The following is a 288,358-nucleotide window of genomic DNA, read 5'->3' as shown; positions in this document are numbered from 1 at the left end:
GGGGAGGTGAAGCAAGTAGAGTTGTCCTCATGCGGGCAATTCTTGCAGAAGTACCTGCGTTGGCCGGGGCAAGTCAAATTTAGTGAAGAAGCCTGCAGGCTCAATAACGCAGAATGCGAGACTACCATTCAAAAGATGCACCCTGAAGCCCAACCGATAGTTCCGGTGGCTGAAGGAAAGGTTTGGTTTTTTAACATAAGTTCTAATGATACATTCAAGGTATATTCTCATAATTGTTCCGATAAGGGGGAGTTTCCAAGGCGAACATATTGGGGGAGTGGAGATCCCATATGGATCCTGTTATCCAGGTTGGATGACGTTGTTTTTCAAATTGGTAAGAAAAATCTAAAATTCAAAGTTTCACGGGTAGTTCCCGTCCTGAAAGAGAACACAACATGGGACAAAGGGGAACAGGTTTTGATCCAAGATGACCACATTTTGTTACAAAGGTTAAACAAAGTTAGAGGTAAGATTTCACCATGATACAGGTGATCTTCACGGGGTAGAACACAAAAATGAGCAGGTGAGTTCCAGTCTGACCTGGTGGACAAGGGTTCCGGTGATGTTCCAGGGACACTCGGACTGGGCCTCTGCAGTTCCAAAGTTCTTTCTACACCCACTGGTCGTCTGGATGCGGATGACAACGTTAGGCATCATTATCCAGGTGAGGTTGCGTGTTAAAATTAAGTAAAACAAATTAACCTGGTCCAGAGATTGGTGCCTCATAAACAATCTCCTGAACCAATAGTTTAAATTAAGGGATATACAGGGTTACGGGTATAGGTTTAGTAGTACCTGTGATGGAGCTGATTGTATAAAGGCGCTCTTTTAGAAGGCACCTGGCACTGCTCCGTTTTGTAACAACCAAACGAGTTTCACTTTTCTGTGGTCATGCAAGTTTGTGAGTGATACGTAAGTGACGCAAATGCTGAGCATGTGGTATAGAGGGACTTAGAAGTAGGGCCTCCCCAGAGAGCCTGGTTACAGGAAGACCAAGAGGTCTTGCTCTCTCTCTTCCAGGGGTAATCGCCTAGAGCAGAGAAGTTGTGTGGGCACGAACATCGAAAAGTGAAACATAAAAGAAAAGAAACCAGGTACTGGGAGGTTCAGATGCTGGGATCTGCGGGTCAAGCCGTTTTAGGGGGGATTGTTATAATTTAAGTAGGCCTCGGTTACTTGGCCTGAGTTTGATGTAAAAGGCTTGTCCGCAGTGTATGCCTTTAAAATAAATAGAGGTTTTGTGATGCAGGCAGAGGCATCTCAGGGTCTGCGTGTAGCAGAGGATACACGCAGATACTGAGAACATGTTCCTAAAAGAAGGCCATCGGACTACTCTGACCTTAACACTACACCACAGGAACAGAAAACATTGGCCATATTTACTAAACATCCACGTTCCTGCATATGGGTCAAATGCCTCATTGATTATTAATCAAGTAGGTGTGTATGATGACACCACGAGTGGGTCCACCAATAATCTGGTCTAGGGGGTGGCGAAGATGATGTCATATTTAACTCTTTCCTAGTCGGTATAAAAGGCTGAGGGAGCTACGAGAGCTCACTTCTGCTTCTTTCTTCCGCACTAGCTAGCAAGGCTGACTGGGACGACCTCTAAGCATGTTCTTCCTTTCTGTAATCTGATATAATGTATGCTGTACATAGGTAGTTTAGTGTAACGTAGTTAGGAAGAAGGTACCTGATAGACTTCAGCAGGGAGTCTAATCACGAGCTTGTAACGCAACATGAAGATTGGCATGGCTAGGATATGATGAATGTATCTATCTGGATTCCTGTTTCCTGAATAAATAACGTAAACATTGAAGAAGCCTGAGAAAGTCTATATCCTGTTTGCGGTGTGGAGAGTCAAGTGATCTCACAGTCTGTGAGACGATGGTGTCGAAGCAAGGTGATAAGAACAGTTTATAACACTTCTCACATGTACACCACTTTGTATTGGTCTTTCATGTGGAATTCCAATAAAATTGATGCATTTTTGTGGCAGTGATGTGACAAAATGTGGAAAACTTCAAGGGGGCCGAATACTTTTGCAACCCACTGTATATAATGAATGATCTCTTCTCATCTGTCATTATGATGTATCTCTTCTTGGGGTTCATTCACAAAGCTTTTCTTTTGAATAATTTCATCTTAAGGCAACCACACATTGGGGCACTTGGCAGCCGAGCAACCATCAGATTCGATATTTATTATTGAATGATAATTGGTGCCACCAAGAGTATGCCCGGTCGACGACGTGACCAATTTTGGTCTAAAATTGGTCACATGTATCAGTCGGACATGCTGCAAGATGTAGGGCTGACTTTCTCGATTGGGTGCGCGGTGGTAACGGTGTGCAATATACGTTGGCGTTGTTCCCCCTATTGTAATGTAGTGTCCACTGCTGGCTCCATCTTCATACACGCACCCCACGTGGTTTCTGGCATAACATGGGCAGATGTGTGATGTCACAAATGCGCCCAGGTGTACGCCGGCAACCACGTGCGGCGCGTGTATGAATACGGAGCCGGCAGCGGACAAGAACAGGTAAAGTATATCCCACCGGGGGAGGGGGGGGGACATTTTACATTCGGGAGGTGCGGGTGGCGGAGATGTGGCAGATGCGGCTTCACAAGGCCGATTCCCGAGAGATTTCAGGCTGAAATCGATCAGGAATTGGCCTGTGGTGTATGGGCACCAGTGTCGGACTGGGAGCTGGAAAAGCTGAGAAAATCCACTTGCTGGCCAAGCAGCAGTAATCAGGTGTTGCTGCTCACAGTGAAGACTTGCTACAGGTTTCTATTGGGAGTGATAACACAGGGTTACTGCTGCTTGGCCAGCAGAGGGATTGCCTCTGTTTTTCCACCTCTCAGTGTGACACTGATGGGCAGGCAACAGATCTATCTCCTATCAGATTCAGTCAGAGAGAGATCTGTCGCTTGGTCGATGTTTGGCCACCTTTACTGATCAGATCACAATTTATCTCTGCTTGAGGTATATTCGCTAAACTATGATAATGAGAATAACATGCAGTGTTATGCATAATGAGGAGAGCATTACGCAGTAAGCTCTGTAGTGCTCTCCCGCTATCCTTGTCTAAGTGTACCGCTGTCATGTGCACAGCATCACTCTCCTTGTCCTTGACCCGGGGACCACTGCTCTCTCCATGTGCACATGTGTCCGCATGTCCGCCTACTTCCGCATCTGCACTGTAAGAGGTTTTTTATTTGAGGGATTTTGTAGACAGCTCGGATGTCCAGTTCCACTTTATGTTTGCTGGTGACAAACCTGTCCTTCGAGGGCCAAGATCCACTTGCATAACAATAGGGGAAGCAGCCCCTGCCCCCATGGCAGTTTTGGGGGGGCAGGAGGGGACGCAGCATGAGGGGAGAACTTTGCACATCAGCGGGGAGGGGGGAAAGTCCCCCCCCCCCCTCCCTCACCTTGGGCTCTCCCCTTTGCGCTCCCCTCCTGCATCTATAAGTATCTATAATTACCCCCATTCATTACGAAGGTCGCCGATTAGGGCTGCTCAAATCCGACCCGGGAGACATCTGGATAGTTGCTGTCCGCATATCTCCCAGGAAAGCTGTGTTTGGGGTCAATCTTACCACGATGGCGTCTTCTTCGGGTCCGTACGCGTCGCCTCCCAACATGCGTTCCAAGCGCCGCATGCGCCGGTCACGTAACTACAAACACTTCCTCCTTCCGGGTTGAAGGAGGAAGTGTTTGTGTCCCGTGACCGGCGAATGCGGCACTTGGAACGCATTATCTATTTTATTTATTTATTTATTTATTGTATTTATAAAGCGCCAACATATTATGCAGCGCTGAACATTAGTTTAGGTTACAGACAATATTTAGGGGTGACATACAGCAATATGACAATACAGGAATACAAGAAAACCAGATCACGCAGCACAGTATGAGTACAAGGTAATGCTTAGTTAGTCACTGGATGGGAGCATGGAGATTAGGTAAGGTAGGTTCACTCAGATGCATAGCATGGGTGCACAGTAATGGAGGTGCATGATCAGATAGGAGACACAAGGAGGAGGGCCCTGCCCAAAGGCTTACAATCTAGAGATCTTTAAAACCCATCTATACCCCTATATTTTTTTAAGCCCACTATATAGGGGTATAGATGGGTTTTAAAGATCTCTAGATTGTAAGCCTTTGGGCAGGGCCCTCCTCCTTGTGTCTCCTATCTGATCATGCACCTCCATTACTGTGAACCCATGCTATGCATCTGAGTGAACCTAACTTGCCTAATCTCCATGCTCCCCTCCAGTGACTGACTAAGCATTACCTTGTACTTATACTGTGCTGCATGATCTGGTCTTTCTTGTATTCCTGTATTGTCATATTGCTGTATCTCACCCCTAAATATTGTCTGTAACCTAAATTAATGTCCAGCGCTGCATAATATGTTGGCACTTTATAAATACAATATATAAATATAAAAGACTATACAGTTAAATCTTAACATACAATGGGCTTGATTCACATTAACTCTTATCACGGTCACGCTAGCGTTTTGCTCACGCTATAATGTGCGTAATGTTTTTCGCACGCAAACGCGAATTTGCGCACAAAATCACAGTCGTTTTGGCGTGAAATTAGTGTTTTTGCGTGAAAACAGACACAATTTCATGCGCAAATTTGCGTTTGCGTGTGAAAAGCATTACACGTGCTATAACGCTAGCGCGACCGTGATAAGAGTTAACTCACCCTTGAGACCACATGAGTGTCAAATTCTAGAGCTTAGCTAGAGTGACCAGATTTTTGAAGGCTCAACCTGGGACGGGGGGAATTGGGGGGGGGGGGGGGGCGGCTGCGGCGAAAAACGGGAAAAATGTGGTGTCTGCAGCGCGCGCGAAAAATGGGCGTGGCCATGACATTCTATGGGCGGAGCTAACGTAATGATGCAACAGCGAGGCATAAGAAAGCAGTGTTTACGCCGTGATGTGGTCAAACGTGGATTCACATCATAGGTGTGCAGAAACTGTGTGATGCTAATAGTATGCCATAACCCCAAAGCAGCAAACACAGCCAACTATGACCATTAAATAATAAATGCAGCAACAGTTACCCCAGACACCACAAAATAAACGCAATGGGCAACATTTCAGCACAAAATAAACGCATTGCGGGCAACATTTCAGCACAAAATAAACGCATTGCGGGCAACATGTCAGCATAAAATAAACGCATTGCGGGCAACATGTCAGCATAAAATAAACGCAATGGGGGCAAACATGTCAGTACAAAATAAACGCAATGGGGGCAAACATGTCAGTACAAAATAAACGCACTGCGGGCAACATGTTAATACAAAATGAACGCACGGCAGGGCAAGCATGTCAGTACAAGATAAACGCACTGCGGGCAAACATGTCAGTACAAGATAAACGCACTGCGGGCAAACACGTCAGTACAAGATAAACGCACTGCGGGCAAACATGTCAGTACAAGATAAACGCACTGCGGGCAAACATGTCAGTACAAGATAAACGCACTGCGGGCAAACATGTCAGTACAAGATAAACGCACTGCGGGCAAACATGTCAGTAGAAAATGAACACAATTTGGGCAAATATGTCAGTACAAAATGTGGGCAAACACTTCACCTGCAAGAAAAAGCATTTACTCACCTGGCAGAAGACGTCCCCTCACGCAGCCGGCCTCTGGTGCCTCTGGTGTGTGCAGCTCCCCCTGGCCTGGACGATCTTCAATCTCCCGCTCAGCCTCTCACAGGCAGAGCAGGGCTACGGCAAGATGGCGTCCGGAGGCGTAGCCCTGTACTGGAGACAAATAGTCTCCAATACAGGGCTCCGCCTCCAGACGCCATCTTCCCGTAGCCCTGCTCTGCCTGTGCCTGCCGGAGGAGAACATTGCAGGCTGGAGCGGGGCTGCGGGGAATGAACTAGCGCAGCGTCTAGTAGACGCTGCGGCTAGTTCATTGTACGGTGGCCGGAGTCCCGAGGCCGGGACGTCCCGCTGCTAAAAGCGGGACGTTTCCCGGGACCTCATGCAGCCTGGGACAGTGCCCCCCGAAGGCGGGACGCGTCCCGGGTAAAGCGGAACGTATGGTCACCGTAGCTTAGCCCACACCCTTGCTGAGGCACTTCTGTGGCACCCTGCATCTCTGATACAGAGAGTGCCATGGCACTCATCTGTAGGGGGCGGAGCTAAGTGTCAACATCTGCAGGTGTAAAAAATGGGTTTTTGAAATCACAGCTTTTGTTTGTTGGGCAGCCATTCCCAAGCACACAGGTGAACAATAGCCTGGGTGTTAGAATCTTCTTCCACAAGCAATTGGTAAACATAAGCCTTCACTTCCTTCTAACTGGCCTTCAGGCGGAGATAAAGCTTAAATCTGCTGAAAAGCATCCTTTCAGCCAATGACACTGAGCCTCCTAAAAGGGAAGTGATGTGTGGTGAGGGGGTGGAGTCAAGGAGGATATAGGTTTTAAGCGTGTGGTTAGAAGGGGCTTCTGGAATCTGCTGGCTGGTAGAGATGTGAAGTTCGGATCTTTTCAATGATCCGGATGATTCGAATCGGATCATTGAAAAGATCCGGATCTTTGATCCGAATCTCGGATCATTTTACTAGAGGAAGCATTCGGGGGTGAAATGACTAGCAGGACAGGAGAAGGGGAGGGGGGTGGACACGCAGAGAAGGGGAGAAGATGGACAGAGGGCAGGGAGTGGACAGAGAAGGGAGGAGGGACGAGCAGAGAGCAGAAATGTTTGCACACAATACCCACATGCTGCAATCATATGCTTTACATGTATTTCACCCATATGCTCATCTGTGTACTCTGAATGCAAACGTCGCACAGTGAAAGAAACCATTCCCCAAAGCATTCCCGGAAGTGAAGTGCAGCTGTTTAGAGCGAGTGCAGGAGGATCATATTGCCCTGCAATCACAGTGCCTGCAAAGTTACTGAGCTGTGCTGAGCTGTACCAAAAGTTTCCAATGTGTTCACTGTGCAGCACTACGGAACAGACAGCCTATAATGAGCAGCACGTTATAGCCAGTATGTGTGCTCTACACATATCTGGCAGTGGCACCCATGTCCCCTTTCTCTCATATACCTGTCCCTGGCTTCCCTCCAACAGAGCGATCCATCTCTGCTCTGCTTCCAGGACCCCGCTGCCCTCTGAGAGGGGGCGTGCCGCTCCTGGCCCCGCCCCTTTTGCGATCCGAATCACTAATTTTGATGATTCGGATGATTCGACTCACAAAATAGATTCGGATCAAAGATCCGAATCGTTCATGATCCGGACAACACTACTGGCTGGGCTGCTAGCTGGGATCATGGCTGGGTGAGATGTAATGGGTCTGTGTATTGTGGGCTGTATTTAGCAGGTATTGGAAAGCTGTATTCAGCTTAGATATTAATGTATAAATTGTGAGCATTGTTTTCTATGGTTTATGCTTTATGCTGCTGAATCATTCTGTAAATCTTGCTTTCTGTAGCTCATCAATGTCTGTAGACCAGACAGACAAGACAAATAACATTTATATTGCGCTTTTCTCCTGGCGGACTCAAAGCGCCAGAGCTGCAGCCACTAGGACGCGCTCTATAGGCAGTAGCAGTGTTAGGGAGTCTTGCCCAAGGTCTCCTACTGCTGGCTTACTGAACAGGCAGAGCCAAGATTCGAACCCTGGTCTGTTGTCAGAGGCAGAGCCCTTAACCATTACACCATCCATCCATACCTGTATCGCAAATACCACATGCAATATAAACTTTATTTATACTGTTGTTGATGTGTATTCCTTTGCTGAACGACCACCTAGAACTTACGGGAAATCGGTATTGTTGTCTTTATTAATATCCCATTGTTGATACAATATTTTCAGCAATATCGGATTTCTTACATAGGGGCGTGGCTAAGCCCCAGAATTTGGAACACATGTGGTCTCGGAGGGTGAATTAGACAAAAAAAAAGTAATTATAACTTTTTAAGAGAACATGATACATGACATGTTGATCAGAGACTTTATAGTCTCTTTAATGTGCACCAGAGATATAGCTTTAGAAATGTAAAGGACCACTTTATTTTTGTCCTATGTTGCTGTCACTTACAGTAGGCAGTAAAAGTGTGAAAGATCTGAAAGGTTTTAGACTAGTCTATTTCCTCCTGGGGATTCTCAGGGTTTTCTTTATTTTCAAAAGCACTTAGTGAATGGCAGCTGCTCAGTTCAACTGCCAAAATAGCACGCAAATGAGTAGGGAGGCTGGCTGACATCCTTATATAGATCCTTTCCATAGAGTGCTTTTCTAAAAAATATAGGAAATACTGAAAATGCCTCATGAGGAAATGGACTAGTCCAAAACCTTTCAGAAAGGTCAGAATTTTAATGCCTACTATAAGCGACAGCAACATAGAAGATAATTCATTTTTGGTGCATTCTACTCTGAGAGAAATGCACTTCTTCTGAGTATGTATTTAAAGGACTTCTGTACGGGGTAGGGGGAAAAAGAGTGGAACTTACCCGGGGCTCCTAATGGTCCCCTGCAGATGTCCTGTGCCCGCACAGCCACTCACCAATGCTCCGGTCCCACCTCCGTTTCACTGCTGGAATTTCTGACTTTAAAGTTGGAAAACCACTGCGCCTGCACGGCTGTGTCCTCGCTCCCACTGAAGTCACCCGCTGGGCATGCGCAATAAACTCCTGGTGACCACAGCGGGAACGAGGGGCGTCCACGCAGGTGCAGTGGTTTTCTGACTTTAAAGTCAGAAATTCCAGAAGTGAACCGGAGGCGGGGCCGGAGCATCAGTGAGTGGCTGCGTGGGTACAGGACGTCTGCGGAGGACCATAAGAAGCCCAGGGTAAGTTCAACTTTTTTTCCCCTGACCCCTCTACAGTAGTCCTTTAAATTTTACAATTTTTTTTGCAATAGTGGTTCTTTAAGGCAGGGGTCCCCAACCTTTTTAAGCCCGGGGCCCACTATCCCGACCAAACTTTTCTCTGGGGCCCCCCGGGGGGAGGGGGGCATGGTTAGTGGCGGCAGCCCCCCCTCTTTTCCCTGATTTTGAGTGTAGTATATCGGTAAGTAGGTATCTAGGTATAGTTGCCCCCAGTATAGGTAGCTAATACAGTTGCCCCTGTATAAGGACTATAGTTGCCTCAGTATAGTTAGTTAGGTAGTATAGTTACCCCAATATAGTTAGTATAGTTACCCCAGTATAGCAAGTACAGTTACCACAGTATAGCAAGTACAGTTGCCACAGTATAGCTAGTACAGTTGCCACAGTATAGCTAGTACAGTTGCCACAGTATAGCTAGTACAGTTGCCACAGTATAGCTAGTACAGTTAGCCCAGTATAGCAAGTACAGTTAGCCCAGTATAGCAAGTACAGTTACCACAGTATAGCAAGTACAGTTAGCCCAGTATAGCTAGTACAGTTAGCCCAGTATAGCAAGTACAGTTAGCCCAGTATTGCAAGTACAGTTAGCCCAGTATAGCTAGTACAGTTAGCCCAGTATAGCTAGTACAGTTGCCACAGTATAGCTAGTACAGTTGCCACAGTATAGCTAGTACAGTTGCCACAGTATAGCTAGTACAGTTGCCACAGTATAGCTAGTACAGTTAGCCCAGTATAGCTAGTACAGTTGCCACAGTATAGCTAGTACAGTTGCCACAGTATAGCTAGTACAGTTGCCACAGTATAGCCAGTACAGTTAGCCCAGTATACCTAGTACAGTTAGCCCAGTATAGCAAGTACAGTTAGCCCAGTAGTTGCCCCAGTATAGCTGCCCCAGCGTAGCTAGCAGAGGTGCCCTCTCTCCCGTGGCCGCCGCTCCTGTTACCTTATGAGCGGGTGGCCGCTTCCTTCCTTATATTCCTCCAGCCTCGGCTCTCCTCTTCGCAGCATGTCGTATTACAGCAGCGCTTCCTGCGCGGCTGCTGTAAGGAGGTGGGGTAGCGGCTTCCTGTAGCAGCGATACGCATCACCGTTACTATGGGAACCGCTGTCCTGGCTCCCTTGGCTCCTTACAGCAGCCGTGCAGGAAGCGCTGCTGTAATACGACATGCTGCGAAGAGGAGAGCCGAGGCTGGAGGAATATAAGGAAGGAAGCGGACGCCCGCTCATAAGGTAACAGGAGCGGCGGCCGCGGGGGGAGAGGGAGAAGCCGCGGCCCCCCAGAAATCTGCCCAAGGACCCCCAGGGGGCCACGGCCCCCAGGTTGGGGACCCATGCTTTAAGGAACCAAGAACCAGATTTGTTTTTTTTTTTTATTTGTTTTTAAACCAGAAAATAAAAACTGAATCTTGCTTAAGGATGAGTTTCTTCCCTTTTGCCCTGTTTGTAGTGCATCAGAGGTCTGAGCGCTATCTGTGCCTGGAAATGACTCCTGCAGATAATACATCTTTGCCGGGTGATGTTATGTGCTGGATGTTTATCAGGAAAGTCTAGGTGCTGCTATCAATGTGGATAAAAAGATTCAAAGTCTATAGTGCTAGTTAAATATTTCCATGTGGACGTGATCAATGTTATCATTATTTTTACTGGAATTAGAGCAAAGGTTTGTAAATGAGATAATCACATTGATAATGTCTGGATGGCTCATATTGTGTTCACTATGGGACAGTGATTCTTACATGCAAAACAACATAGTCAATACAATCTCAAATTACAGTGCAAATGCAGTAAAATGAAACCGTTTGGGAGCCCCTCTCCGCCTGCGTAATAATCTACTCTACTGTCAACAAAAAAGATAACAGTGGTATGTCCGACATTTCCTAGGAAGATCTGTGTGCTGGAGAGATTTTTGTTGAAGCAGTACCTGTGGGGTAATTTGAGCCAGGCTGTCCATGCTAGGTAATCCTCAAATTTAACTCAACTGGAGTGATTTTGTATGAAAGAATGGTCAAAAACACCTCCGTACAGAATCCAGACATTCATGGGCTGTAGGTGTCTAGAGGCTGTTACAATATATATGCAAAAAGGGGTTCAATTAAACGTTATTTCACATCTCTGTTGGGGTGCCCACATTTATGCACCTCATTTTGTTATGATGCATACTGCATAGTATTTTTTATAAGTCCAATACATTTAACTGTTGCTATACGGCATAACCTATATTAAAAGGAAGTTACTATTTTGAAAGCTCAGCAAAAGATGCACAATAAACAAAAACATAAGAGGAGTTCCCAAACTTTTTCATATGGCTGACATCAGGAGATGCTAAATTCTCTTAAGGGCTGTGTCACACCGAGATTGCAGAACCCAAACCCAATCGCTAGGTGATTTCAATTGTGCAGTTCAAATTCTCGATGATTGTGTTTTTCGGGGGGAATGAGAATCATAACACAATCGCGGCCCAAATACATTTGCGATTTTTACAAATCACAAACACTGCAGTGAGAGTGGTCCCATAGGGAGACACTACACAGCACTGGCTTTGCTTATTGCCAGTGATCAGCAAAGCGCTGAAACGGTGAAGAAAAGCGCCCCACTGTGTGAACCAGCGCTAATCTTTCCATGCATACAATGACCATTGGCAGGTTTTAGCAGAAGTTAGCTATGTTCAATCTTCTGGTTCTTGATGACTACCGCCATTGCGAATACCTATATTTACAGTACGTTTGGGGCAGATTTTTTTTTTTACTTTACATATTTTACTCAATTCCCATGTTTTATTTCACATATCCTTCTCACTAATGTGTCAGTATAATGACCATAATTGCCATTGTCCATTTCTCCTCATCCCTTTTCCTTTAGCCCTGCTTGCCCCTGTATGAATGATTCATCGTGTCAGCAGATATTTTTTTGCATAACCACGCTGTTGCTGGCATGGAAGGTGCCAACACTAATGACTGAATTACAATATTTCCACATGGTTTAAATTCTGGTGCTGGTTCCACCACTTATCTGAAATAAGAAAGACAAATGAGAGGGCGGTGAAATATCTGTTGTGTTATCAACAAACCCTAGATGATCTTAACCTTTTTTCACTAGACTGAAGGCTAACAGAGAACTGGCAGGAACACGGTCCGGACATGGGTCACAGGGCCTTGTTGGGTGGCTGTGGGGGATAAGTGGCAGTCCCAGAGGAAACTCAATGGGCTGGGGACAGAGCAATAGAAAGCATGAACAATCAATGGAGGACTGGAACATCCAGCACAATTGAGTAAATGTATTGCTTTTGCAAAGTGCAGGTGCATCACATAAACATGGTACATGCAGCATTCTTGTACTTATCGTGATGTTGTTCTGGGTTGGAAGGTGGCTCTGGGCACCAGTTGGTGCACAGCCTGACGACTGTTTCAAAGACGTTTGGTCTCAAGAAGAAGCTAAGCACTGCAAAATGGTCGTCAGGCTGTGCACTGACTTGCGCCCACAGCCACCTTCCGGCCCAGAACAGCATCACGATAAGTACAACGTAAATGCTGCTTGTACCATGTTTATGCTGCTTGTACCATGCCTATACATGCACTTTACAAAAGAAATACATTTACTCAATTGTGCCGGATGTTCCAGTCCTTCATTGATGTTTCACTAGACTGACCCAAGATCCTTGTCTCTATAGGAGCTCACAATGGCTGCTTATCTATTTAGATTAGTCCTAGTGAGCCTCGGTTCCACTTGCGCTGGACCACGTGTGACTAGCAGGAGAAGACAGTGTAGTGTCCTCTCTGATGGTCCGTTGTGGTCCGGCTGGAGTCTGGGGCAGATGCATTCCCCATAAGCTATATGGGGAACGCATCCCCCAGACCTGGGATTATCGGGGACTGCACAGAAGTGCAGCCGTTTACCGACAAGTGTGATCGGCACCTATATATAAAATAGGAACCATAAAGGAAATAGGAAACATAAAAAATGTCAGTTTTAATGTGAAGCAGGAACACAGCCTGGCTGATGGAAATTATATGTATTCTGTGTCAGTAAGGGAGAAGATTAGCAAGACAGCCAAGGAATTGGAATTTAACAAGGTAATCAGTAATAGTCATTTCCATATTAATTCACTATAGTTTATAGCTTTCCTTCAGTAATACCTTATATCTCAATTACAAGGTTAGATAAAATGATCCATTCTAGCAGCCACACTATATTACAGCTAGTGATTGCGGGCACCGCATGACTACACACACGACCGAATGAGCGACTGTGGTCGTGCAATACTTACCTTCAGACACTGTTCACTGACCCGAGGAAGGGGGCTGATACCCTTTTAATACTGGTTTTAAATATTTTATATTTTTGAGGGTGCCTCCTTCACTCACTACCATGTTTTTCAGACTATAAGACGCTGCCGGCCATAAGACGCACCGAGGTTTAGAGGACAAAAACCCGGGGAAAAATATATATACTAAACCTGATGCATCCATGGTGAAGGGGCATCTTGTGGATTATGCCCCATTTGTACCTCATGCCTCCTTGTACCTCTTATGTCTCCCTGTGTCCTCCTCTGTCCCCCTTGTGTCCTCCTGTGTCCCCCTCTGTCCTTGTGTCCTCCGATAATGCCTCTTTGTGCCCCCCTTGTGTCCTCCTCTATGCCCCTTTGTGTCCCCCTGTGTCCTCCGTTTGTCCCCCTGTGTCTTCCTCTGCATGGGCACAGTACACAGAGTCCCCGACATTGCGGCGGGTTAGAGGTTCATATTGGCAGGTGTTCACAAGTCAGGAACTCCCTGCATTTGGACTAAAAGATGCATTGACTTTTCTCCCCACTTTTAGGGGAGAAAAAGTGAGTCTTATAGTCCAAAAAATACAGTATATAGAATGTCCCACTGCCTGGTCCACCTCACAGTCTCAGATGGGAGATGATGTCCTGCAAGTCATACAGCAGGGCAATGAGGCGTAAGCCTAAATTTTCCCTCCTCGCTGATAATTACAATGGGCTCCTATGATGGCACCCAAACTTCTGCAGCTAGCGGGCACCCACATTTCCTGCTTCCTCCTGATAATTACAATGGGACCTTTTGACAGCACCCAGAAATTGATGTATTTTGAAGGGATTTTTAGTTATTTTCTTTACCAGCAGTAGGCCTTGTTTCCATTTGTGCGCTTCTGTCTGCTCCTGTCCGCTTTTTATCAGCACATCAATGTTACAGATTGATACATGTTGCTGAAAAGTGGACAGAAGCGCACAGATAGAAACAAGGCCTAAGGTTAGCTGTGTGGGAGGGAGGGTTAAGGGCGGGGGGGGGGGGGGCGGAGCGGGGGGTTATGGTGGCGGGGATGGTTAAAATTAGCCGTGGGGGAGCAAGGGTTAAGGTTAAGAGGTTGGGGTGGAGGGGATGGTTAAGTTTAGCCATGGGGGAAGAAGGGTTAGGGGGAGGAGGTTGTGGTTCGGGGATGATTAAGGTTAGCCATGGGGGAGGAAGGGTTAATGTTAGGCATTGGAGGGATTTGTTGCAGCAGGGACGGTTAAGGCTACCAGTGGGAGAGGAAGAATTAAAGGGATCCAAGCAGCTCTTGGCTTCAAATAGCTGCAAGGGCTGACATTGTTCAGAAGCTCAACCCCTGCTGTTTTACAAGTGCTGTTATCCAGGCTAGGTGTGACATTCTTCAACTGTAACTGATGTTTTCTGTTTGAAGTACTATGGGGGTTTGTCTGTGGTCAATTAAGTCTAAAGAGGCAATTTCTTATCTGTTTTCACCATCTCCTGCTCAGGGGCCGCAGGTCCTTTGCGGTCGGACAAAGTGGCTAATTTAACTCTTAGATGTAAAAAAATGAGGTAAAATTAAAGTTTTTTTTAATAATAAACCATGTTTTTAGAATGCATTTTTTATTTGGTATAGAGCTGCCCTGGGTGTTAAAAATGATGCTCGGTTCACTTTAAAGGTAGGAGGTGGAGGGGGGTTGTGTTTGTGGTGGCGGGGACGGTTAAGTTTAGCCGTGGGGGAGGAAGGATTAAGGTTAGGAGGTGGAGGCGTTGTGGTGGCAGGGATGGTTAAGGTTAGCCATGAGGCGCTTGGCTACGATCCAAACGACTATTAGCTTTCTCCGTTAATTGCCTGATGAAGCGGGACTGGGCCCGCGAAACGCGTTACAAACTGGAGCTACAAATAAATGTTATTTTTTTTTGTGATAAAAATAACGAATCTATGTCTGTTTTTCTCGTGTGAGGTAAGTCCACCAACTTCCCCCTTTTTAAACTGGTTTTAGATGGTTTTATTCTATTTTGGCACCTCTGTTTATACTTCAATACTTACTATGGGAGGAAGGGTTAATGTTAGGCGTTGAGGGGATTTGTGGCGGCAGGGATGATTAAGGTTAGCCATAGGGGAGAAAGGGTTAAGGTAAGGCATTGGGGCGGTTGCAGCAGCAGGGCAGTTAACGTTAGCCTTGGAGGTGGTTTTGAGGCAGCGGGGGCAGGTTAGGCGTGGAGAGGGCGCTAGTTAAGGTTAGGCATCGGTAGTGGGAGGGTTCAGTACCAATATTCTACAACCGTTTTTACAGTTTCATAGTAGAATATCGGTGAATTTTTCTACTATCAGGTTTCTTGGGCGCCAAAATTTTTGGGTTGCCTTTTTGACTTACGCAATAAAATGGCACCTCTGAAAGACGAGAATTTTTTTTCTCTATCTGTGTTCTCAAGGATAAAAATATTGTTGTAGTTATTTGCACAAGTACCACTTATTCTTTACCTAGGACTCCAAACCTGTCAGTAAAGTCAGATTTCTACTACCTACTGTAAGTGACAGCAACATAGGAGAAAAGTAATCTATGGCTCATTTCACTATGTACTTCTTTATTTGTATGTGTTTTAAATTTTAAGATTTTCGCGACAGTTCCTCTTTAACAAACTACCCCTTACATAAGCTGTGTGCTAGCATGCTGTTGTCAGCAGTCTGTGTTATCAGTGAGAGGATGAGGTATAAAGCCAAGGTGCCATCCTAGTATCTAATGCTGGGAATACACCATACAATTTTCTGTTAGATTTTCTGTTAGATTTTCTGTTAGATTTTCTGTTAGATTTACTGTAATTAGATTATTTTCTGTAGAGACTGGTACAGAAGAATCTGAACTACAGAAGAATCTAAAGGTGGCCATACACTGGTCGATTTGCCATCAGATCGACCAACATATAAATCCCTCTCTGATAGAATCTGATCAATGAGGGATCCTATGGCTGTCTTTACTGCAAACAGATTGTGAATCGATTTCACGATGAAACCGATCACAATCTGTGGAGTTGCCGCCACCGCTGACACCCCCCGCATACATTACCTGATCCGGCCGGCGCAAGTCCCCTGGTCTCCGCTGTCTCTTCTCCGCTGGGTTCCAGACCGGCTGGCTTCACGTCACGTCCGGAGGGCGCTCTACTGTTTAATTTAATTCCCTGCCGGGACAGGAAGTAGCCAGCCGGATCCCAGCGGAGAAGAGACAGCGGGGACTCGCGCCGGCCGGAGCAGGTAATGTATTGCTGCTAGCGTCGGTCGTCGGGTATTCGAACGCCGCTATCGACGCACTCCCGACCCGCCGGCGATCGAGGGAAATCTTCTGCACGGACAGCTCGATGGGAATCGACGGGAACGATTGGTTTCGGACGCAAATCGATCGTTCTGTCAGCGTTTGCGTAACGATGTCACAGAAGATTCGATCACAGTGATCGAATCTGCTGTATATCGGCGGGAAAATCGTTAGGTGTATGGGCCCCTTAACAGAAAATTGTATGGTGTATTCCCAGCATAAGTCCCATTTTTTACAATATATCTTATCATATTTTCCAATTAAGATACAATCTAAATAGCAGCTATTACAAATTAGCCCAGGAGATAAGACGTGTAACAATAATTACAAGAAAAATGTAGCAAGAGATAAGATGGGTTTATAGAGACCATAAATGTTCAAAGAGCGCATGTACATTGTGATTAAAGCTTTAACATTCAAGAGTCAAACTGTAAGAGTGGCTGGCAATCAAGTTTGAACAAACTGTGTAGGAGAGGAACTATGGACCTGTGTTCATACAAGGGAATAAAGAAAAAAATTGAGATAACATAGAATAAATAACATAAAACAATAAACTCGTTTCTATAACCAATACAAAGATCCCTAGATCTTTTGTTGTACTGTACATACACAACATAAAAAAGGCATTAACACAAATTAATAGATCCAGAAAGCATACATTTAGGTTCCTTTCACTTATTGGGCTTGATTCACTAAACCGTGATAACTCATAGCACGGCTGCGCTAGTATTTTCGTGTGCAATCGCGAATTTTCAAGCGCAGTCAGGAAATTGCAAGTGCGGCCATGCTATGAGTTATCACGGTTTAGTAAATTAAGAGAAATTACATGCATTTGTTAATATACGGCAGAATGCGCCGACAAATATACCGGAGTGACCCTGCCCACAACAAGTCTTAAAGAGACTCTGTAACATCAAAAACGTCCCCTGGGGGGTACTCACCTCGGGTGGGGGAAGTCTCCGGATCCTAATAAGGCTTCCCACGCCATCCTCTGTCCCACGGGGGTCTCGCTGCAGCCCTCCGAACAGCCGGCGACAGACCCGACTGTCCAATTCAATATTTACCTTTGATGGCTCCAGCGGGGGCGCTGTGGCTGCTTTCGGCTCCGAAGTAGGCGGAAATACCCGATCTCAGTCGGGTCCGCTCTACTGCGCAGGCGCCGGAAACTTGCGCCTGCGCAGTAGAGCAGACCCGACGGCGATCGGGTATTTCCGCCCACTTCGGAGCCGACAGCCGTCAGAGCGCCTACGCAGGAGCCGGGAAAGTAAATAATGACGTCATCTTGTACGGAGGGCCGCAGCGAGACCCCTGAGGGACGGAGGACGGCGTAGGAAGCCTCATTAGGATCCTGAGGCTTCCCCCACCCGAGGTGAGTACCCCCCAGGGGACGTTTTGACGTTACAGATTCTCTTTAAGGTGGGTACACACATCAGATAAAAGTCTTTAGAAAATAAAAGATCACAGAAAATTTTACCCCCTTACATGTAGTATAAGAGCCATACTCTACACAGTCTATTCTATGGAGCTGAATTCCCCATCAGATAAAAATCTTTGCAAGATGCTGCACACAAAGATGCTGTACACATGCAACAGATCAGTATCTGCAAAAGATCAGTTCCTGCCAAAGATCCGTTCCTGCAAAATGCATTGATAGTCTATGATATCTGCAGATCCTCATACACACCTTGTTTAACGGATGTTCATCTGCAGATCAGACAATTATCTGCTGATCTGAAGATCCATCCTGGTGGATCTGATCTGCAGATAATTGTCCGTCAAACAAGGTGTGTACGAGATCTGCAGATATCATAGACTATGAATGCATTTTGCAGGAACAGATCTTTTGCAGATACTGATCTTTTGTGTCTGTACAGCATCTTTGTGTGCAGCATCTTGTAAAGATTTCTGTCTGATGGGGAGTTCAGCTCCATAGAATAGACTGTGTATGGCTCTCATCCTACATAGAAGGGGGTAAAATTGGTCTGTGATCTTTCATTTTTCAAAGACTTATCTGACGTGTGTACCCACCTTTATTCCTCAGTCACCTGCGCATTGCCAGACCGGAGATGCGGCACCAGAATTTCCCCATTTGCACAAGCGCACCGCTACTGCAGAAGACAGTTTAAAATGTTTTCCTTACCACTGACTTCCATTGTTTTCTGTTCTGTTCGGCAACCCGCTACAGCCTCAGTGTCCGCTGGAGCTCTTCCGTCATGTTGCACCGTGTATACTGTGGCATGTCTCATAGACATTAATGGTCACTGCAACAAGCTGCGGCTGGGGAGAGTACCGTGACTCTATGCAACATGGTATGAAAGGGGCCTAATGCTGGGAATACACGCGTCGTTTTTGAGCCAGATAAATGGCTTGATAGATAATTTCCGACATGTCTGGTCTCCCGCTCGATCGTTTCACCGCTCGATTTGTGATAGAAGTGGATTGAAAAAGATAAGAAAAGCGAGCGGAGGATAAGAGAATCGACTGCAGAATTGAGCGACGAAACGATGGAACGGGAGAATCGAGCTGAAAACATGGGCCGTGTATGCTCAGGATTGAGAACCAACATCCCAAATGTCCATAAGTCACATATTTTTATTATTATTATTGATTTACTGTGTATAGTGCCATCATCTTCTGTATAGATTAATCAGTGGACTAAGTTCCAAGCCATATGTAAATACATAAGAAGCATGATGGACAAGCTCACACAAATGCAGCAGAACTGCCACCAGGCCAACAAATACTTTTTGGTCCGTTTTTTTTATATATATACTTAATAGAATAAAAGACATGGGGGTTGATGCACAAAAGTGCGATAATATTGTTGTGCACAGACAGAGCACAACAAAATTACCATTACTATCGGCAGTGGGAGTGCGAGTTACGCTATTAGCGCCACCCACGGGACTTGAGGTGTGCGAGCTTTGCTACGGTAATGAACGTTGCAAGCGGTAACACTCGTTAGTAACACGTTATCGTGCACTCCCGCCTGACCCTGTAAAGTCCGCAGTCTCAGTGGCTGCCGAGATGCAAGATGGAGCTCCTACTTCCGCATCTCGGCAGCCTAGTGACGTCATTGGAGCGCAGGAGGCGACTGAGAGCGGATTGGTTGGGCGGAGGACGCGCTCTCAGTACACTCTGCGCAGAGGGAAGCATTGACAGCCGTTCCCCGCAGCATGGATCAGCGCTGCTTACTATTGGTTGTCTGCTGTTTCAAAGGTCGGGTGAGTGCTTTCAGTCAGCGCCCGTGATAGTAACTGCTAACATTGTTCCTGGGTAGCTCTCACTACTTGTTTGTTTGACATAAGTTTCTGATTGATCCTTGTTGCCATGTCTGCTTGTTTACTAACTACGCTTTTGCCTTACCCTCTCCTGTACCTTGCCTCGGAAATCTGCTAGATCTCTCCTGCTAACCTCGGCTTGTCAAGTTATACGGCTCTGTCTCATCCTTATCTGTACCACGTTTGGACCCTGCTGGATTTATGTGTATGCCCCTGGCCTGTTAATCTACTTCGTCTCTGGTTTATCCTTGTCTGCATCACGATTGGAACTTTGTCTCTCGTGTATGACCCGGCTTGTCTTCTGGACGTCGTATCCTCCTGCCCTGGAATCTGCATACCCATAAGCACACCCTCATTGAGTTATATATCTCCTGGACTTGTTATCTCATCCTACCCTGGAACCTGCATACCCATAAGCTCATGATCATAGAACTAACTACTTCAGGACTCATCTAACCCTAGAACCTGCATATCCATAAGTAATCATCTCTGGACTTCCGTGCTAATTAACACCCTTTGCTCATTCGTCTGGATTGCTGCTGCTTCTGGGACTCCGGTGACTATTATTAGTTTTTACTCATTTACTTCTTGTGCCCTGCCATCTGTCTTGCAGAGGTTTGCTGGTATGGTCTCTGCACTTCACATTGTATGCGGTATCTGCTCACAAACAGTTAGTGTGTGTGGTTAGGTCACTCTTTGGACGTGTTAGCTAGTCGGCCGCATCCTCATACAGTGTGTATCAGAGTTGAGAGTTCTATACCAGCAAGACCTGACAAACCCCACATTGGTTTGTGTGAATGTCTACTCAGCTTCCACAGCTGCCAGAAGTACAATAGAAAGCATTTTTGTAGTTAAAAGGAACCTGAAAAAATAGCTATATGGAGGCTTCCATTTTTATTTACTTTTAACCAATTACAGTTGCCTGGCAGTCCTGATGATCTTTCTGGCTGCAATAGTGTCTGCTCACACACCTGAAACAAGCATTTGGCTAATCTAGTCAGACTTCGGTCACAGCGCGCGATCAGCATGCTTGTGCAGTGTCTAGGTCTAAAAGTGTAAAGGTGGCCATACACTCCTTAGATTAGCAGCAGATAGATCAGCAGATAGATCTCTGATCTATCTGATGTGTGTAGGAACATTTTTTTTACTAGGAACAGATTTCCAATAGATTTCAGATTCACCTTGATTTTCCATCATGTCAGATTGAAATCGATCGAAATCGGCCGCAAACCGATCAATTGGACAATCGATTTGGGGGGGGGGGAGGGTTAGGCGTCGGGGGAAGGTTCTGTGTGAGAGTTAGGTTTAGCTATAGTAAAAAACCTGTACTTAAAGAGAACCTGAACTGAAAATAAAAAGTGAAAATAACCATACACAGGTCATACTTTCCTCCTGTGTAGTCTACTACTCAATCTCTTTCTCCTTCTCCTCCCATTTGTCCACTGTGATCAATGGAATTCTCCATCCTTCATTTTAAAAATGGCAATGACCCCATAAAAGCTTCCTGGTCAGCACACTGTTAAACTGTAATATCACCCACTTGAGCCATAGGGAAACATGGACATTACCTTGCACATTCAGTTGTAACTGACAGCTGATATATAACTGACAACAACTGCTATATTTCAGTTCTGACAAAATCTTGTCAGAATTGGAAGGGATCACTGTAAGAAGAAATTGGTGAGCTTCTGAGAGGAACTGACGGTGAAGTTAGTATGTAATATTCATTTGCAGCTATGTCATGTGTTTATCCTACCTAATAAAACCTAACTGTCCCTGCGCACTCCTGTCCCTGTGTCCTTGGGTCCGTGTTTTTTTTTCTACTGCGCATGTGCGCAGCACGGACAGCCATCGGGACAGGAGGACGGAGCTAGCTAGCCGGGCAGGCGTGCGCGTGGGCGGACCGGTGCGTGCCGATGTGCACTGACATGCGGCGGTGAGAGACAGACCTAGATCCCGTAATATTTTAAATAATTTTATTCACTTAAGGTTCCCTTTAACACCAATATTTTCCGATGCTTCTTTATTTTTTAATAGTAGAATATTGGTAAATTTACTGAAATTATACTAGCAGCTTTCCAGCTGGGCACCCTTTTATTATATACGCAATGTCCACTCCCACCATGTACCCCTCATAAATCCTTTGCTATAATTTTGGCCTGATATCGGTTAAATTGTTGATCGATAATAATTATCAAATCAGATGGTCGATCGGCTGCCAAATCGCTAGCTGTATGGCCACCTTAACCGCTTTATCCCAGTGACCAAATATTTCTCTTTTAGTAACCATTTTATCAGTTGGCCTCCTTACAAAGCAAATCCAGTTGTCTGCACTGTGCTAGTCCTGAATCTACTCAGTTCAGATGATGAAACATATCTCAGCACTTGACGTTGTGTAACAGTATTACTGTACTTAGTACTCCAGACAGGTTGGCACTTCCACCACGAGAAACTCCCCTTCAGGAGGCTGCTTTATTTGTGTATCTTTGAGTAACACTCCCATGAATTTGTACCAATGAAAGGCCTGTGGGACAGAATTAAAACATACAGAGATTGCTGCCAATGATAACAGTATGGTGTTTTGCTTAAAAGCACTCACCTGTCCTCACAGGGAATAACACTAACAGGCTAACAAACATAAAACAAAGCCTTAAAAACTCTTTTAAGTTTATGGTGCTCCTTTAAAGTGTACCTGAGATGGGGAGAAATAAAACATTTATACATACCTGGGGCTTCCTCCAGCCCCCCCAGCCTGATTGCCCCCTCACCGCTGTCCTCTGCAAATAGCCCCTAAAAGTCCTCCGGTCCGGGGCATACTGCGCATGTCCCCCCCCCCCCTCAACGGCCGGGAGCTAGTAGTACAGCGCAGGCGCAGAACGCTCCCGGTAACGGGAAAGTGACAGGGGAGCACACACAGCTGGACTGCGCTTGTGCTGACTGGCCAACTTACTGGTGCCAATTGCAAAAGCTGCAGGCAGTGGAGGATGTCGCAGGGGGAGCGATGAGGCCAGAGGGGGCCAAGCTATGCTTCACGTTTAAAAGCTGTTATAACTGGAAAAGGATGTTGTACTAAGTACTAGGAATGCATGTCACTTGGGGGTTGAATAAAACTGATAATGATGTGAGCACAGAAAAGACATTTGTGGTTATTTCATTATAAATGTTGTGTTATATTTGTCTGACTTACAAGTGCCTCTTTGATTTAATTGTAAACAAGATGACTGAAATGATCAAAATCAATGTCACCCTGGCCAAAACACTCAATTTCAGTGGGGGTTGAATCATTTTGAACACAACTGTATATGGAAAAAAGAGAACTGTATATGGCCCTCATCGCAATTGCCTGCACGTGTGCTCGTGCGCGGTACCGTTGCCGCCCGTTAGTCCACAGAACACAGTTCCCGTTCACTGATCTAAGTGTCACAATCTCTCCTGTAGCATGTTCTGTTGGTTGCGGTGGGACTGCAACCAGGCAGTTCTGAATTATCTGCTTGCATTCACTTGTGCATTTGCAATAAGTCTCATTGTCATTTGCAGTCACTCTGCAGTTCAGAGCAGTTCAGGATGCTGTCATAACTCCTCCTTTTGCTTGCTGCAGTTGAACTGCTGTCAGATATCCCTGGATTTCCTACATGCATGTTGTTGCATAATATTGCAAGTATTTGTTATGAGAGTCTTTCAGCTGACAGGTTGTGATCAAGCTGGCTCAGGACCGCGTGATTACCATTCAGCTGTGTGGAAATTTGCATGCCTGCATCCATTGGCTGATGCCAACATAAAAGTCTGCCTCCCTTTTCAGACCCCGTCCGACATAGCGTTCAGTTCTCTGAGTTGTCGTTGGGTCCATGCTGTGAAAGTTGTTATTGTATAATGCCTTGCTCTGTATTTTCATGCCTGCTGGACGTTTGCTGACCTGCGGGGGTCAGTAAAGTCCTTCTGATCCCTATAGTTTGGATTCTGCCAGCACCACGTTGGTGACTGGTAGTATTCCTTCTTGTCTTGTTCTTGCCTTGTTCTTGAGGATGAACTAGCAGTGGTTGCCATGAGTTACACTCCTGCCTGTTAGTCTTGTCTATCTCAGTGTGAATGTTGCCGTCGCTGAAGCAGCGACTAGATTGGCTAAGCATTCCGTCTGTCTGTCTGTTGTCTGTCTTGTTAATTGCCATTACTTACTACATTTCATATATTGCGCATCAGCACGATATATGTACTCTAGTCAGTCAGAATTTGTATTATTGTAATATTGTATATTGTTTTGTCTTCTCTCCCTTGCCTGCCTCTTGACTATGAATTTGCCTAGCCCTTCTGTATTACTGCCATCTGATCTATCGTGTATTACCCAAGCCTGTTACCGACTACGCCTGTTGTGTATTTAATCACATAGCATCTAGCATGATAGATGGCCCAGAGCTGCAGTTGCTCTGGGCAATCATGCTCTCTTGTTCATAACTTCTGTGTCCATCAGTGTAGCCTCTTCCATTACCCAGCTACATAGTCTGGAGCACACACGCTGACTCAAAAAGTATGCCTTCCCAGCATTACACTAAGTGTCCCTGTCAATGATGGCAGCATCAATGAGATGCCTGTGGTCATTGTAACAAAGGAAGTTACAGTTACACACATTACTTCCTGTTTGCATACTACTAGTACACGGCAGGAATAAAATGTGTGAGGACATCTTGTGGCCAAATAGTAAAATTACACCAACATACATTTTATTTGAAAATATGGGCTTTTAATTAGGTATGGATGCAAAACTGAAAAAAATGCACCTTTTATTTCTAAATAAAAAATTGGCGCCATACATTTGTGCTAGGGAAATATTTAAAAAAGAGGGATATTTGGGGGCTAGTGACTTGGATACTAGTGACAGAATTAATGGTCACCACCAATCCTTAATTAACCTTGAAAAACAGCTTTACAAACTAGAGACATGAAACTGCAGCCCAGGGTCTCATGCTCATATAGGAAGTGCTATGCTTATTCTCCACAGCAACTAGTCATTTTTTTTTGTTTGTTTAATTTGCAAATCAATACTGTATAAGAACAACTGAAAGCAGGACAAGGGAACCAAGAGTCGTTCTCAAATACACTGAGGAAGGCAAATACTGGGCGCAGAGTCACAGACTTCCTGTTCTGAGGAGTGAAAACATGATTAAGACATTTTACAGATCCCAAATGAGAAACCAGATGAAGTAGGCAAGTCCTTATTACCACCCTTTCTTTACACGCATTCCGCTTATGAAACTTTTATTTCATACAGGCCTGCATTAAGCCACATCAGATTTGTTAACTCTCCATGAATACCGATAGCTAAGCGAACCTGATCCATTGTCATTTTGAAACTAGGCAGTTAGACTGTTTTTGAGGTTCTATAAATATTCTATTCTTCAAAAGCCTTAACCTTTTCACCTCGAAGGGTTTTTCCTCTCAAAAAACCAGAGCAATTTTCACCCGTCAGCGCTCCTTCCATTCATTCACCTATAACTTTATTACTACTTATCACTAAGAAACAATCTATATCTTGTTTTTTCGCCATTGATTAGGCTTTCTTTGAGGGGTAGTTTTTGTTAAGAATTATTTTATTCTAACTCAGTTTTAATGGGAATAATAAGAAAAAATTGAAAAAATTCATTAATTCTCAGATTTCGGCCATTATAGTTTCAAAATAAAACATGCTACCATAATGAAAACCCACACATTTTATTTGCCTATTTGTATCAGTTATTGCAACGTTTAAAAAATGTCCCTAGTACAATGTATGGCGCTAATATTCTATTTGGAAATAAAGGTGCATTTTTTAAGTTTTGCGTCTATCCCTAATTACAAGCCCATAATTTATAAAGTAATTGTAGTATACAGGTTTTGTATACATATTAAAAAAGTTCAGTCCCTAAGGTAACTATTTATGTATTTTTTTTATTTGTAATTTTTTTTTTATTAAATAAATAAAAAAATTGTAACTTTAGGGGAGTGTGGGAGGTCAGGGGTTAATTAAAAAAAAAAGTAACTAGGGATGATAAACTGAAAAAAAGGGGGATGTAATATTACAATTTGGCCACAAGATGTCCTCAGTGGTGACTTTAGCTCCATACTGTACAGAAACGGAAACACTACGCGCACAGGATTCATGAATGACAGAGCCGTCTGAATAGACGGCGGCAGCCATTCACAGGGGAACGTAGATCTATGAATGGGATCTGTTTTCCTATTCATTGACCTAGCGGCAGGCGATCGGCGATAATGAGCGGCGGTACCGGGGGGAGGGGGGGCGAGCGGGAGGCGCGGCGGGAGGGACGTAGTAGCTACGTCCCTGCACAGAGTTGTGGCATTTTGCAGGGACGTAGTTACTCATCCCGGGGGAGGGGAAATGGTTAAAATGAACCTAAATCCTAGAAAAAAAAATAACAAAAAACAGGTTTAACTTGCATGGGCCTTCTCAGGGGTGTTGCTAGGATCCTAAGAGATCCGGGTACTTTTGCTCACTCCAGACAAAAATGGGTGTGGCCACACACCAAGATGTGGGTGTGGCAATGAGTGGAGCCAATTTTACTTGCACTTAAAGGGACACTTAAGTCTCTGTAAAAAAAAAATGAGTTTTACTCACCTGGGGCTTCCAGCAGCCCCCTGCAGCTGTTTCGTGCCCACGCTGACTCCATCAGATGCTTCTGGCCCCGCCGGCAGCCACTTCCGGTTTTGGAAACAGGAGCCGACAGGCCGGGAACACGAGTGATTCTTCACGTTCCCGGCCACAATAGCGCCCTGTATGCTGCTATAGCATATAGCAGCATACAGGGCGCTATTGTGGCCGGGAACGCGAAGAATCACTTGTGTTCCCGGCCTGTCGGCTCCTGTTGCCGAAACCGGAAGTGGCTGCCGGCGGGGCCAGAAGCATCTGATGGAGTCGGCGTGGGCACGATACAGCTGCAGGGGGCTGCTGGAAACCCCAGGTGAGTAAAACCCATTTTTGTAAAGAGACTTAATGGTGTGTACACACTTGAAAGATAAATGGAAGATATCAGACCATTTTACCCCCTTCCATGTAGTATGATAGCCATACTCTACACAGTCTATTCTATGGAGCTGAACTCCTCATCAGATAAAAATCTTTGCAAGATGCTGTACACAAAGATGCTGACACATGCAGCAGATCAGTATCTGCAAAAGATCCGTTCCTGCAAAAGATCCATTCCTTCAAAATGCATTTATAGTCTATGATATCTGCAGATCCTCATACACACCTTGTTTAACAGACTTTATCTGCATATCTGACAATCCTCTGCAGATCTAAAAATCCATCCTGGTGGATCTGATCTGCAGATGAATGTCTGTTAACCACTTCGCCGCCCGGGTACAGTATATCTACGCTCCTTTGGACTTCAGTTTCCCGCCCGAGCGTAGATATACGCACCACCGCCGCTGTCCGCTCTCCCGCTTGCACGTGCGCGCACTCCAGTGATCGTGAACGTCGCCGCCCGCTCGCCCAGAGATCAATGAACGGGAAAATCCATTCCCGTTCGTTGATCTCTGCCCCCGCAATGATCGGCATGCTTTTATTGTTTTTTTTTGTAATATTAAAATAAAATAAAAAAAATTACAATTAAAAAAAACTTAAATAGTTACCTTAGGGACTGAAATCTTTAAATATTTATATCAAGAGGATATAACACTGTTACTTTATAAATTATGGGCTTGTAATTAGGGATAGACGCAAAACTGAAAAAAATGCACCTTTATTTGCAAATAAAATATTGGCGCCAAACATTGTGGTAGGGACATAATTTAAACGGTGTAATAACTGGGACAAATGGGCATATAAGTTACATGGATTTTAATTATAGTAGCATGCATTATTTAAAAACTATAATGGCGGAAAACTGAAAAATGTTTTTTTTCCAAATCTTTTCCTATTTTCCCATTAAAACACATTTAGAATAAAGTAATTCTTGGCATCGTATCCCACCTAAACAAAGCCTAATTGGTGGTGAAAAAAACAAGACATAGTTCATTTTATTGTGATAAGTAATGATAAAGTTATAGGCGAATGAATGTAAGGAGTGCTGAAAGGAGAAAATTGCTCGGATGCTGAAGGGGTAAAACCCCTTAGTTGTGAAGTGGTTTTAAACAAGGTGTGTGAGGATCTGCAGATATCATAGACTATGAATGCATTTTGCAGGAACTGATCTTTTGCAGGAACAGATCTTTTGCAGATACTGATCTGTTGCATGTGTGCAGCATCTTTGTGTGCAGCATCTTGCAAAGATTTAATCTGATGAGGAGTTCAGCTCCATAGAATAGACTGTGTAGGTGTGGCTCTCATACTACATGGAAGGGGGTAAAATTGGTCTGATATCTTTCATTTATCTTTCAAGTGTGTACACACCATAAGTGACCCTTTAACAGCGGTCTAAATAGGCCTGTCCAGAAAAATGTTTGGATGAAGCCCCCCTCTCTATTAATAAAAACGAGACAAAATGCAGAATATAACATAAATAGACAGTCACTTAAAGCGGTTTAAAACTCTGACAAAATAATAAATAATAACAATAAAAAAACAAAAATGTGTTTTCCTACTTTTTATAACCCATACAATTATCATATTTGCTTTTGTGCACAAGTATTTTAATATTCATTTAGATATTATAACTTCCCAAAGTTCAGTTAATTTACTTTGAAAGCAGTTGGTGCATTTTATTTATAACTGTTGTCATTCTGTTGTGAATGCTGCCAGCAGTTATTTCTCATCTGTTTTTCACATCAGCTCTCATCAGCTGAAGTCCAGCACAGCCAGAGAATGTTTACATAAATGTATCAAGTAAAGAATGTGTACACAAGATAAGATTATAAGCAGTTAGGCTGCGGGTTCTCCCTGCAGAAGAAAGAGTCAGCCCTGTGATGTAACCCTTTGAATGCTGTTTTACTAAAAAAAAAATTGTGTTAGTGTATTGTATGCTGTAAATAATCTTTTAGAGCAAAGAAGAAATTCTGGGTTATATTCCGCTTTAAACATAACTACTCAGAGTTACCTGGCTTCTATGTTGGATGGTCTGGCTTTCTGCTGGGTGGATGGGTGGGCGGGACTGATGACAGCAGGTTGTCTGGCAGTCACCCCATAGCATTCTCTGACCTTCTAGTAGACCCCCTCCCATGCTCTATTGGGCCTCCCATTGAGGCACCACAACTCCCAGAATGCCCCCATAGAAGAACCACAGCTCCCTGCATGTCCCCAGCTAGGAGCTCTAGCATCTAATTCATTCTCAGACATTAGGGGGAAAAGCCCAGAAGAGATTTCTGCAGAATCTGGAGAACAAGCGTCCAGAGGCGAGTACTGCTGTCCACTGCCAGACCCTGCCTTGGAGACATCTGGGGCACCCCAGAATAGATCCGGGGCACGTGCCACTGATCTTTGGGGCTAGCAATGCCCCTGGGGCTTCTACCAGCCTCCTGCAGCCGCCTTGTCCCTGCACCATCACAGAACAACCCTAGGGTCCCCCGCAGCACCCTTTTTTCTTCTGGATGTGTGGCCCCGAGCCACGCCTGCTGCTCCAGTGGATGGGAGTGCTCTGCGAATACCCAGCACAGGGGAATTTCTACTATGCATACGCAGAACCTGATCGAGGACGCGTGCGGCCAGGGCCACGCATGTGCAGTGGCCGCCGAGTACAACATTTGCATATTCAGTAGTGATGCATTGCTGGTAACCAAAAATGTTCACTTATAGCTGAATTATTGCAAGTTTCCTTCTGTTTTAAGGAGGCTCATTTCACCAAGCATTGCTTATTAGTAAGAGGGCTTTTCAGTCTCTTTCATCCCTCTATACGTTCCTAGTGATTTGGGTCACCCCGAGCTGCTTGGTTACTCTGTTGTATTGGTCCAAGCCCTATCCCATGCAGCCTTATCAATCCCTGCCATGTACTGATGAGGACTAACAGTCAGAAACAGGCTGTCTACATGTGGGGTTGATGTGGCTGTTTAAACTGTGACGCTATAGGCTTGCTATACACCAGCGGTTCTGAATGCAAGCTTGGCTTACGGGGGTATAAAGAGATAGTTTGCATATCCAGTAGAAGTGCATTGTGGGTAACCACAAATGTTCACTTAAGGGCTGGTTCACATGGGCGTCTGCCCAGCTTTGCGGTGGCATTGCGTTTGGCAGTGCTGCGACGGCGGCGACACGTTAAGGCTTTCAGTGGCTTCCCGTGGCTTTCAGTTGCGGTCTGCATTTTTCTTCACCATATGTGGACATTACCAGCGGCGGTTAACCTCCCCAGGACGCTAAATATAGCATCAAGGGTTGCCTCGAACGCCAGGGAAAAATCAGGATCCAAACTCTGCGTTCGTGTAAATGCCGGTAGAAGCCTGGTACAAATGCTTCCATTCACTTGAATGGTAGCGTTTAACGCCAAGTCCCGAACGCCGTCGGTAAACGCGGGGCAGACGCCTGTGTGAACCAGCCCTAAAGCTGAATTATTGCAAGAATCTTTATTTAACAAACTACCCCTTACATAAGCTGTGTGCTAGCATGCTGCTGTCAGCAGTCTGCGTTATCAGTGAGAGGATGACGTATAAAGCCAAGATGTCATTCTAGTATCTAAGTCCCATTTCTTATAATATATCTTAATTTGTTTTCCAATTAAGATACCATCTAAATAGCAGCTATTACAAATTAGCCCATGAGATAAGACGTGTAACAATAATTACAAGAAAAATGTAGCAAGAGATAAAATGGGTTTATAGAGACTATAAATGTTCAAAGAGCGCATAAACATTGTGATTAAAGTTATAAACATTCAAGAGTCAAACTGTGCAAGAGGATCTGAGGCACCCTGGAGGGTACTTATAGAATGATGTGCGAGACAGAAATTGGGTATATAGAAAAGACACAGAAATCGATAAATCAGTAATTTGTTAGTGGTTACTGACAGTATATACCCAAGTCGTAAATCTGACCGATTAAGCGAACTATAGATATAAGTATATGGACAGATCCTACCTTAAATAAGTAGTCAGTCCCATAATATACGATAGTTACATAGTTACATAGTTATTTTGGTTGAAAAAAGACATACGTCCATCGAGTTCAACCAGTATAAAGTACAACACCAGCCTGCTCCCTCACATATCCCTGTTGATCCAGAGGAAGGTGAAAAAACCCTTACAAGGCATGGTCTAATTAGCCCCTAAAGGGAAAAATTCCTTCCCGACTCCAGATGGCAATCAGATAAAAATCCCTGGATCAACATCATTAGGCATTACCTAGTAATTGTAGCCATGGATGTCTTTCAAGGCAAGGAAAGCTTCTAAGCCCCCTTTAAATGCAGGTATAGAGTTTGCCATAACGACTTCCTGTGGCAATGCATTCCACATCTTAATCACTCTTACTGTAAAGAACCCTTTCCTAAATAAATGGCTAAAACGTTTTTCCTCCATGCGCAGATCATGTCCTCTAGTCCTTTGAGAAGGCCTAGGGACAAAAAGCTCATCCGCCAAGTTATTATATTGCCCTCTGATGTATTTATACATGTTAATTAGATCCCCTCTAAGGCGTCTTTTCTCTAGACTAAATAAACCCAGTTTATCTAACCTTTCTTGATAAGTGAGACCTTCCATCCCACGTATCAATTTTGTTGCTCGTCTCTGCACCTGCTCTAAAACTGCAATATCTTTTTTGTAATGTGGTGCCCAGAACTGAATTCCATATTCCAGATGTGGCCTTACTAGAGAGTTAAACAGGGGCAATATTATGCTAGCATCTCGAGTTTTTATTTCCCTTTTAATGCATCCCAAAATTTTGTTAGCTTTAGCTACAGCGGCTTGGCATTGAGTACGATTATTTAACGTGTTGTCAATGAGTACTCCTAAGTCCTTCTCCAAGTTTGATGTCCCCAACTGTATCCCATTTATTTTGTATGGTGCTAGACCATTAGTACGTCCAAAATGCATGACTTTACATTTGTCAACATTGAATTTCATCTGCCATGTATGTGCCCATATAGCCATCCTATCCAGATCCTGTTGCAATATGGCACTATCTTCCTGAGAGTTGATGATTCTGCACAATTTTGTATCATCTGCAAAAATAGCAACATTGCTCACTACTGCATCTACTAGGTCATTAATAAATAAATTGAAGAGCACTGGACCCAGAACAGGCCCCTGTGGGACCCCACTGCTAACAGTCTCCCATTTTGAGTACGATCCATTGACCACAACTCTTTGTTTTCTGTCCATTAGCCAGTTCCCTATCCATGAACACAGACTCTTCCCCAGTCCTTGCATCCTTGACTTTGGCACCAGACTTTTGTGGGGAAAAGTGTCGAAGGCCTTTGCAAAGTCCAAGTATATCACATCTACAGCATTCCCAATATCCATATTAGCATTCACTACCTCATAAAAGCTGAGCATGTTAGTCAAACAGGACCTGTCTTTAGTAAACCCATGTTGATGCTGAGAAATAAGATTATTTTCTACTATGAAGTCATGTATAGTATCCCTTAGTAACCCCTCAAATAGTTTGCATACAACTGATGTTAAGCTTACAGGTCTATAATTTCCTGGATCAGATTTTTTGCCCTTCTTAAATAATGGGAAAACGTGGGCTGTTCGCCAATCCACTGGGACTCTGCCAGTTGCAAGAGAGTCACAAAAGATAAGATAAAGGGGTTTATCTATAACTGAACTTAATTCCCTTAGGACCCGAGGATGCATGCCATCCGGGCCAGGTGCCATGTCTATTTTTAATTTATTTAGTCTTGCCTTCACTTCTTCCTGCGTTAAGTATTTAATATTACAGTTAGAAGATTGAGACTCTCCCGCCTCTGTAGTTTGCAACAGTGCTGTTTCTTTTGTGAAGACAGAAGCAAAGAAAGCATTTAATAACTCTGCCTTACCTTGGTCATCCACCATTGAGTTCCCACCCTCATCCTTTAGGAGTCCTATACAGTCAACCTTTCTTTTTTTAGAGTTAATGTACTTGTAAAACTTTTTTGGGTTAGATTTGATATCCTTAGTGATTTGTTTTTCAGCTTCAATCTTTGCCTGCCTAATTTCTTTTTTACAATTTTTATTGCACTCCTTATAATTGCTTAGTGCAGCCTCGGGCCCCTCCTGTTTTAAGACCTTATAGGCATTCTTTTTCCTCTTCATTTTATCTTTAACCTTTCTATTCATCCATAGAGGCCTTTTTTTATTCCTAAATATTTTGTTTCCATATGGGATATACATACAACAATATTGATTGAGTATAAGTTTAAAAGCTTGCCATTTCCCTTCAGTGTCTTCCCCTTGTAGTACATTATCCCAGTTCACCAAACTTAATGCCTGCCTAATTTGATTGAACTTTGCTTTTCTAAAATTCATAGTTTTAGTGGTCCCGCTGCCCCGTGGCCTATCTTGAACCTGCACATTTAATACATTATCTGGTCTATTAGAAATGATCAGATCCAGTAACGCATTCCCCCTAGTTGGTTCAGTTACCATTTGAGTCAAGTAATTGTCCTGTAGTGCTGCAAGAAATCTGCTGCTTTTACCAGAATGGGTAGCCTCAATACTCAATGTCTGGAAAGTTGAAGTCGCCCATAATTATGACCTCATTTTTACTTGCAGCTTTTTCAATCTGCTGTAGTAATCGCAGTTCTGCAGCTTCATTAATAAGAGGTGGTCTGTAGCATACCCCAATAAGCAATTGGCAACTTTTATTTCCACCATGAATATTTACCCAAACGGACTCCACATCTTCGCAATCTTCCTCCATCTCATCGTTGAGGACAGCTGTAAGAGAATTCTTAACAAAGAGACAAACCCCTCCACCTTTTTCCCCTGTTCTATCCCTCCTAAACACATTGTATCCTTTTAAATTAGCTATCCAGTCATGGCTTTCATCCATCCATGTCTCGGTTATTCCCACAATGTTAGTAAGGCACTTGGGAAAATGACAACGCGTTTCGCGGTTAGAACCGCTTCATCAGGTCGTGTACTGTGCCTTTAAAAAGTAGAAAACAGACAGGGCACTAAGAAGACACAGGAAGACATGTCCTTTGTAAATTACAGTAAAAACATATATAATAATCATAAAAAATTGTACATTCATAGACAATGGAAATCACACAAATACATAAATAAATACCAAATATAAAAACTTATGGTGCCTCTCTGTTACTAACGAGGTGCATATCACTATAAAAATTATTGCATAACGCATGAATGATGGGTATAGATTCAAACATTACACAATTAAATATCATTAAGGAATTTTATACCATTGCCCCATTAGACCTCATGGATGTAAGGAAAAAATTCTTCTAGGAATGGGTTATAATGTCCAATGGGGGCGGCTTAGTCTCCTTGTGGCCTTGAAATCTCCCCAACAGAGTGTATTAGGGAGGAGCCTAAAAGGAGTTTAGGGCCTCCTCTAATAGCGGTCATTTAGTCTGTCTGATTCCTTCAGATGGCAATGGGACCAAAATTCCCATATCTCCTAAATCATGATTGTGAGATTAAAAATGTATAGAAGAATGTTTAGAAGGCAAGGTTTAATCAATTTATGAGAGACAGCAGGGAAATCCGATCTGTCAGCTACCGCTGGACGTGCGGGGTTAGTGCTGGAAGTGTAATTATGCTATGTGGTTGCGGAGGGATGTAGCAGTAAGTTTGCAGGATAACTGTGTTAGGATTCAAAGTAATGTGTATAACGTGCTAAAACGGCACGAGAGCTGCTGGGCATAGTCCCTTACAGTTGGCAGGTTTGTGGAGGTGAGGGCAGAGAGGGTGCTTACCGGATCCCCCTCTTGTCTATACTCCCTCCCCCCTCAGCTTTCCCCTCTTGTCAATTCCCCCCCCCTCCCTACCCACCACCTTTCCCTCCCCCGCATCTTCCCCCACACTAACCCCCCCCCCCCCCCGTTTCCCCCCCCCTTTTTTTCCACTCCGTCCCTGCCATGTAGGGAAGGATGCGGACTTATAGTATACATACATATTATCTATACGAAATGTCATTAACTGAGGTCATATTCGGTTTCCTATCTACTGCATTAATGCTCATTCAGTTATCCATTTTTTCCTCATATAGGAATACCACATCTACTATCTCCACTTTCATATTTGGCTAAGGGAGATACGTAGTTTCATCCCCTATTAAAACAGATAAGCAGCGTTGGTACCATCATGGTTTACAGTATGTGGTTCCAGCCTTATCAGCCTTTATGAATACGACCACAATACCATGGCCGCCATACAATACCAGGGAGTCCACGGCAAAATGGCCGCCTCTCTGGCGTCCAGCGTGGACTCCGGCGCCCGTCTCCTAGACCTAGGAGACCCAATCACTGACGGGCCTCCCGCACGCCTGCCCACGCTTCTCAAGTGAGAGGCGCGGTGACGTAGCTTGCCACGCCCCTCCGCCATACGAGCGCGGACTTCCGGATCTAACTTATTCTGGAAGCAGCCACAGCGGCGGTCACAGGTGCCTATGCGGAGGATACTTCTATTCCCGGTAAGCAGCTCCCTCTCTGCCCTCACCTCCACAAACCTGCCAACTGTAAGGGACTATGCCCAGCAGCTCTCGTGCCATTTTAGCACGTTATACACATTACTTTGAATCCTAACACAGTTATCCTGCAAACTTACGGCTACATCCCCCTGCAACCACATAGCATAATTACACTTCCAGCACTAACTCCGCATGTCCAGGGGCGTGGCCTGGCTATGAAGCAGTGAGGATGCGCGGCACCTAAGCTCCACAGAGTCACATTATCCTGCCTGATCCTATCCGGTACAGACGGCTCCCTAACTCACCAGTCCGGTGGAATACGGCCAGTACATCCCCCAACCTCGTCTGGAAGGTCAGCCATGGCGTCTTCTAAGGTTGCCTCGGTCTCTGCGCGTTTGGCCCAGTATGCGCATGGCGGCTCCGAAGATGGCGGCGGTGGCGGCGCTTCCTCCCCCTCCGTAGAATATTCTGCTCAGGACTCTCTAGACAACACAATCCCGCTGGATGGGGTAGAGGAGGCGGCGGACACACTACCCTTACCACCCAAGGAAGGCCGCAGTGAGTACGCACAGACACACGCCACAGCAGGAACGGGACCAGGGGACAAGATGGCCGCTGTTACTATACTAGGCCCAAATGCAGACGCGGAACCTTCTCGCCTGCAATTATTAGAAGCCATTATTGAACTTAAGTCCTCCCTTACAGTTTAACTAGATGTGAGTCAATCTGAACTAACATTTGTGAAAGCTGACATGCAAAAGCTCCGTGATCGTACTGGTGATGCGGAAAAACGCATAAGTGATTTGGAGGATGATATGAGGCCACTGCAAACAGACATGCACTATCATAACAAGCTTGCTGATGCCTATTCTTTTAAACTCTCCGATCTTGAAAAGAGATCAAGAAGGAATAACCTGCGCTTTGTAGGTTTCCCAGAAAAGGCTGAAGGTTCAGCGGCCGAGGAGTTTTTAGAGGATTGGATCACTACTGCGATTCCGGATTTTAAGCCCTCTAAGCTATTTTCAATTGAAAGAGCACACCGAATATCGACTGGCCCACCTAAACCTGGCGCTACTCCGCGCCCTTTGATTGCAAAGCTGCTGAACTATAGGGATAAAACAGATATATTGAGAGCGATTAGAGTTGCGAAATCACTGATTCAATTCAATGGAGCAGATGTACATATCTATCAAGATTTCTCAGTGGATGTACAAAAGCAGAGGCTGGCTTTTTATGATGTTAAAAAGCTGTTACGAGAAAAAGGCATCAGTTATAGCATGATGTTCCCTGCAAAGTTACGTGTTGTTTATGATGACCGTGTTATGTTCTTTACAGATCCTCGTGATGCAGTTAAAAGCCTGGAATCTATTGGTGTAAGCAGGCTGAAAGCTGTCATGCCAGCCCGTCGCCGTGTATAACTGTTAATCTAAATGATCTGTTGGCTGCTGTGACCAGATGTATCTTGCTAACTCTATTTTGCTGGATATCAGGATGCAGAATCATCACTGTTGTTATCTCTAGTGCCTTATGAAGAAGTCTGACGGACATTATGTGCTATGTGGCAAGTTAGCTACACTAATTTGTGCCTGCAAGTCTTGCACTCCATAAACTGGGTCTCTCCCACACTATTTGTTATGTCCGGATCTGGTATATTGAATATTCTCAGTTGATCACGATGCAGCCTTGCTTGGATTACTTGCTGTTGTAATATATTTTTGTTCAAGATTTTCCTTAACCACCCTGGCGTTCTATTAAGATCGCCAGGGCGGCTGCGGGAGGGTTTTTTTTAAATTAAAAAAAAACTATTTCATGCAGCCAACTGAAAGTTGGCTGCATGAAAGCCCACTAGAGGGCGCTCCAGAGGCGTTCTTCCGATCGCCTCCGGCGCCCAGAATAAACAAGGAAGGCCGCAATGAGCGGCCTTCCTTGTTTTGCTTAGATCGTCGCCATAGCGACGAGCGGAGTGACGTCATGGACGTCAGCCGACGTCCTGACGTCAGCCGCCTCCGATCCAGCCCTTAGCGCTGGCCGGAACTTTTTGTTCCGGCTACGCTGGGCTCAGGCGGCTGGGGGGACCCTCTTTCGCCGCTGCTCGCGGCGAATCGCCGCAGAGCGGCGGCGATCGGGCAGCACACGCGGCTGGCAAAGTGCCGGCTGCGTGTGCTGCTCTTTATTTGAACAAAATCGGCCCAGCAGGGCCTGAGCGGCAGCCATCGGCGGTGATGGACCGCTAAGATGGTTAATAAGTAAATATGTATATGTGCACAACACTTTAGTAGATAAGACATTGCTGTATACGCTCAGGGATGGTTTATATATAATGGAAGCACTTCGTTATATATTAGATTATTATTAATTATGCTGACATGTTGCTGTCTGTATAATATATATAAGACTAGGCTCTGGAGTTGTCTCTCTAGTCAACGTCTCTGAATGCTGCCGGGGTTAGGGAATGAAGCGGGTTGTAGTTTTAGACAGCTTGTGGGGTGGGTAGGGGTTGGTTGGGGGGTGGTTTCCTCTTCATTGACAGTGAGGGTTTTTGCCATGGTACACTTATCTGCTGCTGGATGTGCGAGATCAGATTCTCATTTTATATTTCTTGACAATGGCTGATTTCAAAGTTTTTTGTCATGGAATGTCAGAGGCATGAATCACCCCATTAAATGACGATTAGTCTTTGATTACATGAAAAAGCATAATCCATGTATTATGTGCCTCCAGGAAACGCATTTGGTTGGAGCTAGGCTATCTAGTCTTAAAAAACCCTGGATAGCAAATGTATACGCTGCACAGCATTCCACTTATTCTAGAGGTACTGCTATTTTAGTCGCAAAAACGGCCCCTATTAAAGTGACTCCGAGCTCAGAGTAAAAATAAAATTTGAACTTACCCTGGGCTTCCTCCATCCCAGCCCTGGTCGGGACGTCCCACGCCGGCCTCCTGGCTCTTCTCCCGGCGGCTGTCCGCATAGCGCGTACAGGACGGTCCCCCGGGCGACACTGGCGAGTGTCGGGCCTTCTCCTTCCGTATACGTCACGAATGACGTCACACGCCGGCCGCCGCGCGTCATGACGGCAGCCGGCGTGACAGCACGGCGCATGCGCGGTTTAATCGCACATGCGCCGTGCTGTCACGCCGGCCGCCGTCATGACGCGCGGCTGCCGGCGTGTGACGTCATTCGTGACGTATACGGAACGAGAAGGCCCGACACTCGCCAGTGTCGCCCGGGGGCCTGGCCTGTACGCGCTATGCGGACAGCCGCCGGGAGAAGAGCCAGGAGGCCGGCGTGGGACGTCCCGACCAGGGCTGGGATGGAGAAAGCCCAGGGTAAGTTCAAATTTTATTTTTACTCTGAGCTCGGAGTCCCTTTAAAGTTACATCTGCCTACTCTGATCATCTGGGTAGATTTGTCATAATTCAATTCTCTCGAAGGTCAACTTTTGACTATTGCTTCGGTGTATGTACCTCCCCTGTTTCATGTCTCAGTTTTGGAGAAACTATTCTCGCACATTTATGATATGGCCCCTGCCCTGTAATTTTTTGTGGAGATTTTAATAATATCATGGATCATACCCTAGATAAATCGAGCGCAGGGGACCAACGAGGCCACATCTCCTTTAAAGATTGGGTACAGAAGCATAATCTTTATGATATATGGCGTTGGAATAACCCAAACAAAATTACCTTCTCATGTTTCTCTGACCCCTCAAGATCCATGTCATGAATAGATATGATGCTCGGTTCACACGATATGCTATTAAAACTTAACCAAGTCAATTATCTTGCACATGGGATCTCGGACCATTCTCAATTAGTTGGTTTGATAATTGCGGGCTCTAGTTGTGGGGTTGGAGGGTTAAGGTTGGGTGCTAATTGGCTCCAGGATGAAACAGTGCTGACTGTAAAACCCAGATGTCTGAATATTGGCATCTGAATCAAGGATCTACCTCAATGGATATAATCTGGGATGCTTCAAAGGCAACCTTACGAGGCCACTTTGGTCACATAAAGGGTATCATACTTAAAGATGATGAAGCTTACATAAACTCAACCGAGGCGTCTATGGTGGCGGCCAGACAGGCATTTGAGTGTGCTCGGTCTACAGACAGTTATTTGATATGGATTAAGGCCAGGCGGGATCATGAGCTGAAGTTATTAAACAGAGCCAAACGTAAAGAATTTATAGGACACCAAAAATTATTTGAGTGGGGTAACAAATCTAGTAAAATTCTGGCAAATCTGGTTAAAACCCAATCTCCATCAATTGCAATCCCTAGAATTCTATCTACAGATGGCCAGGAATACTCCACTACCAACGAAATCATAGGAGTATTTAAAGACTTCTATAGTAATCTGTACAATGCCGCATCTGTTTCTGATCCAGCCCTCACTTATAATTTTTTGACTGGCTGTCTGGTGCCCGCTGTAGACGACGCGGATAGAACAATGCTAGATGCCCCTTTTACTCTTGAAGAAATCTTAATGACCATAAATAACCTTAAACCCAATAAGGCACCGGCCCTGATGGGATACCTGCAGAGTGGTATATAAGTAGATCAATCACTGCCCCTATGTTGCTCAAAACCTTCAATGAGGCTTTTGAGTCCGGCTATTTGCCGGCATCTATGAGAGTGGCGCATATTACGCTTCTTCTGAAGCCAGACAAAAATCCGGACTCCTGTGACTCTTACAGACCTATTTCGCTGTTGAACACGGATGTCAAGGTACTTGCTAAGGTCCTGGCGAATAGGTTGAAACTGGTAATTGGGAAACTTGTATTTCAGGACCAAACCGGATTTATCCCTGCTAGATCCACCAAATTGAAACTTAGGAGACTGTTTGTCAACCTCCAGCACTCTCACTGTAACTCCGAGTCTAGAACCCTTCTAGCACTTGATACAAACAAGGCATTCAACACTGTCTCCTGGCAATACCTGTGGGCAGTCTTGGATGTCTTCAAAATCGGTGCTGTTTTTAAAAAATGGGTACAGCTTTTATATACCGAGCCAGTACCACGCGTTAAAGTTAATAACCAACTGTCTGATGAGTTCTCTATAAACAGAGGCACCCGGCAGGGCTGCCCCCTGTCTCCACTTCTTTTTGCCCTTGCAATGGAGCCGTTGGCTGCCTTTATACGTGAAGATCAATATATTGGTGGATGAAAAATTAATAAAGTCCAAGAGAACATTTCTTTATATGCGGATGACGTTTTATTATATCTTGATAATCCGGGTTTCTCCTTGGGGAGAGTGCTGGAGGTTTATGAGCTGTTTGGGGAGATATCTGGGTTGAAAGTTGGTCAAAGTTGGTCAAATTGGTCAAAGTCAGTGCTGTTTCATGTGGACCCGGTTCCCCCGAATTGATTTTGCCCAACCAACCTTTACAAATAGTTTCATCCTTTAAATATTTCGGTATCAATATTTCCAGACATAATGATGCTTATATAAAATATAATTTAACCCCGGTATTAACTACTATTGAAGGGAAATTGAAACGGTGGTCTTCATTGCCTTTGGATCTGCATGGTAGAGTGAATATAGTTAAAATGATCATTGCCCCAAAAATTTTATACATCTTACTGATGTCCCCTTGCTGGATCTCTGAGACACATTTCCGTAATATCAATTCTGTGATACAGAATTTTTTATGGGCGGGTAAGTCCCCCAGACTTTCACTGGAGGCTTTGCGTATGCCCATCAATTTAGGTGGTCTTGCTTTGCCTCATTTTCAACTTTATTACCTAGCTGCCCAGCTTACATATGTTAGAAGATGGCTACATTTTATTAGAGATGGTGCCTCACTAGACGCTGAAGCAGATATAGCCTCATCCTTTAAATCATTATGCAATGTAATCTATAGAGGCGGTATATCATCTTATAAAGACATTCCAATACTGAGTTATTCTCTTAAAATCTTTCATAAATCTATGAAAATTACTGGCGAAAACCCTAGCAGATGCTCCCCTAGTTCCCCTATTTGGGGTAATAAACGATTATCCGAAATTCCTGACTATTGATGAGGTGGGCTTCTGGGCTCAAAGAGAGGTAAAGTACGTCCATCAATTATACCAGAATGGTATATTTAAGACATGGTCTCAGATGAAGGCAGATTTTCACCTGCCTAGGCACTCAGTATTCAGGTACTTTCAAATTAGGCATGCTGCAATGTCCCAATTTAAATCTTCAGAAGTACACTTGACACCAGGTGTTGTAGAAAGTTGGCTGCTGGCCAAAGATGATGAAGGTCTTATATCTAATCTGTACTCTAATCTGATTACTTATAAGTATTCGTCTCGCCTGGACAGATCCAGGTCATTATGGGAAGACTGGGGCGAAGCAATTACACGGGAGGAATGGTCTGATTTTGCAGATACATACATGAAAACAGTCATTTGCTCTAGGGATAAATTAATTCAGATACGATGGTTTCATCAGATTTATTTTACTCCAGTTAAAATCTCTAAATTTTCAAGCGGGATTAGTGATGTATGTTGGAGATGTGGGCACAGCCCTGGTACCTTTAAGCTTATGACCTGGGACTGTGGGGTAATTCAGACCCTTTGGAACAGAATAACATCTTTTATGAGTACTACTCTGGGGCTCCCTATGATTCTCTCGTACAAGGCATATCTGTTAGGCATGATGGAGAATTGGCCTTTGAGCAAGCATAAACTGATTCTTGTTGGACTACTACTATTTTATGCCAAAAAACCCATTGCTATTGAATGGAAACAAACTGCAGAGCCTCCCATTAGCCTGTGGAAGAAACAAATTAATAGTGCCCTCCCTTTATATAAACTAACTTGGATGGCCAGGGGCTCTCTCAATAAATTTGATAAAGTATGGAAGATCTGGCTAGAGACGTTGGAATCAACAGTTGATAATTTAGATATTAATCCACATGTTCTTGATACTATATAACCCTTCCCTGGATAATGGGATAACTCCGCCGTCCAGTAATGCTGTTTCGGACTTTTGTATGTACCTGAATGCCCAAGACATTCACTCCTAAGTATATGGACTTGTACTAGATCTGCTTTTTGTCAACTTAGATTGTAGAATTATATCTCGCAATCTGTATATACAGTCACACAAAGTGTATCACTATGCTGTATACCCACTGTCGTTGTTGAGGTTTCCGGGTTATTGTTCTGGTTTTTTTTTGTGTTGGAAAATTAATAAAAAGACTTTAAAAAAAAAAAAGCCCGCACGTCCAGCGGTAGCTGACAGATCGGATTTCCCTGCTGTCTCTCATAAATTGATTAAACCTTGCCTTCTAAACATTCTTCCATACATTTTTAATCTCACAATCATGATTTAGGAGATATGGGAATTTTGGTCCCATTGCCATCTGAAGGAATCAGACAGACTAAATGACCGCTATTAGAGGAGGCCCTAAACTCCTTTTAGGCTCCTCCCTAATACACTCTGTTGGGGAGATTTCAAGGCCACAAGGAGTCTAAGCCCCCATTGGACATTATAACCCATTCCTAGAAGGATTTTTTCCTTACATCCATGAGGCCTAATAGGGCAATGGTATAAAATTCCTTAATGATATTTAATTGTGTAATGTTTGAATCTATACCCATCATTCATGCATTATGCAATAATTTTTATAGTGATATGCACCTCGTTAGTAACAGAGAGGCACCATAAGTTTTTATATTTGGTATTTATTTATGTATTTGTGTGATTTCCATTGTCTATGAATGTACAATTTTTTATGATTATTATATATGTTTTTACTGTAATTTACAAAGGAGATGTCTTCCTGAGTCTTCTTAGTGCCCTGTCTGTTCTATTTTTTAAAGGCACAGTACACGACCTGATGAAGCGGGTCTAACCACGAAACGCGTTGTCATTTTCCCAAGTGCCTTATTAAAGCTTTTATACTGTATATTATGGGACTTGTTATAAACTGTTCTTATCACCTTGCTTCGACACCATCGTCTCACAGACTGTGAGATCACTTGACTCTCCACACAGCAAACAGGATATAGACTTTCTCAGGCTTCTCCAATGTTTCCGTTATTTATTCAAGTCACAGAAAGACAGATAGATACAGTCATCATATCCTAGCTATGCAAATCTTCATGTTGCATTACAAGCTCTTGATTAGACTCCCTGCCGAAGTCTATCAGGTACCTTCTTCCTACCTACGTTACACTAAACTACCTATGTACATAGCATACATTATATCAGCTTACATAAAAGAAAAACATGCTTAGAGAAATAATTGGGTTCCAGTCAGTATTGCGAGCTAGTGCGGAAGGAAGAAGCAGAAGTGAGTTCCCCATCGCTCGCTCCAGATTTAATACCGACTAGGAAAGAGTTAAATATGACATCATCTTCGCCACCCCCTATATCAGTCTATTGGTGGACCCACTCGTGGTGTCATCATACCCGCCTACTCGATTAATAATCAATGAGGCACTTGACCCAGATGCAGGACCGTGGATGTTTAGTAAACATGGCCAATGTTTTCTGTTCCTGTTGAGGTCAGAGTGGCCGATGGCCTTCTGTTAGGAACATGTTCTCAGTATCTGCGTGTATCTTCTGCTACACGCAGACCCTGAGATGCCTCTGCCTGCATCACCAACCCTCTATCTATTTTAAAGGCATACACTGCGGACAAGCCTTTTACATAAAACTCAGGCCAAGTAACTGAGGCCTACTTAAATTATAACAGGACTGACTACTTATTTAAGGTAGGATCTGTCCATATACTTATATCTATAGTTCGCTTAAACGGTCAGATTTACGACTGGGGTATATACTGTCAGTAACCACTAACAAATTACTGATTTATCGATTTCTGTGTCTTTTCTATATACCCAATTTCTGTCTCGCACATCATTCTATAAGTACCCTCCAGGGCGCCTCCGATCCTCTTGCATTCTATACCCCCCTGGGACCAGGGGACACACCTTGGCAGGTGTCACCTTTTTCGAAGGAGCTGCGACCGTTGAAATTTCAACACAAGGCCGAGTGGGGACGGTACTTTCCCACATGCAAAATACAGTGGTTGCCTTACGCGTAACCTGGCTTTGTGAGTATAAGCGATCTTTTCTTACTTTTGATTCGAGTCACACGTGAGATAATACACCAGATCGGGCTCCCGGTGTCTTCCCGTCCCTTTTCTATTCCTCTAGTATATACTAAGAGTCGAACTGTGGCAATCAAATTTGAACGAACTGTGTAGGAGAGGAACTACGGACCTGTGTTCATACAAGGGAATGGAATAAAATTGAGATTACATAAAATAACATGAAACAATAAACTCTATTCAATAACCAATAAAAAGACTCTGTATCTTGTGTTGTGTTGTACTTACACTACAGAAAAAAGGCATCCACACAAGTTCATAGATCCAAAAAGCATACATTTTAGGCTCCTTTCACATATTGGGCTTGATTCACAAAAGTGTGATAACTGCTATCACAGAAGTTATCACGCAATTTGCAGCGCGCGGTGGTTTGCACACGTAAAGCATTACTCCGCGTGATAAGCGAACGTTTGTGTTTCACGAGCGTGATCGTGCGCAAACATCCGTTTATCACGTGGAGTAGTGCTTTATGCACACAAACCGCCGCTCGCGGCAGATTACGTGATAACTTCTGTAATTAAGCCCACTGTACGGTGCGATTTATGCATGCTATAAAAGCCTACCGCAGCGCACCACAGCATTACATGCTTTTGTTAATATACCGTGGAATGCGCCTACAAAGTAACTGGAGTGACCCACAACAAGTCTTATTCCTCAGTCACGTGCGCACTGCCAGACAGGAGATGCGCCACCATAATTTACCCATTTGCGCACAGCTACCACACAAAACAATTTAAAAGGTTTTCCTTACCATTGACTTCCATTGTTTTCTGTTCCACGCACACCATGTGGCAACCCGCTGCAGCCTCTGTGTCCACTGGAGCACTTCCATCATGTTGCACCGTGTATACTGTGGCATGACTCATAGACATTAATGGTCACTGCAACCAGCTGCGGCGGAGGAGAGTACCGTGACTCTATGCAACATGGTATGAAAGGGGCCGAAGAGTTCCTGATTGAGAACCAACATTCCATATGTCCAGAAGTCACATATTTTTATTATTATTATTGATTTACTGTATATAGTGCCATCATCTTCTGTATAGATTAATGTAACCAGTGGACTAAGTTCCAAGCTATATGTAAATAAATAAGAAGCATGATGGACAAGCTCACACAAATGCAGCAGAACTGCCACTCCTACCTCAGATCCACAGATACTTTTTGGTCTGTTTTTTGTTTTTATACTTAGGCTACTTTTCCATTTGTGCGGCGGCATGCGTCTTGCGAGACGCGATGCCGGCACAACTGCTGCCTCTCGCAGCCGAATCCCTCTAGCCGCGCTATGCATGGCTATGGGATTCGGACAGCTACGGGCGAAATTATGCTGCAGGGCCTCAGATTTTTCCTTGGCCACGAATTCGGATAGCTCTCATAGACTTCCGTAGGCTGCTGTAATCCATCCGAATTCATGGGCGGGGAATCGGCCGGGATTCGCAGCAGTAGAAACCCGGCCTTAATAGAATAAAAGACATGGGGGTTGATGCACAAAAGTGCGATAATATTGTTGTGCACAGACAGAGCACAACAAAATTACCATTACTACCGGAAGCGGGAGTACAAGTTACGCTATTAGCGCCACCCATGGGACTTGAGTTGTGCGAGCTGTGCTACGGTAACGAACGTTACTAGTGGTAATGCTTGTTAGTAACACGTTATTGTGCACTGATTTGTGTGAACGTCTACTCAAGTATTTTTGTAGTTAAAGGGAACCTGAAGAGAAAGCTATATGAAGGCTTCCATTTTTATTTACTTTTAAGCATTTCCAGTTGCCTGCCAGTAGGGATGGACGGAAATGCCAATTTCAATTTCCGCCGAAAATCCGCTTTCCGCCATTGCCAATTACCACTACCGATTCCGCTTTCCACTAACAATTTTCGCATTCCGATGCAGATTTTCACGGTAATTTCCGCCAAATTTAACATTGATTTTCTCAAAAAATACATAGGTCTTTTTGGAAAATGTTTCCTCTTGTTCCCACTTGTCTACTTAACATTCCATGATACTTTGGTGTTTCTAGCACCTATGGGGGCTTTGCTATTAACCTCTAAAGTCGGTGTAATACAGCATAGCAGTTCCAATGCAGATTTTCACAGTAATTTCTGCCGAATTTAACATCGATTTTTTCAAAAACTACAAAGTCTTTTAGAAAGATTTTTTTCCTCTAGTTCCCACTTATCTGCTTAACATCCCCTGGTCATGCACTTTATCTCATAGGCTGCTCCTGTGTTATTTATTACTGCAGTCTTTTTGCACAGATCATTAATCACTGTTTACAGCATTGTTTTGTATATGATTGTTTCACTTTAGGATTTATTCCCTATTTTTGTACACTTTATCTTGATACTTAACCCGGGTTCAACCACTGGTGGGCTCTTGATAGGTGCCCACCACGCTGGCATCAATTATATCATTATCATACATTGTATATGCATATATCATATTGAATCATGATGTACTTATACCACAATGTATATTTATACAATTGATGTTTTTCAGCAGAGATTAGATCATACCGCTTGTTAGTTTTAATTGGTTTTAATCTATATTGAACCTCATTTGTGTCTACAATACTTGATGCTGATTTTTTGAATAAATTATTTGTACTTTTCCAAGTGGTGCTTATTATATGGGCTTTCTTTCCTCTCAATTATGATCATATATATGTTTTTAGCCCTAGCACACTTGGCCTCCCAATTTATATTGCCAGTGTTGCGGACATTTGCTTTTGTTAATCACTTCAAAGGTGTCTCTTTCCTTATGCCACCTTCTCAGTCCAGCACCTTGCAATACAAATTTATATAGAGCAGTCCTATTGTTTACCTGCTCGCCTTATTTATTCTTTGACCTATTTGACACTGTGAGATCCAATATGGAGGGTTTTATTGATACTTTGGAGACTGGGTGGAGTAGAAAGTTTGAAGCTGTTTTTCTGGGGCCAACCCACATGGTGGAGGCATGGCCGGATTTCTGGCAAGGCCACATAGGCCATGGCCTAGGGCACCAGATAAATTAGGGGCGGCCTGCAGACAGTGGGCATTATTTGCAGGGCATTATTTGCAAGTGTCCAAACAAATGAAAGTGGTCAGGATAACTGCACTATTAGTACCAGCTGGCATCTGCCTGTGCTGTGCTACAGGCAGCTGCAGTCCGTTAACCAAACGTTTGTGAACAGTGTGTGACTAGCAAAAACCAGACCTTGTCCAATGACATAGCAGCAGCTCCAGGCAGTTACAGAAGGCCGGGTCTCACACACTTGGTGTGGGGGATGAAAGGACCAGGGGCAGCACCAGCAAATAGTACAGAATACAGAAGGCAGCCTCTCACAGTACCCATTTCTTAATTATTAATTGGCCAGCGCTGTTACCCTGGAGACAGCAGTGGGTACAGGACTCACTTTTACGTGTTGCTGACCCCACCCAATGTCCAATTGTGAGCCACTTTTGACTATGTGTGTATGGTGAAAGGATCCCACCACGCCCATCCCCTGTAGATCGCTTGATTGACCAGTTCCCCCGTGTGACATGATTGATTCACTTCACGTTGCCATGGAGACCTCGGCACTAGCCCCAATAGTGGACACCATCGGCCCAAAAATGTTTTGATGGATGTGTGTGGAGAGAGGTGGTAGGATACAGTTGGGGCGGCTGGTAATAGTCGGCATTGGGCGGTAAGAAGTACAAATCCGGCCCTGGGTGGAGGTGGTGTTCCTGATGAGGCTAAACAATTGTGTAGAACATTTAAGGACCTCAACAAGGCCTATTTGAGACTGTGGTGGAATGTCCATAGTTTCAAACAATATAAAGATGAGATCTATCGCAGGGGCCTGCGGGTCCAGATTTTCCCAGCCTGGGAGGACGTGGACGACTACAGGACCACCTGGGAGGAGGGTCTGGCCAAATGCTCTGTCATCATTATAGGCATGCTGATTGAGCATGATGAAAAATTGCTGGCCAAGAAAAAGGCAGAAATTAAAAAACTTGGCCCTTGATAGGAACACCATTGTCCAACCTTTCCTTAATCAGTTAAAACTAGATATGGAGAGTTTTGAAAAATGTATTATTGATGGCAAAAAGAAAAAGCTGATAAGGGATCGTCAGGATTATGATAACGGAGCAGCCTATAGGTGGAGGCTTAGAGGTAATGGGAGAAAGCGCAGGAGACGCCCCAGACCCAATAAACATAATGGGCCCAATAATGGGGGAGCCCCACGGCCATCTAGTTATGGACAAAACCCCAGAGTGCCACAAGCTAATGACACAGCCTCTACAAGTGATTTTTTTTTATCAGACAGCGATGTGGACGCAGAAAGCGAACAAGGAGGGGTGGCAGGAGACACAAGAATAAGACATCTCAGGGATCCACAAACCCCGCGGGTCAAGAGATTGAGGGAACAGCAACACATGGACTAAAAGTAATAAACCTAACAAATCACCAGTTATCTAGGGCTGAGCATGAAGTTCTAGCAAGGGGTCTTACATTCTCACCTACCAAGAAATATTTATCCAATTGACAAATCCACAATAATTCTACTTAAGTCTGTTGGAATCTTCAGAAAGACAAAGAGAGGATTGAGAGGACGTGAGAAAAGACATTCTTCACCGCAGAACCAAAATAACTCTGTGACAAAATCTACAGAGTACACCCAGCCAACAACCCTAATAGCTCCAGCACAATCCAGCAGAGATGACAGCCACACATCTGGAGACCGTTCTGTCCTGGAGTCATCAATCTCAGACCCTAGCTCCCATGGTAGCCCCATCAAGGCTGTCCTCTGTAACGTCAGATCGATAAACAACAAATCAGCAATCATACATGATCTAATAGAGTCTTCTGATCTGGCCTGCCTGACTGAAACCTGGCTTTCTGAACCAGTTGACCCCACCCTGGAGCCGGAGGCCGCCGTGCCAACAAACTATTCTGTGATATACTGCAACAGGAAAGAACGCAGGGGAGGAGGGGTTGCACTTTGCTTTCGATCAGCTTTGAAAATCAGACCACTTACTGTAGGTCCTACCAACTCGTTTGAATGCTTGGGGGTGCAACTTTCAGCTGAGAAAAACACTAACATATTGCTGATCTACCGCCCACCAGAAAAATACTCAGACTTCCTTAAAGAGAATCTGTAACGTTAAAACGTCCCCTGGGGGGTACTCACCTCGGATGGGGGAAGCCTCAGGATCCTAATGAGGCTTCCCACGCCGTCTGCCGTCCCTCGGGGGTCTCGCTGTAGCCCTCCGTACAGCGGTGACGTAATATTTACCTTTGCAGGCTCCTGCGCAGGCGCTGTGGCTGCTTTCGCTCCGAAGGAGGCGGAAATACCCGATCTCAGTCGGGTCCGCTCTACTGCGCAGGCGCAAGTCTCCGGCGCCTGCGCAGTAGAGCGGACCCGACTGAGATCGGGTATTTCCGCCTCCTTCGGAGCGAAAGCAGCCACAGCGCCCCCGCTGGAGCCTGCAAAGGTAAATATTGAATTGAACAGTCGGCACAGTCGCCGGCTGTTCGGAGGGCTGCAGCGAGACCTCCGTGGGACAGAGGACGGCGTGGGAAGCCTCATTAGGATCCTGAGGCTTCCCCCACCCGAGGTGAGTACCCCCCAGGGGATCTTTTTGTCGTTACAGAGTCTCTTTAAGGAACTTGTAGACCTCCTATGCAACCTAACACTGGAACACCCCAGATGGATTGTTCTTGGAGATTTCAATACATGGGTGGATGACTCCTCTTCAAAATTTGGAATAGAGCTATCTCGTGCCTTACATGAACTGGGCTTCCTCCAATCAATCAGCTCTGCTACTCACAGGAAAGGTCACACTCTGGACCTTATATTCCATACTGGGCTGTCAATAGTCAATGTGGAAATTAATCCTGTTGCCTGGTCAGACCATCACACTATCCACTTCTCCCTCTCAATACCAGCTGTCAAACACCAGGTCAAGAATCAAATAAAATATTGCCGCTTAAAAGGGCTAACACCTCAACATATCCGAGATAACCTTAGCTTTGATGAATTGACTGACTCCAGCTTGGTCCCTGATACTCTGGTGTTTAAATACAACAAATGTGTGTCCTCCACCTTTGAGACCATTGCTCCTCTGCGCACCAAATATCTTACTCCACACCATCATGCACAGTGGTTTGATAACGCTATAAAAGAGCTGAAAAGACAAGGCCGAAAACTTGAGAGACTGTGGCGCAAATCTCAGTCCCCAGAAGACAAACATGCCTTAATCCTCCACTTGAGCTACCAAAAGGTAATCACGGGGGAAAAATCATCCTTTCTATCACAAGAGATTGCAAATGCAGTTAACAAACCAGCCCAACTGTTCCGCACAGTGGAAAAACTCTGCAACCCAGCATGTCAAAAACTTAATATCGAGTCTTCAAAGGACCTCTGTGACCAATTTGCCCATTTCTTTACAGACAAAGTCTCCACTATAAGGTCCGCCATCCAACTTACAGCATCTGAGCCTAACATAGCGCCGAAGACCATTAGCAGAGACAATGTAACACCTTGGTCAAACTTCAAAGAAATTGATGAAGAAGTCACATCAAGCATCCTCCTTCACGTCCGCCTAACTACCTGTGACCTGGATCCTGGCCCAACACAGTTCATGTTGAACTGCCCCGACCTGTTCGTACCGGTATTCCTAAAAATTGTTAACTGTTCCCCCCCCCCCCCCACATGTGGAGTCCTTGGACAGACAGGTCTTTGAGGACTTAATGGTACTATTGCAAGAGAATCAACAAGAGGATTTGGCGAGTAAGACCAAGATCTAAACAAATTATCCCCTTTGGCTCATGCCCACAGATAAAGTTTTTCTTTGAGTCAGTCTGTAAGGAAGTTGAACAACTACCCATCATCCGCCACCAGGGACAGAATCTGAGTAGAGAGGAACAGCAAGCTATTAGAGACTTATCTAATAATGACTCTTTTTTGATTAAAGTGGACCCAAACTAAAAATACAAGATTTCCGAAATAAAATATATTTTCTAAATTATAATAATAAATAGCAGCCTTTTTTCAGCTGCATGATGACAAATATAAAATATTTTACATTTATTGGAGAAACCCCTCCCTTCCTTTCATATTGCCGGCAAATAATCCGGCAAACTGGTGGAGTAGATGGTGTCCAGCATAGGAGGAATTGCTAATGGCTGCCACCTGTATAACCCTAGTTATGCAAAGAGGAGGGTGAAAAGCATGCACTGAAATGCTCATAGGCTTGAAGGAGTGTTTATTTATATTTGTATGTGTCAGAGTGGTGCAACTAAATATTTTGAATTAAAAAAAATGTTTGGTTTGGGTCCGCTTTAAGTAGGAGGTGGAAATGTTGTCTTATGGCCAAAAAGATGTATCTACAGGAAGCATACAAGTTTTTGAAAAATACTAACAACTACGTGCCCCTACCTGGAAACCCAACAGATTACTATAAAGCTCTGTTGGATGATATTCTGACCCGAGCCTACAATGCAGGTACTATTTCCAAGAAGGAATTGGATTTCCTTACGGTCAAACACCCGGTGATACCAACCTTTTTTTTATTGCCAAAGGTCCATAAGAGTGCGACATGTCCACCAGGCAGACTCATTGTAGCTGGGATTGGAGGTCTCACTGCCCCTGTTTGTGAATTTATTGATTTCTTTTTACAAAGACATGTAATTAGCCTTGACTCTTACCTGAGGGACAGCTCCGATCTTTTGAAGACACTTGAGGGCCTGATTGTTATGCCAGGCACCTTATTAGTATGCGCAGTACCGTCCTGAAGACGTCGGCTGGACCACGTGACTCGCGCGGTGGAGCGCAGAAGACGCTGACCCGGAACGGTTCTGCAGTGGAGAAGACTGGGAGCCTCCGGAGCTGTGGCGAGGGCACAGGACGGCTGCCACGGGCTGTAGGAAGCCCCAGGTAAGTGAATCTTTTTTTTTCTTCTTGGATGTTTCCTTTAAGGGCTCTTTTTGTTCTTCCTATACACTGTAAACCGCAGGTATACCATACCAGATAAATCACGTGGGTGCTTGCGCATGTGACGCACTCTTTGATCCGAAATTTGCCCCTAGTGTGGCGAATATTTTCATGGATTAATGGGAAAGGTTAATTTTGCAGCACAAGAACAGTACAGATGTAGTATTATGGAGGCGTTACATAGACGACCTCTTACTGGTATGGGGTGGGAATCATGATGATCTGGCAGGATATTTTGAATGGCTTAATGATAACCAATTTGGCATAAGACTGACAGCCAGAAGTGATAACAGAGAGGTGGACTACCTAGATCTGGTTATCTTTAAGGAGGAGGGGTATCTCGGAACTAGATCTTTTTTTAAGAAAATTGACTGGAATGATTATATTCCCAAAAGCAGATGTCACCTGCCTCTGTGGTTAAGGAACTTACCAAAAGGACAGTTTACCCGTATGAGAAGGAACTGCTCCAGGATTAATGACTATAGACAACAGTGTGGGATACTTGCATACAGATTTAAAGAAAAAGGTTTTGATGCAGAGGTCATTCAAGATCAGATTGATCAGATTGAACAGACAGATAGACGTACTCTAATACCTACTACATCTAAGATACAAAATGATATGAACAATGATTTTGCCCTTTTTACTGCTTACAACTCTCAAATTGAAGGTGTCTTCAAGAAAATTTGCGGTATTTTGCTGAGTGACCCTATACTAAGAGACGTAGTTCCTCCAGCCCCCAAATTTATATGCAGACGTTCTCAGAATTTACAGAGGAGACTGGTTAAAACCTTTATAGAGGGCCCGGATGAGTCCAGAGGTCTGAATATGTGGGGACAAAGTGTTTTCTTCCCATGCAGGGGGTGCAATGCGTGTGTTAGTGCTAATGCACAGAGGTGTTCTGAGGTTACATCAACACACAGGTCAGAGCTATTGGATCAAAGAGTGCATCACATGCGCAAGCACCCACATAATCTATCCGGTATGGTGTATCTGCACGTTACAGTATATAGGCAGGTGTGTAACAATAGACCCTGCAAGGGATGCCTCCGCAGGGGGGCCCAGAAGCCACAGGGGGCCCGTGGGGGGAAACGTTTGAGAGACTAACAGCTAAGGGCATGGAGAGAAAAAACGTATTCTGCTCTCTGCTCTCGCACCATTGTTATATTGACTGCATGTGTCCACAACACAGATAAGGACTCATACACACTTTGGAATTTGTACACTGTCCCTGCTCCCTAGGGTTCGTAAAAAAACATCTGTCTCTCACTGCTGCAAAGTTCTGATGACTTCATGTACAACCTTACAAACAAAGGAGTCAAATTTTGAAAAAAAGTTGTAGACTTTCCCTTTTCAGCAATCACTTCGAAAGGATTCCTAGATTCTTATCACACACACACAGGCCAATGACCCTATGGCTCTGATTACTTTTACAACACAGTGGAGTGGAGATTGATGTCTTACTGTTGCTGCTTCATTGAGAGCTTTTTGTCTCATACTGAGTCCAAGTTCTTGTAATAACAATATCAATCAGTGACATTCTGAATGTTTTGCCAAAGTTACAGTGAATACTATATCTTATGTTCAGCATGTCATTGTTGTTCCTCCATATAGCATGTGCTCTCATGTAGTAAAATAATAAGGCTGTGTGTGTATGTATGTACTGGGAGCAGAGCTGCAACGAGGGACTTGTTGCAATGGGCTGGAGGAAGCCACGGGTAAGTAGATCTGGGGGCAGCATAGATTGCCTGACATTTCCTTTAAGTCTAAGTGTTTTTATCTGCATAGGGAAACCACATTGGTCCTTAATTTTCTTGTGCAGAAAGCGAGGGGGGGGCCCTCGCTTTCGCGGGGGGGGGGGCATCCAAAGTTTCACAGGGGGGCCCAGTGATGTCTAGTTATGCCCCTGTATATAGGAAGAACAAAAAGAGCCTTTAAAGGAAACATCCAAGAAGAAAAAAAAATTCACTACCCTACAGTATGTAGGAGGAAAAAAAAGGCTAGAATTAATGAGCATGTAAAAAATATTAGAACAGGCTATGCAAATCGTGGTGTTTCTAGACACTTTGCAGGGCATCATGGGTGTGATCTCCAATATATGTTTTTCTGTGGGATACAGAGATTAACTGGGAAATGGAAAGGTTGTAACAAAGTAAGAGAGAAATCAAGGTTGGAGACAAAATGGATATATGATATGAAAACCCTGTCCCCTATGGGTATGAACATTGAAATAGATCTCAACTGTTTCCTTGCCAATGACTAAAAGTATGTGATTGGTTATATTTACATTTGGTTACTTTAAGACTATATGTCCTTTTAGGATTATATTATATACGTTTGGCACTGGTGTTGGTTCACACTGCTGGGGCAGATTGGCCTATGTGTTTACTGGCACTGGTGGACTGCATTTCCTAGCACCTGGGTGTTGATGCACTTAGTGGCAGGTGTGCTTTGAGGTGCTCATGACTCTGTCGGTGAAGGAGTACTGATATCTGAAGATACTGCACTATGTAGCAAAGGATCACTGCCTAGAGGGAACCTGGAAGATTACTGTGGCTGATGATTACTTATGCTGTCTTTGCTGTTTGTCATTGAGCAGCACATCCATCTGGTGAGTGCTTTGCATATATGAATGTGCCGGTGTTCACTTGATAATATTTAGTACACATATAATAGGTGGAGGTGCATGAAGTTAAGAGGATACTGCACTATTATCATCCTTGTACAATTGTCATCCTTGTATTTTTTTTGTCTTTTCTGAGGATTACGAGTTCAGGTCACCGTGGACAACCAGATTGGTGCATGTGTGGGAACTGAATTGCTGCAGAACTGTGTCTTATGCCTCAGGGTACCGAATACCACCACCATGAGAAACTCCCCTTCAGCAGGCTGCTTTATTTGTGTATCTTTGAGTAACACTCCCATGAATTTGTACAAATGAAAGGCCTGTGGGACAGATTTAAAACATACAGAGATTGCTGCCAATGATAACAATATGGTGTTTAGCTTAAAAGCACACTCACATGTCCTCACAGGGAACAACACTAACTGGCTAACAAACATAAAACAAAAGCCTTAAAAACTCTTTTAAGTTTATGGTGCTCGTTAAAGTGTACCTGAGATGGGGAGAAATTAAACATTTATACATACCTGGGGCTTCCTCCAGCCCCCTCTGGCCTGATTGCTCTCTCACCGCTGTCCTCCGCAAATTGCCCCGGAAAGTCCTCCTGTCCAGGGCACACTGTGCATGCCCCCCGGCCGGGAGCGAGTTGTACTGGGAGCGAGTTGTACTGCGCAGGCGCAGAACGCTCTCGGTAACGGGAACGTGACAGGGGAGCGCACACATCCGGATTGCGCCTGTGCTGACTTACTGGTGCCAATTGCAGAAGCTGCAGGCAGTGCAGGACTGTGCCAGAGGGAGTGATGAGGCCAGAAGGGGCTGGAGGAAGCCCCAGGTATGTATACATTTTTTATTTTGCCCCATCTCAGGTTCACTTTAACCACTTCCAATTACGCGGCAGAATATCTACGCCTCGCCTCAGTTACACACATTACTTCCTGTTCGCATACTATTAATGTACACGGCAGGAAGAAAATGTGTGAGGACATCTTGTGGCCAAATAGTAAAATTACACCTACATACATTTTATTTAATAAAATAACACATATACCATTAAAATTAACCCCCTACCTACCTCACCATAGTAACCCCCCCCCCCCCCCTTAAAAGAAATTGCAAAAAAAAACATAAATAGATACCTTAGGGACTGAACCTTTTTCATATTTATGTCCTGATGTTATATTACTGTTATTTTTTTTTTTAAATATGGTATTTTGATTAGTGATGGACGCAAAACTGAAAAAATGCACCTTTATTTCCAAATAAAATATTTGCGCCATACCATTGTGCTAGGGAACTATTTTAAAAAGAGGGACAGTTGGCAGCTACGGATATTAGTGACTGAATTAATGGTCACCGCCAATCCTTAATTAACCTTGAAAAACAGCTTTACAAACTAGAGACATGAAACTGCAACCCAGGGTCTCATGCTCATATAGGAAGTGCTATGCTTATTCTCCACAGCAACTAGTCATGTTTTTTTTTTTGTTTGTTTTATTTGCAAATCAACACTGTATATGACAACTGAAAGCAGGACAAGGGAACCAAGAGTCGTTCTCAAATACACTGAGGAAGGCAAATCCTGGGCACAGAGTCACAGACTTCTTGTTCTGAGGAGTGAAAACATGATTCAGAAATATTACAGATCACAAATGAGAAACCAGATGAAGTGGGCAAGTCCTTATTACCACCCTTTATATATTTACATGCATTCCGCTTATGAAACTTTTATTTGATGCAGATTTGCATTAGGCTACATAAGATTTGCTAACTCTCCATGATATTATGACTACCGATACTGATAAGGGAATCTAACCCATTGTCATCTCGACACTAGGCAGTTAGACTGTTCTTGAGGTTTTATAAATATTCTATTCTTCAAAAACCTTAAAGTGAACCTAAAAAAATGAGTTTAACTTGCATGGGGCTTCTAGCTGCCCCCTGCAGCCGCTTTGTGCCTGCGCCGTCACTGAACGATCCTCTGCTCTCCCGTAATGCCCTTCTTTCTTCTGCATGTGTGGCCCCGGTCTGAGCGCCTGCTGATCATGCTCCTGTGGATTGGAGCGCTATGCGCACATGCAGTACAGGGAGATCCCTACTGCGCATATGCAGAACCTGATGGAGGAGGCGTGCGGCCAGGGTGGTGCATGCACAGTGGCCACCGAGTTGGCTGGAAGAGGAGACCTGCGGGGAACCGGAGGATGGTTCAGTGGTGGCTGCAGGGAGCTGGTAAAAGCCCCAGGTAAGTTAAACTCGTTTTTTTTCTTCCGTTGAGGTTCCCTTTAAGGCCGGTTTTATTTCTAGCCAGTGCGTTGCACCACCCCCATCACACTGCAATACACAAATTGTCATTCATATGACCCTGCGGTCAAGTGCGCCGGCAGGGACATATCCATGGTGCCGCACCCCACACGATTTTCGCCACAGCCCCTCACCCAGTGATGTGCTCCCTGCTGGACAGGAAGTATGTCACTAGGATGCCTGGGTTCCCCCGTCGATTTTGTGTTGTTTTGCACATGTGTGCTGCACCGCCCTGTTGGACATGGATATACATTACTTCCAGGGGCAAACCCAGGATTTTCAAGGGGGGGATTCCTGAAAGGTCTCCCTCAGCCACGCACAATACAGTATAATAATATGATAGGACATCATGCTGGGTACACATAATGCAATTTTCATCCGGCTGACAGGATCTGACAATGATTTCCTAAATGTTCGATCTGCTCGCAATCAACAACGAGATCGAACAGGAGCAGTTTGGATACAGATAATAATGAGGACAGCCAACATTGCTAATGAAGGGGAAAGTGAAGCATTTTCACAGCAGGGCACAGGGCTGTGCTCATACCTGACTCTGTTAATTTCCCCAGTGCTGCTCCATGCTCTGTACACACGCTGCTGCTCCATCCAATGTCAGCTGTAGCAGGGAAAGAATGGCAGTGCTGTGAGCTGCAGGATGCATGCACATATTCTGGTGTCTCAACTTCTTCCTATCCCAGACACTGTACCGGCTCTGGTCTGAAAGGGGATTCTGGGCAGCTGTAACCCCCCTGCGTTTCCCTATGACTCCCCCCCCCCCCACTGCATCACCACGTAAGTCTGGCGATAACCTGCTATTGACTTTGCAACAGCTCAGCAGCAAAGCGGACACTTCGGTGCGACGCGACGAAGTGTGCTAGACCCCTTTCATTGGTGATATAATGAAAATGGCCTAGTGTAAAAGGGTCCTAAAAGAGAGAACAGGAACAGGCACCAGGAGACAGTAAGGGCTCTTTCACACTCAAACTCACAGGTGAGCTGCAACTTTCACATATTTTTAAATGTGTGTTTCACTGGGATTTTTGGGGCCAATCAGGGGGGTGCAATTGCATTTCCCACGTGTAAAAAAATGGGAATTTTTCAAATGGGACATCCCATAGCAAATCACAGCGATTTGCATGCGCTTCAGTTCATTCAAAGTGGAACCGAGATAAACTTTAACTCATTGCATAATTGTGTTCCTTTCATATAGTTTATAGGGCATTCCTCAAGCCAAATACTTTTTTGTTTTATTTTAATACTCTAATTCCCTATAAACTAAACAAGCCTCGCCCACAGCTTCTCCAGTGCCTTGGCACTGTAGCAAGTACTTATGGTAGCTCAGTCTGGGCAGGAGGAGGAGGTGTAGGTTACTAGCCATTGATTTCAGAGGCAGAGGGGAGGAGGGAGCAGAAGAGGGGACTGAATTTACACACAGGCAAGCTGATAGCATCTCCAGCCCTCAGCCTGTGACAATGTGGCAAACAAAACATGGCTGCCCTCATTGTATCACAGGAATAAATAATCATATACTGTTGAAGCTGTTTGCAGCTAGATTTTCTGTGTAAACTATCTAAACTTTAGATAAGATATATAGACAAGTTACTTGTTATAGTTAGTTTTTCATCTCAGATCCACTTTAACCAAATTAAAATAAAAATGGATCACGCCTTTCTGTATAGGGCAATCATGGTGGATTTTCACCCTCAAAACATTTGAGGTACATGTTCTAAATATAGAATTAGATGTAAGAGTCTCTTAAACTCAAGAGTTGCCTGCTTGGTGCACCCTGAGTGGCAGCAGCTCTCAGAGGGCGCACACCACCAGCCCGGCATGTCAAGTGCATAAGTGACGTTATTGGTCGCTTCCTGCATCTGAAGCACAATGGGGGGAAGTGTGCGCTCCATGTGTCTCTCCTCTTACCGCTGGTCTGATAACCAGGAAGAGAGAGCCAGAGGAGGGGGAGGGATGGGGGATGGCGGTAGTGGTGATGATCAGACAACCTGTTCAAGGGGAAGAGCTGCAGGAAGGTAGAAGATATAGTAACATTATACATGAAATGTCATACCTTTCTTTTGTGCCTGCGCATAGCATGAGCTGGCCTGAATGCCTGCATGCAAAACACTGCAAGCATGTGGCTGATTTTCCAAATGTATGGGCTGGAGATCACAGTATCCTGGAATCAGGCTGTCACTGTGCAAGAGGAGCTTACAATCTAATCCCTGCCACACGTGACTACTACTTAATTATTTTATCTTGATGCACCTGTCTATTTAATGTTTATCGTGAGGCACCTGGCTACTTAAATATTGTATCTGAAGGTGTGTGACTACTTAAAGGGACCCTAAAGACAACTTAAAAATCGAATATGAACTTACCTGGGCTCCCCCTGTTCTTCTGCTGGTGGCTCCGTTAGCTGCCTGACTTCGCCTGGAGTCATGCAAACCGTGCATGTGCGACCCCCCCCCCTGCGCCTGTCTTGCTTGCATGCCCATCACCGCGAGCTTTCTACGCAAGCGTAGTTCGTTCTTTCAAGAACCAGTTGTGCACGACTCCTGGTGAAGTCACGTGGCTAACGGAGCCGCTAGCAGAACAATAGAGGGAGCCTGGAGGATGCAGAGGGACCTCACGGACTACGAGGGGCTTCCTCCAGCCACAGGTAAGTTCATATGTCATTTTTAAGTTGTGTTCAGAGTCCTGTTAATATTTTATTGGGGGCAGTGACTACTTGATTATCTGGGGGCATGTGACTACTTGGTTGGAGGGGGTGCAATGTCAGAGTTTGCCATGGGCGCCATATTGCCTAGATACTGTTTGTAGCCCCTTACACACTCCTAGGAGTGCTGGTTCACCATGAGCTTGCTGGGTAGTCTGTATATGTGAATGTAAGGGGATTGTTTTAATAGCAGATTCATAGACTGCATTTTAGTTTTTAGCCACAAGATGGGGCTAAAAATCACATTTGCATAATATATAGCAGTGTTTCTCAACATTTTATTAGTATGTACCCCTTTTAAAACCCTGTACTCGCCAAGTACCCCCTAGCATAGTAAACATTGTCGCAAGTACCCCTTGACAAATGTATGCATATATCATATTACATGATAATTGGTTCTAAACAATTTCCAAGCATTTACTGTTGCTTTTATTTTATCTAAAATACTAATTTGGTGTTGTTTAAATGGGATTTATCATTTTCTAAAACTCTAAATTTGTTATTCTTGGTTAAGTATAGCAAGTCTGAGTACCCCCTGGAACCATCAGAAGTACCCCCTGGGGTACGCGTACCGCATGTTGAGAACCTAGGATATATAGTATATGGAGAGATTCTCTTCCCTGTGAATGGAATTAATTTATAACTAGCTGAAGACCTGGATGTAATGCTTGGGGGGTATACTTTCAGTCAGCGTGTGTGTAGCTGGGTTATGGAAGAGACTACACAGGTGGCCAGAGGAGTAATGAACAAGGGAGCAAGATTGCCCAGAGCAACTGCAGCTCTGGGCTTCCGATACCGCCTATCACGCTAGATGCTATGTGATACAATACACAACAGTTGTTATCGGTAACAGGCTAGGGTCATACACGTTAGATCAGATGGCAGTGGTACAGTGGATTAGACAGAATCAGAGTCGGTAGCAGGCTAACGTCATACACGTTAGATCAGATGGCTGTGGTACAATGGACTAGGCGAGAGAATGGTCAGTAAAGCTAAGGTCGTATCTAAGTCAGTCTGGCAGTCGCATTGAAATACATTGAGTAATGAAAGTCGCATTAATATACAATGGCTGCTTAGTGCAACGCCGCACTAATCCTCAGGCTGAGTAACAAGACAAACAACAGACAGACAGACGGAATGCTTTGCCAATCTAGTCCCTGCCCCAGCAACGGCAAACATTCACACTGACATAGACAAGACAAACAGGTAGGAGTGTAACTAATGGCAACCGCTGCTTAAGTTACGTCCTCAGGAACAAGGCAAGAAGGATAACTACCAGTCACCAGCATGGTGGAGGCAGAATCCAAGCTATCAGGATAGTGGACTTTACTGACCCTCGCGGGTTCAGCAAACATCCAGCAGGCATAGAAATACAAAGGAAGGCAATACATAATATTATCACAGCATGGACCCAGCAACAACTCAAACACAGACAAACACAGAACATTTATATCGCGCTTTTCTCCTGGCGGACTCAAAGCGCCAGAGCTGCAGCCACTAGGACGCGCTCTATAGGCAGTAGCAGTGTTAGGGAGTCTTGCCCAAGGTCTCCTACTGAATAGGTGCTGGCTTACTGAACAGGCATAGCCGAGATTCGAACCCAGGTCTCCTGTGTCAGAGGCAGAGCCCTTAACCATTACACTTTCCAGCCACCAGGGAGCTGTACGCTATGTCGGGCGGAGTCTGAAATGGGAGGCAGACTTTTATGTCAACATCAGCCAAGGGATGCAGGCATGCAAATCCCCACACAGCTGAATGATAATTACTCAATCCTGAACTATCTTGATTACAAGCTGCTAGCTGCCTGTGAAAAAAGACTCTCATAACAAATACATGCAATATTATGCAACAACATGCATGTAGGAAATCCAGGGCTATCTGGCTGCAGTTCAACTGCAGCAAGCAATAGGAGGAATCCTGACAGCATCCTGAGCTGCTCTGAACTGCAGAGTGATTGCAAATGATAATGAGACTTGTTGCGAATGCGCAACCGAATGCAAGCAGATAAGTCAGAACTGCCTGGTTGCGGTTCAACTTCATCCAACAGAACATGCTACAGGAGAGAGCCTGACACTGGAATTGTTTGCAGGGGGGTAACTAGAGGGGCCCCTGTGATCACAGGGAGGCCCAGAGCTGTTTGGGGCCCCAACTACTGACCTTCCCTTCCTCCGATACAGGGCACTATACTTCAGATCAGGTGTTTCTATGGCGACACTTGTTATGGGTGTGAAGATCACGATGGCCACACTTGTTTTATGACCCTTTATGAGATGGGCCCCAGGCTTTGAAGGGCACCAAGGGATGGGGTGTAAACTTTAGGCGGCCCCATCTAAGTTTCGTTGCAGGGCCCCATGAATTGTAGCCGGGTATGTATGTGGTTGTTGTTGGCTCTGCCCACTTTTTCTAAACTTGACACAGTCCACTCAATGACCAAGTTTGTGAGCTTACACTCTTACAGTTTATCAATCAAACAAATCTGATGATGGCCTGATGCTCTGCACCTTTCCTGGATCTGGACCCCAGGCCAGTCACCCAATGACAGACTGTAACAGGTTTGGGGCCTCAGCCATTAGCAATGTAAGATTTGCAGCAATTTAAAGGCAAGGTCCGAGCCAAAAAAAAAAACATGATCAAGATCTACTTACCTGGGGCTTCGTCCAGCTCCTGGCAGCCTTTCTGTCCCATGCTGCAGCTCTGCTTCCAGCCGGTGACCCGGGGTCCCCAAAACAAGCAGGAAATACTAGCTGCATTACTTCATAGCCCCTGCTCTGCTCATCCTCAGCTACATCCTTCTGCCTGCTCACCTCCTGTGAGTCTGAAGTTACCTCCCCCTCCCTGCTAGAAACTGACACCCATAGTAGCCCACCATTCAGTAGGCAGGTATAGATTTAGTGGACCTATTAGTACACTGCCCAGTCCGTTGGGTGCAGGGCGAAATGATGGGCTCCCCCTGCTGCCGCTGCATCACCTGGCAACGTTAAATACCATTCCCCATCCGCGTCGTAGCAACCCAGAGGGAGAACGATCGCCAGAACCCCCGAATTACACTTACGCAAGGTGCGGACTATTGCATTGCTGATATAGCCGCGCTTTCATCTGGCTTTACACACCTCCGTGCGTGCGCCCAGGTGACCTGCTTCATAGATTTAGCTAGCAGAGCAATCCCTCCCCCCCCCCCCCCCCCCCCGGCCCCACCTGCCTATACGACTACAAAGTGAACGGTTCAAACTGACTGACTTGGAGCGAGCAGAGTCGTTGCTAGGGTTTTCAGCATCCCCCCCCACAAAATGGGCTTGGAAACGCTTTAGAATGAGGGCCCCCTTTCCCCCATTTATATAGCCAGATGTGCTCCCCTTGTTCTGCTGCTGTTAAAGCGGACCCAAACCAAAAAATGTTTTAATTCAAAATATTTAGTTGCACCACTCTGACACATGCAAAGATAAATAAACACTCCTTCAAGCCTATGAGCATTTCAGTGCATGCTTTTCACCCTTCTCTTTTCATAACTAGGGTTATACAGGTGGCAGCCATTAGCAATTCCTCCTTTGCTGGACACCACCTACTCCAACAGTTTTCCGGGTTTTGTCCCGACAATGTGAAAGGAAGGGAGGGGTTCCTCCAATAAATGTAAAATATTTTATATTTGTCATCATGCAGCTGAAAAAAGGCTGCTATTTATTATTATAATTTAGAAAATAGATTTTATTGCTGAAATCTTGTATTTTTAATTTGGGTCCACTGTAACGCTTCTGCACTCCTCTGCAGAGGGAGGGTGAGAAGCAGGGCCACTTCGGGCAGCCAGAGAGCCACCTCTCATGCACGTGGGATTGCAGCGGCCATGCTGAGCGCCCTCACAGTGCTGCACCCGCGCACCCATAGCTACGCCTCTGGGAACGAGCAGGCAGATGTAGGTTGCTGTGAAACACTGAAGCAGATATTTATTTTATTTTCCTATTTTGAAAAACGACCCACATTTTGTCTCTCCCCCCCCCCCCCCCCAATAAAAATATGAGTAATTTATTTTAAGTAATGTTCTGTTAGATGCATATAATACATGTACCTGGACTGTGATTTTAATAAATAAATGTAATGTTCCTGGTTCACTGAACAGAACGTCCCTTATGTTTGCATGTAAAAGAGCCATTTATTTTTCTTTTAGTCCTATTGCCATGGGCAGCAGGCTGGTGAGATTAGCTCCGGCAGTATTGCTGAATAGGAGTCATAAAGTGGCAGAGACAAAGAGAAGGAGATTTGTCAGGGTTATCTCTGGACCACACCTGAAGGAACCAGTCTTATCGGTCTGCTCCTAAACAATGCCTGGGAGTAATTAGAACTGCCAGTTCCAACATAACAATGCCATTGTGAAGGTTTGCTGTGGTGGTGATTTGCAGTTGACCAGCATTGTGTATTTGCAAGAATAATATTGTATGTGATTTACTGATCTCTTTTGCTTTGGACAATACGGTGGAGTTTGGATGGAGCCTTGGCTCAGTGATATCTCTCCAGCCAGCACTGATGCCTCAGATGACAGGAGGACCTGGTGCACGCAGCATCATGTCACACAGGAACCAAAAGATCCTGCTTGGGTTCCTAGCCTTGTCATTTCTTACCACCCACGCATCCTCCTCTCCTTGCTCCAAGTACCAGGTGCCTTATAACAACTCCTGCTTTGAGTTTGTCCGTCATGAACGCACCTTCCACACCGCTCAGTCCTGGTGTGAGAGAGGAGGTGGGCATCTGGTGTACATCCAAAATCAGAAGACGCAGGAATTTTTAGAAGGACACACTTCCCTAGATGCGGATTGGTGGATTGGTCTTGTGCACAACCTGCAACCCAAGAGCGACTCTCATGAAGGTAAAATGGTCTCTGAGGGTCATGGTATAGCCAGAGAATAGGCAGATTCAAGTAGCCATTTCTTTTTGTGTCCTAGGATATGTTTCATCACTAATCCAAGTGACATTCTCAGTTTAAATAAAGTTAAGAATAAAGAATCAGTGAAAGGTTGTGGGTCGGTGTTAGGCTTAGGTGAGGCTTTAGATGGGGAAGCAGTTAAGGTTAGATTTAAGTCTAAAGTTAGGGCAGTTGGGGGTTAGCAGATAGGAAAGGGTTACATGTGAGGTACAGAATGGAGGAGGTTAGAGCTAGGCTTAGGTCAAGGGGAAGGTCTGAGCTATGACAGGTCATACAGGGGAAGCGGGCATGGCGATAATATTGATGTTGCACTATTAACTCCGATATTTTGTTTCCTGTGAAATGGCACCAGGATACTAGTGTCATCATTAATATATACTCCATTTTAGCTTGCCCATAATGTTGTATCATGGGCGATCATTCACGTAACTGCAGAAAAATAGCTTTTTTTCCCCACAGCAGTTGGTACTGAAAGCAACTATCTTGCATAATAATGTAATATGCAGTTCAATCTGTAAAAATTACACTGATATGTCCTGAATGTACAGATTTCTATCAGTTTAGCTTACACACAGAACCTACTTACTGCATTGGGCAAGCTGATAGTGATTGGTACAGTCTAGTGGCAGGCTGGTTGTGATAGTTAGATTCTATTGGCAGGCTGGTAGTATTTTGTGAATTCTAGTAGTAGCCTGGTAGTGATTGGTAGATTCTAGTGATATGCAGTTAGTGACAGGTAGAATTTCAGGCATATTGTGGTAGTTAGTCTGTTGGCATGCTGGTAGTGATTGATAGATTCTAGTGGCAGGCTGGTAGTGATTGGTAGATTCTAGTACTAACTAAGCTGGTAGTGGTTGGTAGATTCTAGTAGTATTCTAGGGATGGGCTGGTAGTGATAGTGGCAGGTCAGACTGGTAGTAATTGGTAGATTCTAGTAGTAGGCTGGTTGTGAATGCGAGATTCTAGTAGTATTCTAGGGATGGGCTGGTAGTGATAGTGGCAGGCCAGGCTGGTAGTAATTGGTAGATTCTAGTGGCAGGCTGGTTGTGAATGCGAGATTCTAGTAGTATTCTAGGGATGGGCTGGTAGTGATAGTGGCAGGCCAGGCTGGTAGTAATTGGTAAATTCTAGTGGCAGGCTGGTAATAGCAATGTATAACTTCATGCAGGAGCTGTGACCTGGCTGGATACATCTAATGTCAGCTACTCTCGGTGGGGAAGTGCGGAGTCCTCCGGCACCGGTGGGAAGTGTGGCTACATAAAGAAGCAATCCGGCTACCAGTGGGCAAGGACTGACAACTGCACTCAGGAAATCTTTTTTATTTGTGAGTTTGGTAAGTCTCTCTTCATTCATAGTTTATTTTATTTTTTTGTATTTATAAAGCGCCAACATATTACGGAGTGGTGGACAATAAATAAGGCATACAGACAATATTTAGGGGTGACATACAGCAAAATGACAATGCCTGAATACAAGAAAACCAGATCACACAGCACAGTATGAGTACAAGGTAATGCTAAGTCAGTCACTGGATGGAGCATGGAGATTAGGCAAGTTAGGTTCACTCAGATGCATAGCATGGGTTCACAGTAATGGAGGTGCATGATCAGGTTGGACACAAAAGGAGGAGGACCCTGCCCAAAGGCTTACAATCTAAAGGAAGAGGTAGGGGCACGAGAGGTAGGAGACCAGAGTTCAGCTGTGGGTTTAGAGCACTTGTGAGGGGTAGTAGGCCAGAGTGAAAAGGTGAGTTTTGAGGGCTTTCTTGAAGATGTTGAAGGAGGGGGCTGCCCTAATGGGTGGAGGTAGGGAGTTCCATAGTGTTGGAGCAGCTCTTGAGAAGTCCTGGAGGCGTGCATGGGACTGGGTGATGCGGGGGCGGTTAGACGAAGTTCATTGGAAGAGCGGAGTGAGCGGCTAGGTGTGTACCTCTGAGTTAGATCAGAAATGTAGGTTGGACAGGTTTTGTGGACAGATTTGTAGGTCAGACACAGACATAGTTCTTGTTTCTTTGTCATTTCCATTAATTATTTCCTTGCTGTTATAAAAGAGGCAATGCAACTCATTTAATTAAAAAATATTCACTTGATTTTTTATCTATTCTTATTCTTATATATTTATTTTTTAAAGAAGACTCTATTTTATGCACAAGTCACCCAAGTTTTGTGGAGTTGTATGTAGCAGAATATATATGAGTATTAATGTAAACAATACATTCATTCACACAGAAACTTGTGACACAGACAGCAGGCCCGGTCCGCCCATGATGCCAAGTGAGGCGACTTCCTCACGCGGCAGAAGTCTGGGCACAGCACCAGGTGGAAACAGGAAGTGAAGAGAGTGCCTGGCCAACCTATCCTGGGGGCAACTGTACCTGGCTAACCTATACTGGGGGCAACTGTACCTAGCTACCAATATTGGGGGCACCTATACCTGGCTACCTACCTATACTGAGGGTGTTTTGGGGGATCCCACCGCAGCTATAACGTGCAGTGAAAATTGTTGGGTGTTGTGCAATCATTCCAATTCGAGGGACGCATCCCGACAAGTTTGCCTCAGGCCCTGACAGACTATGATTAAAAAAACAAATTCCGAAGATGGAAAATATGGAGGTAAAGATTTTTTTTACATTAGAGTTAGATCACCACCCATGACAAGGTTTGGTTAGCATGTTGCCATTTTGATTTTAGGGGTGGGATAACTGGCCTATTGCTGCTTTCTAATCTTATGAGTTACAGCAGATCTCTGATGGAGGATAAACTGCACACAGACACCATGCTCTAGTTTCTCTCAGGAACACACACTGCTCTCTTTTCTTTTCTTTTTTTTCCTCTACTTTCTGAGTAAACTTTAACCACTTTACCCCCGCGCGTACGTATTTCTCCGCCCCTTTTTCCATCCTTTAAAAACCAGGGACGGAGAAACACGTACTTTCCGCGTTCCCGACGCTGCCCGCGCTCCCGCTCGTAAACACGCCGCCCGCCGCTAGTAAAACCGCCGCCGCCCGCTCGCCCAGAGATCAATGAACGGGAAAATCCATTCCCGTTCGTTGACCTAAGCCCCGCAATGATCAGCTGCTCTCCTATGGGCAGCGCGATCATTGTGAGAAAAAACTCACGTGTCCATGCTCATTATACTTCCTCCAAGCTTCCGGAAGGAAGCTTGGAGGTCGCATTAAAACAAAAAGTTACTGTGGCCATCTTGTGGCCAAATAGTAAACTACACCCTACACATTTTTCACATACAAATAAATGACTTTTACACATAAAATTAACTCATTACCTCCCACACTCCCCATTTTTTTTTTTTTGTAATTAAAAAAAAAATAAAAAATTTACAATTAAAAAAAATACATAAATAGTTACCTTAGGGACTGAACTTTTTAAATATTTATGTCAAGAGGGTATAACACTGTTACTTTATAAACTATGGGCTTGTAATTAGGGATGGACGCAAAACTGAAAAAAATGCACCTTTATTTCCAAATAAAATATTGGCGCCAAACATTGTGATAGGGACATAATTTAAATGGTTTTATAACCGGGACAAAAGGGCAAATACGTTTCATGGGTTTTAATTACAGTAGCATGCATTATTTAAAAACTATAATGGCCGAAAACTGAAAAATAATTATTTTTTTCCCCACATTTTTCCTATTTTCCCATTAAAACACATTTAGAAAAAAATAATTCTTGGCATAATGTCCCACCTAAAGAAAGCCTAATTGGTGGCGAAAAAAACAAGATATAGTTCATTTCATTGCGATAAGTAATAATAAAGTTATAGACGAATGAATGGAAGGAGCGCTGAAAGGTTAAAATTGCTCTATTGCTCAGGGGGTAAAACCCCTCAGTGGTGAAGTGGTTAATAACACTTCCTGGTTAACAAACACAAAACAATTTTCAGCATAAGATCTACCAGGAATCGGCCCAGTACTGCTGCCCCTCAAGTGTAAAATGTTGCTCTTCTGCGCATGCGCAGTTTGACCGCAAACGTGACGCCTGCCATGCTCCCAGACCTGGGAGCATTCTGCACCTGTGCAGTAGTAATGCACAGGACCAGAATTTGTAGGAGTGCGACAGGGAGCGTGAACGCGACAAGGGGATACGCGCGGCTGGGCCACGCATGCGCAGAAGCACACAACTGGCTGCAACGGGCTAGATTACTGGCGGCAATAAGAAGTTAATGGAGCGGCCAGAGAGGACGGCGAGGGAGCCCACACACCTCATTGGGCTGGAGGAAGCCCCAGGTAAGTTTAAATACACCTATAGTTGTGATCTCACTTTAATAGTAGATAAATGTTATATGCTAATTAGCATTTTAATATACTGCAAGGTCTTCATACAGCTTGACTATTTGTGACTAAAAGTATTTTATTGCTTTATTAAACAAGCTTTTCTACGCTATGTACTCTTTTAGAGTCTGGTTATACCATAGCTTGTGATAACCAGAATGCCACAGTCCAGTGTGGATCGGGAGAAGTGGTACAGATTAGTGATAGCTTCTATGGACGCCAGAGCCCCCACCTCTGTGTGCAGGAGACTGCTATCCTCACCACAAGTGCCTGCAAGTGGAACGATGTCAAAGAGCAAGTCGCAGGTAAATAAGTATGCTGTGTCCAGTGATCACTAGACATGCTTAAAGTGTACCTGAAGTGACATGTAGCATGTAACCAGTGAATCTCCTACTTATCCTACTTAAAACTTGCCTGTGTTCCCCTTTCCTTTTTTTTCACTGACAGTGTTAATAAACAAGACTAGACTATATATCACAGTTTCTCTGCAATCAGATGATGTCTGACTGCATCATAATCCTTCCTAATAACTAATTAGACGTCATAAAGGTTATGTGTGGCTCTGACACACACCCTGGCAGAAGGGTACAGCCAAGAAGTTCAATAGATCAGCATTACTCTGTATGGGAGCTGAGTACACATAAAGAGCAGCAGAAGATCACAGTGCGTTTGGTAAATCTTCAAACCTAGATTTTTACCCTTTAAAGTGTACCAGAAGGGAGAAAAAAGTACCCCTAGAGAAACTTACTTGAGGATGAGGAAGCCTCTGTATCTTAACCTCTTGAGGACCATGGTGGTAAACCCCCCTAGTGACCAGCCTAATTTTACATTAATTGGCCACTGCAGCTTTAAGGCCAAGCTGCAGGGCCGTATACCTCTGCACACAAGTGATCTCCCCCCCCCCTTTTCTCCCCACCAACAGAGCTCTCTGTTGGTGAGGTCTGATCGCCCCCCCCTGTGTTTATTTTTTTTTTAAATAAATATTTGTTTGTTTTTTTTAAAAATATTTTTGGACATTTTCTTTTATTTTTTTTTTCTAAATCCCCTCCCTCCCCCCAGCCGGCCAATCACGGCGATCGGCTGTCATAGGCTTCTGCCTATGAGAGCCGATCGCTCTCTTGTCCCCCATGGGGACAGCCGTGTCACACGGCTGTCCCCAGTGCAGCGCTGCTGCTGATCGCAGCGCTGCACATGTAAATACACGGCGGTTTCGCCGTGTAACAGTCTCCCGAGCGGCAATCGCCGCTCGGAGACTGAAGGCGGAGCTCGGCTCCGCCCACCAAGCGGGAGATGCGCGCGCATCGTGCGCGCGATCTCCCGTAAACTGCTGCCCCAGGACTTTGGCATTAGCTGGTCCTGGGGCTGCCGCCGCGGCCACGCCTACTGGCGTGACGCGGGCGGCAAGCGGTTAAAGAGGCTTCCCCCATCCTCCTCAGCAGAGGGGATCCAGCGATGGCTCCTCCGATATGTCTGCTTGCCAGGCACACTAGCGGCTTTCCCTCAGGCTCTGGTGGAAATAGCCAAGTCTGATTGGCCCACTCTACTGCGCAGGTGTCGTGCTTTTGTGATGGATTTGGAGGAAAAGACACAGCAGATAATTACATTAATAGTACTATTACAAAAGGACCAGTGAAATTTACAATTTTCCCTTATATCCATTGGGGTGACTGCAACATTGTAATGTATGAGAGTTGTACTGTACACACACTTCTCAGCTAAGGTCGAGAAGCATGTTCTGTTTGATGGACTGTGGAAGAGGGAGAACGGACTGAAACCAAAGAAGTACTGACTAGAAAGCAGAACCCTATTGGCCATCCAAGTTGTCTCTACCAAACATAATTTTAAATAGACAAAAGTTATTGCGAAATAAAATGTCTCGGACTTTGAAGTCCTCAATTTTCATTTGAACCATTCTTTTTCCAAAGGTCAGTGCCATGGGCTCCAGGCCTGCCAGATTGCCATAGAAGCATCTCTCTTTGGTGAGCCATGTCCTCTCATTGGCAGTTACCTGTCTATCAGATACAGCTGCATGGAGGGTAAGTGCAAATCTCTATCAGGGTGCTCTCATCAGACTTTGCTTAGTTTGATGGACAGCTGGGTATCTACCAACTCTCTGAGGTGAGAAAGACATTCATTTTTTAATGTGAAGAGATCTAGGCTAAAATAATATCCACTCTAAAAATTCTTTTTAAAGTTCCTCTCCACTCACAAACGTTTGGGCTCTCTGATAAGCTTATCCCCATGTAGTATATGTGTTGTGGCAAAATGACAAATTGAATTGCTTGAATTTTACCATGTAGTTGCGCAGTCATTCGATATGTGTTGTTGCTTCTCCCCTGCTCTCTACTGCTCTCTCCAACGATCTACCTGTTTGTCAATCTAGAACAGGGAAATCAAACTGAAATACACAGTAGGCCGAAATTGAAAACTGGGACCAAGTCACAGGCCAACCTTGGTGTCTAGTGGCCACCTTCGTCCCCTACAAAGTTCCCTGGTGTCCAATGGCCTCCTCCCATCCACTACACAGTTTCCTGGTGTCTAGTGCCCCCTCCTTCCCCTATACAGTTCCCTAGTGTTTAGTGTCCCCCTCACCTATACAATTCCCTGGTGTCTATTGGCCCCCCTCCAACCTCTACTCAGTCCCTTCATGTCCAGTGGGCCCCCTCCCTCCCTAATACAGTTACCTGGTGTCTAATGGCCCCCTTCCCTCCCCTATACAGTTCCCTGGTGTCTAGTGCCCCCTCATTTAAAATTGAAAACACATACAAATAAGAAGTATGTTTCTTCCTAATTAAAATGAGCCATATATTACTTTTCTCCTATGTCGCTGGCATTTACAGTAAGTAGTAGAAATCTGACATTACCGACAGGTTTTGGGCTAGTCCACCTCCACACCCCCTCTTAGAAGGCAACGTGTTAGACTCAGGATTTAATATATGTATGTGTTATATGAATTCAGATGTGATCAATATTATATATCTTATATTGTATCTTCTTTGATGTGCAGAATTCGGTAGTGTATTCATATACTATATGTCACCACAGGTTTGCAGCTTGTTTTGCCAGAGAGAAGCCTAGTCTCTGAAAATGTCACAATCACCCTGAAATGGCTCCTAACACCTTTTACTGGTAATTTGTCCTGCATTATAAACACTGGCGATGGAGACTCGATTGACCCTTATCAGCCTGAAAAGTAAGTGGAAGTTCAATGAAAATGTAAATGCTAGCACACACAGAATTATTAACCATTACAATGTATTTTTCATCTAAGTATGTTGAAATCACTTTGCAAGCTTAGACTTAGCAGAAGTGCCTCATCATTGAACACTTAGAACATCTCATATTTTGTGTGCCGCTAGACAGCAGATATTACGGTATCTTATTGGGGTTTAATGTACCCTCCCTCTACATCTGAATTATTTTACACAGTCAATTATAATATGTAATATGAAAGGAGGATTAGAACTTGAAATAAACCAGCACTGCGATAGGGGGAGGGAAGGCTTATGCTCCAATCAGGGGTCAGAATTATGGATCTAGACCACAGTTGTAGTAAACATACAGTGATAGGTTATGTTATTATTTGTTACTGGAAGCAAAAGGTCCGCACTTGTCCGAGGGTCAAAATCTTTATTAGGACATATCAAAATAACAATGCATGCATCAGAATGCTGACATGTTTCGAGCCTATACTAGCTCTTAATCATAGCTGATCAAACAATGGTAAAAAGTCCCCTTAAATAGAGGGACGTCCTTCCACCTGTGCCTCTAAGCCCCGCCCAGAGGAGGGGAATAATGATCGTTCAGGCACTGGTGCAAGGAGAGATAAATATCTCATATCCAACAATGTGGAGATACATATAACCAAGACTTAAAACTCAATGAGAGTAAAACCATAAAAATACCAAGGAACAGGCCTCTACATTTCAAAAGTAAAACACCACAGATCCCTAGGATGTTATGGGTGGGGAAAGGGGACAATCTAAATGAGGGAAGAAAGCAGGGAAAGGGGGACCCAATACTGTGAGGTCTCAGGTAATAAGCGCCAGGTCCCATTTGGCATTTAAACCCTGCGGGAACCTGGTGCCTAAGCGGTGGCAGTAGCGTCCCTATCATAGGGCGCAGGGGGGCGGGGCGCACCGGGTGTCAGACACCCAGGGGGGTGTCACCACGACCCCCCACAGCAGCACAGCAGGAGGGTGAAAGCAGCGCTAGAAGGAGGGGCAGTGGGGGCAGCGGTGGGGAGGGGGGAAATATCCCCCCCTCCCTCACCTGGGACCCCTCCTTCTGCCTCTCTCCCCCTCCATAACTAATAGTCGGGAAGTGCGGGGTGGCCGGAGGCGTGCTAAGAATTACTCACCTCATTTCCGCGTTCCAAGCGTGGAGCGCAGCCGCAGCGTCATGTCGTTACAGGTCTCCGCCTTCAATGCCGCCCACTGTGCTTCCTGATTAGTGGAAGCACAGTGGGCGGCATTGAAGACGGAGACCTGTAACGACATGATGCTGCGGCTGCGCTCCACGCTTGGAACGCGGAAATGAGGTGAGTAATTCTTAGCACGCCTCCTGCCACCCCGCACTTCCCGACTATTAGTTATGGAGGGGGAGAGAGGCAGAAGGAGGGGTCCCAGGTGAGGGAGGGGGGGATATTTCCCCCCTCCCCACCGCTGCCCCCACTGCCCCTCCTTCTAGCGCTGCTTTCACCCTCCTGGGGGCAACTATACTAGCTATACTGGGGCAACTATACTAGTTATACTTAATGGGGGCAATTATACTGGCTCGGGGCAACTATACTAGCTATACTGGGGCATATATACTAGCTATACTTACTGGGGGCAACTATACTGGCTGGGGGCAACTATACTAGCTATACTGGGGGCAACTATACTAGCTATACTTACTTGGGGCAACTATACTGGCTGGGGGCAACTATACTGGTTGGGGGCAACTACACTAGCTATACTTACTGGGGGCAACTATACTAGCTATACTGGCGGGGGGCAACTATACTAGCTATACTTACTGGGGGCAACTATACTAGCTATACTGGCAGGGGGCAACTATACTAGCTATACTTACTGGGGGCAACTATACTAGCTATACTGGCTGGGGGCAACTATACTGGCGGGGGGCAACTAAACTAGCTATACTTACTGGGGGCAACTATACTAGCTATACTGGCTGGGGGCAACTATACTGGCGGGGGGCAACTAAACTAGCTATACTTACTGGGGGCAACTATACTAGCTATACTGGCGGGGGGCAACTATACTAGCTATACTGGCTGGGGGCAACTATACTAGCTATACTGGCTGGGGGCAACTATACTAGCTATACTTACTGGGGGCAACTATACTAGCTATACTTACTGGGGGCAACTATACTAGCTATACTGGCTGGGGGAAACTATACTAGGTAAACTGGGGGCCACTATACTGGGGGCCACTATACTAGCTGTACTGGGGACTACTATACTACCTACACTGGCTCCTGGTGCTACCTAAACGAGGGGGCACCTCTCACTACCTAAACTATCTAGGCCAGCCAGCCCAACATCACCACCAGCCAACCAGCCCAGAATCGCTGGCAAAAAGGCCACAGCATCACCCCCAGTCAGGCCAGCATTTACTTCAACCAGCCAGGCACAGCCACAGCATTACCGCCAGCCAGCCCAGCCACAGCATCACCGCCAGTCAGGCCACAGCATCACCGCCAGCCAGCCAGCCCAGCCACAGCATCACCGCCAGCCAGCCCAGCCACAGCATCACCGCCAGTCAGGCCACAGCATCACCGCCAGTCAGGCCACAGCATCACCGCCAGTCAGGCCACAGCATCACCGCCAGTCAGGCCACAGCATCACCGCCAGCCAGGCCACAGCATCACTGCCAGGCCTTTCAGTCCACACAGTATTGCCAGCCAGGCACAGCAGCCAGTAGAGGAGAATTCAGAAGCCAGGTGAGAGGTGTCTACCATATTAAGGGGTCATTCTGCCCATTTATGTGAAATGCTGTCTATTTATGTGCCTTATGATTGCTGAATTTGTCTTGTTGGGGGCCTCATGATTGCTGAATTTGTCTTGTTGGTGGCCTCATGATTTGTTGGGTGCCTCAAGATTTCTGAATTTGTCTTGTTGGGGGCCTCATGGTTGCTGAATTTGTCTTGTTGGGGGCCTCATGATTGCTGAATTTGTCTTGTTGGGGGCCTCATGGTTACTGAATTTGTCTTGTTGGGGGCCTCATGGTTACTGAATTTGTCTTGTTGGGGGCCTCATGATTGCTGAATTTGTCTTGTTGGGGGTCACATGATTGCTAACTGTGAGACTATGGGAAAAGCTGAATCATAATCATATGAGACAATAGCCTTAAACCTACTTTTTTAGCTTTTTAAAACAGAAAATAAAACTGGGGGGAGGGGGTTTCTAAAACAATACATTTTTCAGGAGTAGGATGGATGAAATTGTTTATCTTCACAGTTTATTTTCAACTTGGATTTTCCATAATGTTCACGTATGAGTTTGTATTTAGTTTAAATTGCTGTTGGCACTTTGCGATAGATAAGTGACTTTTGGGTTGCAGTTTGGGCACTCGGCCTCCAAAAGGTTCGCCACCACTGTCCTAATCTAATGTACCACCATTGGTAAGTTCATGTAAATTTGTCTCCACCCGTGACCACACCCACATTTTGGTCCATGACCACACCCATTTTTCAGCACAGCCGCACAATGTAGCCCCATTTTTCGGCTAAGCGTGCCGCACGTTGTCTTCCTGATTGGGGGGGGGGGGGGGGGGGGGGGTGTCTGTGGATAATCAGCACCGGGTGCCAAATACCCTAGGTACGCCACTGAGCGGTGGATCCACATAGCTTCCTTCTTCAGAAGAATTTTGTAGAGATCCCCACCCCTTCTGGAAGGCATGACTCTCTCAATCCCCTGGAACACGAACCCCGCCATATCCCCGCCATGATTGTCTCTAAAGTGTTTCGCCACATTGGAGATATTAAGAGTAGACCAGCCTGCACCCAAATAATGTTCGGCTATTCTCTGCCTCACGGGTCTCGTGGAACAACCCACATATTGAAGAGAGCAAAGACTGCAGGTCACCAGATAAACAACATATCTGGTGCCGCAGTTAATAAATTGCTTAATGCTAAAAGAGCAACCATTCGAGGCAGAGACCACCGTTTTGGATTTCCGGTGTACATGGCAATATCTGCAGGTGGAAGTACCACACTTAAAGGACCCCACTACTGATAGCCAGGTTTTAGGAATAGACTTTGAGTCATATAAACTGGGGGAAAGTATCTGTCCCAGAGTCGGAGCACGTCTGCTAGAAAACCTGACTCCGTTTTTAAGAAACGGTGAAAGGCCTACATCTCCCTCCAGAATTGGCAAATATTTTGTAATAATGTTAGTAACCTTCTTGTATTCCACCGAAAACATGGTCACAAATGTGGGTTTATACTGACTGCCTTTGCGTTGCCTGACAGATTGTAGTAACTCCGACTGAGATTTGTGTGTGGCCCTGGACCTTCCCCTCTGAATGGACCATGATGGATAACCCCCGAGCTCTCAACCGATCCTCAACAATATCCAGCTCCCCCTGCAGGGAGACTTCATCAGAGCAGTTACGTCTTGCCCTGACGAACTCCCCAACCGGAATACTCCGCACCGTGTGGGCCGGATGGCAACTATCCGCTCTCAGTATAGTGTTGCCACTACACGGTTTTCTGTACGTTTTAGTGTCAACAACCCCTGTGTTAACATTGCCCTTCAGAGTTACATCTAAATAGCTAATGGAGGTTGTATCTACTACATAAGTGAACTGGAGGTTGAAATTGTTACTGTTAAAATACTGGACCAAGTTCTCTGCGTTCGAAGGGTCACTCCGCCAGACAATCAAGAGGTCGTCGATGTACCTCCCATACCACACAACATCCTCCAGCAGACGGCAGGCTCCCCCAAATACATGGCACTCCTCCCACCACCCCATGTAAAGATTCGCAAGGGATGGTGAGAACTTGGCGCCCATGGAGGCACCCTGCCTCTGGAGAAAAAACCTGCCGTCAAACATGAAGTAGTTGTGGGCTAGGAGGTACCCGACGACCTCGAGGATGAACATCCGGAGATCAACAGAATAATCAGAGTATCTGGTTAGATGGAACTCAAGCGCCTCTAGTGCCAAGTCATGTGGGATACAGGAGTAAAGGGACTTGACATCCACTGTAATCCATGAGAGACCAGGTTCCCATCTCAGGCTACCCATACTTGCTAAAAGGTGTTTCGTATCTTTAACATAACCTGGAAGACGGGTAACCAGAGGGTGTAATAAGGAATCAACCCAAGACCCCAGGCGCTCCCCCAGAGAGCCAATACCAGCCACAATGGGCCTGCCCTCCGGGGGAGCGCCCGGTTTGTGGATCTTGGGCAGATGATGAAACACTGGGATGATGGGGCACTTGACCTCCAGAAATTGTCTTAATCTTGAATCGAGGACTCCCAAACTCTCCCCATATGATAGGAGACTACATAGTTTCCTCTGGAATTCAGGGGTGGGATCTATACTCAAACTCAGATAAGTGTCAGTGTCCCTTAATTGTCTGAGGGCCTCATCACGATAAGTCTTCTACCAAAGTAATACAGCGCTGCTGTTGGGCAGGTCTCACCTGATTCAGATGTGGCTGGCACAGCGTACGCAGCCTCAGCACACTTGCGTCCCACTTGGCCGAGCCGGGGACCAGGCTCACACACGTAGGGGCGGATGTGACGTCACGTCCCGGCGTCCTCCGGGGTCTGTAGTGATGGAAACCAGGACGCTCACCCGGGGAGCGATATACGGAAGTAGGCTATCCAATATGCTGCTGCGGACGGAACTCCGCAGTATGGATGAAAAAAAGAGGTGCATTCAAAGATAAAAGTACTGGGAATGTACAATTTATTAAAACGACGCGTTTCACGAAGGCTCACCCTCCGCTTTATCAAGTTCATAACATATTTAAAAATGCACCTTTTTATGTCATACATGGTCCTTGTTAGCCAATGGGCTTAGCATGGGCGGGGTCAGTGGTACCTTCATCATCCTAAGAGGTGGTCTAACAGTGTAATGTTCCCATTATAGGAGCATTTCTGTTATCAATAAGGCTATATATAAAGTAAAAAGTAGAGCTATACTGCTCTTATGTAGAAAAAATTACATATATATAAAAAATATATAAAAACCTTTTAATAAAATATATAAATAATTGTATATAGACAAAAATATCAATCTTAAAGAGCTGCCATGCACCATGCAATGCCAAAAAGCCTTACATCTATTTGACACCATATTTCCCTCCCCCCCAAAAAATATACACATATATACACCACACAAAAGCTCCCAGGACACACTAAGAACTACACTCCCAAGAGGGGCTAGTTGAGGGGTATGTGAACCATACATATATAGATAGGAGGGGGGGGGGGGTGAAAAAAGGACGGATTGTGGGAAAAGGAAAGGGAGGAGAGGGAAAAAAAGGAAAAAAGGAAAAAGGCAGGATGGGGGAGGGAGGAAATGGAGAGATGGGGATATATATAGTGGAAGGGAGGGGAGGGAGAAGGGGGAAAAAAAGGGGGGGGGGAGGAAAAAGTAGGGAGGGAGGAAAGGAAAAGGAAGGGGGGAGGGCGGGATAAAATAGGGGGGACAGGAAGGAAAAAGCGATGGAGGAAACCCCTAGAGACCCAATGGGCACAAATGATTACATATATGTGTATACCCACGATCAGCGTACAACAGGATGTAGGTGGCTCATTTCCTCTAGGCATTTGTTTAGGCCCCCCGGTTCGAGGGTCCCCAGTTTCAAAATCCAAAAGGATTCGCGTTTACATAAGACGCGATACCTTTCGTATTTATTGTGGTGTATCACCTGTTCTATTATGGTGGCCCTCAGGATTTTGAAGTTCTTATTATGGACTAGAAAACAATATAGAATGTCCTTGGGACAAAATCCTACAATAGACACATCCACTACACGAGACGAAACGAAAGAAAAATGTATTTTACATCATATGCGATGTTTAGAGGATCTTTTGGAGAAAGAAATAAAACATTCGATTGACATAGTGTTCATGGAGATGTACAAAAAAGCAAGAATAGTACATAGGGGCCTTAGAGTTCCTATTCAGTCAGCATTTTTATCTGATTCTGTTTATACAGAGGCATGGGATGACTTTTGGGATAGCAAGTCCATCGAAGCAATGGACCTCATCATAAGCAAGAGAGAGTCCTTGATTTGCCTTTTACAGGTGGACATAGAAAACTGTTTGGTTTCCCTGAGAGGGTATAGAGAGGATCCCTTTTTTATTACTTGGGATCGTAAAATTACTGGCAAACTCCGCCACCTTGAAAAAGATCTCTATGACAAGAAGATGGCGAAGTTTGCCAGAGACAAAGCAGATTATGGCAGGGGCCAAAACAGAGCATGGAAAAACAATGTAGGGGCCCCAGGAGCCCATCCTATAGTAGTGCCACCTACCCAGGCACAATCAAACTATGATGCCGGTCCTCTGTCTACAATACCTCCACTCATGTCCCTGTCCACAGTTCCCGCACACAGTCACCCTAGGAGAACGATGCGGAAGATGGGTACTCCTATAGATAGATATGAGCCATTTGGGAGAGTACCACTTTATGATAAATATGGGACCCATGCCAACATGAATAACCCCCATTTAATCAGACCCAAAGGGTAGATACCCATACTTCAAAGAGAGAGAACAACTGGTCAGGCCTAATTCACCGTTTGGAAGAAAATTTGTTAGTAGCGCCAGAACTTTCTATAACTCCAAGAAAAAAGTGCGGTTGAGGACACCTGGAGGCCCAACCAAGCAAACTGCCACCAGTGCCCTGCAATTATTGGGAACCCCAATTGGGGACCCAGTATACTCCTCTGATCCCATTCTTAACAAATCACCCCCAGATGGTGATGATGATAATGGAATGGTGTTAGCAGAAGACAGCTTAGAAATATCCCTTGAGAATTCTTACACAGAGCTACCCACGACTGCCCCCTGCAGTCCACTAGTGAGTGCACTACAGCTTGTCACTGAAGCCCAACAGTCTTCCCCTGTACCTCACAATAGGGTGGCAAAATGCCACCGACAGGTTACTGTTGAGGCTATAGTTCATATCGACCCCCTGCCAGAGACCCCCAATGGGATAAGTGTTCCCAGTGAAGCACCTTTACCCATAATAGAGACATCTTCAGGATCTAAGGACCAGGAAGAGGAAGTGGCACCCAATGGTATAGATACCCCCACCAAGAAGACCCTTAGGCCCAATACTCCCACCCTTGATTCCCCCTGTAAGATTTTTTTAGGAGGAGACCGAATTCCAATCCCCCAACGAATAAAGAGAAGTCGGATTCCCCTTTCAACCCTCCCACGGATTACAGAGTATTTCAAAAAGGAGAGTTTGAAAAGGTCCCTGTCAGAATCAAACCTAATAGAAGAGCCAGACGAGGGAAACGGGGAACCGGAACAAAAAAGGTTACATTAACGAACCACTCAGGTAGCAATGGCCAATCAGTCCCCATATTCAATCTGTCATCTCACACGCTCACTGAGAGTGAAACATCAGTATTGAGCAAAGGTTTATCTTTTTGTCCTAGTGATAAGATCAATACATATCAAATACTTACTGATGTACATGCATACATCCGTAAGCTGTCCTTGCAGAGATATTTTGCCTTGAAAAATGACAAAAGAATTCCCAACAAGATCGGCGCTGGTGAAATGGAGGTGGTGGGCGCCGCGATGTTAACCTCTGCACATGCGGAGCCGGACGGCCTCCTGGAATCAGTGCTGATGAAACCTATATGTACTGATCTAAAGAGGAAATCCAAATTTAACCCTACCCATTGTAAAGGCCCACAAGTGGAGACCTTTTGTAAATTGGTTACCACCGATTTGCTTAAACTGTCCAATAAACCTGTTCGTAAACAGAATCTAAGCGTAAGAGAGAAAGGAGCCTTAAAATTATTGAAAAGCAACGAGAAGATTGTTATTAGGGAGGCAGATAAGGGCGGGGGGGTGGTGGTACAGGATCGTGATACATATGTGACCGAAGCATATAGATTATTGGAAGATCCCCTTTATTATAGAAAACTCACGTATGACCCCACGGAAAGCTTCTTGATGAAATATAGGGACCTAATCAGCCAAGCCCACTCAAATGGTGTATTGAAAACCAATGAATACAACTATCTAAACATTGAAGCCCCGAAAATTCCCTTTTTCTATCACCTTCCAACTGCACCCATAATCCCCCAGGTAGACCCATTATTGCTGGGATCGAGTCAATCACCAGTTCATTGTCCCATTACATTGACCTACACTTACAGAAATTTGTTAGCCAATTACCTGCCTATTTGAAGGACACGACCCATACACTACAGGTACTTGGGGGTATAGAGTGGTCCATGTCTTCATATAGATGGGCCACCCTAGATGTGTGTGCCCTGTACACAAATATACCCCACGAATTGGGTTTGAGAGCTATCAGTTATTATTTGGAAGGAGACCCCCTTATGCCCCAAACACAAAAATAATTCATACTAGATTCCATAGAATTTATACTTAAGACAAATTACTTCACTTTTCTTGACTCTTTTTACCTTCAGCTGCGGGGAACGGCGATGGGGACGAGGTTCGCTCCGGCCTTCGCTAATTTATATATGGGTTGGTTGGAGGAGCAGTATGTTTGGTCTGACACCAACCCCTATAGAGCGAGCCTCGTCCTACATCGCCGCTTCATAGATGATATTATATGTATTTGGAGTGGTACGGCGGATAGCCTTCAGGGATATCTAGAATATCTAAATAAAAATGAACTGGGCCTGTCCTTCACCATGGAAACTGATCCCTTAACTGTCCACTTCCTGGATCTTCATATAGAGATAGATTCAGTGAGTGGAAGGATTAATACAACTAATTACTTCAAGCCTACTGACAAAAATGGCTATTTAGATTACTATAGCTCCCATTATAAACCATGGCTTAAAAATGTACCGTTTGGTCAATTCAAGCGATTGCGACGTAATTGCACCAGAGACGAAGATTTTCGGGTACAATCGGGTGTCCTGACATCTAGATTCCTGGAGAAACATTATCCAGTGTCTCTGGTGGAATCAGCCCAGAACCGAGCCGCTGCCCTGTCACAACAGGAATGCCTAATACCTAGAAGCCCCGCTGCGAAGACTTTGACAGAAACCACTGAATCAATTTCTAATTGTTTGCCTATAGTGGTTAATTTCTCAGGACAGGCCCAGGAATGTAGAGAGATTTTTAATAAATACTGGCCGGTCCTACTTAGTGACCCTATACTAAGACAGGCCCTCCCCCCAAAACCACGGATAGTCTACAGAAGGGGGAAAACAATCAGGGGACACATTGCACCCAGTAGGCTACCTACATCCAGTTCACCTGACAAAACCAAAACACAGACTATAAAGGGGTCCAAAGTAGGATGTTATGCATGTAGATCTAAACGCTGCCTCTCTTGTAAGACCGTAAATGATGGGGCACGCACATTCAAAACAAATTCCTCGATTGAATTTAATATAAGAAGCCTATTAACATGCCAAAGCCCGTATGTTATTTATCTCTTGAGTTGCCCATGCGGGCTCTCATATGTGGGCCGTACCATCCAGAAGTTTCAAACAAGGTTGAATAAACATAGATCTAACATAAAGAAGGGGGAACTAAATCATGGGGTATCCAAACATTTTCTTCTAGTCCATAATAAGAACTTCAAAATCCTGAGGGCCACCATAATAGAACAGGTGATACACCACAATAAATACGAAAGGTATCGCGTCTTATGTAAACGCGAATCCTTTTGGATTTTGAAACTGGGGACCCTCGAACCGGGGGGCCTAAACAAATGCCTAGAGGAAATGAGCCACCTACATCCTGTTGTACGCTGATCGTGGGTATACACATATATGTAATCATTTGTGCCCATTGGGTCTCTAGGGGTTTCCTCCATCGCTTTTTCCTTCCTGTCCCCCCTATTTTATCCCGCCCTCCCCCCTTCCTTTTCCTTTCCTCCCTCCCTACTTTTTCCTTCCCCCCCTTTTTTTTCCCCCTTCTCCCTCCCCTCCCTTCCACTATATATATCCCCATCTCTCCATTTCCTCCCTCCCCCATCCTGCTTTTTTCCTTTTTTTCCCCCTCTCCTCCCTTTCCTTTTCCCACAACCCGTCCTTTTTTCACCCCCCCCCCCTCCTATCTATATATGTATGGTTCACATACCCCTCAACTAGCCCCTCTTGGGAGTGTAGTTCTTAGTGTGTCCTGGGAGCTTTTGTGTGGTGTATATATGTGTATATTTTTTGGGGGGGAGGGAAATATGGTGTCAAATAGATGTAAGGCTTTTTGGCATTGCATGGTGCATGGCAGCTCTTTAAGATTGATATTTTTGTCTATATACAATTATTTATATATTTTATTAAAAGGTTTTTATATATTTTTTATATATATGTAATTTTTTCTACATAAGAGCAGTATAGCTCTACTTTTTACTTTATATATAGCCTTATTGATAACAGAAATGCTCCTATAATGGGAACATTACACTGTTAGACCACCTCTTAGGATGGTGAAGGTACCACTGACCCCGCCCATGCTAAGCCCATTGGCTAACAAGGACCATGTATGATATAAAAAGGTGCATTTTTAAATATGTTATGAACTTGATAAAGCGGAGGGTGAGCCTTCGTGAAACGCGTCGTTTTAATAAATTGTACATTCCCAGTACTTTTATCTTTGAATGCACCTCTTTTTTTCATCCATACTGCAGAGTTCCGTCCGCAGCAGCATATTGGATAGCCTACTTTCGTATATCGCTCCCCGGGTGAGCGTCCTGGTTTCCATCACTACAGACCCCGGAGGACGCCGGGACGTGACGTCACATCCGCCCCTACGTGTGTGAGCCTGGTCCCCGGCTCGGCCAAGTGGGACGCAAGTGTGCTGAGGCTGCGTACGCTGTGCCAGCCACATCTGAATCAGGTGAGACCTGCCCAACAGCAGCGCTGTATTACTTTGGTAGAAGACTCAAAGCGCCCCTTCTTCTTTATCTTTTCTTTATAGTGGTTATACTGGGAGCAGCTGAGCATATTCGACAGGGGCCTGATCGCACCAAGGGGTGTCATCCACCACCCTCTCTTTGCTCATCACGATAAGTGTCACTATCCAAAACCACAACGGAGCCTACCTTATCAGCATTACGTATGACAATAGACTTATTGGTTTCTAGGTCTCTAAGGGCATTGCGCTCCGATGGGGTAAGATTGGAAGGGACAGAACGGTTGGGTCCTCCTGCCATAAGTAAAAGATCCCTCTCAACTAATTCCTGAAAGGTGTCAACATAAGTTGACCTAGCAGCCACAGGATAAAAATCGGGGTTCCTTATCTGGACTGGTGAGACATCATCTGGGGTGACCAAGCCACCACTGTCGGATTGCAGGACATCCAGCATCCATTTACAGCAGGTGTCTCTAAAATCACCAATTTCCGATATCCCATCCATATGTGGGGTCTGTTCCCTGTCTCCTGTATCCCCAAAATGTTTTCTTAGGAGGATAGATCTAACAAACCGATTTACATCAAGAAGTGTTGCAAAAACGTCCATATGAAAAGTCGGGGAAAGGGATAAACCTTTAGAAAGAATTTTTATTTCATTATCATTAAGATCATATTTCGACAAATTAACAACATTATGAGTGCTGGTTGGTCCCACAGACGGACCTTTTGCTTCTGGATTCCATGTGGGCCTTGCTGACCCGGTCGTGCACTGTTGGAGACGATTGGTGGGTTGTAGCGGTGTGCACACCACGTTTTTCTATTATTTGTTACTGCTGTGTGTTATAGTTGTTTGTTTATGGTTTGTGTTGATAATAGTTTTTTTTTACAACTTAGACTAAAATCAGTTGTAATGTATTTCCAATTATATTGACTATTGTCTTTATGTTTGACATGAATACCATACTAGTAGTCAAAGCTTTTTGTAATGATTATGTTCCTCTAATTACATTTGGTCTTTCCTTTAAGTCTATCTATGCATCCTAAATACCTGCAGTGCTATTATATTACATGTTTCCGTTTTGGGAGACTGTGTGATCTTATATCGTTGACTAGTATCTATGATCAATGATCCAAGTGCTGGCATGCCCATCTGTTCTCTGCACTACCACCGGAGGCAGTGCAGAGACTATAGAAGGGGACTGCAGTGCCTGGAACCATTATTCAGGTAGTCTGTGTGCAGCTCCTTTATCATTCCCCAATATTCAGCACAGGGAAGAGGGAGAATTCTGCAGGCGGCAGATGCAGCAGAGAGTGAGCCCACATGCCTCTGGAGGGGGGGGGGGGCTGCGGACAGTGACAGGAGAGGGCCTCTGGCCGACACCTCCCTGCGCACTAACACGGCTGAAACATAGAGAGTGAAGGGGAGAGCAGGTGGCCAATCACAGCGCAGAGAGGTGAGTGACAGAGGCTTCAGCCAATCAGGCTGATACATCATAGCATGTCACTTCTCTTTTGCGTCTGTTAGTCTGCGTACCATCTTAGAGTCTGGGGGCATGGGTAGAGAAGGTGCACAGTAAGATTGATTTTAAAGTTTGGATTTGCCTGGTTAGCATCCTCTTGTAAAAGCCTGCACTAGAAAATTAATTGTGTATTTAATGCCTAACAGTTACTCTTTAAGCAACATAATCACCCTCCCCTCAAACAATACAAAATATATACAGTGATAAAAAGATGTGCGGCATGTTTCATCCCTTTGTGGGGCTTCGTCAGGTATAAAAGTTTAACTGCTAGTGCATAGTGATATGATAAGTGAGAGCAAATCAACTGTGTGATGTGCTCAGGACAGGAATGTAAATGGAAAGAAAAAAATATGAAATTTACTAAGAAAGCAGATACTACCAATAATAGGCAGATATAAATGACATGCAGATATTAGCAATGATGGGCAGATATCAATGATAAGTAGATGTTACCAAAGACCAGCAGATTATACCAATGATAGGCACCACAGGGCCATCGTGCGACTGCATTGCTGTGTCATCTGTATGTAGTTATCATGTACAGAACACTATTACACAATACCTTTGGTCTTGTATTTATAGTTGTGTTATTGTACAACCACATATTAACATGAGCGGCTGGCCTCAGAGACTGTTGAGTGTTTCTGTTACATAAAGGCTTACTTGGACTAGTATGGTAAAGTCCTTTCCATAGTGCGTATCATGTTAGATAATCTTCATCCGAGTAATGTCTCATAGTGTATGGGCACCTTTACATTCTAAGTTGTGAAAACACAGGGAATAAAGTCACTCTGAATAGTTTTTTTTCCCTTGATTAATTTAAAGGAACACAATCAATACCCAAATCTTCTAAAATGACAATGTACAAATAATGTCGAAGTAGCTGTGTAAACATTTTCTTACTTTTCATGTTAAATATCAGAGGCAAAAGCTGTAATTTATTGTGTGGAGGATTTAGCTCTGTTAGAACAAATCATTTGCAAAAGGGGTGTCTGCTTCAATGCACAGCCAGTGTTGTGTTTTTGCATATCAGACTATAGAGTATTTTTCTCTGAAAGCAAAACAAAAAAAAAAAGTATGAAAAGCTGTGGTGTCAGGTTTCACACACAATTACAAATGTTTATAACAAGTTACATATCCTCTTTTCTCTGCAGACAGCTCATTCAGAGACAGGCAGCTGCTAAGAGCTTTCTCTCACAAACACAGGGTTAACAAATGTACTGTGAAGGAATTCCCCCTCCCCTCATGGTTCACTCTGCCATCAGATTTGAGCAGACCTGCCAAAGGAATTTGATACAGTAAACAAAAGAGATAAGCAAGTCAAATGTATACATCAATATTTACCAGCACTTCAGCAGCTCTGTATAGTGTTCCTTTAACACCGCTATTACTTTTCTTGCCTTATTTCAGTATTTTTTGGTTACATAAATGTTTTTAGAAAGATAAAGTGACAAACAGATAAGGAGAGAAAACATGAGAAACTTTTGTGACTCCTCCTCCGTGACTGCGGAAACAGTGAGGTGAGTGATAGAAGTACATTTTCTAAACAGGGATCAACAACCATTGACTTCAGTATAGACAGGGTTTGCAGTTTACATTGTACATAAAATGAGCCTAAAATCAGTCATGCAAGAGTATTGAAGGGCCTTATTTTAAGTAGCCACCTTAAAGTGGCATGAAACTCATCATTTCCTCTATGTTCTAAAAAATTATTTACAGCATACAATCTACTACCACAAAAAAGAAAAAAAAATATTGTAGCAGAGCAGCATTCAAACAGTTAAAGACAGCACATTGTTCTTCAGTGGAAAGCTCCTTGCTTCAGTGGGCAGCTTCTGGAAGAGGTGATAACATTATATTTTGCTTACAGTACATTCCTTTGTCAGATACATTTAGTAAACATTAGCAAACTGCCAAAACTGAGCTGTACTGAGCTGAGAAGCAGAAAGAGCTGAGAAGTGATTACTAGATAGATTTTAATATACAGTGCTGCCCATAAATATTCATACCCCTGGCAAATTTAAGGTTACTTCTTTCAACCAGCGAGTAATTTTATGCCAGGAAATGAAATGACATAGGTATCTCCCAAAAGATAATAAGACGATGTACAAGATGCATAATTGTGGAAAAAAAATGTTTCTTAGCTTTTATTTACATTTCAGCAAAAAGAGTCCAGTCTAAAATTATTCATACCCTTCACAACTTGTCACAGTCTGTGGGAAATCCAATTTCCTGTGCCATTCCAAATACCGTGTATACTCGCAAGCAAGCCGAATTTTTGACCCCCCCAAAAGTGGGCCAAAAGTTGGGGGGTCGGCTTGCTTGCGAGTCTCGTTGTTCGTAGAACGTCCCCCCCCCCCCGCCCCACGTCCGCCGCTGCTATTAGCTTACTGTGCGGCTTCCAATAGTCCCCTCTCCGTCTCCCGGGCATGTAAATAGTTCACAGCAGCTCACTCCACGGCGGCTGCTGCGTGATGACAGGAAGCTGTAGGCAGAGCGGTTTCCATAGTAACGGCGATACACATCGCCATTACAGGAAACCGCTCTGCCTCCAGCTTCCTGTCATCACACAGCAGCCGCCGTGGAGTGAGCTGCTGTGAACTATTTACATGCCCGGGAGACGGAGAGGGGACTATTGGAAGCCGCACAGTAAGCTAATAGCAGCGGCGGCCGCAGGGGGGGGGGGGGGGGGGTTGGGTGAGGTGGGGGGCACTATACTAGCTATACCGAGCACTATACTAGCTATACTTGGGCACTAAACTAGCTATACCGAGCACTATACTAGCTATACTGAGCACTATACTAGCTATACTGAGCACTATACTAGCTATACTTGTGCACTATATTAGCTATACCTGGCACTATACTGAGCACTATACTAGCTATACTGGCCACTATACTAGCTATACCTGGCACTATACTACCTATATTGAGCACTATACTAGCTATACTGAGCACTATACTACTTATAATGAGCACTATACTAGCTATACTGGGCACTATACTAGCTATACCTGGCACTATACTACCTATACTGGGCACTATACTTGCTATACTTGGGCACTATACTAGCTATACCGAGCACTATACTACCTATACTGGGCACTATATTAGCTATACTGGGCACTATACTAGCTATACTGGGCAATATACCAGCTATACTTGGGCACTAAACTAGCTATACTTGGGCACTATACTAGCTATACCGAGCACTATACTAGTTATACTGGGGCACTATACTAGCTATACCGAGCACTATACTACCTATACTGTGCACTATACTAGCTATACTGGGCACTTTACTAGCTGTACTGGCACTATACTAGCTATACTGGGCACTTCACTAGCTATACTGGGCACTTCACTAGCTATACTGGGCACTACCTACCCATACTGGGCACTATACTAACTATACTGGGACACACTGGGGGGATCACACGGCCAGCATTTCCTACCCCCGGCTTATATGAGGGTCAATCATTTTTTCCTGTTGGTGGGTCGGCTTATATGCAGGTCGGCTTGCTTGCGAGTATATACGGTAGTCCAATCTGTTCTAAAGCATCCTAATTACCCTAATTAACTGGGGACAGCTATTTTAATCAACTCAACAGGTGAAAAACAGCAGCTCTCTGCAGTTGGTTTGTGGACAGTCATGGCTAAGACAAAGGAGCTCAGTGAGTACCTGCGGCTGTGCATTGTGGCTGCTCACAAGTCAGGAAAGAGCTACAAGGCCATTTCTAAATGTTTTAAAGTTTTTGTGGCTACAGTGGAAAGTATTATTAAAAATACAAGATGTTCCACACTGTGGAAAATCTCAGAGGACGTGGTCAGAACCCAAAAGTGACACCTGTGCTGGCCAGGGAGATAGTGAAAGAGGTGAAAAAGAATCCAAGGCCATCCTGGTGAATCTGGGCTCTGCTGATGGCAATGTCTCAAGGCAGACAATCCAATGGACACTGCAAACTGCTGGGTTCCACGGATGCAAACCAAGTAGGACGTTTCTTTTCTAGATGAGGCATACAAAAGCTCGCTTGGCTTTTGCAAATGTTTATCTGGACAAAGAAGAAGACTTCTGGTCTTCTGTGTTATGGCCAGATGGAACAAAAATTTAATTGTTTGGTCACAATGATGTTTCCTTCATTTGGTGTAAAAAAGGAGAAGCCTTCAACCCAAAGAACACCATCCCCACTATCTAACATGGTGGAGGGAACCTAATGCTTTGTGGGTGTTTTTCAGCCAATGGACCAGGGAACCTAATCACAGTAAATGGCACCATGAAAAAAGAGGCAGGCAGTCTGCAGAGAAACTTGGCCTTGGGCACCACTGGACATTTCAGTATGACAATGACCCAAAACATACAGCAAAAGTAGTGAAGAAACGGTTATCAGACAACAACATTAACGTATTTTAGTTCCTGGACATAGAAACTACGTCCAGGAACCATGCGCGCTCCCGCGGCCGATCGTGCACGTGCGCTTCAGGCCCGCGGTTTGTTAGCCAGGCAATCAGTGAATCGGGCTGTGGTGCCCGATCACTGATTCCTCTCCCCCGCTGAAAAAGCGACCGCTTCTCTCGGAAGCTTCGCTTTTTCTGGCTGCAACGTCCCCAATGCGTCTCTCTAAGCGTATGTTACGCTTAGAGTGACTTCATGTAAACAAACTCATGGCCGCCATCTTGTGGCCAAAAAGTAAAACTACAACTAAAAGTAAAAAAAATAAAACTAAACACACATTTACATTATAAAACAATTGTTTACATCCCACCCTCCCAAAAATACCCAAATAAAATGTTTAATATAAAAAAAAAACATTACAATAAAAAAAAACATGTAAATATTTACCTAAGGGTCTAAACTTTTTAAATATCAATGTAAAGATGAAATATTACTATATTTTTTTTTTATTTTAAACTTGTAAATAGTGATAGAAGCAAAACGGAAAAAATGCACCTTTATTTCCAAATAAAACATTGTGATAGGGACATAATTTTAACAGTATAATAACTGGGACATATGGGCAAATACAATACGTGAGTTTTAATTATGGAGGCATGTATTATTTTAAAACTATAATGGCTGAAAACTGAGAAATAATGATTTTTTTCCGTTTTTTTCTTATTCTTCCTGTTAAAATGCATTTACAGTAAAGAGGCTCTTAGCAAAATGTACCCCCCAAAGAAAGCCTAATTGGTGGCGGAAAAAACAAGACATAGATCAGTTCATTGTGATAAGTAGTGATAAAGTTATAGGCTAATGAATGGGAGGTGAACATTGCACAAGTGAAAACGACGTAACGCGAATGGGTTAACATTTTGGAGTGGCTCAGCCAGAGTCCCAACTTGATTCCAATTCAGAATCTGTGGAGGAAGCTAAAGATCAGGGTGATGGCAAGAAGACCCTCCAACCAGAAATATTTAGAGCTCATTGCTAAAGATGAATGAGCAAAAATACCTGTGGAAACATGCAAAAAGTTGGTCTGCAATTATAGGAAGTGTTTGATTGCTGTAATAGCCAATACGGGCTTTTCTATTGATTATTGATAAGGGTATGAATAATTTTGGACTGGACACTTTTTCGTCAAATGTACGGTAAATAAAAGCTGAGAAATGTTTTTTTTTCCACAATAATGCCTCTTGTACATGGTCTTAATATCTTTTGGGAGACGCCCATGTCATTTCCCGTCAAAAATTACTTGCTAGTTGAATAAAAGTAACTTTAAGTCAAAATTTGCCAGGGATATGAATAATTATGGGCAGCGCTGTCTATATTATGCAGCAGCTATGCAATAAAATGCAATGGCAGCTTTCAGAGTAGATAAACTGTACTTTGGGAACTTGTAATTTGTAAACAGACAATATTACTTGTGCACAAAAGAAAATATGATGACTGCATGGGTAATAAAAAGTAGGAAAACACACCTTTGTATCAAATGATATATCAGAGTTTTATCCCAATTTAAGCACAAGCTGAATTTTGTCTTCCAGTGTGACTAGCAGTGTAACGCATGGTTACTCCTCCCCTGGAGAGTACACTGTGTTTGTGGAGTGCTCCACCAGTGAATGGCATGTTACAGCACAAGGAAACATCCTGGTGGAGGCCAGCAGTATCAGTGCCAGTGGCTGTTACAGCAGACATGAGTCCCAGGAGGAGGACTGTGCAGCCTTATATGGAGAAGATGTGTGGATTCAAACAGAGCTGAATGCAGGTATGAAGCTATCACTGTAACCACCTCTCGTATACACCCACTTATTATCTGTAATTGATGACGTTCAGAATTCAGGGCATATATAATACTGTATATTACATAGTATGATGGTGTTGTGTATTGGAATAATATCTGTAGAAAGTCCTGATAGGAGACGACGCAGGGGCGTAACTAGAAATCACGGGCCCCCTGCGACCACAGGTATACCTCTATGGGCTTGATTCACTATGCGGTGCTAACCTACTTAGCACGTCTAAAGTCTTTAGACGTGCTAACCAGGGTGCTAAGTAGGTTAGCACCGGATTTCTCAATCAGATCGCGCGCTAAGTACCGAGCGCAACATTTTGCGCGCGCAAAGTCTTATTCGCGTGCTAAGTCCCATAGGCTTTAATGGGCACTTCGTGCGGAGTGCCCTGCGCTCTGTGCAGTACGCGCGTAAAGTTTTACGCGCATAAAGTTTTGCGCGCATAAAGTTTTGCGCGCAAAAAGCTCGTTTAGACATGCTAAGGGGGTTTTCACAGGCGTATTAACAGTTAGTTAGCTTTGTGAATCAAGCCCAATGTGTTCCACTGCAGAGGTCCGATCTCTAAGTGCCACACGCTACTTCCTGATAAACAGGAAGTAGTATCAGACGCTTAGAGAGCAGAACCTCTGGTGGTGGAAAACATAGAGGTATGCCTGTGTTCCTACCCGCCCCTGCTGCCACCTATTTCATGCTGGAGGGGGAGCGCTGAGGGGAGAGCCCGAGGTGAGGGAGGGGGGAGTGGCCCCCTCCCCACTGATGTAGGTGGCCATACTCTCCCCTCATGCTGCGACACCTCCTGCCTCCCCTCCCCCCTGCCGGTGCAGGAGCAGCCCCTATTGGTACGCCACTGGCGTGACCCAATGAAGAGGAAGAAGCAGATGAGCTTTTTGTCCCTAGACTTGTACAAAGGACAAGGGGACATGATCTACGTATGGAGGGAAAAAGTTTTAGAAAGGGGTTCTGTTCGGTACAAATGGCTAAAAAGTGGACCATATTACTACAAAAAGTAGTCATGATAAACTCTATATCTGCGTTTAACTGCCTAACGACCGCGTTCACGCCAATGGGCCTGAACGCGGTGGCAGCCACAGGACCGCCTAACGCCAACTGGCGTCAAGTCCTGGAGCTTCAGTTTGGCAGGGAACAGCCGAGCGCATGTGTGATCATTCCCTGCCAGTTCACGGAGCGGATCTCCGTGATTAGCTTGCTAGCCACCGATCGCGGCTAGCAGGCTGTGTGTAAACGAAAGGGGAAAGAAGTTCCCTTTGTTTACAACTGTACAGCGCTGCGGTGTCCAGCAGCGCTGTACAAGATCGGCGATCCCCGGCCTCTGATTGGCCAGGGATCGCCATCTTCTCATAGGCTGATGCCTATGAGAGGAAAAAAAGGACGGATCGCCATCCTGTTCAATAGAGGATTGCGAAGGGGAGGGAGAAACAGCCTATACGGGCTGATGGAAAAAAAAAAAAAAAAAACGGCTACAGCGATCGGACACCTCCGGTGGCATGTCCCCTTAGGGACAAAAAAAGGAGGTGAGTCTGATCGCTGGGCTCCATAGCTGGGCTGTGCAGGCGGCTGAAAAAGCCTGTACAGCCCAGCTGAGCTACAAACAGCCTGGTCGTTGGGGGGGGGGGGGGGGGGGGGCTGGGGTGTTAACACTGTGGTTGTTGTTAAAGGGGGCTTGGATGCCTTCCTTGCATTGAAGAACTTCCATGTCTATAATTACTAGGTAATTGCCGGCTGTATGATCCAAGAATTTTATCTGACTGCCATCTGGAGTCAAGAACACATTTATTCCCATTTTATCAGCCCAAGCCTTGTAAGGGGTTTTAGCCTTCCTCTGGATCATCTGAGATATGCTAGGAGGGGCCAGGTGCGCGCATGTGTGCTGACATGCGGCGGTCACATGGGTGTCCGCAGAAATTTTTCCAGGGGGAGGCAAAAGTGGGGGGGATAAAGCAATGCGGCGCGCGCAGCGCGCTGCGCCGAAAAATGGGCGTGGCCATGCAACAGAACATGGGCGTGGTCATGGGTGGAGCCAAATATACAGGAACTTAGAAGTGGTGGAGGTGGGCCCACCCAGCAAAATGTTAGATGAAGCCCCCTTTTCTACAAAAAATAATGCCCACAATAAATATTTGGCAGGAGCATTCTGAGCAGTAGCAGGAGCATTCCCTCCCACACTGACTAGATCTCAATAATGCCTTCCTGCAGTAAATATTAAAATATGATCAGTTACATCACATCAGCGGCTAAAAGAGCAAATGTCAAATCTGCTACACAAGAGCTGTAGCAAGGCCAAAAATATAACAAAAACCAAATATGCTGAGGACGAGCTACGGCTGAAGAGCAGATCAGTGCTAGTCAGAGGATTCCAAAAACATGTTTTACACAGGCAGCAATGCAACACACACACACACACCCACACACTGCTTACACCATACACACTGCAAATACCACACACATCACATACACCACACGCACTGCACAAACCAAACATACCGCACACCACAGCGTAAAAACTGCTTACACCATACACAGTGCAAATGCCACACACACTGCACAAACCAAACACATACCGCACACCACAGCACACAAACTGCTTACACCATACACACTGCAAATACCACATACATCACATACACCACAAACACATACTGTACACCACAGCGCACAAACTGCTTACACCATACACACTGCAAATACCGCACACCGCAAATACCACACACATCACATACACCACACACCTCACAAACCGCCCACACCACACATACTGAACACACCACATACCACAAACCGCTTACACCGCAAATACCACACAAAGAACACACATCACACTGCACAAACTGCTCACACCACACACTGCAAATACTGCACACACAGCTCCATATCAATGTGCATTCACAAAAACACATACATATATATACAAACACACACCAGTTTTTTTAAAAGGCCTTTTGTCCAGCAGCACACTGTTGTACCTGAAGACTGTTTTGTAGCCTCATCCAGTGCAGGAGAGTGTGACTTTGAGGCTCCAGTGTGCTATATTCAGCCCTGGGATTCTGAGAATGCAGGATAGTGGAGGAGGGGGGGCGTGTACAGGAAAGCCAGCATGCTGTGCTAACATCAAGATCCCCTGCTGTGCAGTCTCCTCTCACCTCCTCAGCTGTGTCAGCAAGGTAAGTCCTGGGATGCTGAATAGCCCTGGAAGCCCTGTCATCACTCAGCCTCCCTGGACAACTGGCTGCTGTAGGCAGCTTTCCCGTCCTGTACAGTGTGCTGCCTCAACTGTCACCCCCGAGAGAGCTGCTTCTGTCCCTGAAACTGTGCGCCGCCATATTGTTGTAGCCCAGCACAGAAACATCAGCTTCTGATTGGCCCTTAGCTCAGAATCAGAGCAGGAAAACATGCCCAGCCCACAGCTGCCGGCCCGTCCAATGATTTACGGATCTGGCAGTGACAGAAATTTACTGCTGCCAGATAGCAACACAGCCGCCCGCCAGTCCCTGCCTGCTATCGCTGATCATCCAGCCACCCAGGGAGAGTGACTGTACCCCTGAGAGCTGTCTCTGACTGGCGGCTCGATACTTCTGGGTTCGGGTGGCTAGGGGGGGGCAGCAGCTGGCCAGGGGGTGGCGTCTGCCCCATTTTGCCATATGTGCGGATGCCCATGGTCACAGTTGTGAGACGGAGACATAGAGCTCGTTATATTAACGGGCTTAGGTCTACTAGTTACTGTATAAGATGCCAGTGAATCGTATGGCCCACTTGTAACTACTTGTGGCAAAAATAATCATTTGAGTTGCACAAACTGTGTCATGTGACTGTGCACCTAGTATTATTGAAGCGGAAGGGGAAAAAATTGTCTACAAGTTACCCCACTGATTCATCTTTTATTGCAGGTTTGAACATGAACATCTCCCTTCTAGCAGAGAATAGGACTTTAGCTACGTCCATGGTCCAGTCTGGAGAAACTGCACTCAATCTGACTCTAGACACAGCATCTCAGCACCTTATAGGTCCAGGAGTCCATCAGCTTCATATAGTGGCATCCAATGACCAGGCGTCTATCAAACTCAATAGCAGCATCACAGTTCGCCTCGTTGAAGCAGTGTCTGGCCTGGAAGCCCAGTTGTCCACTTCCACGCTGGAAGCAGGTGCCGAACTGCAGGTTACTGTATCTGTAACTCATGGGACACCAGTGGAACTGAAGATTGATATCAGAGGTTCTAATGAAACCTTCAGCCATTCCATAAAGAGCCAAACGGGACAGGAACAGATATCCAATATTACCATTAATGTGGAAGGTATGTTAGGCTACTAAGTGTCTTATATAGTCTAATCCAGGCTGTGTTACATTAAATAAACCTGGTTCATCATGTGAGAAAAACAAACAAATATCGGACTTATTATCAAAACAGGTGCACAGAAAATTAAAGGCCAAATGGAACATTCACTTACAGGAGCCAATGTTTCAATGGTTGAATGTAGAGGTGTAACAATAGCCCCCATGCCATCACGGGAGTAGGAGGGGCTAAGGGGAGGGGGGCTGTTCTGTGGTGAGTTGCAGAGCAGCAGCAGGATGTGATAGTTTACCTACTTCCAGTAGCGTTATAGGTCCTCACTGCTCTCTTCAGTGTAGTTGTCCACCATGCAGCCCATCTCCTTGTGACTCCTGATGCACATGAAAGAAGATAGGCTGCAGGGTTGCTTAGCTACACTGAAAAGAGGAGTGAGGAGCTGCCCTGCCGCTGGGAGGAGTATTAAGCTCTGCTATATTTTGGAGGGGGTGGGGATGGAAATACACATACACAGGCTACTTGGGGGGGGATTATATGAACATAGGCTGGGGGGGGGGGATTATATGAACACAGGCTACCTCTAGGAGTTGAGAATATGCACATGGGGAAGGAGGGGGTAAGAGGTGAATACGCGCTAATGGGTTATTTCTGGGTGAAGGGGGTATGCACACACAGGCAATTTGGGGTGGGGGGGGGGGGTATGCATGCTCACACAGAGGACTTTTGGGGGGGCTATGGGGAAATATGTGCACGCATGCTAATTCTGTAATCTTGTTGGGGGAGCAGGGTTTTGCTGGGGGGCCCGGGCAGTTCGCAATTTGCACGTGGCACTTTGCACGTGCCAAGTGCTAAGGGCCACGTGCCAAGTGCCAAGGGCCACGTGCCGAGTGACAATCAGACAGCAGAGGAGAAGACACTAACTGTCACAGTGGCAATGCTCAGCAGCACAGCAGTTCTGTAGTAAGCTAACACAGTAGTACTACTATTCTAACAACTACTAGCACTGACTGCAGTACTACAGTACTAACTACACAATAACACAGTAATCCTATTCCCGAACCTAACCTATACTGTAGCTAGCTAAGGCTAATAGCTAGCCAGCAGGCAGCAGCTGGCCTGGTCTGTGCACAGCACACACACAGACACATAGCAGCTGCAGTAGCCCTGCAGCACACACTCTGACTGTCAGACAATGAAATCAAGCTAATTAACAATACAACAATAGTGTAGTGGTAGTAAAGGGGTTAATCACTGAACAACTTTAGGTTTATCACTGTGTACTGCATTCGCTAGGCCATCAGCACTGGAGCACACACTCTGACTGTCACTCACTGAATGAAATCAAGCTAGCTAGTCTAATTAACAATATAACAATAGTGTAGTGATAGTGAAGGGGTTAATCACTAAACAGCTTTAGGTTTATAACTGTGTACAGCCCTTGCTAGGCCAGCAGCACTGGAGCATGTCTCTCAGTGAGCATTCACAAGCAAGGACGATATGTCTCATCATGGCAGCCCTCCTTATTATACAGGGGGGCTGGCCAGGATTCCTTTCTGTGATTGGGTGCCAGGGTTTAGGCTGGGAGCCCTCTGATTGGCTCAATGAGGTCAGGTGGGGCTGGCCAAGGTTCCCCTCTGTGATTGGTTGCTAGGGCTTCTGCTGGGAGCCCTCTGATTGGCTCAATGATGTCATCTCCTTAGTTACAGTATTCGGATCCAGGAACCCGCCGGATATCTGCGGATATCCGGGTATGCGACCAAATATCCGCAGATAGCTATCCGGATTTCCACAAAAATCCGGAATCCGAATTGGATAGCTGAAAAAAGTTTGGATATATGGGGTTACCTGGATATCCGGAATCCGGATGAGCACCACTGGTCACCAGTATAGGTAGTAATGTGCGCTACCCCCTCCCAGTGTCCAAAACCTGTTAGGACAGTCCTTATATGCGATCTACTTCGCTTTTCAACGTCCAATGTCCGGACACTCCAGATACTCCACCCGTGGCGAAGAATTCACATGTATGGAAGGAAAGACAGAAAGAAATTCATAGTGCAATCCTGTTTGTTTCGAATCACAGGGACCATCACCCTATGGGACCCGATTGTGCGGCTTCTACTGCGGATTCACCTCTATGTGAGAGACCATCAGCCAACAATTGGCACGCTCACCTTATTGTAAGGCTGCCCAGCCCTACAGACAGCAACCGCACTTTATGAGGTTAGCCGACCTCTTCCCAACGATCAGATATATCCAATCTCAAAAAAGACCAAAGAATAGTATCATAGTGCAAGTATGTTTGTACCACAGCTAGCTTTCCACAGCAATATATCTATTGATCTCCTGCTCACCCTTTACTGCTGCTGTCCACACTCACAGACAGCTGTCCTCGCTTTATGGGTGTGCAGTCTCAGCCACAATACTTGCAGGTATAGTCCACCTCTTATAACATGGTATCAGGCAGATATCTAAAAACTGCCTGATACCATGCCTGGAAGGGAGGCGACCAGCAGCAGGAGGAGACGTCCCCTGATCGTTTTAAACTGATATGCGCTTTTTATTCATATGTTTGTGAGTACAAGTCTTATTTTATACAATAAAAATTGTGGGTTTTACACTATTAGAAGCCTTTCAGTTTTTAGATATCTGCCTGATACCATGTTATAAGAGGTGGACTATACCTGCAAGTATTGTGGCTGAGACTGCACACCCATAAAGCGAGGACAGCTGTCTGTGAGTGTGGACAGCAGCAGTAAAGGGTGAGCAGGAGATCAATAGATATATTGCTGTGGAAAGCTAGCTGTGGTACAAACATACTTGCACTATGATGCTATTCTTTGGTCTTTTTTGAGATTGGATATATCTGATCGTTGGGAAGAGGTCGGCTAACCTCATAAAGTGCGGTTGCTGTCTGTAGGGCTGGGCAGCCTTACAATAAGGTGAGCGTGCCATTTGTTGGCTGATGGTCTCTCACATAGAGGTGAATCCGCAGTAGAAGCCGCACAATCGGGTCCCATAGGGTGATGGTCCCTGTGATTCGAAACAAACAGGATTGCACTATGAATTTCTTTCTGTCTTTCCTTCCATACATGTGAATTCTTCGCCACGGGTGGAGTATCTGGAGTGTCCGGACATTGGACGTTGAAAAGCGAAGTAGATCGCATATAAGGACTGTCCTAACAGGTTTTGGACACTGGGAGGGGGTAGCGCACTCTATTTTGTGTATTGCATTGATTTCTGAGATGTACATGTAGCATCTGTTTTGAGCTGCAGCAGGCCCTGGGATAGAGGGGATTGGGAGAGGAGGGGAGCGCAACTAAGAAAAACATATCATAGGTAGTAATGTACCCAGTATAGGTAGTAAGGTGTTCCCAGTATAGGAAATAATGTACCCAGTATAGGTAGTAAGGTGTCACCAGTATAGGTAGTAATGTACCCAGTATAGGTAGTAAGGTTTCCCCAGTATAGGAAGTAATGTACCCAGTATAGGTAGTAAGGTGTCACCAGTATAGGTAGTAATGTACCCAGTATAGGTAGTAAGCTGTCCACCCTTCAGACCTGCAGATCAGTGTGGTGACTGCCCTGTAGATCAGTGTGGGACCCAAGGGCAGTTTTAGTTCTACAACACAGTCTATTCACAGAACTTATCGACCAACATTACAGAGAGAATTTGAATTGAATATGAAACTGACCCAGTCTAAGCCTAATTATTTATTTTAAATTTTTTTTCAGGCATTTATACAGTCAGAGTCACAGCTTCAAATTCGGTTTCTAGTAAAACTCTGGACATCGGGCAAATGACTGTAGTAAACAAACCTACACAACATGAAGGTAATGAACTATTTATCCGAAAGGCCTCTTTTATACAGATGGCTGAACTGCGCACTTGCCACATCGTTTGGTAGCCGATTGTCGTGGAGAATTGCACCATACAATTTGAATGTAGTTAAATGGCAGCGTTTATAACCACGTGTCAGCAGTTCACAAGCTGTGCATTTACTCTGCAGGAGAGAACTGGCTTATGTAACATCTAAGCACAGCTACCCCTGCGATTCGATGGGTGTGCAAAAGACAGTCGCAACTACACAGTCCTTTAGTGATGAGCAGAAATTTTGCATAACCATAATGCACAATCTTAGTTCGCAAGTACGATGCAAAATCAGAATGCAAAATTTCAGGAAAAATCATAATTCATTTTATTTGTAAACAGGAACAATTTTGGTGATGATGGCATGTACAGAGGCTATGTTATTAATGCTAAAGTCATCAAGAAATTACCTGAAAATTACAAATGGACTATTTGAAATCAATTGAATGTCCAAACCATAATTACGTATGACCGTAATTGTGAAAATGTATGCAAAATTTTGCGCAATCCTAATTAACAGAATACGATTATATCACTACTGCCCATGCTGCGCACTTGCAAGTGCCCGCCAGAGCCATGAGAGCAGCCGGCAGGACCTTTAGCTGCCCATACGAATGAGGCCTTCGAATATACTGGTGAATATTACAATCTTGGAATATTTCATTGTAAAATACAAGAAGTTAACAAAGTCCTCACATATAGGAGCATACTTACCGCGTGCGCTGCTAATGTAAGCCGTGTGCCCTAGATAATATTGGTTGTGCTAAATGCGCAATGCACGTTTTGTAACTGGTGTAACTGGTAACAGTATCAACTTCCCCACTATTTGGTGAATATGCCCCATAGTTCCATGCATCTTTATTCATATAATCTTTAATAAGACGCTTATGGTGTCATTTTATTTCTCAGAGACACAAGATGATGGAAAGAGGCAAAAGATCAAGGTCAGTTTTCTGCTTATTACATCATCACAGCTTTTCTTACATTATTTAAAAGCTTATTGCTGAGTACTGTGAATGAGTAAACTGTGATTGCAACAATATGACCACAAGTTCTCAATGGGATTAAGATCTGGAGAGTTTCCAGGCCATGGACCCAAAATTTCAACATTTAGGTCCCTGAACCACTTAGTTATCACTTTTGCCTTATGACACGGTGCTCCATCGTGCTGGAAAATGTATTGTTCTTCACCAAACTGTTGTTGTATTGTTGGAAGAAGTTGCTGTTGGAGGGTGTTTTGGTACCATTCTTTATTCATGGCTGTGTTTTTTGGCAAAATTGTGAGTGAGCCCACTCCCTTGAATGAGAAGCAATTCCACACATGAATGGTCTCAGGATGCTTTACTATTGACATGACACAGGACTGATGGTAGCGCTCACCTTTTCTTCTCCTGACAAGCCATTTTCCAGATGCCCCAAACAATTGGAAAGGGGCTTCATCTGAGAATATGACTTTGCAGCAGTCCTTATCAGTCTATTCACCATACTTTCTGCAGAAGATCAATCTGTCCCTGGTGTCTTTTTAAGTGAAAAGTGGCTTCTTTGCTGCCCTTCTTGACACCAGGCCATCCTTAAAAGTCTTCGCCTCACTGTGCATGCAGATGCGCTCACACCTGCCTGCTGCCGTTCCTAAGCAACCTCTGCACTGGTTGCACTCCGATCCCGCAGCTGAATCCTTTTTAGGAGACGATCCTGGCCCTTGCTGGACTTTCTTGGACACCCTGAAGCCTTCTTAACAAGAATTGAACCTCTTTCCTTGAAGTTCTTGATGATCCTATAAATTGTTGATTTTGGTGCAGTCTTAGTAGCCACAGTATCCTTGCCTGTGAAGCCATTTTTATGCAGCGCAATGATGGCTGCATGCGTTTCTTTGCTGGTCACCATGGTTAACAATGGAAGATCAATGATTTCAAACATCACCCTCCTTTTAACATGTCAAGTCTGCCATTCTAACCCAATCAGCCTGACATAATGATCTCCAGCCTTGTGCTCGTAAAGATTCTCACCTAAGTTAACAAGACAATTACTGAAATGATCTCAGCAGGTCCTTTAATGACAGCAATGAAATGCAGTGGAAAGGGGTTTTTTTGGGGGATTCAGTTAATGTTCATGGCAAAGAAGGACTATGCAATTCATCTGAACACTCTTCATAACATTCTGGAGTATATGCAAATTGCTATTATAAAAACTTAAAGAGAACCCAAAGTGGGTTCTAAGAATCCTGTTAGCATACAGAGACTGGGTCTGCATATAATGCCCAGCCTCTGTTGCTATGCTGTCTCCCCGCAGGCTCCATCTGCGCTCTGCTGGTCCCCATAAATCAAACCGCCGTGCTAGCCGCTGATTGGAGGGAAGGGACGCAGACGAGGAGCGGTAATTTAAAGGAAACGGGGGAGCGGCGGAGAGTGGCAGTGTGGATGTAAACATCTTGCTAGCGACACGCTGCATGCCGCTAGCACGGCGGTTTGATTTATAGGGGCCAGCAGAGCGCAGGGGGGGCCTGGAGGGAGACAGTATAGCAACAGAGGCTGGGTATTATATTCAGACCCAGCTTCTGTGTGCTAATAGGATTCTTAGAAGCCACCTCGGGTTCTCTTTAAAAAGAAACTCCGACCAAGAATTAAACTTTATCCCAATAAGTAGCTGATCCCCCCCCCCCCCCCCCCCCTTTACATGAGAAATCTATTCCTTTTTTTAAACAGACCATCAGGGGGCGCTGTATGACTGATATTGTGGTGAAACCCCTCCCACGAGGAACTCTGAGGACCGTGGTACCCCTGGCAGTTTCCTGGCTGTGAACCTTGTTGCATTGTGAGAAATAGCTGTTTACAGCTGTTTCCAACTGAGAAAAAAGCAAGCAGCAGCTACATCACCTGCCAGCAGTAAAAATGTCACCATGTGATAAATGTCAGAATGTAAATCAGGGATTTAAAAGATTTTACAATGGGCAAACACTGACTAAATCATTTATACATAATTATTGTAAAAATGAAGCACTTTTTTATTACATTATTTTCACTAGAGTTCCTCTCTAAACACCCAACTTTTTTAATTTCCAATATTTTTGACAGTTTCAAAACTTTTGGCCAGGACTATGCAGCTATATCGACAGAAGACCTCATACTCATATTTTTTTACTAATATTTTTCTCAAATTATGTTCTAGGTGGATATTATTAAAAAGAGATGGAGAATTCAGATAGAACCTCGCAGACATATCAACCCATTTTCTGACATTACTTTGCAAGTCCCCAGCAACATTACTGATAATATTACTTGGTCATGTGGTAAGTATCACCCATCTAGCTGTACCACTTAGAGATCTATTTGGCAGCACTTATGATATCATTAGGTTATTTTAATGTATATAGCGCCACGCCAGTAGCGTACCTGTGGGGGGTGGGGGGGGGCAAGGGTAGGGCATATGCCCCCGGCCCGGGCACAGCACTGTCAGTGCGCTCAGCACAGCTGCTGCACCCCCACGCTTGTGAGAGGCAGCTTGCTGGCTGCCCAAAGTGCCCCTGCTTCTCTCCCTCCCTTTGCAGAGGAGTGCAGAAACATTACATCAGCAGAAAAAGCGGGCACATCTGGCTATATAAACAAGAGGAAGGGGAGCAAATCTGTCTATATAAACAGGAGGAAGGGGGGCACAGTTGGCTATCTACAGGGGGGCAAATCTGGCTATTTAAAGGGGCACATCTGTCTATGAGGGAAAGGTGGCACATCTGGCTATCTAAATGGGGGAAGGGGGGCATATCTGTCTATCTAAACAGCATTTGTCCATCTGTCTCCACCCATGACCACATTCACATTCTGATGCGTCCATTACCATTTTGTCCAGGTGGGGGGCGCACAAATTTTATTTGGCCCTGGGTGCTGAAAAGCATAGCTACGCTTCTGTATAGCGCCAATATGTTCCCTAGTGCTGTACATAGTACAAAACAAATATGGGGGAAGTTAGATAGATGAGAGGTCCAAAACGCTGTACAATCAGGACATCCAGCAATACAAGTGCAAATACATACATAGTTGAAATTGGTACATATTCATATGATAAGTTACAGCAAAATAAGAAACAGTAGGAGGATTTCCCTGCCTTCTTACACTCTAGATGCTAGTGGGGTGGAAACACGAGGGAAGGAGACACTTCACTAGAACTAACACTAAAACTCGAAATATTTGACAAAAATAAGAGATTCACAATCTTTGTACCACCAGGATCTTGTTGGTTGGGATGGTTTGCTTGTGTGGAGAAGAATATAATTGACCCCACATCAGATAAGATTGTGGTTCCTGCTTCCTGTCTGCCGCCTCCCAATGCCGCATTCACCATTCGGGCAGCCGCAGTGCTCAGTGGAGAGGAGATCATCCAGGATGAAGAATGCTTCTACGTGACAGCCAAGAACCAGCTTCACCCCCGAATCAGGTCCGACTCTGAAAGGGAAAAAGGTTTCTTTGTGCCCATATTGTACACTTTCCTTACTGCTAGGACTGCTATTTAAACATGTTGGATACAAAGGTATTTCTCATTTGCTGCAGAGCCCATAATGAGCTTTGTTTAAAAGGTACCTGAACTGACAAGTGACATGATGGGATAAACATGTGGATGTACAGTGCCATTCCTGTATACAACAAGGTTGTTTTTTTCTTTTCTTTTTTCTTTCTCACTGAAAGGGTTAAACATTCAGGAATGAAAATGACAGTTCTTCTATAGTCAGGACCGAGCATAATATCAACTGATAAGGAATTACAGCCATAAAACTCTTGCCAGCTTCTGAGTGCAGGATATAGATAAAAACAAAGGTCAATATTTCATTAATTGTAGCTCTCTGACACTAGAAGACTGTGCCAGTTAGCTGAGGCAGTAAAGCATTGAACCAACAGAAAATAGCGCTGTAGGATTCTAAAAAAAAAAAAAGTTTTTAGGAGTAGGAGAATAAATACAAGTCTCCTCGGTTTATTTTTAGTTTAGGTTCAGGTTTGCTTACTTTAGGTTTGCTTTAGGGCCCTCTCACACTGGCGCGGTGCATCCCGCCAATTTACCGGCCGCACTGCTACCGCAGAGCAATGAAAGTCTATGGGTGCTTTCATATTGCCTGCGGTGCGCCGGAAGTGCTTAATCTGACATGCGTCCAAAACTACGTTACCGTGCATAACTGCGTCGACCTGCGTTGGACCAAAAGTCATGTAAGTCTATTGGCAACACAAAGATTTAAAAAATGCTGGTGCCGGCAGGGCAGCAGAGGGTAAGGATGAATGTCTCTAAGCAGGGAGTAAGACAGGAGTAAAAATTCGACAGATGTTCTTACTAGAAATGGTCAACAAGATGCTAATACTTTTAAATTTCATGCAAAATGTATGCAGGTTGGAACTGGGTCAATCAAACGCACTTCCTGTTTAGTTTAATCGCCACAATTCCAAGCTGCATACAACTGCATTATATTTGTATGCTGACTGCATTTTCTTAGAATCTCTTTGACCATTTCTAGCTCTAACCACTGAAAAATCTGACAGTACCTCAAATGTGAATGATCTGCATTACTGTTTACCACTGATCACCATGGGAGAGCCTGATCACTCCATCATCTAATTACCGTACATAGAGTAACTGCTTAATGTAATTCATTTGTAGCAAGCTGCGGTTGTCACACATCTCATATATATTGCCTGCACATCAAGCCTTTGTAATTTCATAAAGATTTATCATTTAACTGCCTGTTAGTTAATTAATATACATGGCTAATACTCTTGTTTCAGCTGCCAGAGCAACTGCAAGAATGTGAATCTATCTGAGACCATGGAACTCCGAGCTTCCTGCGAAAACTGCGGTGCAATTACTTACAGCTGGTACCTTCATCCTAACTTAAATAAGGTTAGTTCTGAGCAATTTAATTCACAGTAGAGGTGAGCTTTGGCCTGTATTTAACCACTTCAGTCCGCAGGTGTTCTCAACTTCAGGACGGAAGCAATTTTCCCTTGTCAGCGCCTCTCCCATTCACTTGCCAATAACTTTATCACTACTCATCGCACGTAATTGATCTATATTTTGTTTGTTTTTTCACCACAAATTAAGCTTTTTGTGGGCAATACTTGTTTTCAGTAATTACTTTATTTTCTATGCATTTTATAGGCAAATTCACAAAAAAAAAAGAAAAAATACAATATTTCTCCAATTCCCTCCCCTAAACACTCACCTAGAGGATTATTAGGAACACCTGTTCAATTTCTCATTAATGCAATTATCTAATCAACCAATCACATGGCAGTTGATTCAATGTATTTAGGGGTGTGGTCCTGGTCAAGACAATCTCCTGAACTCCAAACTGAATGTCAGAATGGAAAAGAAAGGTGATTTAAGCAATTTTGAGCGTGGCCTGGTTGTTGGTGCCAGACGGGCCGGTCTGAGTATTTCACAATCTGCTCAGTTACTGGGATTTTCACGCACAACCATTTCTAGGGTTTACAAAGAATGGTGTGAAAAGGGAAAAACATCCACTATGCGGCAGTCCTGTGGTTGAAAAAATGCCTTGTTGATGCTAGGGGTCAGAGGAGAATGGGCCGACTGATTCAAGCTGATAGAAGAGCAACGTTGACTGAAATAACCACTCGTTACAACCGAGGTATGCAGCAAAGCATTTGTGAAGCCACAACATGCACAACCTTGAGTCGGATGGGCTACAACAGCAGAAGACCCCATCGGGTACCACTCATCTCCACTACAAATAGGAAAAAGAGGCTATTTCACAATCTGCTCAGTTACTGGGATTTTCACGCATAACCATTGGTAGTTTTAAAATAAGCAATTCTACTATGAATAAAACCCACCCATTTTATTTGCCCATTAGTTCCTTTAGTTACAGGCAGCAGCACTCACCCTCCGCCCTCCTAGCAGTGGTTATGCATTAAACCAGCAGCATTCTTCTGTGTTGTAAGTGTCCTCGCTTGATGAGGTCATGAAGTGAGGACCCTTACAACAAATGCAGCTGGTCTGATGCATAACCACTGCTAGCAGGGTGGAGGGTGAGTTCCACTGCCTATACCCATGCACCGGTCACCTGCCTTGGAGGGAGGAAGCAGGGAGGGAGAAAGCAGAGCAGAGTGGTGTCAGCTCTCATATAAAGTGAAGATAGTACCTCTCCATTTCCTGCATGTGTTCTAATTTTAGGAACAGATACTAACAGATACTAACAGATACTATGGTACTATGATACTATGCAACTGCCATACAATTTATTTATCCATGCCTCATATCACTGACCTCATGAGCGTACAGTACAATGCTTTAAAAAATAAATAGATTCTAAACTCTAATTCCTGTTTTTTGTCACTAACTTTGCTTAGCATCTTACACTCTAATCACACGACATGAGACAGTGATTAGAGTGTAACATCCTCAGGGGCAAACCCAGGATTTTCAAGGCGGGGGATTCCTGAAAAGTCTCCCTCAGTATAATAATATGGTAAGACATCATGCTGGGTACACACAAATAGTACTGCATTCTAAGTACTGAATTGTGGTTGTTTGTTAATGTTGTGTCTCAATAAAGTTTTGTTGTTGTCCCTCTCATCATGAGGCTGTGTTAAGAAGTGTCAGAAGTAGGATTGATTTCTTTAGTAAGTTTGCAATAGTCTTCGTGTGCCATAAGGTTGCGGGTGGCCCCACAGTCAGCAGATGATTCGCTTGCCTGTTTGTCTGCCAATGCTGAGCTCTAATCCTGTGGAACTGACTCACCCAATCTGATGTATATCAATGAGGACAGATTCCTCAGAGTTGTAATTCAGGGCAACTTTATAAAAGCTCTCAAGGGCATATCTGATTTACACCTGTAACTTTTACTTCATGTACACTTTGATGCTAGGTACACACTATGAGATTTTCTGGCAAATTTGCTGTCAGATCGATTATTTCCAACATGTCCGATCTGATTTTCGATTTTCTATTATTTTCCGATCAATTTCCGATAGGAGTGAATGGAAAAGAGTCGGAAATCGTTTGGAAAATCCTATAAAGCAAACTTGAACTAACCTTTATGCACTTGAGCCTATCCTGCTGTTTTCATTTAACTAATGCATAGTAATGTCTAACAAATGCTTCAGAAACGGCCATCTCAGTTTCAAGTGAGTTCTAATTTATTTTTTTTTACATTCTGAAAATGACCCTATTGAGCTAACATTAGTGAGAGAGAGCTGCCAGCTGCTGCAGATAGTCAAAAGTTGTCACTACCTTTTGCTCCTCTCCCTGAAGTGTGTTTACACTAGAGGGGTACAGCAGGGTCACACAATCAGGCAGTGCTGCTGACAGCTTTACAGAGGCAACAGCTAAAGAGAGGAATGTGAGAACAAGGATGCAGCAGTGGAAGCAAAACGTATTGGTGGAATCATGTTTTGCAGGGATGTTTTCAATACCTTCTTCTACAAACAGAGTTCCAGAAGTTAGGTATGTTTTAAGTTATAACCCAATTCTCTTTGTTTTTTTTTCCAGTCTTCGAGCCTCCCTGCTGTGTGCAGCCTGCGTGACTTCAGATCAAGCTCTCTGCTTCTACTACAAAGTGGCACATCTACGCTGGTGCTAAATAGTACCTTTCTACAGAGACAAACAGAAGGAGCATTCAGAATAAAGCTAATAGGTAAGTGGCCTCTTAGTAAAATTTTTCAGTAGTTTCTTTCTCATAAACATGAGTGGCTATGCTGTAAATAGGGGTTGAGTGCAAAATTTTTTACAGATCTAAAGCATAAAGTGTACCTGAGGCGATATGCAACATGATGAGATAAACACGTGTATGTACAGTACAAAACATATTAATAACCAGGCTGTTTTACTTGCTTTATTTTGCTGCCTGAAAGAGTTAATTTCTAGGCATGGAAGTGACAGCTTCTGTCCTGTCGCGTAATATAGTAAACCTCACTGATAAGCAGATTACAGCCATATAAGTTTTCCTGGCAGAATACAACTTTTGAGGGCAGGGATAGATAAAATACATGAACTATTGACCCTTTTCTAACTCTGGGACACTGAATAGGCTGCCACTGATTAGAGACAGTAAAACATTCAACCTACTTTGTAAATGTTTAAATATAAAAGAAACCATGGGATACTTAAAAAAGGCATTTTTTAGGAGTAGGAGGATAAATATACTTGAGTATAAGTCTAGAAATGTAGGTCTAATTCACTTCATAAAAGTATGGGGGTCGACTTATACATGAGTCACTGGCAACACTGAGTAATGTGTGTACTAATAGTGACATTCCCATTTGCAGCAATTAACCCAGTGCTAAGTGATACTTAGGAAACTGAGGAAAGGAAATGCCAAGAAAACACAGGCCTGAAAGTCCTGGCTACAACAATTAACAAGGAAAGGGGCGGGGGGGGGGGGATACTGCTTTGCATAAAAGGGAGGTATTGGCTGTAATACTGTATGCGGTGCAGTCATTAACCCCTCCTGATCCCCAAAAGCAGCCATTAACTTTGCTGGGTAGACTTATACTTGAGTCAATAAAAAAATCCAGCTTAAGAGGGTTGAATATTGGAGTCGACTTATACAAGAGATCGAATTGTATTTGAGTATACTGTATACAGTAACTGTTTATCTCATCAGTTTATTTTCACCTCGGGTCCCCTTTAACTTTTAGGGATTTTGGAATCATGACTGGCATCCGAATATCCGACGAATTCAGAGATAAATAGGGTTTGGTAGGAAAATTAATTAAGTTTATCCGCACCCTTTATCAGCCTAAGTGTGCCCACCGATCCAATTTTACCGATTCAGTTTCAATACTGTTGATGTGGCAATTGACAGCAAAAAAATCAGATCATTGATCAATTTGTTTTTTGGATCGATACTATCTGATATGATTGGATTGATGATCATTTTTATTCCATTTATTGCCCTGATTGATGCTTTCCAATAATTTCCTTCTAATCACAATTATCAGATTGGGAGATCGATCGTTTGGTAAAATTGGAACATTTAAGATGCCCATCAACAATGAAATTTTGGTTGTACAATCTTACCACATCTATGTAGCATGAGGAACTACTAAAAGTATTAATTCAAAGCATATTCACTCAGCTTGCCCTTCGACTACACAGATTTGGTAAGAATTTACATTGGTGATTGTATTGCGGGTGGTCACCTTAAGGCTTTGCTCACATCTAAAATCAATATCGCAGACGCCAGCGTTTTGTGAGTGATTTTTTCCCTCCTCCCGGCGCTTTCCTGCGCGCTACGATTTTGTGTACAGTGCTTTTCAAAGAGATTTTGCGGAGCGATTTGTTTTTTTACTTCCTGACGCAAGTCAGGAAGTGATTTATTCGACCCGGGAAAGAATAAATACAATGTGTTTATTCTTAAAAACCCCAAACGCAATCACCGCACAAAGCGATTTTGCAAAATCGTCCTAAAAATGGTACATGCATCGCTTTGCTGAGCGGAAAGCTGACGAAACACTCAGATATGAACTAGCCCATAAGGATTCATTGCACTAGCGATTGATAGGGCGTTTTTTAAAATCGCCAGCGCTAAAAAAAACCACGCAAAACGCCCTAGTTGTGAAGGAGCCTTTAGTCATGTCGATACAGGAGGTAGTCTGTGTAAAGCTGGCCACTAATGGTCCAATTTCTAGCGAAAAATCATTCGAGCGATAAGAAATTCTGATCGGATTGGTTGTAAATAATCACCATTGGTGGACACAATCGATTATAAATGAGTGAAAAAAATGTCGCCCGAATGAATTTTCGTCGAACGAACATTTGGATTTTCCTGGTGGTCGTGATAGATAGGAAGCAATGATTGGTTAGTTGATGGTGTAGTGAACGATTTTTGGTCCGATCAGAATTTCTGATCGCTCGAACGATTTTTCGCTAGAAATTGGACCGTTAGTGGCCAGCTTAAGAATAGATCAGCACACTGGTCTGAGGTCCAAAACCCCATAATCAGTCTGAAGGTGGCCACTAACGGTCCAATTTCTAGCAAAAAATCGTTAGAGCGATCAGAAATTCTGATCGGACGAAAAATCGTTTACTACACCATCAACTAACCAATCATTGCTTCCTATCTATCACAACCAGCAAGAAAATCCAAATTTTCGTTCGCCGAAAATTCATTCGGGCGACATTTTTTTCACTCGTTCATAATCGATTGTGTCCACCAATGGAGATTATTTACAACCAATCCGATCAGAATTTCTGATCGCTCGAACGATTTTTCGCTAGAAATTGGACCGTTAGTGGCCACCTTGATAATCATCACACAGGACTCCCATAGATGTAGTAAATTCACTATGGAACGTATAAGAATCTTTATACTTGTGATGATGCTGACAGACACCCCTCCCCTGTGGTTCCTTCCAGCCAAGAACTCACATGAGTATGGTGAGGAGATGACAGTCATGAGCACCTTCCCTCCTCCAGAGGTGCCGATCTGCTCCGTATATCCAGATGAGGGCTCTGCACTGACCAGTTTCCAGATCTCCTGCCTCCATCCATGCGCTGCCACTGACTCCTGCGCCACTGATGACCGCCTCTCTCTCACGTATTGCTTCTACCCTAAGCCAGGTATGTGTCCTTCTGGAAGAAATACTACTTCCTTTCTGATCAGCTGAGTAACAGATGAACTATTAGCAATAAAAACACCTTAAAGAGGAACTCTAACCCAGGATTGAACTTCATTGCAATCAGTAGCTGATACCCCCTTCCCCACTGGAAAATCATTTTCTCCTATAGATCGTAAGGGGGAGGGGGGGGGGTCTGTATAGCTGATATTGTGGCATTGTGGTGAAACCCCTCCCACAGTGTGATGGTCCTGACAGTTTGCTGTGTATGAACCATGTTGCATTGTAGGAAATAACAGCAAGCAAGCATTATTTCCTGTAACGAACATTCTGTACAGATCACCTGCCAGTAGTAAAAATGTCACCGCCTGTGATAAATTTCAGAATGTAAATCAAGGAGAGAGAAGATTTTACATTGGGCAAACACTGCATAAATAATTTATAAATGAAAATTGTAAACAATACGCAATTTTAATAACTATTTTCACTGCAGTTACTCTTTAAAGTATACCAGCGACCTCATACAGTACAGATTTGATACTAACCCGGGGCTTCCTCCCGCCCCATAAACACATGTGAGTCCCTCGCCATCCTCCCACGGTCTGTCGTTCAGCCGCGATCAGCCCCGGGAACATGCTCAGTCGGGTCCAGTCTGGGTCTTCAGCTCATGCGCGGACCTCCCGCCCATGCGAAGTAGACCCAGACTAACGCGATTGAGCCAGTTACTGGGGCTGATCGTGGCTGAACGGCAGACGGAGGACGGTGGAGGACAGCTGATCCTCTCTCTCAGAAAGGCATATGTTTTAAGGTATGTGCGCTTCTGCATTCTTTCTCTGCATTCGGATTTGCATTTTTGTATGCGTTAAGGTTACGCTTACTTTTTTCTTGCATTTTTCATGCATTCGTGTTTTGAATCATCTCTCTTTTTAACAAGAGGAAAACTGCAGTATCAGGTGTATTTTTTACACAAAAAATGCATCCAAATCACATTTGTTTTTTGATCTCCAATAGGAAAGCATTGCATGTGATTTGCATTCAGTATGTGGGAAGAAGGAATTTGCTGTTTGATTTTAAAACGCACATAGAATTACATTGGAATAAACCACCAATGCAATTTTTGTGCAGTTCGTGGACTTCCATTGTATGCGATTTTTAATGCGATTTCACATACATTTCTGCTACACAGTAAAATGCATGCAATTGAAATAGGTGTGTGCTTTAGATTATTTTTTTTTTTTTAAATAGCATAAGTGTGTAGCAAAAGTTGCTAGGGATGGTCAGTGAGATGTTAATAATATAAGCATTTTGGACTGGAACCTCTCATATGCAGCAGCTGTCTTCCAGCTGAGAGTTATGTGGACTAAAGCTTTGCAGGGAAGGAAACCTGTACTTATTCCTGGGTTCTCTGGCCTCAGTAGCAGTTCACTGGACAAACCTCATGTCTGTACAGCACAGGCAGAGCCAGGACAAGGTCCTCCAGTACCCAAGACTGAGACACCAAAGTGCGCCCCACCATCCCTCCCACCTCAGCTGTCACACACTGATTGCTATTAACTTAGAGGCGCCCAAGGGCCCCAAACACCTTAATTTACCTTTTCTCAACCTTTTACCCTGGAGGAACCCTGCAAATAACGTTTGGATCCCAAGAAACCCCTCCAAACAATGTTTTGATCTCAATGAACACCTGCATTTAATTTGCAGGAGGCATGGTCTTCAGTGGTGCTCATCCAATATCCGGGTATCCGAACTACCCAGATAATCCGAACTTTTTCCACTATCCAAACTTTGAATAGGAATTCGGATATCTTTGTAAATCCGAATAGCACTATCCGAGCAAACTCGGATTTCTATGTGAAAATCCAAAATCTGGGCGGATAGTTAGTTTGGATATCTGAGCAGAAGCAAAAATCGCCTTCAATGGCAAAAATCCCTTTCGGAGGCAGAGAGAGAGAGAGAGAGAGAGAGAGAGAGAGACTTTTGGAAGCATTTTAAGCCTTTTTCAGGTCACTTCCGGTTTTCTATTCGGATATCCGAATCCGACTGGATATCTAGGATATTGGGTTCGGATATCCGATTTTACTCGGATACCAAAAAGTTTGGATTCGGATATCCGATTCAGATCCGGATATCTGGGTATCCAGATCCGAATTCAATTCGGATTTTGAAAAGGGGTATCCGAGCAGCACTGACCTTCTATTACACTGCCCCTTGTTGTACTGTTTCCTTATCCTATTGCTTTTTATTAATGTGCTCATTATTTCAACCCCCAATTTAGTGCTTATTTTTACAGTACCCCCTATTATAATGTGCACAATGGGGGGAAATGCCAAGGAACCCCTGCAGAGTACTCAAGGAACCCTGGCGTTTTAGAGAACTCTAGTTGAGAAAGCCTGTGGTCTGAAACTCTGACATATCATTCAATAAAATTGTCTTTTCCTACTTTTTATTACTCATACAGTTATCATATTTGCTTTTTGTGCATAAGTAATATTGTCTATTTACAAATTACACGTTTCCAAAGTGAAGTCTTGCCCTGAAACCTGCCATTGTATTTTATTCAAACTGCTTTTTATTATATATTAACATCTTCTAATGAGCTGTTTGTGTGCTTGAAGCACAGAGAGCTTCACAGAGAGCTCCTTTTCACCTGTTACACTGTGTTTACACACATGTATCAACATTGGAATGCAAACAACGATACTGTTATCTCCAGTTTGGATGCGGATTTGAAGCTGAATAGCAGGACAAAGTGCTTTGTTTAACCTTTTCAGTGATGTTCTGCTAAAAAAAAAAAAATTGGGATAGTAGCTTTCAAGCTGTGAAGAATCTTTTAAAGCAGAGTAGAAATGCTGACTTTCAGACCACTTTAATCTCTAGTTATCTGGCTTGCAGTATGCCCTTTTCTTATTTCAATAGGGGAATGATCCTACACTAAACCCTGAGGCTGAAGCCTCTCTCGCCTCTGCCTCGGCCTGAGCACAGGATAACACAGTGCGCTGAACATAGGCTAGATTCACACCAGCATTAGACTCCCTGGTAGCAGTCACACTGGTGGATAAAGTGGGCAATCTATTGGCGTTGCATTCGGTAGCCACCACTTGCAGCATCTTTTGGTCATCTTACAGGCATGCAATATGGACACCACACTACTGCTGCACAAATATTAGGAAGCAATGTGAAGCAACAATATGGCGTCCATTCCCAATGTTTGCGAATGCTAGTGTGAATCTGGCCCAATAGCTGCAGGTGGCTTCAGTGCTGAGCAACGTTAGTAGATCACAGTCATATAAGCAACTGCACATAGCGTTTACATTTCATATTTTCTGATTTCTTTTAGAATCTCAGCTGTATTGTGGCCCTAATGGAGAGCTGCCCTCAGTATATTTACCACTTGGAGAAGAAGACAGCGGCTTTATGCTAAATATCACTGTCACCGTCACCAACAATTTTGGTGATTCTGTCAACACCACTGTGCACGTTAAGGTGAGCCATTCAACTATGGACAAATAAAGGACTTTTCTGGATAAGTGTGACTGAAAACCGCCAATCTTCATCAAAAAAGGGGACAGTTTCTTGTTTTAGGAAGTTTGAGGTTTTATAGTTGGATCGTCTATAAAACAAAATCCATTTTGGGGGGGGGGGGGGGGGGGTGAGGGGAGGGGTCCATCTAAAGTTTTCACCTGTAGAAGTTGTCTGTTTGAATAAGTCAGGAAATAAGTAGAACGGTAAAGTATGGACAATACAGCTTTAAGGACAATAGTGATGTCTTGTACAATCTGTACTGTGCATTGACATAGAGGACCCTGCGAGGCCCCGAAACAATCATTGGCTAAACGTTCAGATGCTGTGTTTGGTGGTGGAACAATAAAACGCAGTTCCTGAATAGCGGTTTGTGGCTCCTTCTTATTGAAATACAATGCAATGTCTGACGCAGAAAATGCTTATCCACATTTCAGGGGATGTGAATAAAATTCTTGAAAGTCCATTAAATTTACCTCATGATACACGTGAGTTACCTCACCAAGGCTGGAGTAAAGTAGAGAGCGGAAGAGAACCCGCCTGATCTAGTAACAAAGGAATGATTACATTTTTTTAAATAAGCGTCTGCCATTAAGTGGTAGAGATATCTGATGCTTTCCTGGGTCATATAAGAATGTAGTAGCAATAATGGATGAAATGTTAGTGGATTAGACCCCAAGGTGAGCGCTGTTAAAACAGCGCAGGAGATTTGAGTGCAGCCAGCGCCACCATAGGCCGTAATAGGAATTACAGCTATAGCAGCGCACAGTGAGTAACTTCGGCGCCATCAGAAGATGGAGCTTAAGTTACTTTTAAACCACTGTAATTCATCTGTCAGCGATAGCAGGAAGCCGAATTACATCATTCCCTACTATCTACTTTAACCTGGAAAGTGAATAGTAATTAACGCTGCCAGGGCTGCAGGAGCAAGGTAAGCCGTATATCGGCTTTATCCTGCGGCGAAGTCTCACGGTGGCCAATTCGCGTCAATGACTTATCTTTATTAGAGAGAACTTCCATCCTACAATGCCCAGCTTGACCTCTGACCCAGAGTCAGCTGATTACTGGCATTCACAAAACAGTGTGTCCCAACGAGAATGCAGGTTCACAGATGCCAATACTATAAAATTCTGTCCACACCTATTTGCTAAAAGGAAGATGATCCTGTTATAATATACTATGGGCTTGATTCACAAAGCGGTGCTAACAGTTAGCACGCTGGTGAAAAGCCCTTTATCACGCCTAAACTCAGTTTAGGTGTGATAAGTTTAGGCGTGATAAGTTTAGGCGTGATAAGTTTAGGTGTGATAACTATAGCACCAACTGGGTTAGCACCGCAGTGCACAGCTGATCAAAAGTTTTGCGCTAGCAAAGTCTGGTGTACTTCGCATGGAGTTTAATGGCGCTGCTTTGCGTGCGGGACTTTGCACGCGATCTAAACTTATCTAAACTTATCACACCTAAACTTATCACACCTAAACTTATCACTAGAGATGTGGCGAACGGTTCCCGAACCGTTCGCCGGCGAACATCTCTAAATTCATGGGCCTCTTACTACTTCCGGGTCGCAATGACCCGGAGTAGTACGCCTGCGCTGCCCAGCGGAGCGCGTCCTAGATCGCGCTCCCGTTGCCGGGCACTCTCTGCGCATGTGCGTGACGTCATGAGTGACGTCACGCTCATGCGCAGAGAGCGCCCGGCAACAGGAGCGCGATCTAGGACGCGCTCCGCCGGGCAGCGCAGGCGTACTACTCCGGGTCATTGCGACCCGGAAGTAGTAAGAGGCCCAGAGAGGTTCGCCAGGCGAACTGTTCGGCCCAACTCTACTTATCACGCCTAAAATGGCTTTTCACCAGCGTGGTGCAATGGTTAGCAGCCTAAAGTTACTAACTGGGTTAGCACCGCTTTGTGATTCGAGCCCTATGACTACATCCTACAATTACTCCAAATAACATGGAAATGTAGTAAAACAATGACACAAAAAATAAAGATTCCAAATGTAATGTAAATCATAAATACTAATGATTACTATGATTAATTATCATGGATTCATTGTAGTTACCGTATTTTTTCCTTATTTTTCCAAATACACCTAAGGTGCCCATAGACTTAATGATTATGGGCAGATTCGACAAAGAGACAAGTTTATCTCTAATCGAATCTGATTAAAGATACATTTGTCTTTTTGTTGATTCTGCCCATATATTACAGGCCGATTCCCGTCCGATTTCAGCATGAAATCTTTAGGGAATGTATAAATGTTCCCCCCAGTGTGTGCATTTATACATTACCTGTCCTGTAGCAGCCTCCGCGAGGTGTCCGTAACCTCTGGGCGGCTCTCCGTACACGCTACTGGCGCATAGCGTCTGACGTCAGCCAGTAGCGTGTCTGACACGCCAGTAGCGGGTACGGAGAGCCGCCCGGAGGATTACGGACACAGTGCGGAGGCTGCTACAGGACAGGTAACGTATAAATGCACATATGGGGGGGCACATTTATACATTGCGGTGGCAGCGGCGGGGGCTTTCGTCATCTCGTCTCTCGTTCCGAAATCGGCCGCTGTATCACCGCACACCCGACCAACCAACTTCGGCCCGACATCTTGCAGCATGCGCGATCGACCATGTGACCAATTTCCGTCCCGAAATTGGTCGCTTTGTCGATAGTGCATGCACTTGGCTGCACCAATTTTCATCCGATTCAATTATAATAATCGAATTGGATGGTCGATTGGCTGCCAAGTTGCCAGATGTATGGCCGCCTTTACTCTATGTAATAGATTGTAAGCTCGCAAGCGCAGGGCTCTCTCCGGCTTTTGTGTCTTGAAAATTATTATACATTTTATTTATCATGTTACTTTTATCACTGTCATTACCAATTCTGTATTCTGTATAATTTTTGTATTTTGTCACTAATGATGTATCTTGTATATTGGTGTACACCATTGTCTGTATTATTATGTACCCCATGTTCGTTTCTTACTCTGTACAGCACCACAGAATATGTTGGCGCTTTATAAATCAATAATAATAATAGCACACTACTTACTACAGTGATAACTTACTACCACTAGAACCACGGGAGTTGTTGCACACATGCCCCTTTTAGGGGGCCGCGGGATCTTTGGTTTAAACTTAAGCGAGGACCCCCTACCCCCCTCCCTCCCTGAAAGTCAATCTCCGTGTTGTCAACTACGCTGGCCTCCTCTCTATCTTGCGCGTGTTATTTGTAGAGGCATGCATCGGGGCTGAAGACTGCATGGTGGTGCAGCCTCCGCCCGCCGGGACAGGTAAGTGAGCAATGCAGCTACATGTGCAGGGGCCCCTGGAAGCAGTGGGGGAGACCACCTGGCGGGGTCAGGCGGCCCCTGCAGCAGTCAGGAGGCCCTGTGGCAATTGCCCCCTTTGCCTGTATAGCAGCACAGGCCCTGGTTGCATATTTCCTTTATCTCTGTCTTGGTAGGGGTACTTCAGCATTTGTAATGTTTGAGAATCCACGCTTTGGCATTTTTAGAGCATTAGATATTTTTATAGCTTTCATTGTTTCCCCAGGTAACACATGGAGAAAAGGACCCCGAGAATTTATCACTGGTTCTTTCTGAGAGGTCAGCTGACTTGTTAAAGGACGAGGATGGCAGACGTTCATTAATTCAATTGTACAAATCTGTATCTTCTGTCCTAAATCAAGAAACTACTGGCAATGATCTCAGTACTTCACAACAGAAGGACAGCAAGAAAGAGGTCTGATTGACTTTGACGTATTAGGACTGAACTTGCATACACATTAACTTGTTTTTTAGACTTTTCCTCGATGAAACTGGGACAGTCCAGCAAAATGCTTTAGGAATAAAGTCTTCTATTTAGCATAGTGTGTACGACCATCATTGTGGAGTGGGGGTCATTTTCGCTCTTTTTCTTATACCATAATCATGGGCATAATTATTTGGGTGCCTTTTGTAATATCCATTTGAACCCATTCTATTTTGCTTAGTTCTTGACACCCTGTCCCCTTAGTTAGAGCTGGTCCACACTAGGTCCGGAAACGTATCCGTGGCTGCGTTTTTCAAACCTGATGAAAAACGGAGTCCCGGATACTAATGTTCAAAATAGCAGCCAGCCTCACCCAAGTAAAAAACGGATCCGTCTGCGTTTGCGGGGACCCGTTTTCAAAACCTGAACGGAAGGTCCGGATCTGATGCATTTTCACGCAACGGATCAGGACCACGGATACACGCAGGGGTAGTGAAAGCAATGAGAAAACGCATCTCCAGCTCCACAGGCAAAAAACTGATGTGAAAACGGATAGCCTGAGCTTTATGATTGGCCCAAAAAAAATCCTCCCACTCCTTCCTAATGATGGAGAGGTTTTCTGTCAGGGAAAAACTGAACGGAAACTGATGCAAAACTGATGCACTTTCATCAGTTTGCAGTATGGTGGGTACTTCCCCTGATCCGGACTGCAGTGTCCGTCCTGCAACTGTGTCTAGTGTGGACCCAGTCTTAATGTCTACTACCAGCATCCCCTAATCTGGAGCCAGAGGGTAGGTTTAAGAGAATGACCAAGACTCCCAGACTGCAACCAGTAAGAGGGTGGTATAAAGGCTCTTGTCCCTGAAGTTCCACAAGTGGTTGCCTATGTATTTGACAGACTAAAAATTGTGAGTAGAAAATACATTTATCACATCTCTACATCCAATTTTTGTGGTAATAAACCAGATCTGTCTCCCAGAGCGGTCTCTTTTTTTTTTTTTTTTTTTTTTAAGAGGTGTGTGTTAATATGTGAGGCAGTCCATCTGTACAGTGTTCATTCGATACAATCTTGATTGTACAATTTTACCATTTCTGTGTGATGAGGGACCACTTAACGTATCCATGCAAAGTATATTTACTAAGTTTACCTCTCTACTACATAGATTTGGTAAGACTGTACAATCAAGATTGTAAGATTAGTAGGCACCTTAAAGGATACCAGAGCCCAAAAAAAGATGAGAAACACAGGAGCAGGCATGTTTGGTGAGCTGTTCTGATGCTCACCATTCCACCCATTCTCTTATCTGCCGCCTCCTGTACCTGGAATTGCCCCATGGCCCCTTCCAGTCGACTTGGTCAGCAAGCATTGCGTCTTTTCTGACTGGGCTGCACACAACCACAGCTGGGAGCAGTCTGCACATGCGCAGTTGCGTGCAGTGGTACATGTGCAGCCCGGCCAGAAATGACACAACGCTTCTTGACCAAGCTGCAATTCCAGGTACAGGAGGGGGTTCTGGTATCCTTTAAGTATCATTGTGTGTATATTTTCCAGTAAGTCCATGCCATGCACTAATCCATGCCATGCACTGATGAGGATCAAACAATCCGAAACAGTCTGTATGCATGTTGGATTATTATGGCTCTGTACAAATTAACAAGCTGACACATCATTGCATTCCAGCGGTTCTGGAGGTGGGTTTAGCTTCTAAGGGTACAATGGTTAATTTTCATATATTCAGCAGTGGTGCCTGGGAGACATCTCGAGCTCACTCCAACCTGAATTATCGCAAATTCTTTCTGTTTTAGGAAAGCAAACTTTTGTTTTTCTTAACATCTTAGTAAGGGGGCTTTTAGGACCATTGTAGTCCCTTACACACTCCAATGAGTTCTGGGTCACCATGAGCTTGCTGGTTAGTCTTTTCCAGTAAGTGACTTGCTAAACTACAGATCAGTAAGTAAAACCTGATTTTTTCCCCTTTCAGCTAAGAGAAGTAATGCTCACAGCGCTCTCTAGTGTTAATGTCACATCATTGCACACAGCTCTGGAGATGTCCGAGGTGCTGAAAGACATTACAATGAAAAGTGAAGAACTGTCTGCTTCAGCTCAGGTGAGCGTTTCTCCCCCCCCCCCCCCCCTACGGTCTTCTAATAATATCAGTGTTTTAAAGCAAACCTGTGCTAAATGTTCCTACACTTGTTCTTATCTCTGCCATGTTCAAATTACATTGGTTTACTATCGCACAATGTCCTCTCACCTTGCTGAACAGAGCTATGGATTTCTGTTTCATGGGGCTGGTGTATTCCTTTACAAATTCTGGAAATCACCTTACCTACAAAGCTGACATTCCTGATTGAGGTCTTACTGCTCCTACATTCACTAAAGTGTTAACTCTGCCTCTGAGCTCCCCGTACAGGAATTTGTTTACACTAGAGGGGCACACCAGGGCCCAACACTCAGGTTTTCCTTATGTTTTTGAGTAATAATAAAATAGCAAGGGACCTTACTCATGGCTGTGGGGTGAACAGACAACTTTTACTTCAGATATTGATAGAGATTCAGTCTATGTCTGTTCACTTATGGCCTAAATGGAAGGAAGATGTAATCCAACCAACCCCCAAGGCATATGCTAAGAGCATAAAAGGAACTTGGCACCACTGCCACCAAATGGAGAGGCAATTGTATAGTGCCTGAAGTGTGTGTCAGTGAAAAGTGGGCAGGGTCATGGCAGTTGGTGAGCATGGCCCAATAATGTGTGTGAAACTAGCAGGGCTGTAACTAAAATCATTTGCAGTATAGTTCCCAAACAACATAATTAGGCAGCAAGTCCGTTTAAACCACCATCGTTATGTAGAATATCCTCTGCAAACAGCATAAGGGCCTATTCACACTATAAATCGTAAAACGGTAGCGATTAGCGCTACCATTTTGCGCTGGAGACTTTATCGGAATTAAGCGGTAAAATCACTGCTCGCACTTCCGTGATTCACAGCAATCGCGATCAGTGCTTTTTTAAGCACTGTACCACAATCACTCCAGAATTAGGGCAAAATGCTGCATGTAATGCATTTTGTGATTGGCGCCAATCGTGGGTGATTTGCGATTAGCGCCAATCGCGGTAGTGAGATCACTGCCATATACTTTCTTATTGCGCTAGCACTTTAAAAAGAGCCAGCGCTTCGGTGATTAGCGAGAATCACCCACTAATCACCGTAGTGTGAATGGGCCCAAATAATGCATCACGTTCCCCAAAACAGCATAAACAAGCAATATACCCAACTCCCCAAAAATAAACAAATGCAGCTTGTTTAACCCAAGGTCCCAAATGACATTAGTCAGTAATTGGATCATAAAGTTAGCATCAGGTGAAGCAGAGCAGCACATATCACTCCGCCTCATCTAAGCCTGTGATTATAGAAAGCCTTAGCGTGTGGTGGGACGCCGCTTCCTCCTCCCTGGCCACACATAGAAGCTGAAGCTGGACTATTTAGGCCTGTGGAAAGATCTAAGCACTGCTGCTAAGTATTTGGGGCCTTTCACACCAAACAGGTAAAATCTGAAAACCCTGATTACTAAGCTATTAGATGGTAGTGTTAGATCGGTATCCGAAGGCAGACTTTATTCTCCTGTACTCTTTGCTGAGTTGAGACTTTTAGTAAATGCACCATGCAGCCCTGAGATTACAAGAATGTGCAATTCATGTATTCTGTTCTTTCCAATAAGGTGGACGCCATTTCTGTGCTGAGAGATGTCAGCCATTCCTTATTAACTGTAAGTAATGAGCAAGACCAAAGCAAGGAAACAACAGCTAAATACTTGTTCAGTGCCATGAGTAATGTGCTGGAAGCCACTGCAAGGAACGACAGCTCCTCAGTCAGTAAGGTAAGTCTCTGATAGGCAATGAACCTTCTTTATCCATCAATGGTATTCCAGACATAAAGAGGTTGATTCACTTAACCGTGCTAACTCCCAGCACGGGCACGCTAGCGTTTTGCGCGCGTTATAATGTGCCAAGCGGTTTTCACGCACAATCGTGAATTTTCGCATGCAAACGCACATTTTTACACGTAAATTTGCGGTTGCGCCCGAAAACCTTTACGCGCATTATAACGTGCGCAAAACGCTAGCACTGCCGTGCTATGAGTTAGCACAGTTTAGTAAATCAACCCCAAAGTATTTTACCACAACTTAAATTATGCCCATAGAGGGCTATGTTAACTTGTACTAGCAAGTCTGATGTTGCACGTCGCTTTCTGGTCCATTGACCCCCCCTTCCCCCGTTCCACATTCCTGGATCTCTTCTTCAGTCAAAATTTCCCCCAGTGGTAACCAACAGTTCAGAAATGCGTTTGCGCAGCGAGAGTAATTGCTCATCCGCTAGCATTTTCTTTCACTGCGCATGTGTGGTTCGGAACTTTTACTGCGCATGTGTGGTTCTGAACTTTACTGCGCATGTGTGGTTCTGAACTTTACTGCGCATGTGTGGTTCTGAACTTTCACTGTGCATGTATGGTTTGGAACTTTCACTGCGCAAGTGTGGTTCGTAACTTTAACTGCGCATGTGTGGTTTGGAACGTTCACTACGCTTGTGCGGTTCAGAATGTTCACTGTGCATGGTTAGTTCAGAACTTTCACTGCGCATGTGTGTTTTGGATCTTTCTGAGCCGGTGTGGTTTGAAACTTTCTGCGCATGTGTGGTTTGGAACTTTTTGAGCATGTGTGATTTGGAACTTTCTGCGCATGTGTGGTTTCAAACTTTTTTAGCATGTGTGGTTTGGAACTTGCATATGCACAATTAACAATCGCTTGTTGACGCTCAGCTAAACATCTTGGAGGCTGGGAAAAGAGGAGTACCAAGGATGGGGAAGTGGGGAGGGGGAACCAAAGCAAATGAGCAGCTTCAGGCTTGTTAGTACAAGGTAACATAGCTCTCTATAGGCTTAATTCAGTTGTTTATGGGACGATTCAGGGGTGCTTTTAGGCTAAAACCACAATCAAGAAACTATTAATGCTATTCACAAATGCAATAAGAAATACAAAAATAGTCAATGACTTGCAACGTACCCCCTGATCAAAAATGCAGTTATAGGCCTAGTGCACACCAGAGCGGTTCGGCTGAGGTTTGCGATCCGCTTGCGGGTGCGGATCCGCTAGGGTAATGTAATTCAATGGGCTGGTGCACACCAGAGCGGGAGGCGTTTTGCAGAAACGCATACTCCCGGGCTGCTGCAGATTTTGGATTGCGGATGCGTTTCTGCCTCAATGTTAAGTATAGGAAAAACGCAAACCGCTCTGAAAAACAGCACTTCAGAGCGGTTTGCCAGGCGTTTTTTGTTACTGTTTGAATAGTAGCTGTTCAGTAACAGCTTTACTGTAACAATACATGAAATCTACTACACCAAAAACGATTCACAAAACCGCAAAATGCTAGGCGAAACGCTACAGAAAAATAAGAAAAAGCGTTTCAAAATCTGCTAGCATTTTGCGGATCTGCTAGCGTTTTTTGGTGTGCACCAGGCCATACTGCTGCTTCTTGTAGTGACTAAGAGGTGTATGCAGTAAACTGCATCAAGCAGGATTTCCCTGCGTAAAGTCTTACCACACAATGGGGCTGATTCACAAAGCTTTTCTGTTGAATTACCTCACCTTACTTATTAACTCACAATTTATCCCTCCTTAAATGACTTAGATCATGATTTATCTCTCCTTATCTGACCTAATGCATGGATTATCTCTCCTTATTTGACTTGACTCATGATTTACCTCTCCTTATCTGTTTTAACTCGCGACATATCTTTCCTTATTTGACCTAACTCATGGTTTATCTGTGGAACGGGTCCGGTGGTTCTTGTAAGGGACCGATAGCACCTTCAGTAAATGTATCCCTTTTTGTTGTTTTAGGTATCTTTTTGTATTGACCTGTGGAAGCAGGCCAAGACCTGTAAAATGTGTTGTCAATTTTTTGAATAAACATTTTCCCAATTGAACTATTGTCTGTATCTTCTCGAGAGGTAAGCAATTACCTCTTGTTAACATGTTGTGTTTTAAAGTTTTAACACCCATATATTTTGGGTGCCTCCACCCCACCCCTCTATCATGGTTTATCACTTATTTGACTTAATCCAAGATTTAGCTCTCCTTGGGCTTGATTCACTAAGACAAATAGCATGCCTTATCAGAGATAACACGCCTTATCAGAGTAGCATAGCAAACTTATGCCTGCTAAGGGCCTGTACACACTGAAAAACGCAAGCAAAATCGCAAGCGCATGCGTTTTTAAAGTGCATGTAGTTTTAAAAACGCATGCGCTTTTGCCTGCGTTTTGTGTGCGTTTGCGTTTTTCGTGTAATTGCTGATTGGCTAAAGAATCCTTTTTTTTTTTTTTTTTTCTAGTTTACATTTCAACAGGAATCAGGAGATTGCAGAGTCTTCTGGGATACTGACTTCTGAAAAACGCAGGCAAAAACGCAAGCGCATGCGTTTTTAATGCGTTTTTCATGCGCTGCGCTTAAAAAAGCGCAGCAGGCACTGCGATTGCGTTTTTCTAAAAACGCATCGCACCAGTGTGTACAGGTCATCACGATTTTCATTCTTTTTCAAAAGACCTTGCGATTTTAAAAACGCAGCGCAAGCGCAGCAGTGTGTACAGGCCCTAATTGGCAATGACGAGAGCTCCACTTGTCCTGCACTGAGTCCCTGCGGGTTCGTAGCGCTCACTATGCTACTCTGATAAGGCGTGTTAACTTTGATAAGGCATCCTATTTGTCTTAGTGAATCAAGCCCCTTATCTGTTTATCTCATGTATTAGCTCTCCTTAAAGTTAAGGTGAAAAATAAGTAAGCTTTGTGAATCAACCCCAATTAGTAGAGCAGCATGCAATCCATTACATGCAATGCATTACGTTCTACTCATTGTGCATACAATTTTATGCAGCATGTTATTCTGATTAAACACAATTTAGTGCATACACCACTAGGTATCCAAAGACTTTCAAGTCAGTCACCTGATCAAACTTTTGCATGAGAACACGGGATGTCACGCTCAATGTTTGCATGATAAATCACTTAACTATTTTGCTTCTGTCTTGAAGAGCATTTTAAGGCAACTGTGAAGTTTGCTACATATTGTCTGTCTGATGATCACAATGTGCACCTAACAATAACTTCTCTCCATGCAGACTGCAGTCTCACAGACGTTACTGAGTGCAGTGGACAATCTGCAGAGTGCATTGCTTGTTGGAAAACTCCCAGATAATGAGCCTACTGTGCTGGTGGCCCCATCTGCCACCATGTATATAAACAGGTGAGTCCTTAAAGAAGAGGATAATTTTTTCGGCGCCTGTCTGCAGCAGGGTAAAGGTGGCAGCTGCATGGGGTTAGGGGACCCCACCATGTCTCCTTTTCCCTCTTTGCCATTTGGGTACACTTGTCACATCATAGTAGACAATTATTAAGACAATCTAGTCCAGGTTTGCTGGATCCAGGGCCGGATTTGTACTTTTTACCGCCCAAGGCCAATGTCCCCAGCTGCCCCCTGCAGTAAAGGTAGCGAGATGACCCCTCCCCCCTTCACTCTAGTATAGGTAACCAGATGACCCCTCCCCCTTTCCCACCAGTATAGGTAGCCAGATGACTCCCTTTATCCCTCCTTTCCCCACCTCCTTCAGTATAGGTAGCCAGTTTGCCTTCACACCGCAGCAGCCATCAGCTCATCTTCAGTGCAGAAGCTTCCTCTTCCTTTCCATCTCCAATGCTGCCCAAGTCCATAGCCGCCAGCCACAATGCAAACATGCATAGAGAGCAAGGTGGCTGCTGCACAGGCGGCTAGCAGCAGAGTACCGCGGTCAGGCGCTCATCTGATCTCCCTGCATTGCAGCATTTGCAAGCTTGCAAATGCACCAGGTTAGCCTGCTGCTTTGGTGCCCTTGCTCCTGTGATGCCATAGGCCATGGCCTAAATCCGGCCCTGGCTGGATCATATAGGCTCTCCGCTGCTCCTGGAAAGCTCCATTGCTTTCTAGCCTTTACAAATCAGGGTGGAGCGATCTGTGCATGCAGATCATTGCAGTGATTGCACAGGAACAGAAGTGAAGTATGGGTGTCTTGCAGCGGCGTAGCTAAGGAGCTATGGGCCCCGGTGCAAGTTTTACATGAGGCCCCCCAAGCACTCTATACATAATTGATACGACGCACCAAAACCTGCCAAGGATATCCACAGTGTCAGAGGTGCAAGAAGGGGATGGGGAACAGTTTGTTAATGATTACTACTATTTAATGCATCTATAGAAGTGATTATTACCAGCACAGGGCCAATAGAGAGCTAATATTTTGCTTAAGGGAGGGCCCATCTGACCCAAGGGCCCCGATGAGGTTGCTACCTCTGCAACCCCTATTGCTATGTCACTGGTGTCTTGGCACCCTGTAGGAAAAGACACAGGAGACAAAAGACAGGAGCTCAATAGTGTGGTATGTTGAGTGTGATCGTAAATAAAATAGGACACTACTCACAAAGGAGGGTAACCGACCACAGAAAGCAGGTGGAGACAATTAACCCAACTCCACTCGGGGTGGTCCTCACGGACCTAGATTCGGTCGCTCTCCTAGAAAAGAAAGGGGACAGATGTCCACTATGGTGAAGACCACGTGTGTTCTGTCTCCACCCCTCGAACAGGGTATGTACGGGGGTATGGTATGCACAATTTGGAGAAAATAGGCGTCCTGCTGGATAAAAACTTTTAAAAGCAGTTTAAAATTGAAAAGAAATGAGTTTGCTTACCTCAATGACAAAATCTTTGTAATAGCAAAAGATTTTATTTAGCACAGGTAACACGTTTCACGGGTCTGAGGCCGCTTCCTCAGGCCAATAACAGTGCCAAATGCAAAATTCAATTCAGCATAGGGAGCCTCTCAGAAGAACAGAAGACTACTTTGTAGGAAATACTGAGGTCCAGACAATGGATTTTAAAGTGAATAACAGTGTTTATTTACAAGCGTGATATATACGGCGATTAGCGGGCTATTCCCGCTAATCGCCAAATCGCTAGCGCAATTATAACCCTATGGTAATGATCTCACTGCCGATCGCGGGCGTTTCACCATTAACGTCAAAATCGCAAAATGTGTTACTTGCAGCATTTGCAGTTCTCGAGCGCTTACGGTACAGTGCGTAAACAAGCGTTGATCACAATCGGCGGGAATCACGTGTGCAGTACGTTAATTTTACAGTGTACAGTAATTTTACTGCGCTAATCGCGGTAAAATCACCCACGCAAAAAGGTAGCGCTGCTACTTTGTAGTATGAATGGCCCTGACTTGGTTTGAGAATGCTTTACAGTACAGGCTAAATGTTTTGTGAAATTTTGACTTTTTATACAAGCAACATCTTGATATACAAACACAGAACAGGGGCATTACATCATCACAACTGAGTCGATAGTTCTTCTCCATTTTAGGCTGAAGGATTGTTCTTACTCTGATTGTAGGGACTGTTCCAAATCCTCAAAAGTAGGCAAAAGCAACTGTCATGGTATAAGTTTCATATTAAAGCTACACACAAAAAAAGGTTGGGGTGAGCCACCAGATAGCAATGATTCTGTTAGTTATAATGAAACTTTTGGTTTTTATTTTATTTTTTTTATACAGGGCAGTACTTTGTATTACATATTTTTCTCTAACTGTTCTTGGATCGTGGAACGAATCACTTGCGTTTACATTAATGCTTATGGGGAAATTCGCTTTGATATAAGAGTGCTTTGGATTACAAGCATGTTTTTAGAACCAATTATGCTTGCAAACCAAGGTTCCACTGTATATCCACAGCCAATCACTCAGTGCACCACAGAATCCAGAATGACAATTCTATTGCAAATATATACAAGGCAAAGTTACAAGCACAGATTCACATGGATATTTGTACACAAACGTAATCACAGAATCAGCATGCAAGGATGGTCAGACAAGCAGAGGATCAAAAAACAGGAAGCCAAACGATGCAAACAACAGGCAAAGAGTAGCAGATGGTCAATACCATGGAATCAAATAACTAGGTACAGGATGCAGGAACGGGTGACCACACACACGCAGGCACGCACACACTTTTCAGGCGAAAAGATCTGGCAGTTCACTGATAGCAGAGGCACATCTTAAAGAGAACCCGAGGTGGGTTTGAAGAATATTATCTGCATACAGAGGCTGGATCTGCCTATACAGCCCAGCCTCTGTTGCTATCCCAAACCCCCCTAAGGTCCCCCTGCACTCTGCAATCCCTCATAAATCACAGCCACGCTGCTGACAAACAGCTTCTCAGAGCTGGCTGTGTTTATCTCTATAGTGTCAGTCTGCTGCTCTCCCCGCCTCCTGCAGAACTCCAGTCCCCGCCTGCATCCCTTCCCTCCCTGCTGATTGGAGGGAAGGGATGGGGGCAGGGACCGGAGCTATGCAGGAGGCGGGGGAGCAGCTGAGACTGACACTATAGATGTAAACACAGCCTCACAACACGGCTGTGATTTATGAGGGATTGCAGAGTGCAGGGGGACCTTAGCGGGGTTTGGGATAGCAACAGAGGCTGGGCTGTATAGTCACATCCAGCCTCTGTATGCAGATAACATTCTTTAAACACACCTCGGGTTCTCTTTAAATAGGTTGTCTGATGGTCATTCTGGAAAGAAAGGGCAAAAGCGATCCTGTACAAATTGCTGCACCACCAATTATGAATGTAACAAAACTTTATTGGACATTCTACAAAAACATCATAAAAACATTAAAACAGTTACTGTAACCAGCAAATCACCACAATGTGGTATAATGTGGGAAAACAGATACACAAATGCCTCACCTCCTATATCTCAAATAGACCCTAATGGCTGCCAACAAGGTACTCAAAGTGGGTTCATGAGATTGAGCCCACCATTGGGTATGTGAGACCCAGGTCTGAGCTAATAGTCTGAAATTGAATAATAAGGGTGGATTCCACCAGGGAAGGATCTCCTATAAACCACCATGAGAATGAAATCAAAAAAGTGCTAAGTGCATGACAATATGCTCATGAGTCATGAGAATTGATAACCATAAACATATATGGACAGTGCATATAGGGATCATGGATCCCAAAGTATTAAGGGATATACATACGTGGCCCAGAATGATGAGTGCAGGCGGCCATGGAGTGAGGGTGGAGGGAGGCACACAGGACGCTCCACGCGTGGCGTGGTTCAAAAGGACCACTTCCTCAGGAGCGGTGCATTGTGGGCAAAGATCTGCTTAAGGGCTAAAATCTCGGAGAAACCAGCCTGCTGATTGGGCGGCTGGCTTGAATGGGCGTGGAGATGGCGTGGCGTGCATCAAGGCTGGGTGGCGTGTGCACAATGTATCAATGGGCGGTGCATGGGAACGGGATTGCGTGCGTATAATATACGTCAAAGAAGGGTAATGTGATGGACGCGGCTGTGAAGCCGTTTACGCATGCGCGTCCAATGGAAATGGAGCGCACGTCAATAACGGAAGTTCAACAAACGTGTGATCGTCAGGGACATGGATGGGAGGCTTGGAAATCCAAGCCCTCCCACCGCTGAAACGCAATTCGAAACTGTACGTTCCCAAATGCGCACACTCATCTAATTCAACCAAGTCCTCGCTATGCGGGATGAGTTTTAGTCAATGCCTAATATGTCTAAAGCGCCCAAACAACAATTAAAAAGAAAAACATTTAAGCAAAACATGCAAAAAGCTTAGTGTAATACATTATGGTATTAAATCTTAAACAAGGATTATGTATATATAGAAACGAAACATTGCATGTTACTGTTGTATATAAAAATTGTTATAAATTGTTATAAATTTACACAAAGTATATCCTGATGGCACAACATGGCGAGAGAAGAAAGATATCAGTAATGTTACACTAATGAGAAGAAAATTGCCTAACAATCATATGCAGCGGGCACAAGAATTTCAGCGTCCATTCACTGCATGTATAAAAAGCACCATATATAGTGTCCATATATCCTGGAATAGCATATCCATGGAGTTGGGAATAGGGGAAGGAGAATATCACAGATTCCCTTGGGGTGGAGAGGATAAAGAGGGAGAAGGTGTCGTAACTCAGGCAATCACTCGCAAGTGTGTTCTTCCATGATTGAACCAATGGAGGCAATAGTGGATTATACGTTGAGAGGGCCGTGAGCAGATTTCCCAGGTCCCAGAGGATCTAGATGAGAAAATATATTTACTTATATGATTTATTTAGCTCCAAAAAGGAGCAAAGCATTTCATATACACACATATATACACAAAGTGACATATGTCAGTGAAAAAGGTGGCTGCGGTCCACTCACCAAGGGCCACTGCCACCACACCCCCACAAAGATTACCATGGTACATGTTTGTGTACTTGTGCTTACTACACAATGTATAAATTTCTGCGGAGGTAAGCGCAGACCACTTTGATTTATCCCTCACTTTGTGGGGGTGTGGTGGCAGTGGCCCTTGGTGAGTGGACCGCAGCCACCTTTTTGACTGACATATGTCACTTTGTGTATATATGTGTGTATATGAAATGCTTTGCTCCTTTTTGGAGCTAAATAAATCATATAAGTATCTTATATCTCCGAGATTTTAGCCCTTAAGCAGATCTTTGCCCACAATGCACCGCTCCTGAGGAAGTGGTCCTTTTAAACCACGCCACGCGTGGAGCGTCCTGTGTGCCTCCCTCCACCCTCACTCCATGGCCGCCTGCACTCATCATTCTGGGCCACGTATGTATATCCCTTAATACTTTGGGGATCCATGATCCCTATATGCACTGTCCATATATGTTTATGGTTATCAATTCTCATGACTCATGAGCATATTGTCATGCACTTAGCACTTTTTTGATTTCATTCTCACGGTGGTTTATAGGAGATCCTTCCCTGGTGGAATCCACCCTTATTATTCAATTTCAGACTATTAGCTCAGACCCGGGTCTCACATACCCAATGGTGGGCTCAATCTCATGAACCCACTTTGAGTACCTTGTTGGCAGCCATTAGGGTCTATTTGAGATATAGGAGGTGAGGCATTTGTGTATCTGTTTTCCCACATTATACCGCATTGTGGTGATTTGCTGGTTACAGTAACTGGTTACAGTAACTGTTTTAATGTTTTTATGATGTTTTTGTAGAATGTCCAATAAAGTTTTGTTACATTCATAATTGGTGGTGCAGCAATTTGTACAGGATCGCTTTTGCCCTTTCTTTCCAGAAACTCCTCTTTTGGTCCTGTAGCTAGCACACCATGTAATTATACAGCTCATACTCGGAGTGCGGATGCAACCATCTCTTTTTGTATTGTCTGATGGTCATGTGACCATTCAGGATGTCCAGAGAGTTCCCCCTGCAGGTGAGCTGAAGAAGTGCATAGCTTGCAACTTGAAAAGGGAACATTTGCCGGTGAACAGTGGAAGTCCATACAAATGTCCTTAAAGTGGATTCGAGATGAACTTTTATACATTGCATAATTGTGTACCTTACATATAGTTTATAGGGCATTCCTCAAGCCAAATACTTTTTTTTTTAATACTCTAATTCCCTATAAACTAAACAAGCCTCGCCCACAGCTTCTCCAAAACGCCAAGGTACTCAGACCCACTTAGCAAGGGCTTAAGGGAGCTCAGTCTGGGCAGGAGGAGGAGGAGCTTATTAGCCAGAGATTTCAGAGGCAGAGAGGGGGGGGGGGTGAATGCTTCACAGGCTGAGGGGTGGAGATGCAGTTGCAGATTACCTATGTAATGATGACAAACAGAATATGGCCGCTCTCATTGTATCACAGAAATAAATCATCATAAACTGTTGAAGCTGTATGCAGCCAGATTTGCTGTGTAAACTATCTAAACTTTAGATAAGATATATAGACAAGTTACTTGTTATAGTTAGTTTTTCATCTCGGATCCACTTTAAGCGCTTCCACCAGAAGGATACCAAAAGGTATTCTGATTGTGACACAGGAACACAGGGACTGAGCTTGGTGGCATAGATTGTGAGTAGATAGCATTAAGTGGCACTAATACTGAAAAGGCAACAGCAATGCTTGTAGCAATGGTGACACATAGTTTAATTTACCAGTGGTGTGGGTGCAGCCTTTCCAGTTGGCTCCTTGGCACTGGCTTACAGTCCCTAATAAGAAATCCGTCCCTGTGTACATTTGTCTCAGCTGTCTACTCAGCTTTCACCTTGGAATTATCCTGTAACATTGCATTGCTTGTGTGTCAGGCTGCAACTAGACCAGGTGGAGGACACATCCGTGAATGTACAAGACATCAGCACAGCGGCCTTCCACCTCCCCTCAGTCTCTGCTATGAATATTCCTCTGGACAGACATGAAGCATTAGATCTTCGGGCAAGTATAAAATATCATCATCATCATCATCAATAACTGATATCAGAAGCCTAGATGTTTGGAGGTCCAGTTACAGGAAATATGAAGTAAACTATAACTATTGCAGTGGCTCACATGATATTCATAGATATAGTGATGGGCTCTATACCTCTCATTTTAAGATACTATTTTAACTCCTTAAAGACCCTGTCTAGCCAATTTCTTTTTTTTATTTTATTGATGTGGCCTCCTCCTCCTCCTACTAGGCTACCGTTGATTAGAAATAATCTAAAACCCTTAATTTTAATGTGTTTGGTGGATGCATGTGTCTACCACTGAGTTTCGTGGATATCATTTTCTGTTTCCTCCCTTGATGCTCTTAGTTCTAAGAAGGGAGCTGTGGTTGAGGTACTGCTCACTCTCCTGCCAATCAGGAAGCAGGAGAAGAGCATGGCTGACCTGCCACTCACCCTTCCTCCAAGATGGGTCTATGGAGGTGTGGAGAGGCGGGCCAAGATGGGATGGGCTAACTACCTATGTCTTCCAAGGACAGTCGTCCATCACTGGGGAACCAAAAGTGACAGTGGCAATATATGACCACTGCTGTGAGCAGCAAAATAAAAGTGGTTACAGGGTTTGTTTGTTTTTTTAAAAAATCACATTACACTATTAGCAATGAGTCCTGGGAAAGGAAGAAGGACATAGAGATAATCAAAGTTTTCACTGGAAATGGGTTTAAACTGCATGATATTTGCAATTGTCTCCTCATGATTAAGGTTTTAATCCCATGGTACATCACTGTAGGGCCCTGGGTTGAATATGGATACTACTTCTTTATACTGTTGTATATTCAGCACTCAGTGAGGTAAATTTATCAAACCAGAGCAGGGCAAATTGGAAGAAAACTGGTGAAAGTGAATGCAGTTGTTCACAGCGATGAATCCGATTCTTTAGTATGGACATCTGTTCCACGTTGGCACCACCATTCCACCAATTGCCCTGGCACTGGTCTACCTTACTGTTCTGAAATGTTTTAGGTGTGAATTCTCAGTTACAGTGTCTGACTGGGAGCTGGAAAAGCTGAGGAAATCCACTTTCTGGCCAAGCAGCAGTAGTCATGTGTTGCTGCTCTCAGTGAAGACCTGCTACAGGCTTCTATTGGGCGTGATAACACATGGTTTCTGCTGTTTGGCCATCAGGTGGATTTTCTCAGTTTTTCCACCTCCCAGTCTGACGCTGCTCAGTTATGTGAATGTAAAAACTGCAAATTCCTAATTTTTTTAGTTGAAGGCAATACACAGGTTTGCAGCATTATCTAGTTTATCTATTGGAAGTGATTGCCATCTAGTGGAAATGTAGAATATAGCAGCAGGCAGAGTACGACCCATAAATGAATAGTTTGGGATCATATGCACAAGGGTTAGAACCTCTTTTGTGTCTGTAACTGTCATTCCTGTTGCTTTTGAGGAGCGTTTTAACGCTGATTGCTGGAGAATGTTTTGCGTTTCAAGTACAAACTAGCCCTTATAGAGCCTTTTTCCACTGGCAGCGTTCTGATCCCAGGCGCAAGTTTGCGGTGTCCCAGAAATCGTAGCCATAGGGGAACTGTGATTACCCTTGTAATTGCGGTGCCTCTTTTCCACTGCAACAATTGTGCGTGATGCGATTTTACCTAAGTGAAAGCGCACTGCTTACTGCAGTTTTCCTGCGAAATGCACTTGGTTAGTAGTCTATGGGAGCCCATGAAAATCGCATAGCAAGTGTGGTACTTTGTTATTTTCATGTGATTCACTTATGTGGCGAAATCTCACAAAAATCACAGTTACGTTATTCATAACGATGATTACATAAAAGAATTGTGCCGCAACCTACCGGAAATCACTTTTGCGTAGCACTGGAAATCATGATCAGAATCACAGCATGTTGGCAAAAGCGATTGTGATTTGCAGTGTTAAAGGGCTCTTACTGATCATGCACCTCTGTGCACTTTTATGGTTTTAATATGAATTCTGAAGGAGGGAGGAGCGCCACCAGACACCACACAAATTTTGTGGGCCTGATACACTGTAGGACACTTCCAAAGCCCCACCTCCACAAGGTAAAATATCAGGCTCAGTGCTGGAAAACTATCTGTACCCCCTAACAGTTGCCTTGTCTGGTCTTCCCAGGCACGCAGTGTGAGGGGAAGCAGTATTAACCCCACCGAGGGTCTAACTAGTCTTCAATCTATTAAAAATGCTTTTGTCAGTTTCCTGTCAGGACAAGTAGTATAAGAAATGTACCCCAATGAGGATTCAAGCTTTAGTTAAAAAAAAAATCTGAACTATGCTATCCAAAATAAATGTATAAACAAATCTGCAGTTGGGTTTCAAAATGATTTTCCATTGTCTCGATCAGGTTTTTGATATACATGTTATTATATACGGTATGTTAATTTTTACTCAAATCTTCCTGTTCCCTTTCAGATGGTGAGCTTTGCAGTTAACCCCTTCTCCTCAAGTGACACATTTGACATCACGGGTTCTGTAGGAGGTCTGAGCCTTACCAGCACCAATGGATCAGCCATCCCTATAAAGGGCCTGACAGAATACATAGAGGTAGCAGCATAAACTACTCTTTCACAGTCAGCTTGTGTTTGTCCTTTCAGTGATATCACCTTACTATGCTCTAGAATGTCAACGGGCCCTCTCAGCTGCTGCTACACGGGTGGGGGGGTGAACACACACATGACATGGGGCGGCAGGTGGTGGCAATATAATTTACAGTAGATTTCATGCTGAAATCTATTGGAAATTGTTGAGCAGGTAATAGACCTCTCTCTGATCACATTCTACCAGAGAGGGATCTATCAAATGGTCGATCTGGTGGCCATTTACTAATGTATGGCCACCTTTGCAAAGAAGTTGGACAACTGAGGAGAAAGGGAGTTAGGATAGAACATTTTTAGTTCAAATTGGAATTGCTTGGCTACCAGGTGGCTCAGCTCCTCTGTAACCATCAACTGACTGTGAATGCAGCAGGGGGTGGTCAACAATGCAGTTATCATGCAATTCACACCTATCACATGTAACATCAGGTGAGGACTTGCTGCCTGTCTAAGTGTTGTTCAGCTAGTACCACCACCACCTCCTCTAATGCTGCACACATGGAGGCCACTGACATGATGAATCCACCACTGTCAGTCCACATGTGAACCACTCTTCAATTATAAGTGGTGTTCCAAGTCAACAAGCAATGTTAGGAGTTGCCCCTCCCTTGAGTCCTTCATTAACAAAGTACATCATAATTAAATGAATAAAGTTTTCTGAAAGGTAGTGCAGGTAACTCTTTCTATGTTCCTGCAGAAAAAGGTATGTGATTATTGTATGTATTTGTACATGTAAGGTGTTCCCATGACTAATAAGCTGAAGTTTTCTAACACAGATAATGTTGCCTCGAGATTCTGCTGGCGATATAGAAAAAACCATAATCTACCTAGCTAACTTCACGTCTGTCTTGGTAAATGTGACATCGGGGATCATGCCTCTTGTCATTCACCTGGAGCCCAGCGAGCCCATCCCTCTGCTGCTTTACCTGGGGTATGGCTACCAACCTAATGAAACCAACTACGACCTGACTTTCCATCTGCCTGATGCTCAGTATCCGGGAGGTGAGTCTCATGTATTGTGCTGCCTCATCTAGGATGTATATCTATACTCACATTCCACTTTAGAAGACCTAGGGCTTGATTTACAGAAGGGTGCTAACTCAGTTAGCACGCCTAAAAGCTTTGGGCGTGCTAACTAGGGTGCTAAGCAGTTAGTACGCCCAAAGCTTTTGTTGATCGCGCGCAAAATTTAGCGCTGCGTGGTGCGCGCGAACCGTCGCAACAGGTGCAACTAAACCGTTGCACTGGGTGCCCCTAAAACGTTGCACTGGGTGCGCCTTAAACGGCGCATTGTGCGATGTTTCTGGCGCACCCGGTACGACGTTTTAGGGGCACATATACAACCAGGTGGCAGGCAAGGAGCTAGGTCTGGATGGAATGCAAGTTTGGCAACAGATCAGCAAATACAGGGACAGATTAGGAATAGATCAGAACCAGGGATGTCCAGAGACTGAGGCTATGAAGCTCCAAGTTCTGGCTCTGCTGAGTTCTTGCAGAGCTCTTATGTAGAGAGGCCACACCTGCTGTATGATGAAGCCTGCAGATAGACCAGAGCAACACAAGCACAAGGTCTTTCACGAGCAAGGATGAGGCCACCTGCTGGTGGGCGGTGGAAGACAGACAGAAAGTGGCAGAACTTTGCTTCTAGCACCCTAATTTTTAGTATTTGGCTGCCTTCTATAAGGAAACCACGTTTTTCACAGTAGATGTCTTTTAACAGTGTTGACAACAAGAGCTGTGTATTTCTTACTTTAAGTTTTTCTTCTGTCTGGACTTTGGGCTTTAAAGTGTGAAGATTTTTTTAATCGTTCCTGAACAGAAAATAAAATTCCTTTATCAGCAGGCAGAACCTGTGTTGCTCTGAGGTCTGCGGTGTCTGATACAACATTCAAGCACCTATCGCAATGCATTGAATTAATAATGTCTAAATATAGCTATTGTTCATATGGTTTCTCCCAAGATAACTTCTACACCTTGGTGATAAACCCGGAGGAACTGTTTGGAGAAGGTACCTACTACCTGACACTGAGACCAGCCCTGGCCGATAGTCTCTTGGATGGGAGCTACATCTCGGTGACGATGACCTCTTTCAGCACCCAGTGTGTGTTCTGGGATGAGAACAGCCAGAACTGGAACAATACTGGCTGTCATGTGAGTGTAATCATTAAGATGTACATAATTACCAGTACATTATCATAAAATGACCATAATTACTAGTATAATATACATATCTTTGATGTGACTTCAGCAGATACACACAGTACTTGTTGACAGGGGCGTAACTAGTGGGGGAGTGGCCACTGCAAGTGCAGGGGGGCCCGGAGGTGTGAAGGTGTGAACTGCTAACCTTCCCTTTCTCTCATACTACTACAAATCAGGTGTGTTTGTGGCTACACGAGTTATGGGTGTGAAGATCCTGATGGCCACACCCAGTGCAGTTTCTAGGCTAAAATGCACCCAGGGCGAGGGTGTAAAAATTGCGCCCCCCCCCCCCCCCCCCCGAAGCAAGGTATGGGTGCCCGCAGTGTAGGTTAGCCAGGTCTAGTTGCACTCAGTATAAATTCCCCCAGAATAGGTCCCCCCAGTATAGGTAGCCAGGCATAGGTGAGCCAGTATAGTTGCCTCCGGTATAGGTTAGCCAGGTAGGTGCCTCCAGTATAGGTAGCCAGTATAGTTGCCCACGGTATAGGTTAGATAGGCAGGCGTCCCCGGTATAAGTTAGATAGTTAGGTGCCCCCAGTACAGGTTAGCTAGGTGGGTGCCTCTAATATAGGTAGCCAGAATAGTTGCCCCCCGCATAGGTTAGATAGGTAGATGCCCCCAGTATAGGTTAGTTAGGTAGGTGCCTCCAATATAGGTAGCCAGTATAGTTGTCACCTGTATAGACTAGCTAGGTAGGTAGGTGCCCCCAATACAGGTTAGATAAGTTAATGCTCCCACTATAGGTTAGATAGGAAGGTGCCCCCCAGTATAGGTTAGGAAGGTGCCCCCCAGTATAGGTTAGATAGGTAGCTGCCCCACAGTATAGGATAGGTAGGTGCCCTGCAGTATAGGTTAGATAGGTAGGTGCCCCCCAGTATGGGTTAGATAGGTAGCTGCCCCCCAGTATAGGTTAGATTAGGTAGCTGCCCCCTCAGTATAGGTTAGATTAGGTAGCTGCCCCCCAGGTTAGATAGGTAGCTGCCCCCCAGTATAGGTTAGGTAGGTGCCCCCAGTATAGGTTAGATAGGTAGCTGCCCCCAGTATAGGTTAGATAGGTAGCTGCCCCCCAGTATAGGTTAGATAGGTAGCTGCCCCCCAGTATAGGTTAGATAGGTAGGTGCCCCCCAGTATAGGTTAGATAGGTAGGTGCCCCCCAGTATAGGTTAGATTAGGTAGCTGCCCCCTCAGTATAGGTTAGATTAGGTAGCTTCCACCCAGTATAGGTTAGATTAGGTAGGTGCCCCCCAGTATAGGTTAGATTAGGTAGGTGCCCCCCAGTATAGGTTAGATTAGGTAGGTGCCCCCCAGGATAGGTTAGATAGGTAGCTGCCCCCAGTATAGGTTAGATAGGTAGCTGCTCCCCAGTATAGGTTAGATAGGTAGCTGCCCCCCAGTATAGGTTAGATAGGTAGGTGCCCCTCAGTATAGGTTAGATAGGTAGGTGCCCCCCAGTATAGGTTACATTAGGTAGCTGCCCCCTCAGTATAGGTTAGATTAGGTAGCTGCCACCCAGTATAGGTTAGATTAGGTAGGTGCCCCCAGTATAGGTTAGATAGGTAGGTGCCCCCAGTATAGGTTAGATAGGTAGGTGCCCCCCAGTATAGGTTAGATTAGGTAGCTGCCCCCTCAGTATAGGTTAGATTAGGTAGCTGCCACCCAGTATAGGTTAGATTAGGTAGGTGCCCCCCAGTATAGGTTAGATTAGGTAGGTGCCCCCCAGTATAGGTTAGATTAGGTAGGTGCCCCCCAGGATAGGTTAGATAGGTAGCTGCCCCAGTATAGGTTAGATAGGTAGCTGCTCCCCAGTATAGGTTAGATAGGTAACTGCCCCCCAGTATAGGTTAGATAGGTAGGTGCCCCCCAGTATAGGTTAGATAGGTAGGTGCCCCCCAGTATAGGTTAGATTAGGTAGCTGCCCCCTCAGTATAGGTTAGATTAGGTAGCTGCCACCCAGTATAGGTTAGATTAGGTAGGTGCCCCCCAGTATAGGTTAGATTAGGTAGGTGCCCCCCAGTATAGGTTAGATTAGGTAGGTGCCCCCAGGATAGGTTAGATAGGTAGGTGCCCCCAGTATAGGTTAGATAGGTAGGTGCCCCCCAGTATAGGTTAGATAGGTAGGTACCCCCCAGTATAGGTTAGATTAGGTAGCTGCCCCCTCAGTATAGGTTAGATTAGGTAGGTGCCCCCCAGGATAGGTTAGATAGGTAGGTGCCCCCCAGGATAGGTTAGATAGGTAGCTGCCCCAGTATAGGTTAGGTAGGTGCCCCCCATGATGAAGGGGGGAGCCGCAGCCGCGGGGAGGGCAGCTCGACCTCTCCCTCCCTCTCCCCGGGCCGCCCTCCATGCGATCTCCCCTCGGACGGAGTGCAGAGTAATGCGCAGGGAAGCGCTATAGAAAACTACTCACCTCGCTGGCTCCAAGTGCTGCTCTCTCGCCGCCAGTCTCATCTCTGCCTACACGCTGATACACACACACGCTGCTAAACAGGAAGCAGCGTGTGTGTGTATCAGCGTGTAGGCAGAGAGAGGAGACTGGCGGCGAGAGAGCAGCGCTTGGAGCCAGCGAGGTGAGTAGTTTTCTATAGCGCTTCCCTGCGCATTACTCTGCACTCCGTCCGAGGGGGGATCACATGGAGGGCGGCCCGGGGAGAGGGAGGGAGAGGTCGGGCTGCCCTCCCCGCGGCTGCGGCTCCCCCCTCCATCACAGCTCCCCCCTCCCAGCAGCGCCCCGGGCGACGGCACGCCCCGCACGGCCGTAGAAACGGCCATGGCCACACCTGTTCTATGAGCTTTGTAGGATGGGCCGTCAGGGTGTGAGGGTCACCAAGGGGAAGCAAGGGAAGGGTTGTGAACTTTAAGAGGCCCCATTAAAGTTTTGCTGGGGGGTCCCATGATTTGCAGTTACGCCCCTGCTCAGTTTGGTTGTCAGCTGAGCTATTGCCACCCACTTCATTATTATTCATAATTTTGAGCTCTGTGGGGGTGTGGCTTAATATCACAACTGAGTAGTAGCACGTAATATTGTAGCCCTACCAGACATTTGTCCTAAACATTTCTCCTGAATTTTGTAAAGGTTTGTTAGCACAAGTAGCTAAGTCTATGTGGTAAATACAAAGAATCACATATGGACATACAATTCATTCACTGATATTTCATTTTTGACTTTAGCTGGGCTTTGTTAAAAACGTAAATCCTTTTTAATATGGACATAATTACTGCAAGTTTGTCCATGTAATTTCCTGCACGAGAAAGTTTAATTGGTCAACTTGGCCTACCATAAACTTTTGAAGAAAATGCACATGTGCAGAGTAGTGATGGCCCCAGTCACCTGCCTCAATATACTGTGCGAGGTGCAGCCCACTACAATGAGAGAAAGGGTGGGATAGGTGGTCTTTGTGGGTATATGGGGAGAAGGTAGCTGGTAGGCCACTTAGAAAAGTGTTCTTTGAGCTTGAAGTGGTGGGATTATACTCCCAAAACTAAAATTTCACAAACTAATCTTCATTACATAAAATACCATTTAAAAGCATTCCCAAGTATTCCCTGTGTGTAAAATTGTATATTTTCACTGCAGAGAACAGTAGAAGCTTGCTTATCTCTTGTCATTGTCAAAAAGTCAAGAATCTCTCTGTGCCTGTGTCTTCACTCTGCCTCCCTCCTTTTCTGATGAATAGACATATTGCCCACACAACAGCAGAGTCACTTCAGCAGAAAAGGATGGTGGCAAAGTGAACACACAGGCACAGGGAGATTCTTGCTTTTGCCAGTGACAAGAGATAAGCAAGCCTGCACTGCTCTCTGCAGTAAAAAAAACAAAAATGTACACACAGGGAATTACTTGGGAAGGCTTTCAAATGTTCTTTTATGTGACTAAGAGTAGTTACTGAAATTTCAGTTTTGTGAGTGTAATCCCACTTTAAGGCTATACAAGCTTTGTACAAGCCTAAATAGAGTTTTATCTGTATTTTAATGTTTTTTTAAACAACTTGCAAAGAGTATCCATTGAAATGATGGCTGTTTGTCTTTTTCAGGTGGGACCTCGGACTTCCCCGCACAGTACCCAGTGTCTCTGCACACATTTAACCTTCTTTGGCAGCTCATTTATTGTCATGCCAAATGCCATTGATGTGAGCAGAACAGTTGAGCTCTTTGCTACCTTTGTGGACAATCCTGTAGTGGTGACCACGGTCGGGTGCATTGCTGTTGTGTACATTCTAGTGCTGATTTGGGCCAGAAGAAAAGACATCCAGGATGATGCCAAGGTCAGGCTTTTTTTTTATTATTATGCATTTCCTAATCGCTGTGATTGGTTTACAGTGATCAGGAGCCAATGAAAGCCAATACCATAATATATTTTGGTGGGCACAGGCACTAATTCTCTTTATACAACTACAATGTATTTGCTCTTGAAACAACCCAATGTGAGAGAGAGAGTAATTATTCACATCCTCTATGCATTTTTACATATTAGGGACAATAAACTAGCCAACTCATTTTGGACATTAAAGTTATATCAAAATGAAAATAATATGTTGAGATAAACAATAGAATCTATCTTCCGTCTCCTTAAAATTACCTTTTTAGATATCCCCCAGTTTTTTTTATTTAAAAAGTTATTTTAAGAGTTTTTACTGTTTCATTGTCTCTGCTCAATGACACATTCACTGAAGTATGCCAGAACTAAAATATATGAACTATTTGCTCTGTTTAACTCTTTTCTGCTCTTGGAAGCCATTTTCTGCCGGAAATGCATTTTATAGCTTTAATTCATTTTCAGTTAGGGTTACCCTATAGCAGTGATGGCTAACCTTGGCACTTGGCTGTGGTGGAACTACAAGTCCCATGAGGCATTGCAATACTCTGACAGCTCTAAGCATAACTGAGTGAGGCAGAGGCATGATGGGATTTGCAGTTTTGTCACAGCTGGAGTGCCAAGGTTAGCCATCACTACCCTATAGTCTAACCAGGTCTGGACCAGATTTGACTGGACAGAAACTGTCACTTGCATTCCTGATGTTTAACTCTTTCAGACAGAGAAAGAAAAAAAGGAACACAGCATATGTTTATGTCATTATGTCACATCAGTATTCCTTTAACCTTTCTACGACCGCGTCACGCCGGTGGGCGTGATCGCGGTGGCAGTCCCAGTACCCTAACGCCAATTGGTGTCAAATCCTGAAGCTGGGTTTTGCAGGAGATTGCGCGGGCTGATGCGTGCGCATCTCCTCTAGGAGAATGTTAGACGGTGAAATCGACGTCTATTTACATAGTACAGCGCTGTGATCTACGGCAGTGATGTACTGGGGACAGCTGTGTGACACAGCTGTCCCCTCTGGAGGCAGGGAAGTGATCCGTTGTCATAGGCCGAAGCCTATGACAGTCGATCACGCTGATTGGCTGGCAGGGGAGGGAGCGTTAGGAAAACAAAATAACATTTATTGTAAAAAAAAAAAAGGAATAAATATTTATTAAAAAATAAATAAACATCTTGGGAGCGATCACAGCACACCAGCAGAAAGCTCTGTTGGTGGGCAGAAAAGGGGGGAATTACTTGTGTGCTGAGTTGTGTGGCCCTGCAGCGAGGCCTTAAAGCTGCAGTGGCCTAATTAGTTAAAAATGGCCTGGTCACTAGGGGGGTTTAAGCCCGAGGTTCTTAAGTGATTAATCACAGCTTTGCTTACTATCAAAACCGTGAAGATTGTCATCAGAAATCCTAAAGATGTGACCTTTCAAGGAGTCATGGCCAGTTCACATTGGGCGCTTTACCGCGATCATGTTTACATCCGCGATCACAATTCGGCAGCCCAAATCTTGCGATTTGCCGCTGTTTAACGCGATTTGTGCTTGTGATTCCCATTCAATAGAACGGGAATCACAGAGCAATCGCCCCCAAAACGCTGCATGCAGCATGTTTGCGATTATTGAAATCGCAACTGCTGCAGTGTGAATGTATCCATAGGGATACATTGTAGCAGCACTTTGCTGATCAGCACTTTGCTGATCACCCGCAATCAGCAAATCGCTGAAAAATCGCCCCAATGTCAACCAGCCCTCAGAGTCCACTTCCTCACTAGGAGGACAATGTCAATGGTTTTTATTTCTTCATTGTATGCACGTGTCTGGATAATTATTTGGTTCATACCATATAAGGGATTTTGGATAGTAATATGTTACCTATGTATCCCCAATCCAGTATTAGCTGGAACATGGAGCAATGCATAAGATGGTATATCTCACAATCATAGTATGGGCCAAAGAAGTAAACAAGCAACCCTCATTATGGTGTGTGAATTGTGTCTGTGCCTGCTCACTCCTCTGGTGATACTGCTATCCTGAGACCAATCTTGTGAGACATACAGGGAAATAAGTGTCTATCTTTGACCTAGGTGAAGATCATAGCACTTGAAGACAATGACCCGTTTGCTCAGTACCGATACCTAGTCACGTGCTTCACTGGTCACCGCAGAGGAGCTGCCACTACCTCCAAGGTATGTGTATAAGAGGATAAACGCTATAATAGTCTATGTAGGTATCCATCATTTTATACCACGTTTTCAAAACCACTACATAGATCAAATGGCCAGAAAATGGTGCCAGTATTCTGAAACCTTATTATTTTTGTTAAAGAATTACAAATCGTAAAATAAAATATTACTTTAAAATATAAAGCATTTGGGAAGACTTTTGGGGAAAAATGTAACTCTTTCTGCTGTGAAGTGAAGATGACCTTCGCAGATATTGTCCTTCCACCGTGTCTGTGTGCCAGGACATTCTCACAGATATCAGATGTTATCAAGCTATCCAGCTGGACAGACAAGGGACATGACATGTTTGAGGGAAATAAAGTGTCCTGTGTGTGTGATATATCCAAGGAGTAGTGATGGTCATGTCTACGAGAACTCATGGAGAAGCATGTGATCAGTTTGGTCAGGTGACAGATATGTAAGTCTGATTTTCTGTTGTGATTTGCTAGTCATGATCATGTGCAGGATGTGATCATAGCAAATCAGAGCTTTGCAAATCTATCAGATGACCAAACAAATCACATGCTTCTCTGTGAGTTCTCCTAGACATGACCATCATTACCAAGGAGCAAAGCAGCAGCAGATATATGGATATGAGGAACATACTCTGAACCATGAAGAGATGGGGTACATTCTTGGAGATGCCGTCCTCCTCCACAAATAGTTAACTACATCTAGCAAGGCATACGCTATACTAGAAAGGTATGAAGAGAGATTTGCTGGGGGGCTGTCTATGGTGAATACTTGCTTAAAATAAGCAATGCTATTGCAATATCAGAATTGACACCATTATCTTTTTAAACTGGAGAAGTACACAGAGCTTAAATGAATAAACACAAGACTTCCATAAATTGGACAGTTGTGGATCCTAATTTTTCAGCTCTTGGAGATACAGCAGAGTCCTGTTTAACCAGTACTTAACTAACCAGCAGTCTCAACCAAACTGCACAAATTGCCGGCAGTACTCACAGTGGTGAATGCCAACTCTTTAGGCTGTTTGTGGGCTTTGCTGTGCTTAACATTCCTGGCGGTAACCCCGTAACCCGGTAACCCCCATAATTATGTTTTTGCTTGCTGCGTGTGCATACCGATCGCTGCCGCTCCGCGCCGATTTGCTGCTACCCACCGCGCCGCCTTCCCCCCTCTCAGACCCCTTGCACAGCCTGGCCTATCAGCGCCGGGCAGCGCTGAGGGGTGGATTGGGACTCCCAATGACATCACGACGTCGGTGACGTCATCCCGCCCGTCGCCATGGCGACGGGGAAGCCCTCCAGGAAATCCCGCTCTTTGAACGGGATTTCCTGATCGCAGATCGCCGGAGGCGATAGAAGCGGGTGGGGGGATGCCACTGCACAGCGGCTATCATGTAGCAAGCCCTGGGCTCGCTACATGATTTAAAAAAAATAAAAATAAAAAAAAACTGCTGCGCTGCCCCCTGGCGGTTTTTAATAGACCGCCAGGAGGGTTAAAGTACTAGTGACCTATAAGATGTCAGTAGGAGGCGGCTCCCTCTGACACCTGATAGGTCACTGCTACTCAGCAAGTGGCCACAATTATGAACTGTCATCCCTGAGCGAGACCATTGGTTCCAATTAACAAACAGAGCAGCTATCGAATCAAATTCAGCTGCATCAGACAGGTGACAGCTGAGGATGCATTCTCTTTCACAGAGGTACAATATCAGTGTGGAACCACCTGAGAACTCTAATGAATTTACACAAAGGGAGTAAATATTTACTGTATATTTCAGATGCTGCTTTGCAGATGCTACTATGCTCCGCCTCTACCCTCGGCAGCACAGTTCAGGGACTCAACCCTCACTGCAGCATGTACGTTGGCGCCAGTCCAAATTGAATTATTCAGACCATACTACGCAACTGACTCCCCCCCCCCCCCCCCCCCCGCCCCACACACACTTTTGGTGGAGAAAAAGTGTGTCTTATGGTCCGAAAAATACGCTACCTACTTCTATTGTTCTTAGTATTGTCAACAAATTTTTTAAATTTAAAATACATGTAAAAACGTACAAATAAGAAGTATGTTTCTTTCAGAGTAAAATGAGCCATACATTACTTTTCTCCTATTTTGCTGTCACCTACAGTAAATAGTAGAAATCTGACAGAACTAACAGATTTTGGAGTAGTCCATCTCTTCATGGGGGATTCTCCGCATGGCATTTATTATTTCTAAAGAGACAATCCCTGAAAAGGATTTATATAAAGATGCTGACCGCCCCCCTACCTGTTTCCACTTTTTTTGGGCAGTTGGGCAGGGCAACTTGCCATTCACTAAGTGCTTTTGAACATGAAGAAAACACTGAGAATCCCCTATAAGGAGCTGGGCTAGTCCAAAACCTGTCGGTTCTGTCAGATTTCTACTACCTACTGCAAGTGACCGCAACATAGACGTCATTTATGTCTCACTTTACTCTTGAAGAAATGTACTTCTTATTTGTATGTGTTTACGTTATTTTACATTTTTACGATTTTTGCGATAGTGGTCCTTTAAGAAAAACCTTTGTAGTACTATAGAAGGACATGTACAATGGTCGAGATACAGGTACTAGTCTAAGACTTTGGCCATACACCCTGTGTCCTGACCTGGGTTTAGTTTTTGGCTCAGTCTTCTTGTCTTGCAGGTGACCATCACACTGTATGGCTCTGAAGGAGAAAGTGAGCCCCACCACCTCTATGATCCAGATGGCGCTGTGTTTGAGCGTGGAGGGTCTGATGTTTTCCTGCTCACCACCCTGTTTCCTCTAGGGGAGCTGCAGAGCATCCGGCTTTGGCATGATAACTCTGGAGCAAAACCTTCATGGTTAGTATGGTAACTCCCTACTATACATTTATATAACACTGACATTATTTGCAGCACTTTACAGTGTACATCAAACATGTCACTAACAGTCCCCCAGCAGAGCTCACAGTGTAATCCCTGCAGTCCCCTCCACTGTCTACATAGGATTAATGAACTTTCTGGTGGTGGAGGGAGGAGAGACATAGGCTATGTAATACTGGAGTATGGGGTAACTATACTGGGCACAAAAGCAACCTAATACCGCAATTAAGGACAAGGGGGAAGCAAAAGACCATATAATACTGTAATCTGAGAAATGGGGGCCAATGTTAATTTTCGCTCTAGGTCCCATTTTCCCTATAACCGGCGCTGTGTAGTGGGAATGCACACATTGTACAGGAAAAAAAGCAGAAAGCTGTCCGATTTTAAATCACAGAAAACTGTTTTAGCGTAAAATGAGAATGAACGCAAACAATGTACAATTCCCGAATGTGGGCCATTAAATTCAATGACTAGTGCAGGGTTGTTTGTTTTGCCACATGTGGCTACACCCATGCCAATGAAACAAGTGTGCTTCTTGCTTAAGTCACCCAAGGAACCAAATTCTTGCAAAACAAAGCAGCCCAGCTTATAGTAACGTAGCTGTAATATTAATGTTGAAAGCCTTAACGTTTTGACACAAATTAAAAATTGCTTTGAATGGGCATGTGGAACGTTTTTTATGTCACTGTTATGCCTGCAGCACATTATTGGGAGGGACACTGTGTGAACTCTGTACACCTAGAGACAATGGGGTGGGGGGGACATTTGTCAGTGCTGCACTGGACTTTTTAAACATTTGTCTGCCATTTTATACAGTACATCCAGACAGTCATGCTGAATTTATTACAGTTTTTACAAAATATAATGCAGAGGCATGAGCTCACTGCGTAGTTGAATTAGATAAGTCAAGCAGTTTTTAGTAAAGCACAGCAATTACACACACAGCTTAATTGCAAGCAAAAATCAGTTATAGTGATAAAACCAGATGAAAATAAGTGGTGCAGATATGTGACCAATGATTTCATGCTGCAGCTAATCAGCAATAGCAGTACACAGAAAGCTAACTATGTATGCTAAGCTAAGCTGGCATACACACCTCACATGCATGCATACACTCATTATTATTAGTATTATTTAGCATTATATATAGCGCTGACATCTTCCACAGCACTTTCCAGAGTCTATATTGTCTTGTCACTTAACTGTCCCTCAGAGGGGCTCACAATCTAATCCCTACCATATAAGGGAAGACGCCGAGAGCCCAGTATAGTGTAGTATGTACTGTAAATTGGGTATGGAAGGTAAGTATAGATAGGTTATACTCACAAACAAGGGTTACCGTCCAGATAACCACTATTTCAGCAGGTGAGGAGATCAGACCTGTCCCCACTCAGGATTAAGAAGTCACTCTCTGTAGATCGGGAAAAAGGAAGAATTCCCCTCCACCAGGGGTGGAAACAACTGCAATAGTAGTACAGAGGCGCCAACAGGGTAAAAACAATATTTCTTTAAAATGGATAAAATGAAGTAGGTAGCGGTGGACTTACCCCTCCAAAACAGACACACAAAATTGTTGTTTTAAACAAAAATCAGTTTATTTACATACTCCGAACAAGGTGCAACGCATTTCGCAGGTATACCCCACTTCCTCAGGCAATAAATAGGAGCATATCACCAATGAAAACAACACATTTTTGTGTCTGTTTTGGAGGGGTAAGTCCATCGCTACCTACTTCATTTTATCCATTTTAACCTTCTGCCGACCGCGTCACGCCGACGGGCGTGGCCGCGGCAGCCCCAGGACAGCCTAACGCCGATTTGCGTAAAGTCCTGGGGCTCTGTTTTGCATGAGATCGCGTGCTGGCTGCACGCGCATCTTCTGCTCTGTGGGCTCCGCTCTGCTCCGCCTTCAGTCTCCGAGCGGCGATTGCCGCTCGGGAGACTGTTAGACGGCGTAATCGCTGTCTAATTAGTGGTACAGCGCTGCGATCAGCAGCAGCGCTGTACTGGGGACAGCCGTGTGACACGGCTGTCCCCTCCATATGCTGGGCAGTGATCAGCTGTCATTGGCTGAAGCTACAAGGAAAAAAAAAATAGTACAGCTCTGTTGGTGGGGAGAAAAGAGGGGGGGGGAATCACTTGTGTGCTGTGTTGTGTGACCCTGCAGCTTGGCCTTAAAGCTGCAATGGCCAATTTAATAAAAAAGTGCCTGGTCTTTAGGAGGGTTTAACACTGCGGTCCACAAGTGGTTAAAGAAATATTGTTTTTACCCTGTTGGCGCCTCTGTGCTACTATTGTAATCCCTACCATAGTCATATGTCTATATATGTCTATGTATGTATGTATCGTGTAGTGTATGTATTGTAGTATAGGGCCAATTTAGGAGAAAATTCCAAATAAAATATTGTTGCCATACATTTAACTAGGGACATAATTTAAACATAATAACTGGGACAAATGGGCAAATAAAATATGTGGATTTGATCTACAGTCACAAGTTTTATTTTAAAACTATAATGCCTGAAAACTGAAAAATCAGGCATTTTTTTGTTATTCCAGTTAAAATGCATAAAGTAATTCTTAGCAAAAAATAACGACCCAAAGAAAGCCCAATTTGTTTTGCGAAAAAAACAATGTATAGATCATTTAGGTGTAATAAGTAGTGATAGGTATTGGCGAGTTAATGGGAGGAACCCTGAAAGGTGACAATTGCTCTGGTCCATAAGGGGAACACAATTTGTAGTGGTCACGTGGTTAAACATTCGTCAGCACACAAGATAGCTGCCCAGTCCAACTGTCAGTGAACATATTTGGCAATGATTATCTAATATCTGTACCCTACTGTATATGTTGCCGTCCTTATCCAGTGCTTGCTCTCCCCAAGGTATGTGAACAGAGTCCTGGTACACGACGTGGAGAAGGACCAGAAGTGGTATTTCCTGTGTAACTCCTGGCTTTCTGTGGAGGTGGGGGACTGTGTCCTGGACAGAGTCTTTAGTGTGGCCACAGAAGAGGACATGAAACAGTTCAGGTAACCATATTATTTCATGTAGCATATGAAAATGAAATCACTATAAATTCATATCAGTGCCGGAGGCTTATCTGTCTACAATGCAAAAGCTAAAACATGTCCTGCTGATGCTGAGAGCAATGGAGAATGTTCTAAGAATGTTGAGTTGCACCTCTTGCTGGAATTACCAGTTACTGTTTATTCATTTCTGCTCTATTCACTGCAAGGATTAAAGGCAAACATTGTTTCAGATTTTGCACATACTAAATACAACCATTCCACAGTGTTACTAAAGGAAACTGTCAGGTTGGATTGTCACCACCTACGTGAGTATGGCACATCGGTGCAGGGCTTTTCAGCACACGTACCTATGAATTAGCCACCGGGAGACTTGGGTGCAGGATACAGACGATATATGGCTTACTCTGCTGCTGCACCAGTCCCGGTGGCGTTAATTACTATTCCCCCTCCAGGTCGACGTGGATAGTGGGGAATGATGTAATTCGGCTTCCAGCTATTGCCGGTGGCCGAATTACAGGGTTTTAAAAGTAAGTTAAGCTCCGTCTTCTGACGGCACCAAAGTTACTCACTGTGCGCTGCTATAGCTGTAATCCGTATTACGGCCTATGGTGGCGCTGGCTGCGCCCAAATATCCTTCGCTGTTTTAAACAGTGTTCATTTCCGCGCAGGGTGAACTGAATGACGGCTTACCCTGCTGCTGCACAAATTCAGGGTGGCACTAAATACTATTCCCCCTCCGAGTCAAAGCAACTCAGAGGGAGAAGTAATGTGGGGTCTGACAATCACTGGATCCCCGAATTACCCATTCGCAGCACACGGACTATAGTATTACTGCTATAGCCACGCCAAGCTTCAGCGATATGCAGTAGGCGCCAAAAAGCCCTGCCTTGCCTCTGGTTGGGGTCTTACGCTTTGCGCATACTTCCTGACAAAAACTCACCTTCTTTTTAACACCACACCTTAAGTTTCCCCTAATAAAAACTCTTGACAAAAAAGTCTCCTTGGTGCCCAACCTTCTATTCTGTTCCTGGTGAAAATCCCCTTCCTGATGAATAAACCTAACCTCTTAATTGTAACTAATACCACAAGTCCCCCCACCCAACACACACACATCCCATTCCCTAACTCTTTCACTTTCACTATCTACACCTAACTCTATCCCTGTTTATCAGCTTAAAACCGCGCCATACTCATATTTTATTGTTTTGGCTTCAGTGCTGCCCAATCCACTGTCACTCCAGTGAAAGCGTCAGAGCCAGATTCATCCCAACTGCTTCCCAAATGCTGGCGCCCAAATCAGCACAGTATTACTGAAGAGAGTAGCGTGGCCCAGTGTACTTCCCCTTCCTCCTCCACCCAATCACCTTACTCTTTGTTGTACCTACTAGTATGTGATTATACATTGCCACACCCACATACTGTATATCCATTAGAGAAGGGCAGCATCACTGCTCCAGTGTGCCTATGGCTAGAGCACCATAAAAATGTCGCATTGGGGTCCATGTTTTGCAGTTACACCTCTGCATGCAGATAAGTTGTTTGATGATTTAGCCCTATAAAGAATACGAAGGATTCATGTTTCATTTATATTCAGACTCATTTACAGCATCATAATTTACCCATTTCTGTTTCCAGCAATCTGTTCTTCATGAAAACTTCCAAAGGTTTCCGTGACGGCCACATCTGGTACTCCGTGTTCAGCCGCTCTCCCAGAAGCCCTTTCACCCGAGTGCAGAGAGTGTCTTGCTGCTTCTCTCTGCTGCTGTGCACCATGCTGACCAGCATCATGTTCTGGGGAGTTCCCACAGACCCTGCAGAGCAGAAGATGGACTTGGGTAATCAAACAGACGTTACTGATTTTAATGGAAAAAAATAGAAAAGTGAAGATATGTCTACAGAGTTTTTAAAGTTACCACTTCCCACTAATGAATAAGTAAAGAATGGAAGGTCATGGAAAAGCCTACTGAAAAATCTATGCTAAATACAATTTTGCCTACTAGTAGGTATTTGCAAATATTCAGCTTCACGGGAGCAAGACATTATTCCCAAAAAAAATCACTTCAAGTAAGGGCCTGAGCCCACTGATGCCGTTGTGTCCGCTTCTGTCCGCTTTTCAGCCTCTGTAACATTGGTGTGTAACTGAAAAGCGGACACAACTGCATCAGTGGGCTCAGGTGACTGAAAATACAAATAGATGCCCCTAAAAAATGTCTCAGAAAATCAAAGCATACATCCAGAACCACTGATTTATAGCACATCTATAGCCTATTCATTTTACAGATCCATATAATCCACCCTGTATTGGGCTATGTTGACCGCTATTGGTGCAATATGAAATGGATCTAAGATAAGACTTTTGAGTAAGAGTTCTTACAGCTTACTACTCTGCAACTCGTCTGCATCAAAAGTCTTACCTGGGCTCAAATGTTAGCTATTCCTGTTCAGTAAGCCAGCACCTGTAAATTATTAGGTCTTGGGCAAGACTCCCCAACACTGCTGCTGCCTACTGAGTGCGCTCTAGTGGCTGCCTCACAACCGCTTTGAGTTTGTCAGGAGAAAAGCGCTATACAAATATTGGAATTATTTTTATGTCTAAGTCAGTACTTTGCACTGGCGCACGGAAGGGGGTGTTCCGGGTGTCTGGAACCACCCCCTCGCACTGAGACCGGAAGTGCCTCCTGAATTTGAGCAGCGGCAGCCACAGATGTTATAGCGCAGCTGCCACCCGCTCATGTGTGTGCGCTGGGGATGCAACGGCTGACTAGATGTCCTCTTTTCCCCGGACAGGTCCTCCCAGGTTTTGAAATGTCTCGGGTGAAGAGAGCTGGTGAAGAGAGCCGTGAGTCAGAAGAGCCGAACAGCCAAGACTCAGTCCAGTGTTTTCCCCAGAGCCTATTAGCTGGGCAGTAGTGTTGTCCGGATTATGAACGATTCGGATCTTTGATCCGGATCTGTTTTTGTGAGTCAAATCATCCAGATCATTCTGTTCATTGTAATGATCCGGATGATTCGACTCACAAAAAAGATCCGGATCAAAGGGAAAACACTGGACTGAGTCTTGGCTGTTTGGCTCTCTGTCTCTTCAATCGTCTCTTCTGACTCGGTCTGTGTTCGGCTCTCTTCACCGGAGACATTTCAAAAACCTGTGAGGACCTGTCCAGTGAGTGATTTTGTTTTTTTTCACAGGTACATTTTTTTTCTGGTGCCTGCTGCCCACATTGTAATTTTCTGGTAACTGCTGCCCACATTGTGATTTTCTGGTAACTGCTGCCCACATTGCAATTTTCAGGTAACTGCTGCCCACATTGCGATTTTCTGGTGACTGCTGCCCACATTGCGATTTTCTGGTGACTGCTGCCCACATTACGATTTTCTGGTGACTGCTGCCCACATTGCGATTTTCTGGTGCCTGCTGCCCACATTGCGATTTTCTGGTGACTGCTGCCCACTTTACGATTATTTTCTGTTGTCTCATCCCCACATTACGATTATTTTCTGATGGCTGCTGCCCACAGTACGATTATTTTCTGATGGCTGCTGCCCACATTATGATTATTTTCTGATGACTGCTGCCCACATTACGATTATTTTCTGATGACTGCTGCCCACATTACGATTATTTTCTGGTGACTGCTGCCCACTTTACGATTATTTTATAGGTAAATGCTGCCCAATTTACAATTAATTTTTGGTGAAATGCTGCTCAATTTACGATGAATTTCTGGTGAAATGCTGCTCAATTTATGATTAATTTCTAGTGAAATGCTGCCCACTTTACGATTATTTTATGGTGAAATGCTGCCCACTTTAGGATCATTTTATGGTGAAATGCTGCCCATTTTACGATTCATTTCTGGTGAAACATTGCTGCATTAGGATTATTTTATAGTGAAACATTGCTGCATTAGGATTATTTTATAGTGAAACATTGCTGCATTAGGATTATTTTATAGTGAAACGCCCCATTACGATTATTTGGTGCCTATGGGGAGGGCCCCATCCTCATTTTCGCAGGGGGATCCAGTGATTTCTAGTTATGCCCCTGGGGAGGGTCTCTCTGACTGGCGGTATGAGAGCGGGGGTATTAGGGGGGCGGCGCAGAGATACATTACCTTTCTCGGTGGCGGTGATGGCCAGGTCTCCATTGCTAGTTGGCTGCCTTCCATCCTGGCTCTAACATGACGTCACCACGCCATCCAGCCGCAGCGGCCACGCTCCCCCCCTGAAGGCCATTGGACATCAGAGTATGCGTCCATGGAGAGAGAAGTACTGCTGCTGGGTGAGCTGGAGTCTGGATAAGGCAAGTGCAGCCAGGGCTCACTGAGAGGCAGGGCGGGGGGGGGGGGGATGTTTGGAAGCCAGCCAGACAGCCATTCCATGATCCACCATATGTGAGAGGGAGAGAGGGGGGGTTCATCTGGCTATATATACAGGGGGGATCTGACTATATACACTGGCTATATGCAGGGGGGTCTGACTATATGCACTGGCTATATGCAGGGGGATCTGGCTATATACACTGGCTATATGCAGGGGGATCTGGCTATATACACTGGCTATATGCAGGGGGATCTGGCTATATACACTGGCTATATGCAGGGGGGTCTAGCTATATACACTGGCTATATGCAGGGGGATCTGGCTATATACTCTGGCTATATGCAGGGGGATCTGGCTATATACACTGGCTATATGCAGGGGGGTCTAGCTATATACACTGGCTATATGCAGGGGGATTTGGCTATACACACTGGCTATATGCAGGGGGATCTGGCTATATACACTGGCTATATGCAGGGGGATCTGGCTATACACACTGGCTATATGCAGGGGGATCTGGCTATATACACTGGCTATATGCAGGGGGATCTGGCTATACACACTGGCTATATGCAGGGGGATCTGGCTATACACACTGGCTATATGCAGGGGGATCTGGCTATACACACTGGCTATATGCAGGGGGATCTGGCTATACACACTGGCTATATGCAGGGGGATCTGGCTATATACACTGGCTGTATGCAGGGGGATCTGGCTATATACACTGGCTATATGCAGGGGGAGGCATCTGGCTACATACAGTGGGTATATGGCTATATACAGGGGGGATCTCTGGCTATATATACAGGGGATCTGACTATATACACTGGCTATATATACAAGGGGGATCTGGCGAAATACAAGGGGGAATGTACTGAACGGGGAGTCATCTGGCTATATACTATAAATGGGGATCATGTGGTTACCTATCCTAACTGGGGGGGGGGGCTCATCTGGCTACCTGTGTGATAAATGGGGGTCATCTGGTCACCTATACTAAAGAGGGGTGGGTTAATTTCGTTATCTATAATAAAGGGGGGTTATCTGGCTACTTAATCACTGCCACATTATATATATTTTGGCGAAACACTACTGCATCATGTGTATTTTGTAGGGAAACACTGCGCATTGTGTGTATTTTGTGGAGAAATTCTGTGCATCATGTGGATTTTGTGGGCAAACGCATGCGCGGTAGTGTGCGGCTTGCCAAAAGAGACCTATCAGGAATCCCCCCCCCCCCCCCCTTGAAAATCCTGGATTTGCCCCTGCTTTGCACTGATGAACAGTGGTTCTGGATGTATTCCTAGCTCTTCAGGAGCACAAAGGAATGATTTGTATAAACGCTAACTCTTAGACTTAAAGTGTTGCATTGTAAGAGTGATAAATTGCTCATGTACAGTGTATACTTACAAATACCTTCTGTTTTACGAAAGCAAAAGTGTTCTTAGAATAGTTTTTCAGTAGTGCTTTTGGTTCCTTTTCATACTCTGCAAATATGCTAGTTGTTCTGGTTCTCCAGAATTTCTGAGCACTCTGTAACATCTTAGAGCCATATCAGTCCATTCCTTGCACTGATGAATGCTGGGCCAGGAATTGGATCTGGAACTGAAGTGATGCAGGCCGTGGACTCTTAATGGATTATCACTAAGGGTTCACAATTTTACGTGTTTGTGCTTAGACAATAACAGCACCTCCGCTGTCACCGTCCAAGGCATAACCCTCTAGACTTATCTTAAAAGTGTTGCTGTTCAGGAATGCTGCACTGTTTTGTTTTTATCTGTAACACAACACTGCCACTTCTGTGCATTCCATCCAGAAAAGGATTACCGTAATATGAAAAGGGGCCCTGTGCAAGATAGCAGTTTTTGCCCACCACTGTGCCCACCACAATTAGTAAGAATTGGTGGGTGCTAGCATCTACTAGGCCCCTAGTCTTTCCCCAGGCCTTAGGAAATTGTCTAGGTTTGATTTGTGGATGAGCCAGCTCTGACAAAATCCCATGAAATAATATTATTGAGGTTGTGTGATTTGGTGCTGTAGCATCTGGTGAGTGACTAAGCCACTTCTAAACAGCCTTTTTTTCCATCACATGGAGACAAGCTTAAACAGCAGAATGAAACATCATTGATATGTGAAGAACACACTTTCGCTGCATTTAACAAATACATCAAGGTATAAAAGCAGGTTATTATTACCTTACGTGAGTACACCATGCATTATATCCTAAGACTAGGATATAGTTTTTTGAGTTTGTGAGGATGTGAGGATCAGATGTTGTGACCCATCCTTACTAGTAAAAAGTAGCAATCTGTGTAGCTGTCTGTCTACCTTGAGGATTAAAGGTGCCCATTAACGGTACAATTTTTTCACCAAATGGGATATTTCAATGCAATTTTTATTATCAAATTGTATAGAAAATGTGTTACTTATGAAGGCAATTGATAATTGATAATTGTGGGCAGCACTGTGGCGTAGTGGTTAGCTCTCTCGCCTTGCAGCGCTTGGTCCCTGGTTCGTATCCCAGCCAGGACACTATCTGCAAAGAGTTTGTATGTTCTCTCCGTGTCTGCGTGGGTTTCCTCCGGGCACCCCGGTTTCCTCCCACATTCCAAAAACATACAGATAAGTTAATTGGCTCCCCCTAAAATTGGCCCTAGACTACAGTACGTACACTACATAATATAGACATATGCCAATGGTAGGTATTAGATTGTGAGCTCCTTGAGGGACAGTTAGTGACAAGATATATATATATATATATATATATATATATATATATATATATATATATATATATACACTGTACAGCGCTGCGTAATATGTCGGCGCTATATATAAATACTAAATAATAATAATAATAAGGAACGATTCTTTGTTCCATTGCTAAATAGGATAAAATCGATCCGAAAGTTGGATTTTATTTGTATTTTGAATTGTTCAGTAAATGTGAACAATCGATAATTGCCTTCCGATTACTTACGATCCTTCAAGTCGCATTGAAAGATCGCATTTAGTAAAAAATTGTACCGTTAATGGGCACCTTAACCACTTAAGCCCACAGGGTTGAATTTTTTTTGCATCTGAGCAACTTTCACCTCCCATTCATTTGCTAATAACTTTATCACTACTCGGCACAATGAATGGATCTATATCTTGTTTTTTTCGCCACCAATTAGGCTTTCTGTCGGTGATACATTTTGCTGAGAATTAATTTATTGTAAATCCATTTTAACAGGAATATTAACCACTTAACATCTCAGTCGTTTTCAGCTTATGCATCCGAGCAATGTTCACCTCCCATTCATTAGCCTATAACTTTATCACTACCTATCACAATGAACTGATCTATAGCTTGTTTTTTCCGCCACCAATTAGGCTTTCTTTGGGGGGTACATTTTGCTAAGAGCCACTTTATTGTAAATGCATTTTAACAGGAAGAATAAGAAAAAAAATGAAAAAATTCATTATTTGTCAGTTTTCGGCCATTATAGTTTTAAAATAATACATGCCTCCATAATTAAAACCCACGTATTGTTATTGCCCATTTGTCACGGTTATTTCACCATTTAAATTATGTCCCTATCACAATGTATCGCGACAATATTTTATTTGGAAATAAAAGAGCATTTTTTCCGTTTTGCATACATCACTATTTACAAGCTTATAAAAAAAAAATAGAGAGAAATATTTCATCTTTACATAGATATTTAAAAAGAGTAGACCCTTAGGTAAATATTTATGTGTTTTTTTTATTTTATAGTAATGTTTTTTTTTTTTTTTATTAAACATTTTATGTGGGCATTTTTGGGAGGGTGGGATATAAAAGTGTTTTATTTGGGGAAATATTGGTGTAGTGTAATCTTTTTGGGTATTGGGTTCCTGGAGAACTGGGCAGACTTTGCAGTCGGCTACAGGTTCTACAGCAGGGATGGGCTGCACCTTAATGGGGAGGGTGCAGCTGCATTGGGGGAGAAGATGGCTAAACGGTTGGAGGAGATTTTAAACTAGGATCTGGGGGGAGGCGGGAGGATAAAGTCTCAATACATAGACAAGATGAGGTAAAAAGACAGTGGGAACCTATCATTATGGAGGGTGGAGAGGGGGGTGGGGACAGTGTAAAGATTAAGGAGGTTGGTAAAAATTCAAGTAGCCAATTTCATGTAAACAAAATTGGTAAATGTGGTGGTAAAAATATAAAGTGCATGGTAACCAATGCTCGGAGCCTTGCAAATAAAATAGACGAACTAGAGTTCATTCTGAATGACAAAGGCTATGACATTGTGGGAATAACCGAGACATGGATGGATGAAAGCCATGACTGGATAGCTAATTTAAAAGGATACAATGTGTTTAGGAGGGATAGAACAGGGAAAAAAGGTGGAGGGGTTTGTCTCTTTGTTAAGAATTCTCTTACAGCTGTCCTCAACGATGAGATGGAGGAAGATTGCGAAGATGTGGAGTCCGTTTGGGTAAATATTCATGGTGGAAATAAAAGTTGCCAATTGCTTATTGGGGTATGCTACAGGCCACCTCTTATTAATGAAGCTGCAGAACTGCGATTACTACAGCAGATTGAAAAAGCTGCAGGTAAAAATGAGGTCATAATTATGGGCGACTTCAACTTTCCAGACATTGACTGGAGTATTGAGGCTACCCATTCTGGTAAAAGCAGCAGATTTCTGGCAGCACTACAGGACAATTACTTGACTCAAATGGTAACTGAACCAACTAGGGGGAATGCGTTACTGGATCTGATCATTTCTAATAGACCAGATAATGTATCAAATGTGCAGGTTCAAGAACATTTGGGAAATAGTGATCACAACATGATAACGTTTGAGCTGGTGACTGATAGGCCACGGGGCAGCGGGACCACTAAAACTATGAACTTTAGAAAAGCAAAGTTCACTCAAATTAGGCAGGCACTAAGTTTGGTGAACTGGGATAATGTACTACAAGGGGAAGACACTGAAGGGAAATGGCAAGCTTTTAAACTTATACTCAATCAATACTGTAGTATGTATATCCCATATGGAAACAAAATGTCTAGGAATAAAAAAAGGCCTCTATGGATGAATAGAAAGGTTAAAGATAAAATGAAGAGGAAAAAGAATGCCTATAAGGTCTTAAAACAGGAGGGGACAGAGGCTGCACTAAGCAATTATAAGGAGTGCAATAAAAATTGTAAAAAAGAAATTAGGCAGGCAAAGATTGAAGCTGAAAAACAAATCGCTAAGGATATCAAATCTAACCCAAAAAAGTTTTACAAGTACATTAACTCTAAAAAAAGAAAGGTTGACTGTATAGGACTCCTAAAGGATGAGGATGGGAACTCAATGGTGGATGACCAAGGTAAGGCAGAGTTATTAAATGCTTTCTTTGCTTCTGTCTTCACAAAAGAAACAGCACTGTTGCAAACTACAGAGGCGGAAGAGTCTCAATCTTCTAACTGTAATATTAAATACTTAACGCAGGAAGAAGTGAAGGCAAGACTAAATAAATTAAAAATAGACAAGGCACCTGGCCCGGATGGCATGCATCCTCGGGTCCTAAGGGAATTAAGTTCAGTTATAGATAAACCCCTTTATCTTATCTTTTGTGACTCTCTTGCAACTGGCAGAGTCCCAGTGGATTGGCGTACAGCCCACGTTTTCCCATTATTTAAGAAGGGCAAAAAATCTGATCCAGGAAATTATAGACCTGTAAGTTTAACATCAGTTGTATGCAAACTATTTGAGGGGTTACTAAGAGATACTATACATAACTTCATAGTAGAAAATAATCTTATTTCTCAGCATCAACATGGGTTTACTAAAGACAGGTCCTGTTTGACTAACATGCTCAGCTTTTATGAGGTAGTGAATGCTAATATGGATATTGGGAATGCTGTAGATGTGATATACTTGGACTTTGCAAAGGCCTTCGACACTGTTCCCCACAAAAGTCTGGTGCAAAAGTTGAGGATGCAAGGACTGGGGAAGAGTCTGTGTTCATGGATAGGGAACTGGCTAATGGACAGAAAACAAAGAGTTGTGGTCAATGGATCATACTCAAAATGGGAGACTGTTAGCAGTGGGGTCCCACAGGGGTCTGTTCTGGGTCCAGTGCTCTTCAATTTATTTATTAATGACCTAGTAGATGCAGTAGTGAGCAATGTTGCTATTTTTGCAGATGATACAAAATTGTGCAGAATCATTAACTCTCAGGAAGATAGTGTCATATTGCAACAGGATCTGGATAGGATGGCTATATGGGCACATACATGGCAGATGAAATTCAATGTTGACAAATGTAAGGTCATGCATTTTGGACGTACTAATGGTCTAGCACCATACAAAATAAATGGGATACAGTTGGGGACATCAAACTTGGAGAAGGACTTAGGAGTACTCATTGACAACAAGTTAAATAATCGTACTCAATGCCAAGCAGCTGCAGCTAAAGCTAACAAAATTTTGGGATGCATTAAAAGGGAAATAAAAACTCGAGATGCTAGCATAATATTGCCCCTGTTTAACTCTCTAGTAAGGCCACATCTGGAATATGGAATTCAGTTCTGGGCACCACATTACAAAAAAGATATTGCAGTTTTAGAGCAGGTGCAGAGACGAGCAACAAAATTGATGCGTGGGATGGAAGGTCTCACTTATCGAGAAAGGTTAGATAAACTGGGTTTATTTAGTCTAGAGAAAAGGCGCCTTAGAGGGGATCTAATTAACATGTATAAATACATCAGAGGGCAATATAATACCTTGGCGGATGAGCTTTTTGTCCCTAGGCCTTCTCAGAGGACTAGAGGACATGATCTGCGCATGGAGGAAAAACGTTTTAGCCATTTATTTAGGAAAGGGTTCTTTACAGTAAGGGTGATTAAGATGTGGAATGCATTGCCACAGGAAGTCGTTATGGCAAACTCTATACCTGCATTTAAAAGGGGCTTAGATGCTTTCCTTGCGTTGAAAGACATCCATGGCTACAATTACTAGGTAATGCCTAATGATGTTGATCCAGGGATTTTATCTGATTGCCATCTGGAGTCGGGAAGGAATTTTTCCCTTTAGGGGCTAATTGGACCATGCCTTGTAAGGGTTTTTTCGCCTTCCTCTGGATCAACAGGGATATGTGAGGGAGCAGGCTGGTGTTGTACTTTATACTGGTTGAACTCGATGGACGTATGTCTTTTTTCAACCAAAATAACTATGTAACTATGTAACTTGTAGTTTTGCTTTTTGGCCACAAGATTGCAATCTCGATTTTTTTTACATGACGTCACTCTAAGCGTACAATGTACGCTTAGAGGGACACAGCTTCAGAAAGAGCGAAGCTTCCGAGAGAAGCTGTCGCTTTTTCAGCGGGGAAGAGGAATCAATGATCGGGCTCCATAGCCCGACACATTGATTCCGTGGCTACCGACTCCGCGGCCGGGAGTGCGCGTGCACGCGCGCGATCGGCCGCGGGAGCGCGCGAGAGCGCGCCTGTCCTCCTTGACGTTTTTATACGTCAAGGAGGACAAAGTGGTTAAGAAAGAAATGGGAAAAAATCATTATTCCTCAGCTTTTGGCCATTATAGTTTGAAATTAATACATGCTACCGTAATTAAAACCTATGTACTTTATTTACCAATTTGTCCCGCTTATTACACCATTTAAATTATGTCCCTATCACAATGTATGGCGCCGATATTCAATTTGGAAATAAAGGTGCATTTTTTCAATTTGCGTCCATCACTATTTAGAAGCCTATAATTTAATAAATCATATTGATATACTCCTTTGACATGCATATTTAAAAAGTTCAGACCCTTAGGTAACTATTTATGTTTTTTTGTTTTTTAATTGTAATTTTTTTTATTTAAATTTGTATGTGGGTATTTTTTGGTGTGGGAGGTAAACAGGGGTTTTTTAATGTATTAAAATGTATTTATTTAACACAAAATGTGTTTTTGGTGTAATTTGCTATTTGGCCACAAGATGGCCACAGTCCAAAAAGTCCTGGGAGTGATCGATCTCGCTCCCAGGCAGAAGAAAGTAGACCAGAGCTCAGAAAAGCCGCAGCGTCTGAAGAGACGCTGTCGGCTTTTCTCCGGGGGGGTCCGATCAGCGAAAGGGATTTATAAACCCTTTCACTGATCGGTGGGCTAACGGCCAGCAGCGGGGGCGCGCACGGGGGGCCCGCGGGAGTGCGCGCAGCCTAACTGGACGAAAATTTTCGTCCAGTTAGGCTGAAGTGGGTAAAGAGACGCTGTAACAAAATTTTCAGCCTTATGTCTTCTATCCTAGAAGTTCCTATACCTGTTCTAATGTGGTCTGGATTACTGCAGCCTTTTCTAGTTGCACTGTCTCTATAATATATCTAATCTTCTTTTCTTTGTCAAGCTTTGTCAACCCAGGAAGGAATGGGCTGCCTCTGTTGTAATGAACACAAGTTATGCACACCCCCTGCAGGCTCTGTGTGCTTCGTCTACTCCTCACAGACAGAGCTCTCTGAGGGGGAAGGGAGCTGCCTGTGACATGCTGAGAACTATGAGAAATCCAGACTGGAGTACAGATAATTCACTAATAAAAAAATAATAAAAATAATAAAAAAAAAGTAATAAAAACTTGTAGTATACTTAACGTGAGTCATATATATATATATATATATATATATATATATATATATATATATATACACATACAAACATCACTTCCTGGTTAGCGGCCATGTTTTTGTTTGTAAACACTTCCTAAAACTGGCGATTAATTGCCAGGAAAGCCAGGATCGTGGCAGGGAGTGGTGGAAATGGCAAAGATGGGCCCAGGAGAACATAATAAATAGAATTTTTTTATTGCTTTTTATTGTAAGAATTTGAGAGTGCGGACTGATAATATTTTACCTTACAACTCCAGAGAACCACAAAAGACCACTAGTTTGACTGCTGTATTTTTGCTAAAATGTGTTAGATAAAACCATTTGCATTGCACTATTATGATTTAGTTTTGGCCTCTGTAATTCAAGGTAAGATTGAATTCACCTGGCAGGAAGTTATGATCGGATTTGAGAGCTCCCTCCTGATGTTCCCCATCAACCTCCTGATCGTTCAGATCTTTAGAAACGTGAGACCTCGACCAAGCAGGGAATCCTCAGAGAAGAAGGAAAAAGACTGTACTTCAGTTACCGCCATCGGGAAGTCATCCCCTCCCTTTGTACCAAGCTCCACCCTCACTATGGAGGCTGTTTTGAAGGTATGAAGGCAGCTTTAAAGGGACCCGAGGGGAGAGGGATATGGAGGCTGCCATATTTATTTCCTTTTAAACAATACCAGTTGCCTGGTAGTCCTATTGCTTTTTTGGGGGTTTTTTGGCAGTATGGTCTAAATCACACACATGAAACAAGCATGCAGCTAATCTTGTCAGATTTGTCATAGACATCTGATTTGCACGCTTGTTCAGGGTCTATGGCTTAAAGTATTAGAGGCAGATGATCCGCAGGACAGCCAGGCAATTATTTAAAAGGTAATAAACACGGCAGCCTCCATATTCTTCTCACTTCGGGTTCCCTTTAAGTTCATAGTATTGCTAAGCAATATATCTGTAATATTGACCACTTAAGTACCTTCGGTCTCTGCCCCCTTAAAGGGATACTGTAGGGGGGTCAGGGGAAAATGAGTTGAAGTTACCCGGGGCTTCTAACGGTCCCCCGCAGACATCCTGTGTTGGCGCAGCCACTCACCGATGCTCCGGCCCCGCCTCCGGTTCACTTCTGGAATTTCAGACTTTAAAGTCTGAAAACCACTGCACCTGCGTTGCCGTGTCCTCGATCCCGCTGATGTCCTCAAGAGCGCACAGCGCAGGCCCAGTATGGTCTGTGTCTGCGCAGTACACTCCTGGTGACATCAGCGGGAGTGAGGACACGGGCGTGCAGGCGCAGTGGTTTTCTGACTTTAAAGTCAGAAATTCCAGAAGTGAACTGGAGGCGGGGCCGGAGCATCGGTGAGTGGCTGCGCCAACACAGGATGTCTGCGGGGGACCATGTGAAGCCCCGGGTAAGTTCAGCTCATTTTCCCCCGACACCCCTACAGTATCCCTTTAAGGACCAGATACCGCTAGTACAATACCGACGGAATCCCGACGAATTGCCGAGCATACCCGCCGCAATCACCGCCACACGCCGGTATCCTCCTGACATAGACTCTGCCATCTCTATGACAGCAGAGTCATGTGAGCCGGTCAGGAGCAGCGTGATCGGTGGAAAGCGACGGAAATGACAAATGCACGCTGTGGGCGGTGATTGAAATCTACGTCCTGCCAGCCAAGAGCCCACCAAAACAGGGCGTAGATTTCAATCACCGCAGTCCTTAAGTAGTTAAAGTACACCTGAACTGAGGGTTATGGAGGCAGCCATATTTACTTACTTTTAAACGACACCAGTTGCCTGGTAGTCTTGCTAATCTCTTTGGCTGCAGAGTGAAGAAACAGTTGGAGGCGCCCCACATAAGATAGCCAATCCTTTTCCAACCACCTCTGCTGCCGTGTCAAGGATAGATCCTCTTCTCCTTCACAGAAACAGTCACATAAAGACAGTCACATAAAGACTATTCTGCTACTTTAGTAACTGTAGCCTTATTTTGTTTTTATATAGATATCAGTAAGTAAAGTAGCTGATTTTGATTGGTGCAATACCATGATGCATACTTGTGTATACATTTATACCATCTCTAGTTGTGGTCCTCCACAGAATCACTATATTGCTTCATGGAACAGTTTCCAATTGAAGGTATCTTTGACTATGTAACGATTGGTGTCAGCAAGAACAGATTTTCTGATTATTGGTGATCTGCAGTATCACCAATAATACAGATACTATACCTGATTATGTAGTGATCTGCAGAATCACCAATATTGCGAGTATAGCGAGACACAGGACCACCAGATGTAAAGATAGGTGTGTGGTGCAACAGTAATACAGATAGAGATACCAACTCCCCAGAGAAGCTGGTAGAGGGATATATCTCTATAGAACACAGGGATCAGCACTCCAGCAAGCTGGAGATGCAGATGAACTAGTAATCAGCTCACCCGAGGAGCGGGTGGTGCACAGAAGACAACGTATACTGATCACCCGTGGAGCGGGTGATTCAGACTGTACTGCAACAGGTGATCACCTGAGGGGCAGGAGATCAAGACTGTACTGCATCTCCTAATCACCTGAGGAGCAGGTGATGAGGACAGTACCGTAGTTGCTAGTCATCTGAGGAGCAGGTGATTAAGACTGTACTGCAGCTACTGGTCACCTGAGGAGCAGGTACAGAAAATCCCTCACCAGGGACTAGGCTCACTGGTGAGGGCAGGAGAGTCAGACAAGCAAATTCGGAAACAAACGGACAGATACGGTACAAAGACAGAAGGCTTAAATCAGAGTAGTGTTCAGGCTGAGTCGGCAACAGGATCAGATAGGCAGAAGCACAGAATCAGTAAGCAGAAGAGTAGTCAAGGCTAGCAGAAGGTCATAACAAATAATACAATTCAATTAGTACTTTAGCTATCAACAGAATCTGACTAAGTGTGGATCCCCAGCTCCTGCTGGTTCTAGCACCTAGGTTCTCAACATGCGGTACGTGTACCCCAGGGGGTACTTGTGATGGTTCCAGGGGGTACTCGGGCTTGATACACTTAACCAAGAATAACCAATTTAGAGTTTTAGAAAATTATAAATCTTATTTAAACAACACCAAATTAGTATTTTAGCTAATTAAAAGCAATAGTAAATTCTTGGAAGTTGTTTAGAACCATTATCATGCACTACGATTCAATATATATTTTTTAAGGGGTACTTGTCATAATGGTTACTATGCTTGGGGGTACTTGGTGAGTACACGGGTTTTAAAGGGGGTACATACCAATAAAATGTTGAGAAACACTGTTCTAGCACACTTTGGGATCTGACTAAGGTCTGAGTGCTAACACGTAGCATTTGCAACAGCAGACGAGGAGCTACTGACAGGCAGGTCCTATATATTCTGAGAGCGCCCCACAGCGCCGCCCTGTAACTTAACCAACCAGGAGCACTGCTGGAGTCAGCTGACCGGCCGATCAGCTGACTCCCCTTCTATTCGCATAAAGGTCCTGTCACCTGGCGTGCGCGCGCGCGCGTAGCCCTCAGTCTATGTGCAACTGACGGACCAGGCAAAACTCCACCATGTAACTGCGCGGCGAAAGCTGCTGGCTGAGACGCGGAGACAGCCGCCATGCCGCTCACCGCTGCGGCGGCATCTCCGCTATCTATTACAGACTACTTTTTAATGAGCCCAGTAAATACTTGATGCTTATAATATTATGCTAGCTGTACAATGTTCCTCTTAGGACATCAGGAGAATTGCCAGCTCCTTGTTTAAAGCCCAGAAGACCCCATTACCAGAAATAGATCTGGGGAAGTCAGCTGACATCAATAAACTGCTGTCACTGGTGGAAGACATCATCCTCAAGCAGAACAGAGTCAGCCAAGAGTTCTATGATGACAGTAAGAAGGAGAGGTCTCTGAATCTCAGCCTGGGCTCTGTGGATTTACATGGTAAGTTGGTATAATGGTGAAGAAGCTAAATATGTTAGTATGGCTGTATAGCTGGCGTGGAATGGAATGGGAATACTTACTAAAACATTCCAAGAAATCTCTGAAAATTGTAATGAAAATTAAAAAAAACTGATAAAAATAGACTTTCTCTAATTTATCTAAAAAAATCTCTATGGATTTTGCAAGCCATAGCAATCATGCAACCACTAATTCACCAACCTCTCAAAGTAAAGCCTGGCACACACTTTCAATTCTGATTGGTGAATCACTGACCAATCTCACTACCTCTATGTAATATGTAATATGAGAGTTTATCTACATACTCTCCTTATAGCACTCAATATCTGTTGACCCTCATACTACATGGAGGTGATAAAATCGGTCAGTGATTGGCCAATCATAATTGAAAATGTGTACTAGGCTGTGAAGTCATTTTCAATTTACTGTATTTTTTGGACTACAAGACTCACTTTTTCTCCCTCAAAAATGGGGAAAAAAGTCACTGCGTCTTATAGTCCAAATGCAGAGAGTTCCTGACTTGTGAATGCTGCCAATACAAACCTCTAACCTCCCTGTACTGTGCCCATGCAGAGGAGGACACCAGAGGGACAAACGGAGGACACAGGGGGACACAAAGAGGTATAGAGGAGGACAGAGGCAGACACATGGGATAGACAGGAGGACACAAGGGGGACAGAGGAAGACACAGGGAGACACAAGAGGTACAAGGAGGCATGAGGTACAAAGGGGGCATAATCCACAAGATGCCCCTTCACCATCGATGCACCAGGTTTAGTACACATATTTCGAAAAACTACAACAAGAAAGAGCAGGGTATATGGTATATAATACTAAAAATCTAGTAATCCATAAGATAATGAACTTCAGAATTAAATAATCACGCGTTCCGCAGTACTAACTGCCCAATCGAGTTAATGGGTCGATTCAACCAGTTATCGCCAAATTTCCATTGATTGAGCAGAATGGAACATAATAGACACAGATACAAAACACAGACACATAACATTTATATCCCGCTTTTCTCCTGGCGGACTCAAAGCGCCCGAGCTGCAGCCACTATCGCAAGCTCTATAGGCAGTAGTTACAGAGTCTTGCCCAAGGTCTCCTTACTGAATAGGCACTGGCTTACTGAACAGGAAGTGCCGAGATTCAAACCCTGGTCCCCTGTGTAAGAGCCCTTAATTAGTACGCTATATATTTCCTCGATCTGATGAAATAATTAAATTGAATGGTCGATCCTACAGGAAAATCGAGTAATGTATGTACACCTTGAGGCCAGCTTTAGACCTTTTCCCTTGCATATGTATTTATCTTTTTAGAGGATATAAGGAGTCCAACTCCAGTGAAGGATTTGTGGGAGAGGACACTACATAGCGACCAAAGCCGCTATCTCTACCTGCAGCTCCAGCATGTGGAGAGGAAGTTGGAACTTCTACGGCCCAATCAGTTCCAGAACCCTCGGAGTTACAGTATAGCTGTGTCACAAGTTCAGCATATGAAGGAAATCTTGGAAAATCGGCTGTGTGCTTCCGGTTCTGCCAGTGACACGTAAGTTCCAACTCTTTAAATATCTATTTCCAGTTGTTCATCTCAACAGAACTACCCTATTTCAGCACAAGTATGCTTGATGCTGTGCATTGCATCTAGTGATATTTGGGTTGATCCACTCAACTAATGTTCACATTATTTTTAGACAGCAGGGAGAGGCGGCAGCGCTTCCCAAAGCAGGCTGCATCTGAAGGACTACCAGCATAGGTGTGCAGAGCCTAATCATAGGCAGGGTACACATCCTACATTCAGAACAGATGCACTAAATTAATGGAGGATGTTAGCTTCCCAAACAGTTTGCATGCAAAGTATTTCGAACTGGACCCTTCCACCACGATGAGGCCATGCTTTTAGAAGGAAAATGAAATCCCTATGCAAATACTGGCTTCCTGAAAGTATATATATGAATGCAGTCATTGTCCAGTCTCATCATATATGGGGAGATCATTGTATGTCTGACCTTAGCATCAGGTAGTTGTTGCTTGTTTAGAAGTTCTGTCTGTTTCAATGAGTAAATATGAGGTAATTCAGGGCAACTAATGCCCCTTTACTACCCCCCTCTTCCCCCAGCATGGCATGATAGCTTTACTACCCAACATTCACTGCACATCTGTACTTTATGAAAGTGGACTTAAAGTGAACCAGAGACTAGGCACCCTCATGTATTTTACCATATACCGTATATACTCGCATATAAGCCGACCCGCATATAAGCCGACCCCCCAACTTTTACCTCAGAAATCAGGAAAATGTCATTGACTCGCATGTAAGCCCTCTCCCCACTATAGCCCCCACCATAGGATAAATAGACAGGTGTATCTTAAGTATGAAGAATCCCCCCACATAGCCAGATGTGCCCCTGTATTACGCAGTCCCCTATTGCCAGATGTACCACCTATTAGGCTTCCCCCATAGTTAAATATGCCCCCTATATTAGAAATCCCCCCCCCCATAGCCATATGTGCCGCTCCACTATAGTCATATGTGCCCACTATATTAGGCATCCCGCCTACTTAGCCGGATGTGCCCCCTGTATCTCCCTATATTAGGCCCCCCGTATCTCCCTATATTAGGTGCAGTAGATGCTCTCCTCCCCTCCCCCATGCTTGCAGGGTATGCAGTAGTGGCTTAACGTACCTATCAGCGCTGGGGCTGTCTGCTTTAAGTATGCTGTCAGGAGATATACCGCTTTGTGAAAGAAGCTTTCCGCCTCCCAGCCGGCGGCTCCGTGCCCACAGGAATGTCCCTGGGCCACTTGTACGGGATCACAGCAGTGACGTCAGCGCCGGGGTATCCTATTCCGCTTGTGAGACACGCACACTGTGTACCAAGATGCCACTAGAGGGCGTCACAAAGATGAGCCAACATGAGCGTCACAGGCTGAATAGGAGACCCCGGCGCTGACGTCACCGCTGCGATCCCGTACAAGTGGCCGGTGACATTCCTGTGGGCACGGAGCCGCCAGCTGGGATGCAGAAACCTGCTTTCACATGGTGGTATATCTCCTGGCAGCATACTTAATGCAGACGGCCCGGCGCTGATAGGTAAGCCACTACTGCACCGTCTGCATACTTCATGCAGGCAGCAAGGGTCCCCGGCCGCTCCACTCTGCAGACAAGCACCCACTGCCTGGGGCTGGGACACACAGACACTGACAGACCTCTCCCGGCAGCATATGGAGGGGGAAAGGGGTGACACAGCCACACATGACTCGCATGTAAGCCGAGAGGGGGACTTTTGAGCACATTTATTGTGCTCAAAAATTCGGCTTACATGCGAGTATATACGGTATATAAGAGGGAACATGACAGTAAACACCTACCCTGCGCTTTGTTTAATTCTTCTCTGCTAAATCTGCCTGTTATCAGCCCTGATAAGAATCCCCGACTGAGCATTCAGCCTAGCTTTGCCAGGGATGATTATAGCTGAGTCAGTCTTCTGTGATGTCTTTTCAAGCCCAAGTCTGCCCCCATGTGGTTCTGCTTTCCTGCTATTTATCCTCGAAGCAGCAAAGCAGAGCCACAAGGGGGCAGACTTGGGCTTGAAAAGACATCACAGAACACTGGCTCAGCTATAATAATTCTGGTGAAAGCTAGACTGAATGCTCAGTCGGGGATTCTTATCAGGGCAGATAACAGGCAGATTTAGCAGAGAAGAATGAAACAAAGAGCAGGGTAGGTGTTCACTGTCATGTTCCAATTGATATATATTGTAAAATACATGAGGGTGCTTCATCTCTGGTTCTCTTTAACTGAAATCGTACCTCATGTGACATGTGATGTGATGAGGTAAACATATACACATATGGTACTAGCCCTACTAAGGGTCTGTTCACACTGGTTAAAAAAAACGCTTCGATGCAAAGGGGCGGAAGCGCATAAGTAAACAGACTCTATGTTAAGCATAGGCTCTGTTTACATTTTCCAATTACAATGGAACGGAGTGGGAGCGAGTGCCTGTTGCCCACAGGCATGTTTTTTCCCCACAAACACTATGGATACACACAGAATCATTGCAAGCCTGTGGGAGAGGACAGTGTCTGTTCCTACTAGGCTGTTTTCCCTCTCCATTCCAGATCTCCTTATTTGTCTTCTTTGTCTCCGGTCACCATTCGGGTCCTCCACACATGCTGACCTCTGCTAGTCTCGGAGACAAGCGCCAGTATTGAAGTCCTGGAAGAACCATAGGGCTATCAATAGTTAATCATATAGCACCAACATAGTCCGTGGAGCTGTACAACAGGTTGTTATCTATGCAAATGAGCTTCTCAGGCATGTTGACAAATTTGGTCATGGTTTAAATAGAAGCAAAAAGGCTGATATCTGTCAGGGAGAGGGGAGATCATGAGGTTTCGCTGCAGGGAGGTTCAAAGGGTCATTACTTCTGCTTGGAATCTTAAGTCTGATGGAATCTTAAAAATTACGCTTTAAAACTGAAAATAAAAAAGTCCATATATTTCCTGTGTTACTATTGTTCTATTTATCATTTATACTACATGTACAATTCATTATTTCATAGGTTTATTTTCACTTCAGGTTCACTTTAAGCTAATATTCACCCCTAGAGTATGTACTGGTACCTTGTGACCTTCTTGGCATCCTGTTCAGCAACTGAGCAGTTGGATCTCTCATACCTGATGAGTATTGCTACTGGGCAGAGCCGGGACAAGATCCTCCAGCATCCAAGGCTGAGACACCAAAGTGCGCCCCTCCATCCCTCCCACCCCAAGCGTCACACACTGATTGCTATTAGACTAAGAGGCGCCCCAGGGCCCCCAACACCTTAATGTCTAGTTATCTTGCTTGCAGTCTTGCAGTCACTGTTATGTATCCCCTTTTCTTATTTCTCTCTGCTTCACACACAATAGGGGAATGATAGCTGTGTGAGTTTTGCGCCCCCTCCTACACGGAGCCCTGAGGCTGTAGCCTCTCTCGCCTCTGCCTCGGCCCGGCCCTGCTACTGGGTGCTTATTCTCCGCCTCCTCTCCCAATACATGAGGACATGCTTCCTTATTGTGGGAGCCTATCAGCACCTTTGTACTGCACTCATTCCTAAAGTGTCACCCAAAAAGGTCCTGAACAATCATATCTGGTGACAATCATTGCAAATACACACATAGCTATATTCTTGTTTGTGGTCCTTAACCACATAGACTGCATAGAACAGTGGTCCTCAAACTAAGGCCCCTGAATGTGGCCCCCTGAGGCTTTTTTTACCAGCCCCCCACACACAAAATGTATTACTTATAGATGCGGTCAGCTACATCTTTAAATATTGGTGGTCCGCATATAAAATAGCAGTGCTGGCACCACCCATCCACATGGAAGCCAGAAAGCAGTAATTTGCTGGCTTCCAATCAAATTCCACATCAGATGACAGTGCTCTGCTGGCCAATTGGACTGCAGTTTGTCACCTGGGTATGCTTCACTGTCTGGCCCGCAAAGACTTCTACATCATTTCATGTATACTCCGGCCTCCCAGCAGTCTGAAGTATGTTCACCCGGCCCTCGACCCAAAATGTTTGGGGACCCTTGGCATAGAGGATATTGGTTAAATACTTTAATTTCATTGAATTGTCTGTGTCTTGTGATTGCTCTGTAGCTGCTCATCTGCCGGCAGTCTTTCTGAGGATAAGAAGAAGACCCCAACCAAGGGGCTGCCCTGGTGGTTTGTCTTTATTGGCTGGTTCCTGGTGGCAGCAACCAGCGGGGTATCCGGCTTCTTTACAATGCTGTATGGCTTGCATTATGGCAAGGACAGCTCCATCAAGTGGCTCATCTCAATGGCAATCTCATTCTTTGAGAGTCTTTTTGTTACACAGCCTTTAAAGGTAAGTCTTATGGTGCGCAGACACAATCCGATTTTCCCCAACAGATTCATTCACTAAAAAAGAATCTGCCAAAGATCGATATCCCAACATGGCTGCCAGATCATAATTTAAATAGATTTTCTTAGGAAATTGGTCGACATTATATATTGGACAGGGTTAAGTGCATGGTGGTATGTATGGCTAATGGCATGTATGCCCTAGAACCGCTGAGGGCCCCCCCCCCCCCCCCCAGGTGTCCCCCCAGCTAATACTGTTCCTTGGGGTCCCTCACCATTCAGTGTATGTCACTGGGGAGATTAACATTTGTGATTCTGTTCTGAAAAACAGGTAAAAAATAAAGATTGACTTACCCGGGGCTTCCTCCAGCCCCTGGCAGCCGATATGTCCTTTGCCGCAGCTCCGGTGCACTGCTTGTGATCGCGTTCATGTGGCCTGGAGCATTCTTCGCAGGTATAGAACTACTGTGCCTGCGCAGAACACTCCCGGCCACTGGAGTGCGACTATGAGCAGCGTGGCCATGCGCTTGCACAGGCGCAGAATATGCTGACCTGGCAAGGCATCTGCAATGGAGGGGAGCCCAGGACACTGCAGCTGCGGCAACTGCCATATCGGCTGCCAGGGGCTGGAGGAAGCCTCGGGTAAGTAGATCTTGGTTTTTCTTTTCACTCGGATGCGTGATTTAAAATACAAAAATAAAGTTTTTTTTTTTTTTTATTATATGTATTTTTTTTCATAAATTAATCTATTATATGTATTAACGAGGACTGCTACTGACCTTATACTATTTTACCCAAGGCGGCAAACCGGTTCTGTCTCCACCGAGAATTTAGCTTGATTCACAAAGGTTGCTTAAAGTTTTTGTACATTGAATCCCAGTGGCGTAGCTAAGGAGCTGTGGGCCCCAATGCAAGTTTTACAATGGGGCCCCCCCAAGCACTCTATACATAACAATTGATACGGCACACCAAAACTTGCTAATGGCCACTACAGTGTCAGAGGTACAAGAAGGGGATGGGGAGCAGTTTGTTAATGATTACCACTATTTAAAGTATCTATAGAAATGATTATTATGAGCACAGAACCAATAGAGAGCTAATACTGTAGTTGAGGGAAAGACCTTCAGGGCCCCTCTGGCCCAAGGGCCCCGATGCGGTCGCTACCTCTGCAACCCCTGTTGCTACACCCCTGTTGAATCCCAAATCTTTAAGTGCATTGTTTCCCTGTTTATCCTGCCAGAATCCAATCCAATGGGCACCATGCCATCATCCCTCCTGTCACAAACAGTAGACGTTGTTCTTACTTTGGGTGTTAGATGGTCACGTCTGGTTGACTTGGCTTTTGGCTGCAACCAGTGGTGGAGAGAATGACAGCTGCAGTGAGTTTGGCAATTTTATTTTGCCCATAAAACAAGAATTCTGTCCACCAATTTGCTTCTATTTAGTGTTTCTATTCACTTAGCAACCTGCTTGCTGCTAGAATTTGCCTTCTTAAGTTTTGGGTTTAGCTGGATATTTGGTTAAAGTCAAGTTGGAAGATTCATCTAATCCAAAATTGTTACCTAAGATTTGCCCTGGCTGAATCTTTACACATTGCATCTGCTGTATTTTAGGTCCTGGGTTTCGCTGCATTTTTTGCTCTTGTTCTTAAGAAAGTGGAACCAGAAGATGAAGAAGAAAATGCTCTGAGCGGAAACCTCTCTACCCCAGGTATCTGCTCTTATGGAATGCATATGGAAGGACGGAAAGTTATGCTATGCTCTTTTTTTGAAGGGGAGGAGCTTAGAAGACATACACAGGGTGGGGATAGCTAGGTTTTGGGTGGGGATAGTATTAAAAACCAGGCAGTTATGCTAGGTACTGAGAATGGAGGGAAATAGTAATTTATATTGGGCAGGTTATGCTAGGTTTGGAAGTGGGCATATAGTTTAGAACCAGAATGTTATACCCGGTATACAGTACATTTAGATTAAGTGTGTTATGCCAGATAGGATATGCTGTCATTGAGATGCTCGATGCCAACTACTCTCTGGCCATCGGCATGCGTTTGGTGGATGCTAAATGACCTGAGGAAGCGGGAAATACCTGTGCAACGTGTCATCGCCTGACCTTACTGTGTGCAATACATTTTTAAAAGAATACAGTCATATTGGCTTTTTTTCAGTTCTTCGGGAGAGGTAAGCTTACTACACCTCTCCTTTTAAACATTTTTAAATATTTTATTATTTTCGGCTCCTCCCCCCACCAATATCTTTAGGCAGTATAATACTTTATATGGGGAAGCTGAAGGGGAGGGAGTTGGGAAGTACACTTGGAATATTGGTGGGAATATTTTTAGCACCGGAGAACTATGAGTGGATTTAGGTTAGGGGCTACAATGCAGAATGGTCAGTAAAAGCTGGCAACTCCTCTGCAGAGAAACATACTAACAACTTGTGCCAAAAATATACAATGCCAAGCTGTGAGAGCCAGAGTTACCGGGGCAGAATGTAAATGGATGCCTGAATGGAGGTTCCCCTGCCAATCACGGCGGGTGTGTGTCTGTAGATTATTGTGTACCTTGTTCTGGCAAAATGCTGCATGAGCAAATGACTGTGGATTTCCTCTGCACTACATGTGAACTTTGAAACAAACTTACTTTAAAAAAAATAAAAATGCTTGTAATCAAGTAGTAAAAGAGTTTCAGTATCAAAGGTCACCAGTGCCATGTTAATATTTCTCTAGGGAGAAGTACTGTCTGCGGACATACAGTGATAAACACGCGCTCTTTTTCGGCAGGCAGGACACACCTTCTGTGACATGTGGCTGGTTCTCTCACGTTTGTAACTTACATTTATATCGCATAATGTGTTGGCGCCTTTAGAAATGAAGGAAAATAATAATGATAACAATATACAGTGTTACACTGATTGCTGCTGTTTATTAAAGGGGAACTTCAGCCTAAACAAACATACTCTTATTAGGTTACATTAGTTATGTTAATTAGAATAGATAGGTAATATAATCTCTTACCCACCCTGTTTTAAAAGAACAGGCAAATGTTTGTGATTTATGGGGGCTGCCATTTTTGTCATGGGGGCAGCCATCTTTTTGGTTGAAAGGAGGTGACAGGGAACATGAGACACAGTTCCGACTGTCCTGTGTCCTGATAACCCCTCCCAGCTGCACACACTAGGCTTCAAATGTCAAATTCAAAATGTAAAAAAAAAAAATTGCACCAAAACAGCAGAACGAGAACAACAACATCAGAAATCCCATCATGCTTTGCACAGCATAAGTGGAAGACTGCCCGGGCAGTTTTCTTCTGTGCAGCTAAAAATGAGGCTTGTATAAGAGAAACAAAGTTCTGATGCTGTGAAACTGTTAAAGAAACACAAAGCCTTTTCAGTGCTTCTGAGTCGATTTTTAGTCTGCAGGTTCAATTTAATGGGAATAGATGGTTCTTTTTACCATATTTATTTATTTTTATCTCATGTGTTAAGCATTTCAAAAGATAATATATATTTGTGAGCTTCCTCCAAACTTCCTGGGTTGCGGCTTAGCTTCCGATTGGAGGAACAGAGGGGACAGAGGCGGGGGAGCCCTGCAATAGAGGAGGTGGGGGAGGAGAAGCTGAGTGACGGGCTGCAGGTAAATAGAAGGCTAGCGATAAGCAGATTGTCGCTAGCCTGGCGCTATTTGTCGTGGGGGACAGCAGAGCCCGGGGGGACTAACGGCACCAATAGGAGGACACAGAGGCATGTAATTGTGTACAGAACATGCCTCTGTGTCCTATTAAAAGGCATTAAATGCCTCTTTAAAGGCATTAAACCAGGGGTCCCCAAACTTTTTCAGTCAAGGGCCGGGTCAAAATACTTCAGACTGCTGGGGGGCGGAGTATACATACAATGATGTAGAAAAACATTACATTGAACCTAGGTATTGCAGACAGCGCCTGCTAACAAGTGCAGCCTCATGTCTCAGCATGTTCAGATAATATGCCCCCCCCAACACAGCAAGTGCAGATATTGTGCCACCAACACAGCAAGTGCAGCTATTGTGCCACCAACACAGCAAGTGCAGATATTGTGCCACCAACACAGCAAGTGCAGCTATTGTGCCACCAACACAGCAAGTACAGATATTGTGCCACCAACACAGCAAGTGCAGATATTGTGCCACCAACACAACAAGTGCAGATATTGTGCCACCAACACAGCAAGTACAGATATTGTGCCACCAACACAGCAAGTACAGATATTGTGCCACCAACACAGCAAGTACAGATATTGTGCCACCAACACAACAAATGCAGATATTGTGCCAGCGGTGAGCTGCTGTGGACCCCTCTCGTCAGCATCCTGGCTCGTACTGCTGCTAAGTCCCGTTAGTTTCCGATACGCTCAGATAAGCGGTGCTTGGGCCGTTTTTGAGGCGATTCCACCTCAATAGAAGGTATAGAAAGACGCAAAATCTTTGTGCAGCAATTGCATTTGCGTTTTTAAGAATAAATACATTGTATTCTTTTCCGGATCAAAGAGTTCAGTTTCTGACTTACGTCAGGAAGTGAAAAAACGCAATCGCTCTGTAAAAGCGCTTAGAAAAGCGTTAAGAATACCCTCCAATGCAGAGAAATCGAAAGTAAAAATGCTTCAAAAACCGGCCAAGGACGTTCCACTTAACGGGATTTTTCTGATGCATATTTCCCATAGACATTCATTGGAGTCAGTTTTCTGCATCCAGAATCCGCGTGTAGTGGAAATAGGCCCTATCCCCACTGAGCAGGGGTTAATGTGCAGCATTGCAGGACTGGCCACATAATAGTGTGTGATACAGTAGGGGCGGGGTTTCCAGGAGAAAGCAACGAGCAGTTACGCACTTGAAGCTGGCACTCACTAGTATAGCAAGTATAGCAAACCCCAGAGCATCTTTAAAATTATCTCCAGCTTACTCTATTGGTCTTAGGGAGGATTCCCATTGGTCTGTTAAAAGACCCATTGGGTGGGCGCTAGAGATGATTTTAAAGATGCTTTGGAGCTTGCTATTCTTAGTATAGCAAGTGCAACCTCCAAGAATCGACATTGCGGCACTGTTCTTCAGATATCTGAGGGTGATGGTGTGGGATATTTCCGAGGACACTGGTATGGTATTATCCAAAGGTAAGTTTTTATTGTTAATTAAGAATATTAACCTTTTGGGGACCGCCTACATTAGATTCTACGCCGCACTTGTGGCTGTTCTAGCCTGATGCGGCGTAGAATCTACACCGCCCGCCGTTACCGCTCCCAAAGCGATTGTGCGCACCCGAGAGGGGAGATTAAGCTGTCATATGACGGCTGACATCTCCCCTCAGTGATCAGAAGCCATCGCGTATGTCTTCTGATTACGTGATCACTATGATCTCTGGCGGATCATAGTGATCACTTATAGAGCTGCAGCGGTGGGGTGGGAAGAAGAAGATCCACTCACCTCCTTGCCGTTCCCCTGACAATCGGTGCTCCCAACCGCTCTGGCCGGCATCTCTGCTGGCTGTGACGCAAGTCCCACGCCGCGGCTTGATGACATCATGAAGCCGCAACCCGGGACTTAGCAGCAGTACGAGCCAGGATGCTGACGAGAGGGGTCCACAGCAGCTCACCCCTCAGGCTGCTGTCGAAAGGGGGGACATCTGGCGAAAGGGGGGACATCTGGCCCAGCAAGCCCTAGCAGGGATCCGGCTGCCTGACCCCCCAAACACGTGCCTCCCTTCCTCCCATGCAAAAGCGCCTGGTCCTTAATGGGGGTTAGGTGGCCGGTCCCGAAAGGGCTTTTTGTTGTTGTTTTCATTTAGTTTTTTTAACTGTTTGTAGAAATGAGTAAGGGGTACATTAGTACCCTTATACCAGGCATGGGCAAACTTGGCCCTCCAGCTGTTAAGAAACTACAAGTCCCACAATGCATTAAGGAGCCTTACAGCCACAGTCATGACTCATAAAGGCAAATGCATTGTGGGACTTGTAGTTCCTTAACAGCTGGAGGGCCAAGTTTGCCCATGCCTGCCCTATACTCATTTCACCTGGGGAGGGAGCAGGCATCTGGGGGTCCGCTTGTTAAGGATGCCACCATGAACCCTTCTGTCCTACACCCACAGAAGTGGGTAGTTACCCTCACTCCTCCTGGGCACTGGAGGGGATGAGTCCCTTGTCCATGGATTTGACAATGGCTCTCGGGGTGAGGGGGAGGGTTTGCCAGCCCTCTCTTCCAGAGCCCCCCATACCATGGACCATGTGGGTTGGTATAGCTCAGGCTGTGGAGCCCTACACAGTTGGGGCTCCGTATTCTTACTATACGAGTCTGCATACATAACAAGGGGTTAACCTTGAGGACCACAGGTTTCCACCCCCCCTAGTGACTTAGTGCTGATTTCTCACAATTCAGCACTTCACAGCTTTAATGATTTATTTCTCAGCCATACAATTTACCACCTAAATCAATTTTACCACCTTTTCTTCCCCCTAATAGAGCTATCTCCTGGTGGTCTCTGATTGCTGCTGCAAACTTTATTAGTTAAATAAAAAAAAACACTATTACTTTTGTTCTCCTCTCCCTTCTCCCAACCCCCCTCCCCCCGGATTAGTCCTGGACTGTGATCCATATACTGCACTATACCTACATGGCAGAGGACTATGGCAGGGATTAGATTGTGAGCCCATTCGAGGGACAGTTAAGTGACAGGGACACTGTAAGTACAGTATTGCACTAGATCGCAGTGCTGTACGTATATAAATTATCAGTTTTTTTCTCTTAGCTGCAGCCTGCCAGCACCGATCGCAGCTGGCAGGATGATCGCAGCGGCTTCCTGTGTCCTGTGTCCCCTGCACCGAACGCCCGCTTGAGCTCTCGTTCCCTGCTAATCGGCGCTAGGTGGTCCCAGGAGAGCCACTCTGCGGCCAGCCACCGGCGTTAGACGTTCACAGAGTGGGTAAAATATTTTACCTATAGTAAGTAACTTTAAAATTGATTTTCTTAAGACTACTAGGTCTTTTTGAAAGATTTTTCCCCTTGTTCCCACTGTTCTCCTTAACGTAACCTGTAAATTTGGTGATTCTAGCATGTATGGGGTCTTCTCTTTTTATTAACTGCTAAAGCCGGCGCCATTGACTTTAAAGTTAAAGTGGTGAACACGAACATTTAAGTAACAAAAGTTTGCGTGAATGCAAATGGGAAAATGACTGTTCATTCACTGTTTGCATAAATGTATAAACTGTCCACCAGCGAACATGTTTGTCCATCACGCGTACGTTAAAAAAATAAAAAAAAAAAAGGAAAAAAGGGCACGGGGTTTTAAACGATAAGCATGGATAACGTTTAAAAATGTATTGTACTGTATTTCGTTTAAAATTAATGTTTTATAAAGTTATAAATCATTAAATAATGTGCATTAAATCGGCAATTGTAAAAACGTTAATCTTTCGTTTAAATAGTGAAACGTATAATAACGTTTGAAAAAAAAAATTACTAAGTAACCCTCCCTGTACCTACCCCTAACCCCTAGACCCCCCTGTTGATGCCTAAACTTAAGACCCCCCCCTGTTGGTGCCTAAGTAACCCTCCCTGTACCTACCCCTAACCCCTAGACCCCCCTGTTAGTGCCTAAACCTAAGACCCCCCTGTTGGTGCCTAAACCTAAGACCCCCCTGTTGGTGCCTAAACCTAAGACCCCCTGTTGGTGCCTAAACCTAAGACCCCCCTGTTGGTGCCTAAACCTAAGACCCCCTGTTGGTGCCTAAACCTAAGACCCCCCTGTTGGTGCCTAAACCTAAGACCCCCTGGTGGTGCCTAAACCTAAGACCCCCCCCTGTTGGTGCCTAAACCTAAGACCCCCCTGTTGGTGCCTAAACCTAAGACCCCCCTGTTGGTGCCTAAACCTAAGACCCCCCTGTGATAAGCATTAATAACGTTTCAAAAACATATTGTGCGGTTTTTTCGTTTAAAAATAATGTAAAAAAAAAAAAAAAAAATTGTACTGTTTTTCGTTTAAAAATAATGTTTGAAAAAAATATTGTACTGTTTTTCGTTTAAAAATAATATTAAAAAATGTATAAATCATTAAATAATGTGTAATCATGAGAAGCAGTAATAAAACATTAAGTCTCCGGGCGCCGCTTTTAAAACGTTATTTTTCTCCGGCGCCCTTTTTTCCTATCGGACGCCCATTAAACGATATTTATTATGGGAGTGAATGGCGGCGCCCGATTTGTCCACTAGCCTCCTGCGCCATTTTTTACTGTTACCGTCCATCACTGCTGCTGACTAAGAGGGAGGGACAGGAAGTGAGGCTATCTGAGATATGGGACATCACAGACACAAAGATATATACCAGTATATTATCCTGGTTAAAGTGGACCTGAACTCAAGCACAGGACAAAAGGAAAACACAAATTAATCCATCCTGTTTGTGTTTAGCGAGAAGAGCCTGTCTATGTGAAACCAGCTAGGGTGGTGTTTTTCTAAGTCCGTTTACATGATACTGTATCGCCTTGTGTATTATTTTGCTGACTTATCTTTTAATAAAGATTATATTAAAAAAAAAAAAAGTTAGTGAAAAACCTAATTCCCCCCTCATCTGTAAGTAATCGCAATTGTAATTTGAGCGCTGAGCTGTGTTAGCACAGAAATTCGGCAGTCATGGCAGCCTCAGCTAATTGGTAAACACAGGATGTTACACCATTGTCTGCTTCCATTAAAGCAGGAATTAGAAACACTGCAGATTTATCGCAGGAGTTCTGTGGGCTGCAACAAATAAATGTTTTTTTTTCTGTAATGGCTATTATGCTGTTGCTTATCTTTTAGAGTAGAGAGGAAGTTCTGAGTTCAGGCCCGCTTTAAAAGGAAAAGATATACGGTAGTATATATATATATATATATGTATATGTATGTATATATGTATATGTATATATATGTGTATATATATATATATATATATATATATATATATATATATATATATATGTGTATATATATATATATATATATATATATATATATATATATATATATATATATATATATATATATATAAAAGTTTATAGTTCAGGATCACTTTAAAGTGTAACTGAGTCAAAGGAAAAAAATGTTTTATACATACCTGGGTCCTCAAGCCCCATTTGGTCTGATCGTTCCCTCGTCGCGTTCCTCCGCCGCCTGCAGCCTCCATAATCTGGCCCGGTAATTTGGCAAGTTGAGGCCAGTCGGCACAGATGCAGTGAGACCAAGCGCACTCCCCCGTCTCGCTCTCGTGGCTGTGAGCGTTCTGTGTCTGCTTAGTAGAACTGTGCAGGTGCAGAACTCTCCCAGTGATGGGAGCACGATGGGTAAGCGAGCCTGCCAGGGCTGCACATGCGCAGTAAGCCCCCGACTCCCGCAGTTACCAGGCCAGATTGCGAAGGCTGCAGTCGGCGGAGGAGGACGGCGAGGGACTAAGCGGCACGAAGGGGGCAGGAGGAAGCCCCAGGTTTGTATAAAACTTTTTTATTTGAACGTCTCAGGTTCCCTTTAAGTTTAAGTAGAGCAAGTAGACTGAACAACCTCTGTCAGAAAGCACCGCACATTGTGTAATTAGCCAGTCACATAATCACCTATGTAAGCCTTGTTGTGTGCTGTATAAAGCTGCCATGGCATGTTTATCCCCACTGCACTGAAATGAGTATTCAGCACATGAGCCCAGTATGACTGCTTCTGTGATCAGACATTGATTTGTTTCTTTGCCAGATCTTCTCTTTGATGTTTACTGAGACCTCTGTGATATTGTCTTTCATACATCAGCAGGTGATCCCAATGTTCTGCTAGAATCTCGCAGAGACAGCAATGTATACCAGCCACCTCCCCCTAGTGACATCTCCAGGATGAAGAACAACTACGTCAAAGAGCAAAAAGTGTTTGCATTGATAAGAGAAATCCTTGGTAAGAGCATCCTAAAACTGAGCGTACATGTATTTATAACCCAACACACTATAGAGTCGGGCTGTTCAAAGTTACCATAACACAGATCCAGGTTTATGGCAGTAGGGCCCAGTGCACCTTACTGATTATTTCAGGTGACCTTTTCTATACAAAAACATTAAAGTAGAGGGGGACAATATAGTGTAGTATGCAAAAACAATGGGTGGAAATTGAGAGGTATATAGTGTATGAACTCACAAGTGTGGGTTACCGCCTAGGCAACCACTGTACAGGCAGGTGAGGAGATTAGACCTGTCCTCACTCAGGATTAAAAGTCGCTCTCTGTAGATAAGGAAAAGGTGGGGATCGACCCCTCCACCAGGGGTGAATATACAGTGGTGTGAAAAACTATTTGCCCCCTTCCTGATTTCTTATTCTTTTGCATGTTTGTCACACTTAAATGTTTCTGCTCATCAAAAAACGTTAACTATTAGTCAAAGATAACATAATTGAGCACAAAATGCAGTTTTAAATGACGGTTTTTATTATTTAGTGAGAAAAAAAACTCCAAATCTACATGGCCCTGTGTGAAAAAGTGATTGTCCCCCTTGTTAAAAAATAACTTAACTGTGGTTTATCACACCTGAGTTCAATTTCTGTAGTCACTCCCAGGCCTGATTACTGCCACACCTGTTTCAATCAAGAACTCACTTAAATAGGAGCTATCTGACACAGAGAAGTAGACCAAAAGCACCTCAAAAGCTAGACATCATGCCAAGATCCAAAGAAATTCAGGAACAAATGAAAACAAAAGTAATTGAGATCTATCAGTCTGGTAAAGGTTATAAAGCCATTTCTAAAGCTTTGGGACTCCAGCGAACCACAGTGACAGTCATTATCTACAAATGGCAAAAACATGGAACAGTGATGAACCTTCCCAGGAGTGGCTGGCAAAAATTACCCCAAGAGCGCAGAGAAAACTCATCCGAGAGGCCACAAAAGACACCAGGACAACATCTAAACTTCAGGCCTCACTTGCCTCAATTAAGGTCAGTGTTCACGACTCCACCTTAAGAAAGAGACTGGGCAAAAACTGCCTGCATGGCAGATATCCAAGGGGCAAACCACTTTTAAGCAAAAAGAACATTAAGGCTTGTCTCAATTTTGCTAAATTGCCAAGACTTTTGGGAAAATAACTTGTGGACCGACGAGACAAAAGTTGAACTTTTTGGAAGGTGCGTGTCCCGTTACATCTGGCGTAGAAGTAACACAGCATTTCAGCAAAAGAACATCATACCAACAGTAAAATATGGTGGTGGTAGTGTGATGGTTTGGGGTTGTTTTGCTGCTCCAGGACCTTGAAGGCTTGCTGTGATAGATGGAACCATGAATTCTACTGTCTACCAAAAATCCTGAAGGAGAATGTCCGGCCATCTATTCGTCAACTCAAGCTGAAACGATCTTGGGTGCTGCAGCAGGACAATGACCCAAAACACACCAGCAAATCCACCTCTGAATGGCTGAAGAAAAACAAAATGAAGACTTTGGAGTGGCCTAGTCAAAGTCCTGACCTGAATCCTATTGAGATGTTGTGGCATGACCTTAAAAAGGCGGTTCATGCTAGAAAACCCTTAAATAAAGCTGAATTACAACAATTCTGCAAAGATGAGTGATCCAATATTCCTCCAGAGCGCTGTAAAAGACTCGTTGCAAGTTATCGCAAACGCTTGATTGCAGTTATTGCTGCTAAGGGTGGCCCAACCAGTTATTAGGTTCGGGGGGCAATTTCTTTTTCACACAGGGCCATGTAGGTTTTGAGTTTTTTTTCTCACTAAATAATAAAAACAATCATTTAAAACTGCATTTTGTGTTCAATTATGTTATCTTTGAGTAATAGTTAACGGATTTTGATGAGCAGAAACATTTAAGTGTGACAAATATGCAAAAGAATAAGAAATCAGGAAGGGGGCAAATAGTTTTTCACACCACTGTAGGTAATGTAAGAGTAAACAGAGGCGCCAACAGGATAAAAGGTACTACAAAGTTTAAAATTCCTCAGGAGGTGGTGGTGGACTCGCCTCCCCGAAGTAGACAGGATACTGACAGTTTTTATACAACAGGTTTATTTCTATACTCCAGATAAACAGTGCAACGCGTTTCACGTTTATATTCCCGCTTCCTCAGGCAATTAACAGATAGGAGTACACAGTATAGTCTCTAGGTCACGAGGCGCTTATCGTGACCTATCGTGACCTAGAGACTATAGTGTGTGCTCCTATCTGTTTATTGCCTGAAGAAGCGGGAATATACCCGTGAAACGCATTGCACTGTTTATCTGGAGTATAAAAATAAACCTGTTGTATAGAAACTGTCAGTATCCTGTCTACTTCGGGGAGGTGAGTCCACCACCACCTCCTGAGGAATTTTAAACTTTTTAGTACCTTTTATCCTGTTGGCGCCTCTGTTTACTCTTACATTGTACAAAAACATTGTTTGACTATCTACAGAGTAGGTTGTTTTACTATATGGAAAGGGTGGGGGATGGACAACTGGTTGCAAGCAATGGCTTGTGAAAGATAACAGTAGCAAATGGGCAAAGTTTCCCAGCATGCCCAGTTGCTAACGAGCAGTTGGTGGGCATGAGGGGCGGACTGTACACACATTGTTTGCGATCATTTCAAGAGCTTTTGTAGTCATTTCTGTCACCAAAGTTACTAGGGTGTACTAGCCCTAAGTGGCAGATACAAAAGTGATAGGCATTCTTGTGTCCCCCTTCCCTGTAACTTGTGCGCCACATCAAATTAGTGCCCTATCTCCATTCCCTTCCCTTTAACTATAGCCCCCTCCCCAAAACCTTTATTACTGAAATTAGTGTCCCCAAGCCCTTTAATGAATGTCTTCCCTGCTGTGCCTTCCCTCCTCTCTTGTAATTAGCATCCTCCTCCCTTCCTGTGCTTCCCCTGTAGTTGGTGTTATTAGTAGTTGTTTTCAACCCTGTGGCCCATTCAATAGTTAATGGCCTCTTCCCTTAGTGTTTCCCTGTGATCCTTTTATAGTATGAATCACCTTATGGCCCATCTACTGTACTGTCCCACATGGGCATAGCTTCCAACTGTCCCTTTTTCAGAGGGACTGTCTCTCTTTGGGAACCAAATCCCTTTGTTCCGCTTTCTTCCTCAACTATCCCTCTTTCAGAACTGACGTACAGATCTCTATCTATCTATCTATCTATCTATCTATCTATCTATCTATCTATCTATCTATCTATCTATCTATCTATCTACTGTGTATACTGTGTACTAAATATGTACCTATGTACTGAAAAATATGTTTCATTGACTCTAAACTTTATTCCCATCATTTAAACTGATATATTTCTTATTTTCAAATGTTAACAAGAAGGTAAACTTATTTTGATAGAAAGGACCAGTGTGGTTCGAATGATAAAACTACATATCTTGATTCTGAATCCTTTGTGATATGCATGGTGAGGGCCGGGTGTGGTGGGTGTGGTTACTAGAGGTGTGGCAGGGGCGTGTCTTAAAGTGTCCTTTCTTATCTCAAAAAGTTGGGAGGTATGCATGGGTCCTCCTCCCATTGTCTTCATGTTTACCCTCCCCCATACTTAGCGCTTTCCTGTGAACCCCTTCTAGTCAGCATTTGTCCTGTGGCACACTGACTGTAATTTCTGTAATCACCCAAGGAACCTACCCTTATTCCTTCTGTGCCCATCCCTTAATATGTAAACCCCTGTGGCCCCCTCTTAGTTGGTCGTGTCTCAGTTGTCGGTGGTGGGTGAGCAGATGTGCATGAAGCCTTGGAAATATCTGTACGCTTCCAGTTGTAACAGAAAAACACAATTCATATTTGACTATTATTCTCTCTCTTTTGATTTTGTTTCCAGCCTACCTGGGATTCCTGTGGATGCTGTTACTGGTGGCATACGGACAGAGAGACCCAAACTCTTACTACCTTAATAAGCACATAGAGCACAGCTTCACCGATGGACTGGGGCAGGTCTGCAGCTACCAGGACTTCTTCACCTGGGCTAACACCACCCTAATCAACAATCTTTATGGAAGCTACGCAGGTACAGCTGGCATGGCGACATTTCATTGTGAATGAGGGAGGGAAGGCAGGAGAACATTACTATGGAGGGAGAAACATTCAATCTTCATACACATATTCAATAACTGCCATCCAAAACCATTGTTAGTGATCATTTCAGGTGACTGTTTAGGCATAATTAATGTACAGAGATGGTGTCAAATTATCACGGTAGTCCATGAGAGTATAATGCATTTATGTAGCCTAAACCTGTCTGTTAGATAGGGGCAGGGGTCTAGTCCTAGGAAAAGAGGTGAGTGGACTTACCCTGAAAACCTACGCTCGGCCAAAAAATGGGCGTGGTCAAGCATAACGTGGGCATGGTCATGGGTGGGGCCAAATATACATGCCCTTAGCAGTGATGTAAAAGGTCTGCCGGGGAAGTTTGAGGTCTGCCGTAGTGTATCCCCCAAAAATAGATGTAATCTGACAGAATTTCACCACAAAGACACATAATCTGGTAGAAGTTCCTCCAAAATACACATAATATGGCAGTGGTTCCCCCAAAATAGACAATGTGGCAGCAGCAGTTCCCCCAACATACACATAATCTGGAAGCAGTTCCCCAATATACACGAAACCTGGCAGCAGATCACCCAAAATACAAGTAACACCCAAAATACATGTAATCTGGCAGCAGTGGTCCCCCAAACATACACAATCTGGCAGCAGTTCCCCAAAATACGCGTAATCTGGCAGCAGCCGTTCCCCTAACATACACATAATCTGGCAGCGGTTCCCCAAAATAAACTTAATCTGTTAACAGCAGTTCCCCAAAAATGCAGATAATCTGACAGCAGTTCCCCCAAAATAGATACCCTCAGCATAGGTAGCCAGGTCTATAGGTGTCCCCAGTATAAGTAGCCATGAGTATAGTTGTCCCCAGAATAGATAGCCAGGTGTATAATGTCCCCAGAATAGGTAGCCAGGTGTATAGATGTCCACAGAATAGGTAGCCAGGTGTATATGTTCCATAAGTAGCCAGGTTTATAGCTGTCCCCAGTAACAGTAGCCAGGGGTGTATGTGCCCAGTATATGTAGCCAGGGGTATATGTGCCCAGTATATGTAGCCAGGGGTATATTAGTCCCCAGTTTATGTAGCCAGAAGTATATGTCCCCAGTATATGTAGCCAGGGGTAAATGTCCCCAGTATATGTAGCCAGAGGTATATGTGCCCAGTATATGTAGCCAGAGGTATATGTACCAAGTATATGTAGCCAGAGGTATATGTACCAAGTATATGTAGCCAGAGGTGTATGTGCCCAGTATATGTAGCCAGAGGTATATGTCCCCAGTATATGTAGGCAGGGGTATATGTGACCAGTATATGTAGGCAGGGGTATATGTGCCCAGTATATGTAGTCAGGGGTATATGTGCCCAGTATATGTAGTCAGGGGTATATGTGCCCAGTATATGTAGTCAGGGGTATATGTGCCCAGTATATGTAGCCAGAGGTATATGTGCCCAGTATATGTAGCCAGAGGTATATGTGCCCAGTATATGTAGTCAGGGGTATATGTGCCCAGTATATGTAGTCAGGGGTATATGTAGCCAGAGGTATATGTGCCCAGTATATGTAGTCAGGGGTATATGTGGCCAGTATATGTAGCCAGAGGTATATGTGCGCAGCATATGTAGCCAGAGGTATATGTGCCCAGTATATGTAGCCAGGGGTAAATGTCCCCAGTATATGAAGTCAGGGGTATAGTAGTCCCCAGTATATGTAGCCAGGGGTATATGTGCCCAGTATATGTAGCCAGAGGTATATGTACCCAGTATATGTAGCCAGAGGTATATGTGCCCAGTATATGTAGTCAAGGATAAATGTGCCCAGTATAAGTAGCCAGAGGTGTATGTGCCCAGTATATGTAACCAGAGGTATATGTCCCCAGTATATGTAGGCAGGGGTATATGTGCCTAGTATATGTAGCCAGAGGTATATGTGCCCAGTATATGTAGTCAGGTGTATATGTGCCCAGTATATGTAGTCAGGGGTATATGTGCCCAGTATATGTAGTCAGGGGTATATGTGCCCAGTATATGCAGCCAGAGGTATATGTGCCCAGTATATGTAGCCAGAGGTATATGTGCCCAGTATATGTAGGCAGGGGTATATGTGCCCAGTATATGTAGCCAGAGGTATATGTGCCCAGTATATGTAGTCAGGGGTATATGTGCCCAGTATATGTAGTCAGGGGTATATGTGCCCAGTATATGTAGTCAGGGGTATATGAGCCCAGTATATGTAGCCAGAGGTATATGTGCCCAGTATATGTAGCCAGAGGTATATGTGCCCAGTATATGTAGCCAGAGGTATATGTGCCCAGTATATGTAGTCAGGGGTATATGTGCCCAGTATATGTAGTCAGGGGTATATGTAGCCAGAGGTATATGTGCGCAATATATGTAGTCAGGGGTCTATGTGGCCAGTATATGTAGCCAGAGGTATATGTGCCCAGTATATGTAGTCAGGGATAAATGTGCCCAGTATATGTAGCCAGAGGTATAGGTGCCCAGTATATGTAGCCAGAGGTATATGTTCTCAGTATATGTAGGCAGGGGTATATGTGCCCAGTATATGTAGCCAGAGGTATATGTTCCCAGTATATGTAGGCAGGGGTATATGTGCCCAGTATATGTAGTCGGGGGTATATGTCCCCAATATATGTAGGCGGGGTATATGTCCCCAAAATAGGTAGCCAGGTGTTCCCCAGCAGGAGAGGAGCAGCGCAAAGGAGAGCTGTGGGCTTCTTATCGCTATGTGTTTACATGTATTTTAAATTTTACTTTTTTTCGCGATAGTAGTCCTCTAAGAGGGCCTTAATTCTACTGTATATCATTCATTAAACAAATATCCAGTATATAAAGCATTGCCATCTTAGCAAAATGAAAAATAAGGTCCCTGATTCACTAAACAACTGAAGAATTAGTGCAATTTCCTCTTTATTTCAGCAATGTCCGCTAACAAGTGTATCAGCACTCCATTTTCCAGAAATCATGCTCTTTATTGAGCCATATGTTTCCACAAGAAGATAGCTGAGAATTATTTCGGAGGCTACACAGGGTCCCCCTTTATCAAGGCCTGTGATTACGCCTTGATAAAGGGAGACCCTGCCTGGACCCCAAAACAATTCTCAGCTATCTTCTTGTGGAAACATATGGCGCAATAAAGAGCGTGATTTCTGGAAAATGGAGTGCTGAATGCTGATACACTTGTTTGCTGTTTATAAAGATGGCTTGCCTATGCCACAGTATCAGGCACCCAAACTTTACTAGATGGAGAGCCCATCCACAACCACTGAATTAAATGTCAGCAACGTGACATGAATTGCGCACATAGCACAATTCACGATCTGTTCACAATGGGCTATTTGCTTGTATAACGTGTGTTACACTATTTGCATAACGCTCATTACATAGCTCCCAACTATCCCCTTTTTGGGAGGGACAGTCGCTCTTCCCTGTGTCCCTCTTTTTCCCTCATTTGTCCCTCTTTCAGGACTGATGTACAGATCTGCATAAATATATGTATTTTTCTACTGCAAAATGTGTATAATTGTCTCCAAACTTTATTCCCATGCTTTATTTCTCAAATGTTAATACGAAGAAAAATGAGTGATGATAGAAAGGACTGGACCAGTATGGTTTGAATTCTAAAATTTCATCTTTTGCTTGTGAATTTTTAGTGGTAGGCGTGGCTAGCTAGGGGTGTGGCAGAGGTGTGATTAGAGGTGTGACGGAGCATGTCTTAAAATGTCCCTCTTTCTCATCTCAAAAAGTTGGGAGGTATGTCATTATACTAGCAATGCACACATTCTTGCATGTGCTCAATGTACGTCAGGTTGCAAAATTCCCATGCACTGTCAGCACACAGTGATTTTACTGTAGTTTGGTGAATCAGGGCTTATCTGAGCATTCTTCAGCTCCTGCTCAGCCCCTGTTTTATGTATGTGTGTCTGAATTCCTTCTTTTGATTGTGACTGTTTTTGCCTTTATACAGGGGCGTATCTAGGTAATATAGAGTCTATGGCAAACACTGAAATTGTGCGCCCCCCTCCCCCATTCAGAACCCCCTTCCCCCCTAAAAACATCAACCCTTATCGCCTGCATGTGTTAAAGTTGCCCATGTTTTTTGGCTTAGCATATTGCTAAAGTTACTTTTTGGGAAATATCTCTTCTTATTTCCTCTCTGTACTCTATTCTAACATTAAGTCAAGTGCGCCCTACATACAAAAATTAAGTAACCATGTTCTCCACATAACAGAACTAATTGGATTTGAGGTCTGAGTGACGAGGGGGCCTGGGGCCAGCATGGCGGCGAAGCACAGGGGCAGGCATAGCGGCACAACACAGGAGCAGGCTTGGGGGCGCAGCAAAGGAGCAGCCTTCTAGATACACCTCTGCCTTTATAACATCTTTACAGTTTTTGAGGCTATGTATACATTTTAGTGTTTTATATTTCTTTGTTTTTTTGTTTGTTTGTTTTTTTAAATTCCCATCCCCTATTCCTTTCCGTATATTTCTTACTGGTATATTACAGGGGTAGCCCTCCTGTGAATGAGAGGAATTGCTTTTTTATTTCCTGTTGACAGGCAACCGTAAGTTCAGGCAACTGGCGTTGAACTGATCAACTGACATTGAATTGCAGCTGAACTGATGCCGAACTGTTGTCCCAGTAAACTAACTCTAAAACAATTAAAGGGACACTTTGCTGTAAATATCTTAATTTAAAAAAATAGTTAAAATATTAACGGTGTTCACTTTTAAATGATTTAGTCAGTATTTGCCCAATGTAAACTCTCACCTCACCCCTGATTTACCTTCCTAACTTTACCAAAGGTGCTGGCATCCTTACTGCTGGCAAGTTGTATAGCTGCTACCTGTTATCCCTCCCTCCCAAATCAGTTGATCTCCTAGAGTGCCCTGCAAAGAAGGACAATGACACTATTGCCATGGCAGAAAAACGATGAGGGGGCAGGGCAATATACCGTATTTTCTGACTATAAGACGCTCCTCAGTATAAAACGCAACTAGCTTTAGAGGACAATAACCAGGGGAAAAATATATTTACTAAATCTGGTGCATCCATGGTGAAGGGGCATCTTGTGGAATATGCCCACTTTGTACCTCATGCCCCCTTCTTCCTCTTGTGTCTCCCTGTGTCCTCCTCTGTCTCCCTTGTGTCCTCTGTGTCCCCCATTTGTCTCCTCCTCTATCCTCCTTGTGTCCTCCTCTAGTCCCCTTAGTGTCACCCTTGTGTCCTCCTCAATGCACCTTTGTGTCCCCGTGTCCTTTGTTTGTCCCCGTGTCCTCCTCTGCATGGGCACAGTACAGGGAGTCCCCAGCATTGCGGCGGGTTGGAGGTTAGTATTGGCAGGCGTTCACAAGTCAGGAACTCCCTGCATTTGGACTATAAGATGCAGTGACTTTTTTTCCCCACTTTTGGGGGAGAAAAAATTAGTCTTATAGTCCAAAAAATAAAGTACTTATATTCTGCTATTTATACATATAAGAAGTGTTTCTGCCGCCAAAACCAAGATAACCAAGGTAAAAATAGGTATCCTGAACAGTTTAGTACGACCTGCTATGTGACATCAAAGTGTTCCTTTGCATAGATGAAAAGTGTTGCAAATACAGAAATTCTATTGAATAACTTTAGTGTAGAATCCATTACTGGTTTACTGAGTTGAGTGTCACATAGTAATAAAAGGGGTGTTTGTTGGATGTGGTGCAGGCTTCGTGACGGATGGTAATTCCAAGCTGGTTGGCAGTGCGAGACTTCGCCAGCTGCGAGTCAGGAAGGATTCTTGCCCGATTGCCTCTATCCTCCGAGACACAATCAATGACTGCCGATCGCCTTACACTCTGGATTCTGAGGATATGGAAGATTATGGTGAACGCTGGAACTCCTCTGCCTCTGCCAATGACACGGAGGCTGACTTTGCTTGGCGCTACAAGAGCCAGTCCAAGCTCAGAAGCCACCCGACCTGGGGCCGACTGGCAACATACAGAGGTGGGGGCTACGTTGTGGACCTAGGAAATAGTCGGGCATCAGCACACAGGTACAGTCTGGTATAGGCTTAATAATAACGCTATTTCACTTTTACTGAAAAAGAATTTGTAATCTTTCATGTGAATTGCATGATCAGTATCAATTTTGGGAAATGGAATGAACATCGGTCTCCTTTTTTTTAACAAATGTATGCAAAGCTGGCACATCCAAAAGCAATCTTTATTGTTTCTTGTATTGAAAAGATCCGCATTTCGGAGCCACTTAAGGGCCCCTTTATCAAGGAGGCATAAATTGCTCCAGGCAACTATCTACAAACAAACAAATGAATGAAACCAATCAGAAAAAAACATGATCAGAAAACAAAACAATAACAGTACCAAACTAGCCCAAAAATACTCCCAAATAGTAACCAAATGCAGAAATACCTCAGATACAACCAAAAACACAGAGGTGAAACGTGGTGGGCGACCGCGCACCCATGACCTCATGGTTAGGCACAGCCTGGGCTAATCAGTAAATATTGGAAGCGACAACCAACATGCCTGTGTCAATAACCCGTGTGGCCCTGTGGGGATGGCATTGGTTACAGTTAGTGTTGGGCGAACACCTGGATGTTCGGGTTCGGGCCGAACAGGCCGAACATGGGCCGAACTCAATGGAAGTCAATGGGACCCCCGAACATGCCCATTTTGGGGGCCCTATGGGGTCGCAGGCATAAGGGGGGAGCATGCCCCGATCGCGGGGGGGGGTCGGAAATTCCCCCCACCCCCTCCGCTAGCGCTCCCCCCTCTGCCCGCTTCCCCATAAAAAAAGTTTAAGGCAAGTTAAATAGTACTTGGTGGCTGGCCTGGCACTGGCAGTGGAGTGAGGAGGAGAAGGAGCCTGAGTAGCAGAGTGACGCGTTGAGGCCGGGCAGCGGGCGGTTCAGCAGTAGTACCCTTGTGGTACTTCCGCCCTTTCTCTGACCTCACGTCCTCTACGTGATGACGCATACGAGGGTACGCGTGACGCGTACCCTCGTATGCAGAGGACGTGAGGTCAGAGAAAGGGCGGAAGTACCACAAGGGTACTACCGCTGAACCGCCCGCTGCCCGGCCTCAACGCGTCACTCTGCTACTCGGACTCCTCCTCCTCCTCACTCCACTGCCAGTGCCAGGCCAGCCACCAAGTACTATTTAACTTGCCTTAAACTTTTTTTATGGGGAAGCGGGCAGAGGGGGGAGCGCTAGCGGAGGGGGTGGGGGGAATTTACGACCCCCCCCCCCCCCCCCCGCGATCGGGGCATGCTCCCCCCTTATGCCTGCGACCCCATAGGGGGGCCGTATTGCGGCATGTTCGGGCGAACAGGGGCCCTGTTCGGCCCTGTTCGGCGGCCATTCAGTAGTTCGGGGCGAACCCGAACTTAAAAGGCCGAACGCCATCAGGTGTTCGGCCAAACTCGAACATCACCCGAACAGGGTGATGTTCTGCAGAACCCGAACAGTGGCGAACACTGTTCGCCCAACACTAGTTACAGTAAGCGTAAAGCATCATGTGACCAAATGCATATGCATCAGTAAGCCCGAGCAAACCTGTAGCAATAAAACATACAAACATCACCTAAAGATGCCATAGGTGCACACTGTATATGTGAGATGAACATGCATTATGCAAAGTTGTAAACAGTGTCACTGGTGAAATGAAATGAATAAATAACCTGAAGCTCAAGAACCAAAGTTAAAAAATCAATGTCTGTGCTCAAAAAGAATCACAAGCACCTAAATAAAGAACAGGCTGGGCATCACTCAATACAAGAAACGATAAGATTACTTTTGGATGTGAAAGCTTTGCATACATTGGTTACTTCACGAGGGGTGTCATCCCCTTTACTGCTGTAGCACTCCGGACATTTAAAGGAATATTATCAATGTCCAAGTATTCTAAAATGACAACATACAAATAATGTCTAAGTAGCTGTGTTAACATTTTCCTACTTTTCATTTTAAATAGAGACAAAAGCTTTAATTCATTGTGTGTAGTTTTTAGCTACCCTCTTTTCCTGAAAATAAGACCTACCCTGAAAATAAGCCCTAGCTGGAATTTTGTGCATGCTTCAAATATAAGCCCTACCCCAAAAATAAGCCCTAGCGGAAGTTAAAGAGGAGGAAGAGGCAGCCAGTTAGTGGGGACACAGTGGTGCAGTACCAATGGGGCACTGATCCTGTCATCCCAGCACACAGCAAGGTTTTCAGTTGTGCAGGGAAGACAGGGCAGGTGCCTGATCAGCACAGTAGCATACTTTCAAATCCATGAACAGCACAGTACAAAGGAACAGGAAATGTTCTGCTGAGAGACTCTTCCTAATAGAAATATAAGACATCCCCTGAAAATAAGCCCTAGCGCATCTTTTAGAGCAAAAATTAATAGAAGAAACTGTCTTATTTTTGGGGAAAGACGGTACATTTGGAATGTCTCATTTGCAGAGGTATGAGTCTCTGCAGTCTGACATGCTAAGAACAGTGTACTATTGAAGCAGATTATTAAACAGGTATCAGGTTTCACACACTGCAGTTTTACAAATGTTTATGTTGCACATAAGATACATTTCCTCTGCTCTCTGTGAGAGAAAGCTCTGCCTGTCTCTGCCTGTCTCTGACTGAGCTCTCTGCACACACAGTTATCAGATACATTGTGAGGGAATTTCCCCCCTCCCCTCATGGCTGAGTCTGCCCAGAATTTCAGCAGACTGCTGTCAGAAAAATGTGAAAGGAATTAGATAACCGTAAACAAAATATAAATAAACTATTAAAAGCTTAAAGGAATACTATCAATTAAAACAACTTTTTTTTTTAATGGGGTATGTTAGGGCACACATTACCATGAGTACTAGGAGCAATTTCCTTCCTCACACAGCTCTGCCTCTCAGCTGTAAAATCCTCTGTCAGTTGTAGATACAAAAGTGTTGGGCTCTTATGCTGGGGATACACAATGCGTTTTTTCCCGCTTGATTCTCCGCTCCATCGATTTTGCCACTCGATTCTCCACTCAATTGTCTTATCTTCCTCTTGTTTTTCTTATCTTTCTCCATTCACTTCTATGAGAAATTGAGCGGTAAAACGATCAAACGTAAGATCGGACATGTCGGAAATTATCTATCAAGCCATCTATCTGCTAAAAAGCATGTTGTGTTCCCTGCATTAGAGGGCTAGACCATGATAAAGATCCTAATAATAACAGCATTTCTCCCTCTCAGCAGGGCACCACATAGCAGCCTACAAAGTAGATGCAGCCTGGAGTGAAAAGTCACAAGCAAGCCAGTCAGTCAGTCAGTCAGGAATAATGTATACACATCTCCCTGCTAGTTACATTACAGCAATATTACAGCTCATCTAGTTACCTGTTAAGCCCCATACACACACTCAACAGCGGTCTTTTATGCTGGGTACACAGGGAGCGTTACCGCACTCGATTCCCCGCTCGATTCCCGTCGATTCCTGTCCGCTCGGTTATTTCCGACATGTCCGATTCGCGTTTCAATAGATCGTTAGGTCGATTTGGCATACTTTACATGAGAATCGACCTAACAATCATCGAGACGGGAATGGGAATAGAGTTGAAAACAATGAAAACCCTGAGAATCCCCCATGAGGAGATGGACTGGCCCAAAACCTGTCGCTTCTGTCAGATGTTAACTGCATACTTTTTTTCCGTGATAGTGGTCCTTTAACAAGCTAACTCCACATTAAGCTCCAAACACAGTTAAAATGTATAAATATCCAGAAAACATTTAATATTATTCATCCACTCCTATGATTTAGGGATCATTGGACCCTTCTTCGGAGGGACAGTCCCTCTTTTGGAACCAAATCCGTCTGTCCCTCTTTTTTCTTCATTTGTTTCTCTTTTAGGATTGATGTATAGACCTATGGTAATGTTTGTATATTTCTACATAAAATGTGTTCAATTGACTCTAAACTGTATCCCCATCCTTTAAATTCATATTTTCCAAATGTTGATATGAAGGAAAACTTATGATGATAGAAAGTGCCAGCGTGGTTTGAATTACCAATGTATTTTGCTCATTAATTCTTTGTAGTATGTGTGCCAGGGGTGTGGTTAGAGGCGTGACAGGGGCGTGTCTTAACTGTATCCCTCTTTATCTCAGAAAGTTAGGAGGCACAGTTCTTGGCAACAAGATTAATAGTAAATGAACAGCACTAATACTTACTGTACATGTACAGATAATACTAAAGTCATCTATTTTAATAAGTTAGGAACCTTTTACCTAAAAACTGCTACATACTGAAACTGTCATACTTTTATAATTAATAAAAAGATGGATTGTAGACGGATGCCAAAAATGTTAAACATGCGTATACCGGAGAATATAATTGACACATACATCAAAACTGAGAGTTTTCTTGTCAGAAAAACAAGAATAGACCATTTTTAATTAACAATAATATAATCTACAACCATTTACACATTTGTAATGGCTGTTTAATTACCAGAGTAAAAGCAGCAGCGGAAGAGATCCGTGTACACTGCCTAAGCAGCCATCCAGTATCCTTGTATGGACTGAACAGTGAGGAGAGAGAGAAGAGGCGGAACATTCCTGGGACAAGTTGAGGGGAAGCTTTCTGCTAATTAGTCCTTTTGGAGATTCACATAGAATACTGGCACTTATGTATGAGTGTGTTAATTAAGCAAATAATTTACTGATTTATGTATTTTGTGTTCATTGTCATTTTAACTTTGATATTATTATTCTCAATGCATAAGTGTACTTTTTATTAGTAGTTTGTTTTTGTTTTGTTTTTTAACTGAGAGTATTCTATAGATAGGATATGGGGCAATATGCAATTCATTTTTTCTCCAGAGTTTTCTTCAAGGAGATAATTTTTTAACTTGTTAAAATAACATCTCAGCACTTTGCGAATGAAAAAGTACCCAAAAGTAAGTGGAAAAGTACAGTGCTGTTAGTTTAAGTATTTTCTTGCTTGCTGGTGTTTTAAAGGGCATTTTATTGACTAGGGCCCATTAACTTTTTCTTCTGAGTTTTCTCCTAGGAGATAATTTTCATATTCTCTTTAACCACTTGAGGACCAGCGCTGTTATTTGTGATCTGTGCTGGGTGGGCTCTACAGCCCTCAGCACAGATCAGGGTGCATCTAGAGCGATCAGATCGCCCCCCTTTTTCCCCCACTATGGGGATGATGTGCTGGGGGGGTCTGATCGCTCCTGCCTGCCGGTGTTGCGGGGGGGGGGCACCTCAAAGCCCCCCTCCGCGGCAAAATCCCCCCCCCCTCCCTCTCCTACCTGGCCCCCCTGGTGTTCCGGGCTGCACAGAACGCTATCCGTCCTGTGCAGCCAGTGACAGGACGTCCCCTGTCACATGGCGGCGATCCCCGGCCGCTGATTGGCCGGGGATCGCCGATCTGCCTTACGGCGCTGCTGCGCAGCAGCGCCGTACAATGTAAACAAAGCGGATTATTTCCGCTTGTGTTTACATTTAGCCTGCGAGCCGCCATCGGCGGCCCGCAGGCTATTCACGGAGCCCCCCGCCGTGATTTGACAGGAAGCAGCCGCTCGCGCGAGCTGCTGCTTCCTGATTGATCAGCCTGCAGCTGGCGACGCAATACTGCGTCGCTGGTCCTGCAGCTGCCACTTTGCCGACGCGCGGTATGAGTGCGCGGTCGGCAAGTGGTTAAAATAACTTTTCACCATTTTACAATTGAAAAAGTTCTATCAAAATTATTTTATTGCTTGTTGTTGGTTAAAAGGGCATTTTATAGACATGTTTGAGAATACCACCAAGGAGAAAACTCAGGAGAAAAAGTTACAATTGCATATGGGCCCAGGGCAATTCACTTTTTCTCCTAGGTTTTTTTACACCTTAGCCAACTTGCCAAATTACCAACTAAGCCACCAGCAATCAAGACAATACTCGGAATAGTTTTGACCTTACCTTTTCATCTATTTTTTAGCCCTTTTTTCAATTGCAGAATGCTAAAAAGTTGTTTTAAACAGAAGACGAAAAATGATCTCCTAGGAGAAGCTTAGGAGAAAAAGTCAATTGCATATAACCCCCGGGCCCGTGTGCAATTCACTTTTCTCCTAGGTGGCATTTGCCAATAAAATGCCTTTTAAACCAGCAGCTGTAACGATTGTGGAACTTTCTTCGTGATCAGCGCACAACGCGTGCGCTGACACGGCGGAAACCCTCCACAACCGTATATTTGAGGACACCCAAGCTAGGTGCTATGCACCCGCAGAGGGCAATTCCCTGCGGCAGATGGCGCTGTGGAGTGCAGGCGAACACAGTCGCTGCACAGCCACAGATGCCAGATGGGAATTGTACAGATCCAGGACAAGGTACGATCAGGCAGGGCTGGATAGCCCACAAGAAATAGAGCAAAGGGACAGAACCAATGTGTGTCCACCAAACTAGCCGCCACCCAGCGACGGTGAACACGCAACGGCGGAAACGAAGTGGGAATGCAATCGCAAGAATGGCGATTGCCGACAAAGACACAAGACTGAGCAAAACAGGGCACGAGGGTAGCAAAGGCACAGCAAATAATACAATGAGGAGATATGGAAAATAACAAACGCTAGCTAACCGCGAACACCGCACTCATTCGCAACAGTGCACGCGGTTATGCGCTGTCTCCACGTGATAAGCACAATAGAGACAAGCACGCCTAACTAACCATTAACAGACAAACATGAAACAGAGGACGCGAGCGCTTGCTTAACGGTTACCTCACCGAGCCTTCAGCAAGCGTAGCAGACAAGACAGACACACGAAAACAGGGACAAGCGAGAGATAGGATCCACAGCACTAGTGAAAAGTGGCTAGCGCGATCCAGGTACAGAGTAGCAGAACAGAAGGATCCCCAGCGCTAGCGAAAAGTGGCTAGCGCGATCCCAGGAGACAGAACAGAAGGATCCCCAGCGCTAGCGAAAAGTGGCTAGCGCGATCCCAGGAGACAGAACAGAAGAGATAGCTGGTAGCAACCGCTGCACCAGCTATACTCCAAGAACAGAGATCAGAACCATTTCCTGTCGACCACCGTTGGGACAGGACAATGGCAACAGAACAAACAAACAGATAATACAACCTGACTGGGCTAGAAGGGGAGCCTAAAGCAACCCCCAGGAATTAACTATACTAGATAGCAATGGCTGACACTCCAGCAGTGTCCATCAGGAACAGACCATGGAAGGGAAATGACCAGCAAAACCTTCTGGGAAACATAAAGCTCTTATAGTGCCAGTCATCAAAGAAGGCAGGTAGGGGATTTGCATAACGAATGTATGCAAATTCCCCAGCAAGAGAACAGACCAGAAACTTGCAATGGAAAGACAGGTCTCTGTTCCAGAGACCTGCAGCCCACAGACTAGAGGAATGGACAAACAGCTGTCTGCCTGTGCAGCCAGCTGAGCGGATCATCACAGCAGAGAGGAAGAAAATACTCAAAATAATTTTAATAGTACGTCTTCACCAACTTTTTGTAAATTTTTCCATTGCCAAGTGCTGAAAAGTTATTCTAAATTGAAGATGAAAAATTATCACCTGGGAGAAAACTCAGGAGAAAAAATTAATTGCATAATATAGCCCCCGGTCTCTCCAAGGTCCTTATCTTGAACACGTTTGAAAAGCAAAAACAACAGTGAAAATCTACTTATAATACGCAGAACTTAAAAACAAAAAACAAATAAAAGAAACAAAACCATCAAACTAACCTGAGAAACAGAGTCTAGGCACTTCCACGAATAAAATTACTTTAATCTTTCTGTTGTTTTATTTTAGGATTCTGCAATACCTCTTCAACAATGTCTGGCTGGACACACACACCAGAGCCCTATTTATAGAATTCACGATCTATAACGCTAACGTCAACCTCTTCTGCATAGTCAGGCTGATGCTGGAGACAAATGCATTAGGTAGGTAAAGTGGAACTAAGTGTCATTACAGTTTTTTTTCTGATCATTACTGACACTGATTTAAGTTACATTTCTTATACATAAACTACTTTAGACATAGACATCTGTTTCCTCTGCATAGTAAGAAGGATCACTATTCTTGTCCCATAGGTACCTTCATGACTCACGCGGATCTGCAGAGCATCCGGCTGTATCCGTACACAGACGGCTTACACATCTTTGTGGTGGCAGCTGAAGTTATTTACTTCCTTTTTGTTGTTTACTACATGGTGATACAGGCAAGTGTGATTCCCTATGTAATGTCAGTGTAATCTCCATAGAGACAACTTCCATTCAAGTCTTTTATTCAGTTTGTGTACGCAGCAGCTGCTTTGTAATTTTTTTTTTATTTTTTTTTTAAGATTCTTTATTTATAAGAAAGAACATGACATATAAAGAAAACACCATGAACAATAATAGCAGAAAGTAATAACATTGGGAATAGATCCTGTTGTGAAAGCATAAAGTCCAAGCCAGACAGCGAGCCAGAGTTGTCTGATCACAACGCATATAAAGTTCAACAGGTTAAGGTTCAGGCATAAGCCATCCCAGTATACACTGTGCATAGCATATAAAAGTGAGCACAATAAAACCAGTACGTTTATTAAAAAATAAAACATATACTGTGTTTGTCAGTGTGTTGTTAGCGATAGGAAGGGGGCAGATCAGCGCCCAATGGGGAACACACAACTGAACGCCTGCTTTAGTATTAGGCTTGACAAACCAAAAGTAGAACAAGATATGTTACTGAGATAGAGAGGAAAAAGTAAGAAAGACAGAAAAAAGAAAGAGAAAAGAGAAGAGTAACTGTTGGGGTGAGAAAAGGCTGCAACACTGTTCAGGGGGCCTGCGCAAGTATGATGTTATGCCAGGGGTGATGCAAAGGGTTATGTCTAATGTAAAGAGCCCACACTCTCTATATCTATTGAACATTAGCTAGAGAGAAGGGCAGCATAATGTGGAGTTTCTTTGAATTCAAACCACCTGAACCAGGTTTTCCCAAATTGCTGTTCTCTCCCCTGCAATGTAGAAGTCAGATCCTCTAGTTGCTGGATTCTATCAATTTCCCTAAGCCAATCATTCATTGATGGAGGGTCAGGAGACTTCCACTTCCTAGCTATCAGAGCCTTAGCCGCGTTCACGAGGTGCCTAGTGAGAGTTTTTTTTATATCTCTTAATGGACCATTTGTTGTGATGCAAAAGGAAAAACTCAGGTGAATCTGGTGGCAAAAAGTCTGTCATAGCTTGCATCTGAGTGCGGACACCCAACCAAAAGTTTAAGAGTTTGGGACAGGTCCAAAACGCGTGCAACAGGGTACTGCTTTGTAATTTTGACCTAATTTATAGCTTTAACAAAAGCTGGTTGTACAGAGGCAAGCATAGGAAGGTGTTATTGTGTACTACTATAGATGACTACATCTGCGCCATGAGAAAAATGAACCCTCTCTAATCCCTTACGTGCCTGGACTTGGGGTTTATTACCTGTATCCAGCTTGTTAGTGCACACGTTTCCTTAGGCCCCTCTTTACTTGTGGGCTGCTGGTCGGGTTTTCAACAACACACACCACGCATTGCAGTTCAGTGCAGTAACGCAACACATGGTTGCAGACAATTTTGCACAGACGCAGGTGTGATCCCATTTGTTTTAAATGAATGGGATCTTCACCGCTTTGGAGAGATTCGGAGAGCAACGCAAGTACCGTGCATTGCAATGGCAACCTGTGTTGTAAGCAGTGGGGACGGGGCCTTACTGTGCTGAGGAATAATTGTTTTGCTTTGCTTTGTTGTTTTACTTTGCAGTTATGCTAACAGCATATACATTATTTGCAGGGAAAGCTGATGAAAACTCAGAAGTGGGGGTATTTCCGCAGCAAATGGAACCTGCTGGAGTTTGCTGTGATTGTGATCAGCTGGAGTGCGCTGTCTGTGTTTGTGAAAAGGACCATCCTTGGAAACAGAGACATCAACTACTACCAGAACCACAAGGATGAGTAAGTAGAATTAATCATTGCTTACATCAGTGTATCCACACCTGTTTGTGTCATCACTGACATAATTTCCTGCATACAAGACTTCCATCCTATTATAAGGATCCCTCCTGTCGGTTGCAGTGGAGCTGCAACTGAGCAGTTTTGATTTCTCTGCCTGCATTTGGTTGCTTAGTTTTGATTGCATTCGCAATGAGTCTCATTGCTATTTGCAATCACTCTGCAGTCCAGAGTAGCTCAGGATGTTGTCATGAATCCACCTATGGCTTGCTGCAGTTGAACTGCAGCCAGACAGCTGTGGATTTCTTACATGCATGTGGTTGCATAATCTGGCATGCATTTGTAATGAGTCCTTTCCATTCACAGGCAGCTTGCAGCCTTCAATCAGTCTAACACAGGATTGCGTGATTACCATTCTGCTGTGTGGGAATTTGCATGTCTGCTGTCATTGGCTGATGTCCATAGAAAAACCTGCCTCTCCTCTCAGACCTCACCCGACATAGCGTTCAGCTTAGCCATAGTTGATTGCTGGGTTCATGGTGTGAAAGTGTTATTTTTGTATTCCATTTTTGCCTTGCCTGCCTGGACGTTCACTGCATCCGCGGGGGTACAGTGAAGTCTTACCTACCCTGATAGTTTTGAGACTGCCTTTACTACGTTGGTGACTGGTAGTATTCCTGCTTGATCTGTTCCTGTGGACATGACTGTAGCAGCGGTTGCTATTAGTTATGCTACTACCTGTTCGTCTTGTCCGTACCAGTGTGGATGTTTGCTATTGCTGGGAAAACAATCGTTCTGTCTGTCCCTGTAAGACTTGTTCCTGTAGATGTAACTATAGGCTGTGGTTGCTATTAGTTACACTCCTACTTGTTTGTCTTGTCCTTGTCAGTGTGGATGTTTGCTATCTCTGGGGCAGCGATTAGATTGGCAAGCATTCAGTCTGTCTTTGTTACTCAGTGTGTTGGACATCAGAGACTCAGGGCTGCGGTTTCCCCGAGCAACCAGTGTGTCTTGATTGCAAACAAGCATTCCGTCTGTCTGTCTACTGTCTGTCTTGGTTACTCAGTGTGCTGGACATCAGAGACTCAGGGCTGCGGTTGCCCTGAACAACCAGTGTGTCTTGTTTGCTAGCAAGCATTCCGTTTGTCTGTCTACTGTCTGTCTTGTCTATTGGACATCAGAGGCTCAGGGCTGTGGTAGGAAAACACATTTTTATTAAATGTTATGTCAGAGTTTCAGACCACTTTAAGGCAAAATTGGGCCCACAGTATCTTCTAGCGCTGCTGATATGCACCTGCATTACAGCAACCACGTTTTTGACTGAATTTAAGACAGATGGCTGAACTACACACTTGTCAGGCAGAACAACCTTCTGTTTCCTTGCCACAAGCTCCTTTTGGCGCATACGTAATAAAAGAGCACCTGAAATGATGGGGATCCGGAAACCCGATAGTAGAATACCAGTGAATTGACTGATCTTCTACTATTGAAGTATAAAGAAGGATCATAGAATATTGGTATTAAATTGGTCTGAAAGTCAGCATTTCTACTTTGCTCTTAAAGATTCCTCACAGCTTGAAAGCTACTATCCCCAATTTTGTTTCTAACAGAACATCACTAAAATAGTTAAACAAAGCATTTTGTCCTGCTATTCAGCTTCAAATCTGCATCTAAACTGGAGATAACAGTATCTTTGTTTGCATTCCAATGTTGATACATGTGTGTAAACACAATGGGCTCTATTCACAAAACTTCTCATAAATGACTTATCACCTAATTGATAGAAATAACTTTTAAGCACATTTACTAGCAAATAATCACTCAAAGTAAGTTGTTCCTGATTAACTTCATTTCAATATTACTTTTTTTATCTTAATAATATTATATTTTTGCTCTTTCGGAGCTTACAAATGTAACATAGATAAGGTGAAAAAAGAGCAAAACAGGTGAAAAAGCTTTGTGAATCATGCCCAATGTAACAAGTGAAAAGAAGCGCTTTGTGAAGCTCTCTGTGCTTCAAGCACAAAAACAGCTCAGGACAGCTCATCAGAAGATGTTAATATATAATAAAAAGCAGTTTGAATAAAATACAATGGCAGCAGGTTTCAGGGAAAGATAAACTACACTTTGGAAATTTGTAATTTGTAAACAGACAATATTACTTATGCACAAAAGCAAATATGGTAACTGTATGAGTAATAAAAAGTAGTAAAGCACATTTTTATTTTCAATCGTTTTTATTGAATTTTTCAAAAAGGTGTACAACTTATGACATATTATAAACTGGATGATAGTACGATTACACAGTGAAATACAATGGTTAACATATTCCATTCAATCCACATGCGACTAACAGCATAATACAGTCTTATCATAAACCAAACACTGATATTGAGCCTTCTATTACATGTAATAATGAAGCCATTAATTGCAAATCCTCAACACGACAGCCAGCTGTCAAAAGCTTATGTGAAAAGAGAAGAGACTGGGGAATTTCCAGAGAAATGCTTAATATAGAGAAAGTCAACCATCCATTCACTAAACCAATCATGGCTAGATGGAGACAAACCCACATCTAACCTTTCAGTACCTGCAAGTGTGACCTGGCCTCCAGCGAGGTCAGGTGTCTTCATTTTCTAAGGTAAACTTAGTGCTCAGATTAAAGGGGTACTTTCCATTCTGATGAGTCTGGAAAAGAGGAGGAAGTAAGATTTCAATGTAATGGCCTATAAAAGAGATTTGAGTAGAAAGCTTCTGAGTCTATACTCTGTTAAGGCTGTCAGTTTGGAAGAAAAAAAGTGGAATTTTGAAAGAAAGAAAAGGGAGAGCAAGAAGAATATAAGCAAAGAAGAAGGAAGAGAAAGAAGTCAGGGTAAGAAGAAAGAGAAAAATAGAAGTAGGAGTGGATGTATAGGGACGAGGAGTACATGGATAAGCGGTTGTTAGAGTATCTAAAAGACGAAGGCCAAGGTATAAGTCTCACTGGTTACATATCATCATGTTCTGTTCTGGATTCAGTAAATATGAGATTAAAGGGTCCCATATTTTATGAAATTTCCCCATATTATCATTCAACCGTGCCATTAATTTTTCTAAAAAGAGAATATTACCAAGTCTATTTTTGGTAGCGTCAAAAGATAGAAATGGAGAGTTCCAGGCTGCTGCTATTCATCGTTTAGTAGCCGTGAAGATGTAGTTGATAAGCATGTTTTGAGTAGAGGATAAATTTGGGTGGGGCAGGCAAGTAGAACATGAAGGGGATCTGGAGGGACCGGGGCATTAATCAGAGATGATGCTCAAGTACATACTCTGATCCAAAGTCTGCGGACCATCTTACAGCTCCACCAAATATGGGCAAAAGTGCCTGGCGTTTCACATCCTCGGAAATAGTCACTTGAGCACTTCCTATTGAACTTGGCTTCCCTCTGAGGAACTAAATACCACCGAAATAACAATTTATAATTCACCTAAATAAGGTCAGTATTTATAGAAATTATAGGGATATTTGCCCAGATGTCTTACATGTCAGTATAATCAGTATGCAAGGAAAACACATTTTTATTAAATGTTACAGTATGTCGAAGTTTCAGACCACTTTAAAAAACAATATTTTACTATAGCTAAACCTAACCCTACCGTCACACAGAACCCTCCCCCCTGACGTTGCACCTAACTCTAACCTCCCCCCTCCTCCCACACAGACACCCTTCCTGACACTTAACCTTAGCCACCACCCATGTCTATAACCCCCCACACAAGCCTAACCTTAACCAAACCCCCCCCCCCCCCAATCCTCCTGGCACCGGTCTCCACCTCCGCCCCCAGTCTTCGCAGAAGAAGAAAAAAATAATAATTTTGTGAGCTGCCATAGGTACCCATTGAAATACCAGCATTGAGGGGTAATTTGAGCGCCTTTTATATATCGGGTGCCTTAGGTGCCCACATTTCACTTCAATACCGTTATTTCAATAGGAGCCTATGGCGTTGCCCAAACTTCTGCCGCTAGCTGGCATCCAAACTTACCCCTTTTCACCTGCCATTTAATGCAATGGAAGAACAGCGTTTGAAACCCCACTTGTGTCAGCGTTTGATACCCGGGGAAGTCACCAGCGGAAAAAAGACAAAAACATGTTGCCTCTGAGCATGGCCATTGCTGCACTCAGGAGCTCTGCACCCGGACCGCCTCTCCAACACCCATGCTGAGCTAGCGAGCGCCTGGCCGGTGCATGGGAGCAGCTGACAGGCGGTGAATTCACCAACACCAGCCTCCTGCGTGAAAGAGTACTTTAATCATAATAATACAAAAGCCTAACAACCTGTCCATTCAGTAGGAATTCCCAAGCTAACATTATTACCAAATCATAATACTGCCTGGCTACTGAGTTATCTCACAGTATAGCTGTTTATTTTCTGAGCATTGATACTTCCCCTAATATAAGAGCCTTTGCTTTGTAAAGTCTTTCCCTGTGATCTGTTGGTGAAATATAACAGAGCTCTTGCTTTCTTTCCTGGCAGGTTTGTAAGTTTTAATGAGACAGCAGCAGCAGATGCAGCCTTGGGTTACCTCATTGCATTCTTAGTGTTGCTATCAACCATCAAGTTGTGGCATTTGCTGAGACTGAACCCCAAACTGAACATGATCACGGCAACTCTGCGCAGAGCCTGGGGCGACATCTCTGGATTTATCACCGTCATTCTCATCATGTTCCTGGCCTACTCCGTTGCTGTGAGTGCCTCAGATTCCTGTTAGTTCTGTGCTCCAGATCCTGTCAGGTGCACTTATGCAATATACATGGGTAGAGCTAGATCTGCAGTATGAGCCAGTTTTACCTCCAGCAACACCAGACCACTGATGATGCAATACAGATAAACACTGCAGATGTCTCCTCTGCACAACTTGGCACCCAAACCACTTAATCATAGCAGCCCAGACATACCCACCGGCTGCGTCCTGTAATTTGCAGATATTGCCTGTTACAATGTCTTGCTGTACAGGAGCCTTTAAAGTGGACCTGAACTCTTGCACAGGACATAAGCAAAACAGAGAAATGCAACCTGTAGGTATTTAGCCTCCCTGGCATTATAATTATTTCCTGATTTTGGGTCTAAAAGCCATGCATTTTTTCACAAGCTTTTAGACCCTAAAAAAAAGAAAAAAACCCATACCATATACCACAGAGAGATCTGCAGTAGCTCCTGCATATAACTAACTCAGGCACGGGATTACCGCTCTGAGCTGCGGATTTCCGTCCCGAGCCTGACTCGGGATTACTGCTAAGGAGGTTACAGAGTTTAGCTTGTCTAATTCCCCCTCATCTGGGACTATTCACAACTGTAATCTGATCTCTCAGCTGTGTCAGCTGGCTGCCTCGGCAAAGCAGCTAATTTGGAGACCCAGAATGTTAACACTATGTAGACACACTGCAGATTTATTTTAGGATTTGTATCAGCTGTAGCAAAGAAATGTTTTACAGCAAAGAGGAAGTTCTGTGCTCAGGTCCACTTTAAGGCCTTGGTTCAGTCTCACATTTTTGTATGTGTGTACAGTGGGATGCGAAAGTTTGGGCAACGTTGTTAATCGTCATGATTTTCCTGTATAAATCGCTGGTTGTTACGATGAAAAATTGCGGTTAAATATATCATATAGGAGACACACACATGGTGATATTTGAGAAGTGAAATGAAGTTTATTGCATTTACAGAAAGTACGCAATAATAGTTTAAATAAAATTAGACAGGTGCATAAATTTGTCATTTTATTGATTCCAAAACCTTTAGAACTAATTATTGGAACTCAAATTGGCTTGGTTAGCTCAGTAACCCCTGACCTACATACACAGGTGAATCCAATTATAAGAAAGAGTATATAAGGGGGTCAATTGTAAGTTTCCCTCCTCTTTTAAATTTCTCTGAAGAGTAGCAATGTGGGGGGTCTCAAAACAACTCTCAAATGACCTGCAGACAAAGACTGTTCACCATCATAGGAGAAGGATACAGAAAGCTGTCTCAGAGATTTCATCTGTCTGTTTCCACAGTTAGGAGCATATTGAGGAAATGGAAGACCACAGGCTCAGTTCAAGTTAAGGCTCAAAGTAGCAGACCAAGAAAAATCTTGGATAGACAGAAGTGGCGAATGGTGAAAACAGTCAGAGTCAACCCACAGACCAGCACCAAAGACCTACACCATCATCTTGCTGCAGATGGAGTCACTGTGCATCGTTCAACCAATCGATGCACTTTACACAAGGAGATGCTGTATGCAGAGGAAACCTTTTCTCCACCCACAGCACATTTGGACAAGCCAGATTCATTTTGCAATAAGGTGCTGTGGACTGATGAAACTAAAATTGAGTTATTTGGGCATAACAAGGGGCGTTATGCATGGAGGAAAAACAACACAGCATTGCAAGAAAAACACCTACTACCTACAATAAAATGTGGTGGTTCTATCATGCTGTGGGACTGTGTGGCCAGTGCAGTGACTGGGAATCTTGTCAAAGTTGAGGAGCGCATGGATTCCACTCAGTATCAGCAGTTTCTGGATACCAATGTCCAGGAATCAGTAACAAAGCTGAAGCTGCACCAGGGCTTGATCTTTCAACAAGACAACAACCCTAAACACTGCTCAAAATCCACTAAGGCATTCATGCAGAGGAACAAGTACAACGTTCTGGAATGGCCATCTCAGTCCCCAGACCTGAATATAATTGAAAATCTGTGGTATGAGTTAAAGAGAGCTGTCCATGCTCGGAAGCCATCAAACCTGAATGAACTAGAGAGATGTTTTGTAAAGAGGAATGGTCCAAAATACCTTCAACCAGAATCCAGACTCTCATTGGAACCTACAGGAAGCGTTTAGAGGCTGTAATTACTGCAAAAGGAGGATCTAGTAAATATTGATTTCATTTCTTTTTTGTGGTGCCCAAATTTAAGCATCTGCCTAATTTTGTTTAAACAATTATTGCACACTTTCTGTAAATCCAATAAACTTCATTTCACTTCTCAAATATCACTGTGTGTGTCTCCTATCCTATACAATAAAATGCAAGTGTCCCTGCGTCATCAACTGAATGGTTGTGTGTCCCTGTCTTTTGTGTACTGAGCATGTGCGCAGTGTGTGATTCACAGAGGTTCTCATTGCATTGTGGGAAATAACCGCTTTTTCCAACTGCCAAGCAAGCAGCTCCCTGTGTGCATATACTTCAGACAGTGGTGGGGAACGAGCAAGCGGGACGCGTATGTGCGCACATTGCAGGGGGTAGCGGATGTGCCCATTATTTTTAATGGGCGGGCCTTTTTACTAGTATGATATATTAAACTGACATTTTTTATCGTAACAATCAACAATTACTACAGAAAAATCGTGACGATTAACAACGTTGCCCAAACTTTCACATCCCACTGCAGTGTTCTCCCCAGAATTTGTTTCTAGCCGGGTGGCATGAAATAGTAGCTGGGTGGCATGAAAAAGTAGCCGGGTGGAACGAGATGAAAATGCAGGGCAACTCTGCTTACAGCATAGGAGGAGGTGAGGAGGTGAGCCGATGACAGCTGGGTGGTCACCAAATCTAGCCGGGTGGAGCACCCGGCTAAAAGAGCCTGGGGAGAACACTGCACTGTATATGACAGTACATTTGCACTGCATGTCTGTAGTTTTTACAATAAATATATCTAATAGGCTTGGTCCTCTAGATCCATTTCCTTTTGAGAGAGCAATGCAATTTGATTAGAGAGAAAAGTGTCCCCTCCCCCGCATCCAATTATCATCCAGGTGAGACAGGGAGGAGGCAGCATCCAGTCTCTCCCTGTGAGTACCTCACCCCTCCCACCTCCTTTAGGCTCGCTGAAAGTAAACCTGAGACAAAGGTAGCACAAGGATTCATACTTACTTGGGGCTTCCTTCAGCCCCCTATAGTCCATTAGCTCCCTCCATGTTGGTCTGGTCCTCTCTGTTGTGCAGCTGTGGAGATAGCTGGGTTGCTGGCCACTGTGCATGTGTGATCCCGGACATGCGCACCCCCCGATTGCACTCCTGTGGCCAGGAGAATTCTGCACAAGTGCAGTTAGTCTTAACGAAATGCACATGCGCAGAACTCTCCAGGCCAGGACCGCGCATGTGGAGTAGTCCCTGACTGGCTCAGTCGGGGACATTAGTGGGGATAAGAGGAGGAGACCGGGAGGACAGTGAGGGAGCACACAGACTTCAGGGGAGTGGAGGACATCCTAGGTAAGTATAAAGCCTTGTGCTAGATTTGTCTCAAGTTTACTTTAAAGGGATCCTGAAAAGAGACGCATATAGTGGCTGCCGTATTTATTTCCTTTTAAATAATATTAGGTGCCTGGCATCCTGCTAATTGTTCTGGCATCAGTAATGTCAGAATCACACACCTGAAACAAGCATGCAGTTAATCTAACCAGACTTAAAGGGGTTATCTGGGGGGGTGTTTGAAAATAAAAACGGACACTTACCTGGGCCTTTTACTGGCCCCCTGCAGCTGTAATGTCCCACGCCGTCCTCCAACGATCCTCCGTTCCCCGCCGCCGGCGTATTTGCAATCCTAGTAAGACTGCAGCTGCGCGGCCGTGGCCACATGCGTGCTCGCTCCCGCAAGAAAACTGTGTACTGCACCTGCGCAGTAAGCGCCCGATGACACGAGCAGGAGCGCGCACTATTCATCTTGGAACCGTGGACCGTAGGACGGCGCGGGACATGACAGCTGCAGGGGGCGGTAGAAGCCCCAGGTAAGTGTCAGTTTTTTTTTCAAACCCCTCCCCCCAGAGAACTCCTTTAAGTCAGACCACCTGATCTGCATGCTTGTTCAGGTTCTATAGCTAAATGTATTAGAGGCAGAGGGTCAGCAGGACAGCCAGGGAATCTGAATTGTTTAAAAGTAAATTAATATGTCAGCCTCTATATTTCTCTCACTTCTGGTGTGCTTTAATTCACTGAGCTCACCTTACAATAGGGTTTCCTAACCAAAGGTTCTTGAGGACTCTGACTCATCTGTTGGGCTGAGAACGTTTCAAATGAACCTCCTTGGCTTTGTGTCTTTGTCACACATTTGGGTGTACTCACTAAGCAGCGTTAAGCAGAATAATATGGGTAAAGTCTTATGCCCGATGAGTAGAGCAGTAAGCAATAAATGTTAATGCAATACATTACGCTCTACTCATCGTACGTAACACTTAACACATGCTATTCTGCTTACAGCTGTTTAGTGAATATACCCCATTGTCTGCTCGTTCCAAGTTCCAACCTAACTACTGTTACACCACTGACACAATGGTCATGTGACTGTTTTGTCACCTGACACATGACCATTATGCTGTGGTGATGAACTAATAAGCAGGAGGCCAGAACAGAGGATGTGTGTACAGCAAATTAAAAGTAAACAGAGAAATCAACTATAATCAACATGGTCATGCCAATCTCTGCAAGCATTGTGGCTGCACGTCAGTGGGGGGCACTACAATTCCAAGCACTATAGTTAAAGCGGATTCAAGATGAAAAACTAACTATAACAAGTATCCTGTCTATATATCTTATCTAAAGTTTAGATAGTTTACACAGAAAATCTAGCTGCAAACAGATTCAACAGTGTATGATTTATTCCTGTGATACAATGAGAGCAGCCATGTTCTGTTTGTCACATTACACACAGGCAAGCTGATCTGTATCTCCAGCTCTCAGCCTGTGAAAACTTCACTCCCCTCTCCTCCTCCCCTCTGCCTCTGAAATCTCTAGCTAGTAACCTCCTCCTCCTGCCCGGACTGAGTTCCCATAAGCCCTTGCTACATCTGTCTGAAAGTGCCAAGGCACTCTGGAGAAGCTGTGGGCGAGGCTTGTTTAGTTTATAGGGAATTAGAGTATTAAAACAAAACAAAAAAAGTATTTGGCTTGAGGAATGCCCTATAAACTATATGAAAGGAACACAATTATGCAATAAGTAAAAGTTTATCTCAGATCCACTTTAAGGGGCAATATATTAAGGAGTGCTAAAATGGAAGTCTGTACAAGCCCTACATCTCTGACCTGATCAGCAGCAGATACATACCTGGCCACCTAATCCACTCCTCCAACGACCTCCTCCTAACAACCCCACGCATTTCGCACTCCCATGTGATACTACAGGACTTTACAAGAGCAGCCCCAGTTCAAATACGCCCTCAAAACTCACCTCTTCAAGAAAGCCTACTGCACCTCGTTGATGCCTAACTCTCTCTGCGGAGAACCTCTCGATGCTGCCCTCCTCCTATTGTGTCACCACCCCCTTCCACTAGATTGTAAGCCTTTAGCAGGGCCCTTCTTCTTTGTGTATCCTACCTGTTTGTGCACTCTACTCACAGAATAACGTGGACTTGAATTGCTTGGACTACTACTCCAGTGTATGATCTAGCATTGTGTGTTTTCCTGCTCATTACCTGTATTGTGTTGTCTGTCACCCCTATTATCCTTGTCTGTAACCTTATTTATTTTCCAGCACTGTACTATATAAACGCAATAAATAATAATTATAAAAAGAGACATACAGTAATAATAAGCATTATGATAGAGAGGCATTATAAATGGGGTAGTATAATAAGCAGCACTATAATAAGGGAGCACTGTAATTGTGGGAACTAAAATAAAAAGCACTATAACACTACAGGGATCACTCACTGGAGGGCATTTCATGGGCACACCACAAAGGATGGACTTGGAATGGAGGCTAAACAAGGAGGATGCCTTAGAAATAAAATACTTATCTTTATTCTCATTTCGTATTTCTTCATGTTTCAGTGTAATCTCATATTCGGATGGAAGCTAAACTCGTACAAGACTGTGTTTGACTCAGCAAAGACAATGATCAGCCTTCAGCTGGGGATCTTCAACTATGAGGAGGTATGTGCACAGCTGCAGCATTTATTACACACAGGCAGGAACAGCGGGACACTAGTGACACAATGGGAGGGATCACTCATCCCATGGCAACCACAGGGAGACAGCCTCACAAAATCCTGCAGACAGACAGGGATTAGCAATTAAAACTTTACCCGTTTGCCTATCAGTATTGGGAACACTCCTCTGTTTTCTGTAATGGGTACTAATTAAAAAAAAGGAATTACTGTAGATATTTCCTCAGTAGAGGGAAGCTTATGGATAGTCTTGAGGCTTCGGCGATCTTCTTATGCCCCTCCATTCCTGCACCCAATATATTCCAATATGGGTGCTTGCGGATTCTGAACGATCGCATTAGCAATCACTTCCTTAACTGGACGATTGGAATAACAGATGTTTTTTCATACAGACAATTGCAGCTGGTATCCATAGAGTTTGGATACCTTTGGCCTGAAACTCACTAGTAGCGCTTTTTTAAGCGCTTGTGATTTGAAAAGCACTTGCTAATGTAATGCTATGGGTGTGATCCCACTTGAGCGATGCGATTTTATAGAAATCCCCCATAGCATTGCATTAGACAGAACTTTTTCAAATCAAATAGAAAAGGCTGCTAGTGGGTTTGAGCCCTAATGGTATGAATTGATTAAAATTGATGTTTTCTCTTAATCTGAATGATCTAATCAAAAGTAGGATCGCCCACTAAGTGTTGCACTGTTAGTGGCCATCTATAAACGAACCAAGAACAGTGTAACCAATTCAATGTGAAAATCTGACAATTTTTCAATTCAGAAACAAAGCTATAGATAAGTATAAAGCCTTAAAAAGAAATTCCTTACTGAAGAGTTATTGCACTTTATTCTTGGCCTATATTTAAAGATGGATTTATTGAATGAAGATTATCTTTTATTTTTGGCACTTGATTGGAATATTAAATAAGCTATTTCTTCATTACTGGTTTCATGATATTTTTCTGTACTTCTATATCCATAGCCTTGTTTTTGAAGCATGACTACTATGAAGAATGTTCAGTTTTCCTCCCATATAACTTACTACAATCTATCAATTTTACCACTATTTGCAGTACAAAACCACAACTGCGCCACTTTCTCCCCTGCTGCTAATAGATTAAATATTTTGCCTCATCCCATCATTGTTTTAATTAATTTCCCTTTAAATTGATCAAACATTGTTAGTCATTTTAATGTAAAGATTACAGGCAGGTTTGATTAGAGATTGAATTTGCTTGTTATTGGCTGGAACAAAGGCATGCAAAATATTGACTACCACAGGGGCATTTCTACGGTCCTAGAAGACCTGGGGCACCCTAAAATAAAATATACAAATGTGTAATGGCAAACTGGCCCACAGTGGAGTCGGCACCATCAAGTTGTATTAAAGCTCTTTTATTAAAGCAGCATGATGAGCAATCTGTAACAGCGACAGCCCTGCTGTTTCGGTTTATCCGACCCTTCTCAAGCCGTTCAGCATCACATAGACCGAAACAGCAGGGCTGTCGCTGTTACAGATTGCTCATCATGCTGCTTTAATAAAAGAGCTTTAATACAACTTGATGGTGCCGACTCCACTGTGGACTGGTAACTGAAGTATTGGAATGTGGAGATACTGGGAGTCTAGGGCACATCAACCAACTCTCTTCTGGGTGCTAGCTCAATACTGGAGAAGTTCATGGCAAACTGGCAAAATTATGCAAATAATGAGCATAATTTAGAGTGACGCTGAGAAGAGGGGGGCATAAAAGTTTTATACATACCTGGGACTTCCTCCAGGCCCCTCCACGCAGATCGCTTTCACGCCAGTGTGTAAATCCTCCTAGATCAGGTATGTCAAACCGGTCCTACGAGGGCCGGGGTCCTCACACATTTTTGACACAGCTCAAATGAATTGATGGGTCTGAGTCAGGAAAGGTGTGGTCCATCAGGTAGAACACATTCCTCTCTTTCTCAGTCTATCCTAAACACTGGCATGGATCTGGCCCTCTAGGCCTGGAGTTCGACACATGTGTCCTAGATGCTCCTGTAGCAGTCCCTTTCTACACAGCAAGCCGGGGACAATCGGTGCAGGTTCAGTGCGGCCAAGCACGCTCCCCTGTCTCGCTCCCGCGACTAAGAGCGTTCTGCGCCTGCTCAGTAGTAGTAGTACTGGCAGGCACAGAACACTCCCGGTGATGGGAGCAGGACAGGGAGCATGCTTGGCCGCACTGCGCCTGCACAGACTGGCCCTGACTTGCCGTGTACATCGGGACTGCTACCGGAGCATCTAGGAGGATTTGGACACCGGCGTGGGTGCTCAGTGCTGCCCTTCCTCCCTCTCTTACCTATCTCCCCCATTCAATATTCTGCTCTCTGCTGCTCTTCCAACCCCATTCACCACAGTGTCCTGACAGGCCACCCAGCCAAGTTCATACAATCAATGTGTTTTGCAGTGTCCTCTAGCTTGGGAGAGCTGTAGGTAATCACAGTCATACTGCTTCAGAGCCATCTGATGTTATTTGTCTTGTGTCTCCGCTGTCAGGTGTTGGATTATAACCCTGTGTTGGGCTCCTTCTTAGTTGGATCGTGCATTGTTTTCATGACCTTTGTGGTGCTGAATCTCTTCATATCGGTAATCCTGGTGGCATTCAGTGAGGAGCAGAAGAATCACCAGGTAGGTTCAGACCTGCAAATGTAACTTCACATGCACCAAGGAAGTGATGGGATTAGTCAGGAGTGCCTTTGTGTTTCCCCCCAAAATGCAGAGAATTTCCCAAGTACTCTAGTGCAGAAATGCATATTTACAGCAATATTCATGCATTGGTGCTGAAATAAAGCAACAAGGGTTTAAATGAGCACTATGGGGAATTCCATAACATTTGAATAATCAGTTTTAATGACACAGTAAGAAAAATCCTTCTGTCACGTTATTAAACTTTATTTACAAAGTGCTAATATTAATATTAAGCAGCGCTACACAATAAATAGGTGTCATTACAACATTAAACAGTTTTACATGATGACATTATATTGTTTAACAATGGTACACAAAATAATGACATAACAATGCTGGGATAAATATAGAAGACAAGTCATTAAGTACATTTGGCGGGGGAAAAAAGCAGTCACTGAAGGTGAGTACAGACCTTTAATGGATGTTGCCCATTGGGGATCGAGACCTGATTCTCTTGGGCGACATTACTGTGTTGGGTTGTGCACACATGTCAGCTGTGTAGCTGATGACGCGCTATAGCCCCCCCAAAATTAGCAACAATATTTGTCACTATCTCGGAGAGTAATGGGAGGAGAGGGATTCCCTGCTCAAATGTCCACTAGGGGCATTCCTGCAGGCTTTCCAGAGCTGCCAATGGGGCAGCTCTCTCTCCCTGGCCACGCCCCCTGCTGCTCCCCCACCTCCCTGCATGCTGTGAGAGAGAAATTTCTCTCTCCCAGAGGTCACAAAAGTGAAAGTGGACCCTAGCAGGCCAATGGAGCGTCAGGGAGTGGCGTGGATGGCAAGCTCTCTTTAAGTCCAGCGTGTGTACAAGGCTATAGGGGTAGGGGAAAGTGAAATATGGGGGGATTTGTAAGCCCAAGGGAGGAGGATGGCACTATGAAGGTGGCAGGTAAGCAATGGTGAACGGATGGGTGTAAGACCTGCTTGAATGAGGTAAAGGTGAGGGCGAGTCTGATGGGGGGTAGGAGGGTGTTCCATACACTTTGAAAACTTATATTAACCTTTATTTTACTTTTTCATCATTTGCAAATGTAATCAAATTACAGACAGGCTTGTGGCCAGTTATATTACCTCATGGGTAGTGGAGGGGAGGGACTAAATGTAGGCACCCTGTAACAAGCATTACTCTCCCTCCTGGATGTGGAAGCTGAGTTGCTTTATTTCAACGGCTTTCACAAGCCTAGCCATGATAGCACACAGCTGCCCGTATCGCTGCATAATCTGCCAGGTACCTCAGTTTTTCCCTAACATTGCACTGACAGCTCGGACTGGGGACTGTCCTGCTACAAACAGAGCTTACATGAAAGCTGATTTAATTTTACGTTACACACCTAATTCACCTTCTTATATGCAGCCTGTCCCTCAATGTGATCCATAACGGTCTCTTTACAAATTCTTGCTTGTATAGCCCCTTGTCCCCATTACCATTATTACAGGGTTTTTTTTTACTTATGACATCATTTGCAGGCCAGCTTCCACCCCTGGGGATATTGGGCCTGATTCACAAAGCTTTTCTGTTAAATTATCTCAGCTCACAATTTCTCTCTCCTTAAATGACACAACTCATGATTTACCTCCCCTTTTCTAACTTAATTCAAGGTTTACCTCTCCTTATTTGACATAACTCATGGTTTACCTCCCCTTAATTAACTTAACTCAAGGTTTACCTCTCCTTATTTGACACAACTCATGGTATAGCTCTCCTTATTTGACACAACTCATGGTATAGCTCTCCTTATTTGACATAACTCGTGGTATAGCTCTCCTTATTTCACATAACTCGTGGTATAGCTCTCCTTATTTGACATAACTCGTGGTATAGCTCTCCTTATTTGACATAACTCATGGTTTAGCTCTCCTTATTTGACATAACTCATGGTATAGCTCTCCTTATTTGACATAACTCATGGTTTAGCTCTCCTTATTTGACATACAGTAACTCATGGTATAGCTCTCCTTATTTGACACAACTCATGGTTTTAGCACTCCTTATTTGACATAACTCATGGTTTAGCTCTCCTTATTTGACATAACTCATGGTTTAGCTCTTCTTATCTATTTATCTCATGAATTATCTCTCCTTATTTGAACTCACAGGGTCCCCATTCTCTTCTTTATAAATCTTTTAGTCAAGCCAGTAAGAAACTAATAAAAATAACTTAAAATGATCCTGTAGTGGGTGAACCTGATAGTAAGGATGCATACTATGCAGCCTAGATCACTTATCGGTGCTGGTTGCTGTCATAAATAGGACCCTACTGCACCTTGGTAAGTCCCCAGAGGACTGACGATGATGTCCTTCTTCATTCCCCACCTCCCAGTGGCTTGACCTTTGTATTGGTGCAGAAGGAAAGTGATAACATCAGCAGTGGACTGGGGCATGGAGGGAGTGGAAGTAGTAGGCTAAGGAGTAACATGGATGGTGGGGCATAGCTGGGATTTCAAACTAAAAAGTCCAGCCAAACAATGAGACTCAACAGAATATTATAAGTAGGAGCAGCAGCCTGCCACCAGTTTACTGTTATGCAATCAGATCCAAATTAGTCTTAAAAAATATATTTGCATAGCTCCCAACTGTCCCTCTTTTGGAGGGACAGTACCTCTTTGGCAGGGGAGGACTGGCCAGGGGGGAAGGGGGGAGATTTCCCCCCAGGCTGCCTCTCATGTAATAATTTAGGGCTGGTACAGTACCTAGTGCATTCAGGTTTTTTGTATAAGGCAATGTGAACCACTAGGTTACCTGGCTGAGGGAAACAAACGCCCAATTACAGAGCAATTAGAGGGCGGGCAAGCTGGTAAATATACACAGTATGATGCAGAGCAGAAGCATGCCTGCAGGGTCCATAGGAAAAAAATCTGTCTTGTCTCTCACCATTGTTAAAACAACTGCATGTGCACAGCTACATACGGTATTGTCTAGGTTGAAAAGTTTTCAACAGTCCCTAGACTGCAGAAGGGCTGCTTGCAGGCAGTCCCTAGACTTCAGGATTTGACTGATTTCGGGTGGAAATTAGTTGAATGTATAGATCGGAGGTGCAGGGAAATCTTGGACCGATGTGGTCGATCAAGTGCGAGAATCACGAACAATGAACGCAATGGAAACCCCGGCCGTTGTCCTTCAAAATGTATTGTGTGCTCCCCGGTGCCAGTGCTTTCATACTTTACCTGTCACGCTGTCCCTCGAGTGCCCTTGCTGTATTTCTGCATTGGCGCCCCACGTGATTACTAGCATATAGCACGTGGGGCGCGTGTGATGTCATTTGGGCTGGGACTGCCATGAAAACGGGCCTCTAGTTTGTGTTTTCCCTCCAGGCTAAAGTGCCCCAGTCCTTCCCTGCTCTTTGGGAACCCCGTCCCCCTGTCCCTCTTTCTTCCTCATGTGTCCCTATTTCAGGACTGATGTACAGATCTTTGTAAATATACGTACTTTTCTACTGAAAAATGTGTTTAATTGGTTTTAAACTTTATTCACATCCTTTAAATGTAAATATTTCTTATTTTAAAATGAAGGAAAATGAACCAGTATAGAAAGAACCAGTGTGGTTTGAATTATAAAAAAACATTTTTCCTATGAAATCTTTATGGTATGCATGACTAGGGGTGTGTTGGGGGTGAGATTAGCGGTGTGGCAGAGGTGTGGCTTAAAGCTGGCCATACACTGGCCCGATTTGCCGCCGTTTCGACAGCAGATTCGATCACTGGGATCGAATCTGCTGCCAATCGTTCGCGCTACACGCCGAATTTCGATCCATTTCGTCCGATCCCGTCGATCGCTCAGTGCGGAAAATTACTGTCGATCGCCCGCGGGTAGGGAGCGCGTCGCTAGCGGCGTTCGAGTACCCGACGACCGACGCAATAGAGCCGCATACATTACCTGCTCCGCCGGCACGACTACCCCCGGTCACCGCTGCTCCGTGTCCGCGCTGGTCTCCGGCATGCTTCAGTTCCTCCTGCCCGGCAGGAAGTTTAAACAGTAGAGGGAGCTCTACTGTTTAAACTTCCTGCCGGGCAGGAAGAAGTAAAGCATGCTGGACCTGGAGACCAGAGCGGAGAAGACAGCGGAGACCTGGGGACTGGAGTCGCGTCGGCGGAGCAGGTAATGTATGCGGGCATACGGGCGGGGGGAGCGGCGGCAGCACCACCACCACCACCACCACAACAGATTGTGAACGGTTTCAGGCTGAAATCGGTACACAATCTGTTTGCAGTAAAGGTAGCCATACGATCCCTCTCTGATCAGATTCGATCAGAGAGGGATCTATCTATTGGTCGAATCTGATTGCAAATCGACCAGTGTATGGCTACCTTAAGTGTCCCTCTTTCTTATCTCAAAAAGTTGGGAGGTATGCAAATCTGCTTGAACACTATACATTCCCTTTAGGCCATTTTACATTTGCAGGTTAAACCTGCGTTGCGTTACCCTATTTCACCACAAGGGGATGGAAAAATCAATAAAAGTCTACGTAAACTTTCTCGCCCATTGTAGTCTTTTGCTGTGCACCGAAAGTATCTGAACCGACACAAGGGCAACAGCGTGTTACCGCAAGCACTGCGCTTTTAATGCATGGTGCTTGGGGTAATGGAAATCTGTGGGCGATACACGGAAGCGCGGTGCATAGTGGCGCACATGTGCGGACTGACGGGAATCCCAATGATGTACTTCCTGCCCAGCATGCCATTGAACAGGTGGCTGCACTATATATATATGACCCTGTTAGCGCACTCTCCCGCACGGTCATATGATTGTCATTTTTTGTGTTGCGGTGGGATGCGGCAGGAGTATCGCACCGCAAAACAAAATTCAAGTGTAAAACCGGCCCCAAGGAAACCTAGTGACATCACAGGAAAGATTTTAAGTTAATATCTGCTGGACACCTGTTGCTCCCAATATATCCCATCGATTGACTTTCAGCTGATTGATCAGTAGTGTGATTGGGCTTATTGGAAAACTTCCCTGCAAGCAGGTGAGGGGGAAGCAGCGGGGGAGCTCTGCGCTGCATCAAGCCGTACAGCACTCGCAGTTCCATCAATGCTCAGAAGATTTCTCCTGAAATCTATGAGATTGCGTGTGCAGTGTGTGGTGAGGGAATCAATCACTACCCGACTGATTTGCAATCGAGGGATTGATTGGCGTGGCATACCGACTACAATTGACTTGTGTATGCCTAGCTGAAAGTGAATTGGAACCCATATTTAAATAAAAAAAAGTCAGATACTCATCTAGGGAGAGGGAGGCTCTGGGTCCCATAGAGCGTCCCCTCTCCTCTCCCGGTCCCCACTGTTGCGCTGGCTCCCCTGTAGCGGTATTCGGCCGTTTCGGTCAAATACCAATGTTTCCTGGCCGAAGGGAGGCTTCGGAAATGCTTTGGGAGCCTGAGTGCTCCCGAAGACGGGCCGCTCTACACTGCGCATGCGCGAGCACCCACTATGACGCACTATCACATGCGCAGTATGGAGCCGCCTGCTCCCGAAGGCTCCCAAAGACTTCCGAAGTCCCCTCGGCGGGGGATGTGAACGGAGGAGCCGGCGCAGCACCGGGGGCCAGGGGCGGATCAAGACCAAGTTGCGCCTGGGGCAAGGTCAGGTTTTGGCGCCTAAAGGTCAGGTTTTGGCGCCTAAACTGCCATTCATTTTGCCGCCTTTTTAAGAATTCAACAAACTGCGCCTGGGGCAAGATACCCGCTTGCCCCCCCCTAGATCCGTCCCTGCCGGGGGCACCAGGAGAGGAGAGGGAAGACTCATTAGGGCCGAGCCTTCCCTCTCCTTAGGTGAGTATCTGACTTTTTTTTTTAATTTAAATATGGGATCCCATTAGCTTTAAGGTCAATTTCACACTGCTAACCAGTATTTTTGGTGTGGTGCCAGGGTCACACCGCATCGCACCACCAAAAACAAGCCTTCAGGGATTACCGTGTTAATTAGCAAGCCAAGCAGGAAGCGAGGCTCTGTAGCGCTCATTTCAGTGTTGCCAACTCATCCCTTTAATTACTGACACATCTAAGTTATACAGGTTCTGGAGCTACTTACACATAATCAGTGCCTTACCTGCATCTACCTAGGCAACAAAACCTGTATAATTCATGTGTCAGTAATTAAAGGGATGAGTTGGCAACACTGGCTCATTTCCTGTGGCCGAAGAAAGGAACTGCGCGGAAGTGTATATTTTTATTTTTAATTTACACATTGCCATAGACTTACATGACTTCCGATCTGCTGCACGTCGCCACGTGAATCGACAGTAATGTAGTATTGTGCTTGCGTCGGGATGCGCTGAAAAGCCACTTCCTTCAAATTGCGTCACACCCAGTCGGTGTGAAAGGCCCCATAGACCTCCATTGGTGTAGCATTGGCCTGTGGCGAAACCAGGCCAATGCAACGTGCCAGTGTGAAAGGACCCCAAGGGTTGATATAACACCCCGTGTGCATGTAATACTATCCAAATACAGAAATAAACAGTACTGGTGTCACTACACCTGTTTGCATTGCACTAGTTCAGTGTTGTGTAATATGGTGGTATTTTATACATAAAAGATAATGGTGATTATAGTGGGCCCCAGGCTGGTAAAGCACCAATCCCTCTGTAATACAGCTTGAACCACGGTGATGAAGAGGATCGCACCCTCTATGTATGTTTTCATAGGGACCATTATAATATTCAAAGCACTCTGGTTAATCAGATTCTAAAACCATATAAAGCTATACAGCATTAGTAAAAATTAATTAAAAGAATTTTTTTAAAAAGGAGTGCACTCTCAACTAAGTATAGCAAGTACTTCAAACAGACATATGTATAAAGTCCAGCGCACATCCTTTAAAGAGAAACTCCGACCAAGAATTGAACTTTATCCCAATCAGTAGCTGATACCCCATTTTACATGAGAAATCTATTCCTTTTCTCAAACAGACCATCAGGGGGCGCTGTATGGCTGATATTTTGGTAAAAGCCCTCCCACAAGAAACTCTGAGGACCGTGGTACTCCTGGCAGTTTCCTGTCTGTGAACCTTGTTGCATTGTGGGAAATAGCTGTTTACAGCTGTTTCCAACTGCCAAAAAAGCATGCAGCAGCTACATCACCTGCCCACAGTAAAAAATGTCACCATGTAATAAATGTCAGAATGTAAATCAGGGATTCAAAAGATTTTACAATGGGCAAACACTGACTAAGTCATTTATACATAATTATTGTAAAAATGAAGCACTTTTCTTAGTACATTATTTTCACTGGAGTTCCTCTTTAAGTACACTATCATGCAGAGTTCATTATTGCACAGTTGATATCTGAATTCATAAAGCCTTTGATGCCGGTATCTCTTATTCTTCCACCACCCAACAGGAAACAGACTCACCGATTACAATGTGACCACTACCAGACTGGTCAAATATCGCCCAATACCAGGGTTCCTCGGTGCTTCAGGTCCTCCGCCGTCACCGCTCACAGCGGGCGGGGACTGGACATACCAGGAAGTGAGCGGTGACAGCGGAGGTCCACGCAAACTGCGGGAATACGCAGCATAGCCCGGCTTGTGAGGTCAGGACCTGAAGCACAAGGTACCCTGGAATTGGGCGATATTTGACCAGTCTGATAGTGGTCACATTGTAATCAGTGAGACTGTTTCCTGTTTGGTGCTATCTGGTGGTGGAAGAATAAGAGATACCGGCATCAAAGGCTTTATGAATTCAGATATCAACTGTGCAATAGTGAACTCTGCATGATAATGTTTTCATAAGGGCTTGTCAAATGTGATTTTACTGTTGGTGGAATAGCCAAGGTCTTTTATTATTATATTCAATGTGTAATAATCATAATGAAAAAAACTATGAAAGGTCAAAGAGTAACTGAAGCAGGAGGTGAATATAAAGTAAAATACTCACCTCAGTAGAGAGAAGCACCTGGATAGTAGATAGGCTTCCATAATCATCCTGTGGCACACCGATCCAGCGATGGGACCCTCTAGGCATATTCAGCATAGGCTTGGCAAATAAGCTTTAGTGGCAGTGCACCTGTTCCTGTACAAACGTGACCCTACTGCACAAGCCACTCAGGATACCCTCTTCCCCTTTTTCCATTGGACGCAGTGGAGTGAGCACCATGGGGCTGATACACTAATGTGTGGTAATATTACCATTACTGCTGGTAGGTCTGTACCGTGAGTTACACTAGAAGCGCGACCTGTGGTACTCAAGTTGTGCAAGCGTTGCTATGGTAACGTGTTATTACTGTTAGTACCGTACCTTAGCAATGCTCCCACTACTCAAACTAATAGTGTAACTTGCGGTACAGTGCTGCCGGTAGCAACGGTAATCTTGCCGTATATATCCACGCTTTAGTGCATCAACCCCTATGTAACCTATCTACAGTGGGATGCAAAAGTTTAGGGAACCTTGTTAATTGTCATGATTTTCCTGTATAAATTGTTGGTTGTTACGATAAAAAAATCTCAGTTAAATATATTATATAGGAGACACACACAGTGATATTTGAGAAGTGAAATTACGTTTACTGGATTTGCAGAAAGTGCACAATAACTGTTTAAATAAAATTAGGCAGGTGCATAAATTTGGGCACTGTTGTCATTTTATTGATTCCAAAACCTTTAGAACTAATTATTGGAACTTAAATTGGCTTGGTAAGCTCAGTGACCCCTGACCTACATACACAGGTGATTCCAATTATGAGAAAGAGTATTTAAGGGGGTCAATTGTAAGTTTCCCTCCTCTTTTAATTTTCATGGTTTAGGGGAAGGATAAGGAATCTCTGTCTCAGAGATTTCAGCTGTCTGTTTCCACAGTTAGGAACATATTGAGGAAATGGAAGACCACAGGCTCAGTTCAAGTTAAGGCTCGAAGTAGTAGACCAAGAAAAATCTCGGATAAACAAAAGCGACGAATGGTGAGAACAGTCAAAGTCAACCTACAGACCAGCACCAAAGACCTACAACATCATCTTGCTGCAGATGGAGTCACTGTGCATCGTTCAACCATTTGGCGCACTTTACACAAGATGATGCTGTATGCGAGAGTGATGCAGAGGAAGCCTTTTCTACGGTCCACAGCACAAACAGAGCCGCTTGATGTATGCTAAAGCAAATTTGGACAAGCCAGCTTCATTTTGGAATAAGGTGCTTTGGACTGATGCAATTAAAATTGAGTTATTTGGGCATAACAAGGGGCTTTATGCATGGAGGAAAAACAACACAGCATTTCAAGAAAAACACCTGCTACCTACAGTAAAATATGGTGGTGGTTCCATCATGCTGTGGGGCTGTGTGGCCAGTGCAGGAACTGGGAATCTTGTCAAAGTTGAGGGACGCATGGATTCCACTCAGTATCAGCAGATTCTGGAGACCGATGTCCAGGAATCCGTGACAAAGCTGAAGCTGCGCCGGGGGTGGATCTTTCAACAAGACGACGACCCAGAACACTGGCATTCATGCAGTGGAACAAGTACAACGTTCTGGAATGGCCATCTCAGTCCCCAGACCTGAATATAATTGAACATCTGTGGTGTTAGAGAGAGCTGTCCATGCTCGGAAGCCATCAAACCTGAATGAACTAGTGATGTTTTGTAAGGAGGAATGGTCCAAAATACCTTCAACCAGAATCCAGACTCTCATTGGAACCTACAGGAAGCATTTAGAGGCTGCAATTTCTGCAAAAGGAAGATCTACTAATATTGATTTCATTTATTTATTTATGCACCTGCCTAATTTTGTTTAAACAATTATTACACACGTTCTGTAAATCCAATAAACTTCATTTTACTTCTCAAATATCACTGTGTGTGTCTCCTATATTATATATGTAACTGACATTTTTTATCGTAACAACCAACGATTTATACAGAAAAAGAATGACGATTAACAAGGTTGCCCAAACTTTCGCATCCCACTGTATATGCCTGAGAACATAACTGAAAGTTCCTTCAATGTAAGCTCCTTCTTCTAAATAGTTCCTTCTTCCACTAACATGATGTGGTGCTAAGGGTGGGCACTAACACATAACGGGGTTGATTCACTATAACAAATAGCATGCCTTATCAGTTAACATGCCTTATCAGAGTAGCATAGCGAGCACTACGAACGTATGCCTGCTAATTGGCAATGACAAGAGCTCCACTCGTCCTGCCCTGAGCCCCTGAGGGTCCAATCACTTTAAAGGACATTATCCCCGCACTTTCATTGGACCAATGGGCTGCCTTTCACTTGACAGGAAACTTGACAGGCAGCCTATAGGGCCAATCAAAGTGCGGGGATAATATGCTTTACAGTGATTGGACCCGCAGGGGCTCAGGGCAGGACAAGTGGAGCTCTCTTCACTGCCAGTTAGCAGGCATAAGTTTGTAGCGCTCGCTATGCTACTCTGAAAAGGCATGTTAACTCAGATAAAGCATGTTAACTCTGATAAAGCCAGCTATTTGTTATAGTGAATCAACCCCAATATGTGAGGGTGTCAGGTAGTGGAATTGACATCCCTCCCTGAGACACTATCTTTCAAAGATTTATTTCAGCCATTTCTTTGGCACTGCGAAGTTTCTTTGTTGGTCTATAGTCCATTGTATAAAATCCTTTTGTATGTTGTGCACTGAAAGGACAACTGAAGTGAGAAGAACATGGAGGCTGCCATATTTATTTCCTTTTAAACAATACCAGTTGCCTGGCAGCCCTGCTGATCTATTTGGCTGCAGTAGTGTCTGAATAACACCAGAAACAAGCATGCAGCTAATCTCAGATCTGACAATAATGTCAGAAACACCTGTTCTGCTGCATGCTTGTTCAGGGCCTATGGCTAAACGTGTTAGAGGCAGAGGATGAGCAGGATAGCCAGGCAACTGGTATTGCTTAAAGGGAAATAAATATGGCAGCCTCCTTATCCCTCTCACTACAGTTGTCCTTTCATGTTATTTTCCTTTAACCCTGTGAACATAACCCGCGTGGCTTGCACTGTTACAGAAATCAGAGGAGGAAGAGATTGTTGATCTCATGATGATGAAAATATGCAGTTTCCTGGGTTTGAGGTACAAGAAGGAAGAAGCAACTGGAGAGCCAACATCATCAGCCATCCAGAAGAAATGAAACACTATGTAAAAGAGTATAGCAGACAATAAGTGTACTCTGGATAGACTATCAATGTTCTAGCACAATATGTATATAGATTGCTTCCTTTTTGTGTACATGAATCCCTCCTCCCAGTGCTCAGCCTGCATAGCATTAGTACAATGCCTACATCCTCTGGAGCCCCCGATTCAGCATTGAGAGAGAATGATAGATAGATCGCTTCTGTTATCCACTGTTCATAATGAAGACAGGGCCGGATTCCTGGAAAGGCCACCAGGGCCCAGGCCTTGAGCGGCAGCTGGCCAAGGGGCGGCTGGACATGGAAGAGGGATTGCTGCATATGAAAGAAGAGGTTGCAAATGGAATATAGAGGTTACAAATAAGGAGCACTGTATGGACATAGGGAGCTGCCGCCTATTATTATTATTATTATTTAGTATTTATATAGCGCCGACATATTACGCAGCGCTGTACAGTGTATATATATATCTTGTCACTAACTGTTCCTCAAAAGAGCTTACAATCTAATCCCTACCATTGCCATATGTCTATATTATGTAGTGTAAGTACTGTAGTCTAGGGCCAATTTTAGGGGGAGCCAATTAACTTATCCGTATGTTTTTGGAATGTGAGAGGAAACCGGAGTGCCCGGAGGAAACCCACGAAGACACGGAGAGAACATACAAACTCTTTGCAGATAGTGCCCTGGCTGGGATTCGAACCAGGGACCCAGCGCTGCAAGGCAAGAGCGCTAACCACTACGCCACCGTGCTGCCTAAGGGATCTGTATTACTTATGGGGGCTGCTATACATGAATGGAATAAGGGGCTGTAAAAGGAATGGGGGGGATTGCACAAAAAGGGGAGCTGCAAGAAAGTTAGCCTCGGGGCAGAAAGAGTATAAATCCAGCCTTGAATACTGTATAGACTCCAGAAGGAAGAGAATCTCTAGGAACCCTATGTGAAGCCACCAATATGTTTACCTGTGTGCTCCGTGGTGAACTTTGTTTTTCCATAAGCAGAGAGGAGAGTCAGCCATGGCCAGCTGCTATGTTTACCTGTCCCGTCCCATTCCAGTGACTGGAGAAGTCTGTGCATACAGGCTGATATTTCCTCTCCTTTACATCTCCCTCCCATAGTTTGTTCTGCACTCAGCCAGCCTCGGTTTCTGCAAATATAAATGTATAATCTGTCCTAGGACACTACCCAGTTACAGAACTGCCATTGTCACTGTGTAGCACCCAGTTAGGCCACGCTTCCACCTTATATACACCTCCCCTATATATTCTCTTATTCCACCTCTCTTTTCCTTGGATTGTAAGCTACTGAGGGCAGGGCCATCTCTTCTAGGGCCCGATGCACATACCGATGGTAAATTTGGCATGGGCAGGCAGCACACAGCAATACTACCGATGCTAACACCAGCAGTGCTCCGTACATTCGTGAGACCTGTGGTAGACAGGAAACCCAAGCATTGCTGTGGTATTACGTGTTCAGCAAGTAACATAATGCGTGTTACCATAGCAACGCTGGTGTTACCCAGGGCCGGCCCGCCCATGAGGCGGGGTGAAACTTTTGCCTCAGGCGGCACTTCTGGAGGGGCGGCAGCCGCCCGTCTGTGTGTGTGGGGGGGCCGCCCGAGCTGGAGGGGATAGCGGGCAGGAAGGGGGTATTGGGCCTCGCTGGCTGCAGCTATATTGTAAGAGGCAACGGGCGGGGAGGACTCACCTCTTCCTCGTTCCAGCCCGAGCCTGCGCTCCACTGACATCACTTCCTGCTACGCCGCAGGAAGTGATGTCAGTGGAGCGCAGGCTCGGGCTGGAACGAGGAAGAGGTGAGTGATCCCCGCCCGTTGCCTCTTACAATATAGCTGCAGCCAGCGACCTCACTTCTAAAGCTGGAGGGGAGCGGAGGACGGGGGACCCAGGCGAGGGAGGGGGGGTCCGACCCCCCTCCCCGCCGCTAGGCCCAATACCCCCTTCCTGCCCGCTATCCCCTCCAGCTCGGACGGCCCCCCCCACACACACACGGCTTGGGGGGGGGGGGGGAGGGGCGGCGATTTTTTTGAATTTTGCCTCAGGCGGCAAAAAGTCTAGGGCCGGGCCTGGTGTTACCCATACATGGGTTCTGCTGGCATTAGTACCGGCAGTTTGTGCATCAGCCCCCTACTGTTTGCAGTACATAAGATGTGCTGCTCAGGTGTGTAATATATTTATTTCCCTGATTGTATATACTGGACTACATATTGGGCCCAATGTAATTCACTTTTTCTCCTAAGTTTTCTCCTAGCAGAGAACTTTTATGCACTCTGCAATTGAAAAACTACTAAAAAGTAGATGAAAAAGTACTGTCATAATTATTCTGAGTACCGTATATACTCGCATATAAGCTGACCCGCATATAAGCCGAGGTACCCACCCCTCCCCCCAAAAAACAGGGAAAAGTGACTGACTCGCTTATCAGCCCCCTCCCCAGTATAGCCCCCTTCAAAGTAGCCAGATGTGCCCCCAGTACAAACCAGCCCCCCTCCCCGTAGCCAGATGTGCCCCAAGGATGATACAGCTGTGTCTCAAGATACCATTAGATGGTGTCATAGATATGAGACACAGCGATTGCCACTCAGGGAAAATCCCGATCATTGCACCGCTGAAATGATGCTTGCAAGCTCCGCTCCACAAGCCAGGGGACACAGATAGTCTTGAGCAGGGGGTGGGGGGGAGTGGACACAGCAGAGAGCCAGCTGGCAAGAGCAGGATCACTAGTGCACAATCCTAAAGGTGCGTGCACACGCAGTACAGAAGCAAACGACGGGTCCGTCGGACCCTCCCACTGGGCGGACTTTCAGCAGACTGTAGTGCGTGTGTACAGCCTTATCAGTCCGCCGACAGTGTGTACACACGCAGGGCCGCCATCAGAATTTTCTGGGCCCCGTACTTGGCAAACCTACAGGGCCCCCATCACGCCAAATAACAATCTGATAGGTAGATTGTGTAGAGTCAAAGCAACTTGCCTGTCGCCCACAACAACCTCCCCCCTGCATTGATGCATGTTCACCAATCATGTAGCAGGGAAGAGGGAAATGACCATACAACTCCTGTTGCCACTGTTTGGGCCCCAGACCCTTCCTGGGCCCCATACTACTGTCCCTCTTTAACCCCCCTGATGGCTGCCCTGTACACACGCACTACAGTCTGCTGAAAACCCGCCCAGTGGGAGATGCTGACGGACCCGTCGTTGGCTGCTGTAGTGCGTGTGTACGCACCTTTACGCTCCTCTGCCGGTAACAAACCCTGCTCCACCATCCAATCTACTCCACTGACTCGCAATTAAGCCAAGGGGGTAACTTTTAAGCACTTCTTTTGTGCTGAAAAATTAGGCTTATACATGGCTTGCTGGGGGCTCACTGTATAAAGCATTTTATTGAGATGTGAAAATATTACCCAGGAGAAAACCTAGGAGAAAAAGCAATGTGGTACTAATACACAGCATGGTCACAGTTTTCAAACTGAATATTCTGCATTTGAAAAAAACTGAAAATAACGCAATACGGTTCTAACCATCTTTCAGCCCTGATTTGAAGAGGGTTGAAACACCTGTGTAGAAAAGCCCTAAAAATAATATGTGTAAATACTGCAGGAACAAAAAGTGTCTGAGTTGCCCATGATAACCAACCGAGTTAGGCAAAAAGCACACATTCTTCCATGGTCAGAGCCACCCCCCACAACATCATGTGAGTGTATATAAAAGAAAGGCATAACAATATATGAAAAGATTGTGTAATTAATACATATTATTGTATTTTTTTCAGTGGTGTAATTTCATTAAGTGATTGTAAAATCTGGACATATTTACTCTAAATATACACACGCTAAGAATAAATTATGTGTATTGCAATCACACCTGGAGACTGTGTGACATGTTTTGCATCTCTGCTGTGTTGGAAAGTACCAGGCGGTTTAAAGCTGAACCACTAACAGGAAATAAGAAAGTCAAGCTGCAAGACATAAGTTATCAGTATAGGGCGTATGGTTAGGTCACCATGTTGACCACACCCTATCCCCCCCCCCCCCCCCCCCCCTTTCCTTTCAAAGTGCAGTCTGGCAATGGAAAGCTGATAATGGAGGAAAATGGAAGGTTAGTGTCAGGGTTTAGATGCTGGGATTGGGATGGTTAATTTCAGGATATAGAGAGAAGGTTAGCATGAGATGTTGGAGACAGGCATCAGGAAGAAGTTTACATATGCCGGGGAAGGTTATGGCTAGTCATCAGGAAGGAGTTTATGCTAGGGTGTAGGGTTGGAAGTCTACAACGTACACAGGGGTGTCTGGCAGTAAGTATATCGTGGGGAGTTCCTATGGCAGGAAGGGTCACCAGTCCTCCAAAAATCCAGTCAATCCACACAAATCCCATAAGGAACTCAACCCTCAGCGGATGCTTATCCAACGATATCCATTTATTGGAATGTTACAAGAGTGTACATAGCATATCACAACCAGCACAACATTTCGGGCGTGGTGCCCTTTCTCAAGTGCTCGAAGTTTATCACAGGAATAACACATTTATAGAGTGATTACACCTGACCACACCTTACATAAGGGGGTGGGAACCAATATCTATTGCATTTAACCCTACGAACAGCTAACCCTATAGAAAACACCTAAGGCTGAAGTCCTCATTTAAGCCCCCGGCGACTGCGTCCCCAGCCTATCCATCCACCAGGCCTCCCTCCTTAGAAGTTCCTTCACATGATCCCTGCCTTCATGTCTAGGGACCACCTCCAAAACCTGCCACCGCAATTGGCTAACACTATGACCATACTCAGAAAAATGTCTGGCAAGTGGTGGATCCTTTCTTGAATCCTCTTGCTCACCAACTGTGACCTTTTTTGTTTTTTTCATGTTACTTTTATGTTCATTTAATCTGGTCTTAATGTCCCTTGTGGTCTGTCCCACATACGCCAGACCACAGGGACACATGATAAAATAAATCACTCCTTTTGTGTCACAGGTGGCGAAATCTCTAAGCGATATGCCCTCACCTGACCGAGGGTGATGGACCTTAGGCCCTTTGATTATGTTATTACAGTGTTGACAATGCAGGCAAGGGAAAGTGCCCTTTTTAGGGGTACCTAGGAACATTTGTTTCGCACCCCCAGAAGTGCCGATATCAGCCCGGACTAAATGATCCCTTAGGGACTTGCCCTTCCTATAAACAAATCTAGGGGTGACCTTGCAGACCGACAGTAGCTGGGGATCCGCACTCACCATGGGCCAAAATCTGACTATCATATCTTTTAAGATGGTGGATTCACGACAAAAAGTGGTAATGAAAATCAATTCTCCACTCCCACCATCACTTGTCTTTTCCTTATATGTTCTCAGCGTTTCTCTCCACATCATCCCCACCTCACTGGCCAATTCCTCACATTTCTTGCGATTATATCCCCGTTTCACAAAATCATCAGTGAGGAGCTGCGATTGCCTACGATAGAGCTCATCAGATGACGTGATTTTTCTCACTCTGATGTATTGACTCTTAGGGAGTCCATCTATGAGGGGCTTCGGGTGGCAACTCGTAGCTAACAAAAAAACATTTTTGTCTGTCTCTTTTCTATATAAATCTGTTACCGTTTTTCACCCGAACCTCCACATCAAGGAAATGCAAAACTTCTCTATCATAATCCATTTTGAACTTCATAGTTTCATGTACACTATTGAGTTCCTCGAAAAACAACAACAGCTCCTCCTCTGAACCTGTCCGTCCAAAAAATAGATCATCAATAAATCTGCAGAACCCCCTGATATTCCCATGGTGACCCCCACTTAAAATAAATGTGTTTTCAAAATCTAACATAACAATGTTTGCCACCGTAGGGGCATAAGGAGCCCCCATGGGAATGCCGAGGGTCTGCAGAAAATGATCATTACCAAATCTAAAATAAGCATGCGAAAGGCTAAACTCTAGTATGGTGAGAATGAACAAGAGTAGCTCATTACTGATCCCTTCATTAACCTTCAATCTACTCTCAACAGCACTCAAAGCTTCACTGTGAACAATATTGTTGTAAAGATTGATGACATCCAAGCTGACCAGATAACTCAAATCATCAACAGCAATCTTGTCCAGCGTGTTCAAAAGCGTGTCCCTAAGGCACCTCTCTTCAGCTTTAACAACAGGCTGGAGCCAGGTGTCCACAAAGACCCCCAACGGTTCCAAGAGGGAATCTACAGCAGATACAATAGGCCGCCCAGGGAGGTGTAACAAGTCCTTGTGGACTTGGGGCAGTGTATAGAAGACCGGGACCCTGGGTTTATCTTTCTTAAGTGCAACACATAACTCATTACTGATGACATTATTACTTGCTGCCTCATCTAGCAATCCGTCAATTTCAATCTTAAAGTCCCGAGTCGGGTCATGTGGCAGCAATCTATATACTGAATTGTCCATCAATTGTCGTTTGGCCTCCTTGATGTAATCCAGGGCCGGTCCGAGGCATAGGCTGGAGAGGCTCCAGCCTCAGGGCGCAGAGTAGGAGGGGGCACACAATTCATTCAGCTGTCATTCCTAATTGTGTTTGAAGCAGAAAGAAATAAGAAAAGGGGATACATAGCAGTGACTGCAAGCCAGATAACTAGATATTAAGGTGTTGGGGAGGTTGTGGGCCCTGTGGCCCTCTTAGTCTAATAGCAATCAGTGTGTGACATCTTGGGTGGGAGGGATGGAGGGGCGCACTTTGGTGTCTCAGCCTTGGGTGTTGGAGGACCTTGTCCCAGCTCTGATGTAATCACATTTATTTTGCACAACAACTGCCCCTCCCTTATCCGCTTTCTTAATGATAATCGAAGTATCCCTCTTTAAACTAGTAAGTGCCTTCTGCTCAGCTCTGGATAAATTGAAAGAAATCTTCCTTAGTGGATATAGCCTTCTCAGTTTCTGTTAACACAGTTTTCTCAAACAGATCAAGAGCAGTACTAGTCAGTGGTGCATCTGCATTACTTTTGGACCTTAACTTGTCAGGGACGTCCAGCCCTTTAACAGCGCTACCTGTTGTAATGTCTCTAGTAGCTCTATTCAATGCATGCCACTTAACATTCCGCGTGAACCTATACAGATCCACTTTTGCATCAAACATTCTAATCCCTCGTGTGGGCACAAATCCCAACCCTTTCGTTAGGACTCCGTTCTCCACAGGGGTAAGTTGTCTATGGGAGATATTAATCACCCCTTGGTCTCTATCAAACATGCTCAGATTGAGCTGTGCAGTTCCACTCCCCCCCGACAAACTTTGCCCCTTCAACATTTGCAACAGTTTGCATCAGTTCTTATAACACCTGCCGCACTCACGCTGTGAGGTGGGGATGATGGGGAGAGAAACGCTGAGAACATATAAGGAAAAGACAAGTGATGGTGGGAGTGGCGAATTGAATTTCATTACCACTTTTTGTCGTGAATCCACCATCTTAAAAGATATGATAGTCAGATTTTGGCCCATGGTGAGTGCGGATCCCCAGCTACTGTCGGTCTGCAAGGTCACCCCTAGATTTGTTTATAGGAAGGGCAAGTTAGTCCGGGCTGATATCGGCACTTCTGGGGGTGCGAAACAAATGCTCCTAGGTACCCCTAAAAAGGGCACTTTCCCTTGCCTGCATTGTCAACACTGTAATAACATAATCAAAGGGCCTAAGGTCCATCACCCTCGGTCAGGTGAGGGCATATCGCTTAGAGATTTCGCCACCTGTGACACAAAAGGAGTGATTTATTTTATTAAGTGTCCCTGTGGTCTGGCGTATGTGGGACAGACCACAAGGGACATTAAGACCAGATTAAATGAACATAAAAGTAACATCAAAAAACTAAAAAAGGTCACAGTTGGTGAGCAAGAGGATTCAAGAAAGGATCCACCACTTGCCAGACATTTTTCTGAGTATGGTCATAGTGTTAGCCAATTGCGGTGGCAGGTTTTGGAGGTGGTCCCTAGACATGAAGGCAGGGATCATGTGAAGGAACTTCTAAGGAGGGAGGCCTGGTGGATGGATAGGCTGGGGACGCAGTCGCCGGGGGCTTAAATGAGGACTTCAGCCTTAGGTGTTTTCTATAGGGTTAGCTGTTCGTAGGGTTAAATGCAATAGATATTGGTTCACACCCCCTTATGTAAGGTGTGGTCAGGTGTAATCACTCTATAAATGTGTTATTCCTGTGATAAACTTCGAGCACTTAAAAAAGGGCACCTCGCCCGAAACGTTGTGCTGGTTGTGATATGCTATGTATACTCTTGTAACATTCCAATAAATGGATATCGTTGGATAAGCATCCGCTGAGGGTTGAGTTCCTTATGGGATTTGTGTGGATGGGTTGGAAGACTAGGCATCAAGAAGGAAGTAACTGTGGGTGGGAGGTTAGGACTAGGCATCAGGAAGGTGGTTACTTTAGGGTGGGAGTTAGGGTTCGGTGTCAGGAAGGAGGTAACATTGGGATGGAGGTTATAGCTAGGCATCAGGAAGGTGGTAACATTGAGTAAGAGTTTAGGGCTAGACATTAGAAAACAGGTTACATTAGGGTGGGAAATTAGGTCTAGGCATCAGGAAGGAGGTAACCTTAATTAGGGAAGTCCGCTGAAGGGCACCGCTCAGGGACCGCTGGGCCGATTTTCATAATTGTTTGTTTTTAAAACATGCAGCAAGCACTTTACTTGCTGCGTGTTAGGGACGATTGCCGCCGATCCACTGCTACCCGATGCGTAACAGGGCCGCCACCCCCCCCCCCCCCCCCCCGAGACCCCGTGCGCAGCCTGGCCAATCAGTGCCAGGTAGCGCTGAGGGGTGGATCGGGACTCCCTGTGACCTCACGACGTCATTCCGCTCGTCGCCATGGTGACGGGGGAAGCCCTAAAGGAAATACCGTTCATACCGGGATTTCCTTATGGGCAAGCGCACCGGCGGCGATCGGAGGTGTGGGAGGGAATCGGAAGGGAGGGGGGAATCATGTAGCTAGCGCTAGGCTAGCTACATGATTTAAAGAATCCAAAAAATACTGCTGCGCAGCCTCCCTGGCGATCTTAATAGGACGCCAGGGAGGTTAAAAGGATACATCAGGGAAATATTTTAAAAAATCACATTTGCTTACCTGGAGCTTCCTCCAGCCCCTGGAAGCCTATATGTGTCCTTCTCCGCAGCTCCGCTCTTAGCTGATGTCCCAGGGTCTCCAATGTAGCAGTTGCCAACCCAGCCAGGTTTGTGGCCACTGCACATGCACCAGCACGTGTCTGCGTCAGTCGCTGGCGTGCTCCTGTGAGCCAGGTTGGCAGCTGCTACCTTGCCAGGCTGGTGGCTGTTATGGAGGGGACGCCGAGAGACCGGCTTGGAGCGGAGATGACACGAGGGGCACGTAGGATTTCAGGGGCTGGAGGAAGCGCCAGGTAAGTAAATCTGATTTTTTTAAAATATTTCCCAGATGTATCCTTTAAGGCCTCTTTCCCACCAAGACGTTGCGTATTAGGGGACGTTAAGATCGCATAACATGCCCCTAACGAAACGCATGGTGGTGTTGAAGTTGGACGTCAGATTGAGCCGGGACAGGACTTTCCCTGCATTGTACAGTCTGTATGTTCCTGTTTCTTCCAGACAGACATCCACTGTGAACCGAATCTTTCATTCTGATGATCCGGATGATTCTACTCACAAAAAAGATCTGGATCAAATGAACGATTCATTCATGATCTGACAACACTATGGCGTCAATTCACCAGAGAGGATTTACTAAGAGAAAAAAGGTAGGTAGTTTATCTCATGAGGTATTTTAACACTCTGGAGTCAATTCACCAGTGTGTGAGGACAGAGAGAAAAGTGTTCGATAGCAGGGGATAATGGAGAGATATGCATGAGGAAAGTGTGAGAAAGCAGAGCGTTAGGTAATCGGTATTAATGATTTACATGGGATACTTTTCATCTCTGTAAGCTTGAAAGTGAAGCATTGTGGGTAGGAGGCGGAGTTTTACCACTACCTGACCAGAGTATTCCCGCCTTTTACTGCCGGATCATATCATAAATCATATCACAAGTGAGTCTGAACTTCTTCACCACCTCTGTCTCAGTAAAATTATCAAGAACTGTTCTCTCACGAAAAATACGAGGGGCGACAGACCCTCCTCCTGCGCCTTCGTCTCCTCATAATAGAAGCAAGCTCTAAGGCCTAGTGCACACCAGAGCGGTTCAGCTGCGTTTTGCGATCCGCTTGCGGCTGCGGATATGCTTGGGTAATGTATTTCAATGGGCTGGTGCACACCAGAGCGGGAGGCGTTTTGCAGAAACGCATACTCCCGGGCTGCTGCAGATTTTGTATTGCGGAGGCGTTTCTGCCTCAATGTTAAGTATAGGAAAAACGCAAACCGCTCTGAAAAACGGCACTTCAGAGCAGTTTGCCAGGCGGTTTTTGTTACAGTAGCTGTTCAGTAACAGCTTTACTGTAACAATACATGAAATCTACTACACCAAAAATGCTTCCCAAAACCGCAAAATGCTAGCTGAAACGCTACAGAAAAATAAGAAAAAGCGTTTCAAAATCTGCTAGCATTTTACGGATCTGCTAGTGGTTTTTGGTGTGCACCAGGCCTAACAGAGTAAGCTCAAAAGGCTCCATCTTCCACAGCAGCAGCTGCTGTATGAAAACCACGATATCTCCAGGTTCATTCAGGGGATAAAGAGATGAAAAAATAACGAATGGCCACACCCCCTTTCTTCCCTGGTGAATTGTGATTTGGAGAAAAACTAACCACTATCACTTATTTATCTCATACTTATCTCACATTTATCTCTTGCATTTCTCTCTGTCGATATTTTACCCTATACTTCTGGAGAATTGCTATTTGGAGATATCACAGGAGGTAAATTACCTCCCAACAGATAAATAGGTTGGTAACCTCTGGTGAATTGACGCCTCTGGCCTCAATTCACGGAGCGTTATCAAACGTTTATCAAACACTTTATCAAACGTTTGATAATTTACCTCATGGGTAAAATCTCATTTTAAATTCACTAAGGTGTTATATATTTATTGAATGTTTTACCGATAAAACGTTGAACAAATATATAACACCTTAGGCCCCAATTCACGGAGCTTTATCAAACACTTTATCAAACGTTTGATAATTTACCTCATGGGTAAAATCTAATTTTGAATTCACTAAGGTGTTATAGATTTATAGAATGTTTTATCGATGAAATTATCAATAAATCCATAACACCTTAGTGAATTCAAAATTAGATTTTACCCATGAGGAAAATTATCAAACATTTGATAAAATGTTTGATAAAGCTCTGTGAATTGAGGCCTCAGTGAAATTTTACCCATGAGGTAAATTATCAAACGTTTGATAAAGTGTTTGATAAACGTTTGATAATGCTCCGTGAATTGAGGCCTATGAGTCCAAGTTAGGTCACCACAGTGCAGTGAATATTAATTAGTCATGTGGCTAGTCACTGAGCATGTGCAAGCAGTCTAAGCTAAAGCCCAGTATAATGCACAGCATGCTGCACTTTCCCAGAACGTGCAGCGTTGCAATGTAACGCAATGTGGGCACTGTGAACAGCCCATTGATTTTTCATTACTGTGCAGTGGGCTGCGTTACAGGCTGCTCTAACGTGCGTCTGTAACGTCCCACTGTGAAAGCAGCCTAAGTGAAAAATCCCTTAGTGGTGAATTGGTTAACTTGTATTAAAAAGGTTTGGTTCAAAAAATAAATAAAACTTGAGGCTGGTTTCACACTGCAAACTGGCGGTAGCGTTAGTACTCAGTGTACTGGGCTCAACCGCTAGGTGGTGTTAATTACTATTCCCCCTCCAGGCCGCCGTGGATAGTAAGGAAAGATGTAACTCCAGCAATCGCTGGCAGCAGAGTTACATCTTTCCCTACTATCCATGGCGGCCTGGAGGGGGAAGAGTAATTAGCGCCACCTAGCGGTAGCGCCCGGCTAACGGAAAAGTACCTTAAATGTTAATATGAAGGAAAATGAACCTGGTTAGGAAGGACCAGTGTGGTTTGAATTATAAAACAGAATTATTTTCTTATGAAAACTTGATGGTATGCGTGACTAGGGGTATGATCAGGGGTATGGCTTAAGTGTCCCTCTTTCTCATCTCAAAATGTTGGGAGGTATGGTTATTATTAATATTATGTATTTATATAGCAGTGACATATACTGCAGCACTTTACAGAGCACATAGTAGTCAGGTGACTGACTGTCCCCAGAATAGCTCTAATGTCCAAGCATATTATTATATTGTGCATGGCTGACAGACTTTTCAGGATGCCTCCCTCTTCCCCTTAAAATAATCCTGGGTTTGCCCCTGAAGGTGGTTAGAATAAAGGGGTCAGTGCAGTGTGTAGGTTATTCCCATGAGGTAGGTCATTTGGTTGGCACTGCATGCATGGCCTGGCTGCACAGACGTCACTGATGTTGTACAAGACGGGCAGCATCCATTATAATTCCCTGCAGCTCTATAAGGTTCTATATTATTATTGATCAGCGTGAAGGACGCTGCATTACATAACCTTCCTCGTGTCCTCTCCGCTGGGTGGCGCATGCACGGCGGGAGCGCGCAGACGGCGCTGTGACCGAGCTGTGGCGGGGCCGCGCACTGGAAGATGGCGCTGAGAGTGCTGAGCGGGGTGAGGAGCGTGTGCTGTGCCGCCCGCCTCGTGCCATGGAGCGGCTGTCCCGCCCGAGCCCTGAGCGGTGCTGCGCGCCTGCTGGCCGGTGAGTGCTACACTGTCCGTCCTTTCACCACTCCCCTCCGTGCAGTGCTGAGCACGCTGCCTGCCCTGCATAACTCTACTCACTACACTCAACTCCACCTGCTGCGTTCGCACACAGAACTACATCTATTGCACAGAACTCAACTCACTGCATCAACTGCACAGCACTCAACTCACTGCATAGACCGCACAAAACTATGCTCACTGCATCTACCGCACAAAACTATGCTCACTGCATCTGCCGCACAAAACTATGCTCACTGCATCTACCGCACAAAACTATGCTCACTGCATCTACCGCACAAAACTATGCTCACTGCATCTACCGCACAAAACTATGCTCACTGCATCTACCGCACAAAACTATGCTCACTGCATCTACCGCACAAAACTATGCTCACTGCATCTACCGCACAAAACTATGCTCACTGCATCTACCGCACAAAACTATGCTCACTGCATCTACCGCACAAAACTATGCTCACTGCATCTACCGCACAAAACTATGCTCACTGCATCTGCCGCACAAAACTATGCTCACTGCATCTGCCGCACAAAACTATGCTCACTGCATCTGCCGCACAAAACTATGCTCACTGCATCTGCCGCACAAAACTATGCTCACTGCATCTGCCGCACAAAACTATGCTCACTGCATCTGCCGCACAAAACTATGCTCACTGCATCTGCCGCACAAAACTATGCTCACTGCATCTGCCGCACAAAACTATGCTCACTGCATCTACCGCACAAAACTATGCTCACTGCATCTACCGCACAAAACTATGCTCACTGCATCTACCGCACAAAACTATGCTCACTGCATCTACCGCACAAAACTATGCTCACTGCATCTACCGCACAAAACTATGCTCACTGCATCTACCGCACAAAACTATGCTCACTGCATCTACCGCACAAAACTATGCTCACTGCATCTACCGCACAAAACTATGCTCACTGCATCTGCCGCACAAAACTATGCTCACTGCATCTGCCGCACAAAACTATGCTCACTGCATCTGCCGCACAAAACTATGCTCACTGCATCTGCCGCACAAAACTATGCTCACTGCATCTGCCGCACAAAACTATGCTCACTGCATCTGCCGCACAAAACTATGCTCACTGCATCTGCCGCACAAAACTATGCTCACTGCATCTGCCGCACAAAACTATGCTCACTGCATCTGCCGCACAAAACTATGCTCACTGCATCTGCCGCACAAAACTATGCTCACTGCATCTGCCGCACAAAACTATGCTCACTGCATCTGCCGCACAAAACTATGCTCACTGCATCTGCCGCACAAAACTATCCTCACTGCATCTGCCGCACAGCACTCTGCCCGCTGCACTGGCTTCACAGAAGTCGGCTCGCTGCAGTTTCTTCACAAAATGACTCACTGTAGCCACTGCACGCAGGTTTACAGCTTAGTCCTTTCACAGCACAAAGCAATACAGCCCTGTCCCTGCACAGCATGCAACCATATACCGTAATATAATTCCATTACCGGAAATATTTCTGTAAACTGATCCCTACAAAGCATGCATTTGTATGCAATACAAATGAGGAGAAGGAGGTATTATCGGCACTGCAGGTGCTTTATTCCATCAAGGTACTTGGTAAAAACATGCAAATAAAAATGACGTGTCACAGAAATCACATACCATGGACAAGTAGTGTGGTGGGTGCTGGGCAAAGTCTGCCTGGCGGCCGTTTCGCGCTATATATGCGCTTCGACGGAGGCTGCTACTGCTTGGTAGCAGCCTCCGGCGAAGTGCATATATAGCGCGAAACGGCCGTCAGGCAGACTTTGCCCAGCACCCACCGCACTACTTGTCCATGGTATGTGATTTCTGTGACACGTCATTTTTATTTGCATGTTTTTACCAAGTACCTTGATGGAATAAAGCACCTGCAGTGCCGATAATACATCCTTCTCCTCATTTGTATTACAAGTGACCTCTACTATATCAGAGCACGCAGGGTGCACCATAAGAAAAGAAGTGCAATAATCCTGTCCGCACCGCTCCAGCGTCAGCTGTTTCGTGCTGTAGTGCCAACTACGTTTTTCTCCTTTTGCTGATGCATTTGTATGCGCCTGCACTGAACACACACACCTCTGCACACTGGTTCCTGCACTGCATGCACACTTCTGCAGACTGAATTGTATTTTGGGTTGAATTAAAGAAAAAAAATGCAAACGTGCAGCATTATCAGATTCTTGTATAGGTTAAAAAACAAAAATCCTACATAATCTGCCTGTGTCCCTGCGTCCGTACGTTTAGGCCAGTGCGCGGCACATGGCCGGACTTTAGACAGCACAGGAGGACAGGTGCTGGGTGTACTGGCTTGTCCGCGCATGATGCACTGTGCGCATTGCGGGTGTTGTGCGCAGGGCTGTGGAGTCAGTACAAAAATCTTCTGACTCCTCAGTTTATGAAACCACGACTCCAACTCATACTCCGGGTACCCAAAATGGCTTCGACTCCGACTCCTTAGTCTAATACTTAACAGGGCTGTGGATTTTGTACAATAATCAGACGACTCCGACTCCTCAGTTTATGAAATAGACGACTCCGGGTACCCAAAATTGCTCTGACTCCACAGCCCTGGTTGTGTGCGTGTATCGTCTGCGTACTCGTAGTGGCCGTGCGCATGCACGCTGACCGTGTGGGCAATGTTGCGGGGGCAACCGGGGGGGGGGGGGAAGCTAGAGTTGAGAGGGGCGTAGCGGGCAAGGCCTAATGCCCATTATTGTAACGGGCCTCAGGTCTAGTTTAGGGGTGTCCATTAGGTAAATCTTGATCAACCAGTAGATCACAAGGACTTCAAGGTAGATCCCGACCCCACTACATTTTCTATTCTTTATATACAATTGTGCTCCTAAAATTGTACATAGGTAGATCATTTTGACTTGTTAATTTTTAAAGTAGCTCACAAGACTAAAAAGTGTGGGCACCCCTGGTCTAGTTAGAGATATAACATGAGAGGAAAAAATGTATTTCTTCATGGTAAATACCACCTGCTTGTCACACCCGGAGCAGTGCTTTTCAGCGCTGCTAGATTTGGGCGCAACCGGCGCCTCCATAGACTTCAATAGGAATCATTCCTATTGAAGTGCTCAGTGAGTAACGTCGGCTCCGTCAGAAGACAGAGCCGAAGTTGCTTAAAAACATAATAATTCGGCCTCCAGCAATCGCTGGAAGCCGAATTATTTCATTCCCCCACTATCCATGGCGGCCTGGAGGGGGAATAGTAATTAAATCGGCCCGGACTTGTGCAGAAGCAGGATCAGCTATATAACGCTGTATCCTGCGCCCAAGTCTACCGGCGCCGATTTCAAATGTACGCGTCACACAGGTTCCTGTATAGCAGGTTTGCCCACACTTTTTCGGCTCGCGAGTTACTTTAAAATTTGCAGAGGGCAGTATAGCTGGGCATATGTGCCTTCAGTATAGGATCGCTGGGTATATGTGCCTTCAGTATAGGATAGCTGGGCATATGTGCCTTCAGTATAGGATAGCTGGGCATATGTGCCTTCAGTATAGGATCGCTGGGTATATGTGCCTTCAGTATAGAATAGCTGGGCATATGTGCCTTCAGTATAGAATAGCTGGGTATATGTGCCTTCAGTATAGGATAGCTGGGTATATGTGCCTTCAGTATAGGATAGCTGGGTATATGTGCCTTCAGTATAGGATAGCTGGGTATATGTGCCTTCAGTATAGGATAGCTGGGTATATGTGCCTTCAGTATAGGATAGCTGGGTATATGTGCCTTCAGTATAGGATAGCTGGGTATATGTGCCTTCAGTATAGGATAGCTGGGTATATGTGCCTTCAGTATAGGATAGCTGGGTATATGTGCCTTCAGTATAGGATAGCTGGGTATATGTGCCTTCAGTATAGGATAGCTGGGTATATGTGCCTTCAGTATAGGATAGCTGGGTATATGTGCCTTCAGTATAGAATAGCTGGGCATATGTGCCTTCAGTATAGAATAGCTGGGTATATGTGCCTTCAGTATAGGATAGCTGGGTATATGTGCCTTCAGTATAGGATAGCTGGGTATATGTGCCTTCAGTATAGGATAGCTGGGTATATGTGCCTTCAGTATAGGATAGCTGGGTATATGTGCCTTCAGTATAGGATAGCTGGGTATATGTGCCTTCAGTATAGGATAGCTGGGTATATGTGCCTTCAGTATAGGATAGCTGGGTATATGTGCCTTCAGTATAGGATAGCTGGGTATATGTGCCTTCAGTATAGGATAGCTGGGTATATGTGCCTTCAGTATAGGATAGCTGGGTATATGTGCCTTCAATATAGGATAGCTGGGTATATGTGCCTTCAGTATAGGATAGCTGGGTATATGTGCCTCAGTAGAGGTAAGCTGTGCCTTTAGTATAGGGCGGGCACGCTTACCTCCCTCCAGCGGTGGCGTCCTGGCTTCACTCCCTCAGCCGCGACTGCCTGGAGGGCAGATATGCAATTTGGCGGCCGAGGGAGGCTCCGGCGCGCAGCGTGAGTGGAGGTGAAAGTTTGCTTCAGGCTCCGCCCCCAGCCATGACACTGTCATGGCAGAGCTGTCCCTGGCTCCTCAGTCGCGCCTCTCTCCTCCCGAATGGCCACGCCTCTTTCCTCCTGATTGGCTGTATAGCGCTGTATGTATGAACACAGCGACCGGCAGCAGAATCTGATAGGATGCAGCCAATCGACCGCATTCTACAGCTGTTGGCCGCAAAACTCAATGGGACGAGGCCATGATCTACCAATCAGGTGGTCGCGATCTACCGGTAGATCATGATACACCTATTGGGCAGCCCTGCTGTATAGCATGATTTGTACTACCGGTACCCTCAGAAGGAAAACTGTAGCTGTTGTTAATGTCACATTACACACCCCAGAGTGCCTCCAGTCCTTGTCACATATCTCTAATGGTTAAATGTCACACACCTTAGTCACACGTCACGGCGTCACCCCAGAGTGCATCACGTCCTTGTCGCATATCTCAGATGTTTAGATGTCAGGAACCCCTCTGCTGTACTCACACCTGTCCCCTTTATGACAGCTTGCCTATGAGAAGCATTACACACCTCATAACTCTTCAGTATAACAACTTATCCATTCCTTGCCACATGTAAATGGGTAGTAGGTGTTGTTCAAAACAATCAATCAGATTTTTGGGTGGAATTTTTCCAGTGGAAGTTCAAATATGAAAAGAAACTGAGGTGAATGGCGTTTACCTGTCACTTGATATACACTGCGGGTGCAATCTGCACTTCACTTGTACACTGTGTGCTGCTATCTGCACTTCAAATGCTATACACTGCATGTTGCAATCTATACTTCACTTGCTATACACTGCATGCTGCAAATATCTGCACTTCACTTGCTATACACTGCATGCTGCAAATATCTGCACTTCACTTGCAATACACTGCGTGTTGCAAATATCTGCACTTGCTATACACTGCGTGTTGCAAATATCTGCACTTCACTTGCTATACACTGCGTGTTTCAAATATCTGCACTTCACTTGCTATACACTGCGTGTTTCAAATATCTGCACTCCACTTGCTATACACTGCGTGTTGCAAATATCTGCACTTTACTTGCTATGCACTGCATGTTGCAAATATCTGCACTTCACCTGCTCTACACTGTGTGCTGCTATCTGCACTTCACCTGCTGTTCACTGCATGTTGCAATCTGTACTTCACCTGCTGTTCACTGCATGTTGCAATCTGTACTTCACCTGCTGTTCACTGCATGTTGCAATCTGTACTTCACCTGCTGTTCACTGCATGTTGCAATCTGTACTTCACCTGCTGTTCACTGCATGTTGCAATCTGTACTTCACCTGCTGTTCACTGCATGTTGCAATCTCTACTTCACCTGCTGTTCACTGCATGTTGCAATCTGTACTTCACCTGCTGTTCACTGCATGTTGCAATCTGTACTTCACCTGCTGTTCACTGCATGTTGCAATCTGTACTTCACCTGCTGTTCACTGCATGTTGCAATCTGTACTTCACCTGCTGTTCACTGCTTGTTGCAATCTGCACTTCACCTGCTATGCACTGCGTGTTGCAATCTGCACTTCACCTGCTATGCACTGCGTGTTGCAATCTGCACTTCACCTGCTATGCACTGCGTGTTGCAATCTGCACTTCACCTGCTATGCACTGCATGTTGCAATCTGCACTTCACCTGCTATGCACTGCGTGTTGCAATCTGCACTTCACCTGCTATGCACTGCGTGTTGCAATCTGCACTTCACCTGCTATGCACTGCGTGTTGCAATCTGCACTTCACCTGCTGTTCACTGCTTGTTGCAATCTGTACTTCACCTGCTGTTCACTGCTTGTTGCAATCTGTACTTCACCTGCTGTTCACTGCATGTTGCAATCTGTACTTCACCTGCTGTTCACTGCGTGTTGCAATCTGCACTTCACCTGCTATACACTGCGTGTTGCAATCTGCACCTTACCTGCCCATTTTCTGCAGCTCATTCATAGTGCCTGTTATTCACAGCTTGTTTGCTGCTACAATATCCATTTGTATCCATTTGGGGTAGGCCACACTTCCACCAGATACGTCTTTGTGCATGCAGAAACGCACTTGGCAGCCCATAATGCGCTTTTTGCCCACATGCAGTTTGTATTTTTGGACTCTTTGTATAATCAGTGTATGCGGGCCTTTTCATGTATATGAATGCACATGTCTCAAACTGCAGTCATAAGTGGGAACAAGCCTCAATAAATGGACAGATTCATGTCTAATATGTTTTTTGGGTACTTTTCCGTTAGCCGGGCACATTCACTAGGTGGCGCGATTTACTGTTACCCCTCCAGGCCGTCATGGATAGTAGGGAAAGATGTAATTCTGGTGGAGTTTTATCGCCACCTAGTGGATGCGCCCGGCTAACAGAAAAGTACAGTTTTGTTGTTGTTGATGCACACCTATTGCTTTTTCATGAAAACAAAATGTACTGTTGCCACAGACACAATCATTAGAGCAAACCTGAAGCTTCAGATTAGATCCTTACCTATGTAGAGGGAATGCTCTGGCTCCCATAGACGGTGTTCCCCAACCCTGTCCTTAACCACTTCGCATCCAGACCTTGTTTCCCACTTATGGACCAGAGCAGTTTTGACAGTTTAGCTATGTCCTTATTTAATCAGAAATAACTTTATCCCTACTTATGACACAGAAATGAAATATATATTTTTCAAGACAAACTAGGCTTTCATTGTATGCCATTTTTTTCTCTCGAACAATTTTGTTTTCTATGAATTTTAATAGGAAAACAAGGAAAAAAATTTGAAAAAAAACACATTATTTCTCAGTTCTACCAATTCCAGTTTAAAAATAAAGTGCTACTGTAGATGAAAAACACAAATTTTGTTTGGCTATTCTTACCGCTTATCCTGAAACTTAGATTATGTTCTGGTCACAATTTATGGTGAAGATATTGATTCTGAAATAATGCAACAGAGTGTATTTTTCACTATGAACTTGGAAAATTAAAGTATTTTTAATGGTAAAAATCAATCTCATTAGCTCAGGAAACATATATTCCCATTCACCAATTAGTGCTGCATCAGATAGTGCCAGAAATGTGCACAGGAGCAAGCCCAATCCTGCAAAGCACGGCTTCTGCTACAAGACTTATATCTACTGACCCGTGGTTTAGTTGAAGTCACAGAGGATGTAGCTATACTGTAGTGGTGGATAATGTAGTTTAAGAGAAACCAGTACTAAGAATTGAACTTCATCCCAATCAGTAGCTGATGCCCCCTTTTTACATGTGAAATCTATTCCTTTTCTCAAACGGATCATCAGGGGGCTCTGTATGGCTGATATTGTGGTGAAAGCCCTCCCACAAGAAACTCTGAGGACCATGGTACTCCTGGTAGTTTCCTGTCTGTGAACCCTGTTGCATTGTGGGAAATGGCTGTTTACAGAAGTTTACAACTGCTAAAAAAGCAAGCAGCAGCTACATCACTTGCCCGCAGTAAAAATGTCACCATGTAATGTCAAAATGTAAATCAGGGATTTAAGATTTTACAATGGGCAAACATGGACTAAATCATTTATACATAATTATTGTAAAAATGAAGCACCTTTTTTTTATTACATTATTTTCACTGGCGTTCCTCTTTAAGGCCCACCAACAGTGCATGTGTAGAGGTAGGTAATCAGCTCTGCTGAGACACGAATTATCTCACCTGTGATTGTGTGTGGTTTCCCGCAAAACATGCACTGTTGGTGGGCCTTGAGGACAGGGTTGGGGAACAATGCTGAGCATTCCCAGGCCTCTCTCTGTCCTGTTGTTTCACGCTGTCCTTGTTCAAAGTTCACACTCAGCTGTGTCAGTGGGACTCTATGTGCAGGCTTCATTAGAACTCGGGTCCCGAGTATTTCTGATAACAAGTGGCTCCCTACTGCACTCGCGCATGCGCAGTAAAGATCCGCTCATCTAAAGAAGTACGCCTGAAGCCTACCCAATGAGGAGGCCCATAGATGTGTTGGGCCTGCAGGCCGACCGTCTTTACTGGAAGGACAGCACTGGAACGAGGTCACAGAGAGAGAAATGGGAAGGCTCTATTCCCTCCTAATAGGCGAGTATATAACTTTATTTTTAAAATGTTTTAAGCAGGGCTGTGGAGTCGGAGTTGGAGTCGGACAATTTTGGGCAGTTGGAGTTGGAGTCGGAGTCGTGGTTTCATAAACCGAGGAGTCGGAGTCGTGGTTTCATAAACCGAGGAGTCGGAGTCGTGGTTTCATAAACCGAGGAGTCGGAGTCGTGGTTTCATAAACCGAGGAGTTGGAGTCGGAAGATTTTTGTACAAAATCCACAGCCCTGTTAAGTATTAGACTAAGGAGTCGGAGTCTGAGCCATTTTGGGTACTCAGTCGTGGTTTCATAAACCGAGGAGTCGGAAGATTTTTGTACCGACTCCACAGCCCTGGTTTTAAGTGTAGTAATACAACTGGGATGTAAAAGAAGTCTTTAACCCATCCACAGGACTGGAATCTGCTCCTTTGGGCAAGGAGGAACAGGATGAGTGCTGCCAAAGCCCTAAAAAATGACCTCCAGCAGGCCACTGCCCTGAAGATGATCAAACAGAAATAAAATTTAAAGCTGAAATTAGAAACTCCCTTCAGTTTTAATGTATACCTAAGGAAAGGTTTGGGTTCCACAGAGCCTTCTCGGTCTTTGCTCCGTCCTGTTGGTTCCGTGCCGTACACGACTGTACTCCGCTCACAGAAGTTCTGGCTTGCACATGCACAGTATGGATGCGCTCATCTTCAGAAGCGCTTAGGGACGGTAATAGTTTGGAATGATGCCGGAGTACTGAAGACCCAGCCTGCCGCAGAACTTCAACCAGGGATGGAGCTTGAGTGACTTGACTGAGCGAGGACTGGGAAGGCACTACGGTATCAGGAACCTTCATTTCTACTTGGGTGTGTATCGAACCTTTGAAGTGAGTTTGATAGATGTCTGCACTTCCTGCCTGATCAGGAAGTGAAGGAAAATCTCACATATGGCAGCAACACAAAAAAAATCCATAACCGGTTCTAACACCTTACTACACAAACGTATTTTTCCCCCGGAACTGGGCTTAACCTTCCTGGCGGTTACGTTCGGGGTAAGCCGCGCAGCAGGTTTTCTCAGGCCCTACTGGGCCGATTTACTTAATTTTTTTTTTTTTTTTGCTGGACGCAGCTGGCACTTTGCTAGCTGCGCCAGCACACCGAACGCCGCCGCCCCGCGCTCGATCGCCGCTATCCGTCACGGCGCGCGGCCCCCCCAGACCCCGTGCGCTGCCTGGCCAATCAGTGCCAGGCAGAGCCGAGGGGTGGATCGGGACTCCCAATGACGTCGGTGACGTCATCCCGCCCCGTCGCCATGGCGACGGGTGAAGCCCTCCAGGAAATCCCGTTCTTTGAACGGGATTTCCTGATCGGAGATCGCCGAAGGCGATCGAAGCGGGCAGGGGGTTGCCGCTGAGTAGCGGCTATCATGTAGCGAGCCCTGGGCTCGCTACATGATTTTAAAAAAAACAACTGCTGCGCTGCCTCCTGGTGGAATTTTTTATACCGCCAGGAGGGTTAAAGTACCCCTGAATTAGGGAAAGTAATTGAATGAATCCCATGGTGGGCTAGATTACCTCCTCCATAGACTCCTGATGCTGCTTGTGGTCTTTGGGGTCCCTCCCAATCCCTTTCACCGGTCTGAAGTATTCCTCTGGATCCCTCCATTGAATAGCTTCCCAGAAGTGCCCTCCAGCGGTGATGAGCAGTTCAGAACTGCACAGATACGAGTTTCAAACCGTGCATGCACAACTAAAGGAAGAGCTTGACCAGCGCTCTCTTTCATTGTTCATGTGGGGTTTGAAACTCGTGCTTGTGTAGTTCAGAATCGCTCAATGTCGTTTGAAGGATCTTCCGGGTGAGCGCTGTTAAAACAGTGCACGAGATTTAGGCACAGCCAGGGCCACCATAGACCGTAATAGGGATTACGGCTTCAGCGAATTACATCATTCCCTACTATTCACGGCGACCTGGAGGGGGAATAGTAATTAGCGCCGCCGGGACTTGTGCAGGAGCTGAGTAAGCTGTATACCGGCTGTATCCTGCGCCCAAGTCTCCCGGCAGCATATTTATAGGTATGCCTTCCGGGAGGCTGGGGAGTAGAAGAGGACCGGACATGTGGAATGGGAGGAATCCCTAAGACAATGTGCAGCATCAGGCTTCTCTGGATAAGGTCATCTACATGAGCTTAAATCAATAGTTTTTCTTCCTGACTAAGTGGTACTTTACAGGTGGGAACCAATGGATAGTATTTTCAAAGTGCAAGTTTGATCGACAGAAGATAATAAAAAAGGTGAAGTTTGAATTGCATACAAATGTACATTTCTTCAGGGTAAAATATACTACCATTTTTTTTTCCTGGTACTGTCCCTTTATCGTAGGCAGTAAAAAGCTGACAAATTTTGGACTAGTCCATCACCTCTTGGGAGTTTCTCAGTAGCTTAAAGGAGTTATCAGGCAATATGAACCAAATAAACGCTACTTACCCGGGGCTTCCTCCAGCCCCAAGCTACCAGCATGTCCCTCGCTGCAGCTCTGCCGTCAGCCGCAGCTCCGTCCCGTTCCCCGGCGATGACGTCAAGGCGACCTACAGGTCTGCCTGTACCGCGCCTGCATGAGCGGCGCTGTCAATCACCGCCATGTGGACCAGAGCGGACTGCGCAGGCACAGAACTGCTGCGCCTGCGCAGTCCGCTCCGGTCCACCTGTCGGTGATTGACAGCGACGCTCGCGCAGGCGCAGTACAGGCCGACCTGGAGGTCGCCCTGACTTCATCGCCAGGGATCGGGATGGAGCTACGGCAGAGCTGCAGCGAGGGACATGCTGGGAGCTTGGGGCTGGAGGAAGCCCCGGGTAAGTAGTGCTTATTTTGTTCATATTGCCTGATAACTCCTTTAAGGCTAGGTTTACAGTGCTCAGTTGCTTTTCAGAAAATTTCTGCATGACAACTCACTGCCCATACACTTCTATGGGCCTGTTCACAGTAACGGAGCACGTTATTCTAACTCACTGCATGCAAGCTTTGCATTAAAGTCTATGTCCTGTCTCCATTGCAGTTCACACTTTTATGGTGTGTAATATGCACCTGACCACTGTGAATCCAGCCTTAATCTTGGCAAAAGCACAGCCTGGAAAGCATTTTATACAAATATGCTGGCCAGCTTCTCTACTTATTTGTGCACTATTATGGCAGTTGGACCAAACCACTGCAGTTCAGTAAGTGCTTTTGTAAATAAAGAACTAACAGAGAATCCCCCATGAGGAGTAAAGGGGCCCATACACTGGTCGATTTCAGCCATCGATCGATTCTATAGAATCGATCAGAAATCAATTGTATCAAATTCCCCATTCGATCGATTTGCAGCCGATTTCGATCCATTTGATCTATCTGACAGGATGGAAAATCTAGGTCGATCTGCTGCTGGCCCATAGAGTTGCATTGGATCTAATGGTCCAATAATGCATTTTAGATCGATTTTCAATAGATTTAATTCTGAAATCTATTTGAAATCTGTTCCTTGTGTGTGGCACACATCAGATTCCTGTCAGATTGGACTTGACAGGCATCTTACTGAAATCTATCTGATGGTCGAATCTGCTGTAAAATTTATAAGTGTATGGCTACCTTTAAACTACTACTACAACAACAACAACAAATAACATTTGTAAAGCACTTTTCTCCCATGGGACTCAAAGCGCATAAGCATGGCTCCGACCATCGTGGTACAGAGGAAGAATTGTATAAGTCTGGAAATGCCAGGCTAAACAGGTAGCTTTTCAGTCTGGATTTGAATAGCTCCAGGGATGGTGCTGTCTTTACTGACAATTAGTCCAAAATGTGTCAGATCTGTCAGATTATCACTACATATTTTAAGTGACAGCAACATAGGAAAATAGTAATTCATAGTGTGTGTTTACCCTGGGAGAAATGTACATTTTATTTGTATATAAATTACATTTTTGTGTGGTAGTGTTCCTTTACCTGCAGAAATCCACTACAACTGCTTCAGTAGCGGAATTAGATTAGTTGGATGAACAGTAAAGAGCTGCTGTATTGTGCTTACTGCATACTGTTTACAATGTACACAAACAAAAGTCCATCAGCAGCACGGTGGCGTAGTGGTTAGATCTCTCGCCTTGCAGCGCTGGGTCCCTGGTTCGAATCCCAGCCAGGGCACTATCTGCAAAGAGTTTGTATGTTCTCTCCGTGTCTGTGTGGGTTTCCTCCGGGCACTCCGGTTTCCTCCCACATTCCAAAAACATACAGATAAGTTAATTGGCTCCCCCTAAAAAAAAAATTGGCCCTAGACTACAGTGCTTACACTACATAATATAGATATATGGCAATGGTAGGGATTAGATTGTGAGCTCCTTTGAGGGACAGTTAGTGACAAGATATATATATATATACACTGTACAACGCTGCGTAATATGTCGGCGCTATATAAATACTAAATAATAATAAAATAATAATCAGCTAGGAAGGTGACTGAGCTGTGTGCAAAGCATTGCATCGATTATCCCATTCCTCTCTATGCAGCAACTGCATGTGTCAATGCACCATGAATTGCACGTGAGGGTGTCATTAATGGAAGAAACATTTCATTTCTGATCACAAGAACAGCAAAGAGACTGTTAATCAAACTTGCACTTTAAAAAGGCCATCCATTGCCCCCACCTGTAAAGTACCCCTAAATCTGGGAAAGAATGATTTAATTAAATTTTACTTGTATGTCTTTTTAAAGTTTACCTAAGGCCTCCAATCCCCCCCCCAAAAAAGTATACTTACCTAAGAAGAGGTAAGCCTGTGGATCCTATAAAGGCTTCCCATGGTGTCCTCTGCAGATTATTGACAAGGGCTTATTGGTAATCATGTCAGGGCCATGCTACTCTTCAGGCACAGTAGGACCCCGTCTGCAAAGTAAGCCAGAGCGTGGCCCCAGCATATAGGAGGGTCACGGCGGGGACCAGAGGACTGCGTGAGAAGCCTCTTGGGTAAGTATTTCAAATCCCCTGGTGCCCACTCCCAACTTTGCAGTGAGGGAGGGGGAAAGGAGGGAAATCCAGCCGCCTGTTAGCGGGCCCAGAGAAGCAGCGCCTTGGGTGAGTTTATGTTGTGTGGATACTGACGGAATCCGTGAAAGCCTATGAGAAGAGACTGTCTATTCTTACTAGGATGGTCGCTGCATACGTTTCACCAATATCTCTCCTGTGTTCTGTGGTTTGGAGCCTCGGCAGAAACATGGCATGCTCTACCAGATTGCAACAGACCAATGGGAATCCTCGCTCCCCAGAGAGGATTGTCAATGGTTCACTGAGTGGTGGCCCAGTGAGAATCCTGGTGGAAGGAGAAATCCCATCGGTCTGTTGCAATCCAATGGGGAGTCCCATATGCTATTGCCAGCGCTTGATCTGTATTCCGACCCTTCTCCCCTGCAGCAGACTGAGCAGCAGTGGAATCTGACTGGTAGCAGTAGCACAGTTACATCTCAATGCAGGTGTGCTGAATGGCCAGCACACGTAGGGCTACAAATGCTGCCATTAGCCCACTTTAAATTGTAGCTGAAAGGTGCTCGTGGCTGGCAGGCAGGAGCCTGAGCTTCCTGGCAGTGTGCAGTTTATTTGCTCCGAGTTCAGGAGCCTGAGCTGCCTGGCAGTGTGCGGTTCATTTGTGCATCGAGTTCAGAAGCCTGAGCTGCCTGGCAGTGTGCAGTTCATTTGTGCATCGAGTTCAGGAGCCTGAGCTGCCTGGCAGTGTGCAGTTCATCTGCTCCGAGTTCAGGAGCCTGAGCTGCCTGGCAGTGTGCAGTTCATCTGCTCCGAGTTCAGGAGCCTGAGCTGCCTGGCAGTGTGCAGTTCATCTGCTCCGAGTTCAGGAGCCTGAGCTGCCTGGCAGTGTGCAGTTCATCTGCTCCGAGTTCAGGAGCCTGAGCTGCCTGGCAGTGTGCAATTCATCTGCTCCGAGTTCAGGAGCCTGAGCTGCCTGGCAGTGTGCAGTTCATCTGCTCCGAGTTCAGGAGCCTGAGCTGCCTGGCAGTGTGCAGTTCATCTGTCCATCAAGGTTTTTTTTTTTTTTTTTTTTCCCCCTCCTCGTTTTATGGGAGCTGAAAATGTATGCTTTAAATTGAGGTAAGGGATGGAGAGTGCACAGTGATCATGGCTGGCACGTGATTATGCTTGAAGGGTGGGGGAGAGAAACACAGGAAAAACATGTTTTCTATTTATCTCCCATTTCCCTCCCAAATCAAGATCATGTGTCCACAAACGGACGAGAAACCTTCAGAAATGATCCAGTTATACATGGAGTTTATACCCCATCATGGAAAAACAGACTACCAATTGTTTATACATTTCATAAGTATCCTCACAAGGCCAGGCATAATCAGCAGCTTCTACATCTAACTCAATATTTATCATATTTCATATCATATGTACTAAATAGATCTATTGGCAATGGAAGGAGAAAATACAAAGCCCCCTAAAAGCCCTTTAATGCAGCTGGGCAGATACAGTGGTTCTTTGCCTCTGAAGCAAGTGTAACCTCTGTCAGGCTCTGTCACCCCCACTGCTGTGAAGCACTGTATCTGTCTAGCTGGATTACAGGGCTATTAAAGTGGACCTGACCTCAGAACTTCCTCTCCACTCTAAAAGATAAGCAACAGCATAACAACCTTATTTATTTATAAAGCGCCAACATATTACACAGCGCTGGACATTAGTTTCGGTTGCAGACAATATTTAGGGGTGACATACAGCAATATGACAATACAGGAAAACAAGAAAACCACATCACACAGCACAGTATGAGTACAAGGTAATGCTTCGTCAGTCACTGGATGGAGCATGGAGATTAGGCTAGATGTATAGCATGGGTTCACAGTAATGGAGGTGCATGATCAGGTAGGACACAAAAGGAGGACCCTGCCCAAAGACTTACAATCTGGAGGAAGAGGTAGGGGACCAGAGTTCAGCTGCGGGTTTAGAGCACTTTAAAGGGAACTTTAACTGTAATAAGAAAAAAAGTGGTTTAACTTAACTGGGGCTTTTACCAGCCCTCTGCAGCCACCCTGAACCTGTGATGTCACTAATTTTCCATTTCCCCCGCAGCAACCCACTTCCAGCCGAATGGCAAGTTGACGGGCCACCGCACATACGTAGCAGTGGCTGCATGTGTCCTCAGTCACGCTCCTGTCGCCAGGAGTGTTATGCACATGCGCAGTAGAGATTTATTTTTGTACTGCGCATGTGGAGAGCGATCCCATCCATGGAAGTGCGATTAGGAGGTGTGTGGATCAAAGCAAAATTAGGGTGCTGCGGGGGACCATAGGATTGGCTAGTCTCTGCGCTAGGCAGCTGCAAAGGGCTGGTAGAAGCCCCAGGTAAGTTAATACACCCACACCCACCCACCAGGTGTTTCTTACATTATTGTCAGATCTGACAAGATTAGCTGCATGCTTATTTCTGGTGTGATTTAGACACTACTGCAGCCAAATAAACCAGCAGGGCTGTCAGGCACCTGGTATTGTTTAAAAGAAAATAAATATGGCAGCCTCCATATTTTTCTCACTTCAGTTGTCCTTTAACCACTTCAGGACCACAGTCTTTTCGCCCCTTAAGGACCAGAGCCTTTTTCTCCATTCAGACCACTGCAGCTTTCACGGTTTATTGCTCGCTCATACAACCTACCACCTAAATGAATTTTACCTCCTTTTCTTGTCACTAATACAGCTTTCTTTTGGTGCTATTTGATTGCTCCTGCGATTTTTACTTTTTATTATATTCAGCAAAAAAGACATGAATTTTGGCAAAAAAAATGATTTTTTTTTAACTTTCTGTGCTGACATTTTTCAAATAAAGTAAAATTTCCTATACATTTGAGTGCGAAAGTTATTCTGCTACATGTCTTTGATTAAAAAAAAACCATTCAGTGTATATTTATTGGATTGGGTAAAAGTTATAGCGTTTACAAACTATGGTGCCAAAAGTGAATTTTCCCATTTTCAAGCATCTCTGACTTTTCTGCGCACCTGTCAGGTTTCATGAGGGGCTAAAATTCCAGGAAAGTACAAATACCCCCCAAATGACCCCATTTTGGAAAGAAGACATCCCAAAGTATTCAGTGAGAGGCATGGTGCGTTCATAGAAGATTTTATTTTTTGTCACAAGTTAGCGGAAAATGACACTTTCTGACAAAAAAGAAAAAAAAAAAAAAAGTTTCCATTTCTTCTAACTTGCGACAAAAAAAAATGAAATCTGCCACGGACTCACTATGCTCCTCTCTGAATACCTTGAAGTGTCTACTTTCCAAAATGGGGTCATTTGTGGGGTGTGTTCACTGTCCTGGCATTTTGGGGGGTGCCTAATTGTAAGCACCCCTGTAAAGCCTAAAGATGCTCATTGGACTTTGGGCCCCTTAGCGCAGTTAGGCTTCAAAAAAGTGCCACACGTGGTATTGCCGTACTCAGGAGAAGTAGTATAATGTGTTTTGGGGTGTATTTTTACACATACCCATGCTGGGTGGGAGAAATATCTCCGTAAATGACAATTTTTTATTTTTTTTTACACACAATTGTCTATTTATAGAGATATTTCTCCCACTCAGCATGGGTATGTGGAAAAATACACCCCAAAACACATTATACTACTTCTCCTGAGTACGGCGATACCACATGTGTGGCACTTTTTTGCACCCTAACTGCGCTAAGGGGCCCAAAGTCCAATGAGTACCTTTAGGATTTCACAGGTCATTTTGAGAAATTTGGTTTCAAGACTACTCCTCACGGTTTAGGGCCCCTAAAATGCCAGGACAGTATAGGAACCCCACAAATTACCCCATTTTAGAAAGAAGACACCCCAAGGTATTCCGTTAGGAGTATGGTGAGTTCATAGAAGGTTTTTTTTTTTTTTTTGTCACAAGTTAGCAGAAATTGATTTTAATTTTTTTTTTCACAAAGTGTCATTTTCCGCTAACTTGTGACAAAAAATAAAATCTTCTATGAACTCACCGTACTCCTAACGGAATACCTTGGGGTGTCTTCTTTCTAAAATGGGGTCATTTGTGGGATTCCTATACTGCCCTGGCATTTTAGGGGCCCTAAACCGTGAGGAGTAGTCTTGAAACCAAATGTCGCAAAATGACCTGTGAAATCCTAAAGGTACTCATTGGACTTTGGGCCCCTTAGCGCAGTTAGGGTGCAAAAAAGTGCCACACATGTGGTATCGCCGTACTCGGGAGAAGTATTATGTGTTTTGGGGTGTATTTTTACACATACCCATGCTGGGTGGGAGAAATATCTCTGTAAATGACAATTATTTGATTTTTTTTACACACAATTGTCCATTTACAGAGAGATTTCTCCCACCCAGCATGGGTATGTATAAAAATACACCCCAAAACACATTATACTACTTCTTCTGAGTACGGCGATACCACGTGTGACACTTTTTTGCAGCCTAGGTGCGCTAAGGGGCCCAACGTCCTATTCACAGGTCATTTTGAGGCATTTGTTTTCTAGACTACTTCTCACGGTTTAGGGCCCCTAAAATGCCAGGGCAGTATAGGATCCCCACAAGTGACCCCATTTTAGAAAGAAGACACCCCAAGGTATTCCGTTAGGGGTATGGTGAGTTCGTAGAAGATTTTATTTTTTGTCACAAGTTAGTGAAAAATGACACTTTGTGAAAAAAACAATAAAAATCCAATTTCCGCTAACTTTTGACAAAAAATAAAATCTTCTATGAACTCATCATACACCTAACAGAATACCTTGGGGTGTCTTCTTTCTAAAATGGGGTCACTTGTGGGGTTCCTATACTGCCCTGGCATTTTAGGGGCCCTAAACCGCGAGGAGTAGTCTAGAAAACAAATGCCTCAAAATGACTGTTCAGGGGTATAAGCATCTGCAAATTTTGATGACAGGTGGTCTATGAGGGGGCAAATTTTGTGGAACCGGTCATAAGCAGGGTGGCCTCTTAGATGACAGGATGTATTGGGCCTGTTCTGATGGATAGGAGTGCTAGGGGGGTGACAGGAGGTGATTGATGGGTGTCTCAGGGGGCGGTTAGAGGGGAAAATAGATGCAATCAATGCACTGGGGAGGTGATCGGAAGGGGGTCTGAGGGGGATCTGAGGGTTTGGCCGAGTGATCAGGAGCCCACACGGGGCAAATTAGGGCCTGATCTGATGGGTAGGTGTGCTAGGGGGTGACAGGAGGTGATTGATGGGTGTCTCAAGGTGTGATTAGAGGGGGGAAATAGATGCAAGCAATGCACTGGCGAGGTGATCAGGGCTGGGGTCTGAGGGCGTTCTGAGGTGTGGGCGGGTGATTGGGTGCCCTAGGGGCAGATTAGGGTCTAATCTGATGGGTAACAGTGACAGGTGGTGATAGGGGGTGATTGATGGGTGATTAGTGGGTGTTTAGAGGAGAGAAGAGATGTAAACACTGCATTTGGGAGGTGATCTGATGTCGGACCTGCGGGCGATCTATTGGTGTGGGTGGGTGATCAGATTGCCCGCAAGGGGCAGGTTAGGGGCTGATTGATGGGTGGCAGTGACAGGGGGTGATTGATGGGTGATTGACAGGTGATCAGTGGGTTATTACAGGGAATAACAGATGTAAATATTGCACTGGCGAATTGATAAGGGGGGGTCTGAGGGCAATCTGAGCGTGTGGGCGGGTGATTGGGTGCCGGCAAGGGGCAGATTAGGGTCTAATCTGATGGGTAACAGTGACAGGTGGTGATAGGGGGTGATTGATGGGTAATTAGTGGGTGTTTAGAGGAGAGAAGAGATGTAAACACTGCATTTGGGAGGTGATCTGATGTCGGATCTGCGGGCGATCTATTGGTGTGGGTGGGTGATCAGATTTCCCGCAAGGGGCAGGTTAGGGGCTGATTGATGGGTGGCAGTGACAGGGGGTGATTGACGGGTGATTGACAGGTGATTGACAGGTGATCAGGGGGGATAGATGCATACAGTACACGGGGGGGGGGGGGTCTGGGGAGAATCTGAGGGGTGGGGGGTGATCAGGAGGGAGTAGGGGGCAGATTAGGGACTAAAAAAAAAAATAGCGTTGACAGATAGTGACAGGGAGTGATTGATGGGTGATTAGGGGGGTGATTGGGTGCAAACAGTGGTCTGGGGGGTGGGCAGGGGGGGGGGTCTGAGGGGTGCTGTGGGCGATCAGGGGGCAGGGGGGGGGGAATCAGTGTGCTTGGGTGCAGACTAGGGTGGCTGCAGCCTGCCCTGGTGGTCCCTCGGACACTGGGACCACCAGGGCAGGAGGCAGCCAGTATAATAGGCTTTGTATACATTACAAAGCCTATTATACACTTTCCGTGCGGCGATCGGGCAGCTAGTAACCCGCCGGCGCTTCCGAACGGCCGGCGGGTTACAGCGAGCAGTGGGCGGAGCCAGTCCCCGGCGGCTGATCGCGTCACAAATGACGCGATCGCCGCATAGCCACTCCCGCAGCCGCCCCCGCCGATGGGCGTATTGCGGTCGTTTGGGCCCGGACTTTGCCGCCGCCCATCGGCTGGGGGCGGTCGTTAAGTGGTTAAGATTCACTTTAAACAAAAAAAAAAGTTATTGTTACAGCTGATACATATCCTGCAATAAATCTGCAGATTGTCTACTTCCCGCTTTCATGGAAGCAGACACAGGGTTAGCATTCTGTGTTTACAAATTAGCTCCCTACCTGGCAGTCAGCTGATACAGCTAAGGGTTCAAAATACAACTTGTGTTTAGTCACAGATTAAGGGGGATTATACAGGCAAAATCTCTAAATACATATAGGGTTCATTTCTCTACGATTTCCTCCTGACCTGTGCCGGAGTTCAGGTCCACTTTAAGGAAGTGGTGCTTCACTGTTGGTGTTTCCTTCAAATGCCATTAAGGGCTCGTTCAGACTATGCGCGCTGCCGTGAGCCTCTTGGCAGCGCGCATAGTGTGCGACACGCAAGAACGATAGAAGGGTATAAACAGCCATTCTACAGCTCCCAACATATGCGCTGCGCAGCAGTACAATGCGTTATCGCACTGCTGCATGCATTTTCGGGAATCGCAGCGCAGATCCCATTCACTACGGTGGGAATCGGCGCAGATGGCATGCGATTGTATGCGTTGCATTTGGATCGCACAACCATCTGCGCTGAATGGTGTGAACGAGGCCTGAATCTACAAGCCCGCTCTGTAGTCAGTTATTCAAAGGTTTCTCCCATATATTCCATATATTGGGATCTACTCTTATAATTGGCCAAAGCAGAAAAGTTGTCATTTGTGCTGGGATGTCACTGTGGTCTGAACCCACTTGTGAGGTTGCCCAGCCTGAGCTGCACGCTTTCTGCAGAAATGCTGACTTTTCCCAGATCAGAGCCATGAATATACTTATTTTTAGCAGATTTATTATTTGCAGCTGTAGAAAAAAAAAGCATAGCAAAGGAAAATTGTGCAACATGTACTTATTTGAAGTCTTCCTTATATTGCTGACAGCAATAAACCTGCACACATAGAAGTCCTTTCCTGCATAGCACTTGTTATTGTCTGAGGCTGGATGTGGATGCATTTTACACACTGTTGTGCAGACTAAGATCTGGTTTAAGCCAGTGATTTCTTGTCAGTCACTGAGCGTATTATAGGTTATATAGATCGAGAAAGACAGCAGTATAAGCTTAATGGAGTCTGACTTCTCAGTGCTACAATGCTAATAATATTTTTCTGTTTAAAGGAGCACTATGGCGAAAAATTGTAAAATTGAAAATATTTGCACACAGAGAAATAAGCAGGGCTGTGGAGTCGGAGTCGGGCAATTTTGGGAGCCTGGAGTCGGGAAAAAATGCACCGACTCCGACTCCTAATGAATTTGTAACTGTAATTAAAATAGAAAATATGATAAAATGTTCTATTTCTCAGATAATAGTCATTAAAAATGATGTGTATATACAGTAATAGCTGTGCTTAGTCCACAAAAATGAAATAAACCAATCAAAATTAGTTACTTGTGCTGCTTCAATAAAGCAGTCGCTGTATTTTTAAAGGTCAGATATACATATCTGATTGTGACTGTATATATGATGTGTACACAGGAATCTCTTATATATACTAAATAACATCTATGCTGTAAGAATAAAGCCTGATGTGTAGCCCTGTCACTAATAGAGATGGTCAATGAGATGGAAATAATTCTGCATTGATGCTGATTTATGCAAATGTATGCACTCCCTTTGCTGATGAAATAAAATAATTTGATATGTTGTTAACCTCCCTGGCGGTAAGCCCGAGCTGAGCTCGGGCTATGCCGCGCAGGGGGAGATCTCAGCCCCTGGTGGGGCGATTTTCATTCTGTAAATTGCTGTGTGCGCAGCCAGCACTTTGCTAGCCGCGCGCACAGCTTGATCGCCGCCGCTCTGCGGCGATCGGCCGCACGCAGCGGCTGAAGAGGGCCCCCCGCCAGAGCCCTGCGCTGCCCGGATCAATGAGTTCCGGGCAGCGCTATGGGCTGGATCGGGTGTGCCAGATGTCAGGACGTCGGCTGACGTCATCCCGATCGTCGCCATGGCGACAGGAGAAGCCAAACAGGGGAACGCGTTATATATGCTATAGATGCCGGCGACGATCGGACTAGAGGGCCACATGCGCCCTCTAGTGGTGTTTCATGTAGCTACCACTCTGGTAGCTTTACATGAAACAAAAAAAAAAAATTAAAAAAAAAAAGGATTTTTTCAATTAGGGAAAAAAAATTAACCGCCAGGGAGGTTAAAATTTGGTTTGGTGACTACAAATTAAAGAGTACCTGAGACGGATGAAAAGTAAAGTTTTATACATACCTGGGGCTTTCTCCAGCCCCCTTCAGGCTAATCAGTCCCTCGCTGTCCTCCTTCACCACCCGGATCTTCTGCTATGAGTCCAGGTACTTGAGCCAGTCGGGCTTATCCTGAAGGCGGCCGGAGGAAGCCCCAGGTATGTATAAAACTTTAATTTCATCTGTCTCAGGTTTACTTTGTTACACAGTAGTACTATACTCTACACATGCACTCCCCACAGAGCTGCAGGGAATCCACTGAGAATGCTGTGCACATTGAACACAGAGGTGTTGTCTGTTTACAATCTCCTCATTCCCCTGCAGAGTACCTGCACATCATTCTTACATGTACCCACACTTACATTGCCTAGGGCCTGATAGATGTGCTTTGTTCCGGTTTGTACCTTTTACAAGTACTCTTACCAAGGACTAGTTTTAGTCTAAAGGGAATAAATATAGTAGTCTCCATATCCTTCTCACTTCAGTTGTCTTGTAAAATTCCTAAACGTTGGCAGTTAAGAGACGAATTTCATGTTACACACTTTTAATCAACAAAATTGTAATATGCAAATTAGAGGAGTCTGAGTCGGTGGAATCCTAAACTGAGGAGTCTGAGTCGGAGTCAGTGGATTTTTGGACCGACTCCACAGCCCTGGAAATAAGTACGTTTTTTTTCCAGAATAAAATGAGCCATAAATTACTTTTCTCCTATGTTGCTGTCACTTACAGTAGGTAGTAGAAATCTGACGGAAGCAACAGGTTTTGGACTAGTCCATCTCCATAGGGGATTCTCAGCAAGGCTTTTATTCTTTATAAAGATATTCCCTAAAATCAGGGCTTCGGAGTCGGGGCAATTTTGGGCACTCGGAGTTGGAGTCGTGGTTTCAGAAATTGAGGAGTCGAGTCGCATGATTTTTGTACAAAATCCACAGCCCTGTTAAGTATTAGACTAAGGAGTCAGAGTCGAGGAGTCAGTCTGAGCAATTTTGGCTACCCGAAGTCGGAGTTGGAGTCGGAGTCGTGGTTCCAGAAACTGAGGAGTCGGAGTTGGAGTCAGAAGATTTTTGTACCGACTCCACAGCCCTGCCTAAAATAGATTTAAACAATGATGCTGGCCAGCTTCCCTGCTTGCTACACAGTTTTTTGGGGCAGTTGGACAGAGCAACTGCCATTCACTAAGTGCTTTTGAAAATAAATAAATCCCTGAGAATCCCCCCATGAAGAGATGGACTGGTCCAAAACCTGCCGCTTCTGTCAGATTTCTACTACCTACTGTAAGTGACAGCAACAAAGGAGAGAAGTAATTTATGGCTCATTTTACTCTGGGGAAAAATGTACTTCTTATTTTGTTTGTTTGCGCATATATTAAATTTTACAATTTTTCGCTATTGTGTCCCTTTAAGGCTACAATTTCCAGCACAGTGTTACACATCAAAGGAAATCTTTACTATAAATATACACTAAATAAATGTGAAGTTTACTGCCTCTTAATGCGTATCACATTTGATTTCGATTGTCACTGCTTTCCCACAGCTGTTTGTTTTGTACCTGCATGAGAGCTGCCATCTTGTTGGTGATGTCAGCACTGTGCACAGAGCAGGAACAGTTCACAGCATTTTGTAGCCTACTAAGTACCCTTACTTAAAGGGAAGGTCTGAGGTGAATAAATATAAAAAAAATCTACTTGGGGCTTTTTCCAGCCCCTGGCAGCCGTCCTGTGCCCTCGCCGTAGCTCCTGGTCCCCTCCGATGCAGATGACGACATTCTTATTTGCGTGTGGCGCATAGTCGCACTGACGTCATCCGGATTGTACTGTGCAGTAGTTCTGAGCCTGCGCTGTAGCACAAGTAGGATGCATCTGCACCGGAGGGGCCCATTAGGCACCAGAGCTGCGACAAGGGCACAAGACTGCTGCCAGGGGCTGGAGAAAGGCCCAGATAAGTAGATTTTTTTTCTTCACCTCGGACCTTCCCTTTAAAGCGGACCTGAACTCAGAATTTCTTCTCTGCTCTAAAAGATAAGAAACAGCATAATAACCTTTACAGAAAAACATTTCCTTGTTAAAGCTTATAGAGATCCTTCAGAGATGCTGCAGTGTAGTTAATACATGGTTTGCTGGGAGCACAGAAAGGGTTAAACTCCCGTGTTTACATATTAGCTCTCAACTTGACTGACAGCTGGGAGATAAAATTACACTAGCTCATTACTTGCTGAGAACAGGGAGTTAGACAGGCTGTTCTCTATAAACACATGCAGGGTGGACTCGGGGTGGATTTCTCTGTGTTCTCCTCTCCTGTGCAAGAGTTCAGGTCCGCTTTAAGACCTATACCCACACTGGACGATAATGGCCGAGAATAGGTCGATTAGACCAGGGTGGGTACAGCGGCCGCACGTTGATGCATACAGGGTGCGTTTCTGTGTTTTCCTTCTGTCCTGTACAAGGGTTCAGTTCCACTTTAAAGGACAGCTGAAGCAAGAGGGGATATGGAGGCTGCCATATTTAATACCTTTTTCAGCAATACCAGCTGCCTGGCTATCCTGCTGATCCTCTGCCTCTAAATACTTTTAGCCATAGACCTTGAACAAGCATGCAGCAGATCAGGTATTTCTGACATTATTGTCAGATATGACAAGATTAGCTGCATACTGTATTTGTTTCTAGTGTTATTCAGACACTACTGCAGCCAAATAGATCAGCAGTGCTGCCAGGCAACTGGTATTGCTTAAAAAGAAATAAATATGGCAGCCTCCATAGTCTTCGCGCTTCAGTTGCCCTTTGAAGGCATTGATCTTGTGACTGCTCCTTTTATTTTTTTGTTTAGCTTGTTGTGGTGATCCTATCCCACAAAACTGCACACTGGAGATTGCCTTTCACTTTAGAGTCAGTTGTTCATTCATCCCAGCTGAACATCTTATGTTTTTGCATACTGTGCAGATTTGACTTTATGGTAAGTGGTGTGTCAGAATGTTCAAGGCTTACATATTCTGCTATTAATTACTGTACTGAAGTTACAGTATGTAATGTTAAGTAATGATCACAGTCGCTTGTTAGCTATCAATGCACTCCCTGAACTCGGCCTTCAAAAACAGCCCAGACATCAGTATTCATGCTCTGTTAACTGCTAAACATAACAAGCACACAAAATTACCCTGTCCTTCCCCCTCATCTCCAGATCTTTATCATACTCACTAAATCACCCCTTCCAGAGTCCTGCTAATGAAGTTAGGCCTTCTTCACACAGGCAGAGGGTGCATTCACTGCCTGTCTGCTGTTCTGTGCACCCACTTAGCACAGGCAGCGGAAAGGCATTTGTTTCATGGAGGCACATTTTAGCATGGCTGCAGCCTGATTTGACATGAGGGGGTTTATTTCTGCCAGGTATCTGTATGGCATGTCCAGCACTGACATAGATGCTACACATGCCACTATTTGCCTGCATTAAATTGCAGCCAACAGGAGCTCAGTGGCTGAAAAATTGGAGGCTTCACTGCATGTCAAGCCTGCTGTTCAGCTGTCCTTGTGAAAGAGCCCTTACACAGAGATTTCCACCTGGCAAGCCTGTATCTTCTGGAGCAGGGCCACTGCATCACAGCCGAAGCCCACCCCCTCCACATCATCTTGTGAGACGGTGTGGTACTTCACCTATCGCCTTGTCCACTCTGCTGGATTGGAAGGGTGTGTGACAGCCACTATCCACACTCTTTTACTGGTCCAAGATGTGTGTCCACATCAGGGGAAGCATGGCATTATGGGATGTGGCACAGGAAGTTTAGGAGTAAGAAGGAGTGGGGAAGCACAAAATGATAAAACAAACTTGTGGAATTGGGCTTTAAGTTCCTTGACGTGTGGTAACTGCCTTCATAAATGTACGATCATATCCTGTCTTGACTAGTGTAACATCCTAGATTGCAGGGGTCTACCTTTCCAATCCCTACTGATCTCTGCTGCCCACCTCATCCTCCTCTCCTCCCGCTCATCTCTCTTTGCCAATCTCTCCATTGGTTACCCATTACCCAAAGGATCAAGTTTAAACTCCTCATCCTAACATACAAATCTCTACATAAATTATCACCTCCTTACATTTCCTTACTACGGTAATCTTCAGATATCATCCCACTCCACCCAGGAGACCCTCTTGTCCCCTCTAGCTTAGGCACCTCCTCTCACTCACGCACCCAAAACTTCTCACGAGCGTCACCTCTCCTTTGGAACGCTCTCCCATAGCCTGTCCATCATGCTTTGAGCCTGGAAACCTTCAAACGTTCTCTTAAAACACACCTGTTCAAGCCTATAATTGGTTATAAGTGGCATTGGAGGTTTACTGCCCCATCCGCTAACCCCTGTGTCTCCTTCCCTGATGTCTCTAATTCCGTTACTCTCTAGATTGTAATCTTGCAAGAGAAGGGATCTCCTCCTAGTGTTTCTTATTCTGCTGCAATTTATCATATGGATATGTACCAGTATTGATGATGTATCAATACACACAACAATGTCCTGATTGTACAGCGTTAAGAATGTATCTATTCTCCCCACTATTTGTTTGTACTATATTCAGTGCTACTGAAGATTTTGGCGCTATATTAAAGAGAACCCAAGGTGGTTCTTGGGGGGAGGGGGGCAAGATGGGACACAGAGGCTTGTTCTCTGCCTCGTGACATGCCTCTGTGTCTCCACCGTCGCTCTATGCTCTCCCCACCGCTGCACTATAGCTCCCCGAGATTGGCAACATTATTTGTCGCCATCTCAGAGGTGATCACGGGGGATAGGAATTCCCTGTGCAAACCGCCTGCCCAGGGCGTTCCTACAAGGTCTCCAGAGCTGCCGTTGGGCAGCTCTCTCCCTAGCCACGCCTCCTGCTACTCCCCTGCCTCCCTATGTGCTGGTGAGAGAATAAATCTCTTTCCAGTGTCGTGATCCAGAGGTCACAAAAGTGAAAGCGGGCCATTGCGGCCCACAGGAGTGGCAGGGAGTGGTGGTTTTTGAGTCTACATGATGCGCTCAGCCCCCTGGATCACTTTTTTTGTTTTTTTTACTTTTATGAGCCTACCATGGGCTGTCTTTAATATTTCCTGTGCAGTTATTTTTTGTTGTGTCTCACAATGTGCATCTTGTCTCTCACAGCTCGGAAGTTCACAGACAAGCATGAGTGGATATCGGTTGACAGTGGGATTGGCACTGTGGGAATCAGCAAGTTTGCCCAGGTATGTTGTGTATGGAATGTGATCTTTGAAATCTGTCAGCCCGCTGCAGCGCAATCTTATCGGGAATATTTACTGGACTTTGCCCCTTTTTCTGCATGTTTGGCATTGCTTCATTAAGGCTGAAACAATGGTCCTGTTCACCCCAGTCAAAACATTGCTGGATGGTCTCTCACCCAGTAATCCCACCTCTAAAAACAAATCTAAATACTGTTATATGGCTTATTAAAATGGATCGCCTTTTCTTTTTGGTGCATGAATAATACAGTAAGAATCTCATAAATGTTTTATATTAAATTTGTTGGTAAAATTAGCTAAACTATTAAGGTGGCCATACATTAGTCGATCTACCACCAGATCAGATAAAGAGAGGCCCATGCTCTATTTGCACAGCTACAAGGCACTGTGTATTGACCTGAGGAAGCAGGCTAGTACCCATGAAATGCGTTGTCTGTCTATGTTTTGCATAAAAACTTATCTAGTTTAACTGCTGTCCTATCTTCCAGAGAAGTAAGAAGACCTCTTCTTGCCTATTGTTTTCCACAACAGGAGGCATTATTGTGGAAAAAATCTTATTACTTACAGTGCTGCCAATAATTATTCATACCCCTGGCGAATTTTGACTCGCCTGCTTTGACGGAACATGACATAAGTGTCTCCCAAAAGATAAGACTGTACAAGAGGCATTGTTGTGGAAAAAAAATTTCTCAGCTTTTATTTATTTTTGAGCAAAAAGTGTCCAGTCCAAAATTATTCATACCCTTCCCAAACTGTCACAGTCTGTGGGAAAATCCAAAGTACTATACCATTCCAAATATTCGAAGCTGTTCTAAAGCATCCTAAGTGCCCTGATTAATTGGAAACAGTTGTTTTAATCAACTCAACAGGTGAAAATCAGCAGCTCTCTGCAGTTGGTTTGTGGACAGTCATGGCTAAGACAAAGGAGCTCAGTGAGGACGTGTGACTGCTCACAAGTCAGGAAATGGCTACAAGGCCATTTCTAAATGTTTTCAAGTGGCTACAGTGCAAAGTATTATTAAAAAATACAATATGTTCTGCACTGTGGAAAATCTTAGAAGACATGGTCGGAAGCCAAAAGTGACACCTGTGCAGGCCAGGAGGATAGTGAGAGGTGTGAAAAAGAATCCAAAGATCACCACCAAGGCCATCCTCGGGAATCTGGGCTCTGCTGGTGGCAATATCTCAAGGCAGACAATCCAATGGACACTGCACACTGCTGGGTTCCACAGATGCAGACCAAGGAGGACACCACTTCTCCAGATAAGGCACACACAAGCTTGCTTGGCCCTTGCAAATACTCACCTGGACAAACAAACAAAAATTGAGTAGTTTGGTCACAATGATGTTTCTTTCATTTGGCGTAAAAAAGAAGCCTTTAACCCAAAGAACACCATCCCCACTGTCCATTATGGTGGTGGGAACCTAATGCTTTGGGGGTGTTTTTCAGCCAATGGACCAGCGAACCTATTCACAGTAAATGGCACCATGAAAAAAGAGCAATACATGAGGATTCTCAATGACCACCTCAGGCAGTCTGCAGAGAAACTTGGCCTTGGGCACCAGTTGTCCACTCAGCATTCAGCATGGCAATGACCCAAAACACACAGCAAAAGTGGTGAAGAAATGGTCAGCAGACAATATTAACTTTTTGGAGTGGTCCAGCCAGAGTCCTGACTTGAATCCGATTGAGAATCTGTGGAGGGAGCTAAAGATCAGGGTGATGGCAAGAAGACCCTCCGACCTGAAAGATTTGGAGCTCATTGCTACTGATGAATGGGCAAAAATACCTGTGGAGACGTGCAAAAAGTTGGTCTGCAATTATAGGAAGTGTTTGATTGCTGTAATAGCCAATACAGGCTTTTCTATTGATTATTGAGAAGGGTATGAATAATTTTGGACTGGATACTTTTTGCTCAAATGTAAATTAAAGCTGAGAAATGTGTTTTTCTAGTGCCTGTACAACGCTTAACTGGAGAATCTTCCTAGCAATGTCTCCAAAGGAGAAAAAGAACGTCTAACTTTGCCCATTGTCTAACACTGAAATAGTTTTGGCTGCAGTAACATTGTTTGTTCAGCCTGTAAGCCTTGGCCTATGACTTCTGCTGCACTTTGCCTTTTCGGTTTCGTACAGACTGCCCTAAACTTTGCGACTGTTAACTTGACATATTAAATGGAATCTTTCAGGATAAAATTACAGCCCATCTCCGTGCAAAATTAAAAGAAAAACGTACCTGTGGGGAGAAAAGGTGATACTCCCCTACTCAGGAAGACACCCTTTGTTCCTGAAACCTTACCATTGAGCTGATTGCTTTGATGGGTGAGGACTGATGGCCATTTTGGAGGAGGGCCTGGGTTTCGTATAGGCAATCCAGTTTCCTCCCAGATCCCAAAAACTTATAGATAAGTGAATTGGCTCCTCCCTAAAAATTGACCCTAGACTACAATAGACATTTGACTATGGTAGTGATTATAATAATAATCCAAACATTTGTATAGCGCTTTTCGCCTGTCGCACTCAAAGCGCTCAAGAGCTACAATCACTGGGACGCGCTCAAGAGTCCACCCTGCAGAGTTAGGAAGTCTCGCCTAAGGACTCCTTACTGAATAGCTCCTGACCCTAGCCATTATTTGAACCCTGGTCTCCACGTCAAAGGTGGTGTCCTTAACCAGTACACTATCCAGCCACCATTAGATTAAATCCCTCTGAGGGACAGTTAGTGACAACACTAGATACTCTAAAGCACTGCAGACAATGTCAGCGCTATGTTAATAGAAATAATAGTTATTGCTAGATCTTAAAGGATACCCGAGGTGACATGTGGCATGATGAGATAGACATGGGTATGTACAGTGCCCAGCACACAAATAACTATGCTGTGTTCCTTTTTTTTTCATTCTCTGCCTGAAAGAGTTAATCAGGTATGCAATTGACAGTTTCTGTCTGGGTCAGGACCGGATTGGACTGGGTCATACTATAGCATAACCCTCACTAAAGTAATTACAGCCATAAAACCCTTTCCTGTCAGTAAATGGCTTCTGAAAGCAGAAAAGAGATAAAAAGGGCCAATAATTAATAGATTTGGCTCTGACGTACTTCAATGAAGGTGTCATTGAGCAGCGACAATAAAACTGTAAAAACTAGATTTAAATATAAAAACTGTGGGATAGCTAAAAAAAGTCATTTTAGGAGGAGGAGGATATATACACAATTGTTTTTCTCATGAGTTTATTTTCACTTCAGATGTCCTTGTAAGTGATGCCCTCTTCATCTCAGCATCATATGAAATAACCAGAAACATAACATTATCACAGCACTGAGTAATTCAGCATTGCCATGCTAGTCTTAAGCCCCGTATACATATTAGTTTAAAGTTGGCTGAGGCGGCCGATAATCTGGCGTGTGTACAGCAGTCCCTGGCCAGTAGCCTGGCAGACGGATCAACGTTGTTTTTGTCACGTTTCCCCGCCCTGTTGGCACTCCGCCTCCCCACATTACACCGGAACACGTCTACCGCTGGGTACAGCTTAAACCATGTTCCTGCTACCTTATTCCAATGAGTCCTGGATCCACTGACTAACATGAGGTAGCTTGTGTGCTTAGTGTTTCTTTATGGTAACTAGCGCTACTAAAACTGGGTTGTAGCAATCTGGTCCCATCCCCAAGAATAAGTAGTCTCACTGTAAGAGCCTGCTTGCTCCCTATCTGTTGTGGTAAAATATGTCAGGAGCAATGAGACCAGCAGGGCAGTGCTGAACTAGTCAGTGCTTGCCCTGTTGTAGGGTTGTAATATTTTTTCAGATGGGGTTTACATAATCTTTAAATTAGCTGTTTGAGGAATGCTGCAGCCACTTATTTGTGTTCCTTTTTGTAATTATGTAATTTGTCTCATGTTGTTTGGAAAACTCAAATTTTGAAGTGCAAATTGACAAAACATTTTTATAGCTTATAGTACACATTCCTCTAAGATATAATTCCCAGCCCTACTACCTCCTCTCTCATTCACCAAAGGCTCCCAGATTATAACTTCAGTCATTGGACAAATCACAATTGACTGCAACTGCAATTGACGGGCCTAGTGTCATCATACTAAATGTAACCATACTGCATAAACTTGAAAACATGCGCAATTAGTAAATCATTACTAGTTGTCAGACCATGTGTTTATGGATATATTGCGCTGCTGCTGATCCAAATGCCCACTAGGTGGTGCTGTATGGTAAATGGCTTTGTAAGGCCTTTCTATTCATTTCCATAGAGAATCTGGAGAGTTGATGTACTGTCTCCTGCACAATATGTGGAGCTGCCTTGTGGGAATTATGCAAGTACAGAAAACACTGACTGCTGATTTACAACTGCATGTGTGGCAGTGGTGGTGGAGGCGTAAAGAGGTTGAGAGGGTACTTTGAATTCCGTAACTCTTTACATTTGCCTTATTCTTTAAAATAACGCAACTGTTTTGCATACTTGTTCTGTTACGAGCAAAAAATTGGTATGACAGCCAGACATGGGGTATTGACAAAAGAAAGTAAAGATGGATGACACTATCTATGGCACTATAACCCTTTCTCTTGTGCAGTCTAATTTGCCCATTCCTTTATATGCAAGAAATAAATATGACCTTCTAAGAGTTAATAGTCCTAAGGTTTGCCATATGTAAGTGAACGGTTCTCTTTTTTTGAACTTTATGGAGTCATTAGGCAAACAAGATGAAAGCCGATTTACTTACCTGGGGCTTCCTCCAGCCCCTTGCAGCTGACATGTCCCACGCAGACAGCTCCGCTCTCAGCCGCCAGCCCAGGGTCCTCGCACGGCGTCTACTGCGCCTGTGCGAGCACTGCTGTCAATCAAGGCCACGTTGTCCACAGCTTCCTGCGCAGTACGGGGACCCCGGGCTGGCGGCTGCGAACTGGCTATCAGCGTGGGACAGTTGGCTGCAAGGGGCTGGAAAAAAACCCAGGTAAGTAAATTGGCTTTCATCTTGTTTGCCTGATGAATCCTTTCAGGGTATTTTAGTGTAGATTATAGATCCACAGGCATAGGATCATCATACTGTCTAGTTCCGATTGTAATCTGTACCTTTTATTTAATAATCCAAGTGGATGGTAGAGAGAGCAAAGCCTGAGGTTATCTGTAGACTTTTTTTATTGTTGTTGTTTTTTCTTTAGGAGTCGCTGGGTGATGTGGTTTATTGTGGTCTTCCCGAGGTTGGTACCAAGTTGAGTAAACTGGGTGAGTTGGTATGCTGTACAATTGTTCTCTGGTATAAATCCCCTTCAACAATGCTCCTTACAACACCATGTTACATTCCTTAAAGACAATCTGTACTCTAATATTCTTACACTAAAAAGCATACCATTCTATTCCTTATTTTCTCCTGTGCCCCTCTGTGCTGTTTCTGCCACTCTCTGCTGCAATCCTGGCTTGTAATTAACAGTTTTAGGCAATGTTTACAAACAAACTAACCAGCTTCTAATAGGCTCAGCTAAGCATAGTGTGTGAGTATGCAGGGGGCCTGCAGAGGGTGTGTATCGCTTCTACCAATCACAAGCAGCCCTGCACATTCCACACAATCAAAGCCTTAGCCCGACAAACAGGACAGAGGAAAGATACATTGATTTATTACAGAGACAGTGTAATTAGGAAGAGCTGCAGTAAGCCCCAGCACATTAGAACAGGCATAGGAACTCATAGGATAGAAGAACTAAGGCTGAAAAAATTGTTACAGAGTCTCTTTAATAAATGTTGTCTTTATCAGGAAATCAGAAAATACATTCCAGCATTCATAGTGACTCTAAAGGTGCCCACGATCATAACCGCTTTTAAGTGAAGTATCGCCCAAGCAACCAGATAAATGCCATCGGATTGACAGAAAAAGAAACCTTGTTGATGTCCCAAATCAACTGTAAAAGATTCCAAAGATAATCGTTGAGATGACAATTTAGTCTATCGGAAAAAAATTTCGATCAGTTGCGATGGATAGGACATCTTATTTCTAGTTGCATTTATCTGATCGCTGGGGCGATTCTTCCCAGAAATTGTACCCTTTTTGGGCACCTTCTGCTACCAAGGGCTGTTTCCCAACAGAACATTTTTCACAAGTAGAACTAGACGAGGTAAAAAACACAGGGACACCGGGAGCCCAATATCGTGTATTATCGTTTGTGTGAGATAATTGGTTAAATATAATAATTATACTCACAAGTCTGGGTTGCTGTTAAAGCAACCACTATCCACGCATGTGGAGAAGTACCGTCTCCACTCGGCCTTGTCCGGTCGCTGCTCCCAAAAACCACTACTATAATAGATTATAGTAAATCAGCCCCCACGTAGTGGGGTAATATAGGTATCAACAAACACTGTAGGAGGCGCCCTTGTATAATAACTTGTAATCAATATATTTGATAGGTATAGTGTGTCTTACCTGTTATAAAGGCACGTACACACAATTGTCATAAAATTGGATTTAATTGCAGCACAACGAAAGTAGACAACGCGTTTCGCGACCACAAGTCGCTTCCTCAGGTCAAATACAGTGTGTGTCTGGCTCTCTCCTTACTGCAGGCAACCAGATCCCAGGAAGAGACTTCCCTCTCTTCCTGGGATCCCTCTCTTCCTGGGATCTGGTTGCCTGCAGTAAGGAGAGAGCCAGACACACACTGTATTTGACCTGAGGAAGCGACTTGTGGTCGCGAAACGCGTTGTCTACTTTCGTTGTGCTGCAATTAAATCCAATTTTATGACAATTGTGTGTACGTGCCTTTATAACAGGTAAGACACACTATACCTATCAAATATATTGATTACAAGTTATTATACAAGGGCGCCTCCTACAGTGTTTGTTGATTTTTCACAAGTGATTTTTTTTTTTTAAAGTGATTTTTCTGTACCTGTTAGAGAATCACAGCCACTCCAAAAATTCTGCATGCAGCGCTTTTGTGATTTGCTCCAGTGTAAAATAGCTCATTTAATTACACTAGCAAAGTACTTTTATAAACACTAGCTGTTGCAAAATCACTGAAAATCTCTCTTGGTTGTGAAATAGCCCAGTGTTCAGATGTAGCAGCAAATATTGATAAAAGTGAGGGGGGTGGGGGGTGCTGTTAGGAGGGAGGGAAGAGCATAAAGGAAAGTAATTTGAAGAGGTGGTTGAGGTTTCTGACGTTCCTCCTCGTTGATTGGCTACAATTAATTGGTGTGGGTTTTGTGTTTTTGCAGACCCCTGACCACCTCCCTAGCATAAACCCTTTCTCCTACCTTTAAGATCTTACAGTCCTTCCTTACACCTAACTTGCATTGATACACACAACTACACATGCCTTGTCCTCTAACCTTCCTAGAATAGTGACTCCTCCAACCAATACTCACCTTCCATTCACAATGTATCCAGGTATTTGATGTGGGCACCAGCACCTGACTCTCTCATAGCTGAATGTAGACACCCAGTTTATGTATTGTGCCCAAATCAAATATCTGGAGCCCACCCCACACCAGCATATCGTCACTTATTTGCATTAGATGAATAGCAGCACACACATGTATTAAGAAGTACAATTATCCCAGAGTAAAATGCACTATAAATCGCCTTTCTTCTATGTTGCTTTTGTTTACAGTGGATACAGATTTTGGACTAGTTCATCTCCTCATGGGGGATTTCCTGTACTTGCTTTATTCTTTACAAAAGCACTTCATGGAAAGGATCTGTATGAGGCTAATTAAAAGTGCTTAAAGAGAACCCGAGGTGGGTTTGAAGAATATTATCTGCATACAGAGGCTGGATCTGCTTATACAGCCCAGCCTCTGTTGCTATCCCAAACCCCCCTAAGGTCCCCCTGCACTCTGCAATTCCTCATAAATCACAGCCACGCTACTGACAAACAGCTTGTCAGAGCTGGCTGTGTTTATCTCTATAGTGTTAGTCTGCTGCTCTCCCCGCCTCCTGCAGAACTCCAGTCCCCGCCTGCATCCCTTCCCTCCCTGCTGATTGGAGGGAAGGGACGGGGGCAGGGACCGGAGCTATGCATGAGGCGGGGGAGCAGCTGAGACCGACACTACAGATGTAAACACAGCCTTACAGCACGGCTGTGATTTATGAGGGATTGCAGAGTGCAGGGGGACCTTAGTGGGGTTTGGGATAGCAACAGAGGCTGGGCTGTATAGGCAGATCAGGCCTCTGTATGCAGATAACATTCTTTAAACACACCTCGGGTTCTCTTTAAAAGGATACCCAAAGTTGTAGCAGACTCTCTAGTCTTTTAACCTCCCTGGCGGTTAATTTTTTTTGCCAAATGGGCAAAAATCCTTTTTTTTTTTTTTTGTTTTTTTTGTTTTTGTTTCATGTAAAGCTACCAGAGTGGTAGCTACATGAAACACCACTAGAGGGCGCATGTGTCCCTCTAGTGCGATCGTCGCCGGCACTAATAGCAAACAGGGGAGTGCGTATATAACGCGTTCCCCTGTTTGGCTTCTCCTGTCGCCATGGCGACGATCGGGATGACGTCATGGACGTCAGGCGCACCCGATCCAGCCCATAGCGCTGCCCGGAACTCATTGGTCCGGGCAACGCAGGGCTCTGGCGGGGGGGGGGGCCCTCTTTCGCCGCTGCGTGCAGGCGACCGCCGCAGAGCGGCGGCGATCAAGCTGTGCGCGCGGCTAGCAAAGTGCTGGCTGCGTGCACAGCACTTTGAATGGGGCGAATCGCCCCAGTAGAGCCGGAGAAATCCTCCTGCGCGGCATAGCCCGAGCTCAGCTCGGGCTTACCGCCAGGGAGGTTAACCGATGAGAACAGAATAAATTAACCCGATTTGTAATCCAGCAAAAAGCAAATGCACGTCCAGCACTTCTGTAATGTGTAATGCAAGCGCACACACCTGCAAGCAGATTATAGAAATAGGCAGCCAGTAACACGTGAAAGCGGTCTGAAAAAACAAAAGGAAAACCGTGCCTCCTATAGCACAATATTGCACTTCTCAGACAGCAGACCTGTTTCGCCTCCGTCTGTCGTGCCTAGTCTAGTCTGTGTGGCTGGCACAGACTTTTTACAGTCCAAAAAGCAAGTGACCAGCACTGACCGGATGAGTTAAAAAAAAAAAAAAAAAAGCAGGGTTTTATTCATTTTAAAAATTGTGCCCACACGACGGACAGTTGCAGTTTCGAACGGATACAGCATTCTTTGTCAAGTGATAGCATGTGCGATCAGATACACTGTTCTTTGTCAAGTGATAGCATGTGCGATCACTGATACACCATTCTTTGTCAAGTGATAGCATGTGCGATCACCGATACACCATTCTTTGTCAAGTTATAGCATGTGCGATCACCGATACACCATTCTTTGTCAAGTGATAGCATGTGCGATCACCGATACACCATTCTTTGTCAAGTGATAGCATGTACGATCACCGATACACCGTTCTTTGTCAAGTGATAGCATGTGCGATCACCGATACACCATTCTTTGTCAAGTGATAGCATGTGCGATCAGATACACTGTTCTTTGTCAAGTGATAGCATGTGCGATCACCGATACACCATTCTTTGTCAAGTGATAGCATGTGCGATCACCGATACACCATTCTTTGTCAAGTGATAGCATGTGCGATCACCGATACACCATTCTTTGTCAAGTTATAGCATGTGCGATCACCGATACACCATTCTTTGTCAAGTGATAGCATGTGCGATCAGATACACTGTTCTTTGTCAAGTGATAGCATGTGCGATCACCGATACACCATTCTTTGTCAAGTGATAGCATGTGCGATCACCGATACACCATTCTTTGTCAAGTGATAGCATGTGCGATCACCGATACACCATTCTTTGTCAAGTTATAGCATGTGCGATCACCGATACACCATTCTTTGTCAAGTTATAGCATGTGCGATCACCGATACACCATTCTTTGTCAAGTTATAGCATGTGCGATCACCGATACACCATTCTTTGTCAAGTGATAGCATGTGCGATCACCGATACACCATTCTTTGTCAAGTGATAGCATGTGCGATCACCGATACACCATTCTTTGTCAAGTGATAGCATGTGTGATCACCGATACACCGTTCTTTGTCAAGTGATAGCATGTGCGAGGCACAGAGGCGCCAGTAGCATAAAAAAAGGTAAAATGTTTAAAAATAGAGGAGATGGACTTACCTCCTCCAAGCAGACACAAATTAGTAATGATGTTGTATCAACAAGATCATTTATTTATACACTCCAAGATTCGGTACAATCTGTTTCGCAGGAATGACCCTGCTTCATCAGGCAATAGGGATGGAGTATACAGCAATGCAGGTCTAGGACTAAGTGCCTCTGTTTGACAGTCGTAGAGGGTCATTCCTGCAAACCGCGTTTTACGGAATCTTTGAGTCTATAAATAATTTGTTAATACATCATTACTAATTTGTGTCTACTTGGAGGAGGTAAATCCACCTCTGCCTTCTCTATTTTTAAACATGTTACCCTTTTTTTTTTTTTTTTTTTTTTTTTTTTTTCATTCCACTGGCGCCTCTGTTTACTTTTACATCCTATCTTACTGGGGCTTCCTTATTTTTAACAGACCTCCATTTCCTGTCAATTACAGAAGGGTTAGGGGGAATAACTGTTTGGAGAATGGGATCTTCCATTAGGAATTTCCAATTTTTCTTAAAGGGAACCTAAACTGAGAGGGATATGGATGTTTCCTTTTGAACAATACCAGTTGCCTGGCAGTCCTGCTGATCTCTTTGGCTGCAGTAGTGGCTGAATCACACACCTGAAACAAGCATGCAGCTAATGCAGTCTGACTTCAGTCAGAGCACCTGATCTGCATGCTTGTTGAGGGGCTGTGGCTAAATGTATTACACAGGATTAGCAGGAGAGTCAGGCAACTGGTATTATTGTAAAATGAAAAATCCATATCCTTCTCAGTTTAGGTTCCCTTTAAGGATATTCTTCACCTGTCTAGTCCTGCTAGAATAGGCGGTGCAAAAACAAAGGCTTCAATCCTGCTCAAGCAGTCTAGACTGAACTCTATGGCTTCAGTTTTGAGGGTCATATCCCTTGCTGAACTCACTGTATCTCTATTATACTGCTTCTCAACACATTTTTTGATGAGCAATTGACTGGTCCCAGATAGTCACCATCCTCCATGCAGTTCCACCTAAACCTGCAAAATTGATTCCGAGGGATATTGGAAATCCACCTTGGATGGTGACAACTGTTATAATGCAAATAGGAATTCACCCTCGTGGGTTTGAAATAAGTCTTGAGGTGCCCATTGACGGTACAATTTCTGCACAAAATGCGATCTTTCGATGTGATTTGAATGATTGTAACTAATCTGAAGGCAATTATTGATTGTTCACATTTACTGAATGTACATTTCTTCAAACTCGGTCATAAAATCAACTTTCGGATTGATTTTATCCTATTCAGCAATTTTCTATGAAATTCGATCGTAAAGATTGCATTTGGTGAAAAATTTGTGACGTTAATGGGCACCTTAAGATGTAATTAAATTGTTACAATAATGAGACCACTCCAGATCCAGGAATACAAGTCTCTCCTTACCAGTGACATGCCTCATTCGGATACCCCGTGAATTCCTAATGCAGTAATCCACGAAAGCAAAGCATTCAGAATCTGTGCTAATGTATTTATTGCATTCTGGGAGGATTTTAATATATAATCCTGGAATCCATTCAGGACAAACCTCGTCCTCTATGCCTGGGTGACATCTGAAGTGTGGCGAGGGACACCGAGACTTCTAAGGGCTAGAGCATGTATGTCAAACACTGGCCCTCAGGGCCATTTAATTTAGCCCTCAAGGGGTTTCCTCACTTGGCATTATGTTTGGCCCACTGTAGACCACCAAGGAATCTATATTGGAGGGGAAGCCATATGGGGGAGGTAGGGGGAAATCGCTAAACACTAGGGAACTGTATAAGGGAGGGTTGGGACCTCTAGACACCAGGGAACTGTTTAGGGGAGGGAGGACCACTAAATACCAAGGAACTGTATAGGGGTTGGAAGAGGGCCACTAGACACCAGGGAACTTTTTAAGGGAATGAGGTGGCCAGTAGACTGAGGTTGGCCCGCAACTAGGTTCCAGTGTTCAATGTCGGCCCACTTTGTATTTGAGTTTGACACACCTGGACTGGAAGAAGCCCCAGGTAAGCAAAGCTGCAGTGCTTTATTTATTCTCATGTATCCTTGAAGTTTGTGGATTAAAAATAAAATCTGTAATGGATACTTTTTGGGTTTTTTTTTCTATTTGATGTCCAATCACATACATTACTGCAGATACATTTTTTTAATCTGAAAGGTAGAATTTTCTAGCCATGGGCTTTCTGTACACGAGTTATCTGAAGACCTGCGCTCTTTCTTTTCTGCCTGCATGCAGAGAGTGATTTTACTTGTCTCACAAGGTCAGAGTTACAAGATTGTTCCCAGATCTGCAGTGCCCATAGTCCTCCAACAACACTGAATCTAAATGCCCTCTGTAGCAGCCAGAAGCTTCCTAAGGGGAAGGGGGTCTGACCAGTGCTTTTATCCTATGCTTTGAGAGTTATTTAGTGAACTGTTATGTCTGTATTGTGCTTTTTGTGTGACAAATGTAAGAGGTTGTGACAGCGGTAGGTTAATTCTCAGGACTCAGCTTTCCTATGGCGTAGACTTTAGAATAAATGCACACAGGACTCTGCTGCGATCTGCTTAGAGCCGAGGTGCTTTTGTGTAGGCTGCAGCAGCCTCTACTAATGAGTCACATTACAATTATAACCTGTTCTTTCTCACAGAGGAGTTTGGAACTCTAGAAAGCGTGAAAGCAGCTAGTGAACTATTTTCCCCACTATCAGGAGAAGTTACAGAAATCAATGAGAAGCTGACTGACGACCCCGGCCTGGTGAACAAATCCTGCTACGATGAAGGTACAAACAATAGTGTTTCATGTCAATATGTGTCTGTACACCGCAGGATAATTGCTGCTGTATTTTCCCCGTATTCCTTTGTCACTTGGAAATTGCTTGCAATGTTTTGAATAAGCCCACAATTCCCACCCCCTTAAAAATTGATTGCAGTAAAAATTATGCTTTCTAAGTCCACAATTACAGTCATAGAAATCTATCAGTACATATAGCTATACAGCTGACTTCCCCCAAAAGGCTCCTCATTAATCCTCTTATAGGGTACCTGAGATATAAAGAAAAAGCTATACATACCTGGGGCTTCCTCCAACCCCGTTCAGGCCCCTCTGTCCCTCGCCGTCCTCCCGGGCCGCCTGGATCCTCCACTGGGCGGCCCGGGAATTCAGCCAGTCGGCGCAGTGAGGCCCACACGTGCGCTCCCCCGTTGTGCTCCTGTCGCCGGGAGTGTTCTGCACAGAACGCTCTCAGTGACAGGAGCGTGATAAGGGGTGCGCGCCGGCCGTGCCGTTTCCCTCAACTGGCTGAATTACCAGGCCGCCTAACGGAGGATGCAGGCGGCCTGGGGGGGGGGGGGGGGGTGAAGGAATAGTTGGGCCTGAACGGGGCTGGAGGAAGCCCCAAATATGTATAGATTTTTTTTTCTTTCTTCATATACATCTCAGGTTCACTTTAACCACTTACCAACCGCCTAACGCCGATAGGCGTCGGCGGGTCGTTAGTGGTATAGCATGTTCGAGCGGCCTTTCCATGCCAGTTCACGGAGGGTGTCTCGCACACGTAATGTAAACACGTGGGGAAGAAATCCCCGCTGTTTACGTGATACGGCGCTGCTGCGCCTCTGATTGCCCGGGAATCGCCGGCATATGATAGGCTGAAGCCTATCCTACAATGCGCAGGACTGATATCCTTCACTGTCTGGATATCCTTCAGGACTGTCTTCACAAAGGAAACAGCACTGTTGCAAATTACAGAGGCAGAAGAGTCTCAATCTTCTAACTGTAATATTAAATACTTAACGCAGGAAGAAGTGAAGGCAAGACTAAATACATTAAAAATAGACAAGGCACCTGGCCCGGATGGCATGCATCCTCTGGTCCTAAGGGAATTAAGTTCAGTTATGGATAAACCCCTTTATCTTATCTTTTGTGACTCTCTTGCAACTGGCAGAGTCCCAGTGGATTGGCGTACAGACCACGTTTTCCCATTATTTAAGAAGGGCAAAAAATCAGATCCAGGAAATGATAGACCTGTAAGCTTAACATCAGTTGTATGCAAACTATTGGAGGGGTTACTAAGAGATACTATACATGACTTCATAGTAGAAAATCTTATTTCTCAGCATCAACATGGGTTTACTAAGGACAGGTCCTGTTTGACTAACATGCTCAGCTTTTATGAGGTAGTGAATGCTAATATAGATATTGGGAATGCTGTAGATGTGATATACTTGGACTTTGCAAAGGCCTTCGACACTGTTACCCACAAAAGTCTGGTGCAAAAGTTGAGGATGCAAGGACTGGGGAAGAGTCTGTGTGCATGGATAGGGAACTGGCTAATGGACAGAAAACAAAGAGTTGTGGTCAATGGATCGTACTCAAAATGGGTGACTGTTAGCAGTGGGGTACCACAGGGGTCTGTTCTGCTCTTCAATTTATTTATTAATGACCTAGTAGATGCAGTAGTGAGCAATGTGGCTATTTTTGCAGATGATACAAAATTGTGCAGAATCATCAACTCTCAGGAAGATAGTGCCATATTGCAAAAGGATCTGGATAGGATGGCTATATGGGAACATACATGGCAGATGAAATTCAATGTAGAAAAATGTAAAGTCCTGCATTTTGGTCGTACCAATGGTCTAGCACCATACAAAATAAATGGGATACAGTTGGGGACATCAAACTTGGAGAAGGACTTAGGAGTACTCATCGACAACAAGTTTAATAATCGTACTCAATGCCAAGCCGCTGCAGCTAAAGCTAACAAAATTTTGGGATGCATTAAAAGGGAAATAAAAACTCGAGATGCTAGCATAATATTGCCCCTGTTTAACTCTCTAGTAAGGCCACATCTGGAATATGGAATTCAGTTCTGGGCACCACATTTCAAAAAAGATATTGCAGTTTTAGAGCAGGTGCAGAGACGAGCAACAAAATTGATACGTGGGATGGAAGGTCTCAATTACCAAGAAAGGTTAGATAAACTGCATTTATTTAGTCTAGAGAAAAGACGCCTTAGAGGGGATCTAATTAACATGTATAAATACATCAGAGGGCAATATAATAGCTTGGCGGATGAGCTTTTTGTCCCTAGGCCTTCTCAAAGGACTAGAGGACATGATCTGCGCATGGAGGAAAAACGTTTTAGCCATTTATTTAGGAAAGGGTTCTTTACAGTAAGAGTGATTAAAATGTGGAATGCATTGCCTCATGAAGTTGTTATGGCAAACTCTATACCTGCATTTAAAGGGGGCTTAGATGCTTTCCTTGCGTTGAAAGACATCCATGGCTACAATGACTAGGTAATGCCTAATGATGTTGATCCAGGGATTTTATCTGATTGCCATCTGGAGTCGGGAAGGAATTTTTCCCTTTTGGGACTAATTGGACCATGCCTTGTAAGGGTTTTTTCGCCTTCCTCTAGATCAACAGGGATATTTCGGGGAGCAGGCTGGTGTTGTACTTTACTATGTAATTATGTAACTATGAAGGGAGAGGGAGGGAGCGCAGAAAACGCTGCGGCTGGAGAGCCCACGCAGCACCGATCTCAGGAAAATCCCCTGGTCCTTAAGTGGTTAAGCTACATACACATGCTTAATATAGTTTGGCTGTGGCATTCGATGAAGACCCCCTCTTCTGAGAATCTGCAGTCAGGCCAGTGTGTACAGCGGCCACATGACGTTTGCTAAAGAACAGGCATGCCAGATCTTTAGCGTTGCCAAGCTGCACTGTTTTCCATGCATCGGGAAGTCGCTCACTGCTAGTTTTCTTGACAACCCCCCCCCCCCCCCACGCATTGCAACATACATGTCGCTAGCTGGGAGGCTAGTGAGGCGTCTATACAGTGTTGGTACTACACTGTTGCTCAAGTAAACGAGTACCAGTCCCTGCTGGGAGTAGAGCCTCCATGTGTAAAAGTTGTAGAAAGTAGATCCTTTTAATATGCAGACATTCATCAGAAAAGTTTGATGAATTAAAGACTAACAGTAAAATACACAATTATATGGCTAGAACAGCAGTGCCTGGCTTACCTGCCAGAGAAGGTGTTTTTGTAGCAATGGTGTTGGGCTTCCTTTTCATCCAGCAACACCCCCTGGCAACCACCTCTCCAAAGATGCCACCTACCAGCTTTTCAATGCAGTTTACCATCATTATACATTTTAAAGGACCACTATGGCAAAAATAGTAATATTTAACATGCATGTAAACACATACAAATAAGTACATCTCTTCCAGAGGAAAATGAGCCATAAATTATGTTTTTCCTATGTTGCTGTCACTTACAGTAGGTAGTAGAAATCTGACAGAAGCGGCAGGTTTTGGACCAGTCCATCTCTTCATGGGGGGATTCTCTGTGTTTTCTTTAATTTCAAAAGCACTTGGTGAATGGCAGTTGTTCCATCCAACTGCTAAAAAAGTGGGCAGGGAGGCTGTCCAGCATCTTTATATAAAACCTTTCCAAGTCTTTATAAATCATAAAGGCCATACTGAGAATCCCCCATGAAGAGTTGGACTAGACCAAAACCTGTCTGTTCTGTCAGATTTTCTACTACATACTGTAAGTGACAGCAACATTGGAGAAAAATGATGTATGGCTCATTTTAATCTGGAAGAACCGTACTTCTTATTTGTATGCGTTTTAAAGAGAAACTCTGACCAAGAATTGAACTTTATCCCAATCAGTAGCTGATACCCCCTTTTACATGAGAAATCTATTCCTTTTCACAAACAGACCATCAGGGGGCGCTGTATGGCTGATATTGTGGTGAAACCCCTCCCACAAGAAACTCTGAGGACCATGGTACTCCTGGTAGTTTCCTGTCTGTGAACCTTGTTGCATTGTGGGAAATAGCTGTTTACAGCTGTTTCCAACTGCCAAAAAAGCATGCAGCAGCTACATCACCTACCAACAGTAAAAATGTCACCATGTAATGTAAAAATGTAAATCAGGGATTTAAAAGATTTTACAATGGGCAAACACTGTCTAAATCATTTATACATAATTATTGTAAAAATGAAGCACTTTTCTTCTTGTAAAATTTAAAGAGGAACTCCAGTGAAAATATAATTTTTGCGATAGTGTTCCTTTAAATATGAAAGTTAACTGATGTCTTCTAGCAGCAATTGGCAACTAATCTTCAGGGCACTGATCCATAGTTTTGTTTTTCACCCATGTCTTTATGTGCAGGGTGGTTAATAAAGATGACTGTGGATGTTCCTGAAGAGCTGGATGATCTGATGACAGAAGAAGCCTATGAGAAGTATGTGAAGTCTATCGAGGAGCACTGATCATGTGAGGCAGCGTATCCGGCTAGACCTCTTAGTGTTTAGAGTCAGAGTAGCGGCTCACGCCCACAATGACAGGATGTGCCTACTACTTCCATAGTTGGTAACTGAGCTTCCTGTCATGTGACCCAGGTTGGGCTGGTCAGCAGTGAAGCACCTTTGGAATCCTTTTAAATTGTTTTTGTCTTTTTTTATTTTAAAGAAGAAAATTACCCTACAATTTTTACTTTGAATATAATTATGTGGCTCTGTTAGGTTTTCTCTTTTGTGTTTCCCAATTTTGCTACAACAGAGAGACTAGATTTCATACTTTCCAAAGACTGTTCTACCTGTACCAGAATCTTACTGTTAATGACCACACTGTGGATGGAGATTGTGTCTGGTGTAATTATGATGAATGACGGTGAAAGTCCCACTGCTGGTTCAGAAATAATACTGTGTAATAAACATAAACTGGCAGATTGCTGTTGGATGGCTTTTTTTCCCCTCCTCCCCTCTTGTGAATCTTTGTTGAGCCAGAATGCAGATGCACTAAGGTCCTGTTAGGCTGAAGACCCTCGCAGAATATGTAAGCGGTCCCTCTGATATTGTCCACATCTATTAAAGTTCTCTCTGCAGCCCTTATTCCATTCCTTTTTTTTTCTCCTAGGTGATATTTTCACACCTTATTATAGAAATGCCTTTTAAGCCACCAGCAAACAAGAAAATACTTAGAATAAATGTTCACAATACTGTTTCACCCACTTTTTGTTATTTGCAGACTTTTAATAGGCTAGTGCAGCGGTTCTCAAAGTGTGAGCACATCCCGGGGGTGCCGCGGGCTGGTAGCATTTTCTGTCAGCATGTGTGTGTTGTCAGCACATGGGTAGGAATTTTTGACAACACTGCATTACACGCTGACAGAGGTAGAGTAGCGGCCCACCCAGCAGATAGAGATGAGCAGCTCTGATTGGCCTGCTGGTGGCTGTATGCAACATCAGAGCCACACCAGTGACACGCTCCTCCTTGCACGTCAAGCCTGGATCTCCCCACCGCCATTACGTGCCAAGTCTGGATCTCCCCGCCGCCGAAGAAAAGAGAGCACCTGCACATGTGAGTTTCACCACCCCGCTACCTGTTCCTTTTGCTGGTGTGGTGGTCTTGTGTCTAGGGCGGAGAGCTGTTGGGGGAGAGTATTTCAGCACCCAGCCCAGGGGCTGTTTTTGCTGGGGTAGGGGGCCCCCCAAGTTACCTTTGCCCTGGGGCCCACTGGTCACTTAACCTCCCTGGTGGTATGATTATTTAGAGCTTTTAGGGTCTAAAAGTGGTGTAATTTTTTTAGCACGTTTTCAGACCGTAAAATTCGGAATTAATCATACCGCAGAGATCAGCGGCAGCCCTGCACCTACTTGCCTCCCTGGGGTCCAACACTGGAATTCTCCCTCCATACTCCAGGTGGCGCTGTAACCCAATAAGATCGCCAACTGTCATGACGATAGGCGGGGATCTCACCAGGGGAATGCAGAGCCTTGGAGGACAGGAAGAATGGCTGTTGGGTGGATCCCCAGGGAGGTGAGTGAAAACACCCGCTGTGTGCCATTGCTCTGCATAGACTGTGTGGTGGTCCCCAGTAGTCTAGCTCTGAGTTACCGCTGTGATCTGGGGATTTCCAACCCTGATCCTGGCTCAGGGTTACCTCCAGGAAGGTTAAACCAGTCCTGAGTAGGAAACCATATTCTAAAGCCCTAATTTAATTACCTAGCAGCCCCCCCCCCCCCCCCCCCCCAAGTAAGTATATGACTGCTCTATCCCCCACAGCATACACAGTTTAGTAACCTGTTTTGCTACTCAAATTACTTTAAGCCATAGTAGTTTGTTTTTGGTGATTCTTGTAGGGAACAATAATACCTAGGTGAGAAGTAGAGGGGAGACTGGGAACCCAATGGTGCAGTATTGTCAGGTATAGGAAGCGTAAAAGTATACTTCACATGGTATAGTAGTCATAAGTAGATATATACTCACAAAGGTGGGCTGCAGTTCCTGCAATAGGCCTGCAGGGAATTAACCATCCCTGCTCGGTACTCCAGGTCCTGCTGGATACTGGATGGTCGCTCTCCTGTAGTACCAGACTTTCCAGAAAAACTGCAAAGCCATTACCTCCAAAGGAGGTCTGACTGGTAATGGGTAGGATGGAGGTGCCCAATGTGTGTTCTGTTTTACCACAGCGTTTCTTTTAGAAATGTATAAATAGAGAGGTATTCGCTTACCTCTCCAGAAGATATAGACACCAGTTCAACTGGAAAAAAGTTTATTCAAATAACAATGACAACACATTTCACAGGTTGTGGCCCACTTCCTCAAGTCAGATAAAGTGTAGGCGCTCCTTTTTATAGTTATAATTTTTTAAAGAAACACTAAAATAGAATACAGAGCGGGCGTCTTTATCATACCAAATCACTTTAAAGGGGCAGTTTAGTGAAAATTATTATTTTCCATTAATCACATATCAGTTATCTAACTACTTAACGGCCGCCCCACGCCAATAGGCATCACGGCAGCAGCCCCAGGACCGCCTAACGCCAATTGGCGCCAAGTCCTGGGGCTGCATTTTGCAGGAGCTCGCGCACAGGCTGCGTGCACATCTCCTGCTTGGAGGCTGAGCTCCGCCTCCTCTTCAGTCTCCGCTCGGGAGACTGTTAG

At 44.5% G+C, this 288,358-nt stretch overlaps 3 protein-coding genes across 4 annotated transcripts; all 3 read left to right on the top strand.

The window, feature by feature from the left end:
- The first annotated feature begins 64,459 nt into the window (after window positions 1-64,459).
- On the top strand, window positions 64,460-91,906 carry LOC137537795 (polycystin-1-like protein 2). The gene is made up of 6 exons (XM_068259757.1): window positions 64,460-64,760; window positions 65,977-66,150; window positions 69,237-69,416; window positions 71,037-71,147; window positions 72,157-72,304; window positions 91,666-91,906. The coding sequence occupies exons 1-6, from the start codon at window positions 64,460-64,462 to the stop codon at window positions 91,904-91,906; spliced, it is 1,155 nt and encodes a 384-aa protein (XP_068115858.1).
- A 3,151-nt stretch (window positions 91,907-95,057) lies between these two features.
- LOC137539266 (polycystin-1-like protein 2) lies at window positions 95,058-229,427 on the top strand. Of its 2 annotated transcripts, XM_068261822.1 has the most exons (38): window positions 95,058-95,090; window positions 95,814-96,218; window positions 99,945-100,043; window positions 100,990-101,024; window positions 103,246-103,366; window positions 104,298-104,505; window positions 105,837-105,951; window positions 108,562-108,706; window positions 111,430-111,633; window positions 114,967-115,112; window positions 118,700-118,888; window positions 120,880-121,005; window positions 122,619-122,777; window positions 126,073-126,197; window positions 133,140-133,266; window positions 135,711-135,842; window positions 136,669-136,894; window positions 137,853-138,043; window positions 142,126-142,356; window positions 144,481-144,582; window positions 147,257-147,435; window positions 150,341-150,487; window positions 152,123-152,322; window positions 163,808-164,034; window positions 167,152-167,359; window positions 168,700-168,928; window positions 173,030-173,258; window positions 174,868-174,964; window positions 183,038-183,175; window positions 187,059-187,244; window positions 192,997-193,324; window positions 201,071-201,204; window positions 201,355-201,482; window positions 203,074-203,234; window positions 207,747-207,957; window positions 214,012-214,113; window positions 216,643-216,774; window positions 227,788-229,427. In XM_068261822.1, exons 2-38 carry the CDS (start codon window positions 95,822-95,824, stop codon window positions 227,908-227,910), a joined length of 6,237 nt encoding a protein of 2,078 aa, XP_068117923.1. In that variant the 5' UTR covers window positions 95,058-95,090; window positions 95,814-95,821; the 3' UTR covers window positions 227,911-229,427. The 2 variants fall into 2 exon arrangements, 1 of the variants encoding a protein (XP_068117923.1); XR_011024971.1 differs by lacking the exon at window positions 95,058-95,090 and having other exon boundaries at window positions 95,626-96,218; window positions 216,680-216,774; window positions 227,788-227,871.
- Window positions 229,428-240,485: 11,058 nt separating this feature from the next.
- GCSH (glycine cleavage system protein H) lies at window positions 240,486-286,138 on the top strand. Its single transcript, XM_068261590.1, has 5 exons — window positions 240,486-240,642; window positions 268,171-268,250; window positions 273,435-273,498; window positions 281,046-281,177; window positions 285,582-286,138. The coding sequence occupies exons 1-5, from the start codon at window positions 240,531-240,533 to the stop codon at window positions 285,680-285,682; spliced, it is 489 nt and encodes a 162-aa protein (XP_068117691.1). The 5' UTR covers window positions 240,486-240,530; the 3' UTR covers window positions 285,683-286,138.
- The last annotated feature ends 2,220 nt before the right edge of the window (window positions 286,139-288,358 follow it).

Source organism: Hyperolius riggenbachi, chromosome 11 (genome assembly GCF_040937935.1).
Source record: "Hyperolius riggenbachi isolate aHypRig1 chromosome 11, aHypRig1.pri, whole genome shotgun sequence".
Classification (NCBI taxonomy): domain Eukaryota; kingdom Metazoa; phylum Chordata; class Amphibia; order Anura; family Hyperoliidae; genus Hyperolius; species Hyperolius riggenbachi.
The sequence above is the reverse complement of the archived record's forward strand: the minus strand, read 5'-3'. Positions and strand labels throughout refer to the sequence as shown.

Excerpts from the sequence above, each read along its gene's own strand:
- LOC137537795 (XM_068259757.1), top strand. The coding sequence starts at position 64,460 with ATGTCACACAGGAACCAAAAGATCCTGCTTGGGTTCCTAGCCTTGTCA. Across the intron at positions 64,761-65,976 it reads CAAGAGCGACTCTCATGAAG|TTCATGCAGGAGCTGTGACC; the intron begins GTAAAATGGTCT and ends GCAATGTATAAC. Across the intron at positions 69,417-71,036 it reads TGTCAAAGAGCAAGTCGCAG|GTCAGTGCCATGGGCTCCAG; the intron begins GTAAATAAGTAT and ends CTTTTTCCAAAG.
- LOC137539266 (XM_068261822.1), top strand. The coding sequence starts at position 95,822 with ATGAACATCTCCCTTCTAGCAGAGAATAGGACTTTAGCTACGTCCATG. Across the intron at positions 122,778-126,072 it reads ACAGCTCCTCAGTCAGTAAG|ACTGCAGTCTCACAGACGTT; the intron begins GTAAGTCTCTGA and ends CTCTCCATGCAG. Across the intron at positions 144,583-147,256 it reads GAGCTGCCACTACCTCCAAG|GTGACCATCACACTGTATGG; the intron begins GTATGTGTATAA and ends CTTGTCTTGCAG.
- GCSH (XM_068261590.1), top strand. The coding sequence starts at position 240,531 with ATGGCGCTGAGAGTGCTGAGCGGGGTGAGGAGCGTGTGCTGTGCCGCC. Across the intron at positions 240,643-268,170 it reads TGCTGCGCGCCTGCTGGCCG|CTCGGAAGTTCACAGACAAG; the intron begins GTGAGTGCTACA and ends TGTCTCTCACAG. Across the intron at positions 281,178-285,581 it reads CAAATCCTGCTACGATGAAG|GGTGGTTAATAAAGATGACT; the intron begins GTACAAACAATA and ends CTTTATGTGCAG.